Source organism: Calliphora vicina, chromosome 3, assembly GCF_958450345.1.
Source record: "Calliphora vicina chromosome 3, idCalVici1.1, whole genome shotgun sequence".
Taxonomy (NCBI): domain Eukaryota; kingdom Metazoa; phylum Arthropoda; class Insecta; order Diptera; family Calliphoridae; genus Calliphora; species Calliphora vicina.
In genome coordinates this window covers 92,415,534-92,703,891 of record NC_088782.1, presented here as the reverse complement: position 1 = coordinate 92,703,891, position 288,358 = coordinate 92,415,534, and the positions used below count along the sequence as shown (strand labels likewise).

Here is a 288,358-nt window from a genome sequence, read left to right as displayed (position 1 = left end):
TTGTCGCTTAGTGGGATGTGAGTGGGATATCTATCAAAATAAATATTTTCTAACTCAAGACATTGAACTTTTTTGGAAATTAGAAATTTTTTCAAAATGGGCCCTGTTGAAAAAATTTGTTTGGCCAAAAAGAAAGCTTAGTTGTTTTCCTATAAGTCCTATTGGGTCGCTTAGTGGGATCCGAGTGGAATAAATATCAAAATAAATGTTTTGTAACTCAAGATATACAATTTTGTTTTTTTTTTTGGCAAAATCAAAAACTTTTTTGATTTTTTTTAAATGGGTCCTTTTTAATTTTTTTTGCTACAAAGAATGCTTAGGTCTGTTCCTTTATTTTGATAGACATTCCACTCGCCTTCCACTATGCGACCAAATAGGTGTTAAAGGAAAAGACATAAGCTTTATTTTGAGCAAAAAAAAATTAAAAAAGGTCCGTATTGAAAAAAAGTTCGAATTTCCAAAAAAAGGTCAATAATTTTATGTCTTGAGTTACAAAATATTTATTTTGATAGAAAAATTATATCAAAGGAATGGAAAGGAAACCTATATTGAAGAAAGAGCTATCTAAGCTAATTGGGACACATTTTGCTAAGAACAATAGGTAATAAGTTACATGGATAAGAAAAAACACCTCCTTGGCCATAATGTCAAATTTTGACTCCCTTAACACAGAGAGTTCTCGACCGATCTTGATAAAAAATTGTGTCTGAATTACTATCCAATAAAACTAACCTTGGTGCAAATTTCATCCCCATCGGAAGACATCGATTTCAAAAGTTGGTTCACTTGACATGATATGCCCCATATATGTAAATTCATTAAGAATATTTTCTCTAATAATAGATCTTAAATTTTAATTTTCAGACCTTTTAGTAAATGTTTCTTTGTAGACGCGACAAGTCTCCTTACAGGCCTTCAAGTCCTTAATATATACCTTCTATCAACGCTCTAACAGAAGCAAGTATGCAAGGCATTAGATTCCAAGGACAGTGTAAAATTGAAATAATATTGCAATGCGGCTGGGTAACACTATGTCTGCAAAATAAGGCCTTTACGAAGGCCATTTTACTGCATCTTTTTCCCGCTGGTTTGTATTATGCGAATGTATGAACGTACATATATAAATTTGTATGTAGATATTTAACCCACATACACATAAATATTTATTTATTCATTCATACATTCATGAATTGCAACAATTGACAGTGAATTTATGTAGAATTGTTAATAAGGTCTATTTCCGGGAGATGGTTGTTTATATTTGAAATAAGAAATCAAATTGTATACAAAGTGTATTTGCAATGAACGTAAATGACAAAAGTTGGATGGAATATTTGCAAACACTCGCCATTAGACAAATCGGAAGTTGATTGGCATAACCTAAACCAAAATGGATTTTGATTGAACCGGAAACGTTAAGTTTTTTTTATTCTTTCGTTGCATTTAATGTCAAATCTTTTATATAGTTAGAATGTGTATAAATATGTAACTTTAATATAATATGTGTATATATGAAAATTACAGTTAGGATAATGTAAATTAATATTAGTGGTAATTTAAAAAATTATTTATTTATAAAATTTCCAACAAATATCGATTATTGTTGAGTAACCTAAATGGCATTCGGAAATTAATACGTTTTAGGTTATTAGGCGACGCTATAGATAATTAGCAGAATAACAACTATTTTCTATTCTTACACTGAACTATAACTCACATGATGACGACCTTCAGCATGAAAAAAATTTAACAAATATCAATTTGAAATGTACACCTTCAACTAGATAATCACAAATAATTTATTAACTACAACTTGATTCTATTAGGATTGTGCATTTAGATTATGCAAAAGCAAGCACTTTAAAACCTCCTAAAAAACACACACTTTTATTTTCAGGTGAATATTCTGATCAATCAAGATCAAGTAAAGTCTGATTCCCTTTATCCAAAGAAGTTCCATTTCTTCTAATCAAGTGGAAGAGGGAATTTGACCTGTGTCCAGTGTTGTGTACCAATGAAAAGTTCTCAGCCTTAACAAAATAATTACAGTTACATGCAAAGAATACTGTAATTAATTCCATATGGTAATATTATAATACTAATGGGAGAACTTTATGAGCAACTTGGGTCAGAAAATTCGGGGAAAAGGGAATAAAGGGACGGTATAATATCGGCAGAATGACGAAATTAAACCTCATGATTGGTGACACGTATTTCCACAGAGAATTTGTTATAGGGTGACCTGGTATCACCAGACCAAATTACTGAGAACTAGTTCGATCACATCTCTATAAATAAATCATTGCGAGGAAACCTTCTAGATTTACGAACAAAGCTCGGAGCGGATCACCATATTCGATTCAAAACTGAAGCGATTTGTAAACAATATAGTCCAATATCCAAAAACCTAAAAATCCCCAAATTCTTCGAAACATTTTTGAAGAGTTAAAACGATTTTCGGAATATGAAATATTGGCTACAGAATTTGTATGGTTACTGGTATATTTAAAGGTAAACATTGTATTCTGGAGGAATCTTTATAGAAAAATGAATTTATGGACCTACAAATAAACTCTTATGCCCCGTTTAATCGGATTATCGTCGAAACCGAGGATTATCTTATTATTTGGCCTTACACATCAGCACAAATTCATTTTAACATCCCATCTCTGGTGGTAAATGATATAAATATTTGAAGATTTATAAAATTTTAAATAAATTATTTATTTATACAATCCTTTATATACATATTACTTATAGTTTTTGTAAATATTAGTCTATAATTTTTTAATTTGTGAATAATTACTACAGATGCAGAATATTTGAATTTAAGAAATAATTAGGTCAACATTCATTACGGATAATATTTATCAAAAATGTATTATATTAATATGTAAAGATATACAATACATACATAATTGTATTTAAAAAAACCTACGTTGCAAACTAGTACGAGTAATATGAAAATAAAAACAATTAAGAAACAAAATACATTAACCCTCTAATGCTCAAGCATGCCTCAAGGCACTCATCGCAAAATGCCAATAAATGCAAATATAACTGATATTAAGCTTTTTAAAATAATTTAAGTGCGTTTTTTAGCAACTGTTACATGAGTTTTGGATATGCAAAAATCAGCATTTTTGCGATGAGTGCCTTGAGTATGCTTGTGCATTAGAGGGTTAAGTAACACATACAGCATACTTAAGTATATGGGCAAAACACTTTCTTTTAAATCTATGAAACATTAATTTGTACAAATTATCATTGGAAGTTACGGGATTCCGTTCGTTTACTTTTAAAAATTTCTAACGAGAGAGCAAGAGTGTATTACAAGTGACAATTCGTAGATAGAGAACATCATATTTTTTACAGGACATTTTCTGTCCAGTAAAAAATATCAAAAAAAACTAAAAAGTTGAAAGTTAATACAATTTAGAAGTTTTGCAAATTGTTTTATAATAAAATACAACTTATTTTTACAAATTGTTGTTCGCGTACTTGTTTTGATTATTTTTCAGATTGATAGTAATATATTTTTATACTCTAAAATAAAGTTACTGGATATTTTCTCTTAAAATATCTAATATAATATATCTTGTCAATGACGCTACTAGCAAATAAACTGAAAAACTTAAGTTTCCTAAAGAGAGTTTTTGTTACACAGATTCGTAGTAGCAACCAAACTTGTTGCCAATCAAATGATTCGGTGGCACAAATTAAATTTTTCGGTTCTATCAACAGAAATTCAGTTGATAAAGAAGAATTTCGGTTAAACCAAACAATTGTTACTCCTTCAAAAATTGTTTAGCCACAACTGTTTAATTCGGACACTAAGGTAGAATCATTCGATTGGCTACAAATTCGGTTGATATAACGAATCTGTTTTCTCTGTCAATTTTTAATTTAGATTTGTATAAATGAATTACTTTATTACCAGGGAAACTGGGAATATGCTCTAAAAATGTTAAATGCGCATAAAATATGATGTAAAAACCGAAAAAAATATTTTTCAAATTTAAAAAATATGCTCCAAAGAACAAAATTTATATAATTTTTAAAGCAAAAAAATAATTTTTATTAAAATATCAATACATATTATTTAATAACAAAATTTTCATATTGAAAAATCGATTTTTTTAAGTTTTTGCTCTGATGTAGATTCCAAATACATATTCACAAATTATTATTGCTCTTTTGTTAAAGTACTTAAAGAGATTACCAGTACATAATCCAAAGCAATACCAAGTTATTGTTCAAATTTACATCCAATATTTTTAAAGATCTGTCAAATTGATAGTCTTTTCGAAGATATATAGATATCAAATACAACAATAAAATTTGTTACATTATAGTATATTTTATGATAATGATTTAAAATATTTTCTTTTTCTGAAAAAAAAATTGTTGATGAACCAATTCTTTTTTTTAATAAATATAAAATTAGAAACAGCAAAAAAAAACTATACGAAACAGCCAAATATGCCACAAAAAGTCAAAATATGCCATAAATTTGTTATAAAAACTAATAAATGCAAAAATATGTTATTAAAGCAAAATATGCTCTAACAATCAAACATTCTTAAAATATTCGGAAATTGATAAATACCTTCATAGGACGTATAGGAAAAAACATGCATTTGCATGAGTGAGAACTTATAAGGTGTTTAATATTTAAAACAACATTTTGGTAATTTCAATGGTTTTTTCTTGTGTGTTTTGACCAGTGCACTGTGGTTCCGCCCATAGGCCAAAAATAAATAAAACGATCACAAAATATTTAGACAAAATGCAAAAAAATTGTCTCTTAAATATCCAATCTTTTTAATGGCAAACCGGTTTTTAATGTAAATCTAACGGGACTTTTTAAAAATAAAATTTAAAGCATGAGGAAATATTCATTTGCAAAGCGCAGCTGAAAGCTGGAAGAATAATTCAAAGCAAAAGTGCACTTCAAAGCGGTCTTGCAATTGCTGTAGTCTACAAAATTAAATTATTTTCAATGGATTTTGAAGTTAAAGGTATTTATTTTATCTTTAGAAAATAATAAAAACTAACTTGTGTTGTAATTCTTGTGAAATTAATGTTTTAATTAACCTATATGTTTGTTACTTATTTGTAAAACTTTTTTATGTTTACTTAATGTTTTAGTTGTGTTCCCCCAAGATTCCCCCATAGGTTTCTTTTTTATTGTATTAATCTGATTCTTAAGATACTAAAAGTGCTGAAGTTAGTTGCGGAAATTTGCGGATGGGCGTGTAATCTGTAATATACCTCCTGTTCCGAAAACTATTCTTTTTTTTTAATCGAAACAAGACACTCCCACCTTTCATTTTATTAAAAAAAAGAGCTTGGGGGAAAGTGGGGCTACATTGAAAATCAAAAATACAATAATAATTAGAGTCTTATAGATTTGGGCATATCTTCTTAACGATTTATGGTTTCGCCATAATTTTTTTTATTGATGTTGAAATGTTATATTTTTCAAATATGTTAAAGGTAAATGGTATTATTAGGAAAATTATACCACTGAATTGCATGAAAATTTTTTTAGTTAAATTTTCTAAAAATAAAATTTCATCTATAAACATTTCTCTACATAATTGCATCATTTGATTGTTGAAATTAAGTGTTTGAAAAATTGACTTTTTGACACCAAAATCCCTCTGTGCACCGTCTTATTTTTGCATCGGTACATAAAAATCTGATCCATGGAGCTGAGATAAGCAAGCATGTAGTAGTGTCAATAGGTGAATTATCGGAGGAAGCAGCTGAAGCGAAAAATAAGCATATAAAACAGTTTAGATTGCAACATACCCGAAAAATTTCGTGCAATGCTACAAATACAGAACTTTTAAGTTCATATCCATTTATTTCTGGAGGACAAACTTACCAACAAAGAAAATAAGTAGTTTAAGTCAAGGAGTTTTAAATTTGATTAATATTTGATAATATATATATTAATGTCTTATTTTACCTTACTACCTCATATTGCATTATATAACTTTGTATAACTTTTTAATTAAGTTATTTTTTCAGTGTATAATTCAAATGAATTAAAATGGAATAAAAATTTACTTAAATTGTTTAAAACAAACGAATTTTCATACTGAAATATTTTATTTCAAAAATTCATAAAACAAATTTAAAAGCCAATTAACCCTTGAAAGATCAAAGGGCTACTGTGGTTACAGTTGTTAATATTTTTTATTAAAAATTTGCAAACTTTAAGTTCCACGGTCATGTTATGAGGTGACAAATTTTGAAGACCCTATCTTTTTTAGTTTTGGAGATATTGATTATTGACCGCTTGTTCATATAATGAAAACCACTGTGCAGTGGTGTCCCTTAACAAAGTTAGACGCAAAGTCAACTATTAAAAATTCATATAATTATGCTTCGATTAATACTTGTATAATTGATGTGCCCCCATGTGTCTGGATTTTTGCTAATAACAGATCCAAATCTCTCCTGATTTTGTTCAAATATATATTTTTGAATTACAAAAAAAATCTTTTAGTATTAAGAAAAAAGAATTATTTCAAAATCGATGCTTAAGTCAAAAGTTATGTGCATTTAAATTAAAAAAAAATTTAAAAAGTATATTTTACATAAGTAGTTGGGGATTGTGCACTAAATGTTGATTGAAATAAGCATTGCACAATAAAATTGTTAAAAATTTTTCACCAGTTTTAGTGATAATGGTTATTTCTTCACTAGCAATAAAAAAATAGTGATAGTGATAATATTTTCACTCACTGAACGCAGATTTAGTGCAAAAATCTGCACTGCAATCAATTGGTGAAAAATTTTGAACTTGCATTCAACAAAAACTCACTATCACTAATGTTTAATGAGGCTTCTAATTTTCAACTCAGCACTAAACACAATCAAAATGATTGCAATAATTTTGCTCTATCATAAAGAATTAGTGCAAACTGCAAAATGGTGCACTACCCCCCATCTATGTTTAGTTATACAGAAAATAAAAACAAAATAAATAATGTATTTATATTTTTCTCAAAGGTAACATTTTGGAAAGTACTATAAAATAATAATATGTAATTTCAAAATTTATATACATAACTGCGAGTTCCAGAGATACCTAATTTTTGTGTAAGCTGCTACTTTATGTCCAATTTTCTCTAATCGCATAGCAGCTTTCAAGTAATTGAAACCTCTTTTGTATCCAAAGGGATTTTTTAGCCCGAGCCTACCGAGGCCTCGGTACCGTCAGCAGAGTCAAAAATCTAAAAACTACCATTTTCGGGATTTTTTAAACGTTTTTTTTGGGAATTGTGAATGTATGTACAGTGGTGGCCACCAATTTAAGACAAATACTTGATTTAAAATAATTAAAATAAAATAAAAGGACCTCTAAGGGTTTGAAATTTATTATTAATGTTTCTAGTTTCTGAAAAATGTTTGGAAAAATCGGTAAAACATATATGGACAAAGATATGTGGAAATACGTTGACCCACCTCAGCGAACATCCGCTGTTAATAACATGATATGACCGAAACTAATGGAACTAAAAATACGAAATTTGGTCCGAATATTTTATAATAATAAAAATAATGATATAAATGTGAGAAAATATGTTTATTTAAAAAAAAAAAAAATTGGTCAAGTTGTAGAAGAATCTTATGAGTTCGTGGTGAATATGTATGAATTGATACAGTCGAATAAAACACACTTGTGTGTTAAAACAGTCCTCATGCATACATATTTGTGGAAATATTTGAAAAAATAATTGACAATTACATGGAATTTAGCAAACAATTTTTGTCTTAAATTCCTGGCCACCACTGTATATCGCGATTAAAATGTTTAGCTTGCAGGTAATATTTGATTTTAATTCTTTGAACTTACATTAATGGAATATTTTGTTTTAATAGAATTAGAAAATTTGTTTCACGCTGATGATGCTAATTTTTAACCTATTATTAAATTTTTTTTTAAATATTCACCTGAGGAATTTATGCCAACGAATTTTAACTGCTGAAGTACTTCATATTGTTCATACACAGCGGTATTGATGTGTTAACTCTTTGCGGTTGAGTGGTCACTTTACTAACCACCTTTTCTATAGTCTTTAAAACATAGTTTATTGCCATCTATTGCCATTTTGCTAAAGAATTATATTTTTTGAAGTCATCTTTATTATTTTTTGCAAAACTTTGCCTTCAGGGTGCTCTGGTTAGATAAATATTGTTACATTTTATCCTTTTCAAAACGCTGGTTTATTTCCTTTAAATAAACCGGATACTTTTGATTGCAAATAAAAGCCGTTTAGTAGTTTGAAAATTGTAACAACTCTTTATTTATTTAAAATGTACAACAACCACAGAATTAAATAGTCACTCAATGTTTTTTTTATACACGTTTATAAATTCTCAGAAATACAGATACATTATAATGTACACTTTAAGGCACTCAGTTGATGTTTATTCGAATAACGTCTCTGATAAACTCACTCGCGACTGCAACCTCTGCCACTATTTATAACACTGCCATCTGCAATCCAGATTAACCGTCAAAATTCGAATATTATAGATCTTATTAATACATACGCCATCTGTGGTGTACTTTATACAATGTTCTTTAACTGAATATTCGAATTCGAATACAGCGTTGCCAACTTACGATCAAATTAACTGAAAGCTTTTATTTAATAATGCCCACAGATATGTTACAGTCTGATATTACAGCACTGTTATTTGAAAGCATTATGCTACTTTTAAATCAGCTCTTAAAATCATTATATTTGAATTCAAGTACAATTTCGTAACAATATATTTATTTGAAAATATTGTAAAAATCAGTTTTTTTAAGAGACTTTCACGCATTCAATAAAAAAATGCACAGAGTGTTTATTGTTCAACGAATTTAGTATTACTTTGCTATTTCGATTGTTTGGTCAGAAAATTTAGTCAAAAATATTCGATTTCAAAAAAATTTATACGAAACGAAAATTGTTTATCATAGTTAGTAAACTAACCACTTCACTCCACAAAAAAGTTTGGAATGGGATGGTTTTTTATGTTTTGATTTATTTTTTCTTACTTTTTACAATAAACTAACCTTGATTAAAGTAAAAATACAATTGTTTTGATTTTAAACTTATACAAAAACAAGTAATAGAGCTATATTCGGCTGTGCCGAATCTTTTATATCCTTCACCAAATTATACTTCAAAATAAAAAGTTATTTTAAATTTTTGGAAAATTTTTTTTTTCGAATTGTTTTTTTAAATTTTTTTTAAATTTAAAAAACTCTCGGCGATTTTGACCCATTGTAGGTCAAACTTACTATGGTCTGATATACGCCATTGCAAAGGTCTTTGAAATATCTATCATTAAATATCCATATTGTCTATATTAATGACTTAGTTATCCAGATATAGGTAAAAAAAATAGATCAAAAATCCTGTTTTTTTTCTTATATCTCAGCCATTGGTGGACCGATTTTCTCAATTTTAAATAGCACCGAGCCGTAAGAATTCCGGAGATATTGATGTATGAATCGTGTATGTAAGTTATTTGGGGGCTTCGGAAAGTTGTTTCAACAGACAGACGGACATGATTTAATCGACTCCGATATCTATAAGGATCCAGAATATATATACTTTATAGGGTCGGAAATGGAGGAGAAAGCCCCTAAAAGCGGCCACAGGCCGCCAATAAGAAATACCTTTTTCTGCGATACCGAATAGTTGCTCGCCATGCTACTGAGTGCAAAAAACTTGTCTTTGTAAATAAAGTTTTTCTGCGTGGCGGCCTACGCCGCTCTTAGGGACTTTCTCCTCCATAGAACACGGCAGGCGGCTTCGCTAAATAAAGCCTTTCTTGTAAATAAATTATTAAAAAGTATTTTTTTGAAGTGAAAGTTCCTACATTTTTTATTGAACTTTCTTTTTTTTGTCAAATTTATTCCTAAATTCATATTTATATTTTACATTACCCATTTTAACACTTTAACACTTTTACTTTTTTAAACTTTAAATTTATCAGATAACAGATAACTAAAAATCCCAGCTATCGTCTTATTACTACTTTAAATTGACAACGGTAAATTCGATAGAAGTTAAATTAAAACATGTCCATGTCCATGGACATAATGTCATCTTTTGGAGTGACATAATGTCCATGGACATTATGTCAATGGACACTGTGACATGCCACCGGTGAAGGGTATAGAAAGCTTGGCGGAAAGAGTTAAGACAAAAAATCATGAACAAAATTTACTTAAATGTAATTAAAATTGTGTTTTTGCCCATATGTATTTATCAGCAAAAAATATATTGAATATAAAACCATTGGATATTTTAAAATAAGTAAATACATACATACATATACAATTATGTATTCAAACTAAATTTGTTTCCGTTTCCGTACAAAAGATAAGTTAGCAATAAAAACAAGTAAGATGGTATAATCATGCATGGCCTACCTATTAATTTACCTAAGGAATTATTTTTGAGTACTACATTGTTATGGAAATGTCGAAGGTATTAGCAGATATTTTTAGTGCAAATCTTCCTAAGTTTTGATTCTAGCGGTTTTAGTAATGTGAAATCACACAGAAATGGGCTAAAAAGCATTATCATTTGGAAAATACTTGAGTAAAATTAATTTGTTTATATCAGTATTTACCATAACTTAAACGTTTATTTGAGATCCTTTGATCAATGTAGAAAATAAGACAAGTCCCACACTCCTTTACAATATAATTTACAGAATAACTTGTATACATTTATTGAACAGAAATCTGTAACACATTGGCCAGACCCTGTTTGTGTCTGCATGGGCATTTGCGTCATTGAAAATGCTGTGTATCAAGCATTTATTGGTTCGATGTCTGTCGTTTCATATAAAGTTTTGTTTTTAGATGACAAAAAGGTCAGTAGAGGATAAAGTTGATAGTGATTTTATGACAAAATTAAATTTTTTTGACAAACTTTACAACTACAACTTGTAGCGGCAAGGACACAAATATGTATGCATGTGTTTTTGTGTTGCTTTGTTTTGTCTAAAAGTTCAAAACATTCAATTCCTTTTAATATTTAAGACACAAACAACACCGAACAGAGCAGCACATGTGAGTTTACTGCACGTATCCGTGTACACTAAAAGAAAACTAGAGGTAGTTCGTGTTTATATTTTTTGTTAAAATTCCATGGTTTTTTTTCTGAATATTTTCCAAAAAATACCACTAAATATACAGAAGAAAATCCCAACTTGGCAAAGTATTCTAACGTACAATATAATGACTGCCACTGTATTTAAGGTTGAAATACAAATTTTCAACCGTACTTCCTGGAAATTAATTTTTCGGAAAGCTTTTTTTGCAGTGTCAAAGAACTTCTGGTGTATTAAGTGAATTTGGCGAAGAATGAACTAAACATATTATAGGCATACGCGCATTCATACGTATACATGATAAATTCGACATATCGATAGCTAAAATAAAATCATAACAAAAAAATATTTCCTATGAAACAATATCCATAAAATTCTAAATTTCAAATCAGTGAAATGTTGCAGACATTTAAATCAGACTTATTTGTGATAGATTTACAAATTATATTTCAACTTAATTTACCGAGTACAGTAACGAAGTCTTTGGCGCAAATCGAAGCCGCAATTCCCCGACCCTCGATGTTGTAGACTACGGGCGTGAACACCAAGGCAGCATAAATGAAGTCTCGCCATAGTAATAGCAATTTCCGTATTTATACAGAACCAGATTTAATGGTTTAGGATGAAAGTAGGTTCTTACTCGCATCATTTATAGTCATAAACAGTTTACCCACAAGAAAGCAGAATTAAAATAATAAGAAGATAATTTTAAAGTAAATTCCCTGTTCTTCAGAGATCTTACTTTATAACTGTTTCAGTCGATCTACCCTGGTTTAAGTAAATATTGCCACCGCACAGTGGTATGAGAAAAAAAAGAGGGAAATAAATCTGTAACTTCTAAACCCTTAGTCCGATTTGAATGAAATTGCACATGCGCAAAGGCGAAGTATTGCCGAGTTTAAGTTTTGAATCTGGACCTCACGCGCCCGTCAGGTGCTGGACCAGGGGTCCCCAAGGTAGGAATTAGGTAGGACACCTCGGGTATGGTCAATTTTTAAAATTATCCTATTTCTCCTCATCGAGCACCACATAAAACTTCGTCGTAGCTATCAATTATCTCTTATAGCTTAGGAGATATTCGCATTTGAAAATTAAATTTTCAAAATTTTTACCCACCCTACTCCAGTTTTTTGATGACCACGGTTCCAAATATTTCCCGATTTTCTCCACTTTTTTTATAGGATTAAAACCAGATGTATATATCAAATAAAGAAAGAATTGGTTAAAAATCATGACTGAGTCCAAAGTTACATGCATTTGGATTTTTTAAAAAAAATAAAAAAGGCGATTTTTCGCTATTTTTTTGGGAAAAAAAGTACTTTTTTTTCTTTTTAAGTTATCTAAAAAATTTCTTAAAAGATGTATAATGAATTTATACTTTTTGAAAAGCCAACTTTACACTCATCAATTCCAAGTAATTATCGTGGATTATCTTTAATAAATACATTTTGCAAAATCTTCAATACTGTCCTCTTAAATAGGATAACAGATTGGATGGAAAATAACAAAATACTAAATGGATAATATTTTTAATCTGGTTAGCATTATTGAACTAAATCTAAACAACAACAAAAACACTTACTCTTTCTTCGTTGACTTCTCCTGTGCATTCGACACCGTTCCAAGAAATAATCTATTTTACAAGCTCACATGTTTAGGCTTCTCTTCGAAACTAGTTAGAATTTTGCAGAAAGCATATGAGAACACGGAATGCTGCATTTGGGACGGTTTAAGTCTTTCCAAGCCCTTCTCGGTGAATATAGGTGTAAAACAGGGTTGTATATTAAGCCCAGTTCTATTTTCCTTGTATCTTAATGATATTGTAGATGTTCTCCCTGGGGGAGTAGATGTTGCTGGTACAAAAGTGAAAATACTGCTGTATGCTGATGACATAGTAATTTTTGCAGATTCCCCAGACGTTTTACAAAGTATGATTGATGCATTATACAATTACGGTTTATAAATCAAAAATAATGATATTTCGTCGAGCAACAAGAATTTCTAAACATTTAAAATGGCATTTTGGCAACAACGATATTGAAATTGTTAACAGTTATAAATATCTTGGCGTGGACATTACTTTTAACCTGTCATTTAAGAAACATCTAGTAAACAGACTCTCTGTTTCTAAATTAGCCATTAACACAACCTGGATAAAATATATAAATCACCCAAAAATTTCAAAATCAAACAAGCTAAAAATATTTCAGTCAGCCTCACGTTCAATTATGTTTTATGCTGCTCAAGTGTGGGGTTATGTAAAATATGACGAAGTTGAAAAGTAGTTTCGCTTCTTTATTAAAAAAATGTTAAATTTACCTTCAACAACTCCTAACTACATGGTATACTTAGAAACAGGACTACCATCTTTATACATTTCAACCTTAAAATTACACTTCTGCTACATAAATAGAGTCTTTAATATGCATCAACACAGACTACCTCGGATTTTAGCTGAGGCTATTTTTGCGCAAAAAATCAGCTGGGCTAACGAATGGTATAACCTTAGACTGTACCTACAATATACTCCACATAACCTTAATAAACCACTGTGCTCTGACTGGAAAATAATATTGCAAAAGCTTGAAAGAAAAGAACGCGATGAAAATGTATATAAAGCAACAAACTCGCTACATCATGACTTGTACTGTCATCTCAATTTTAGTGCCATGCCACTGCTCGCAAACGATTTCTCAGCCTATAGGACTAGTCTGATAATAAAAGCTAGAGGTGGATTACTTAACCTTAACGCCAGATCTAAATCAAGCTGAAGACACATATCACTTTGTTGGTGTTTGCCCAATATTCAAAGAACTGAGACTGAAACCTTTTGGAAAAGTCCATCTTAGTTTGGAAGAGGTGCTGTTTATTCTCAATGGGTATAACTTTCATTCATTATACATATTTTTAGAATCATCCTTAAAATATCGCTGATTAATTTTAAATGAATTTGAATAACAATTTTTAATTATAACAAAAATCTTAAATCAAGCAATCTTTTTGTAAATTTTAATTGTAATTGCCAATCTGGCTCACAACATTATGTTAGGCCATTTATAGATAATACTATTGTAAATTGTAATAATTTGTACAAACAACAATTTTCTTTTATATCTATTAATAAATAATAAAATAATAAAAGAAAAAATGTACTTTTTTCCCAAAAATCGCCTCTTTTAATTTTTTTAAAATCAAATTCATGTAACTTTGGACTCAGTCAGAGTATTAAACAATTCTTTCTTTATTTGATATATCGGGAAATATTTGGAACCGCGGGCATCAAAAACCTGGAGTAGGGTGAGTAAAAATGTTGAAAATTTAATTTTCAAATCCGAATATCTCCTAAGCTATAAGAGATAATTGACAGCTACGAAATCGGAACACAAACGAAGAAATAGGATCATTTTAAAAATTGACCATACCCGAGGTGTCCTACTTTGGGGACCCCTGGTCGATTTAAGATTCAAAATTTAAACTCGACAACACTTCCCCTTTGCGGATGTGCAATTTCATTCAAATCGGACTAAGGGTTTGAAGTTACAGATTTATTTTCCTCTTTTTTGTCTCATACCACTGTGCACCATATACGTTAATAACAGATTATCCATTGGACTATCTTGTAAAGCCAAATTGAATTTATTGTCTATTGAGTGTGGGAGGAGGTAGAAGTCGGTCTTTATTTTGTTCAAAAAGATCAAAATAATCTGTTTTCTGTCACTTACCCCTATTGAATACTATTAGACACGTTTTGTTTGAGCTGAGTGCAGAATAACATAGCTATTCCATCGGAAACCTTCAAAATCCTCTGAATCTTATTCCGATTGCAGTGAAAGAAATCACCCACAAGTCCAGTGACTGATTGGGTGTCTTCTCTAGCAGATGAATATACAGTTTTATCATTACTGGTAATCTGTTCCGACTTCTCCCAAGCTTTGAATTAAATTTTTTCTTGTCATCTTTGTATACTCGAAGGAAGTTAGCCCTAAATCATAGAACATTTTCCAGTGTCTTCCGAAGTGGCTGCAGCGAGTCACTTTTCAATAAGACAGATGTCCTTCTGTGACCTTTACATTATACTCGCGTAAATATAGACTGCGTCGGATACCATAGCTCTTTCGCTATTGATGATATACAATGGTAGATTGTGGTAAATTTCTTTTGATTGAAGAACAAGGAAAACTAAATTGTATCCCCAAAACTATTGATCCAAATACAGTGAGCCTCAAAAGTGAGTATACACCAAAAAGATATTTGATTTTTATTAAGATAATGAAAATCCTAAAATTTATTCATCAATTAAAATTTTAATGTTTCGGTTTGTTGAGTTGAATAATAGATTCGGTTGTGAAAAAAAAGATTTAAGTCGGACTAAAATCAAATTCGCTGTGTGTATGTTACCTCAGCATCAGCAGGCATATGAAAAAGGGATATGAACTGTGATCATCATGGCAGTTATGTATGATTATCAATAGACGACTTTGATACTGTACAATCCCGTTGTAGTATACTATTGCTAGTAGAATGAGGGGCTCTAAATAAACTACCTTTATCTCGTTTATGTATTGTATGTGAGATATTTATACCCTACACCACCATACTGTGTTTGTGCTGATTTCTGTAACGCCCCTAAAGTATACCGATCAACATAGAATCACTTTCTAAGTCGATTAAGCGATGACATGGCAGGCTGGCTGCACTAGGGGATTTAACTCAACAGAGTAAAATAAATGTTACACAAAAGGTATTTCATATTTATTCCTGTATTGTGAAGTTTATCACAGTGAGAAATCTATACAAAAACTGAAATTTTTGTTTATAATTTTGTTATTGTCATAAAGTTCAGAATACGGGGGTTAATATCAATACATATGTTTGATAAAAAAAGTTCGTAGTAAAATGATTTTGTTGTATAGATATATAACATTTAGGGTACATTGCCATTACTATGAGACCAATAGTGTAAAAATTGGTTAAGCGGTTCAAAAGTTATTTACAATTGAAACTGCATAATTTTACACAATTCTTGCTAAAAGTTGAACCTCGATAGAATCTAGACCAGCAAATTTAAACATTTTAAGGACTTTAAAACTGGCTGAAATCGGTCCATTATTTCACCTAGCCCCCATACAAATGTTCTCCCGAAATAAGAATTTGTCCGTTATGATCGGTCCATTATTGGTCATAGATCCCAAATAAGGCCCACTTCCTAAAATCACTTTAACGAGCATAAATCTCTTAAAATTGTGGAGTGCAAACATAATTTAACAAAAGAGTGTTTCGTATAGAAATAAATCATATGGCCTAATCTCATGGCGATCGGTCCATAACACTGTGCAACAACCAAAATCGGAATGGGATGAAACAAAAAGGACATGAAAGCTTAAGTTTTCCATAACCCTCAAGGCTTTTTTTAGTTCAGCGCTAAAGAAATCATTAAAAATTTATTTATTTTTATTATCCAGGAAAGTTGTGATATCTTACTATTTTTGGGTCGGGGCGCTGCACAGTGGTATAGAAAAAAAGATGGAAATAAATCTATAACTTCTAAACGGTTTGTCCGATCAGGGGTCCCCAAAGTAGGACACCTCAGGTATATAGAATCTCCTCGTCGAGCACTACAAAAAAACTTGTCTTAGCTATCAATTAACACTTATAGCTTAGAAAATATTCACATTTGAAAATTAAATATTCAACATTTTTACCCACCCTACTTCAGTTTTTTGATAATCCCGATTTTCGCTATTTTTCTTTTATTTAAAAATCATTACTGAGTTCAATGTTATATGCATTTGTATTTGAAAAATAAAAAAGGTAATTTTTCTCTAGTTTTTTGGGAAAAAAAGTACTTTTTATCTTTTTAATTTATCTAAAAAATTTCTGAGAAGAAGTATAAAAAATGTATACTTCTTGCTAACTTTACATCAAATATCCTAAATAAAAAGAAATTTGAAAATTGTCCAAAATACGCCTATTTTTTATAAAAATTCGATTTTAGGGCAAAAATTCCCAAATCACATAGTCGGTATTAAAATATAATAATAAAATAATAAAAATTGTTTTATCAAATTTTTAATGATTTTTTCTTGTTAGCCAGCGTTCCAAAATCACTAACTTCAAATGCGTGTAAAAAAAAAGTAGCACTGAACTAAAAAAACTGAGGGCTTTGTTATGGAAAACGTAAGATTTGATTTGCTTTTTGTTTCATCCCATTCCGTTTCGGAAAGTTCGTAGCTCACGAAAATAAATTATTGAAATTTTAAAAGAAAAATGTTTTGGCTAATTTATCAATCCCGAAAAATCCCGCGATTGGCATCCCTAGGACTGACCTTAGGTTCTCAATGAACCACAATGAATAATAAACCAATAGGTATTAGTGTGTTGATATTGACTCTGACAAACATTCTTACCTAATCGAATAAATTAACCAATTCTACTTTTCATTACTTTAAGTTTTCCTTTTGCATTTCAACAAACCATACATTTTATAAGTTTCAAAAGTAACGCATACATCGACACAATTCTATCTCTGCTGTTGTTGATACTGATTCTGCTGCTGAGAAGTTCACAAATTGCATTGAACAAAGTGTATAAAGTTTTTGTTACCATAAATGTGTGGCTGTGTATGTGTTTATCGGTGTGTTGGTTTAAGTATGTGTGTAGTTTCTTTGTGTATTGGTAGGAAAAACTTTACTAACCATTATCCTGGAGTATTGAGAGAATGAGAGAATAGTTGTTGCTTAAATGTTAAAAACTAACTGTTCATGAATGAGTAGTTTATCATCATCGTCTTCTTTAGGAAAAGATTCTGTAACGTCATTATCATCATCTTCATCGTCGACTTTGGTTGGTGGTCGTTGTTATTAGTAACCATAAGATACAAATTTAGTTTTTCTCTTTTTATGAAAACATAATTTTTAATTCTTTTCATACAAATATAAAATTAATTACATTACATTTCAAACCAAAAAGTAAAGTAAATACACTTTGAAAAACTCGTTCGTGTACAGTAACAGTCTACTGAAAGGCAATTTAAAAAAGCTATTAATCACTAATTTCTTTTAAATTAGTTTAAAATGACCCTAAGACCAAAATTTTCAAATTGATACTGGACAACCTGGGTATAAATCGGGAATGGAAAATAGCTTTTTATGTTTTGTATCAACTAAGTACATACACAGAAAAAAGTTTCAACATAAATAGTATGATGTGATTTCATTGATAACATTTATAAATAATTTCTTAAATATTAAGATTTTTCATATTTTATGTTTTCAAATTAAATCTAGTAGAAGGCTTGAAAAATATAATTTCATTTATATTTTTTTGTTTTTGAAAAATGTTTAAAATTTTCCTTGGAAAATATTTTATTTATTTTTATGATTTTCAGCCACAAAATGAGCAAATATGCGCGAAATTGATTAATTTTTTTTAAGGCGATGATATGCTTAATGTTTATGGATATTTTATTATGTTCAATGATATTTTTTAAGTTTCAGATATTGTTGATTCATCTTAAAATATTGGCCAATATATGGCTACTAAACAAATATTTTTACATTAATTCATTAGATAATCCATTTATAATGCAATTTATTATAAAATATTATTAAATTTATGAAAAAAAAGCAAAAATTTCCGTCATGAACAATTTTATAATATTTATGAACATGTTCTTAAACTGAATGAAAAAAGTTTGGGAAAAAAAAGTCAAGTTCGATTAATAATATTTATTACAAAATTCATTCCAATTATGAATTTCTTATAAATAAAATATACTTTTAGACCTTCACGGTACCTGTTTCAATATTTATTAAATAACAATACAACTTAACAAAAAAACGTATATAAAAATTAAAGTGTACAATTGTTTGTAATTTTCTTTGAATGTTTTTGTAGTCGCACAACATTTTATCTATAGGAACATAATTTTGAGATAGTTTAACAGTTGTTATATCACGAATATCTATAATATTCTTATTTATGAAGTTAACCTTGGTAAAAAATATATGTATTCGTCCACCCTCCAATGGTATTTCCAAATTTACTTCGTCGTACCTATCAATTATTTAGCTTAGGAGATATTCTCTTTTGAAAATTAAATTTTTAACATTTTTATCCACCAGGTCCAAATATTTCCTGATTTTGTCCTTTTTCCCATTATTGGACTACCAACCCCAAAATGTATGTGTGAGATCAAAAAAGAACTGTTTTCTAATAATAACTTGAAAAAATACTTTTTTTATTTTTATGTTATCTAAAAAGATTCTAAGAAGATGTATAAGGAATTTATACTTTTTGAAAAGACCACTTTACATAAAATATTTTAAATGAAAAAAAATTAATATTGTTGATACCAAGGGTATCAGGTCCATCCAAAAAACGCCTATTTTTGTGTAAAATTCAACTTTAGGGCAAAAATTCTCAAATCGCATAGTCGGTATCAAAATATAGTAACCCATTTTAGATGGCCCAATATATTCTTTGGTTCCGATAATTATGGATATTATAGCCAAAAAACTAAAAAATCCCAAAGTTGGGATTTTTTAAATCTTTTTTGAAAATTGCGTGATTCCTGATAACAAATTTCAATATTTGCTTTTATTTTTGCATTTTAAATAGAAAATTTTTTCAAAATTAAAAACCTTTTTATCAATATGGAATTTTTTTTTTTTGCTCAAAAGAAAGCTTAAGTCTATTCCTTTAAGAATATTTTGGATGCGAGTGGGATATATGTATATTCTTAAAGAATTTGTTCTATATTTGACTCTGAGGCCGTGCCCTACAGCTGGATGCCATAACACCATTTCGGTTTTATGATCATGTTATAAAGTAGAAGTTTACAATCTAAACTTAGCGTAGAGTTTCTACCAATAAGCCAATTAATTTAAATTGATTTCAATTTCATTTGAGTCAACTTTCTATATGACTTCCATAAAATGCGATTGTTGAATTATCGTTTGGTTATTGATTACCCACGTAATGTAAATGTTATATGTATACATTTTTGCTCGTTGACTTTTATTTTCCATTGTTTTAACCATTTTCTTAATTTAAATATGTGATCTTGTAAGTAACGAGTCGCCTCTTGAGGGGTTTCATGAATGCCTAGAATAGCAGTACCATCAGCAAATGTTGATGTATGAGTGCTTTTATTAGTTGACATATCTGACGAATATATCAAATTTAAAAATGGTCCCAGGATACTTGGGGGACTCCAGCTTCAATGGTTTACGGAGGACTTATAAAGTCACCTTCTTTAACCTTAAATGTTCAACCGGTTAAATAACTTTCCAATAGTTTATGTTTGTTTGCGGGTAAATTTTGACTCAATTTGTATATTAAACCATCATGCCATAAATTATCAAACGCTTGAGAAATGTCGATGAAGAGAGCAAAAAAATATTTCTTTACCTCAAAAGTTTTTCTTACAACATTTACATGTCTATATGTTTGTTCGATAGTGCTGTGTTTTCTTCTAAATCCAAATTGATAATTCGAAATACAATTGTTTTCAATTAACATCGGATAAAACTTGTTCATGAGTATCATCTCAAATAGCTTTGATATATTAGACATGTCTGTATGATTCAACTTTTGTGTGATTTTTTCCCGGCTTAGGTATCATGATATATATTGATTCCTGTTGTTCCTATAAGGAGCATAGGGCCGTATTCATTCGTTACGGTTTCATTAATCATTTTAGCTTCAGCTGATTAGCGGATTGGGCAAAAGCATCCTAGACTGGTGCTAGGGCTGCTAGCTAAGCCTAGCAGACAGGCACGGAGAACATCCGAACACATTTATATAGCGAGCCGCTTACCAAATCGGCGACACCCGGCAGTAGCTATTGGTTTTGAATGGCGCCAATGACTCGCCATGGCATTTCGAGTATCATTGAATTTAGTTGGAGATCGGTGCAACCCGATATCCCTCTGAGACTCTACTCTCGAAACCGCTGATTGTCCGCGACTGCATAAAGCAGCTACCCCGCATAGCTGCGGGACGTACCACTATCCGTAACCTGTGACGCGTCCGGTAGCTTTCAGCTATGCTTCCCACAGGCAGATAATAAAATCGGGCACCAACATAGAGGTAGTGTCCGAATAATTATCCACAATAGGGCGGAGGTATCATGATAACCAGTGAAAAATTCCTTTCTGGAGGATAATATTCAAGGCGTAATATAGCATTAAATATAAAAATAATTATTTTTATTGCTATCCGGGATAGCTCCATAAGAATCTTTCTTGGAGTTTAAATCAAAAATAGCCCAGTATGCAAAATGATTCGAAGTTATGTCGAAAATGAATCATTTTTTCGTAAAATTTTATCGATATCGACTTCGATATAATGTCGAGAATGTGCGGGTTTTCCTAAGTAGAGTGCAGAGCGATAAAGAGTCGAAAATTATTTATTATTCTGATTCTAATTTTTATCGATATACTATACCTTTTTCGGTATTAAAAATGTTCTAAATTGATTCGATTTCGATTAAATATATGAACAATTTCGAATACTTTATACCATCGAGCAATTTTTTCTTGAAATAATGCATATTCAATACCTTTATTATTATCCAATAATGTTGCGTTAGATGTGTTTTCATTTTCAAATGAAATAAGCTCTGCACATATTTCTGATGTTTGCTGATTATGAGATTCGAATTGTCAAAAAACAACATCAATAATTGGCTGCGCTTTTCATTTAAGACGTCTTTGATCCATTTTTCGTGTTAAACTATATTTTTATGAATATGTTATTGATAGGATAAGAAATAAAATTTTATTTTCTCACAAATTGACAAAAGAATAATATGTATGTATATGCATTTGTCCATTTTGTGCAAAAATAAAATTTGGCATTAAAAAAAAAACTCGAACATTATTCGCCATTTCTATAAAATATTAAAATACGATATTCTAAAAAATGTAGATTGGATAGAGCATCATAATAAATTCATATTTTCGATTTTAATTCGAAATAAGTTCGATAAAAAGAACTGACTCGAAATGTTGCATACTGGGAGCCTTTTCGATCTCTCGAATCGCAAAACATAGTGGTACGGCTGCTCCAAAAAACAGGTGACAACATAATAGTTTCATTTGGTGTGTTCAGGGTAAATACTTCCTTCAAATGATTAACAAACATATTCCCCTTTTTCAGTATTATTGCCCAACCACCACTTGATTACATATGACTTTATGTTTCACCATTTTTCGAATTTCCAGTATGAGTATTTTTTTGCAATCTTTTAGCTTCCATTCGATGTCTTCCGATCGGGATGATATTAGCACCAAGATTAGTTCTATTGGATAGTAATTCAGACACAATTTTTCAACAAGATCGCTATTTCTTCAATCTTTCGAAAAAACAATTGTTTTTAAAAAAGAATTGAATTTTTTTCCGAAATCAAAAACTTTTTTGACTTTTTTTGCTCAAAAGAAAGCTTAGATATTTTCCTTGAAGACCTTTTTGGTCGCTTAGGGGGATGCGAGTGGAATATCTATCAACATAAATATTTCGCAAAATCTAAACTTTTTTTCAAAATGAGCCCTTTAAAACTTTTTTTATACAATAAAAAACTTAAATTAGAAAAAGGTCCATTTTGAAAAAAAAATAGATTTTACCAAAAAAAAAAATACAAAAATTGTATGTCTTGAGTTACACAACATTTATTTTAATAGATATCCAACTCGCATCCCACTAAGAGAAAATATCTTAGCTTCTTTGGAAAAAAAATAAAATCTGAAATTTGTTTAACATAATTTTTAAAGATATAATTTGAAAGTAAATTTTTAATTAGGCTTAAGTTCAATTTTATTATAATTTATTTGTAATAATTCAAATAATATCACTGAATACATTTACAAATAATGTAAATATGAATTAGGCTTCCCCTATTCTAATTCCTAATAATAGTAAGTTAAATGGATGATATTTACAAATAGACCTTGACAATGAAGATTGTTGATGATGCCCTTGGCAGGGTAGAAAATGCATTCCAATTTGCCAATTGTCTAAAATTTTAGTATTCAGTGATATTCTTTGAATTATTACAAATAAATTATAATAAAAATGAACTTAAGCCTAATTAAAAATTTACTTTCAAATTATATATATAAAAAATATTCAAATAATTACCAAAAATCTATAAATAATTTTTAAAGTTTTGAAAATGCAGTTTTGAAACTGTCGTTAAAAAAATCAACTACGAATAGGTTAACGGTATCATAGATAGACAAAAAATCAAAATATGTATGTTACTTTTGTTACTACATTTCTAGTTCTATTGACCTGAGGCACGTTAATGGCGAATTTTTAATAAATTTAACATTTTTTAACCAATTTTTGTCATTTATATCTCATTGCAAAGGCAAAGAAAATTACTTACACATGTCGATTCTTTTGCACAAAAACTGAAAAATTTAACGAATTTTAGCGATAATATAGTTTGTGGGTCATTTTGACCCAAACGAGATATAGGGTTAATCTCCAAAAGATTTTTTTTATTGTAATTTTCATTAAAATAAATAAATCTACTTATTTATGTATCATAATGTAAAGAAGTTTCACAAATTTATTTCATATAAATAGTAAAATTTTGCATATATCTGACTTTTGACCTCGATGCGCGTCCCGAAATCGTTGTCCGATTTGGCTCAAATTTTCAGCATTTAGCTTGTAGACCAAGTGTCACAGTATTTCACCCGGCAAACTTTGAAATCTAAAAAAAGGGCTGTCACCCTAATATATAGTGATTATTCAAATAATCTCAGAAATGTTAAAAGTGCGAAATTATCTACAGTTAATATATTTTTATGACTAAGAAAAATATATTATTGTCACATATTGATGGTGGGTAAACAAGATTAGGTAGAGACGAATAAAATATATATTATTGGATTTTGACCTCTTAATTGAATATCTTAAAAAGATTCCGTATAAATAAGTTTGGTGTAAATCGAAAAAAAAAATTAAATTGTATTGAATTAGTTCCATAGCTCAAGTACATTTTAAATTTCTAGTACATATATTTGAGAAACACATGACGAGTATGTATTTATTTTGTTAAAAAAATTAAAAATTTCATAATAAGCAAAGTAAAGAACAGAGGTTCAAATTCCATTTTAAAATAATAGTCTCTTTTGGACAAATTTCTATCACAAATGCTAACATGTTGTTTGAAGTTTATTTTTTATTATTAAAATTAAGTTGTGCATAATTTATGACTTTTCTCCATCAGTCGAATTTTAAAGGGGTTAATTTAATGTTGGCTTTAGCTTGCTTACACTTCTTCGTTTACATATGTAAGTTGAAAGTATGTTTGTAGATGAAAAGTGTAATAAAAGTGTAAAGCGTTTTTAGCTTTATTTCAGCTTTTTTGTAACTAAAACAATTTATTCGTCCACCTGTTTTAATAAATCTTTAGTATACATTATTCATGGTCATTAAAATTGTATGTTTTTTAATAGCGGACGCGTAAATGTCTGCAAGATGTTTGTCATAAACTCTAGCAAAAGAAAAAAAAAGATGAATTGTAGGCATTTTAATTGAAAATTTAGCTTAACAAAATTTCCAAGAGTATACTTTACTATAATGCTCATAAAAACTATCTCTCACAAGAAGCTTACTTCAGATGTTTTGATTCAGAACTTAATTTTAAATGTTGAAAATTTAACATCGGATTATGTATGTAAATATGAAATTAAATCAATATTGAATTTTAAAGATTTTTTCCAATAATTTACATTAAGTAGATAGAAGGTTGGCACGGTTGACAAAGAATACCTTTAAAATATTTTTAAATGTCAATATTATGGCTTGAGTTGAGAGCTAGTTGATTATTAAAGGAGCAATTTTAATTCATTCAAACACATATTTACATCTACATCTACATATAGATTTACAAGTGATAATAATTCAATTATCATGCATACACATACATACATATCCATACATATGCATACACACATACCCAGTGGTAAAATATAAAGGCCTTCGCTGCACAGGCCTTTCTGAAAGTCTATTTACACATTCGTTTAGATTTCGATACTCATTCTAACCAGCCTTCGTATAAGGCCTTCCAAAAGATTATATACACATTCCAACTTTCATTATTATAGAAGGGTGTTTTTGCTTCCCTTCTAAAATCTAAATAAAATCTCTTTTATCATTATTTGTATTCTTAGCTACAAAAGCAAGATAAATTTCGATAAAAAGCGGAAAAATAATAATACAAAACAACAACGAAACCAACAACAATTCATTCAGTTGTGTTTTAAGCTTCGAAATTGCCGGTTGCGAAAATAAAAAGTGAATAAAATAAAAAAACATGTCAAGTGAACAAACTTTTGAAACCGATGTCATCCGATCGCACCAATGTTAGTCCTATTGAATAGAAAGACACAATTTTTCAACAAGATCGGCCAAGAACTCCCTAAGTTAGTGGGGGTCAAAATTTGGTTTTTTCTCATCCATGAAACTTATTACCTATTGTTCTTATCAAAATTTGTTTGATTTTTTTTACAAAATCATATTATGTCCGTTTTGATATGGATTAAAAATTTTTTTCGATTTTTTTTTTAAATTATAATTTTTTTTTTGTTTTTTCAATTTATTTATTATATTTAGCGAAAAAAAACTTTTGGTGAAAAAAAAAATTCGGGTTAAAAAATAAATATTTTCCGATTTTGACCAATAGTAGGTCCAACATACTATGGTCTTATATACGTCGTTGCAAAGGTCTTTGAAATATCTATCATTAGATTTCCATATTTTGTATATTAATGACTTACTAATCCAGATATAGATCAAAAATAGGTAAAAAGTCGAGGTTGTCCTGGTTTTTTCCTTATATCTCAGCCATTTGTGGACCGATTCTCGATTTTAAATAGCAAACGAGCCGGAAGAATGCCGAAGATATTGATGTATGAATCGAGTATGTAAGTTATTTATCAAAATATTCACTGAATTAGAAATTATCGCAATCGATTACACTAGTTTACAAGGTTTTTGCTCATGAATTGAAACATATGGGGATTTGTGTATTAAGGTCTTCTAACTTTGGAAAAAATATAAAAAAAAATCCTGGACGTCAAACTTTTGAGATATTTATTAAAAACGAAACATATAAAAATGTACATTAAATTACTACAAAAAAATTAAATGTGAAGTGTTTAGTCCTCTTTTTATAATTATTTTCATTTGTCTCCCTCACGAGACTTCAACAGTAGTCTCCTAGCATATTCTGATCCCAAAAACCTTGATAATTCCTCTCGAAAAACTTCAAATCTTAATGGAAACGCTCTCCATGTTCGTCACTCATGTGTCCGAGGTTTTCCGGGAAAAAATCCACATGAGAATCTAAATAGTGAATCTTGAGGGATATATTTACACCCATCTGTTCAAAATTATGTAATAAATTTGCAACAATATCTCTGTAATTTTGACTTTTCTTATTCCCCAAAAATTCTTGAACAACAATTTTAAAAGAATTCCATGCTGCATTATCAACACCGGTTAACAGACACTCAAATTTGGTATCAAAAAAAATTTTTCTTATTTGCGGACCCACAAATATCCCATCATTTAGTTTAAACGCTATAGGAAAACCTCGATTTGACTGAATAATTTTTCTGCAAATAAAACAAAAATGGTCAGGGTTTATTTTACACTTTCTAGAAGACATTTTGATATAGTTTTTACTTTAGAAATTTGTATTTAACAGCGATTTATTAACGTTTATCTACAGGAAAGACGTACTTTTAAACCGTATTTATTTTTTTCCCGTTCATTTTTTTTGGAATTTGTCAAAAGAATACAACTCTGAAAGTATCTGGCAGCTTCACCAGAGTGTTGAGTACCCAAAAACGATGTAAATACTTAATTACTACAATTCGGTACACTACAGTATGCATGGTGAAAAATAAAAACAGTAGGGCAGGTGAAAAATAAAAACCCATATATCTCAAAATTTTGACGTATAGGTGGGAAACAAAAAATGGTCAATTAACTAGCGTCCCTAGCTCTTCTCAAAAATATAAGTTTCATTCCATGAGCAAACAAAAATGTTTGATTTGTAAACTAGTGTTATTTGAATATTTCTATGACTTTCATATAAAAAATTTACAGACAAGATGTTAAGTTCGAGGTTTTACAAACATCGGTACAAGATATATGTACGTGCGGTCAAAAATTACGTTCTTTTAAAAGATCATATACAGTGTATTATATTCATTAATTTTTGTTTGTCTATTCTTTTAACACAGCCTTTACACTCTGAAGTACTACTTTCTGTTATACAAAAGAAATATAAATTGTGAAAAAAAATTTACTCAAATTTCCAAAAAATTGTGTTATTGTCCATATAGAAGTATGTTCATAGAAGCAATTATAATCATATATAGGCGGTTGTCAGATCTAAAAATGTTGTCAGATGTGGCAATGTACTGACACTGACAAATTGTCAGTTCAGACGATTGTCAGAAAATCTTACAATATCATTGTCAGACAATAAATTTATCTGTCAAGAAAAATGTTCAGTTCACACGGTTGTCAAATTGTTGTATGCAAAAATTGACAGAAACCTTGTTATACATTGCCAGAACTGTCAAATAATTAGAAATTGTTCATCAGTGCCTTGTCTTGACTTTTTCTTCTGAATTTTTGCAAATTTCAATTGAAAGAGGTTCTAAGATTTGCCCATTTTCCTTTGCAAACGTCCAAACTTACCTGGATGGCATCTGCGCCCTCTTGTCATAAAATATCTTTGGGAAGTTTATACTCAGCGCAACCATATAAATCCTATAAACTTCGCCGATGCTTAACTTCCTTGAAAAGTTTGATAATAATTTCGTGAGACCACACGGATTCCAGCATTTAGCTTTATGATTTTTGTTTGGGCCTTGATTTTTTTAGAGCCTGTTGCCAACTGGTTCCATGTCACTTTTGTTTTTTTATATTATGAATACAAACTTTTGTTTGACAATCTTGCCATGTCAGGTGCATAAACTTCGCACATCTGACATGAAAAGTTTCTGACAATTATCTTACAATAATCTGACAATGGCAACGTGTGACAATGACAAATCGTGTTCACACGATTGTCAGATGTCTGACAATGCATTTTTTTTTCACACGGTTGTTAAGCTATGTATACACGATTGTCAGATCTTACAACGTTGTCAGAAAAATGTTCAGTAAATGGTTAACAACCATATGTTTAACATACATAAGTTCACATGGTTGTTAACCATTTTCTGAAATTTTTTCTGACAATATTGTAAGATCAGATATTAAATAGTAATGAGTATGCAATGCTTTGTGTCAGCTAAAAAACGCCCTTTATGAAGGCCACTTTACTTCTGGGTACATGCATACGAGTATGAATATGTGTGTGTGTGTGTGAATGTATATTATTTAATTTAATTAAAAAGTTTCCTTAATGCTGACCAACATGTATGAGAGTCTGATTGTATTATTGGTCATTCATTTTAAGTCTTTGGACGTTGAAAAAATGTTGCAAAACGGAAACTGTTTACATTTTTGCAACAGATATTTTTTTATTCTCGCTACTAGCATCAACAGAATCTGTTCATAATTTTTTACCGCAAACACATTCGTTGCAACCTCATACTATTATTATGTACTATATCATGTAGTTGTTGAAATGTCCTTTACCCGTCTTCACGTTTGTATTCATTCATAACTAACGTGACCAAATTTGGGTTTTATAAATCGACTTTTGAAGAAGTTTTTTTTGTTGAAATAAGTCGAAATCGAGTTTTTGGTCGGAAAGTTAAACATTTCGCAAATTCTGAGAACTTTGTCTGATAAAAAATAATCAATTTAACATATTCGTGAATTTGAATACCTTATACATCTTCCATATATACAAAAATTAATGTATGTATGTCTGTTTATTTATTTATTATTCTGTTACTTATAGGAGCCCAAACTACTAGACCGATCCTCTTTAAATTTTTACTATATTCCTCTATATCTGGAATGAACAATAGCATACTTTTTATTTTAAAATTTCAAGTGGGCGTGGCACTTTCCATAAAAAATAAATAGTTATTATTGAATATCTATTTGGGGGACTATAATTGTGAAAGCCGCAAAACTTTGCGGAATTGAACGTTTCTTGTAACTAAAGAAACCTTCCATTCTGGTGGATAATATTCAAGGCGTAATATAGCATTAAAAATAAATAGGATTATTCTTAATGCAATTTGGGGTAGCTCGAGGAGCATCTTGTTACTGATTTTATCAATACCAGGTGATTTTTTGGAGTTTAAATCAACAATAGCCTTATTAATCTCTGAAATCTCAAAACGAAGTGGTTCAGCAGCAGTAATATGGGGTAATGTAGGTGGTAACTCTATTATGTCGTTTGACTCGTTTGGGGAAAATACATTCTTTAGATGACTAACAAACAGGTTTCCTTTTTCAGTATCGTTTCTCGCCCAGCCTCCACTAGAATTACGTAGAGGAGGTCTGCTCATAACAGGTCTTTTTTAATTTTTTTGTGTCAGTTTTGCGCTTGTGAAGAAGCACACTGAGGCTTTTGCGACATTTTCTAAGCCCCGTTTTAAGTAGAGTTGCCACTCTCGACGACCTCTTCTTTTTTCAGCTAATAACTGTTCAATGTTTGCAGAATAGAGTCTATTGTTTTATTTTCGTGCTAGATATTGCAGAGTGACCAGTCGGGGATACTATTTCTAGGGGGTTCCATAGAGTAACGAAGGTGGGTGAGTGATCCGAGGATAATTCTAATGAAGATTTAACCTGCATTAGTTCCATTGGTAAATATTTTGTAACTGCAAAATCAATGACATCGGGTATTTTGCTTGGGTCAGTAGGCCAGTATGTTGGTTCTCCACTCGACAGCACATTCAAATTCAATTTAGAAATTGTATTAAACAAAGCGCGACCTTTCGGGGTTACAAGTCTTGATCCCCAGTGAGTATGCTTAGCATTATAATCGCCAGCTGCCAGGAATCGGGGTCCTAGTGATTCGTAAAAATTTTCATATTTGTTTTCAGTAATCGAAAACCTTGGAGGTGAATATATCGACGAAATTAATAGGTTTCTGTAGCAATCATCCAAACAGATTGTCGTAGCTTGAAGATAATCTTCACAAATATCATACATTGAATGGTGTTTTATACGGGTTTTAATTAAAATTCCAGAGCGTCCACATAAAAAACATATCCATTTATCTTAAATAAACTTCTAGACGTCAAATGGGTTTCCGAAACTAACATTATATCAACTTCATGACTTTTAAGAAAATACTCGAGTTCGTTTTTATGTTGGCGAATGCCGTTAGCGTTCCAAAAACATATTCTTAGGCAGTTCATGGTCTGTTAAGCACAGCCTGCAATAACATTGATTGCATCTTAAGCATTTCTTGCATCATGTTACTCATTGAGTTTGTAAAGTTATTTACCGATTGCACAAGAGTTTCTATTGTAGATTCTGGTAAAATTGAAAATTGGCGTTTGCTCTCTTACCTCTGGGTTCATATTTTGGTTTTGTGGTTGACGGACTTGTGTCTGAGTTTGGTTGTTTCTTAGTACATTTTCATATGTTTCTTTGTTGTCGTATGTCTATTGCAACGGGGGGTAGTTCAAATTGATGTTATTTAATGGCTGAGCGGGGAAAATTTTCAAAATGACATTTGATTGTAACCGATTGCAAGTTCCTTTTTGCTTAGCATTTGCAATGATAATTGATAATGCTCAACAGTTTAAGTGTTTTAAAAGAAATCTATAAATTCCTACATGAATGTTATTTCTGTTGAATTTTATGTTTATACCAACATTTTTAAGAGTTTTTTGCTCGTTAAAGTGATTTTCGAAACCGGGCCTTATATGGGAGCTAAGACTAATTATAGTCCGATCAGCATGAAATTAGATGACATGATTTCAGAGTATTTTTAAATAACATAAAATATTTGTCTTTAACAGCATGACACGCACACAATTGTCAATATTTTTATAATTTTTTTTGGCTACAATAGTTTCAACATGTTTATTAATGAATGATATTACAAATTGGCCGATAAAATTAAATTATTAAATTACAAATTTCTTTATAATGGAGGTCATACACCCACTGTTCCGAGCTCGCCCATTTTCATCAAAACTTCGTAAAGTGGTAAGAAATACATCCGTACTAAGCTTAATGGCTTTCGCAGTTATTGTTCTCCAAATATTCGAAAATATCTAATCCAATTCGCCTCATTTTCAGCCAACTACGACAATGGTAGCGAAATAAAACATTTAAAGTTTTACGGTTTTCTCTAATACACTTTGCCAGACATTTGATAATGTATATTTATTATGTATGTGAGGTTCCATGTCTACTAATAATAACCCGCCCTTTTTCAGCCAATTTATATACGTAAAATTCTAAAAACAAATTCATACAAACTTTGAAGAAGTGAATCCATAGAAATTTTGCTGCTTTCATAATTATAGTTCACCAGATATTCCATAATAACTATATACTTTGTGTAGGAGATGCCGCGACCACTTGAAATTTCAAAATAATAATCATATTGTTCCTTGCAGATATAGAGGAACATACGGTAAGAACTACAACATGGTCGGTCCAGTGGTTAAACTACTAAAAGGTACAAACAAACAAATAAACAGACATACATACATTAATTTATATATATATATATATATAACTATATATTGGGGAATTCCCGGGTACCCAGGAATGTACCAAATTTCGGGAATCAAGAAAGATTGGGAAATTGGAAACCTGTTGTTTTATAAAAGAAAAGCACATTCCGAGCTAATTCGTTCTGCTCGACATCAACGTTGGACAGGCACAAAGCACGTTCTCAAAAGCCCCATCGTGCAACTGGTAATATCTGCACTGTTTTGATCCAACATCACCTAAAGTAAATTGCTGGTATGTAAGGACAAACTCCGATTCAGCCCAAGAAAAAATTAATTCCATAGCATATCCCTGCGGGATTCCAATAAATGGTTCAGGTCCTATGAACTCGCGGGCACCTCTATTAGCCAAACAATAGGCACGTTCATTTCCATCGTGGCCCTCATGTTATTCAAATTATTCGATTTTTCTCTTGTTCGAATAAAACGAATAAAAGATTTTAACTTGTTCGAATAATTCGATCACACGTTTAAAATTAATCGAATTATTCGAGTAATTTAAATTTTTTTTTAAAAAAAGTAAAGAATGAAGTTTTGATGTAGGTTTTTTAATATTTTATTGTTAAAGAAAAACATTCGAAAACAAAGTCCATCATTAAATTTTCAACAGAAATATTCTGATCAGATTAACTTCCGAACAATCTACAAAACAATTGACTAGCAAACTCTTTAGTTTCCGTTTTGGAGCTATGCTTTAAAAAATTTGAGCTAGTTGGACATGATCCTGAATTTAAGTACAATATAAACGTATTAAGAACATTTGTATGTCGTTCATTAATTCGGATTTTAAAATGAGTAACTAATTCTTTAGTAAATGAATTATTCACTTTTCCTCAATTTCCTTTAACAAATTGTTTTATACCCTTAACATCTATCAACGTTGCCGAATCTTTGCTTAATCAAGTGATCTAGGGAATTACACAAATCTGTCCAAAGTTTGATATCATTGTCAGTGAACGTGGCTAATTTGAAATCAGATAGCGCATTTATAAATTCACAATGTATAAGACGAAATCCATTTTTTTCTTGCAACAAAACTTAAGTTTGCAATATTTTGTGTTTATCATTAGATTTATTTAATATTTTGCAACACTTACGTACGCGGTTAATAACATCATTTATTTTAAGATTATGGCATTCATGTATTTCAACGTAGTCATTATAAATGTCATCCTCAATATCACTTTCGACGATTGTTTCAAAATCATATTCGCCATCATATTCGTCATGTTTTAATTTCAGTTTCGAAATCAATACTAAAATCATTCAGCCTTTTTTTACTGAATAACAAATATTTTATTCCGCACCCTTTAATTTCATTGGTTCAAGTCCTAAATTAAACATTTTGAAAGACTTGTTTTTAGAATTGTATCTTCTTGCAGTAATATTTATATACATATTTATAGAAGGAACTATCGGACCATTCATTTACAGTGATCATCATGATTACTTCTTTGTCGAATTTAAGAAAAAATACAATTTTTGTAAGTCATTATTAATTATTTAAATTTGGAATTATGAACAATTTTAAGTAATTTAATAAATGTATCCGTTTTATTCGATTATTCTACATAAAATTGTTCGAATTATTCGTTATTCGAAAATGATAATTTTTAAATTGTTCGAAATATTACTCGAATGAATACCCTACCATATATGTACTCAGCACAATGTCAGATCATGTCAAAGATGCAACGCAGGCCATGGCGACACAGACCTCAACTAATAAAATATAAGGCCTAAATACTAAAATCTTCTCCTCAAACTCACACCAGAGCATATCAGAATGGAATATTCCTTTAAAAATTCGGCCCATAATTGGTATCAGTATCAGTTTCTACAGTTTGGAAACATCGACATTTTCATCCCATCAATTTTGATTTGACAAATGATCCCTTTCAGGTGAAAGGACTCTAAAATTTGGACTCCTTAGGAAAACAATATCAAAAGTGAAACTGCAAATTATGATTGAACCTGGTGGAGTACAAAGCAAAATCATCTGGTTATGTTACTCTCATACCGCCTGGTATGTACACTAAACTGAAGTTCAGATTTCCATAAGAAATATGTGTAAAAAAAAGAACTAAAATTGTTTTGGAAATTTTTCGCAAAAATGAGAAGTGTAAGGAATTTTTTGATAATTATGACGAGAAGTCTGTAAAACAAAAACTAACATTCTAACAATTGTTTAGTCACGAAATTTTTGAGAAACACAAAATGCAGCGAGTTTCTCTATATGTAAAAATATTATACCTTAAATAAATGTATATTTTGTATTATTAATATATATATTAGGGTGACAGTCGATTTAGATTTCAAAGAGTGCCGGGTGAAATATTGAGACACTAGGTCTAAAAGTTAAGTGCTGAAAATTTGAGCCAAATCGAACAATGATTTCGGGACGCGCATTGAGGTCAAAGGTCAGATATATGCAAAATTTGACTATTTATATGAAATAAATTTGTGAAACTTCTTAACTTTCTGCATTATGTTACAGAAATAGGTAGATTTATTTATATTAATGAAAATTACAGTAAAAAATCTTTTGAAGATTAACCCTATATCTCCTTTGGGTCAAAATGACCCACAAACTGTATTATCGCTAAAATTCGGAAAAAATGCAAATTTTCTCCATTTTTGAAAAAATGTTGCTACTAAAAATTTACTTTACCCTAAATACCTTGAATAAATGTATACTTACTTTGTATTACTTTGGAATTCAAATTGTCTACTTTTTGAATTATATTTATATGAATAAATGACCAGGACCATTTCGGTTAGGGCCATTGAATTGCTATGAAAATTGTCTGTATCAATTATATATGTATAAACAAAGTATTTGATACTATTTATTTATTTATTTGACAAGGTAAAGTTAAATTTTTTTTATCCTGATTACCTATTTTTGAACTATTACTCGCTACCCAAAACCACTGCAATTAGATTTATATTTTTAACTTATGTTGGTTCATTGTTATACCCTACACCACCATAGTGGGGAGGGTATTATGCGTTTGTGCAGATGTTTGTAACGCCCAAAAATATTAGTCTAACACCCACCTTAAAGTATACCGATCGACTTAGAATCACTTTCTGAGTCGATTAAACGATGTCCGTCCGTCCGTCCGTCCGTCCGTCTGGTTGGCTGGCTGGCTGGCTGGCTGGCTGTCCATGTAAACCTTGTGCGCAGAGTACAGGTCGCAATTTTGAAGATATTTCGATCTAATTTGGTACATATTACTTTTTCGGCTCAAGGACCAAGCCTATTGAAACTGGCTGAAATCGGTCCATTATTTCACCTAGCCCCCATACAAATGTCCCCTCGAAATTGGACTTTATCGGTCATAAATGTTTTATTTATCTATGTATATACACAAATTTCGCTCCAAATAAGTCTTATATATACAAAATTCATGTCACCAAATTTTGTTACGATCGGTCCATAATTAGTCATAGCTCCCATATAGACCCGCTTCCGAAAATCACTTTAACGTGCATAAATCGCTTAAAAATGTTGGTATACACACAAAATTTAACATAGTTAACTTTAATATAGACATAAATCACACGACCTAATTTAATGGTGATCGGTCCATAATTGGTCATAGCTCCCATATAAGGCCCACTTCCGAAAATCACTCAAAAATATAAATTATTGATATTTTAAAAGAAAAAAATTTTTACTCATTTACTTGGTGTAGGGTATTATATGGTCGGGCTTGACCGACCATACTTTCTTACTTGTTTTTTTTTATTATTATTTTTTGTAAGATTTAGATTGTATTTGCTGTGATATTTTGTATGCATTGATTAAATAAAACTTATTTAAAGTTGTTCATCTGCATCTGAGAAGTTTTAACCCCAACAAGTCAATTTCAATCAACTGAAACTGTTAAATAATAGACACACTTTTTTCTCTTTGCCACTTCTTTATCGATTGACAATATTTATGGAGTAAATTTAATATTTATATTGTAAAATATGCTTCAATTTATTCATGGGTTAATGTGTTTGAGTGCTTTTATTCAATTTGAAGAGCTTTTAGTCTTACTAAAAAATTATGAACATTTTTATTTAATTTTTCTTTTGAATCAGCTAAAACTAAAATTGTTTTATAGTTTACATGAAATGTTGATGTGTATTCCCGGCATCCATAGATGATGAGTTTCATTTATAATAGGGTCGTTTTTTCGAATTTTGTGGAATGCGATTCGGTTAGTGTGGCACTTGGTGGTTAACATTTTAGCCCGTGCCGCATCGGAATAGTAATCTTTGTTTGTCCTCAAGAGATTAATGTCAATATTCAGTCGTAATTCGTTCAAATTGAATCTCCTCTGCTGATTCCTTCAATGTTCTCATGTCACAACCTCTACATAATCCTGGTATTCTAGAACGTATTTCATATTATCAATAGGAATTAATGTAATGGCAGCTATGGATTAAGTAATAATATTCTAAATTAGTTTTATGAAAACGGAGCAACAGTATAAAATGGCAATATATTGAACAAATTATTACCAAATTCGGTCAATATCGAACATAATATTCAGTACTGAAACTGATATATTTTAATCTTGAAGAGAAGATTGTTTATTAGGTAGTAGATTTTCTGGAGTTTTACTATTCCTCGGGTTTGTATTGTGATTTTCTACACGTGTTAGACTTTCAATTTGGCATTATCAATTTCTTTTCATTTTGAAAAATAGTTTAATTACACTCTGCTACAAAATGAGAGTTTTTGTCAGAACTTGAAAAACCACCTAATGGAGTTTGTAGGCCTAGGTGAGGACATTCTAAAACCGTTTTCAAAGATTTTGAAACATCCTCAAAATTTTGAGATATTTTGAAAAAACTGTTTTAGAGTAGGTCGTAGTTCTTTATTACCTCTAACTCACACATTTTAAACAATTAAAGTTAGGTAAAGAATTAAGCTTTCATAAAATGTATGTATAAAATCTATATTCCTAGAAATTGTGTAAGTTTTTATAAATTGTTTCGCTTTCTTTTTTATTTTTTTCGTAATTTTTCAAATTCAACAATAATGAAAACTTATTTTTCATTGCAAAGCTTTTTAAAGACAATTTTATATGGACAAAAATGAGACATTACTTATTAAAATCGGTTTATACTTGCAAAACTTATTAAACTTTTTCGAAAAAATTTCCACAAAATTTACCCCGTAAATTAAAAATTGTACAAAAATTTGTTTTGTATAATTTTTTGTTTTTTTATTCATATGGGCTGGGGGAGAAAATACTAAAAAGGTGTTAATGAAAAGTTGAATAACTTTTACAATTTTCATCCGATTTGAATAATTTTGTTAAGAACTAAATTTCCTTTATATATTGGTATATACTTTTATAAGCTTCCATATCAAAATAAGCAATGAAAAGCGACTAAAATCAGAAAAGTTGATAAATTTTGTTTTTATTTTAGACATTCTTAACAAAAACAATACTTATTAGGGTGGGTCAATTTGTTCGGGCCCAAAAAACGTGGTAAAGCGTATAGCAAATTCGTAATCTAGGAAAATTCTATGAACTTTTTCAGAACAAACCATGGTTCTAAAATCAAAATCGAACTTCCGGTTTTTTACGAGAAGATTTGGAGCTCAAGACCTCTTTTGCTAGGAGACCTCGGGTATGTTCAATTTTAAAAATAATAATATTTCTTCGTTTGTGTTCCGATTTCCAAAAAATTACATATATATAGAATCTTCTCGTCGAGTACTACATATAACATCTCGTAGCTATAGCGTAAGAGATATTGGCATTTGAATAATACATTTTTAACATTTTTACCCACCCTAATACTTATGACTTACAAATGTATCAAAGAATGCACGTCAATTTGAAGCGTATTCAGTTTTCTTTCCAATCCCGTTTAAAAATTTAAAGTCGGACAGAGACTGACTGAATTACAAATCGATAAGTTGACGAACATCACGAACATCACGGGTTTTTTCAGAATAACTTCTGATTTTGAGGGTGTTTCTGAAATTTTTTGACACAATTTCTAATGTACTCGGCAAGCCCTATAACCCACGCTAGGTTATCGATATTCGGCAAAATTTAGCCCAAACATAATAAATATACCGAATTCTGACTGAAACCGAATATTTTGTTTAATTAAAATATTTTACCAGGTTTTTATTCATGATATGAATCATATATGGGTTTGTTATTTTAGGCCGTCTAACTTCGGGAAAAATATTGAAAACCTTTGAGATAAATATCTATATAATAGTGCATTTACACTTGTAATTTTCAAACTAGTTTATGATCATAAACTACTTTCATAAACCATACCGTTTACATCAGCATTTTGGTCAGTTAAGTGGTTTATTTTTGACAAGTCATAAAACAGCTGACTTCAATTTAAAAAAATTTAATAAAAATTATGTACGTTGTTTCGAAAAAACGTTGCTGCACGTACCTATATATGTACATATAAACATACCTTTTATTTTCGTTGTCCATATTATATAAAAAACACTTTTAAATAAATTTTTTAAACTTTTTCTTACAGTTTGGCTTTTTTTTTAAAGAAAACAGTTTTTTTTATTTTTGAGCAAATGTCAAATGTTACCAGCGTTGCCAGAAAAATGTTGAAAAACAGAGTTGCATTAGCAAAAACTCGTTGTTTGTAACTAGTTTATCTCAGAAGCTAGTTACAAACCTGTTTTTATTTTGTATGGATAAACAAGTTTCTTAAACTAGTTTATCACCATAAACACTATCACCATATGCACTATAAGAATGAAAATAAAAATTAGAACGAAAAATTAAAATTAAGTATTATTTCTGTTTCTATAAACGACACACCATATGCATATGTTGGTCTCAAAAGTTGACCACGTTTAGATTGCATGGGCTGTGTATAGCTCATAAATTGTACAAATAGAAAAAAAAGAAAATCCTGTTTATTTCACTAAGTTATCTTTTATATGTACTTCAAAAGATATTTAAGGTTCAGTTTTGAAATTTTCGATTCTTACCATGACTATACATATTTTGTTTTTGGCCAAAATCATTCGTAATAGTTGTCAAATATTTTTTTCTAAAAACATAATTTTCTATCTAGTAAACAGCAAACTATGACGTATAAACTTTTTATCTAAATACTCAAACCGCCTAGTCGTAAAAAATTATAAATTTTGAAATGAGCAAGAAAATTACATTTCAACATTTTTTGCATTTTTCTTAAACATTTTGAAACAAATTGTAATATTAATGCTTCAAAAATACATTTTTAAATTGATAAAAACTATTTAAAACAAGTAAGAGAGCTATATTCGGTTGTGCCGAATCTTATATACCCTTCACCAAATTATTCTTCAAAATACAAATTTTAAATATTTTTAGGTAAACAAAAATTTTTTTTTTCAGTTGTTTTTTTTATTTTTTGGAAAAAATTTTATTTCGAATTGTTATTTAAAATTTTTTTTTAAAAATTTAAAAAAAATGTTTTAGGTTTTTAAATTTTTTTTGTTGAAAAAAAAATTCGGGTTAAAAAATATTTTTTCCGATTTGCACCCATTATAGGTCCAACTTACTATGGTCTTATATATGTCTTTGCAAAGGTCTTGGAAATATGTATCATTAGATACCCATATTGTCTATATTAATGACTTAGTAATTCAGATATACAGTGAGCCTCAAAAGTGAGTATACACTTAAGTGAGAGCCCTTAATAAACGGAAGTTGGATTTTGGCCATTCTCACCCCCAGTTTGGTGAACATTAGTAAAAAAATCATCCTGAAAAAATTTGTGAAGTTTTGAGATGCATTTACAAGGGGAAAAAATGCATTTTTTTCAGTTTTTGTAAAAATTTTGCCATTAAAAAATTACTTTTGCAATTTAATTTAAAAGAATAGAAATGTGCTCGTAATTGTCGTTCTAACGAGACATAAAAAACAGAAATTGGTCAAAAAATGTTAAAGTTATTAAAAATTCGCCAGGCCATTAACGTGTCTCAGGCAACTAGAACAAGAAATGTAGGAACAAAATTAACATATTTTGATAAATATTAAAATAAAAGCTCATTTTTACTTAAAATATATCCATATTTACTTGTATATGAGTTTTTGTCTTCGTAGGATACCGTATATTCGCAGGTATGACCAAAAAATTAAATTTTTTAACGGCAGTTTCAAAATTCCATTTTCAGATTTTTAAACATTTTGTTAAACAAATTTCAGAATTTTTTGATCATCTCATTGGGATTTATTGAGAAGATAATAGGGAATAAAAATATGAAAAAATTATGAAAATATCTCTTATAGTTTTTCCGTACCTGCGATTTAAATTAAGCAATTTTCGAGAAAAACTAATTATTTGGCCATTTTTTGCGAATGAGCTCTATTTCCTTACAGTTATGAATTTTAAGTAAAATCTATTCAGAATATTATAGCACAGATAAAATATACTCTGCAAGTTTTACTAAAACCAGAAACCCGATTAATTGAATACCCTAATATTTGGGAAACAAAAAATATTTAATAAACACTACTCCTATCTCAAAAATAGATGTTTCATTCAATGCACAAAAAATATATATTTTTTGTTAACTTGTGTTATTTTTTAATTTCTTGGTTTTTAAATGCTTTTCGAATGTTTAACAAAAGTATAGCATATTTTTAGGATTATTTATATCTACTTAATTTCAATTTATTATACATAAACAAAATCCTTAACGTATGCTATCTTTTTACACTAACTTAAACATAAATACATGGGTGTAAATTTATAAAAAATGAGCATTGTTCCGAAAAGATGTAAAATAAAAAATAAATAAATAAAAAAAAATATTTATGATTTGTTTATGATTTTAACAAAATAGCTAATAATTTTGAATCAACGACATTACTAGCAACATAATTGAAAAACTTGAGAATCGTTTTTCCTTTTTTTTATTTTTTACCTCAGTCCGGTATGCTGTTATAATGTACTAAATTTTGAAGCCAACATTTTAGTGAATAAAATTTTGTGTTAGATTTTTGATCAGTGTATGCAGGTCCCTTAATAAATTTATACTCAAGGCCAAGTGTTAAAAACTGATATAAAATTATGCTTCGGTTAACACATACATAAAACTGATACGCCATCATTAATTTGAACTAGAATTGTTTAAAAGATACAGTTTTTTTGGAAACACATCGTCAGGACTATATAAAATAGACTGGTTTATTGCAATCATATAGTATGGATAGAGGGGCCATGGACATTTTGAAATGCAAAACTTTTAAGTACCACTTGAAAATTTCGCAAAATTTTCAACTTTTTTCCACTAATTTTCATTATCATAATAGACCATGAAATACTGTAGCAGAGTTGTGGAAAATTACTGAGGTAATAGAGTTTAAAAGCTATTTAAATAAATGTTCGTCAGAGGAAAACAAGATACATACGTTTATCCCATCATATTTTGCTGTGCACAGTGGTGCAGAATCAAAATTTCTAAACGGATTGTCCGATCGGGCTAAAATTTGACGTGGGAAATCGGTTTCCCATCCAATTTCAAAGATTTTTATATTTTTGGAAAGCACTCAGCTAGATCTATGCTTGCGTGTACTATTTATCTCTTATAATTTCCGAGCTATAGGCATTTCAAATTTGAAATTTTAAAATTTGGACATACATTGGTCCTCATTCCAAAAATATTTGAAATCTGATGGGAAACCAAAAAATGGCACGAGCCCCCATAGCGCCGGCCCACGATCATTTGTAGGGCCCATTTTAAAAACTGAAACTCGAATACTCCTTGGCTACGCAGACGACAAATTTTATCCCGATCCGACCAGCCGTTTAGAAATGCCATATTTATTTCCAACAAATTTTGATTCTGCCCCACTGCGCTGTGGCACATCCAAGATCATTGTTCTTAACAAACTTTATCCTAAAATCGATATTACTATCGTCGATTGTTTGTTTTATTAGAAACATAAATTTTTGCATACATTTTCTAAAATCTAAAATTTTCTAAACATATATAATTTAAGCCGATTTTGTAACGAATACATATTTTTGTGGTGCATTCGCTTAAATTTAACTCAAATTAAAAACATTTTTATTTATTTTTATACCCTTCACCATGAGTGGCAAGGGTATATGTATATAAGTTTGTCATTCCGTTTGTAATTTCTACATTTTTCATTTGCGACATCACAAAGTATATATATTCTGAATTGTTATAGATAGCGGAGTCGATATAGCCGTGTCCGTCTGTGTGTTGAAATCAACTTTCTGAAGCCCCCAAATAACTTACATACACGAATGATACATCAATATCTCCGAAATTCTTCCGGCTCGGTTGCTATTTAAAAATCGGTCCACAAATGGCTGAGATATAAGGAAAAAACCAGGACAACCACGATTTTTGACCTATTTTTGACCCATATCTGGATTACTAAATCATCATGGATATCTAGATATTTCAAAGACCTGTGCAACGACGTATATAAGACCATAGTAAGTTGGACCTACAATGGGTCATAATCGGAAATAATATTTTTTAACCCGATTTTTTTTTTCATCAAAATTTTTTTCACTAAATATTAAAAAAATAATAATTAAAAACTAAAAAAAAAAAAATTTTAAAATTAAAAAAAAAAAATTAAAAATCAATTTCGAAAAAACTGGAAAAAATTTTTAATTTTGTTTACCTAAAAATATTTAAAATTGTTAGTTTAAAGTATAATTTGGTGAAGGGTATATAAGATTCGGCACAGCCGAATATAGCTCTCTTACTTGTTTAAATTGATTTTGATTTTGACATTTTGCTCTTCGTTGAATTGGAAACGTGAGCACAACCAATTTTTGTCTACATTTTTAAAAATCACAAATTTTGTAAAAGCCCTTTTTTGATACCTCAGACTTTTTTGTGTAAAATTAGCAATGTTTTGAAATATTTTACCAGCCCTGAACTAAATGAGAACTTTATAAGAAAATTTCCAAAAAATCCCATTTTCGGGATTTTTGTTTCGTTGTTTGGGAATTGTGGGATTTATCCGTCTGTCAATTGTTTTTCCATATTATTATTTCATATAACAAATTTAATAAATACATATATAATAAATGCATTATGTTAATAAAAGTATTTATAGATGACAATATTGAGTATTAACACTTTTCAAATTTAAAATATTTTTGAATAATATTCGGTATTTCAAAAAACATTTATTGTTTACACGATAGTATTACAAATATTTTATTTCTTTGTTGATTGATATTTTTCTGCAATCTTTATTTGTATTTTATATTTTTTTGACATTTTTGTTTGCTTTATTTGTATATATTTATAAATACATACCCGATACATATGAAAATAAAAAGTTTTTGAATTGTTTTAAACAAAATTTGAATATCGACCGTAAATCAAAAAAATCATTTGTATTTTTTGAAAATCTAATACAAATTTTGTTTAGACGATGAAATTGTATTATGATACTTGAGTTTTTGACAAATATTAATACTCAGTATTGCCGTCTATAAATACTTTTATGAATCATAGTTAGACAATTTTATTGTTTGACTAACAAACTAAATTTAAGAAAAATCGGTCGAAAATTCTGTTTTATAATTTTCAAATGCCTATAACTCGTTAACCGTAACAGGCCTACCTAAATCAGAGCGTAAGGCGAAACTTTTTTTCCGTTTAGCTTTAACGCTAAAATGTCATACCTAAATAAAAGCGACAACAAAAAAAAATAAATATAACAACCAGGATTATTTAAACAATAAAGTATGTTACAATATTGGTGTTTCCGATTTTTGTTTTGTGATTTGTAAACAAAAATTTTATAAAAATAAACTAAATATTAAAGTTTAAAAAATTTGTTTCTTGCTTATTTGTTTTTCCTTTTGTATATATGTATGTGTTTACATTTACTGTGTTTTGCAACTAACTTCACTATTAAACGCGCTGTCAAAATTGCAAAGCCAATTTTCAATTGCCGCCGCGTTATTTCGGTATACTGCATACAAATTGTATGGGCATGACAACTAGAAAACGCTTGCCGCTTTTATTTCAGTATGCTTGTTACAAGAGATAAATAGCATACGCATTAGGGTGGCCCTTAATTAACGAATGTTGAATTTTTGACAGTTTGGTGAACATAGGTAAAAAATCATCCTGAAAAATTTTAGGTAAATCGGTTGGGTTTAAAACGTACAAAATTTTTACAAAAACTGAAAAATATGCATTTTTCCCCTTGTAAATGCACCTCAAAATTAAATTGCTAAGTCGTTACGGGTTGCCCTTCATAGAACAAGCTAAGAATTTTTTTCGTGGTATTTTAGGTCATTACCAAAGTTTTCAGCGGGTATGCGTAAAAAAGAACGATATCGAAAAATAAGGGACACCCTAATGTACATACTTTATTATTATTTCTTCTTATATAATGTACTCATGCAAGTAGTTTATGCTTTTTAATGTCTAACAAAAATTAATTGCTAAATAAAAAATTTACTTTCAATTGTAAAGTCATAATTATGTACGTTTCTTTCTTATAATTTTCGGGATTTTAGATTTCTTTATCAAATCCCGAATCCCGGGATTTTTAAAAATCAGTCCCGAGTAGCATCTCTATTTCTAATACATGTACCGTTACCGATATAATCGCAAATACCGTTAAAAGAAATTCATAATTGGAATGAATTTTGCAATAAATATTATTAATCGAAAATTACATTTTTTCCCAAACTTTTTTCATTCAGAATAAGAACTTCTACATGAAGGAAATTTTTTCTATTTTTATGTAAATATAACAATATTTTACAATAAATTAAAATACATATGAAGAAAATCATACTACTTAAGAAATCTATATTCTATATAATATTAGGGTGGAGCGAATTTTCTTTTTTTTCGCAATCACTTAGTAATACCTGTTAAAAGTTGCTTTTTAACTCCTAATATACTCAAAAAATTTCATTTGGTTGATGTTATATATAGAGGTGCCCCAAATTATAATAATAAAAAAATAAATGGCTCTAGAAACCGGGGTAGTGGAAATCCCCAATGCCCTCCTTATGTCTAGTAGTCTTGAATGTCCTCTATCAGTAAATAACCAAGTGATTAGGCCCACTTTCCTAAGCTACAAGTACGATATTGTGGATTGCGTATAAAAATGCCTACTTCGGCATATGTGGGTTGTAAATTTAATTTTTTAAGTAAAAATTTAGTTTATTTTTTTTTAAATTATTGGATGTAATTATATTGACCTAACAATACATACATAAAAATATTTATATTCAACATAAATTAAAGTTTATAAAGCAATAGCTGACCCGGTGCGCTTCGCAACCCCAATTAGAAGAAGGAAATAGTACATTACTATTTACCTTTGTGCTTCTAATTGTAAATGTCTAATTTCATATTTCTGGGTCCATTATTATAGAAAATGCAAAAGAAAGTTACCACGAAAGTCACCTTTTGTGAATTCAAATTCATTGAGAATCATATGTGCCTAATTTTAAATTTTTAAATTTATTATTATAAAATATTCAAAAAGTACCATTGCAATAAAGAAATAGTACCATATATTATAACTTTTGAATTCGCGTTCACTAAACCATAACCAGTCAATTTTAAATTTGTATAGCATTTCCAATATTATCAATTAATTTTGTTTCTATGTATAACACTTAATATTTAATAAATTATCACAAAACCGAAAAAAAACCCAAACCGATCGGTTTTAATATAAAAATATGAAACCGCCTAATTTCATATTTCTATGTCCATTATTACAGAAAATACAAAAAGTACCATTTGAATAGGTATATAAAAACTACCAAAAAAGACCCCACTTGTGGTTTCCCACTCAATTGGGTCCATATAAGCTTTACTTCATGTTTCTAGGTTCATTGGTGAAGAAATTACAAAAAGTACTATTTGAATAAAGAAAAAGCACCAAAAAGTCTACCCCTAGAATTCTTATTCACTTAGGACCATATATGCATAATTTCATGTTTCTAAGTTCATTGTTATAGAAAATTCAAAAATGTACCATTAGAAAAAGTACCAGAAAATCTCCCCCTAGAATTATCACTCACTTAGGACCATATACATACATATGTATAATTTCATGTTTCTAAGTCCATTGTTACAGAAAATTCAAAAAGTACCATTAGAATATAGAAAAAGTACCATAAAGTACCCACTTGTAGTTTCCCACTCACTCGGGTCCATATAACCTTTATTTCATGTTTCTAGGTTCATTGGTGAAGAAATTACAAAAAGTACCAAAAAGACTCCCCCTAGAATTCTCACTCACTTATGACCATATATGCTTAATTTCATGTTTCTAAGTCCATTTTTATAGAAATTTCAAAATAGTACCATTAGAAGAACAAAAAAGTACCTATAGTTCAGTTCTGACATCTTGGTACCTAAATATTATCCCCTATTCCTAACACTAACTTCACTCAGATGCATATCAGCTATCTAAAATTGTTCATGATACAGACATGTCTCAAACGATTGAAATCTGTGTTAATGTGCCCAAGAAAAAATAAGTTTTAAAAAAAGTACCAAACTGTTTACCCAGATTTTGCCCAATATACACCTATTCACTCGAGTTCCAAATAACACCCTATTAGTTAATTTTTGTATGAATCCAGGAGCCAATGTTAAAACAATTATCAAAATTGGCTTAATAATTTCAAATAAAATTAATTTTCCCGATTTTATCCCCTTTTTGGTACCTTTTTTATCCCCATTGCTGTGGTAAAATTTTATTCAAATAAAAATCTGCATCGTGGTGGGAGTTCATAATAAAATATTCGTATGTCTATGTCAAATTATAGAAAAACATATTTTATGAAAAAGTACCAAAAATAAACACATTTTTTATCCCTTCGACATCGTTTTTATTGGTTTAATATTTTTTTTTAATTTTCTTTCGATTTAAATGAAATTTATACTCACTGAACAAAATTTAGAGTTCTATAGACTTTAATAGAAACATTTTAAACTTTTTATAAGTTTTTTTAAATTTTTTAAAATTTCGTTCGTCGCATATATTTATAGAAGTGTGGTGTCACCCGGGTGGGTATTGGTAAACCATGTACATAAAAAAACTTTGGTAAAGCGAAGGTTAACATATTTTTTTTGTTTTTAATTTTCCATTTTAATTCAAATACAAATGTCAAAGTAAAATTACTTATTTAATTCACATGTAATTGTCGGATGAGAACATGATAATAGACGAAACTGGATACACTACTGAAACCAGTTTTTATCAGAACTTATCGAAATTATTTAAAATCTAAAAACTCCAATGGACTCCAAATGGACTACAATGGTATAATGGAGGATTTTATATGCTTAGAAAAAACTAAAAAATAACTGACAAATTGGATATTCTTTATCACGTCTTACTTTCGATTTCTCCAACATCTACAATCAACGAGAGAGTTTTTTCAAAGTCGAGTTTTATTAAAACTAAAGAAAATTATTTACTTTTTGGTTGAATTGTTATGTTTTGTTTATTTTTTAAGTTTTAGTTCTTTTTATTAATAAAATACTTCAATAAGTACACAAAATTGGTGATTCAGTTTCAGTTTATCATTTAAATAGAAATTATTCGGTTAATCGAATAATTTAAAATTAACCGATTATTAATCGATTAAATCTAAGCACCGATTAATTATTTGCTCGATTAACTGATTAAACCAGAAACCCGATTAATTGAATACCCTAATATATATAGATTAGGTTGTTTAATGACAATATGAAAAATAGGTAATTTTTCTGATCTTCAATTGTGTTGGGGCACCTCAAAACATCAAAGGAGGTAAGCAATCTTTTGTACGTTTAACTTACTAATTAAAAGGCATGGCATGACACTGTACATATGTATATGCGAGGTCAGGTCGGGAGAGTCCGTGCTTTAGTTTTTGTCTGACAATGTATATTAAAATCTAGATCGAGATGCAATATATTTAAGACTAAATTGGTATAAAGCAGATGTTTTCTAACAGCCAGCAACGCGGACTGGGTTCAGCTAGTTATTTATAAATGTTATGAATAGAAATTAATGGCGCATATTCAGAAATCATAACTAAAGTCGGAACTAGTAAAACAGAAACTAAAAAATAGTTCATAGATAGTTGTAGATCTTATTCCCAATTCATAACTAGCTTAGTTACTGCTTTGACATATAGTGAAAACAAAATATCGATAATATTTTGATCGATATATACCTACTGTAATTAATTAAAAGGCTTATAAATGAAATCAAATCATAATATTTATGTTGAGACTTTTTTTGTGTATGTCAACTTATTTTTGATTTTTGTGAAAATTTTAAAAACAATTTAATTCAGGATAAAATTACCGTACATTAAAATATGGCTACCGAAGGAACAGTAAATACCGTTACCACTAAACTAACGTTACCTTAAGTAATAATATTTGCACAATTTCCCCATTCCAGAAAAAAACAACAATTACAAATTTAAAAAAATCTGGTAACTCATTATTAAAATGAGTGAGAAAAAATCACTCATTCTTGGTGGCGTATTTTTTTTTTTGAGAAAAAAATTAGTACACTGCGAGAGTGAGAACAAAAGAGAGAATCAAGGCGAATTTATACAAGGTGGAGTCAGTCAATCAGCTGATTACTCTTTTTTCGCTTGTTTGGTTCTAACATCTGTCAAAGCTTGTTTTTATACTTCAATATCTATATATTCAAAGCTAATTAACAAAATATTTATATTTTGCATAAATAAGTAAAGCCCTCACTATTAAATTATATACACTATATTTAGTTTTAATACATATTTGTTTAATTTTTAATTTCTGTTTTTTGACATTTGTTAAGACCATTTGTTGTTTTTGTAGAACTACCACCACCTTGTATAAATTCGCCTTGGAGAGAATATTGTATTTTTCCGCTTTTTAAATTAAAAGTTAGAACGCAAAAGCAAAATTGCATTAAATCTCAAGCCGCCTTAAAATGCCGCAAGATGAAACGGGACAACAAGAGTAACAAACAGAATGCAATTGGAAGAATTAACAGCACAAAACAAAATCAAAGAAATAATTATATCGAACGTCGGCTAGACAACAATGAAAACGAACATTGTAAATTCACTCAAGAAAAGTTAATGGTGGTGTACGTTTCGTTAGAAATTTGTAGCGCAAGTTGTTAAAAAAGAAAATAATTTTAAATTAATTATTTAAAAAAACACACACTAAAAAAAGAAGCAAACACAACAAATATAGAAAAAGGAATACAAAGTAAATTATTTATTTATGAAGGTTTACATAAAATTGTTATACAAAATCTACAAAAAATAATCGAAAAAACCCAAGTGTTGTATATTTGCCAAAATCTCTAATATTGTATTGATAGATAAATAAAGTGTTTTTACACCCAACCAGAAAAAAGCAAAAATACAATTTCAATTAGGAAGAGAAAAAGTATAAAGTGTATTTTATATTTAATATTCTTTTTCTGTTTGTTAAATTTATTATATCGGTGGCTTTAAACAAAGTGAGTGTGTACAAAAAATAAAAACCAATCAGCCAGACAAACGTTTAAAACTTGCAGCATTAGAAGAAATAAAATTGATACAAATAAAAAAAAAGGAAAATTTTCATGAATTAAAAATAAAAATTGATCTGCCAACAGAAACGCAAATAATAAAAAAAGTAAGAATAAGAATTTCAACAAAAAATTTTATTAAACAAGTGCAAAACAGTGATATTTTTTTAAACAGAAAAGTTTTGAAATCCCCGAACACATTTAAAAGAAAATTAAAAGATTTATGCAAATTTTTAATATTTTTGAAAAGAAAAGCAATTAACAACAACAATAAATTAAAAAACCAAGTGATACCTATCGACTTTTATTATTATTTTATTGATGTCGTCGTCGTCTCTTCTCTAAAATTTAAACAAAAAAAAATAAAAAAACAGCCCAAGTAAATAAAACTGAAATAAAAACTAAATACAAAAAAGTATTCAAATAGCAACATCAAATAAAAAAAGGTAATTTTTGTTTTGTCAATTTTGTCGTCTTTTCATTTAGTTTATTTCATTATTCATTCAATTCGATTCAGTACAAAAAAAACACTACAATACAGTAAAAATACAATTGCACAGAGTCAGTAGGAAAGGAAAAGACCAACAAAAAAAGTGTGTTCAATTCATTAATTGAATTTAAATAGTTTTATTATTTGCAAATTGATTTTACACCACATGCTGATATATGGTTATTGAACGTTTGATCGAAGGGGGGGGGGGCTACGTGGAAGGCCCTTTTTCTGTCTTGTATTCTTTTCATAATAAGAAATAGTTTTTGATTAAAACATGAGTTGGTGGGGGAATGCGCTGCCGATTAACGTCAAATACATTTTTCCAGTTTTATGCAGCAACAACAACCGGCAAAATACAAAATAATTTTGCACAACTTTTCGAGTGTATCTTTTTGCTCTGTTTCTGTTCGCGGCCGTTTTTTTCGCAATTTAGTTTTTCTTGAATTTTACTACTTTAATCAATGTTTCGAGTGTTGAGTCTTTAATTTTAAACCCCACCGAAACGCAAAAATACACTCACACAAATGCACATAAAATATGATTTCTTTGCTTGAGTCGTCTTGTAAATTTTTCTGCAGTTGTCGTCTCGTTGGAATTGATTTTCTTACATGTTTTTTTTTGTTTTCTTGTTTTTTTTTTGTGTATTTTGCGTTTATTCTTGAATTTCTATTGTGTATATGTTTTCTTCTCGCCTCGTTGTTGTTTTGCTGTCACGTTTTTACTCTCTTTCGTTCTTTTTATTCATCTTTTTCCATTCTCGTCTTTATATTGAGTTCCGCAAGTCAGTACACTCCAGCAGTGTTGACAAAGCAATGCCAAAAATGGTGATTCTAGTGCTTTTTATGAAATTTATGTATAATCGTTAGCTTAGTGAACAAACGTGCTAAGTGCACTTTTTATGAAAATTTAGATTTTAATATAAAACGCTAGAATAAGTAACAATAAACTGTTTGCTGCGGTATACAAACGTACTTTGTCCATTTTTTTTGCCATATTGCTAAATTATTATCTCTGTTAAATTGACTTATGTTGAACTACTTTATTTAATATATAATTTCGAAATTGAGGAGCCGCAGAACAAAAAGTACTTTTTTGAAAATTTAAAATTTTTGGGAAATCGATTTTTTCTAGTAGATTTCAACCCAAATATTATAAAAATACCAAAAATTTAATTTGTAAAAAAATCGAAAAAGTACCTTTTGTTCTGCGGCTTCTCAATTGTTCTAAGTCCACTGAAAGTACAAAATACATAAGTAGTAGAAAATATGCCAAGACCCAACAAATTAATTATAAGTTGCTGTGCCTTCTTTTAAACTGTGATTATAATTTTAGTCATACCAAATAAGTAATAAAACTGCATTAACAAATTTCAAATATATTTAAAGCAAAGAATTTTAGAACGTCTCCTGTAAAAATTGGGAAAAGGATCTTATCACGTGTAAACACTAAGCTAACGATAGAAATAAAAAAATAAGTTAAATTAACATACAAGATCGATTCCATAAAGCTTTACGATGTAACTCCGTAATTCAGTTGATTTCTGAATTTCCTTGTATCGATCGATAGCTTTTAGCTATTTTTTGGTTTTAATTGAAGAATTTAATTTTTTTTTTTTGAACGTTATCCTTTTCTATAAACCTTCAACCTTCATATTTGCCAAAATCTAAGTTGCTTACTTTCCTTATAAATTTGTTTTAAATAGCTGATAGTTTCTTCTGAGTACATTACAAAATATGTCTAGATTTTCTGAAACACTCAACTTCATAAGTTATTCTTAAAAACCGCTTTCAGTGATGTTCGTCAACTTATCAACATTTAACTCAATCAGTTTTTGTCCGACTTTAAATTAGGAAAGAAAACTTATTATGATTTAAAATGACCTGCATGTTTTGATACATTTGTAAGTTGTAAGTATTGTTTTTATTAATAATATATAAAAGAAAAACAAAATTTACCAAGTTTTTTGATTATAGTCGCTTTTCATTGCTTATTTTGATATGAAAGCTTATAAAAATTTATACCAATATATAAAACATATAGTTCTTAAAACATGGTTTTAATTATTCAAATCGGATGAAAATTGTAAAAGTTATTTAAGTTCTCATAAACACCTTTTTTAGTATTTGCTCCCCCAGCGCATATGAATAAAAAAACAAAAAACTATACAAAAAAATATTTGTACAATTCTTAATTTACAAAGTAGATTTTTCGAACTTTTTTCGAAAAAGTTTAATAACTTTTGCAAATATAAACTGATTTTAACAAGAATTGTCTCGTACTTTTCTTTATAAAATTATCTTTAAAACACTGTGCACTGATTTTAACAAGAATTGTCTCGTATTTTTCTTTATAAAATTATCTGTAAAAGACTGCAAGAAATATATGTTTCAATATGTAAAATAACTATTGTTGAATTTAAAAAATTACGAAAAAAATAAAAATAAATGGGAAACTTTATATAAAAACTTGACTAATTTCTTGGAATATACATTTTATGAAAGATTAATTCATTGCCTCTCCATAATTGTTTATAATTTTTTAAAAACGTGTGAGAGGTACTAAACTACTACTACCTACCCTAAAAAAGTTTTTTTTTAAAATAACGGTGTTTCAAAAACTTTGGAAACGGTTTTAGTATGTCCTCACCTAGGCCTACAACTCCAATTAGGTCGCTTTTTATGTTCTGACAAAAAGTGTTATTTTGTAGCATATGTCATATTTAACATCCTGATAATACCATTATACGTATTTTCTTAAAAAAATTATATTTCTGCGTAAACTAAAGTATTCCTTTTGTATTGAGGAAAAGTAAGGTGTCGATATTCCCGACCAAAATGAAAGTTTAGTTTGGTGAGCTCTGGATCAAAGGATAAAAATTTTATTTTTATGAGTTTTATGACTATCAATAGAAAGGAGCTTTCAATGCTTTATCAGACATTTTTATGTAAGTTCTAATATTTACAGAATTTTAAGTTTTTAAAAATTTTGATATAGAATTATTAATTGTAATTAATTTGAATCAATACGTTACTAAAGTTTTTAATTCTTCGAGATTCAATTTAGTTCAAATTTTATTTTAATTTTTCGAAATCAATTTTTCAATCAAAATATGGTTAATACATTTTATGTATACAGTTTGTGTCGAACATATAGCTACATTAGACTATGGAAAAATAGGTTTCTAAAAATTCAAATAAAATTCGAACTAGTTTGAATTACGAAAAATGGATTAACTCGTTTCGGTGTTATATGTGGTTTATAATTAAAAAAAAACAAAAATTAAAAAAACCAAAAATTTTTTAAAAAAAATAAAAAGTTCATACAATTCCAATATTTCATATGTCTCCTTTGGGAGAAAGATAAAAGAAATCATAAAAGCCTTAAAAAAAGTAAATTTTTATCCTTCGATCCAGCTAACCAAATACTGACGCCATGAAAAACAATTTGTAAAACTATAAAATCTAAACTAGACAACCTTATTAACACAATTTTTCAATAAATATTTGACGTATAATTTTTTTTCTCGCGAAATATGCGTTTTTCTTGATTTTAGAGTTTTCTCAAAAAACAAATGGTTTACAACACTGTACTCCAGCAAGCGTTATTTTTCGTTCATTCTCCATTTTTTTGTATTATTTACTTTTGCATGCCTCTACTCGTACTCGTGTTTGTGTGTTTCTTTTTTTATCTGATTCTTGTATTTTGATTTTCTGTTTGTTTTCAATACATACATAACGATGTGTTTGTTGGTGTTGTTGGCTGTCGTAGTCGATTATTGTTGTTATAATTTTTTGTTGTATTGCTATTGGATTGGTTGAGTGAAAGAGAGCAGAGGACAGTGGCATTTTTTCTGAGTTGCCTGGTTTTCATACATGTTTTCCAGTAATTGAATGAAATTTATCGACTAATAAGATGCAAAAAATGAATACAAAAATAAACCAACAACAACAAGAAATCGCTCAACTAGAATTGTCGCATGAATCTTAGAAATGCTTTTTATTTAAAACAAATAAATAAATATCAAAGGTACAATGTGAAAATATTCAGAGCAGAAGCTTTATAGAATTGAAACTTTTAAATGTTTGAGCGGCAATTGATTTAAAGGCGGGTTTCTTTTTCAAATAGCTACAATGAATTTTATATTGCCATAAAATAAATTTTCCCAAAATATGCTTAAATTATTTTACATTTCAGTGCATAAGCTAAATTTCATTTACAAATTCGAGTTGAAACTTGCCAAAATGTTCGGTTGAAATTAATAAATTTCTGAAAATTTACTTTTATTTTTTTGCACATTTTCTTTTCACTATTTTTTTTTTTTGCTATAGGTATTAAAAATACACACGACTATTATGTGTCTCAGACCACGTGTGGCGGAAATGGTAGAAAAATTCAAAAAAAGTTTTTGGAAAATTTTTAATTTTCAAAATAAAATTTTATTTTATACATCTACATACATACCTATTAACCATTTCATTAAATAATTCATAACTAATTAATTTATACAATTAGTAGGTACATATTTAATACAGCTACTTATTGAATTAATTTGTTTCATTCTTTATAGAACTAATTCCTTACTTAATCATTAAAAATTTTCTGTTTTCATTAGAAAATATCGATTTGTATTTTTTAACACAAATCGATATTTTAGCATCGTTTGAAATCATTACAAAAAGGCATTAGATACATTTTCTTATATTATTTTGTAAATTACTAAAAAATATTACTAAGCTTAAAACAAATAAAATAAAAAAACAAATTTCATTAAATTTGGATTAAAATCAAATTAATCCCATTATGAATTAACTATGCACAGTGGGCAGAATCAAAAGTGTGCCCTATATTATTAAAAAAGAAGACCAAAGTATGGTAAAACTTAAATTTTGAAATGCCTATAACTCGGAAATAAGAGCACTCGGCTAGGTGTTTTTTCAAGACCTAGCCGAGTCAAATTGTAAAAATCATTGAAATCGGATGGCAAAAAACAATGGCACGTGTTTAAAAATTTTACATGTCGAAGATACCCCAGTTTGAGTACCCATTGCGCCGCCTCAGGTTCATTTGTAGGATCCATTTTAATAACTTAAACTCGAATACTCCTTTTCTACGAGGACGTCATATTTTATCCCGATTGGACCAGCAGTTTAGAATTGCCAGATTTATTTCCAAAAAATTTTGATTCTGCCCCACTGTCCTATGTATGAATTCAATTTAAACAAGCAAGATAGCTATATTCGAATATGTCGATTCTTATATACCCTAAAAAAAATTATAAATTTAAAAAAAATTATAAATTTTTTTTTAATTTTTTAGTGAAAAATATTTATGACAAATAAAAAGATTTTGGTGAGAAAAAAATCGGGTTAACAATTTTTTTTCCCGATTTCTACCCACTGTAGGTCCTTATATACGTCGTGGCAAATGACTTTGAAATATCTATGATTAGATATCCATATTTTATATATTAATGACTTAATAATCCAGATATACAGTGACGGACAATACAATAGAATCACTACATATGAATTCGATTAAAGCGGTAAAACTAAAAAATTTGATTTCAAAATTTAAAATTTGTTCATTATATATTAATGCTCATAACGTAAACAACAAATAGAAAAAATAAAATAAAAAAATAACACATTCTTATGTTAAAAGCGATGTCAAATCTAAAAGACTAAATAAAATATGCGACATTCAAATAGAATCAATCAGTCTTAAAATGGTTAAAAATAAAAAATCATCATAAGAATTCGTTGTTTTCTTAATATTTTGTTGCATATCAATTATTTCTAATAACAGCATCAAATCTTTTGGGGATTGAATTTAACAAACTTTCGCATGTAGATCGAGAAATTGCATACCATATTTCCTGAATTTTCTGCCAAAGTTCTTCTTGTTTCAATTTTTTAGGTCCGAGTTTGTCTTTTACTATTTTCCATAGGATTTAAGTCTGGTTATTGAGACGGCCATTCCATAACATGAATTTTGTTATATAAAAACCATTTTTTGGCAAGACCTGACGCACAGTGCTTTGTTTTCATATAGGCAATGGACAAAAATAGAAGGAGTTATTGCAGACGAATAAAAATTAGTGGAATATTACCTTTTGGTAAGATTAAGAAAGGACACGGGTACCTCCCATATATCCTGAACATATAATTTTGAATAAAATTCACAGTTATACTCCTAACATTTTAAAATTTGGTTATAGTCATTTTAATAAAGTTATTGTTGTTTGTGAAAATTTTTATCACAATCGCAGCACGGATTCGGGTGGCTGCCATACATCCTTTTCCTTAAAAAACCTATAAACCTGTATAAAATTATTAATTTTCAGAAATTATTGTTCTCTTATAATATTAGATGCAAAGTTATGAAAATTTTATCGGAAGGATATTCATAATTCCAAGACATCAAGATTTTAATATCCTGTATAACATCTAATTTTTTTTTTAAAAAATTCGTAAAAATCGTTTCTTATTTTGGAACCAATTTGGTTATAATCATTTTAATAAAGCTATTGTTGTTTGTGAAAATTTTTATTACAATCGCAGCAAGGATTCGGGTGGCTGCCATACATCCTTTTCCTTAAAAAACCTATGAACCTGAATAAAATTATTAATTTTCAGAAATTATTGTTCTCTTATAATATCAGATTAATTTAGTAATTAACATTTTAATTCTAGCAAGGATTTACATAACTGCCAAATATCCTTTTGTAAAAAAAATACTGAAATATTTTATATATTTTCTAAATTCGGAAGGACGGATGGACGGACATTTTCAAGTATTGATAGCCTTATGGTTCAGCTGTAAAATTAGAAACTGGATGTTGGATTATATTTTAAGTGTTCCTAATATCAGCAGAAGCTCATATTAATATCTCAATCTAAGGCTATGTAGGTTATATTAAATTATTGAGTTACTTACATATACGGTAAAAATGTATTATTTATGGGTGCCATCAAAAACCAATTTTTTTTAAAGTTCTAGTCAAAACGGACAAATAATGATTTCACATTATAATAAATAAGAGATAGGCATTAGATAAAATTAAAGAAAAATTAAAATTGATTAACATGTTTTTTTTTCAAAATTAAATCAAACTTTGGATTTTTTTTTTTGATTTCAGCAAAAAAACATACAACATCAAGAACCAAATAAAGACCTATTAATACACTTTATGCCATTAAACTACTTTTGTTAAATAACGCAATATTTCTTAGTTATTTAAAAGAAAAAACGGTATTATTTTATAAAAAACAAAAAATCTGGAGCTATTTCCCAAAACCATCAAATTGAAAATTTACGAAATTGTAATTTATACATTTAAACGAAAACAAAATTTTAATAGTTTTCATACGAAAGGACAACTAATGATTACATTTTCTTATAGATAATACTTATGGCTATTCTATAGTAAAACATAATCAAAATAGATTAACACGTATTTTACTAATATTCCAACAAAGTTTTAGAATTTCAGGCTTACAATAAAAAAAATTTTAATTATTAAAAATTGCGCAGATTAAACTGTTAAAAATTTTTTGACAAAAACAGTAATTTTCCATAATTCCACATTCATATTCTTTCATTTGCAGCCAATCGCGAGTTTATATCTTTTAAAACGAACTTTTAACAATGATTTTAGTTAACCATAAAAAAAATATATTTTTCTCCATAAAATTTATGTTGAAAATGTACTAACTTTAGCGACCTCTAGTGACGACAAAAAGAGATATTTATAAAAAAGTCTTTTTTACACGAATGAGTTATTTAGTTGTCTATTGAAAAATATAAATTTCATTAACATCAAAGACATAATCTTGTTTTTGATTTTTGTCCATTGAACAAAGCACTGTGTGACGTGTGCTCTGGGTCATTATCTTGCTGGAAGAGCCATTTTAAGGGCATATTCCATTCTGCATGTGGCTTTATAACATTCTCCAAAATATTTACATACAAGTGCTTATCCATATTTTCTTTAATCCAATAAATTGGACCAACGCAATACCAAGAAAAGCATCCCCATATAATACTATTTCCCCAACCATGTTTAAACGTTTTTGATTTTTGCCATTTTTTGGACGTCTAACCCATGTCTTATCATCACTACCAATTAAATTAATGGTCGTTTCGTCCGTCCACTACACATTTGCCACTTTTTTTATATTTTCTGGTCCACACCAATCCTTATGATTGCTCCTGGTTTTAAATGAAATATTGGTAGTGATTCTATTGTAATGTCCGTCACTGTAGATCAAAAATAGGCCAAAAACCGAGATTGTTCTGGTTTTTTTTCCTTATATCTCAGTCTATAGCGGATATATTGATGTATGAATAATGTAAATAAGTTATTTGGTGTATTCGGAAAGTTAATTTCAACATACAGAAGGACAAGCGATCGGACGGATATGGCTATATCGACTCCGCTATCTATAAGGATGTAGAATATATGTATATACTTTGCCATTAATAAAGCTATGACATTTTTTTTATTTTCCAAAAACTAATTTTTCAAATGTTGTTGTTTAATACATTGCTTAGTATGTCGCCTATAGTAAAAATGTAATAATACCTTTCTTGGAATAAATATTGTATTTTTTTGCAATTTGCTTTAATAGAAAACACGTGTTTAAAAGATTTGATTTTTATTATTTCGATCATAAAGTTTAACGAAAAGCAAATATTTTAAATAAAAGCTGTCGTGGTAAGCAATACACTGCGGAGAAACGCGCAACAATTAAAAAACTAATATCGGATGGAAAATCTTATAGAGAAGTTGGTCGATTGGTTGGGTGTTCTAACAAAATGATTCACAACGCAATTAACTATAAAGAAAAGGCTGAAAGAAGTAGAAGAAAACGAGTCCTGGCACTGCTTCACGTCAAACGAATGATCCGCTATAGCAAAAAAGATCATTTCAAAGCTGCAACCGAACTAAAAAAGGACCTTAATATAACTGCGACAGCACATGTCTCAGAGAAGACTCAGAAGGCCCCACTTTTAAACACAAAACATATCGCCAAGCACGTGAAGGTCGCAAAGGAACATCTAAATTGGCCAGTCCAATCGTGGAAGAATATTTTCTGAACAAATGAGAGTAAACTTTTTATGTTTGCTCATACGTCAGACTTATTCAAAACTCGAATGCTACAAAAATCATTAAACATGGAAGGGTTTTTTTGGGGGTGGTGCTATTTTTTCGCAGCTGTATAATATTTTTTCTTGGGAATGGTTTTATGATGCAAACAAATTTTTAATCTGAATTAAGATTTAAGAAAATTAAGTTTAAATTTAATTAATTTATTTAAAGCAAAATGTTGAGAAGTTTTGACCAGAAAAGAAATTCCTAAATTTTAAGAATTAAATAGTTTGAAATTTACCTTTTTACCTGGCTACGTAAATTCTCCACAAAATTCGAAAAAGGTTAAAAAAATACCCTAATGGACCTACCCTTCAGCACAAAAACAAATCTTATTTTTTTACCAAAAAATATTTCAATAGGATTATTTAAAATTGTGTAATATTTTTAACCACAAAATTCGTTCATGCTCATAAGAAATATTTATTTTACGTTAATGTTTCGTTAAGGTTTCTTTACTTTTTTTGTTGTTTTTCTTTCTGCTTTTGTCAGATTTAAAATTATAATTTGCCATGTTGTTCTAATTTTATTGAAAATTCTTTCACTAAGTATGTATAAACAAAATTAGCATTAGACCCCGCTTCTATTTATAAATATGTATGTATGCACATTTACATTAACATGCATATTCAAATCTTATTTGCAAACCAAAATACCAAATGCTAAGTAAAAATGAAATACCAAATACAAAATCAAATGAAATAGTCGTAATAATAATGCAACAACAAAAAAAAACTAAAGCAATTTTAGCAAAACTAATGACAATTTTTAAAAGCAAACAACAACGACAAAAGAAACAGAAGAAAAAAACATTAATATATAAATAAAGAAGTCTAGGAATCTGTCTGTTCTGCTGGCTATCGACAAAGACTTAATTAACATAAATTCTTAGAGATGAACAACAAACAGTCTTTGCTTTCTCTACTATTAAACTATTTTTTTCTTCTCTTCTATGGTGTAAAAAATATATAGACGGATAAATATTTATTCGAAACTAATGCACTTTTGTCTGAGCTCACACACTTGCAGTTTTATTTGATAATGTTGTAGATCCCAGTAGTTCTGTTGAACTGTCCTGAACTAGTGATTTTGCCTGTCATGTGGCATTAGTTACATAAATAGCTTCATAACTAGTTATTTTAACATGTTTGTGTTCTAAGCAGCTACTCAATTGGCCCTACGCAGATTACAAAGATACTGTCTGATAGCTGGTCCAAAGTAATCAGCACTTTGGATTAAATAATGGTTAGAGTCAGTTCCCATACTAGCTACCTAACTGGCTACTTGATTACATATTTTAATTTAAGCGGAAGATGATTGAAATCAAATACATATCCTAGACATTCCAATAATCGATTACTTGTAAACAAACATTCTCTCTCTCCAATAGATTACTTTTGGTTTTTAGATTACTTAGAGACAATTGACGTCACACTGGCTTACCTTTGATATATAAAATAACCAATTTACTTATCTCTGCATTATAAAAAGCACATACGTGTCAAATGACCCATAATATATAAATTGGAATCATCCTTTAGGGGAAATTACAGTATGTAAGAGATACATTGACTACTTTTAAAACTGCTGGGATATTTGTACAAAGATAGATTCTTCCTTGCGCTGCCTTAAATACGAAAAGAAAGGCAAAATTCGTATATTGTATTTATCTTGTAATCTTGTAGAAAGTTTTTTTTTTATTTCTACAGATACATATTTTATTATCGTATAATTTTATTTTTCATATATATTTTTATTTCTTTATTATTATTTTAATAAGTATGAAGAGTGACAATTATTTTTGATTTTGCAGTTGCATAGATAGATAGATACAGTGGCACGACATAAAAGATCGGACTGTCGCTTGGATGTTTAGGAAAATGTAGGGTGTTTTTTATGTTTCTCGAATTTATGGGAGTGCGGATCGCATAATCCGACATGAATTCTCGATTTATGCTTCGGCTCTGAAGTTTGCTAATGCGTTTATAATTTCATTCATTTAAATGTAAAACAAATCTATATGTAGATCTAACGTTCTAAAAATAATTAAAAATTTTATTAAATTTGAGCTAAAATCACAAAATCTCTATGAATTGCTATCATATGTAATTCAGAATTATTTTCACGATATCGATGCCATTACGTATGGCATATTATATCGTGCAAATCGTCCACGGCTGCTTCGTGGTAGTCGCGCATCCGAAATGTCCAACTTACCACGAGGGCCACTGTCGTATGTGGCTTATTCGCATAGGCCTGCGACTAGAGATGCTAATCGGGACTGATTTTTGAAAATCCCGGGGTTCCTATTTTGCGCATTTCGTCTTTTATCCAATGATATTTCAGTATTTTTTTTAATAGTTTTTTTTATTGGATAAAAGACGAAATGCGCAAGATAGATTTTCCGTAGATTTTCCGTTTCTGCTATACGATTTTTTACTTTTTGATCGTCCATACAAATCGATCCAGCCTACTGGTGAAAACAGTACCTGTCTTTTAGCCTTTTAGCAATCGAAATATTTTCATTTTGTTCGATCTCCTCATCTAAGATAAAATCTATTCCATTTGAAGAGGATTTGAATTGAGTTTTATTAGACAACTTACAAAAAAAGGTGAAGAATTGATTTTCTAGAGCCCCACTCAAGGAAAACATAAAAAACCGTTTAAATGATTATTAACTATATTGTAGCAGGAGTTGAGCTTAACAACATTGCTGAACATTACTTTGTGATATTCGGGCATGTAGAATGTCAAAATGCATGAAAAAGGAACACAAAAATTACAATTTACACTATTTATTTATGAAAAACGGGATTTGGAAAATCCCGAAAACCCCGGGATTTAAAATTAAAAAATCCCGGTCTTCGCGATTTTTCGCCGTCCTGTCGAAACCACATGTCGTTGGCGTCCATATCATCCAATTCAGGACAAAATAAGTTGGTTGGATGGCGTGGCCAACGTCGTTCTCAAAGAAATATGGATCGATGACATCGCCAGCCCAAATTCACAACAAGCAGTGACTAATAAAAATAACTTTTCACAATGAATCCATATATTGTTACTTTAAGAAGAAAACTTATTAAAAAATTCCGGAAATATCCCGACTAAATTTTCTAAAAAAAAATCTCAGGAATTCTGCCGAAAATTTTCCATTTTTCCGAAAAGTACCTAGATGAAAAACGATTTCTGATGTAATTAAATGCATTTGGTTTTTAATATAGAGAGGTTCATGTAGAGGTTTTTTTATTTTAAATAAAACACTTCAAATAGAATTGGATGTCGGTATATTTAAAAAGAATTAGTTGAGATACAAAACTGATAAAAAATTTCAGTGTAGGCTAATTTGAGGCTGCTAATTAAGAATATGAAGTCAAATTACAGGTAAATCGTCACACGTGCCTGCCAGATGAAGTCAAATATATTGGGCTAATTTTCTTAAATGACATGTATCTCATAAATAAAATTTAAAAAATTAATGTAATTAATTGCAATTAATACACAAATATCTAAACTAATACTCAATACTTACACACTTTTTTTAGAGCTTAAAATAATGTAATTATCATTTTAAAAAAGTACCGAATATTACTATGTCTAACACATTCTTATAGAACGCTGACGTACTTATGAAATTAGATGTTTAAATCACATATATATACAATCTGGTAAACACTCTTTTGATAACGCTATTAACTGTAAAAATCTATACAATTGCATCAATGCTACATGGCTTTAAAAGGAAAAATCCAAATGTCCAATATATTGGACAAAATGTCTGAAAGGGTTAATATTTATTTTTTAAAGATAATTTCATTCAAATTTTGGTCGTGACTATGCTTTTGGTAATCCATTCGGAGAGTCTAGTTTTCGATAAATATTTGCAGCATTGCTACATCTGCATAATGCGGAAACGTCGTATGAATTTTTCCATGATGAATTATTACAATCATAATCAAAATAAATTTTTAAAGTTATCTCTAGTTTAACTGATTTTATTCTATATCATTTTAATGTTTGTGCCCTTTTCAAGGAATCTAACAATTTTTAAATAACATTAAAAAAAATATGCCAGACATGTAAGGCAGGCATTCTGTGTCCTGCGTTATGTGGAGCACTGTATTTATATGGCGATGCATTCAGGCATGTCCGTGTGTATTTGTAGTTGTATCTATGCGATAAGTATTTTTCTTCATTTGAGCTTAACACAAAAACATACGAGTGCATACCCACTAAACATTTTTTTGCAGAATTCGGTTAGAAGTCGTACCGACAGTCTTCACAAGTTGTTGATTTCGTATCCGATATCGGTACGAGGTTTTACCGAAATGTCTAGGAGTGGTTGACAAGAAATCGTGACTGTTTGTCTGGGGAAATTCGTTAATTTTTTCAGACTTGTCACACAGAAATCTGATCTAAGGACTGAGATTGAAAAATGTTTTTCATTAAAACTTTTTACCCAAGTACAATCAAAGGTCTGCCGTCAAACTGTTTCCAATGTTATTAAACAGTACCGGGAGAACTTGTCCGTTGATAGTAAGCATTTTCAAAAGAGATGCAAACACATCCGGTAGGAAAGCAGCCCGGTTAGGTCAGTACTCAGACTATTTGGTACGAAAAGTTAAAGCCAATGCAGATTTAATAGAAACACAGAAATTGAAGTAAAATTTTATACAAAAAATATTCCTGCTGACGAAATGTACGTATGGAAACTTTTTCGCAATTTCCGGGTCAATGTTTTTATGTTGCTGATGCTCGAGGGAATGTTGAAGAAAAGTTTAGGACCCAAAAGCAGACAAAATTTCCCAAAAAGTACTTGGTATGGCAAGCAATATGCAGTTGCGGCAAAAAGACAAACATTTGTTACAAAGGGCTCTATAAATACCGAAATTTACATCAAGGAATGTTTACAAAAGAGGATGCTTCTACGCATAAGACTTCTTAATGTGTCCACTTATTTTTGGCCTGTTGTGGCATCCTATCACTATGGTAAAGAAAGGTTTGTGCCAAGAGAAAAAAATCCTCCAAACTGCCAGGATCTAAGGCCAGTGGAGAGATATTGGAATATCGTTAAAAGAGAATTGAAGAGCAAAAAAAATACGGAGATGGATAACCTTTTCGAACAAATTGACATAAAACAATAATGGAAGGGTTTCCGAAAAAGGTTCAAAATTTCATCACTAGTGATTAGATCTTTAAAAATATTTTTTTTTTTATAAATTGTAAGTGGTTTAATTTTTATTAACATACATATATGTATGTTAAGAATTTTTCGATCTCAGTCATTATTTCTGTTGTAATTCTCAAGGATCGATTAAACAATAAAACTAACACCGCCCCCCAGAAAATGGTCGGAACATTCTTGTTTGGTTTTTATAAAAATAAACTACGTATTTGCAAGAGAATTTTTGAAGATTAGCCGGGTTTTGATCGGTTGCTAATAAAATAAACAAAACCAAATGTCCCCACAGACAATGTGCTGACTTGTCACATAATTCTCTTGCTATATTCCAGAGAAAATGTGCCGAAAAGTCTGAAACAAACATTACAGAGGTTTCAGAATTAGATCAGAAAATTAATGTTTATTGGGTGGATATAATCATGCACACATACATACATATTAGCAAATAATCTTCTTTGTTTGTGTGTGTGAATGAAGGCAAAAAAAAAAAGAAAAGAAATTCATATTTTTTTTTGCTTAAAAGAAAATTGACACAAACAAAGCAAAGAACGAATGCATTTTGTTTTTGTTGTTGGCTGGTGGAATTGCACTTGAAGTGCTTTCTTCCACCATTTTTATTTTTTATTTTTGTCTGTATTGTGTGATGAACATGATGTACATATGTGTGAATGTGTGTCAGTATTTGTTTATTTGTAATATTTTTATATTTTTTGTAACTTTTTGCATCCGTGACGTCTCCTGCTCTTTAGTTGCTACTTACTGCTATTTTTGCTACTTCTATATTTGTTGTTATTCTCGCTGTTGTTGCTGTATTCTTCTACAACATTTTCTTTGTTGTTGGCAGTTGCGTCGTCTTGTCTTCAGATTGTATTCAGTGCAAAGCTTTGAATTGAATTGTGATTACATTTCATTGCCTCGCTGCGCACGAGTTGCCATTTGGTTTAATATTTAGTACCTACGTACTTACTTCGCTTACACTGCACTGACACATACTATGTATGTATGTATGTGTGTAAGTATGTACATAGTTGCATTTAGATACATTTCTATGGGATTAATATGCATGTAGTATGTCAATATGCAGAGTGTGTGTGTGTGTGTGTTTGTTCACAGATAGGTAAGTGCATATCTACTTATAATATGCACATATTGACTAACTGACTGAATGGCTGGCTGGCTGGATGGCTCACTAGTTAACTGGCGTTCTATTTGTCAGCCTGGTTCTGTTCTATGGTGAAATTTCAATTTATACCACTAAACACTCTCTACCTCCCCACCACCTCCTTTGCTATTCATTCATACAATTGCTTGCATTAATGTCTGTATCTATGTGCGTTTGTTTTGTAGCAGTGTCTCTGCTGCTTGTTGTACCTGTGTATCAGTTGATTGTATGCATCTGTGTGCAGCTGAAGTATGTATGCCTTCATAAATATGTTCATACATGCATCCAAACATACATCTTTATAATTTGCAATAGAAGCACTCTGTGATATCTAATACTCGGTATGTTTTCACGTTTTCTCGCATGACTTTTCATATTCTTCTTCTTCGACGTCGTCTAATACACACTTGATATTTTTTTTATTTTTGTCTTTTGAATTGTTTTTGAGATATTTCTAGTTAGACATAGAGAACCGAAACGTGTATTCGTTCGTTCGTTCTTTCGTACTTGTTAAAGTTCATATGCGTTTCAAAAGGTGTTTGTTAATGGGCGATAATGTTTCTTTTTCAAGTCCCAATGGAAAATCGTAAACATATTTTACATGCAAATGCAGTCTTTATGGATTCTGCATTGCTTTAATATTTCAATTTAAAGGGGATTTAATTTTAAATTTCTTATATTCAATATAGTCTATGTTCAAACGTTTTCATCAATCACATAATCTTTATAAGTTTTATGGTGAATTTGTTAAAACAATTATTATAATAAAGTTTTTACTTAATTGTAATTATTCGTAATTTTTCAAATTCAACAATATGTAGTTATTTTAATTTTTTTCTATGAAAACCTAATTTTTTTGCACAGTGTTTTAAACCCAATTTTATATAGTCAAAAATGAGACATTACTTGTTAAGATCGGTTTATATTTGCAAAAGTTATTAAACTTTTTTGGTAAAAGTTTGAAAAAATTTACCTTGTAAATTAAAAATTGTCCTTTTTTTTTTTTAAAAAGTTTCGCTTTATTTTTTTTTGTTTCGTAATTTTTCAAATTCAACAATCGGTGTTTTAATTTTTTTCCTATGAAAACCTATTTTTTTACACAGTTTTTTTTACTTGTTTATAATTGCAAAAGTTATTAAAATTTTTTGGAAAAAGTTCGAAAAAATTTACCTTTTAAATTAAAAATTGTACAAATATTTATATTTTTTGTACAGTTTTTGTCTTTTTTTATTCATGTGCGCTGGGGGAGAAAATACTAAAAAAGGTGTTTTAAAAATGTGCGATTTGAAAAATATAAACCATGTTTTGTTAAGAACTAAATTTTCTTTATATATTGGTATAAATTTGTATATCAAAATAGGCAATGATAAGCGATTAAAATCAAAAAAAAGATGATAAACTTACAAATGTATCAAACAATGCTCTTCATTTTAAAGATAAATTTTCTTTCCATTTTAAAGTCGAACAAAAACTGACTGTGTTACAGGTCGATAAGTTGACGAACATCACTGAAAACGGTTTTTTTAAGAATAACTTCTGAATTTGAGGATGTTTCTGAAATTTTTAGACACAATTTGTAATGTACTCAGCAACACCTCCATGCTGGCTCGTTTTCCAAGTTTTTTTCATCATAGCACCGTGTAATTTAAATAAATTATAGCTGTTTCAGAGCTCTGAAAAATAACAAAAGTAAAAATCATATTAATTGTTTTAAAAATTAATCTATAATTTATTTAAATTACACGGTGCTATGATGAAACAAAAAACTTGGAAAACGAGCTATTAATAATAGCTATTATGGGTCCTTGGTTTTCATCATTCAGGAGCTTATGTCATGAATTAGGAGTATTTTAATAGACAGTGGTATAGATAAGCTTGTAAATTGAATTCTACAGTTTGAAGGAGTCATCCATAATCCACAGAGTTTCGGATTAGGTAAAAAATAGCATAATATTCTACCAAATTTTGACCGAATACCGAAAAATTTAAAAAGGAAAATCAAACATTATGGATTTTTAAAGTAAAAACTAATTAACAGATCACAAAAACGTATTTGTTATTATAAAATATATAGGCATAGATTTTTGACTCTGTTGACAGTACCGAGGTCCCGCCTATAAATTCCCTTAGCAAAATATTTACGAACATATTGGGACATACAATAAATATTACAAAAAATTGTAATAATTTCAGTCAAATAAAAAAATGTTTGATCTCAGTCCTTCAGTATTTAAAAAATAGCGTAAAAGACTACTATAATTCTATATACAATTTGGTCAATTCACAAGGTCTCTTTCATGTCATAATGTCTTAATATTTCACAATGGTTTGACAATGTTCAAGCAAAAAATGTCCTAAAATAATACTACTCTGTATGCTATGTTTATTGTGTTGTCGTAACCAACCAGCAGAGACCTGCGCCGAACGCCTAAGAGTCAGTTAAGACAAGCCCCCGAGTCATGAAATATGACAATATGATATGACAATATGATAAGCAGGGCAACCAAAAGTATGCAATATCATATTTTTTGCTGTGCGTCGTATAAACATATGAGTTAGTTATTTATCCGTTTCAGACAATTTTAAGAATTTTGCCATCGATTTGTTAGTGCATATTTTGCTCTTTACAGCATATTTTATCATATTTTGCTTTTTATAGCATATTTTGGCATATTTAGCTCATAACTGCATATTTTTGTTGCATATTTTCTTTTTTTTTAATTATTTTGTTTTCTTAATATAATTTTGTTGTTTGCATTGTAATTTTTCATTTCTATATTTTACTATTTTTCGGGGTCCAAGGATACTTGTCCTAAGTTCCTTAAAGAAAAAATTAGAATACCCATAATCGCTTTATCTTCATTGAATTTTCGTGGATTTAAGGGAGCTTAATTTCCGTATATTTGTGGTTTTTAAATCTACATGTAGAATAGAAACATTTAGAGAAATTTATGCAGAATATCCTCTCCCTACTGATCCTATACATATTTTGGCACATGAATTCAGAAAGTCAAATATTATCCTAGTAATTACTAAACAAATTTGAAGTATTAGACAGTTTAAAATTGAATTGATCAATTGATTATGACTGTCTAAGAAACTCTATGGAAATCTAAAACAAAGATTCAATTTGAAATAACATGTGAAATTTTGTTCCCATGAAATATCCATTTCCCTCGAAGGGAAAATTGCTATCGTGATATTCCCCTGAACTTTTCATTCACAATAGTTAATTTTGTTCGTAGAAGCTGTTCATTGTTTACAAAATTCCATCCAAAAATTTCAAAACAATGGGAATTTTTTCATGTGAACAAAGTTGATGAACGAAAAAAGGAAAAGGGAAAATATTTCATGTGGAATATTGATTCGCGATAGGGGTGAGTAATTTATTGCAATAATAAAATGAAATGAATCAGATTATTTTTATGTATAATAACCAAATTTAATTTATGAGCTCAATATTTTTTTTACTTTATATTTATTTGTTTAATAAAACTTTGAAATTCAACAAAAAACAACTATTTTTAAGTGCATATTTTTTTATATTTTAAGAGCATATTTTTCGTTTTTAAGTGCATTTTATGCGCATAAAACACTTTTTATAGAGCATATTTTTGGTTGCCCTGATGATAAGAGACCTTGTGAATTGACCAAATATAATTCTTTTTTGTGAATACTTATAAATTTGTTGTTAGAGACTAAGTTACCTACCTAAGTCAGAAATATTAATTTTCAAATGCGAATATCTCGCAAACTATATATGAGATCAAGTTTAGTTATATCAATGATTGTAGATCTATTCTTGTTGATTTTACATACATAAAAATCTTTAAAATCGGATAGAGAATAAAAATTAGCATTTCTCCAATTTGGGGAATGTTGATTTTTATTTATGGATCAAAAAATAAAATTCCTTATTGGAAGAAAACTTTTAATTTCGAAATCAGTAAGTTTTTAAGTCAAATTGTAAATAGTATTTTCATAAATTTCATTGCAATTTTCTACACAGTTTGGAGACTCTTTTGGGATTAAGTCAGTGGGCGGGAACTAGGAATAGGAATTATACAATAATAACATGTTATGTACTTTCTTTATCCGTTCTAATGGTCACATTATGATTTTTGTTTTTATTTATGTAAATAACCAATCATGTTCCTCCTGGTGACTATTAGGATTAATTAGAGGAGAATTGGTTGGTTTTTTAGTAGACGAACAGTTCGGTCATCAAAACGTCGTATTATTAAAAGCGTACAGTAGTAACTTGGCGAAACCTTTGCCTTAATATTTCACAATCCAGGTTTTTTCCCCATGTTTAAAGAAAACTCGATACTCCGCTGAATCCAAAGTTATTTAAACTTCAAAAGTAGCCACTGTTTTTCAAAGTGAGTTTAATTCATTCAGCTAATTTTTGTCTGAGTTTAGTATTCTAGATCAAAAGTCTTTTCTCAGTATGTATGTATAGAAATTTTCACCACTTAGCATAATGTGAATGAATGAATACAGCTTCTGTAAAAATTTCAAAAATTCCCAAGGTTTGCTTAAAAACTATTTATGAAATTCATCTTTCACTCATTTTATGGCTTTAATATATTTGTGCAAATTTATTATTATTTTTATTATTTTTTTTAGCTTGTACCGTTATGTGGATGCCACAAACTAACGGTTGCATGTATGTTTTCTGTATTGTTGTTGTTGTTGTATTTATGAGTTGTAAGGTTCTCGCCCTCTCGAAATCTATGCTACTGATTTCATTTCTCATATACATACATGCATACAAACATTCATTTCGTTTAAGTTTATTTAACGCTGTTTGAAGACTGGGATTGTAGTTTTGTTGTTAGTGGATGGAAAATGGATTTTCTATTATGCTACTTGAATGTTGGTGCAACAGTAGGAGCAGGAGGTGTGGAGTACATCATGGAAATATATTTATGTGTGTAGTTGAAATGTTTGTATGTACATAGTTGTTGAGTATGTTATTGCCAACTAACCAAGCAGCCAGCCATACAGAGAAACCCAGCTAGATTTGCCTTACATGGTTGCATCTTCTTGTGGCATAAATACTTTGCACTCAAACACACACACTCTCTTCAGTTGTTTTTTTTTATACAAAAGACTGACGACTGATTGTCAGCCATTTAGACAGTCAGTAGGTCTGACATTTAGTATGACTGGCGGCAGCATATTATACGTTATGTCTGCATTAGTGGGAGCTTAGAGAGAGTCGTCTCGGTCGGTGTCGGTGTCGGTTGGCGACTTAGTCGGTGTGAAGTGGATTTACTGCTTTGCTTATTCCCTTTACGATTTTCTTCTCTTCTTCATGTTGAAGTCTTGTACACATTCATTGGTAACTTCTATTGCAACACACCACAGTATCTTTATTGCAGTTTACGTTCATTGTCGTTCGTTCGTCTTTGGCGTTGACGTCGTCTATTACTTTAGTTGGTTTTGGCGTGTCATGCCTACTTTATCCTCTTTGCCAAAGTAAAACTGTCTAAGCTGTAAACCTGCATACATGCACACTTTGTGGCACATAGACATAGATTTTGTAGGCCAACGACTTTGTGTTGCAACAACACACACACACAGTTCACATCGGCATCAACACTATTAACAGCGACAACAACAGCTGCCGCAGCAGCAAGAAAGGCATGAACAACACCGTCAATATAATCTCTTCTCTCTCTCCACCTGCCTGCCACCCCTCCTCCAACTCTTTTTCAGTTTGTGTTTTGTGTTGTTGTAAGTCTGTGGTGGCAAACACCTCGTCTAACTTTACTTGGCTTAGACAACGACAGCTACAACAACGACAACATCAGCAACACAATAATAAGAAACACAGCTGAATGCAACTTCATTGCTTTAGAAATTGCATGCATGCATGTTTGTATGTATGTTGACCCTGTACACCACTTGTTTGTTATTGTGTTGTTGTTTTCTTTTGTATTTCTTTTTCTTTTTGTTATTGGATTTTCTATACAATGTTTTCTGGTTTTTCTTCTTTTTCATGTTTGGTTTGTTTCATGCATGCATGCATCCATCCATCCATCCATACATACATGCATTCATGCAGTTTTCATCAGTTGAACAGCCAACCAAACATCCAGCCATCGAAACAGCGACCGACCGACCCACCATTAGAAAATAAGAAGTTTGTTTTTTGTTTGTTTTTGTACCACTTCTTTGAATTATGTTGTTGTTGTGCATGTATGTGTGGTACGTGGTATAAACGAATGTGTTGCTGCTGTTTGAAATTGAGTTTTCGCTGCTTCAACTGTGTTGCAAGCAGCGGGTTTTTTGTGGCTGCGGCCAATACTCTACTACACCACTTGAAAGAATTCATTCACATTTGCAATACATATGTATGCATGTTTGTGTTAGTGTATGTTTGTATGTATTTGTTTGCATAGAATATTCAGATTTTTTTTTTTTTATTCTCATTCAAGTTGCACAAAAGGCCTGCATTAAAAGTTGTTGTTTCATGCATTTAGCAAGTGAAGCCCCAGCAATTCTCTGAACACATTTTTCTGTACGTGTACATGAGCTAGCATTTTTTTGTTTTCGTTATTTTCTGCATTTAGCTGTTAGTTTAGTGAAATTCTCTGCTGCTCCTCTTTAGAGAGTTGAAAATAATTTATATGTACATATGTATGTACAATATTACATATTTTTAGTTAAACTTTACAGTACCCAGTCAGTACCTTGGTACTTAACCGCCTTCCGCTTTTTGTTTAACAAATGTCTGAGTGGTGGAGTTAGTTGTGCGATTTTTTTTTTATACATACATATTTATTGTTCGCTGTTTAAATCATGTTTCCCTCTGAGCTCAGATTTTAAACATGCGGAAATAGTGTTGCCAGACAAATGAATTGCCAATTTCCGCAATCGGGTATACATACATACATATATTAATAAGACTGTTTTTCAACATGTTTATACATAATAAACTTTGGAATTCTGAAACTTTTAAACTCGTGCATAAGGTTCCTCCCAACTGCTCGGTCTTTTTCCATTTCCGAGAAATATTAAAAAAAAATCTGTTCACCCGTGGAGTTCTTAAACCAAACAACACCAAACACAGAAACCCTCGACAGCCTAAAAGGTCTTCTCGTGCTTAAACAAATACGGCAAACATTTTAAAATCGTACAATCAGTTTTCGAGACATTTCAACTTTTAGTTTTTCAACTGTTTTATCCCAGAAACTTGAAATTTAATTGAAAATGTAATTGAAGTTGAGCTACCAATTGAGTAAATTTTTTTAGTTTCATATTAAATGATGTTTGCAGGATAATGCAATTAATTGCAAAATTCGAATTTTTAAATTTGTTGCCAGTAGTCACAGGTAATCACAGTTATTTTAAATACTACAGAAGCTACACAATTTTGCTAAAAAATATTAATAAAATTAATAAATTTTTGATTTTGAATTGCCTTATTTTAATTTTTAAATATCGACCGATATTAATACGTAATATTCTTTTTAAAAATAAACACTTTTTTACCCATTTAAATTTTGGTAAAAAATTTAAGTTATTTTTTATGTTGTAGTTTTTCAAACAGTTTGTCAACATTCAGTTTTTGAAGTAAAATTGCTAAAAAAAACTTAAAGTAAAAATATCTCGCAAACGAGTTTAAAATTTTTGATAAATTTCAATTCTCTGTGTCAAAATTATATCTTTTTTTCATTTTCATTTATTTACTATGTAAGTGGTTCAAATCTTATATCTAATAACGATTATTTAATTAATCCAGCCAGTGCTGCGAAAAAATTTTTTATTCATGGTTGTTTTGATTAAATTGACATTCTTCCTTCTAGATTAGGTTTGCTGTGTCCCTCCTTCTTAATCGAGTGTGGCCACAGTTATCTAATATGTTGCGGGTCTGGGTGAATTTCAAGTTTTTTTTAAATATTTTTGTACATTTTTCGAGATTTCAGTTTTTACAATGGGCACGTTTAGATCTTTGTGTATATTCGCGTTTTTGATATACCAGGGGGGCAACTGTAATCATTCTTAGAAACTTGTTTTGGCGTCTTTGGATCTTTTCTACATTTGTCGCTGAGGCCGTGCCCCATAACTGCATGCCATAACACCATATCGGTTTTATGATCATGTTATAAAGTAGATGTTTACAATCTAAACTAAGCGTAAAGTTTTTACCAATAAGCCAATTAATTTAAATTGATTTCAATTTCATTTGAGTCAACTTTGCGTCTATATGACTTTTCCATGTAAGGCGACGATCGAGATAGGCGCCAACTGCAATGGGTTGCGGAGTGCTTAAAAAGTCACCTTCTTTAACCGTAAATGTTTTACCAGTTAAATAGATTTCCAATAGCTTATATCAAAATTATATAAAATTATGTTTTGTACGAGGAGCTCTTTTAAAAAATTGTATTTTATATAAGGAGTAGTAGTGGTATTTAAATCGTTATTTCTTCTGTGTCAACTGATTTTCTGTCCGATCGAAGCCCGTTCTTTTTTATTCAATTCCATGTTCATTTTGACAACTAGACTGTTTTTCGGGGGAGAAGTTTTTCTGTATGTTTCTAAAAAAATCGTCGTTTGTTAGCTTAAAACTTTTTACAATAATTTTCAAGTCCTCGAAATTGCATTAAGATTATTATATAATTATATAATCTATGTTTTTCTTTTTGAAAGTTTCGTTATCGTTATTGTTATCCAAATGTTGGTTGAATATCAATAACTGGCCAAAACGATGCACTCAGACTCCGACTGTATACTTTTGAAAATATTAATATATAATAAGAATATTGAAAATATTCAGTAACAAAATAAATTTTCACCACTTAACTCTTTGCAGTTTAGTGGTCACTTTTCTAACCACCTTTTCTAAAGTCTTTTTAACATAGTTTATTGGCATCTATTGGCAAATATTGCTAAACAATACAATTTTTGAAGTTATCTTTATGTTTTTTTGAATATTAATTTGTAAATATTGTAAACCGTAGTTTTTCTAAGAGACTTTCAAGCATTCAATAAAATCGTTCATCGAATTCAGAGTTACTTTGCTATTTCGTTTTGGTAAAAATGATTAGCTTTCAAACTAATTTATACGCTACGAAAATTTTTAGCATAATTATATTTAATGCCAACCGCCATGGTGGTTAATTAACTAACCACCCCATCTGTAGTTTGGTTAATGCGCGTCCGAACGGGTGTTGGACCAATATTATTGGGCGTCACAAGAATTAGCACAAACGCATTATACCCTCACCACTATGATGTTGTAAATTAATAAATTTGAAAATCGTTAAAGAGATGACCTTTATATTTTTATTAAAATAACTTTGCAATTAACTAAATTGTAATTATTTATGTATTTCATAAAAAAAAACGAGTAAAAGTCTTATTTACTAACACATCTTAGATAAAAACTTATAGAATTTTATTCACGCACTTGTTTGGTTGATTTCAATTCTTATAAAAAGAAATGGCATTATGAATTTTGTACAAGTAAAAACCGGAATGTATGTATTTGACCCACCTTTACAGCACAACAGCATACATTTTGATTTTTATAAGTCAGCTTTAATGCCAAGTTTCAGCTGTAAAAATTATGAAATGTAGATATGTATATAAATATTTCTGGTGCAGGTGTCTTGTAGAAGAAAATTAAAATGCAAAATACTTTGATTTTTTAAATAAATACAAATTATCAAATTTCTGTGTATTTCTGCCAGACACTTAAATATGGAGTTAGTTGTAGAAGTGGTTTATCGGTGTCTAAAAATTACAAATATATATAAATTTGCAGATTTATGTACATTAGAGTGCTCCAAAAAAATAAAATTGCGAATTTTGACCGTCCCCCCCTCTAGAATTGTTCTATGTATTGTAGAAACACATTGTGTAAAATATTAGGATGATAGGATAACGTTAACTGGTGGCGCAACGACGCTGAAGTTTTGAGGTGCATTTACAAGGGGAAAATATGCAATTTTTTCAGTTTTTGTAAAAATTTTGCCATTAAATAATGACTTTTTTAACCCTTAAATCGTGAAGGTCAAATGTAAATTTTTTCAATATTTGGAATTTCTCATGGAAAGATAGCGAAATATTATATATTTTTGGGCCGATTTTGATGAAACTTAAGAAAAATATAAAATGAAGTCTAGTATTCACAATAACAGTACAAAAATGGAAATTAACCCTTAAGAGTACTTGGGGTCAAAATGAATGTGTTTTTCGTGATTTTAAAAGTTGAGGGTCATTTGGACCCCAAGTGCTATTAAGGGTTAATTTCCATTTTTGTACTGTTATTATGAATACTAGACTTCATTTTATATTTCTCTTAAGTTTCATCAAAATCGGCCCAAAAATATATAATATTTCGCTATCTTTCCATGAGAAATTCCAAATATTGAAAAAATTGACCTTTGACCTTCACGATTTAAGGGTTAAAATTTTCCGATTTTAGTAAAACTTTCAGACTATATTTAAAATTACCTGGACTATATTATTCTGAATAGCTTTTACTTAAAAATCATTACAGTAAGGAAATTCTGGTCATTCCCCAAAATATGGCCAAAAAATTAGTTTTTCTCGAAAATCGCAAAATTTATATCGCAGGTACGGAAAAACTATAGGAGGTATTGACATACTTTTTCACATTTTTATTCCCTATTATGTTGTCAATAAATCCCCATGTGATGATCAAAAAATTCTGAAATTTGTTTAACAAAATTTTTAAAAATTTTAAATTGGAGTTTTGAAACTGCCGTTAAAAAAATTTAATTTTTTTGGTCATACCTGCGAATAGGTTAACGGTATCCTACGAGGACAAAAACTCATATACAAGTAAATATGGATATATTTTAAGTAAAAATAAGCTTTTATTTTAATATTTCTTAAAATATGTTAATTTTGTTCATAAATTTCTTGTTCTAGTGGCCTGAGACACGTTAATGGCCTGGCGATTTTTTAATAACTTTAAAATTTTTTCACCAATTTTTGTCTTTTATATCTTATTATAACGACAATTACGTACACATTTCGATTCTTTTAAATTAAATTGTAAAAGTCATTATTAAATGACAAAATTTTTACAAAAACTGAAAAAATTGCATATTTTCCCCTTGTAAATGCACCTCAAAACTTCAGCGTCGTTGCGCCACCAGTTAACGTTATCCTATCATCCTAATATTTTACACAACGTGTTTCTACAATACATAGAACAATTCTAGAGGGGGGGACGGCCTGTACCTAGAAAGTTTTTTTCGTCCATACAATCTTGGAGCACTCTAATGTACAGTGAGTGTCACTCAAAATCGTACAACATATTTTTTTTTAAATATTATGAAATTATACAGGCAATAATAGGTGATTATATAAAAAATTAAAAGTCATTTTATTAATTGGAACAAAAAATATGTATTTCAACAAAAAAGTTAACAAAACCTCATTTCGTTAAAAAAATATTGATGAAAATTAAAGAACATCACAAAATTCATATTTCACTTAAATTCCTAAAATTATATTAAATTATAATTAAAACTTTAAAAATTAAAAAAAATGTTAATATTAAATAATCCTAATACTTTGTAGGGTATCATTTGCTATTTTTTAGTGCCTTTACGATTTTAAATGAAGCGTTGATATTCTGGGCACTGACAGTCTTACCCAATTTTTTTTTTTGTGGATAAGGGCAATTAAAATAATACCCAATTTTCTGATAGGTAATAGCGCACACAAAATAATAATAGCATTTTAAAATATTTCCAAAACATCATCTTTCTAAAACTAATGAATAAAATTTGACTACGATGGTGTACGATTTTAAGTGACATTCACTGTATGTATAATAAAACAAAAATGCTAGATTACCGAATAATTAAGTATTCTAGCAAAATTTTTTTTTTTTTACAAAAGTATAAGTTTAACGACAATATACACAGTTTTTTTAAAATCAAGTTTATTACGATCATTATTTTTTGAAACAATCTAGCTATGATGATCTAAAAATAAGTTGATCCCATTTAATTTACAATTAAGTTGAATAATAAACTAACTAAATTGGAGCTTAAAGTTTAGATGACTAATATGTTGTACTCGTATTGTATACGTAACAAGTGCATATTTTAAAATGGTAAATAATTTTTTGGCGACAAATTTTAATATACAAAAAATAAAAATACTAAACATGGATTGATTTTTATTTGAAATACCGTTTCAGGTCAAGTTGCGTGTACGTGATCGTAGCACCTCACGTGTGCGTGATGCCTCAAAACGTCACAGTTGGTCGCCACGTTCAAGTACAAATGAAAGCAATCTTCAAAGTCCACAATCGGCCACAGCATCAACAACAGCCAATTCAACAATATCTGGAGTGCGTAAAACTACAAAAACCGCTAACAAACCACCACCCATTCAAGTACCAAAGGGTGCATCAAATCTTGTAGCAAATCGTACACAATTTACCCCTCGTTCTACAGCCATGCAATTGGCTCTAAAACAAGTGGACTTTATGTGCCCTCAACCTCCATTGGCAGACTTTAAACATCTAAATGCTGATGCTGACGATGTGAGCGAAGCTGGCACTTACACTCTAGATGGTGATAACTACACAGAATGATGAATAACTACAGGCAATGATGAATTGTGCTGGAATTGATGAACAAGATAATAATTTTTTAATACTTAAAAATATGTACATATTTCTAAACAGGTCTAAAAGTTCATTTCCTCTAGTAATTTAGCATCTACTAAAAAAAATCCGTCATGAACGCTGTTTATTGTTGTTTCATATTTTTTAGTTTTTTTTTTTTATTCTCATAAAGAATTTAAGGGTCGTTTCCAGTAGTCACTGTTAAGCATTTTATACAGAACTAAAATGGTTTTGTTACGAATACAAATATTTAGAACATGTTAATACTAATTTTAACGGAATATTTTGTAAACAAATAAATAAGAAATAGGAGGAAAAAAATAAGTAAATAAACATTTAATATTCATAATGCATAAAACCTGATTGAGCTAATTTTGTTATTGTCTGGTATTGTACTGATTTGTTTTTGTTTTTTTCTGCTTTTTAAATTGTGTGTTGTCATCACTCTGAACACATTTATTTAATCGACTTCAAACATTTTGACTCTTCGCCCTCCCTTTTAATCTTACTCTTAAAAACACACCCCTGTCACGTCAAAGAGGATTGACGGATCTGCAAGATGTTTATTTATATTGGAATTTAGGAAGTAATTAAATATTTAACTGCAAATATTATTGTTTGTATTTATCGTTATTACTTTTATTCATCAGATTACTTGAAATATGTGTGAGTTTTATTTATTATTCTTCTTTTTAAGTCAGCAACGTTCTACCACAAGACAGTTCAAACAACAAACGAATCCATCCAAACGAATCTAACTGAGATCTCCATATAAAATGTCACGAACTGGTTTCATTATTTTTTTGTTTAATATTCATAATAATAATTTATATTTTATAAATTTCTTGTTTTGTATACTGTATATATGTATGTAGTTGTTTTTTTTTTGCAATAAGTTTCATAACTTTTTTGTTTATCAATTAATTTCCTTAACGTGACAGCAGTTTTGAGTTCTCAAACTGCATCAGTATTTCTGCCATCATCACAATCGCCACCACTAACAGAGGCTCTATTTTTAACTCGACTACAAATCGGTGATGGCAATGTTAGTACAAATGTACCTTTTTATTTACTAAAATTATAAGTACCTTTTGAAGATTAAAATAAGGAAATATATTTTTATAAATTTCAAACTTTAAATAGAAGAAATTCAAATGTTGGTGAGTGAATATGCCAAAGATTTTTATATTTGTTAAAGAAAAATTGTAAATGCTTATTTTGTATAAGATTTATTGATTATAAGTAACGCTTTTAAAAACAACACTTTTTAAAACCATTCGTATTGGTTATAATATAAGACTTATTTCAGTTACTCTAATTCGGTTGTTGCAACTATTGTTATTAAAAATTATTGTTTATGAACTGTACATGTTTACCATTACCATTGCAACATTTTTACAAGTTTGTTTAACCATATTATGGTCTCTGTAATTATGTATAACATTGCGTAACTATAATATTGTAGCAATCATTTCTATGATGTAATACTTCAACATATTGTGTTGTTCTCGGATTATGGTTAATCTACTCTGATATGATATTATGATCCATCATGAACATGATTGCCATAAACATACAATCATATATATGATTGCAACAATCATATGAATGTTAACTTAAACATATTATGGTTACCGCAATTATATAAATAAATTTAGGGAAATAAAACTCCAATAAAAGACATTAAATTGTATATATAAAAGAATTACTATATTCTTTATATAGTGTTTCATAATTATAAACGCAATTAAGAAAAAAATAACAAAATCGATGTAAAAACGAAAGATGAAATACATCTCTCTCATAAACATTTTCTATTTATTTTTAAACTAATATTCAAAAATTGATCTTAAAATAGATTAACATCATACATAGATAGGTAATATTGAATTGTGTTTAAAAAGTTTTTGTAAGATGATTCGTTTCGAACGCAATATTTTATAAATTTTATATTCCTCGTGCATTCCTCCGGAACAACCACACCCATGCAGTTGTTCCGGAACTAGTAAGTGATCTACAGAACTAGTCGACGACAAATTTATTACTAGTGCCAAAAAATAGGTTCTAGAAGTAATTGCGACGCCATTAGTTAGAATATTGTCATTAAATAATTTGAAATGGTACTTCTGATAACACTCGTTCGAGAATTAATAATAAAAAAATAATCATTTATTATAAAAATTATATTTTACGAATTTATGAGTGGAGTTTTCAAAATTCATATTTTATAACAATAAATTATAAATTCTGTATAAAAATACACAAGTTTTTTGAAGTTATGAAAAAAATTCCAAAATTTTGTTTTAACTTATTTTAAAAAATATATACATATGTAGTTACATTGATGAAACCAGTAAATATTTCGAAAAGTCCAATTATCTTCATCTTCAACAGTCAACTGCCATCCTAACTTTTATTGTAATTAATTTGGCTAAACACATTCGACCATGTCATACAGATGAGTTTCAGGACAAACTTGGAAATCTATTTAACTCTTTGAGGTTTAGTGGTCACTTTACTAACCACCTTTTCTATAGTCTTTAAAATATAGTTTATTGGCATCTATTGAAATTTTGCTAAACAATTACATACATTTTTTTAAGTCCTCGTTTATGTTTTTTTTGTAAAACTTTGCGGTCACGGTGCTCTGTTTTTTTTATGACAAAACAAACACAAACTGCGAAGCGTTTAGCTTGTCTGCAGATACACCCAGAGTCTCTGGCGTGAATCGAACCCGCAACCCTCAGATTAATAGTTCAGCACACTATAGACTGGTCTATCGGGGCACCCTTAAATTAATATATTAATTTGAAAATATTGTATAACACAGTTTTTCTAGGAGATAATAAAAAATGCACATAGTTGTTATTTGGTCAAAATTATTAGATTTCCAAAAATATTTATACGCTAAGAAAATTTTTATGATAATTATTTTTAATGCCAACCATGGTGGTGGTTAATAAACTAACCACCTCATTATTTTTTATAATAAACTAACCTTGATTAAAATAAAAATGCAATTGATTTAATTTTAAACTTATTTGGTCAATTCACAAGGTCCTCTTATCAGTCATATTGTCATAATGTCCTAATATATCACCTCTCGGTAGCTCGACTTAGCCGACTCTTAGGAATTCGGAGTAGGCATCTGCTGGTTGGTTACGATAACACAATAAACATAGCATACAGGGTAGTATTATTTTAGGACATTTTTTGCTTGAAAAACAATAAAAACCATTGTTAAATATTAGGAGATTATGACAATATGACATGATAAGAGACCTTGTGAATTGACCAATTGTATGTAAATTACTTGCTTTAGTACAATGCTATAGGTACTTTTAAATTTAGTGGTACAAAATTATTAGCCTGTAATATCATCTCTGCTGTAGACACTTTAACATTTTCCAAATGAGAATGAATTTACAGGCAACAACAATAAAAATTGAATTGATAAATAACAACAATAGCAACAACATAAAAAAGTACACTTGTTTTGTTTATTGTATTTTATAAAGTTTAAATTTGTTGCTATTGTATTGATATTGTTATTATTGTTGTTATATTTAAATTATTGTTGAATTTCAGTTCCTTTTTTTGTACAATGATAATAATATAACAACAAATATTGAAATTTGTTCCATACAAATCGAAAATATTAAAAAAATATATACATTTTGTTCTGTAATCATTAAAATTGTTATTGTTATTATTGTTTTTGTTTGTTGTTTTTGCTCTCGCAAATAAATGTTTTATATAGAATGAGTTAATTTTGTATTTGCAAATGCATTTAATTTAATTTTTTTCATGTTTGGAATTAAATAATTGTATTTTCATCTTCTGTTTTATATCTGTATATTATTTTTAGAGTTCATTAACATATTTGTTTTATTTTCATGAAGAAAATAAAAATGAATATATGCAAAAAAAAGCGGCAAACGCTTTTTCTCAAACACAAGACAAATTAAATCAGTACTCTGCTGCGGAGCGTTGCGTTGGCGTCTGTTGTTAATTAATCTTAATCTCAATTTAAATATATTGTTAGAATATGTGAATGTTTGTTAGTCTTTAAACATTTATGTACCTACTACCTCTTGTCCATATTTTGTTATTAGCATTTGAGCCGACATAATTATTTATAACTACATAGATATTTTATTCTATTTGAATTCTATTAGCACTACATGAAGTGTTGTGCTTGTTTGAGAATTCAGACATTTCATTTCAATTTGCACTTGTTCTCCATCTAATCGAGATTTAATATGAACATTTTTTTTCATTAGATTGTCTTGGGTTTTTGTAGTTTGCTGTGCTGTTGTGTGAGAAGAAAATAACAATGAAATCCAATACAATACGAAAAGTAAATAAATCATTTTGAAAATGTTTCTTCGCACAAGTGTTTTTATTGTGATTTTTTTTTATATTTTTGGTTGGTTTGTTTTGTTTTATTTTTACTCATAAGAACGTCATGTACGAACGAGTACAATAAAAATATTGACAATTTACATAATTGAATGGAAAGATTTTTGTTTTACTTATATAATTATTAATAGAGTCACAACACGATAGATAAAGTATTCATTTGTATTTACTCACTCGTAGTTGCATTAAGGAAGTTCAATTAAATCTTTTAGGGAAATTCTAAACACTAGGTACCTACCTACAACTTTGTGTTAGGCTTTTTCTTTTTCTGTTGTTGATTTTCGATTTTCTGCCTGAATTCTTAAGGTGATTTAACTGTTTCAAGCACCAATGGGTTAATATCACACCTAATGCGCAAGAGTTTTAAACTCTCTTCAACTCTTAAGAACATATCAATCAACGGTTAATTTATATTATCATTTTTTATATGCTGAAATTTTTACCATTTTTTAAAACTTTTTCTCATTACTTTTTTCACACATCTTTTTTCTGTCATTTAAGCACTTTCTTACGAAAATAGCTCATTTCATGTATTTGATGTTTTAAAAATAGAACTGTCAAAAATTAACATAAAAAAAATGTGTGTGGCGTTCTGTGCCAGCCAGTTGGTTGGGGTCGTACAAATCAGTAAATGATTCATTGTTTCGTGTAATATTTTGCTCATAATAGCTTATATGTATTTTAAACATTATTTTTTTAAAAACATAGGAATACAAGATTCAGTAGTGCGCTAAACATAAGAAATATGTTTAGAGTAATTCGAAATTGTACGTATAACCTTTACAAATTTCGATTAAAACTTATAACCGTTATTGTCCATGGTATACAAAAATAAATTGGGAAAGGCATTAGGGAATTTTGTTGGCGGACATCCGAATCATAGCTCACTTGGGTTGATAGTAGGTCCCATTCTTAGTCAGATATTTAGCAAATCCTCTCCATGGCATATCTATAATGGGCCAAAATTTCCTTGTTTCCTCGTAAGTGAGTTCTCTCTCCTATATCTCTTTGTAAATTATAAGAAGTTTCTGTGAAATAAGTTGTTTTCCCCTAAAAAAAAAAACGAATGTCAATATCACGTGTGCACCACCCATTCAAGGGTAACCGATGAATTGCTCGCTATATCCTCTAGATACGCACTTTTTAAACATTTTCGGATTTTTTGGGGGTTGGATATTTATTTTTCTCTCCCCCTAGACCCTCACTGATACGCCCCTTTGCGTATCAATGTTTCAACATTTTTAACTCATGTTAAAGTTCATTGATCTTTTTTAAGAAAATCAAAATAACTTCATTATTGAAAACATAAAATCTTTTTCATAATTTTTTTTTTTTTTTTGAGAATTAAATTTTAGTTTTAAAGATTTTAATTTTAATGTGCTAAATTCCCAGCTTAAATATTATTGATAAATTCACTGAAAATGGTTGGGGTATAAACTAGTTCTTATTCACGGGTTGCTTAGGCCAGATTATCAGGAAACCTTTTCCCATAAGGCTTTTAGAAAAGCTAAAGATATTGTTACGAAATTGTACTTGAATTCAAATGTAACGATTTTAACGTCTGATTTAAAAGTAGCAGAATGCTTTAAATAGCAGTGCTGTAATAGCAAACTGTAACATATCTGTGGGCATTATTAACATTGAATAAAAGCTTTCAGTTGACTATTGATCGTAAGTTGGCAATGCTGTTTGCTGCGACCGTATATTCGAATTCGAATATTCAGTTAAAGAACATTGTAGAAAGTACACCACAGATGAGGTATTTATTAGAAAGCTCTAGACAGTTAAAGAGCAATCTAGAGAGCAGATGGCAGTGTTATAAATAGTGGCTGAGGTTGCAGTCGTGAGTGAGTTTATCAGAGACGCTATTTGAATAAACATCAACTGAGTGTCAAAAGTGTGTCTGTATTTCTGCGAATTTATAAACGTGTTGTACATTTTTAAATAAATAAAGAGTTGTTACAATTTTCAAACTACTAAACGGCTTTTATTTGCAATCAAAAGTATCCGGTTTATTTAAAGGAAATAAACCAACGTTTTGAAAAAGGTTAAAACGTAACAATATTATACAAATAAAACAATACGAGTGAATGAGAATTACAGGCACTCAAGCTTTACTTGTATAAATTTCAAAGCTTAGCCAAAACACCAACAATAAATAGTGATTTTTTTACTTAGATTTCTTACTACAATTGCTTGGAGTTTTGTCGATTCAAAATTTAGTTTGTAAGTGGGTTTTTTGAAGAATTATAAATAGTTAATATAAATAGTGAATTATCTCGCTAAATTTGCTGTTTCCACAGTATTTTCGAAGTACTTCAAGAACTTCCTGTATTAGCTATAGAATTTATTTTTAATTAAAACCCATCAATTTTACCTTAATATTTAAGAGTAGATTGCGACTGAAACCGATTTCTTCGAACTGAAACAAACGGAATCTGACATTCAGCAGAATTGAACAGAAACATGATTTTTGGTGAACAGTTTTTCAAAATCGGTTTGTTTAGGAACTAGAAGCCTGTACAAGCTGAATTGTTTAACGTGACGAAAATTGTCACATTAGACTTTGCCATGTTATGTTTTGCTCTTCATACCTACTACACGTCAAGTTTACTTGAGCCAGTCTTGATTTTATAGAAGAGGAGAGGAGATTGAACAGATTTTTTTCCTCTCACTGAATGAACAAATGTCAAATATATAAATTCTTCCATATAAATATTATTATACATATTGTTTACCTAAATACGTATGTATAATAAAGGACTTCTAAATTTTGATAGATATAAATTCTTTATTTTTAAATTTTTCACATATTTCCGTGATTTTAATTCTTACAGATATACATATGTTAGGTTTGCCGGAATTCGACCATAGTCGGTCCTTATTAATAGATCATGTTATATATCTTTAATTTTATGTATATAAAGAAATTTATCATCCAGTAGTTTTCGAGATATACGCACAAATATTTTCTACTTTGAGACCCGCCCACTCGAAAATAGGCGTGACCAACAAAAAATGTTTATATTGATTTATGCAACTAAAACCGACTTGTTTCGACAATCAAATTTAATTCTGCGATAATATTGAAAAACAGTGCTATAAATTTTGAAGTAAGACGTACAGATTTTTCAAAAAATTTCGTCTTGTGCAGGCCTTTATTAGGATTTTTTTAAATTGCATAATTTATTTTAAATTTCTTTTAAAATATTTGCCAAACTCAGCCTGAATAATGAATATTGACCGAATTTCGATTTTTGTTCCAATACGAAATCTATCGAATCTATTTATTGGCAGTTTATAAAATTTTTTGTTGTGCATTCAATTTCACATTTTTCTATTTAGTCAATTTAAGTTTAAAATAAAATTAAATTAAGAAAACAAAAATAACATAATAATATTTTTATTAACATTTGTTTTTGGAACGTTTAAAACATCTGGCGCTAATGTAAACAATTCTTCTTTACCAACTGGAATGTTTGTTTTTACCCGTTTTTGTTTGAAAATGTTTTTTTGTTTCTCCGAAAAACAAATGATTCCAGTGAATCAGTATTTGTGATTTGTGTTAACAACAAAAACTTTTATGGATTTAAATTTGTATTTTTATAATATTTTTTTTGTTCGCCAAATTCCCTTGTAATCTCACACTTTTTATTTTTATTTTTGTTTATTTTTTTGCTCCGTTTTGAGAGTAACATGTGCTTTAATTATTAAAATAAATTGTTATTAATATAAAAGGGTAAATTGTGTTCAACTGTTGTTTTTGTTTCCTTGTAGAGTAATGTTTTTAGCTGTAAAATTGTAAATGTGAGAATATTTTAAATTGATTGTTAAAAACTACCCTTTAGCTCATGTAATCGCTAAGCTATCCTTAACGAAATAACAGCAATTATCGTTGCCGACATAATCGTAAATAGCGATACTGAAATGATCGTTTCCATTACCTTTTAACGGTTGCGAATCGGAAGCAAATTTGGTTATTATAGCTACAATTGACTTTGTCAATTCAGCAATTGACATAAATTTAAATGATTTAAGAAAGTTTGGGTTTGTTGCTTTCTGCACGCATATTTTAAAGTTTTAAGGAGTTGATGCTTGTTGCCGCTAAGCGTGTATTTTTATTTTAAAATTCATGAAAATGTTAATGAGACAACAGATTGTTGTTTGCTGGTTTGTTAATTATGTATTAAAAAGAATTAATTCAAAACCATTTATTTCTAAACATTTTTGCAAATTTGTTTGTCCAAAAAAAAATATTACTATTAATATTCCTGTTTCTTCACAGATATTCGTGTGTTAGATAATTATCTTGAATTATACTCTATTTTTTGACGTTTTTCATTTTTTTCAAAAATATTATAGCGTAATTTTTAAAAAATTTTTTTTTTGCATTAGATTACTATATTTCAACTTTATTAATTACCATTCATCCATTTATTTATTTAAGCTTTTAAATGTTTGTGTAAAAATTCCACGTCTTAAACACGGACTCAATAAGTTATATTGGAAGATCAAACAAAACGTCAATGTCATCACGTCCATCGTCATCACAAACAAACCTCAATTGTTGTGGCTACTTAGTTAGAGTTACCAGATAAACATTTTTTAATACAAATATAAATTCCTAAAGTTAAAAATTTTTATTTTAATTTAGGTTATTTCTATTTTTCTTTTATTTTTAAAAAATTAAGTTAGCGATTTAAATTCCCCATTTTTTTTAATCGACACACATCACTGCAGTTGACAACTCTTTGCATGATTTAGTTTTGTTCAAATAACTGCACAAGTCTATTTATTTTCTAAACGTTTTGGGTAATTTTATTGTCTCATTATTTTAAAATTATGCATGTTAAAAAAACTATTTATTTGCTTTGCTTTGTTTTGTTTTCATTTTTTAAACACTTAAACAATAATAAACAACAATTGTCATTGAAATGCAAATTTTGAAATTAAACGATTTGTTTTAATGATTTCTCTAATTTTTTCTCTTTGCAGGTATTTATGGCTGATGTAATAACCGATTGCAATCAATAAATAAATATACAGCTATTAGAAGTTTCGTTTGTAAAACAATTAAAAGTAAGGGGTAAGAAAGAGAAAAATATTCAGTCAGATGGACTACTCGTTATGTTATTTTTTCTTTTAAATTATTTGTTTGAATAATAGCAAATCTTGAAACCTAGATCGTTATAAGTCTGAAACACCTAAAACAGGAATATTTTTCCTACAAAAATGGACTTTACTAGTTGAATAATCATCTGAGAAAATTAGGTTTACAAAGTGTATATTCGCGTTTTTGATATATCAGGGGACATAATTTTACAACCTAAGGACTGAGATCGAATAAACCTTAACACACGTTTTTCATTAAAACTTTTAAAACATGTCAGTTATTATATTTAATGTCAATTATGTTTCATTTGTTGTTAATCTGATTAGAATGAGTGACGAGAAAAAAGTGCGTACTAAAATTATTAAATATTTCCAACAAAATCCAACTTGGTCGTACAAAATGTTGGCCAAACAATCAAAAGTCTGCCGTCAAACTGATTCCAATGTCATTAAACAGTATCGGGAGATCTTGTCCGTTGAAAGAAAACCTGGTTGAGGTAGAAGAAATTGTCCACATGATGTTTCTAAAGCCAATAAATAGAAAGCATTTTCAAAAGAGCTCCCAACACATACGGTAAGAAAGCAGTCCGGAAAAGTTAAAGCCAACGCAGTTTTAAAAACACACAAGACTCAAAAAGTTCCTGACATGAACTATGCTAAGAATTTAGAGGCCAAAGACAAAGCACGGAAATTGGAGTCAAATTGTATACAAAAAATATACGTGCTGCGTAATGAATGACGAAACGTATGTTCTGATGCTCTAGGGAATGTTGTAGAAAAGTTCAGGACCCAAATGCAGACAATTTTCCCAAAAAGTTCTTGGCATGGCAAGCAATATGCAAACATTTGTTATAAAGGGCCTCTATAAATACCGAAATTTACATCAAGGAATGTTTACAAAAGAGGATGCATATTACATTCATAAGACTACTTAATGAGTCCACTGATTTTTGGCATGATTTGGCATCCTGCCACTATGGTAAGCAGGGTCTTGCGTGGTACAAGAAGGTAATTGTACCAGGAGAGGCAAATCCTCCAAACTGCCTGGAGCTAAGGCCAGTGGAGAGATATTGGGATCTTGTTAAAATAGAATTGAAGAGTAGAAGCAAGCTGTCCAAAAGTGTGATAGATTTTAAACTGATATGGACTACCTGTTCGAAAAAAGTATAAACTATAAAAACCTTATGGAAGGGTTTCCGGAAAAGGTTAATAAATTCATCACAGTAATAATAATTTTATATATTCGGCTGTATTCGGCTGTGCCGAATCTTATATACTCTTCACCAAATTATACTTCAAAATAAAAATTTTAAATATTTTTAGGTAAACAAAATGTATTTTTTATTTGCAGTTTTTCATTTTTTTTTCCAATTTTTAAAATTTTTTTTTTTATATTTTATAATTTTTTTTTTGTTTTTTAAATTTTTTAATATTTAGCGATAAAAAAACTTCGGTTAAAAAAAATCGGTCTAAAAAATATTTTTCCGATTTTGAGCCATTGTTGGTCCAACTTTCTATGGTTTCATATACGTCATTGCAAAGGTCTTTGAAATATCTATCATTAGATATCCATATTGTCTATATTAATGACTTAGTAATCCAGATATAGGTCAAAAGTCGAGGTTGTCCTGGTTTTTTCTAGAGTTGGGTTGTTCATGAACGAACAAGTTCAATTGAACAATTCAGTCAAATGAACAATGTGAAGTTGTTCAATCATCTTGTTCTTTATTGTTCTTTTTATTCACTTTATTCTTTTGGTCATCTGACATTACTTTAGATGTTTGAAATTTATATTTTGAAAACGCTTTTAAATGGGATTTATGTTGTTTGAATTTTATATAATTCCTTATTTTCTTTATTATTAAAATCATGTTATAATATGCCAAATTCTTATTCCAAAAGCAGAAGTGACCTGTTCTTTTTGTTCACAGCAAAAACATTAAGAGAGCAATTTTTCATTCACTTAGTTCAGTCAAACACCACGGAATAGAAGTGAACAACTGAACAAAAAGAACGAACTTGATCATTTATTTGTTCTGAACAAAAACGACCAATCAGTAAAAAGAACGATTATGCCCAACTCTAGTTTTTTCCTCTTTTATCTCTACCATGTGTGGACCGATTTTGCTGATTTTAAATACTTCTCGAAAGCATTTCTGACAGAATTATTGAAGATTTGGACCCCGAAGATATCTGGGGTCTTCAGAAAATTGATTTCAACAGACTGACGGATAGACAGACAGGCGGACTTGGCTTAATCGACTCCGCTATCTATAAGGATCCAGAATGTATATACTTTATAGGGTCGGAAATGTAGAAATTACAAACGGAATGACAAACTTATATATACCCTTCTCACGAAGGTGAAGGGTATAAAAATGAAAACTGTATATTTAGTGGTTTAATTTTTATTAGAGTTTCTGCCAATGAGCCAATTAATTTGAATAGATTTCAATTTCATTTGAGTCAACTTTGCATCTATATGACTTTTCCATGTAAGGAATACCAAGCAAACCTTATCAACAGTATTTGTGGATAATGTCCTTTCATTTGGGCCCTTTCATGTTTTCAACATACAGACAGGCAGACGGACGGACTAGCTACATATCCTTAGAATCTTATGGGAGCCCAGAATACATATATATATGTACTTTGACGTGTTACAAACGGAATGACAAAATCAGTATACGCAAAGGAAATCCGTCAAATCAGTATCTTTTGTGAAGGTGGGTATAAAAAGACCTTTCGGTCTAACTAAGTTTAAAATTTTATTAAAATTTTAATACGTTCGAATTTTACAATAATTCGAATTTTAAATTTTTTCTTCTTCAAAAATCACTGCATAATGAAATTTTAAGTTTTTATCGGAAACATTTTGCTTAAATTCTTAAATTTACAATAATGCCAAAAACTTCTGTAGAAATTTTTTCTATTGTAGGTTTTCTTTTCGTATATGAGTAGAGAAAGAGAGGAGAAAATACAACCAGGGACTTCAAATTTCCAGCTTGGACTTATTTAAATTAACCAACAGTTAGTTAACTAAAATAGTATTAATTTATCTTAACGCTTTTAAATACGAATTTATCATTTATCGTTTGTGGAATCATTGATAAAATACAAATAATAAAGAAAAGAAAAAGTAGTAGCAGTCGAACAACAAAAACTAATGACAATTATTAAATATTTAAACTACAAATTATAAATAATAAACACAATCATTCAAACGTTTCTTTTTTTTTTTTTCTTTTTGGCGCGTTTTTCATCTACAGTTTCGGATTTCTGAGATTGACTACTTTGTAGTTTAACAACAACTTTTGTAATTTGCACAACATTTGGAAGGTTAGAAAACTTTCAGATGTTTTGTGAATCTTAGCATGTGTGTGACTGAATGACTGACTGACAGACAGAGATACATATGTAGTTACAGATGGATGTGACGGGACGGTATTGTTTGGTTTGAAGTTTTTAAAAGAAATAAAAATAACAAAATGGTTTCAGGTTATTTGATTTAAATTCATCTATCAATTTTGTATCTACGCTTATCTGTTTGTTCGTTCATCTGTTTGTTTGTATATCTTAAGAGTAGAATAGTGTAGATAGATAATAATGATGACAATGATGTTAATAATGATGATAGTGACCATTTACGTACATATATGTAGGTACTCGTCGTATCTTGTTTGATGTCCGTCTCTCTGTCTGTCTTTTTGGTTTAAATTTGCAATACATACTTGGTAACTGAAATATTTTGCTTCTGGCAATATTATTAACTCAATTACTGTGTTGTTTTCGTTGTAGTTTTCTGGTGTTTTCACTTGACTTCTTTCTACTTGTCAATATTTTGAGGGCTAAATGTTAAATGAATTATGTCAATCTTTTTTGAAAAAAAAATCCAAAATTCAAGAAAAACTGATTTGTTTATTGTATTATGAGAAAATATATAGATTTAATATTAAAAAATAAACTAAAAATTGTATAAAACATTAATTTGTTTGTCTTCCATAAAATTCTATTTAATAATAAACTAAATCATATTATAACAAGCATAGCGATTTAGTATAATTATTTTAAACTGCAGATGCAAAATACATATTCAAGAATAGAACAAGTTTAAATAATTAGTTTGGTCTTCTTTTTTATGCATTTTATTCTTTTTTTTTTTTCTTATACTCGTAAATAAACATGTTATAAAATAAACGTAGAAAGCATTATTTAATAATTCAAAAGTTCTAAATTCTAACATGATGCCATTCTTTCAGAAAAATTTAATTTAAACTGGTAGAAATGCTAATTTAGAACAACTTTCGTTCGTTAGATTATCTTATAAGGTTGATGTATCAGATCAGGTCTTAATAAATAACAAAATTTATATTTGTTTTAAGTAGTAGTTGAAACAAATGTTTTGTCCAAATTATAATTTAAACTCAGATAAGTGAAGCATTAATTGACTTTTCGGTTATTAAACATCAATAAAACAAATTCCATTTATAATCTTGATTATGGTTAATTAGTCATCTCTTATAGAGACTAGCCTGAGTTCATATTCAGTTGAATTCCTATATATTGTAGCGTTTTTACTAGTTTGGAGAATGTTTTAAAAACAAGACTTTAAATGAAATAATCGATATACATAAATTCTTAATTTCTAAATAAAAAGTTATAAATATGTATTATTATGATATTTAAATACAATTAGAGTACAGTACAATTTATATATTTTTGTATAAAAATTCAAATTTGTATGCATAAATCGATAATGAAATGACCAAATACATATTTTTAATTTTATTTAGATTGGTTGGTTACTGCTTTCTTTAGGTCTATTCTTTATTGCGAGTAAAAAAATTATAAAAATATTCAAATATGACGTATGTGTCCACACTTGAGCCTCTTTTGTAGCACTATATTGGAACAATATTAAACATTTTGGCTCAAAACATTGCACAGTGGTTTAGAAACTTTTTTTTTGGAAATAATTCGGTATCTTGTAAACTATTGGAGATATTGTTACGAAATTTCACATGGTTTGAGCTGAGGTGATTTTGAGTTGATTTACGTTTGCTCAGCTACCTAGAGATAATGGGGTCCAGTGCGTAGCCCCTCAAATTTGGTAATCTCGGGTCTCAAATTTTTTAAAAAAATCGCCAAAAATCCATTTATGATCCGAATGAGCTGAAATTTTGAATATAAATGGTCCTTGAGAAGGTCTACAAAAACGCTAACAAGTATAGGTTATCTCTATTAGTTGAAGAGATATTCAGGTTTTTTGATTTATTTTTAATTTTGCTCGATCTTTTTATGGTTTTTGGTCCAAATTTATTTCAAAAATATCATCTATATTGGCGATAAAATTCTAAATAAAGTAAATAAAACTTGCTAACAGTTATCTGTTCCCTATAAAAAGTTATACTCATCCAAAGTTGGAACTTGTAAAAAGGGCCGTATTTTTTACTTTTTTCCCAAAAAGCCCATATATTTTTTCTTTTGTAGAAAAAAATTTTCTTCGGGACTATATAGAATTTTTATATGATCCAGAAAGAAAACTTAATGAAAAAGCGTGTAAAGAAAAATTTGGCTCAGTTAAGCGGACATATCACCCCTCAGACCTATCCAAACTTGGCCAATTTTTAAAAAAATATTTCGGTTTGAGTAAAAAAATGCCTACTGTGACCCGGTAAATAACGTCACAGTAGGCATTTTTCTAAAAAAACTCAGTTTTAGGAATTTCGGTATTTGAAACTAAAAAATGCCAAAAATTCTAATGCCATTGATTTAAGGGCATTTGAGTCTATATTGGTTCCAAAATATGTTATTAAAATTTTACATTAAGTCAAATTTTATTTTTTTATTCGTGGAAAATCACCATATTATAGTTTTTAGTTTTCAAGGTAAATGAAGTCCCAAAATTCTATAAAATTATTTAATTTTACTAAAATATCAATCGTCAAGTCATAATGTTTTCAACAGTATTAAATACTTATATAAAAAGCCTTTATTTACTTCTCAGAAGTTCCACAAACCTTGCCCTCTTTGACAAATTTGTACATTTTTTAATATAATGCGTGTAAAATCTGTTACACCAAAATTTCTGTTAAGTCAGTAGTATGTGTTGAATACAAAATATTTTAGAAATAAATTTCGACCCTCCCTAGGCCCTTTAGAACTTGCGAATTAACTTTTTAAAGCAAAAATTTTTCCGATCAGTTTTCCGAATTAATTATTATTTCGTAATTATGTAATTTTTCATGATGAAAAATTTAAAATTCGAATATAGTAACTTTCTATAGGGAGTAAGTAGATAACTGTATGAAACATTTTTCATATGAATTTACTCAGCGTTAACAGAGTGTTGAGTGTACTTATGTTAAATTGTATCTCGTTTTTTTATTATTTAATTTACTCTTTTCAAACGTTCATTGACCGATCATTCCCAGTATCTTATTAATGGGAGAGCGAGTGAAACGTTGTCATTTAGCTGTTTTACTTTTCACTCGCATAAAGTTTATTTTTAAATATTAATAGAATTTGTAGCTGTTGTCATTTATTTCTTCATTTTCGCATTGAGTGGCTGATATTTTTTCGCTGGCGTTGTTGTTGTGTTGTTTTTCTTTTCGTTTAAAAAGTACAAAATAGAAACGCATAAAAAATACACATTTTCTGATTCACTTGTACAAGTGCATAATACAGTGGCGATCAAAGTACTAGCACCACGATACCTTATAAGTACAATAAGTTATATGGGACATGAAGAGTGTTGAGGAAAAGTTTTGGATCTAGGTATATGCTTACAGGATTCCTTCTTCCGTCTTTGTGTTGATTGAAATAGGATTTCCAAAGCCCCATAGAATCTAGGGATTTACCTCTAATATATATTCATGAGAATTTTAATAAGCAAATAGCCAAACATAGACAATATGTAGGTATATGCTTAATAAAATAAGATGTCAGATAGTGGTACTATTGTTTTGACCACAACAGTACAGTTCGTATGGGTTGTTAAGTAAATTTATTTCCTCTATCAACAATTATTATTTTCAATTCTGGAATTATACGACGATACAACAAAATGATGCATGTTGTTGGTTTTTATTTCTGTTTGTTTATTAATCGTTTAAAGTCTTGCCTTAAACTGTTAAGAATGAGTGGGTTGATTGTATGTTTGTTTATGTTCTGTTATCAGTCAGTTAGTTAGTCATTCATTGGATTGGAGTCGTTCAATTCATGTTCAAAAAAACTGTTATCAGTGCCAACGGCAGCAGCATAAACAACAAAATTATCAACTTTAAATTATTGTATTAAATATGATTTGTAAATCATATTACATCGTAGCAGGTTTCAGATGAAATAACTTGTTTTAATATTCATTAAGCATTTAGGAGTTTACACAAATTTATCTGTTTATAAATGATTTAAATATACATAACTAATAAAATTACAAATACAAAACAATTGTCATATAAATAAAAATGCTAATATCAATCGAAACTTACCGTTTCAAAATATAAATATATAAAATATATGTGATTAATTAAAAATGTTTATAAAAAAAAGACTAAAATAAATTAAAGCTTTTATAATCTATGGAAAGAATTTTAACCCTAGAGAAAGACGTTTGGAATAAAACAGCTTAGTCTGATGTCTAAAACATAAATGCTGAAAATTTAAATTAGAATAACCTAGCAGTTCTGTTTTGACTACTAAACTATCCGTTTTAGGGCCATTATTACAACTTGCCTTTATAGTTAAAGGTAACTTTAAGCAATATAAAAAGGTGCCTTAAAGTTAACATTAACTATAACGGCAAGTTGTAATAACCCAGCAAAAAATGGTGCTTACTCGGAAGCAGGTTTGTAAGGCAGAGAGCACTTGTATACTGCTACCACTTCGCATGAAAGATTACATGATTTTTATATGGGATTCCTCGCGTAGAGGCTCTGCATAAGGAATCCAAAATAAGCATATTTCACAGCTTTAAAATTAACCTGATTTCATCGAATTAAATATGTGCAAACAATTGTGCACATAGATTTTAGATCTGCTGAGAAGCAATAAAATCTTACAGACCCAGTGATTGCCTAACAAGAAGCGCTGATTTTTTTCTAAGTTCTTTACCACCTATACGAATAGCCTTCCAAAATCATTTTTGTAAGGCAATATATATAATGCTGGGAATGGCCCTTAGACTTTTTAATTACTTGGCTACACGTATCTTTGTAACGCAAATATGAATCAATTGGTTACTTTATACATCCCCCGTAATCAAGAGTTAAGTCAATTGTCACTTCATTGTATCTAAGTGATCAAGCCTGTAGTCACTTTATTATTTTTATACCCTTCACCTTCGTGAGAAGGGTATATATAAGTTTGTCAATCCGTTTGTAATTTCTACATTTTTCATTTCCGACCCTATAAAGTATATATATTCTGGATCCTTATAGATAGCGGAGTCGATTAAGCCATGTCTGTCCGTCTGTCTGTCTGTCTGTCTGTTGAAATCAATTTTCTGAAGACCCCAGATATCTACGGGATCCAAATCTTCAATAATTCTGTCAGACATGCTTTCGAGAATTTTGCTATTTAAAATCAGCAAAATCGGTCCACAAATGGCTGAGATATGAGGAAAAAACCAAGACAACATCGATTTTTGACCTATTTTTGACCTACATATATCTGGATTACTAAGACATTAATATAGACTATATGGATATCTAATGATAGATATTTCAAAGACATTTGCAACGACGTATATAAGACCATAATAAGATGGACCTACAATGGGCCAAAATCGGAAAAAAATTTTGAACCCGAATTTTTTTTTTCACAAAAAAAATTTAAAAAACAAAAAAAAATTTAAATTTACAAAAAAAAAATTTAAAATTTACAAAAAAAAAAAATTTAAATAAAATTTTTTTCCAAAAAATCAAAAAAAAAACTGGAAAAAAATTAAATTTTGTTTACCTAAAAATATTTAAAATTTTGAAGTATAATTTGGTGAAGGGTATATAAGATTCGGCACAGCCGAATATAGCACTCTTACTTGTTATACCATTCACCTTCGTGAGAAGGGTATATATAAGTTTGTCATTCCGTTTGTAATTTCTACATTTTTCATTTCCGACCCTATAAAGTATATATATTCTGGATCCTTATAGATAGCGGAGTCGATTAAGCCATGTCCGTCTGTCTGTCTGTCTGTCTGTCTGTCTGTCTGTCTGTCTGTCTGTCTGTCTGTCTGTCTGTCTGTCTGTCTGTTGAAATCAGTTTTCTGAAGACCCCAGATATCTTCGGGATCCAAATCTTCAATAATTCTGTCAGACATGCTTTCGAGAATTTTGCTATTTAAAATCAGCAAAATCGGTCCACAAATGGCTGAGATATGAGGAAAAAACCAAGACAACCTCGATTTTTGACCTATTTTTTTTACCTATATCTGGATTACTAAGACATTAATATAGACAATATGGATATCTAATGATAGATATTTCAAAGACATTTGCAACGACGTATATAAGACCATAGTAAGTTCTACCTACAATGGGTCAAAATCGGGAAAAAAATTTTGAACCCGAATTTTTTAAAAAAAAAAAAAAATTGAAAAAACAAAAAAAAATTTTTTTAAATTTAAAAAAAAAAAAAATTTTAAAATTTAAAAAAAAAAAATTTTTTAAATTTAAAATAATCGAAAAAATTTTTTTTCCAAAAAATTCAAAAAACAACTGGAAAAAAAATTAAATTTTGTTTACCCAAAAAATATTTAATTAATATTTATTTAAAATTTTGAAGTATAATTTGGTGAAGGGTATATAAGATTCGGCACAGCCGAATATAGCACTCTTACTTGTTTTTATATGTGGAGTTTCACCATACACATTTTATAATCATCTGAGATTCCGATTTTTTCTACATTTTTGTTTGCACTTTCTTTTCTATCTGTTTTCTATGCATTTACAATTAATTATTGGTTTCTTAAACATATTTGCACTTAAATATTTATAATTAATTTTTATTATATCCATTTTATTAACTGTCTAATCGTCCATTATTATTTAATTTTTTACTTTTCAACTTTGATATACAGTTGAAAGGAATTTTATGCGAAATGTCATTCCCATCTACAGCTAGGGAAATCCCCAAATTATTATGCAGTTGAATTCGAAGGTTATAGGAAAATCAGTTTGGTTTCTGCAAAGTGTTAACGTGTGATATATTTTATAGTTTTACATAAAATTCATTGTTTATTGTGTAAGTTTGCAATAAATTGAAATTCCAAAATCGTATGACGTTGCTTGCTTTTGTATTAAGCCATAATTGTCATACTGTCAATGTAATATACTTTACAATCCGTTGTTTGTCCTCTTCAGTTAAACGCCCTTTATTGTTACACTATATTTTGTACGAGTATTTGTGCTTTCGATTTCATAAACGCGCGCGCAGTTTTCTTCTCATTATCGGAAACATTAACACAACAAAACACAACTGAGCTGAACTGAATTGAACCGAAGTATATAAACAAACCAACGAAAGAACCGATGAACAGTGTTGTCAGATTAGGGGATTTATTCTTGAAATTGGGGATATTGGGATTTATATGGAGTTTCGGGGATTTTTGGGGGAATTTCAAAAATACTATTGTATTTTTATGTATAATTTTGTTATTTAAGGAGCGAGATCGAAAAAGTCTTAATATAAATAAATGTTAAGAAAAAAGAAATCAATAAACCTACAGTTATGATTTTTTTTGTTGATTGAAATTATTATTACAATAAATATTGTTTTTATAGTTTTAATCAATAGTGATGAATTAATGAACCTTTTCCGGAAACACCTCCATTAGGGTTTTTATAGAGCTTTATGTCACTTTGTTCGAACAGGTAGTCCATCTCCGTTTAAAATCTACCACACTTTTGGACACCTTTTTTGTGCTCTTCAATTCTCTTTTAACAAGAGCCCAATATCTCTCAACTGGCCTTAGCTCCAGGGAGTTTGGAGAATTTGCCTCTCTTGGTACAAATACCACATTATTGTTCTTGTACCACTCAAGACATTGCTTACTATAGTGACAGAATGCCAAATCAGACCAAAAATACGTGGACACATTAAGAAGTCTTATGAATGGAAGATACATCCTCTTTTGTAAACATTCCTTGATGTAAATTTCGGTATTTATAGAGCTCTTTGTAACAAATGTTTGGCTTCTTTTGCCGCAACTGCATATTGCTTGCCAACCAAGAACTTTTTGGGAAAAATGTTGTGCTTTTGGGTTCTAAACTTTTCTACATCATACCCTCGAGCATCAGCAACATACTTTGTTTTACTTTTTTTAGACTTTAGCTCATAAACAAGTACTTATGTATCAGATTATATTCCAGCCATTACTAAACTATTTATATGTAATGCAGGTGGTATGTAGTAGTCATTGAAAAGTAAGCTGTTCAGTAATTGCAAGTCATTACCAAGTTTTTGCTGGGTATGTTTGATCGAGCTTTAGAAAATATATTTCATTAAAACCGGTTAACCGTCTTACAAAAACTGGTTTGTTAAAAAACTGAAAAGTTAAAAAAACCGAAACCGGTGGAGTTTCCAAAGATGCAAAAACCGGTTGACCGGGTTTCGGTTTTGGATACTCTACTTTGATTGATTGGCCAACTTTTTGTAGGACCAATTTTAGTACGCACTTTTTCCTCATCACTCATTTTAATCAGATTAACAAAAAATGAACATAATTGACATTAAAGTTTACTGATTTTAATTTAATTTTAATGATTAAACATTATAACTGACATACTTTTCATAGGTAACATTAAAATTACACACTATTTTTAAAAATTTTTTACTGGGTATTTTTAGGGATAAGAAAAATTGTGTTTTTTTTATTTTTCGTTTTGGGGAAGCAGTTGTCTACTCAATATTTAGTAACTTTCAAAACCTATCGTATGTACTAGGGTATTCAATTAATCGGGTTTCTGGATTAATCGGTTAATCGAGCAAATAATTAATCGAGGTTTAGATTTATTCGGTTAATAATCGGTTAATTTTAAATTATTCGATTAACCGAATAATTTGTATTTTAATTTTATATTGAAGGGAAAATCAACAATTCAAAAAAACAATCACCCCTATCGGCAATAACATGTGAAATTTTGTTCCCATGAAATATTCATTTCCCTCGAAGGGAAAATTGCTATCGGGAATATCACGATGAACTTTACATTCACAATAGTTGATTTTGTTCGTAACAGCTGTTTATTGTTTACAAAATTCCATCTAAAAATTTCACAACAAGGGGAATTTTTTCACGTGAACAATGTTGATGATCGAAAAAAGGAAAAGGGAAAATATTTCATGTGAAATATTGATTCGCGATAGGGGTGAATAAATAGGAAATCTGAAATAATCTTTTAAAAAAATATAAGTTAAATGCTTTCTTTTTAAACGATTTTTTACTCTCTCACTGATTGTAGAAATCGAAAGTAAGGCATGATAAAGAATATCCAATTGCTCAGTTATATTTTTAGTTTTATCTAAGCATATAAAATCCTCCATCATACCATTGGAGTTCTTTTTTGATTTTTTTAGATTTTGAATACTTTATTAGTTACGTCAAGTTCTGACAAAAGACTCGTTTCAGTAATGTCTTCAGTTTCGTCCTCGGACTCATTAGGACAAAGTTCATCATAGAAATATTCTAGAAAAAAGGTCATTTCCAAATTCCTTAGTTTCAGTTTTCGTACATTACTTCAAAAATACTATTGCTAGAAGGAAATGTTCACGAGTTAAGAAATAAAATGTGTGTGTTTTAAACTATATTTCTATATAAAGTGCAAAAAAAAAGAAATTTCGGTTAATCAGCACAAATTAATCGGTTTATTTGTTATTTGAAAATCGTCAATTTTAAATTATTCGAACAGTTAACCGAACAAAATTAATCGGTTAACCGATTAACGGTTAATCGAATACCCTAGTATGTACAGTTTCTGATTAGGCAAATAATCGCAGTTACATAGGTCAGTATTCGGGCCATATTTAGACGGTTGTAGACTGAATATTGATGTTTACTCCCGCATATTAGGTTCGGTTTTGGCCTGAAGTATTTTCAGTAGATGAACTATTAAAAGCTCTTTCGATTTAAAAAAATAAAAACTACAAAAAAGCTTTTTTTGTTGGGACAGCGACGATTTGTCCGTACTTGACTCCCTAACAAATTGATTCTTTTACACTTCTATTTTATGAGTGTGTGGTTTTGTTTTTGTTGTTGTTATTCTTTTATTTGCTGCGTCCAATTTGTTTGTTGTTTGCAAGTGTGCGAGCGTTTCTGTATTTGCGTTCGTTGGCTTTTTGTATGATTTTTTATGTTTATTTTGTTTTTGCTTCTTTCGAATTCTGTTTTTATTTTTTTCACCTCTTGTTTTTTTAAACGTTCTCACATTCTTTTCATGTTTGTGTTGTGCTTGTGAGTTTTATTTTATTATATTTTGTACTGGAGCTTTTTGTTTTTTTCTTGCTGTTGCTGCTGGCTGGTGATAGGTAGTGTGGTTGTTGTAGTAGTTTGTTGGTTTTTTTGTGCATTTTTGTTTGGTTTCTTCCATGTGTAGACTTGAACGTGTATTAACCTCAACTGGAAATATTGCAACCTATTAAAGAATACAACAACAATAACATATCTGGCAACAACATCAACTAACACTACTACAGCAACAACAATGAACAAGAAAAACAAACAAACAAACAAGCCAGCAACTATTGCTGCTATTCCCGACCTAGCCAGCGACAATATTTGTTGAACACCGACCGCATCGTTCGTACACAGCACACTTGAAGTTGTTTTTATTGGATTTATATGGTTTTTTTTGTGAGTTGTTGACTTTGTTTTTGTTGTTGCACTGGTCTACTAATAGTGATGGAACGAACAAATCGCTTTGTTGTTATCAGTGATTTTGTTTTATTTTTTTTTTTAAAGAAATTTGTCTGTTTGAAATTGTAAAATAGTGAGTGTGAATCCGCTTTTGTTGATATGAAAATCTAGGTAGATTTTGTTGAAGGTGTTACAAAGTGATAATAACACTTTGACAGACGAAAATGTAACTATGCCTTAAGGGAAAGCAGAATTAATTAAAAAAGTAAAATCTGGGACCTACATAAAAAATAAATAAAAAATTTTGGTACGTAGCTATACACAAAACGAATACATATTAAATTAGGACCAAATGGTATAGAGTAACGGGTTTCAGTCGTTTCCTGATTTTTTGCATAGTATCGGTCTTTAACGATACCCCAGTAGAAATAGTCTAAAGGGTCAAATCACAGCACAAAGCCATTTGATGTCGTCAAGAAGGCTGATAACACGTTTACCGAACTAGTGTGCATAAAATTTTTTTTGATGAACTGCGGTATTATCCAAGTTTTCAAGTTCGCAATATTTCCCAAAGTTGATCCGCGGAGATATGACACTGACTGACAGTCAATACATACTTCGAATAGAAAAAATCTATCAGTGTCAAAATAACATATCGCTCATTTACTAAAAGAGTGACATAACTCTAAAAAAGTAGTTTCTAGAAAAACAGCTTTGAATGTTTTATGACATTTTACTATTTCTTAAATAACTTTTCAACAAATCATGCGATTTCAGAAATAAAACCTGATTTAAAGAGTAGATGTTAATATGTTTCTAATCTGTATTTAACCCAAATTTTTACTTGTCAAATATACGAGAAAATATGAATTTTAATTTTGATGTTTACAACAAAAAAATATTCTCACACAAAAAATAATTGACTTTTTTGAAAACTGATAAAACTATATGAAAGAACAGCGCATATTTTGTAGGTATTACTCAGTTCAATAAACACGAATTTCAAATGAGAGGCGATATGATATTAAAATATTCTAGTAATTGGACCTCCCTGTATTTCAACAAGAAATGATTGAAATGAAATTTAACTCGTGTGCTAAATGTGATTTTGAATTACACTAATACGCCGGTTTGCGTCGCGTTTCTCCAGGCCCAATTAGCGACGCAAACCGGGGTATTATTGTACATTAGTGTGTCCCAAAAAAAGTTTTTTCTTATTTTCATGGGTGCTCAAGCATATTTTGAAAGCTTATAGGGTAGAGTATTTTTGAGATTTTTTTCAGATTTTTCGGAAGTGGTTTAGAGGTCGCTCAAGTCGAGTTTTTGCCAAAAATCGGGTTTGTCGGCCTTTTTTTGAGTTTTATTTATAACATTGTCAAGACCCACGATTTTCATTACTCTACCCTATAAACTTTCAAATTATGCTTGAGCCCCAACAAACATTTTTTTTGGGACACCCTAGTGTACATATCTAGTTGAAATCGAAAACTTTGGTTGATACCTACATATATTAAAAAAATCCCCTCTCGTTGGCTCTGATGCTTGATTAAATTGTGGTTTTTATATAGAAATATGAAATTTAATGGCTGTATTTCTTAACTATTTTTTATACACTCATTAATAAGTAAAATTTTTTAAAATAAATTTATTCGAATATTCGATTAATCGACGATATTTTTATTACAAACTGAACAATGTTATTTATTCGAATAAAACCATTTTCGTTATGTGTCTACTAGGGAATTTAATTAATCGGGTTTCTGCTTTAATCGGTTAATCGAGCAAATAATTAATCGGGGTTATAGATTTAATTGGTTAATAATCGGTTAATTTTAAATTATTCGATTAACCGAATAATTTATATTTTAATTTTAAATTGAAAATAAAACCACGAATTCTGTATACTTGTTTAAGTATTTTATTAATTAAAAAACAAAAACAACAATCAGTGTTTTTATGTACTTCAACTATTGCTAGAAGAGCATCTTCCTGAATTAAGATATAGAATTAGTGTGTTTAAAACTATATTTTGTCTATTATTAAGTCTATACTTTAAGCTTTCAATTAAATCGTTAGCAATAGAATTGTCAACGTTCATCAATTTGTAAAAGGATTCAAACCAAAATCAGCTAGATGGTTAACACATTGTTAACGCATATATACTATGAAGCAAATTGTCTATCATATTGGCCAAAGCCGAATCTCTTTATTATCTTGCAACTTAACGTAAGCCTGTAATAAAAAATATGTTCAAGTGCAAAAAAACAAGAAATTTCGGTTAATCGGTTAATCGACATAAATTAATCGGTTTAATTGCTATTTGAAAATCGGCAATTTTAAATTATTCGAACAGTTATATACCCTCCTAGTGTCTACTGTATTAAATTGTAATCAACCATATAGTTTTCTAACGCGATTTTAAACTCTATTTAAACTCCCTTTCTGTCTGCAATATTTGGAAAATTATGAATATTAAACTTTTTTCGTTTGTCAACATTCCGTTAATGCCAAATAAAATAGGCTGCTGCTGTAACACTTACAACGATGACATACACTTATGATCAATTTAATAGACAAGCTTATTTAGTTTAAGAAATTTTTACATTTTAAGTCTTCTCTACAAAAACAATAATTTTTATACCAGTGCACTATAGGGAAGTTCACATATTTTTACATTGGAAATTAATCGCAGCATTTTATTCGTATTTTCTTTTAAAATTGATTCGTAACTCCTTTCATGACATACATCAATTTGAGCCATGTAACTTTAAATATGAATATTTGACTACTAACAAAAATTCAAAAGCAAAATATAAAAAATTCCTTTCAATCGTAAGCTATGTGACATCGTCCAAGTTTTCCTAACCTATTTGCTTCTTTCTCTACACTGCTAGCCAACACATTCGAAAATTATGTCATGGTCGATTAGGTCAGAGCCAGATTTTTGGCAATAAGATCAACCGGTGCATCATAACAAATATGTATATCGTTGTATGATCATGAATGCAGAACTCTGCAGGATCTTTGAATGTAACCACTAAACCAGTGTAGCAATGTTTATCACAATAAACTTAAACATCATTTTTAAGTTAAAGTAAAGAAATTTGTAAATTATTAAGTAGTAATTTACGCGATGTATCTATTATATTGATCATGAGTGTTTGAATGTTTATAAATATGTGTGTAGTTAGACATATTATAGAGAGTGCCTAAATTATGATTTTAGTCACAACCTGCGACAATAGACAAACTTATGTACATATGTATGTATATAAGGGTGGCCCCAAATAAAGGTTGTGGATGTTTCCAATTAAAATAAAAGTTCCTTTCATTCCATTTCTGAAAATATTTGTTTGAGGTTGATCAGAGGACGAAAGGGTAATTTTTAAGGTTTGTATGATTTAGTTCATATTTCACGCAAAGTAAAAATACATATGGGCAATTCCACGAGAATGACTACCACGACTGAAAACCCAAAAACCCTTGAAACTTTTTTTCAAGATGATTTGAATAGGAGAAAACACTAAAATATTACTATGTGTAAGTATTTGGAGCTTATTACAACATTTTATTGGCAAAAATAATAGATTAAACTGACTTTATTTAATTTAATTGTCATGTTTTAGACTAAAATTGCCGTTAAAACTAAGCTCCCAATTAGCATATAGTTTGAAATGAATTTGGCTCTGATTGTCTATTGTCTATTTGCTATTATAAATTGTTTATTGAAACCGAATGTATATTTTCTATTAATTTTTTTAGTTTTTGTATTATTATAATAGAAAAATCTGTCACGTACGGTATGTCACGTACGATATTTAATTTTATTTATTATAAAATCATCCAAAGATTGTTTTTTAGTTAAATATCACGATTCGAAAATTTTCGCATTTCTAAATGTACCTCAAAATTACTTCCGTTTTATGCCACGTACGATATACCCTTATTTCGCACGATATTTTGGACAACAATGTTTCGAAAGACCTTTTTATTATTTTAAAATATAGATAGTAGGGTATTCAATTAACCGGGTTTCTGGTTTAATCGGTTAATCGAGCAAATAATTAATCGGGGTTAAGATTTAATCGGTTAATAATCGGTTAATATTAAATTATTCGATTAACCGAATAATTTATATTTAAATGTTAAACTGGAACTAAATCACGAATTTTGAGTACTTATTGAAGTATTTTATTAACAAAAAAAAGAACAAACACATACAAAATAAGCAAAACATAACAATTCAACCAAAAAGTAAATAATTTTCTTTAGTTTTAATAAAACTCGACTTGGAAAAAACTCTCACGCTGATTGTAGATGTTGGAGAAATCGAAAGAAAGACAAGATAAAGAATATCCAATTTTTCAGTTATTTTTTTAGTTTTTTCTAAGCATATAAAATCCTCCATTACACCATTGGAGTCCTTTTTGAACTTTTTAGATTTTAAATACTTTTAATAATTTCTATAAGTTGTGATAAAAACTCGTTTCAGTAGTGTCTCCATTTTCGTCTATTATCATGTTCTCATCCGATAATTACATGTAAATTAAATATATCGCACTCATTCAACAATACTGTATTAACTCAAAATTTTTAAAAATTCACTTTTTGCAAGAAATCAACTAACAACATCAATATCTATCTACTGTAAAAATTTCAACGTATTCCGATTACTCTTTCATCTTGAAAACCACATTTGAGAACATTTTGGTGATAATTAGTGACTACCTTGTATCAACAAAAAGGTATTATTTTGAGTTAATATAAAAATTTAAATAGAAATACATCGTATATTTTCATAAAAAAATTTATTATTTTGAATTGAGCCTTTATTCAAGTTAAAAATAATCAAATTGTTTTATTTAAATTTGGTTGTATTTTGAGTTGCTACTGTTTTGTTGATAAAATAATACAAAAAAAATATCGAGAAGTTCCAGAAAAATAGATTTATTTTGCAATAATTGCAAAAATTTTGCAATAAAAAGAAAAATAAAATGGAATTTGCTTACTATGATGTATTCGGATTTTCAAATTCTCTTTAAAATGTAATCACAAACAGTTTTTGCCCTCTACTGAAAATTTCAACATTTTGAGTTAATACAGTATTGTTGAACGAGTGCGATATCAGTTATTATACTCACTAAACATATTTCTTGAATGTTCGAAAAAATATGTAATTTTACTTTGACAAAAAAATTATGTTAAAGTTCAAAAAAAATAAATTTCGGTTAATCGGTTAAGCGACACAAATTAATCGGTTTATTCGTTATTTGAAACTCGGCAATTTTGAATTATTCGAACAGTTAACCGACCAAAATTAATCGGTTAACCGATTAACGGTTAACCGATTGAATACCCTAATAGATACTCTTATTTTTGCAAAATCTATTCCACTCTATAGGCGTACAAATGTCACGTACTATGATATGGAATTGCTCATATGTATTTCTGGTATGTCAGAAATTTTCGTGTAAGTCCAAAAATATTCAAACTTTGAAATTCATTCGACTAATGATCGTTAGATTAATCGAATAATTTCCTACGAATAATTATTCGGACAATTAAAAAATGGCCATTTTCGAATAACGAATAATTCGAACAATTTTATATAGAATAATCGAATAAAACGAATAAATGTTCATATATATTTAAATTTTTCATAATTTCAAATTTAAATAAGTAATAATGACTCACAAAATTTATAAATATTACTGCAAGAAGTAACAATTCTAAAAACAAATCTTTCAAAATTTTTAACTTAGGACTTGAACCAATGAAAATAAAAGGTACGGAATAAAATATTTGTTAATTAAAATATTAACATGCTGAATCACATTCAGATGGAGAATGTGATTTTGAAACGGTCGTCGAAAGTGATATTGAGGATGACATTTATAATGATTACATTGAAATAGATGAAGGCCAAGATCATAAAAAATTAACGACATAAAAAAGTTCTTAATACGTTTATATTCTATTTGAATTCAGGATCATGTCCAACTAGCTAAACTTTTTTAAAGCATAGCTCCAAAACGGAAACTAAAAAGTTTGCTAGTCAATTGTTTTGTAGATTATTCGGGAGTTAATCTGATCTGAATATTTTTGTTGAAAATTTAATGATGGACTTTGTTTTCGAATGTTTTTTAACATTATCAATACATGAATTGTTAACTTTATCGTTATTTTTTTGTTTTTCTTTAACAATAAAATATTAAAAAACCGAAATCAAATAATTTGATTAATTTTAAACGTGTGATCGAATTATTCGAACAAGTTAAAATCTCTTATTCGAATTATTCGTTTTATTCGAACAAGAGAAAAATCGAATAATTCGAATACGCTAATAATTATTGAAAATACATAATTGGTATAAATTGACACATTATAAAACTCATATAATTTGACAAAATGAGCTTTCCCGTTTTTTGAAACCTGGCGCCAGACAAACATTTTAAGAAATGGTTTCCGCCTTATATTTTCACCATACAAACGAGGCCACCCTAATGTACATGAATACAAATATACAACTTGTATATAAATAAGAAAAATATTATAAACTAGGGGAAAGGAGAGACATTGAAAGGAGTATTTGTTGCTGTCATTATTTTAATTATTGCTCTTATTGCTGTAATTGTTGTTGGTAATATATACTATGTATTCCATGTTAATAATTTAGCCAATTCAGCAGCATTCATACATAGAATTAATTGTAAATTTAAATTGTTGAAATGCGACAAATTTTTGGGAAATCACATATTTCATTTTAAAACTGAACTATTCGATTTGTGTTGATTTAATCTCATTTGAATAATTCACCAGCTGACATTTTAATCTGAACTGATAGCAAATATATAAATCGCGTTGACTTTCTCATTAAATTGTTGATTTTGTCAGCAGGTCAAATTCAGCGATATTTCAAGTACTATTTGCTCAAATTTTGAGAGAAATAATTGGGTATCAGCCCTTCAGCCCCTCATCAATCTAAGATAAAGTGTTTTGATTATAGTCGTCGATGTAATTTGCAAATTTTATATAATTTAATTATTCCAAAATGAATTAATAAATAAATTAAAAAAAAGGATTCTTGTTCGAACGACAGCATATTGCTTTAACTTGCCCACTTAAAGTAGGCGTGGCATGAAATTTAATCAAGAAATTTATGTATACATTGTAAGTTTTTATTATTTCAACTTACTTTGCAATTTTTCTTTATGTATTGCATAGTATTCCGTAGTTTTTGAGTATTTTTTTTCTAAAATTAAGTACAACTACTAAGTACCACCAGCCATACATAAAAATACCATCACATACAGAAAAATACTCGTGCAGACAGACACACATAGATACAGTGACACAGTTGCTACTAGTATCTATGTATCTTTCATATGAAAGTTTGACTGGCTAACTGACTGACTGAGACTAACTAGTTGTTTGTTTGGTTGGTTTGTATAATTGACTGACTGTGTGGCGTTGAGTTGGAAACATTTTTTTTTTAAATTTTTTTTGCTTCAACATCCCCGAAGGCAATTGTAGAAAATTTATTTGCGGTAATAATCTTCTGTGCAGTGATGTTGTTGGCTGTTGTATGCATTGCTTGCCACCATTTTTACACTTAACAAATTTTTAATTAAGTTATGTGACTATGTTATTCATTCTTTTCTCACTTTTTTTATATTTTCAGGTAAATATTGTCAAAATTTTGTCTCTTAACGCAGAAAATTGCATTAATTTATGTTTGGTATGTATATTTGACAATGTTTTTCCAATTCTAGTTTCTTTTTTTATTAAACAATTTTAAATTGTTGCTTTTTATGATAGATTCACACATTAGAGAAATTTAAACTATATAATTACATATTAAAATCAATAATTTTCTGCATGTAGTTTAGTAATTTATTAGGTTTAATGCGTGGCAATGCGTTTGTTTGCTTGAAAATATGCGACAGTGAATCTATCTATGACTTTTAACCATCCATCTATGTGTAAAATATGCAGGTACAATCTACTACACTTTACTTGTCCACCTTTTTGGCGACACTCTTTCATCTATCACTTATTTTCAACCCAACTAACATTTATATTTTTTTTTAGCTTTTCATAATTTTAATTGGTATTACATCGCACAGTGGGGCAGGATCAAAGTTTATATTAGTTCGATTTTTAGCTACAACGTTTGGTTTATTTCGGTAATTTCATCTTCAATTAAATTAAAAAAAAATTAATTTTTAAAATGAAATGCCCCATATATTTATGTTTTATCAATTTATTGATTTTTAAATAATTATTTTTTGCGACTACATACACTGACTCAAACAATTGCCCGTACATTAAACAGTTGAAAATATAACTGATTGTAGTTTTAAAAATACATATCCTGCGATAATGATTTGAGTATGTATTTAAAAAAATCGTAAGCTTACTTTTGTCAGTAAATATAACATCTTTCCAGAAGTCTTCCGCTTTATGTACATAGTTTTTGGCTTACTCCAAACATAACATCAAATTCTTTTTTGAAATAAACGATTTCTTACGTGGCCTTATATTGGTTGAAGAAAAGTCCAAATGTTTGTACATTGACAACCATCTTTTCTCTTCCTGCTATATTTTTAGCTAGTTGAACAGCACTAATTTTCGGATCAACATTCACCATTCGTTGAATTTTTCGTCCCAACCGTGAATCAGTATTTTTTTTTCGGCCTCTTCCTGGAGAAATTTCTAATGTTACAGTTTTTTTTTGAACTTTTCAACATCATATTGAACTGAAGAAATAATTTCGGAGATTTGTCCACAACTTTTACCTTCATTGTGTATTTTAATGATCAATTACACAGGTCAACAACAAAAAAAGGCTTCACTAATCACTAGATTTGATGCATCATGGTTACCTTACCTAAGTACAAAAATGTAAAATTTTTCAATTCAATGGATAGATTTTTTTAATTTTTATACCCTTCACCATGAGTGGCAAGGGTATATATAAGTTTGTCATTCCGTTTGTAATTTCCACATTTTTCATTTGCGACCCCATAAAGTATATATATTCTGAATCGTTATAGATAGCGGAATCGATATAGCCATGTCCGTCTGTGTGTTGAAATCAACTTTCCGAAGCCCCCAAATAACTCACATACACGATTCATACATCAACATCTCCGAAATTCTTCCGGCTCGGTCGCTATTTAAAATCGAGTAAATCGGTCCACAAATGGCTGAGATATAAGGAAAAAACTAGGACAACCTCGATTTTTGACCTATTTTTGACCTATATCTGGATTACTAAGTTATTAATATAGACAATATGGATATCTAATGATAGATATTTCAAAGACCTTTGCAACGACGTATATAAGACCATAGTAAGTTGAACCTACAATGGGTCAAAATCGGAAAAAAAATTTTAACCCGAATTTTTTTTTCATCAAAAATTTTTTTTGTCATACATTTTTTTTCCAGAAAAAATAATTAAAGAAATTTAAAAAAAAAATTTTTGAAAAAACTTTTTTTTAAAAAAAATTAAAAAGCAATTTGGAAAAAAAAATTTTAAAACATTAAAAAAAAATTTTGATTTTGTTTAAATAAAAATATTTAAAAAAAAAAAAATTTTTTAAGTATAATTTGGTGAAGGGTATATAAGATTCGGCACAGCCGAATATAGCTCTCTTACTTGTTTTTTCTAAAACTGATTTTTTTTTAGATGTTTCTCCACATAATTTATGATAACTCAAAAAGGGTTAATCCGATATTATTGAAGTAAACTTAGAAAATTTCATGTACATGTAAAATGTACACTCAAAGTACACGCTTGTACGCACATACAATTTTTTTTAAAATAAGCGAATTCACTTAATTGTGAATAAATTCGAAAATAATCCATCGATTTTTATGGCCGATATCTCATTTTGTTCCTATTACATGTGCCTTTGCGATAAACCAATAAATCTAAACAATTTCTGCCATTTACGATTTTTCATAATTTTTTTAAACCAAAAAAATTGGATATTTTTACATTAAAAATATATTTTTTGCTTCAATTTGTTATTATAACTCCTAAACTACTGAGCCGATTAAAACGCAATATATATGTGAAAATTTGTACATAGCATGGGGAAAATGTTTTCCAAATTCAATCAATCGAAAGAAGAACATTGACTACTCAATTTTATGTATATCAAACAAAAAAGAAAATATTTGTGAAAATGAGCGAATTCACTTAATTGTGAATAAATTCGAAAAGAATCAATCGATTTTTATCTTCGATATCTCATTTTGTTTCTATTTTTCACGCGTTTTTTAAAACAAAAAAATTTGCTATTTTCACGTAAAAAATATATGTTTTGCTTCAATTTGTTATTATAACACCGAAACTACTGAGACGATTAAAATGTAATATGTATATAAACAGATTAAAGCTTATGTAAATTTGAACTTTTCTAAGTTTACTTCAATAATATCGAACTAACCCTTTTTGAGTTATCATAAATTATGTAGAGAAACATCTAAAAAAAATCACAATTTTAGAAAAAAAAAATTAAAAAAAAAATTCTCCATAGAATTTAAAATTTGTACTACTGGAACCATAATACATCAAAATTGTGTAGTGGTTTAAAAAGCGTCTAAAAATTTTTCGATTTTCTTGCCCTGTGTTATTTGATTGAAATAGGAATTTTGGTACCGATTTTATAATTTGCACTCATTTTAAAAGTTATTTTAAACTAATGAATTAAATCATTACTGACAACATTGTAAATAAAATAAATATGGGCAGTCAACCAGGATCTAAAAATAAAATGTTGATAATCATCTTGTTTTATTGAAGATATTTCGATATAATTTGGTACTAAACTAAAATCGGTCAATTATTCCAACTAACCCCCATATAAATGTCCTCCCGAAGATAGATATATCTACACAAATATTGTTCCAAATAAGATTTATATCTACAGAATTCATGTCACCAAATTTTATTAGGATCGGTCCATAATTAGTCATAGCTCCCATATAAGACCTGATGCAGTTTTAAAAAATCTTTTTTTCTATATTCTTTGGACATCAAAAGCGTACGAACGTACGTTCGTGACCCCAGGAAATGCCCATATATATTTTCTATTTATTTTTTTAATTTCTGTATACATATATTTACAGAATATATATTATTTTATTATAAGAGAAAAATCTGTCACGTACGGCATGTCACGTACGATATTAAATTTTATTTATTGATTGTGAAGGAAAAATATTTGGTTTAGTATAAGAAATTAAAAGAAAATATAACGCCTCTCACGATTTGCAAATTTTCGCATATTTCTACATGTACCTCAAATTACTTCCGTCACGTACGATATACCATTATTTCGCTCGATATTTTGGATAACAATGTTTCGAAAGTTCGTATTATTTTTGTAAAATAAGTACCATCTGAATGGAACATAAAGACCAAATTATTTTTCAGATTCTCTTATTTTTGCAAAATCTATTCCATTCTATAGGCGTACAAGTACGATGACATGGAATTGCCCATATACATACATATGTATGTTTTTATTTATTAAGGAAAAATGTTTATTGGGTTATCAAGCGATTCTATTTTTTGTTGTTGTGTTATTGTCGAGAAAAGCAATTTAGGATTTTTTTTTTTAAATTTTTTAACTTTTCTTTTGCTAGACGAACGAGTGTTTTTGCTATTTGCTTTGCTGGTGCGTTCATTAAACTCAATAGCTGGAGGCATATTTTAAAATTATAATAGACAGGAGTTGCGGGAATAAGCCAACCTCGTTTTGTTTTTATTTTTATTTTTTTTTATAATAAATTCATACGTACAATATACACACATTTTTTTGTGCAATTTAAAATAATACATATTCACACGTATAAATATATGAGTGTGCATATGAACCATATAAATAAATGAGTAAAATTATTATCGTACAGAGAATAATGTAAATTTTCGTATGGAAAATAATATGTAGTACTTATAGAAAGACTTACAAATATTGTATGTAAAAACGTATGTTTGTTTGGATATTGTCTTACACTTCTGTGCTGTTCTGTTCCTCAGTTCCTTTATTTGATTTGATTCTATTAAAGTTTATCAGAAAATTATGCACACAGATACACACACACACAGACGCATAAATGTAAAGAAATATCTATGTAAGAGGCAGTAGTGGGGGGGGGGTGTTGGCTACAGGGTTGGAGGAATGATTGTGTTACAAGAGTTTCACAATTTTGTTTTCTTGTCAGTTTTGTGGTCTTTTAAGATGACATTTATCATTTACATACATATGTATGTTTATAAGTAGAAACAAACATATGTACGTAAATCCTCCTCATCCTCCTTCTTTTTTTTGCCATCTTTTACTTCAAGTTTGTCTACTAAGTTCATTTGTAGAAATGGCAAAAAATAAATAAAGACAGACTGATGGAAAGGCAGGCAGGCAGTCAGAATGAAGGAAAATCAAGTTCATAATTATTTATCTTATTATGGCAAATTGAAGTAAATGTGGATTGTGTGTGTTTGTGTTTTAACTGGAATTTTTGTTTGGAATTGGTTATAGAAGAAATACTGTCACATTAACTACACAAATAAACTTAATAAATGGAATTTATATTGAAGCATTAAAGTTAAGATTACAATTGAAAATGACTACTTACTTATTGTTTGTATTTGTAATATAATTTTCTTTTATGTTGTTAATTAAAATTATAAGAGATTTATATCGTTAACGTGAATGAGTGCATTCCACGTACAGCGACGCACAGTGGGTTGAATGGTACCCAAAGTGGCGATTAATTCATAGAAGCCGTAGTTTTAAAATATTATATTTTTTTATTGATGAGTTATTATAAGCACATAAAAACACAGCATTTTAGAAAAAAAATGTTTTTTTAACCCATTTTTTCACAATTTATGCTTTTTTTTCTGTATATATAAGCTGAAAGTTAATATTTTAAGAGCATTTAATGGAATTTACCCGATCTCGCCCTGAACTTTTTTAAACTCAATCTATATATCGAAAAAACCCCAATAATGGAGAACTTTAAAAAAAATCTTAAAAAATATTTTCAAAACATTTATCTAAACAAAAATTATTTATTTATGTTCTCAAATACCTGAAATTGATGGTTCCATTTTAATATTTCTACTATTAACAGATTTAACAAAAAATATATGCTCTCGAAATCACAATTTTCCATTTTAACCACAGCACGCAACATTTGTAAAACTTATTTGACTTTGACCGCTCACTGCCAATAAATTAAGTTACACACAACTGTAATTTTAGCAGTTTGTGATGTATTATTTAATGCACTTTAACCCAATACCAAACATGACTGAAACAGATAAAGTTCAGCTTTTGAATTAATCCTCACTTTTGCTACATTTCAACCCTCTGTGCGACGTTTACAATTAAAGCACAATTTTTATACCCTTCACCATGAGTGGTGAAGGGTATAAAATTTGCGACCCATAAACTATATAAATTCTGGATCGTTATATATAGTGTCGATATAGCCAGTTACGTCTGTGTGTAAATTGAATTTAACTTTCCGAAGCCTCGCAATAATTTACAAACATTGATTAAGGAGTGAGATCGAAAAAATCTTAACACACATAAATGTTAATAAAAAAGAAACCACTAAACCAACAGTTTTGATTTTTTTTATTTGATTGAAATTATTATTGCAATATACAAAATTATTATTTTTATAGCTCTAATAAATAGTGATGAATTTATGAACCTTTTCCGGAAACCCTCCCATTAAGGTTTTTATACCAACTCCGTTTAAAATCTACCACACTTTTGGAAACCTTTTTTGTGCTCTTTAATTCTCTTTGAAAAAGAGCCCAATATCTCTCCACTGGCCTTAGCTCCAGGGAGTTTGGAGGATTTGCCTCTCTTGGTACAAATACCACAGTATTGTTCTTGTACCACTCTAGACCTTGCTTACCATAGTGACAGGTTGCCGAATCAGGCCAAAAAATACGTGGACACATTAAGAAGTCTTATGAATGGAAGCATCCTCTTTTGTAAACATTTCTTGATGTAAATTTCGGTATTTATAAAGCCATTTGTAACAAATGTTTGGCTTCTTCAAGAACTTTTTGGAACATTTTCTGTTTTTGGTTCCTAAACTTTTCTACAACATTCCGTCGAGCATCAGCAACATAAAAATATTGACCCGGAAGCTGCAAAAAATGTTCCATACGTACGTTTTCTCATCCATTCGTTCAATTTCTTTGGTCTCTAAATTTTTAGCCAGGAACTTTTTGAGTCTTGTATGTTTTAAACCTGCATTGACTTTTTTAACAAATAGTCCGAGTACTGAGCTAACCGGACTGCTCTTTTGAAAATGCTTTATATTTATTGGCTTTAGAAACATCATGTGGACCATTCCTTCTACCTAAACCAGGTTTTCTATCAACGGAAAATACTGTTTAATAACATAGGAATCAGTTTGACGGCAGACCTTTGTTTATTTGGCCAACTTTTTGTAGGACCAAGTTGGGTTTTGTTGAAAATATTTAATAATTTTAGTACGCACTTTTTTCTCGTCACTCATTTTAATCAGATTAACAACAAATGAACATAATTGACATTAAACATAATAACTGACATAATTTTCAAAAGTAACTTGATCAAAAAAATAATCAAATAATACTTGGGTTAAAAGTTTTAATGAAAAACGTATGTTAAGGTTTTTTCGATCTCAGTCCTTATAATTTTTAGTGTAAACATCTAACTTTGCTCTCTTGTACAATTTTGACCAGAGATATAAAAAGATCGTAAACAATTCAAGCCAGCAATCTGAAATTTAATATTAGATAATAGACAGAAATGTTTTTTAAAGACATAGACTGCCCAATTATGAAAAAAATTTCCCCGGGAGTTTTTTCCCATTGAATTTGAATATGAAATATGGGAAAAGGGATAAAACTCTCGGGGAATTTTTATTCATAATTGGGCTGATAATTTCAACAAATTTGTACAAATTTACATTTTTAATCCTCATTTAGTGATAATTAGAATCGAAATAAATGTTTTATTTATTTTTTTAATTTGTTTTTTTTTTAAAACGTTATCCAATTTTGCTAAAATCGAGAGCATCGATTTTTTTTTTTCTTTTTAAATAAACATCAAATTTATAAACATATTTCATATATTGCCTGCAATTATGTTATAAATCTCTACCGTTTGCAATGAAATTTAAAATCCAATGAATTAAAAACTTTTTAATTTCACCATGAATTTACAATATAATTTCTTATCTTCTTTAATAATGACAGTAAAAATTAAATTGAGACCAATACTGAAAAATAAAAATTTTCTTTATAAAATTTTCCATTTAAAGACATCTAATACCTAGATACTCGTATTTTAACAAGCAGACAAATATTAAAAATACTCGCTCGCTCACTCACTCATTCTATGAAAAATAAATAATAAAAAAAAGAAAGAAATGTTGCTACTTGAAAATTTCCTTTTTAAGTACAAATACAAGTTACGGGTATCATCATTATGTTTTTTTTCATTATTCCGTTTTCATGTTTTGTGGTTCTCGAGATGATGATGGTGATAATGATGGCGATGACAATGACGATGCGATGAGTTACGATGTGTTGTTACATTGCGTAAAGTCCTTGGTCAAACGATATTGGACAATTGCAATTATTAGAGTTTAAACGAAAATGCTTTTAGTAGTGAAAATCCTCAAGAATCTGGATTACTCGCAACACGAGTAATCAAAGGCCTCATTTCCTTTCATATTTTGTATTTATTTTAAAAATAATATACCAGAACAAAAGCATTTTTATATCATTTTCAAAATACAAAACCAACTGTCACCTGATTTCTTTAATTTCTGTTCATGTCCACTGCCATTTGGCCAAACACTGTAAGTAAACTATTTGCTTTTAATACCGTCTAATGCTGCCTTCTGCTATCATTTCTGCTGCGATTAGTCGAGCTTGGTTTTCTTTTGAGACAGACAGACATAAAAAACTACATAGAAATAAAACTTCTTTCAGCAATTGTGTGGTTGCATTTGTAGTTTTTCATTTATACGGCTTTTTAATGTTTTTTTTTTAATATTTTCTTTTCTTGTTTTTCTTTTCTAATTCTTATTTTTATAACGGTCTGGTCTAGCTGGTCTCCTGCCATGGCTGTCAGTGTTTACACTTGAAGTTAGAATTTTATAATATTAAACCAGAAGAAAATAACTATAAGCAGAAATAGCAAAAAAATATATATATAATGAGAAAAACGAATAGGAAAAAAGTAGCAACCAACAAAACAGTAAGTAAGAACAGGATTTAGTTGTACTGTTTGGTATTTATGACGGGGAATGAAAATAATATTGTATAATGTGAGAACAATGTGGCCAAAGGTAGGAAAGAAAGCATGAGGGCAGACTTAAAATATATATATTAAAAAAAAGTCTCATCACTCTTTAGTTGCCTTATTTTTTTTAAATATAAATTTAAGGTTTGCAAATTATAAATTAGGGAATTAAATTTGGAAATATTCTTCATTATTAGAGAGGCTCGATGCACGACCCTTTGTATCTTTTGTGTTGCCTTTTGAAAGATCAAAATCATACACTGGGGCCATTAAAGGCCTTCCAAGTCTCTTCGCACTGCTCTACACTAATAGTGAAACCGCATTGTTTTGATTCAACATTGCCCGAAGCAAGTTGATGACATTTAAGACCACAATGTCCTGAAATCTAATCTATGAATGCAGCTACTGTGATTTAACCCTGGGCATAGTAATAAACCGTTTTGGCCAGCATTACCCCATTGGCACAAATGATGAGCAGATACGACACGGCCACCAAGCGCTCAGTGGCAGTGTTAAAACTTTTTCTTCGATGGGGTTAAATGAAGCACAGTTGATACAACTCTTTGGTAAACGTCAGTTTTGACGAATCTGTATTATATCTGTGTAATTGGCAAGCGATTTTCGATTCAACCCGACCTGTTTTACAATCTCTCCAACAATTTGTTCGAGAACATGATCCTCATGTTTAAATACTCAGCATAACGTCAAACCTTTATGCACCTCATAAGACGATAAGGTTCCTAAGTGCAACCTGATGTCAATGAGTACTAGAGTGGCCCTTAATTTGCACCCTCAATAATCCAATGGTCTAAAATTGTTCTCTGTCATCTAAAAACCAAATACTGAAAATTTGAGCAACAACCGAGTATCTATTGAACCCTGTTTTTAATAACTCATACGCTATTTTGAAGGGTACACGTCTGTCATTTATTCTCGTTGAGTTATTGAACATTATAGTTCAAAATTTGAAATTTTTTGCTTCAAAATTGTCGAAGTGGGAAGTTTTGCATTACTTCTTTAATTTGAAAAAAAGTGCGACTGAAGCACACAGATTTCTCACCAAACCTTATGGTGAATGTGTTCCATCGGTTTCAACGTGCGATAGATGGTTTGTGGGGTTCAGAAGTGGTGATTTTGACATGGAAGAAAAGTTCGCCCAGACCAGCCAAAAAAGCTGGAAGTCCAAGAACTGGAGGCATTACTCCATGAAGATTGTTGTTAAACTCAACAAGAGCTTGCAAAATCATTGGGAGCTACTCAAACAGCAATTTCTAAACGTTTGCGAGCAGGATTCGTTCTGGGCCTCAAAAGATTATAGTTAACAATGTCTCAAAATAAGAAATAAAAATTTGAAAAAATCTCGCATTTTTATGTCATGCACCCAATATTTTGAATTGGAATTTTTTCATCATTGAACCAAAACTCAAAACTTGAAAAAAATGAGCAAATTGTTGCATTTGCAGTACTAATGGAGCATATAGATTCCGCTTGTAGAAATTTCATGGGTTCCTAATTAACGGAAGCAATAATCAATTGATTTTAAAAGGACTTTTCAGATTGTCCTCATTTTTTGGTTATATACATATGGGCATTTCCATGTCGTCGAACGTTAGATATTTAAATGGAACTACATTCCCAGCAAAAACTTTACTTACCTAGTAAGCCAGCAAGTATAATTGGAGCAAAGCGATAACTACTTATTATTTGACTGAAACACTACTTACCGTTGTTCGAGATTTTTAAAAAATTCAGGGGTCAAGCTTACAAATGTACTTACAAATCAGTTGAGAAATAAGTAGTAAATTCACAACATGAATATGTAGCTAAAAAAAAACACAAAAAATATTGCCTTGTGTGGGAATCGAACAGTCACATTATTTGCTTGTATTTGATATTCAAGCTGCTAACTCACTGCTCCATGTACGAGTTATTTTATTGGAAGTTAACAATAGTTTTAACATCAAGATATAAATGAGTATGATATGAACAAAAAAATTAATGGCTTTGACAGGTGGCGAACCACTAACCTCCCGTTTTCTAGTCAAACACACTAGATAGCTGTGCTAAATGCAAAAGTTCATTACCAGCCTGTATAAAAATAAGTACTTATTCTAGTAAATAAAATAATGTGCTGGGTAAAATTGTTGTCTAAAATATCAAAATAGTTATTCTATTATTAAATTATGAAAATTAAAATCCATCTAAAACCGTTAGTTTTCAACGTAAAAATAAAAGTTCGATTGAAACTGTTAAAAAGAGAGTTTAAATTAGCCGTCATAAATAAAACTCATTTAAAGAGTTTTATTTTAAAACTCGCTTGAGGAGTTATATTTTCCCTGTCAAAAAATAAAACTCATTGGAGGAGTTTTATTTTTCCCATCAGAAAATAAAACTCATTTTATGTAAATTGACACCTAAAGCATGCCGCTGGTCAGATCATTGCAATTTGTAAAGCTAGTTGCATTGCAATAAATATCATTAAAATAAATAAAGTGGGATTTTAATTTATTATTTTATGATTCCTATTATTTAATTGCTGTTTTTTTCATAAACAAATAAATTACTACTCAAATTATAATTATATCGATTGACTCTATAAAGAAAGTTACTGAATAAAAAAGAAGAAAATAAACGAAATATGTTTTATTTTATGACGGAAAAAATAAAACTCCCCAAGTGAGTATGTTATGACGGATAATTAAAACTCTTTTAACAGTTTCATCCGAACTTTTATTTTTAAGCTGAAAAATAACTGTTTTTCTAATATCACCATAGATCCGTTGGCGCTAACATGGAGAGAGTTTGAGTTTAAATTTTCTGGATAACCGTTATTTACGGTCCATGAAATAACGTACGTCACATAAAACGGAAGTGATTTTGAGGTACATGTAAAAATATGAGAACATTATTTAAACTAAACCAAATATTTCTAAATCCGTCATATTTTTCAATGATTTTATAATAAATAAAATTTAATATCGTTCGTGACATCCGTACGCGACAGATTTTTCTCTTACAGTAATAAAATGTATAGTCTGTAAATATACATATGTATACAAAAACTAAAAAAAAAAACAAATTAAAAATATATTTTTGGTATCAGAAAACAAGGTGATAATAGCAAAAAACAATCAGATTCAAATTCATTTAATACTACATGCTAATTGGAAGCTTAGTTTTCGCCACAACCTTAGACTACTACATATTAGTTAAATTAAAAAATTAAAGATAGTCAGTTTAAACCGTTATTTTTCTTATTAAAATTATAATAAGCTCTAAATACCTTCACATAGTAAAATGTTTGTGATTTTATCTTATTCAACTTATTTTGAAAAATGTTTCCAAGATTTTTATTTTTTTCGTGAGACCCTTTAAAGTATATATATTCTGGATCCTTATAGATAGCGGAGTCGATTTAGCCATGTCCGTCTGTCTGTTGAAATCAATTTTCTGAAGACCCCATCTTCAATAATTCTGTCAGACATGCTTTCGAGAAGTTTGCTACTTAAAATCAGCAAAATCCTTCCATAAATAACGGAGATATGAGCAAAAATCCGAGACAACCTCGATTTTTGACCTATATCTGGATTACTAAGTCTAATATTGACAATATGGATATCTAATGATAGATATTTCAAAGACCTTTGCAACGACATATATAAGACCATAGTAAGTTGGACCTATAATGGGTCAAAATCGGAAAAAATATTTTTTAACCCGATTTTTTTTCACCAAAAAAAATATTAAAAAAAAAAATTCAAAAAAAAAAAATAAAAGAAACAACTTTGGAAACAAACAAATTTTGTTTACCTAAACATATTTAAAATTTGTATTTTGAAGTATAATTTTGGTGAATGGTATATAAGATTCGGCACAGCCGAACATAGCTCTCTTACTTGTTTCAGTCGCGGTTGGTATATTCATGGAATTGCCCATATCTATATTTATGTGTGTAGGTATTTATTTTTACTACTTCTATTTTGTTGTGTGTTTTTACACAATTTCCTTTTTGGTAAAAGTTTTTCTGTTTCTTCTTGTATGCAATTCAATTTTACTCGCAGAGAAAAGTAGAGAAAATGTTTGCTTTTTCACATACATACAATGTTGTAGTTGTTGTTGTTTTTATTGTGATATTTTCATCTCTCATTTCTTTAAAATGTGTGATTGTTTGTTTGTACCAGTGTTGTGAGTGAGGTATGTGTTCACAACTCAACATGATGATGACTGACTGACTGAATTGAATGGCCAGAATTTTTAAGTTTTTCCTTCTGTTTGGAAAACACAGAATAACAACAACTAAGTTGGGGAAAAAAAAGAAAATGTTATAAAGTTTTTCTTTTGCTTTTTTCTTCATTTGGAATTTTTCCATCATGGTTGATGTATTTTCTGTACCATTTTCATACTAAATATTTACTTAATGGGATTTTTTCGTGTTTTTTTTTCCTTGAAATCTATAGTTTTTCACTGAGTTTCACTTTGGTTTAAATGTTGGTAGTTGTGTGACTTGCATGTATGTGTAGTTTATGTATGTGTGTGTTGATGTATTTGTGTATGTGGTTTGTCTGATGCTGATGTTTTCTTTCTTCATTATTTTCATTTTATTTATTTCTTTTTTTTACTTTTGCATAGAATTGCATTGATGATGGTTTAATTATTTGTATAAATAAAGTTTAAAAAAAGTATCCCCTTGAAAAATTGCCTAAAAGATTTTTTTATTACAAGCTTTTTTTGTTGCTGCTGTGCAAATTTAAGTACCTTGATATTTTGCTGAAATAAATTACTTTTTAATAAAACGAATGAACTTAACGAAATGAACTTACAAATTTAAAGAGTTTAAACGAGAGTATAAAGTTTTGGAAACTCATTAGAATTTAATTCTATAGAAGCGAATATAAAGTTTGATAAAAGCGATTTTAAGTTTTATTAAAAATATAACAACACAACAGATGAGCAGGATTTTTAGTTGATGTGATGAAAAATATAGAAATGTGGAAATCGATTTTCAATTATTCAGCCACAGATGGTATCTGTATGTTAGTGTATTTTTTACATTAGTTCGAATCGGATAATTTTAACTCTCTTCCAGTTTTTAATACAAACTTGTTATTGGGTCGGGTTATCGACATTTTTTTTAGCATTTATTAAGTGGATGTGTATGACATAAGAAGTCCGTAAACTCTTAATCTACACTGATGCACAGTGGGGCAGAATCAAATTTTTTTGCAAATAAATCTGGCATTTCTAAAAGGCTGGTCCGATCGGGATAAAATTTGGAGTATTCGAGTTTAAGTTATTAAAATGGGACCTACAAATTTTCCAGTGGCGACGCTATGGAGGCTTAAATTAGGGTACCTTCGACATGTAAAATTTTTTTAACACGTGTCATTTTTTTGTTTCCCATCCGATTTCAAAGATTTATTTTTTTGGAAAGCGCTTGACTAGATCTTGACAAAACATGCTTGCGTGTGCTATTTATCTCTTATAATTTCCGAGTTATAGGCATTTCAAAATTGGAATTTTAAAATTTGGCCATACCTTGGTCCACTTTAATTTACTAATAATATACAAAAGATTTCAGAGCAATATCAATTATGGATCCTCTTTTTCTATGTTAAACAACTTTCTTTAAAAACATATAACCATTTTATGTTTTTCTGTAAGCTAGTTTTACGGAGAACATTTTGGTATAAAAAACATGTCCTATTTTTCTATTTTGTTTCCCCTACGTCCTTCGGAAATTGACCTATTTTTTATCAAAACTTTAACTTTGGGTTACATGTTCTAAAATCCCAAAGCTGGGATTAGAAAACGGAAAGCAGCTTTGGAAAATCTGATTTATCCCCAAAGTATTTTCCCAGCCCCGAAGGAAATGTGGACCCTATGGGAAAAATTGTAAAAATACCATTTTTAGAATTTTTGCACCAATTTTTAGGAATTGCAAGTTTTTTTACACTATATTATTTAGAATGACAAATTTAAAAAACATTGAAAATTTCATCGAGTTTTGTTATTGAGTTCCTAAAACTAAAATTTGTATCAAAATTTTAATAGAATTGCAAATATTATCCAATATAAAATATTAGTAAATATAACCAATATAATCCACATTTATTCCAAACTATTTTTTTTTTGTTTAGATAAGTTAATTTTTGGTCTTACAAAAAAAAGTTTCAAGTCAATATCTCAATTAGATTCAAAAATGTGCCACTTTAGAACTCTGTTCTTCAAAAATATTATTTTGTTTTTGATTTTCTATGGAAAAAAAATTTCCCCCAAGCTGTTGTATTAATAAAATGAAAGATGGGAGTGTCTTGTTTCGATTAATAAAAAATTATTTCTCGGAAGTTTTCGAAACAGGATGAAAACTTAAAATTTTACGTCGAATGATATACGAAATATCCAAAAAATTCTTATCTATATATGGGGTTCATGGGCGGTGGGCGTGACCGATTTTTATTGAATTTCAGCATGCCACTGCCTATAATTTTTGCACTAAAATGTATGAAGCCATCGCTCTGTGCATCGTTTCGGCTGTGAGGATAATACAGTAATAAAATCTAGTGTCGTCCATTTAAGTGAATAGTATTGCATCAATTCAAATCTATTACAAAAAAAAACCTTTAATCTTCGCTTTACCAATACCCACCCGGGTGACCACATCGATTTTATTGGTTTAATATATTTTTTAATTTTGTTTCGATTTAAATGAAATTTGTACTCACTGAACAAATTCTAGAGTTCTATAAAATTTAATAGAACCATTTTAAACTTTTTATAAGGTTTTTTCAATTTTTTAAAATTTCGTTCGTCGCATATATTTATAAAAGTGTAGTGTCACCCGGGTGGGTATTGGTAAACCATGTACATAAAAAAAATTTGGTAAAGCGAAGGTTAAACGGTTATTTTCAATTCATCACAAAACTGACTGAAAAAAAATTTAGTTGAATTTGAATTAACCAACATTTTAATGAATTCTATTATAAATAATTTATTCTATTATTAATGAATGAATTCTATTTAAATAAAATACTTTAAATGAATCCAAAGAATTAGATTATGGGAATGGATTTATGGAATGAATGTCTGATGGATGGGCTATCAGAGAATTTTATAGAATATCTGAATGATATGGCCTCGGTATGTTCTCGGACTTCTGACGGTGCACGTATGGGTTAGCCACGTAACAACTCCTGCAGGAATTGTTCAAACGATGAAGATTAAAAATCGGTCCAACATTTTTTATGTGCCTATCGCGCTCAACAATGCAAGTTAAAAACGATCGGTGTCGAAAAATGTGAAACCGTAAGATGTGAAAATTTTAGATAGACGTTGATCCAGTAAATACTTTTAAAATATATATTTTTTTTAAGGAACATTTTTATTTTGTTTGACCAATAGTAATATTAAGACAAGCCACTATTAAAAATTAGCTTAGAAGTGATTAAATTATCAATTGCTCCAAATTATCCTGATTTATAAGCCTGTGTGTATTGACTTCTTCTAAACGTAAAGAAATTGCCACAATTTAAAAATACATTTTCTAAGTGCCTTATAACTTCGAAGGAAAACAGTGTAATCTATAAAAAAAATATGTCTACTAAGTTGAGAAATAAAAACCAGTTATCCCCAACATTATGCTTTTCTATTGATTTGAAAACACAGACGAAATTGTTTGCTTTTGTAGAGTGTGGAAGACTTTCCAAAAATTTTAATGTGTCCATCAACCATAATTTTACACTTAACTTCAGAAAAGTTAAGTGTTCATTATTCACAAAAGTCAAAAAAGGAATATAATTAGAGAAAATTTTGCTGTCCTAGACTCTAAAATACTTACAAACATACATACAAACTCATTATATTTATTCTATTACATGTAGATACATCATAGTCTTTGTGTATCTGTGCATAAATAACAAAGTATCGATAATTGATTTTGAATTTTCAATTACTCTTACACAGTTTTGACTGCAATGTCGTCATTAAGTAAAAAGCTTTTAATTTATAATGATATTAAGAAAAACTTTAAACGAACAACAAAAAATAAATCACAGCAACAACATCAATATCTATGCATGTGTAGTATATTATTTACTCAAACAATCCCGGAGGAAGAACTGACTCTACAATAAATTAAATGAATGGAATATAATTTTTTATAGACAACTTTTACTAAATATGCTGACGAATAAAAAAAAGAACATTTTGTCGATTGTTTAAACAAAATACAAGCACTCACTCATGTTTGAACGATCTTTTTATATTTCCCTGTTCCACCCTACATTCGGATGTGTGCAGAGGAGAAACAGCAAGTTTGGGGGGTGTGTGTTTTTGTGTTTATAAAATATTTTGATTAAATGATTGATTGCCTTTAATTGTATTACATGTTTATTTAAATAACTTAAATAATGTTGGAGTGTATAGTATGAATGGGCCTTAACCCAGCAGTTTTACAAGTAGTCAATGTATCCCTTATAGAAATTAATTGCCTCTAATGACTGATCACTTGGCTGACTAAAATTTATACATTTTGGGTCTCTTGACACTTATGTATGTGCTCTTTGTAGTGCATAGAGAAGTCAGTGGTTACTTTATACATCCCAGGTAAACTAAGATGAAGCCAATTGTCACTTTAGTGTATCTATGTAATCAAGTATGTAGACACTTTAAACGTTTATTTTGTACTGCAGTTTAGGAAGTAGTTTTTTTACCCAAAAGTAATTTATTGGGGAGTAGTTGGAGGAAGATTTGTTTACAATCAATCGGTTATTGAACTGTCTACGTTTTTTTAACTGACTATTTGAGGTCAATTAGCTTTCGCTTAGGACACATACATGTGAAATAATTAGGAAGGTAACTGACTATGTAACCGGTACAAAAATCCCATGCGTTGACTACTTTGAACCAGCTATCGTACAGTCTCTTTGTAATCAATGGAGGGTCAATTGTCTGACCCTCTGCTTAGAACATACACATGTTAAAATAACTAGTCACTTAGTTGTTTATGTAATTAGTGGTCACCCTAAATGATTGTTCCGGATAGTCACCCAGAACTGCTGGGTAAATACTCCTCGCATATACACTCAACACTACTCATGTTACTTTGGTGTCGTTGCTGCTCAACAACACATTATTATGAAATAAACATTTTAGTAAACCAGACCAGACCAGACATTTAGGCGACCTGCCAAATAAGAAAAGGAGAAACAAAAATTCCTGTTATAATTCCATACAACACCAATAATGAAAGCAAACAAATACAAACATGTACAAACAACTTGATTTCAAAGAATTATTTCGTTTTAAAGTCATCTTTTGTTGGTTTTTCTATTAATTTGATGCCTTCGTCATTCTTTCATTTGCAATACATTAAAATATTGGCCATAACAGGTAGGGTTTCCTCAGTTTTCTACTTCAATGACATTTTCAGAGACTCATCCTTATTTTCTTTTTATTGATCGGTAGTCAAGAGATGGCATAATTTGTGAGTCTCCTAAATGTACAAAATGTAAACGATATCTAAAAATAGATATTTCAAAAGCCTTTCCAACGATTTTGAAATTCGGACCGACTTTTTTATTTTGAGTTGGATATAAATACATTGTTTACCCAAAAAGTATTTCTGTATCAATGTTCAGGAACTTTGAGTTTCTGCCTTAGTTCCTGCACATAATTGGCTATAGCTCCTATATAAGGCACATTCCGAAAATCACTCACGAAAATAAATTAATGAAATTTTAACTCTCTAACCCGCAAGAGTGGGTTTCCTCGAAGGTCGAAATGCATTCTGAATTTTAGTTTTTGTTCTGTCAGCTGTTTTTTGAGTGATGTCATAATTTTAGCACGTGAAATTTTGTGTAATTTTTTTTTTAAAGCAAAGTTTTACTATATGGCGCCTAAAAGCACGATCTATTCGAAATATTTTTTATTAGTTTTTCAATAAAATCGTATCATAATTATAGTTTTTACAACAAAACCGGCAACAATGACCTGAGGCACTCTTCACCTTTTTGCACCTGGTTCCTAAACTTAATTTGTAAAAAATTATTCGAAAACTTTTTTTAGCTTTTTAAAGTTTGCGGGTTAGAGGGTTAAAAGAAAAAGGTTTTTGCTGATTTACTTAATGTAGGGTATTATAAGCTCGGGATGGACCGACTATAATTTCTTAGTTATTTTAATAGTGTGTTTATATAGGCTTTTTTAAGCCCAATAGAACTTACGAAAGGGTTAACTGTCAAAGGAACTGTCATACTGCTTTTTAAATCTACAAACAACTAAAATATGCTATATACAAGGTGGCGCAAAAGTAAACTTCCGATGTTTTTTGGCTGTAACTAAAAAAAAATTAAAAATTTTGATTCTTCTTGTGGATTATTTTTATTTGGTCTTTTAATTTTTTTTTACATCAAGTCGAGAATATGATGTCATGTAAATGGCCGTCGCCACAGTTGATTGTCATTTGAGCCCTTTTTTGTGGCATTTTCCATCACTTTGGCCAAAACTTTCGGCGATAGGTTGACTTGTTGACATAAACCCGCGACTTCAAAAAGCCCCACAAAAAGAAGTCTGGAGCGGTCAAATCAGGCGATCTTGCTGGCCAGTGCAAATCGCCAAAACGGGAGATTAGGCGCCCGGGAAATGCATCCTTCAGCATATCGGTTGTGGCAGGTGCAGTGTGTGCCGTTGCACCGTCCTGTTGGAACCACATGTTTTCCAATCCCAATTCATCAAGTTGCGGCAAAAAGAACTCGTTGATCATTGCTCTGTAGCGCTCACCATTCACAGTAACCGTTTGGCCCGCGACGTCTTCGAAGAAAAAAGGTCCGATGACTCCTCCAGCGAAAACAGCACACCATACAGAGAATTTGAGCGGGTGTAAAGGCTCTTCGTGGGTTACACGCGGATTTTCAGTGCCCTAAAAGCATAAATTTGCTAAGATGGAAATGGGCCCCATCACTCATGATTATTTTTGATGAAAAATCATCTTCCTCTTGGTGGTGATTAAGGATGGAAATATTCCGCGTTCTGGAGCAGTGTAGCGTAACATTGTTTATTAATGTGTATTTCGCATGTGTTTACTACACAAATGTCAAAAATTTATAACATTTTCTGATAGGAGGATTACTTTTGCGCCACCTTGTACAAGTAAGGGAGCTATATTCGGCTATTCCGAATCTTATATACCCTTCATCAAATTATACTTCAAAATGCAAATTTTAAATATTTTTAGGTAAACTAAATTTATTTTTTTTCCCAAAGGTATTTTTAATTTTTTTGAAAAATTTTTTTTCGAATTGATATTTAATTTTTTTTGTTCAAATTTAAAAATTTTTTTTTAAATTTTTAAATTTAAAAAATTTTTTTTGGAGAAAAAAAAATTCGGGTTAAAAAATATTCGAAATATCCGATTTTGACCCATTGTAGGTCCAACTTACTATGGTCTTATATACGTCGTTGCAAAGGTCTTTGAAATATCTATCATTAGATATCCATTTTGTCTATATTAATGACTTAGTAATCCAGATATAGGTCAAAAATCGAGGTTGTCCTGGTTTTTTCCTCATATCTCAGCCATTTGGCATGGCTTAATCGACTCCGCTTTCTATGAGGTTCAAGAATATATATATACTTTATAGGGTCGGAAATGAAAAATATAGAAATTCACCTTCTCACGAAGGTGAAAAATGCCAAAACGAAATTGAAAAACTTTTTTTGGTGCTAAATGAGTTTACAAAGTGTTAGATCTGATTGGGACAAACAAGGGTTTGGTAAATTTTTAAAATTTCCAAAATTTTCTCAAAGATCTTATTCTTTAAAGTTCTGATGAGATTGTGTTTGTTGTTATTCTTTACTTTTCATAATCGGCTGAGTTGTTGTTTTATTTTTTTGTTCTTTAATGTTTCTTGTTTGCATGCAACTTTGTTCGTTCAGTTTACAATACAGAACAAACTCAGTCTGTCAGCCGGTATGTTAGTCTGTTGGTCGTGGGGGTGGGTGAGTTACAAAAATATGATATGCCTCACTTCCTGTCTTCTTTGAAATTATCTTAAATATTTCTCGTGTAAGTGCAAACTCTTATACAGGGTATAGGCTAAAAGGAAGCAACCATTAAAGGGTGGCTGGATGAATTTATAAGAAAGATTTACGCACAGAGGCGGCAGATATTTAAGGACAAATATATTAATTTCGGTTATCATCTGCCTAAGAATTTCAATAGAGCCGAGACGGAAATATTTGCTGTTGAAAATGATAAATAGTAAAAATTGGTTCATATGACATTAATAAATAAAATTGATTGAAGCACAAAATTCATTGATGATCGTAATGTTATAGAAAAATTCTGATATTTTGGTGGTAGTTATGCAAAATTCGACACAGCTGAATAATTAATATTATTTCGTTAAGTATGTAGTTGTTAAACTTACATACAATATTTTCCAAAAATCTTATTAAAACATAGTAAAAAGTTTTGCCCCTAAAATAGCCGCCACTGTACAAACGAATTTACTCTGGTTTCTCTTTAGCATCTTTTTACATTCATTTATTCATTCATTCACTTACTCATTTATTTATTTAATTCACTGACTTTATCTCTTTGGGTGTTACCAAACTCTGTGGAAGGAAGGCAGGCTGGCTGGCAGGCAGGCAGACACTTAGGCTGGATGGCAGAATAACTGAATGAATGGATAAAGAATTCATATTTAAAAGCTTAAAGTATTTATTTTCGATTATGTTGCATACAAGTTAAATACACAAATGTTTATGATGTTTACTTACATCTAAATTGATTGATATGTATCAAAGTAACTTTTATAAATTATACGTAAAATATTTTACAATCTATAATTTTTCTGTTTACAGTGTGAAACACGAATATTCTTGCAAAAGTAACACCTGGTGGAAAATTGTATTCCATTAAGGGTGGGTATAAAGTTCCGTTTCTTGTGTTGTTTTAGATAAAACAAGTATTGGGCTGTGCCGAATCTTATATACCCTTCACCCAATTATAATTAAAAATGCAAATTTTAAATATTTTAGGTAAACAAAATTAATTTTTTTGGATTTTTTTTTTAATATTTTGCAAAAAAAAAACGTTTGTTGAAAAAAAAAATCGGGTTAAAAAATATTTTTTCCGATTTTGCCCCATTGTAGGTCCAACTTACTATGGTCTTATATACGTTGTTGCAAAGGTCTTTAAAATATCTATCATTAGATATCCATATCTAATGATAGATATTCTTCTCACGAAGGTGAAGGGGGCCAGTGCGTAGCCCCTCAAATTTGATCACCTCGGGTCTCAAATTTTTTTTAAAAAATTGTCAAAAATCTATTTATGATCCGAATGAGCTGAAATTTTAAATATAAATAGTCCTAGAGAAATACGCTTACAAGTGTAGGTTATCTCTATTAGTTGAAGAGATATTCAAGTTTATTGATTTATTTTTTTTAATTTTGCTCGATATTTTTATTGTTTTTTAGATATAGCGGGCCTACGGAGGTTCGAAATTTATTTTTAAAATATTAGCTATATTGGCTATAAAATTCTAAATAAAATAAAAACAACTTGCTAACAGTTATCTCATCCCTATAAAAAGTTATACGCATGCAAAGTTGGAACATGTAAAAATGGCCGTATTTTATACGTTTTTCCCCAAAAAATTTCTTCGGGACTATATAGAATTTTTATATGATCCGGAAAGATAACTTAATGCAAAAGCGTGCAAAGAAAAAGTCCTATCCAAATTTTGTTATGATACATTTTGTTACCGAAAATTACATCAAGGAAAGTTTACAATCATGAGACTTCTTAATGCGTCCACTTATTTTTGGCCTGATTTGGCATCCTTTCACTATGGTAAGCAAGGTCTTGCGTGGTACAAAATCAATAATGTGGTTTTTGTACCAAGAGAGGCAAATCCTCCAAACTGCATAAGTCAGTGGAGAGATTTTGGGCTCTTGTTAAAAGAGAATTGGAAAGCACAAAAAGGTGTCCAAAAGTGTGGTAGATTTTGGACTATCTGTTCGAACAAAATGACAGAAAGCCTTATAAAAACCTTAATGGGAGAGTTTCCGGAAAAGGTTCTTAAATTCAACACTATTGATTAGAACTACAAAAAGAATATTTTTTGTAAGTTGCAATAATAATTTCAATCAAATAAAAAAATCAAAACTGTAGGTTAAGTGGTGTCTTTTTTTATTAACATTTATGTGTGTTAAGATCGCTTAAAGACATATAAATCATGAATAAACATGTCACAGATTTCGTTTTCTGAGATATGTAGGAAGGTGTATAAATTTTTTAGATCAAAAAGTCAAATTATTATCTATAATTTATAATCGCCTTTATTTAGACTTTTGCCATTTTTCCGGAAGTTCAAAAGCGTATTGTAAACATTTTCAATTTCTATGTAAAAATAGAAACCAAATTTTGTTAAATACAAACAATTCAAATATAATTTTATTTTACTAATCTACCTTAAATTAAAAGTAGGTTCAAATTTGGTAATCCTTATAAAATATATTAAAATTAATTTTTAGAGGGCCACTTTATTGTACATTAGGGTGGCCATTATTTTGCAGTTTTTTGTATTTTCGATGCATCCAAATTTAAAAATTGTTCTCCATTTTCTAAAAATCAAATTTTGAAAATTTAAGCAAAATCGGAAAACATTTTTTATTGAAATATATGTATAAAATTGTTCGAAATAATAAGTGTTACATTGTAGATATTTCTAATAGTCATTGTGAAAATAATAGAAAATTTTACTGTAACGTTTAGTACTTGTGTGTGTAAAATGTTGTAATTGTATGTAACTGACAATGTAAATGTATCGAGTACTTATTATTAAATACCTTGTCATAATTGAAGCATGATTTTTTCGAATACAATATATTTATATCCATTTTACTAATCTACCTTGGGATATTGTTGGATCTTAATATTTATTAAACCATATCAAATAAGTAAGACTGTGAACATATTATAAATACAAACATACATACATACATACATATTATATATGGTAGCTAATACTTACTTTGTATTTCAAATTAAATCTTATATTAAAATCTAAAAGTTGCAATTTTTTGTCGTCACTTGTGTAATATTAAATTAAAATATCATTTGTTGTTTTATATCTTTCCAGACAAATTAAAACGGGTTAAGGTAAGTTTCGCTAAAATATATAATATACTTTGGACAATGACAGCCTTATGGGAAAACGAATAGAAAGATAAATTCTTATTTTCTTTTTAATAATTTAAAACAAACATGATTTTTGCAAATTTCAATTTCATTTTCTGTTGTTGATTTCACCATTGAAAAGATTTTTGATTCGATTCTATCTCAGTTTATCGATAGCGATACTTTATTGATAAAGGTTTTTTTTTTTTTTAACGATAGTAGAGGTAACTACGGTTAGAAAAGCTAGCTTTAAAAATTAATATCCAATTTATATATGTAGTAAGGTTTTTAATTGGGAAAATTTTCTGGAAATTTTTGTCGAAGTTTCGAGAATTTCTTTATGAGTTTTGCTTTTAAAGTTACAGCATTATTTTTGCACATATAATGATGAAATGAATGAATTTATTGTATCCAAAGCTTTTTATCAGTTGACACAGATGAATTACATTTTAGGTAACAACATTTTTTCAGACACAACAGACAAATTCTGCAATTTATACAGAATCATTTGATTAGCAATAAATTAGGTTTTCACTACCAAAATTATTTGACCTGTGTGACAAAACAGAAAAATTAACATTTCTAGTAGGTCGACTCAATACAAATTGAAATTTTAAGTTCTTAATGGAATTATTAAGATGCTTAACATTAAAACTTCTAAGGATATTCATATTTATAGCAAATTATGAAAGTAATACTGATCTAGATTTGAAAAAAGTTCCCTTTCAACCTTTCGAACCTTTAATTATACAGCCCAATTATGAATAAAAAATTCCCCGTGAGTTTTTTCCATTAAATTTGAATAGGAAAATGGGAAAAGGGAAAAAACTCCCGTGGAATTTTTATTCATAATTGGCCTGATAGTTTATACATTATCGTATTTTGGCCGATTATTTGAAAAATTTTACAGGTTTTTGGCTTAATTTAGTCCGGGAAATTAGGAACCCTAGTATGTAAGAATAGTCAATTTGACTTCCTGATTGTAATTAATGTTCTAAGCAACAAAACATTAATTAAAACTTTTTAATTCTGAAACCACATACTAAAATTACTAATTTATTATGAATATTAAACAGATAATAAACTAGATATTTAAAAGTCTTTAGAAAAAGCCATAAACATTTAACGATCTTAAATGTTTTGCAAAGAATTACATTTTGTTATAAAATTACAAGAATTGTTAGCCTCTCATTTGTTAGTCTCTCATTTGCTGGAACTGAACTACGGATATTAATTTCGTAACTCATTTCTTTTATTTAATAAAGTTTAGAATTTAATACTGAACATGGACCTGTCTAAACTCTAAAATAAAATATAATTTATATTCATAACCGAGAATATTCCTCAACTATTCCCCATCAACTCTGAAAAACTCTTCATATCAAAATAGTTTAAGCTACGTGATATTTCTGGTTAAAATGTTGGGCTAGAATATTAAATAACGAGCTGTTGGTTGGTTATATACAACATGACTTGACATAGGAAATATACCTGACTCTAGGATACCACCTTAGAGTTACTTAGGATACAGGTTTTCTGGCAGAATTGAATAACTACTTTGCATGCTTCACACAATAATCAATTCGAGTCCAAAGTGGGAACTTGTATGGAGAAAGAGCGGTTTTATTAGCTATAATGTGACTACTCCCTGATATTGGTTAAAGAAAAGTTTCTTTACACTATCAGTGAAATCATGCTATAACTTTTCATCTGAGCTAAAAGTAAGGGACTGGCAGTCAGTCAACTAGGTGAAAACAAGGTTAGTCTCAAAAATGTCCACAATTTGGTCATTAGCAGGGTACCGAGATAAAAAACTAATTTGCGAGACAGTTTTCTGGACTGGAGATAAGCTAGTTCAATCTGTCTGTACTTGATTGATACCAGCCGATCCTTTGAATGCAGAACGGACTGGACATGGAGAGGTGTAGTCTGAAAAACTTTGTATGTGTGGCAACGGGTCAATGTTCAATCAGGGCTAGGATTAGTAATAGGGGGGTCAGACGGCATGTATTGCTTGTGTATTGGGACAAGTATTCGATACATATGGAATTCCATGTGTATGTCAAAATGCACGTTATACATACGATTCATAATTTCCACGTTCAAACGTACATATGTAATTGCATGTGACATAACCTCTATTAGTTTATATGTTTATTCTTTTTAACAATATATTTATTTAAAATATTTTTAAATAACAATAAATATATTCAATGCAATGAAACTTATTTTGTTATGATTTTTCTTTACTCTTTTTTGTTTTGTTTTTTTTATTTTGCACTCACACAGTGTTGTATTTCAAAATACAACACTGTTATACACACGAAAATAGAACATGCTCTAATTTCAAAAATGTCACGAGTAATACACATGTATTTTACATACACAAAGTTTCATATGGATCACACGGTATGTATATGTTTACATGTGGAAAAATGTCCCAATACATGGCACAAAACACAAGCAATACATGCCGTCTGACCCCCCTTAAATGAGACTCCGGATTTTTATAGAATGTGCGATAAGATTGATAAAATAGAACATATAATCTATCATTGCCCAAGGATACAATTATATAGTATTAGTTGGCTCCGCAGGAAATTCGTCGATATATTACACCATTTCCAATTGTATTTCAGAAAATTCCAATTAAATTTCAGAAATTTCCAATTATATTTCAGAAGTTTCTAGTTGTATTTCAGAAATTTCAATTGGTATTACAGAATTTTCTGAAATACAATTGGAAAATTCAGAAATACAATTGGAAAATTCAGAAATAAATTTGGAAATTTCTGAAATACAATAAGAAATTTCTAAAACGTAAATGGAAAATTCTTAATTATTATTGGAATATTCTAAAATTCAATTAAAAAATTCTGAAATATAATTGGAAATTTCTGAAATTCAATTGGAATATTCTGAAATTCAATTGGAAATGGTGTAGAAGACATTACTGGTTGCAGACTATAGACATTTCTCTTATGTGTCATTAGTGTAATCAGGAAGCTTAATTACAGGATAGTGAGAATTTGTGGAGCTTGTATTTCCTAACATTTCCTTATCATTTTGTCCGTTATCTTATTATAGAGCAGGCTAATCTGAAATTGGAAATGATTGCATAAATTAGGTTAAATCATAGAAATGTAATGAAAGAGACACAAATATTCAATCAACACTCCTCTTGATGCTGTTTCAGAGTATTTAACATTTAAAAGTAAAAAGTTAAAATTACTTTTAATCCTGTTACAATATAAATATATACAAATGCATTCATTCATTCATACATACATTTTTTGTAATTACATGTAGAAGCTAACAGATGATAAAAAAAAAATAAAATAAGTAAATACATAAATGGCTTATGTATGCCATCCAAACCATGTACAAAAATAATATTTAAAAACATATTTCAATTAACAAAATGTCCTCTGTAATTGTTAACTTTTGCAGCAGTATGTGTGTGATTTTTTTTACAATTTCTTAACGTAATAAGATTACAATAAAAAGCTTTTAAAACAGGTGAATTCATATCGATGCTACAGTATTAACAAAAAACTGAAAATAAGCAGGCAGACGAATGGACGAATGGACAGACCCTAATACCATCTATGACCCACTTTATGTAGACAGACAAAGGAGATTAAATACTGCACAAAAAAAAAGACGAACAAATTTTTGTAATTTGAAAAAATTACATAAAAATCCCATCCAACTAGAAAACAAAGAAGAGAAATTAATATTTTAAGTAGACCTAAATGCAATTTGTAGAAAATGTTGCTGCTGCTGCTTGTTGTAACAAAAATTGAATCGAACAAAGAAAATACTTAGAAATAAAAACAATGACTGACTGACTGTTTGACACATTTGTCTAGTAACTTCTACTCTTTTTTTATTTTTAAAAAAATTTTCTTTCTCCACTCTTAACGAAAGTTGCAAGAAATGAAAACGTACAAAAAGTTAAATACGTGTTGCAGCTAAATTAGAAATGGCTACAGTTGCATTTCAAAAAAAAAAAAAAACGTAGCATGTTAAGAAAAAAGAGGGGTTTGTGTAAAATATTGAATTTCTCATCCCTCCCCTGCCCCCTAACTATAAAGAACGACGCATCTGATGTGAACTCAAGCATGTGTGAAAAAAGTAATCTGTAAATGCATTAGAAGAAATCGGATGGAATTAAATGTCATACCTACTTTCAAGTCAATGATAAACAATATAATATATGTTTGTTGTATGTCTGTATGTCTGTACTACATTCTAACAAATACATATGTATTTACATCCAACAAATACATTACATTATAGTTTATATTGTAAATGAATGCTTGGTTGGATGGATGGATGAATGTTTGGTTGGTTTGTAAGTCGTGGAAGAAAGAAGAAACATAATAATACCAACTAATACTGGCAAAACATGATGCGACAAGAAATGGACGATTATGTGCAATTTGATTCCAACAACGACAACGACAACAACATCATAAAGAGCTGCAAAAAAACTAAAACATGAATTATAACTGACCGACCGTTACAGTCTAATTCAAATGTACACAAATACAATCTACGCAACCAAACACACATACAAATAAATAAATACATGAAATATATTTCAAAGATACACTTCCCAACAGTTCTAGGTGACTATACCGAACTAATGATTTATTAGCAATCAAGCCTAAACAAACTACTAGGAGCCTGTCTGACAGTCCAACGCATACCGATTGCATAGACCCAGTTACCTTACTTGATACACAATTGATTACTAGACTAGCTACAGAACTAGTTATTTTAACATTTACGTGTCCTAGGCGAAATCTTATTGATCCCAAATCAGTCTAAAAGACATCTCCTAGTACTCAACCCAACCAAATACCAGCTACATAGAGGCACTCTAATATTATGTTCAACAATAGGACCAGAAGATTGGTATACCAACCCCAACAGAGCAGTCAATAAAATTCTTTATTCTAATGACATTTTATTTGAATGACAACTCAAATATTTTAGTAAAATAGGTGTTAACTTCAAATTACAAAAGGACACTAAGTGTTAATTGACTCTCCAATAGACATTCTAAAGTGCAGTGCAACAAACGATTTAAAGTGACTACACTCTAGATTACTCTGACACTCTAAAGCGACTATTGGCGTCACGCTACAATACCTGGTATTTATAAAGTAACCAAGTGACTACTCTCTGCATTACAGAGAACACATACGTATCAAATGACCCAAAATATATAAATTGGAGTCAGCCAAGTAATCAGACAGTAGTGAAAATAACTGTCTATAAGGGATACATTGACTATTTGCAAAACTGCTGGGTTGTGCGTGAAGAATATTGATGTTAAATAAAAAAATAAACTTTACTGAAGGTGTTTAGAAAAATTATTTGCAATTTAGCTTTATCAAAGCCTTTCTGAATCATTTAATCCATCTTAACTTCATAATCAAACTATAGGTCACAATTTTAAAGATAACACAATGAAATTAGAAAATGGCTGAAATCGATCCCGGATTTCTTTTATCCCTGATACAAATGTTCTTCCGGAAATATGCTTGATCGCTCATAAATCTGCTAGACATGCTGCTATCGTGACTAAATTAAGCAAAAGTCAGAAGTTTTATTTAAAAAATAATTATCTATCAAATTCTGTGAAGATTGATACTAGCTCCTCGAAAAACTCTTTAACTCTTTCAGGCACTATTTTTTGTGTATAAGTTTAAAATCAAAACAATTTCATTTTTACTTTAGTTTATTATAAAAGGTAAGAAAAAAATAAATCAAAATATAATAAAACCGCCCCATTCCAATGTTTTTTGTGGAGTGAAGTGGTTAGTTTACTCACTACCGCCACGGTTGGCATTAAAAATAACTATGATAAAAATTTTTATTTCGTATAAATTTTTTTGAAATCGAATATTTTTTACAAAATTTTCTGACCAAACAAACGAAATAGCAAAAGTAACACTGAATTCGATGAACAATAAACACTCTGTGCTTTTTTTATTGAATGCGTGGAAGTCTCTTAAGAAAACTGCGGTTTACAATATTATCAAATTAATATATTTATCTAACCAGACGGCAAAGTTTTGCAAAAAAATCATAAACGATGACTACAAAAAATATAATTGTTTAGCAAAATGGCAAAAGATGACAATAAACTATGTTTTAAAGACTATAGAAACTGTGGTTAGTAAACTGTCCACCCAACCGCAAAGAGTTAAAATGCTTTTAATTGTCATATATCTCAATAACGATTTCCACGTAGTCTCTATCAAATTGCATACAATAAAGTTTTGTGTAAAGTAAACTTAGTCCAAATGGATTTCTGTACGTCACTGTTAAATCTTATGTTTTTCAACAAATGTTAGTTGCATAATAAAATTTGGCATCAATAAGTAATCCCCATATAGAAAATTTTTCCGAGATTTACTTCAATACTCATGAATCTCTTATTCATATCGATATCGCAATGAAATTCGGCTTTAATAAAAACACAAATTCAGTGTGAATACTATATTAAATATTTCTATTATAAATGTTGATATGATTTCTAAAAATTACGCCGTCATAAGTATCTAGTTTCATCGTTATAAAATTCCGCGTAAATAAGTTTAATGTAAACCGAAACTATTCTATTAAACATTGAATAAGTCCATAGCTTCCGGAAATAATTTGAATGCTAGACCTCCCCATGCAAATAATAGCATCGCAATAAACTTCTACTTATAATAAGTTTCGTATTAAAAGAAGATAACACTTACAAAAAATTAATGTCAATTTGAAAATGACATTAATTTTTAATTAAAATGTATCAATGTATAATTTAATAAAATGTTTAATAAACGAATTGTTTTTTTTTTTAATAATGTTTGGAATTTCGTTTGCCTTTGATGAAATGTGAAAAGAAGATTTAAAGTAAAATTGCACGACTAACAGAGTCTACCAAGTTTATTTTTTCTAGTAAAATAAAAAACTAAATAACCGAAGATTTCTTTAATTTGTCTATCATTGCAGTTAAATCAAGAATAATTTTTATACCGGTTCTCTTTAAAGTCCACTCATAGTTCAACCTGTATTCTTTGATTTTAACACACATGCTCGTTGTTGTTTGTTTAACTATGACGTTGAGTGTGTGAACATTATAAGACTTTTCTAACTATAAAATTGTTTATTACCTCTACCCCTGCGCTCCTCAACACTCCAAATTCGTGTCAGAAACATTCATTCAGTCAGTCCATCAAGTCTCCTTCAGTCATTCAACCAATACAAGTATTGATCTTTGTTTTATTTCTTTTTATACTTAAATGGATTTGTATAAGAAAAAAAAAAACGGATACGCATACACATAACTTATACATTTCTAAGGAGTGGGATCGAAAAAATCTTAACATACAGAAATGTTAATAAAAAAGAAACCACGAAACCTACAGTTTTGATTTTTCGTTAAGGTTTTTATAGTGCTTTCTTTCATCTCCGTTTAAAATCGATCACACTTTTGGACATCTTTTTTGTGCTCTTTAATTCTCTTTTAAAAGGTATTGGGCTCTTTTTAAAAGAGAATCTCTCCATTGGTCTTAGCTCCAGGCAGTTTGGAGGATTTGCCTCTCTTTGGACATATACCACATTATTGTTCTTGTACCACTTAAGACCTTGCTTACCATAGTGATAAGATGTCAAATCAGGTCAAAAATATGAATGGAAGCATCTTTTGTAATCATTCCTTGATGTAAATTTCGGTATTTATAGGGCCCTTTGTATCAAATGTTTGGCTTCTTTTGCCGCAACTGCATATTGCTTGCCATACCAAGAACTCTTTGGGGAAATTTTCTTCTTTGGGGTCCTAAACTTTTCTAAAACATTCCCTCGAGCATCAGCCACATAAAAATATTGACCCGGAAGTTTACGGCCGACCTTTGATTGTTTGACCAACTTTTTGTAGGACCAAGTTGGATTTTGTTGAAAATATTTAATAATTTTAGTATGCACTTTTTTCTCGTCACTCATTTTAATCAGATTAACAACAAATGAACATAATTGACATTAAAAATATTAACTAACGTACTTTTCTAACTTCATCAAAAGAAAAGTTTTAAGAAAAAATGCGTGTTAAGATTTTTTCGATCTCACTCCTTATGTGTGTATGTCAATACAATAGGATACTACACATCAGAAGTTTTCGATGGATTATTTTATATTTAAAATTAAAAAATATTCTTATTACGGAGAGTGCCTCAACTGTGATGCTACAAAATCTCAACGAAATCAAACAAAGGAGTGCAACATAGCGCAATTAATTCTGTGTTAAACTGATTTCGTACTTTGAAAATAATTTCGACTTCTTTGGAAGTTATCTTAACCCTCTAACCCGCAAAAAGATGTCGAATATTTTTTTAGGGTAATTATGAGCCAATAAACTCAGAGCAGGAACAAGGTGATGAAGGTGAAGAGTGCCTCAGGGCATTGTTGCCGGTTTAGGTGTAAAAAAACAATAATTATGATACGATTTTATTGAAAAACTAATGAAAAATAACTTATAAAAAATATTTCGAATAGATCGGGCGACTAAAAGTTAGTAAAACTTTGATTTAGGAAAAAAATTACACAAAATTTCACGTGCCAAAAATATGACATCACTCACAAAACTGCTGACAGAACAAAAACTAAACGTCAGAATGCATTTCGACCTTCGAGGGAAATGTTAACAAATCTGTAACTAAAGTCACATTTAAATATAAAAAATATAATTACTTTTTGAGGTACATAATTGGTGTTTTGTAAAGCATGCCTTGAGGCACTCTTGCGGGTTAGAGGGTTAATATATTGTTGATATAAGGGGACCACCCTAATGTAGAATACCTACTTACATGGAACACACGTACTATAATCTCTATGAACATATTTCTCATTGTAGCTGCATGTTGTTAGTATGGCTATGTATGTATTTATGTATGTATGTACTTTTTAAGATTTTGGTTTCTGTTTCCAAGTTTTTTCTTTCAAATTTGTTCTATTCATCTTAAAAGTTCAAAGTCTTGTAACATGTTTTTTTGGGTTTGTTTTTTGTGCTTCCAACCATTTTACAAGTTTTTTATTGATTTTTTTTTTATTTTTTGCAACAATTGTTGTATTTATGTTAAAATATCTGTGTGTTTGTTTGTTTGCTTTAACAAAAAAATGTAATTTATTTTTGTTGCACTGGAATTACTGGTAAAATATTTGAGAATAGAAGAAAAAATCTGCAATTTTTGCACAATTTTTATTGTTTATTGCAACTTTGTTGGTTGTTGATAGAGCTTTTATGCTCGTTACTTTTATTCACAACAACTGTGATGTATTTGGAGTTCAGCTTGTTCAAATATTGTAGAAACAATAGTATTTTATTTTATGATTTTCAGATTATGTGCGTTATTGCCATTTTCGCTTTACTTGGCTTGTAAAATAATTTTGAAATGTCTGCAAAAAAAAGGTGCAATACTGTTTAAAGTAGCATGAAATATACGTTTTTAAAATTAAATTGATACATTGTTTGAAAATGAACAGCAAAAAAAAGTCATCTGTACAATAGTGATTGATGCTGTCTTTGCAATACCTGATATCATTGTAAAAAGTATTTTATATTTTTTTTTGGCAGTTTAAATAATTAGTTGATAGTGGTTTTTATTGTGTTTGCCTTCCCATAGAAAGTTGTTTTTCAATGATGTAGAAATCTTTAATTATATTAGCAATTTTACTTAAGACATTGCCAACAAAGCCTGTTTAAACATTTATAGAATTACATTGAAAAAATCAATTTGTATTAGAAATTCAGCATGAAACTCTTTGCTATATTATATCAGGATATAAAACGTTACATACAATTTGTTTTATATTTGATTTAAGATTAAATTTTGGTGCAATATTTCTGTCTGTCTGTATTTTATTTTTTTTTGCCAGTACACTGTCAGTATTTGATTTGGATAAAATGTATTTGCTACTTTATTTGTCTAATAGTAGTGTTCATTTGTAAAATAAATGTTCTCGTACTTACATATAGATTCATGTATAATGGTTTCTATGCCAAAATATGTAGACACATTAGAATCATACGAGATGTTTGTAAATGTTTGCATTTTTAGTATGTTTGTAGTGTGTAAATATCAGGAACAATAGACACTATACGAGTTCATATAAATAGTATATGGATGCATTAACATATATTTAAATATGTATGAAGATTAGGGTACCAGTGAACACTCAACTTTGTTTTATCAACATATTTGGGCAGACCTTTGTTGCCAGATCATTCTAAAAATCATATTCTGAGAATTTGGACAAAATCAGTTAACTTTAATCCGTGCCCCAACGAGGTCAAAGTTGAAATATTTGAATAATAATTTGAAACGCGTAAAAGGATTCAATTTTTAGCGGCAGTACTTTTTATTTTTAGTTAAAAAATTATTTTATTTTAATATCTTGTTGTTCTAGCTTTGTTTTTCACAACTTAATTGTATCTGCAGCTCATGGAATCAACCAATTTCTATGCAAATGTCCTTGTCAATGTCAAATCACTCTTCCTGGATTTGTTCCCATAATTCGTCCTTATTTTTCGGACTGAAAGCCTCTAGCTTCCTCTTGAGCACTCCCCAAAGGTGTTACATTGGGTTTAGGTCCGGTGACTGCGAAGGCCATTCCATAAGAGGTACTTTGTTGACAGCAAACCAGTCTTTTGCCAATTTTGAGGAGTGCTTCTGACCATTGTCCTGCTGAAACTCCCATCTGAAGAGCATCTCTTCCTCAGAAAATGGAAGCATTATGTTTTGCAATATATTTACGTAGTCCAGGGTGTATATTTTGTTCTTAATCCAATATATTGGACCGACACTAGAAGAGGAGAAACACCCCCATATCATGATGGATCCACAAACGCAAACCCAAACGAAGCACGATTTTCCATACATTTGTATTGATTTTCATTTAATTGGTTCCTAGATTCATAATTTTTGCTGAAAAAATAGATTTTTCAATACAAACTTTTTCGTATTAACGACGCAAATCGAAGTACTAACGACGCAACTTCGAAGACATTTGACGCAAACTGAAACAAAAACAAGTAAGAGTGCTATATTCGGCTATGCCGAATCTTATATACCCTTCACCTTTGTTGTGGATGCATTATTATTTTTTATAATTAGTATATATGTATGTACATTGCCCACTTTCAGCGTACAGCATCCTAAATTTATCAAGAACACAAAAAACAACAACAACGCCAAACGAAACAAAACACCAAAAGAAAAAACAAAATACGCAAGCCAATGAAACCAACACACGTCCAAACATACGTTTAATTGTATAAAAAACAACAACGCCAAAAGAAACAAAACACACATACGATTTGTTGCTTTTTTGTCAAAAAAACCAACACACAACCAAACAAACGTTTAGTTGTATAAAAAACAACAACAACGCCAAAAGAAACAAAACACAAAAAAAAACAAAATACGCAAAGCATGCACAACCAAGCATACGTTTTGTTGCTTTTTTGTAAAAAAAACCAACACACAACCAAACAAACGTTTAGTTGTATAAAAAACAACAACAATGCCAAAAGAAACAAAACACAAAAAAAAAACAAAATACACAAAACTTGCACATCCAAACATACGTTTTGTTGTTTTTTTGTCAAAGCATGTAATACATTGTGTTTTTTGATGAAATTTTCAGAGGTTGTCTCGGATTTTTGCTCATATCTCCGTTATTTATGGACGGATTTTGCTGATTTTAAATAGCAAAATTCTCGAAAGTATGTCTGACAGAATTGTTGAAGATTTGGATCCCGTAGATATCTGGGGCCTTCAGAAAATTGATTTCAACAGACAGACAGACGGACAGACAGACAGACAGACAGACAGACAGACAGACGGACATGGCTTAATCGACTCCGCTATCTATAAGGATCCAGAATATATATACTTTATAGGGTCGGAAATGAAACATGTAGAAATTACAAACGGAATGACAAACTTATATATACCCTTCTCACGAAGCTGAAGGGTATAATAATGCAAATCGAAGCAACTTCGAAACCACACAACTTCGAAATCTCAGAAATTTTAAAAGACTTCGAAAGCAACTTCGAAACCGACGCAGAACGAAGCGACGCAAACCGGGGTATTAGTGTATATTTTTGTCAATTAATATTCAAAAATCTGCATTTTTCCGAAAATCGAACTTTGACCTTACTGCTTAGAGTTTACCGATTTTGCTTAAATGTTCAGCATGTTAGATTTATACTAAGTGGTACAATAATATGTCCAAATATCTTTGAAGTTGGACAAACAAATGTTTCTCACATCCAATTGTCACCCTAACCTAAATAATGTGTGACTATAACTTATTTTTAATTTGTATACCCTTCATAATGAGTGTTTGTTTGTCATTCCCTTTGTAATTTCTACAATATTTATTCGGGACTCTATAAAGTGTATATGTTCTGGATCCTTATTGATACCAGAGTCGCTTCAGTGACGTCTCTTGGTCTGTCCGTGTATTGGTTGAATTAGGTTTTCCTCAAATCCTGGGTATGCTGCTGACTAGAATGTCCAAAAAACTGAAATTTAAAAAACCGGTTTCCGGTTTAACTGAAAAGTGTGTTTTTGAAAAAACCGGTTTCTATTATTGTCTTTTAAAAAACCGATTAGGCGGTTTCGGATTTTGTCTTCAAGAAAACCGGTTAACCGGTTTATATTAAATTTTTATTTAATGGAAATTTAGCATTTTTGAATTCTTTATGCAATTATTTTATATCTTTTACGAAATGTAATCAAATGCTACAATTTTCTATAAAATAAATCAATATTTTAAAAACTGGTATCAAAGTTTTTCATAAATATGTTTGAATGAGCTTTAGAAAAAATATTTCATTAAAACCGGTTAACCGTCTTACAAAAACCGTTTTGTCAAAAAACCGAAAAGTTAAAAGAAAACCGAAACCGGTGGAGTTTACAAAGATGGTATCAATATATCAGATATATTCATGAGAATTTTTGTATTAAATGGGTGAGGTATAAAAAAACCAGGACTAGCTCAATTCAGGAAGTATTTTTGTATCTCGAATACTAAGTCCTCTCCACTTACAATTAATATGTATTGCGGTAACGATATTTTAGCGGTAACACTAATTGCAGTTATTTCGGTAACGGTAATCGAGCTGAAAATGCAAACTATTATTATTTTCTTTAAATTTCAATTTGCAACTTTTGAACCTAGAACGCGATTTAATATTTGATGTTAGTTATCCTGCAATTAGTGGTTTCATGATTTTTTTAGTTGGATTTAAAATTAAATAAAATGAATAATAAAATCATCCCCTTCCATTGTGTGTGATGATTTCATGTGAAAACTTATTTAGATTTTTATTTATTTATTTGTTTAATCCTTTCTAAAGGTATTAAATAAATAGAGAAAACAATGGAGACCTTTTCAGTTTAACAAAACTGAAAACAATATCAGAAAACAATTTCATTTCATTTCGTTGGAAAACATATTGTTTGCAATTCTTTTTCTTACATTTTCTGTAAATTATTTAACCTTAACCAGGAAATAAGAATCAAAATTAAATAATACGTGCACAAAAATATAAACAAATCACATGAAAACAGGTATTAAATAAATATTTATCACTTCAAATACAAAGATTCCCGTATTCAAATATTGACCAGTTTTTTATTACAACACAATTTCATGTTACTTTAAAGCTGTTCAACTGGAAAGATGTGTTTAATTTCATTTCAAATACGTACTAAATAATATTTGAAGTTTTAGCAAAATAATATTTATGATTGCTCGATTTGACAGCTGAAAATTAAATATTTTAGTAGTAATACTTTAATTTTGCAATTATAAAACAAAAATAAATACATTCATATGAAAATTTAAAGTTCTATTATAACTTATACTTGTTAATATTAATTAAATATAATATTGTGGCATTTATTTGTAATAATTCAAAGAATTCATTGAACGAATAATTTATACACTTATCATTTTCTGTACCACCACGGGCGTCTTCAGCAATCATAAGTAATCCAACACTAATTTAACTCAACGATTGTTCTCCTTATCCAAAGTATGCATCAATTTGTTTGAGGATCAAGTAAAAAATATACGAAACCCTTTGGAAACCTTTTTTGTGCTTTTCAATTCTCTTTTAACAAGAGCAAAATTTCTCTTCACTAGCCTTAGCTCCGGGCAGTTGAGAGTATTTGTCTCTCTCGGTACAAATACCACATTATTGTTCTTGTGCCACTCAAGGCCTTGCTTACCATAGTGACAGGATGCCAAATCAGGCGAAAAATAAGTGGACGCATTAAGAAGTCTTATGAGTGGAAGCATCCTTTTTTGTAAACATACCTTGATGTAAATTTCGCACAGTGGTCCAAATGCTCAATCTAGCCGGAAAAAAGTCTTTTGAAAAGCCGTATCGACTTAAAACTTTGTACTTTTATATATTTCATCAGTATAAACAATCTGAAAAAATTTGTTTGGGCATGAATGTGTGTTTTTGTATGTACATTTTTTTTGTGGGTTTGTTTGAAGCCTATAAACGGCGAAACTGCTGGACCGATTTTCCTGAAATTTTCACACCGTCTTTCTGTATGTGTGGAAGGAATTAAAGGATACCATTCATTAAAAAAATTTAAGTGGGCGAAATGCAACGCCAACATTAATAAATAAAATAAAAATACAGCTCCTTTCTTGTAATTGACCTGTTAAACTCTAAATGAAATAAAAATCGCTGAGGCAAAAAGTGGCAGCTAATTTTTTACACATTAAAAAGCTACATATATATAGATGACGACAACATAAAAACTAAAGCTTAACTCTGTTAAATTACCATTTGAAATTCTAATAGAATTTGGACATTGAACAAAAATATCACATTTAAAACACACATGTACATAATTGCATTTTTTTTTCTAAAAAAAACATATTTTATGAAAAATTTAAACAGTGATTTTTACTCTTACCTTTGTTATATTAATTACACCAACAAATTTTTTTTTAAATTTAGAGCCTTAGCCTCTAAATTGGGCCTTGTATGTTTTTAAACATGCATTGGCTTTAATTTTTCGTACCAAATAGTCCGAGTTCAGAGCTAACCAGACTGCTTTCCTATCGGAATTGTTGGGAGCTCTTTTGAAAATGCTTTCTATTTATTTGCTTTAGAATCATCATGCGGACCACATTCCTTCTACCTGAACCAGGTTTTCTATCAACGGACAAGTTTTCCCGATACTGTTTAATACAGTATCAGTTTGACAGCAGACGAAGTTGAGTTTTGTTGAAAATCTATATATGTAAATATATAAATGTCTTTGTAAGTTTGTTTGTTGGTTTGTTTATTTGTTTGAGCATCACGCCTAAACGGCTTAACCGATTTTATTGAAATTTGGAACGTAGATAGATCCTTACTGGAAGCGTCAATAGGCTATATATTTTTTTTTACTACGACAGGGGTAGCGAAGCGCACCGGGTCAAGCTAGTAGTTAATAATTTTAGTACCCACTTTTTTCTCGTCACTCATTTTAATCAGATTGAACATAATTGACATACTTTTCAAAGGTTACTTTATCAAATAATACTTGGGTTAAAAGTTTTAATGAAAAACGTATATTAAGGTTTTTCGATCTCAGTTCCTATGTTGCTCTTAGATTATGTTTACCACAACCATGTTTTTTCTCTGGGCGCATAAAAAGGGGGCAGGTTTAATAAACAAGTGCCAAGTAGATATTTAAATTTTCAATTAATTATTTATGAAAACATTAATATTTTAAACACATATTTGTACATGTACGATTGTAAATGTTAGATATTGCAATGCTGTGATTGATGTGCGAATTTATATCATTTTACACTTATGTACCTATATATTTACATATTTACAATATGTTTTATGGACATCACTTGAATACACATTTATACATTAATGGAATATTGTATTCGTACATATGTATCTCATATGTAATTCACATATCCCAGCAATAAATTGAGCTTGGAAGCAGTTGCATTTATTTAGCTTTTTACAACTTTTCACAATGTTTAGCTTACAAAAATGGTGGAAAATGCTAAGAAATGCTTTCATTTAGCCCCAAATTATCAAACGTTTGTCATTTGAGAAGTTTAATTTCAAATCATTCTCAATTTGACATCAAACGCTCGTGTTTGCTGGGTATTGTTGTACAATGTACATGTCTGCACATTATTAATATTAATAATAATAATAGTCGTAATTTTAATAAATAGTTATTTGTTTTTTCGTTGTTCATATTTTTAATTATTTTGGTACAAGTTGTTGTATTTATGCTGATGAGGTTGTTTATGGTTTGATGAAATCCTTGCTTTAAGGAGTCCCATAAATAATAAAAACTAATTAAACTTCACATCTACATCGTTGCTCATTCGAACAATGGTACTTCCAAATGTATAGATTATCGTAAGCAACACAATCATATGTTTATTATCATTACACACGAATTATTAAATGGATTGATATCCAGAAAACAACTTTGTTAATAACACTGTGCATGAAATTTACACTTATTTTCTGTCAAGAGGGGCACCGTTTTTCTTTAGGTTAGCTCGTATTTTCGAGATATACCGATATTTCGAAAATGGAGGAGGTTGCATAACATATAATCGCGTAACTCAAAAACGGTTTAGTTTATTGAATAAATTGAAAAAAACAAATTTTTACCATCATGATATGCTATACTGAGCGTTTGAGATAGAGATTGAGGATTTTTGAAACGGTAACTTATCTGGTCTCAGATCCCAAAAATGGCTATCACTCGGAAAAGGCGATTTTAAACTAATTTTTGGAACTGTCGAAAATTCTGGTCTTACTTTAGATAATGTTGAAACAAAACAGTTCAGATTTATCGAGCTGTACTAAGAGACGTCTGATCAAGAGTTATGTGACTGTACAATGTTGATGTCGTGCACAGGGTCGAACAGGGTAATTGGATTCATACGTAGCCTGAACCAGTTTGATGAAGTTTAGGCCTGCAAAAAATATATATGAGTCTTTGCAGTAATGTTATGTAACTATTATTTAACCTTATTCAAATGTTAAATAGTGTTTAATATATACACGTAACTTATAGTATATCATCAACAAATATCATATGGAAATTTACATTTACATCTCTTGTAATACAATTTAATAAACTCACTCTCACTCAGTACAGATGAATACACACAATCAAACACATACACATTCAAAGATAAGTACATTTAAAAATTCAATTAAAAATATTATAATCTTCACTTTTATTACTATCATGTAGACACACATACACTAAAACTCACCTACACTCACAAAGATCCTATCATATCCTTTTCACACACAAACACACGCACAAGTTCGCCAACATTTTTTTTAAATATATTTTTATTTAAACAAACATATAAATTGTACACTGGAGGCCAGGGTTTCGAAGAACTACTAAAAGCAGTCGCATTTTACTGAATAGTTGACTTTTTACAGTCTCATGCTTAAAAAAAAGTAACTAGTTTCAGTTTTTGATCACATGGTTACTGAAAACAGTTGACTGTGCACACACATTACAACAGCAAGCAGCAATCGATTTTGTTTTTTCCAGCAGCCAAACGAATCAGCAGCCGCCATGTTTCAGTTTTCAACTCTATCGAACTGATTACACGACTTCATCAGCAAAAACATTTCTGTGTGTGCTGCTTACGCATTGTCAGTTTCGAGTTTTGTTTTTCGTACTACGCAGCGTAACAAAAACTGCTAGCTCGACTGAATAGTACGACTGGCTAGTTTGGCTGGTTGTATAAAATGTGTGTACAACAACACACACTTTATGAAGCTAGGTTGAATCGTATGATTTTTTGGTTTTTGTGTTTACATATCACAGAGGAAATTTAAATGTTATTATTGTTAATAGAAATAAATAGGAAATTCTTATATTTATTATATCTTAATTAAAAATACTAAAATAAATTTAATAAAATTATTAATTAATAAATTTAGAATAAAAAACAAGTAAGAAAGTATGGTCGGTCAAGCCCGACCCTACACCAAGTAAATGAGTAAAAATATTTTTCTTTTAAAATATCAATAATTTATATTTTCGAGTGATTTTCGGAAGTGGGCCTTATATGGGAGTTATGACCAATTATGGACATATCACCATAAAATTAGGTCGTGTGATTTATGTCTATATTAAAGTTAACAATGTTGAATTTTGTGTGTATACCAACATTTTTAAGCGATTTATGCACGTTAAAGTGATTTTCGGAAGCGGGTCTATATGGGAGCTATGACTAATTATGGACCGATCGTAACAAAATTTGGTGACATGAATTTTGTATATATAAAACTTATTTGGAGCGAAATTTGTGTAGATACATAGATAAATTAAACATTTATGACCGATAAAGTCCAATTTCGAGGGAACATTTGTATGGGGGCTAGGTGAAATAATGGACCGATTTCAGCCAGTTTCAATAGGCTTGGTCCTTGGGCCGAAAAAGTAATATGTACCAAATTTGATCGAAATATCTTCAAAATTGCGACCTGTACTCTGCGCACAAGGTTTACATGGACAGCCAGCCAGCCAGCCAGCCAACCAGACGGACGGACGGACATCGTATAATCGACTCAGAAAGTGATTCTAAGTCGATCGGTATACTTTAAGGTGGGTGTTAGACTAATATTTTTGGGCGTTGCAAACATCTGCACAAACGCATAATACCCTCCCCACTATGGTGGTGTAGGGTATAATTATTGATATTTATACCCTACACCACCATAGTGGGGAGGGTATTATGCGTTTGTGCAGATGTTTGTAACGCCCAAAAATATTAGTCTAACACCCACCTTAAAGTATACCGATCGACTTAGAATCACTTTCTGAGTCGATTATACGATGTCCGTCCGTCCGTCCGTCCGTCTGGTCGGCTGGCTGGCTGGCTGGCTGGCTGGCTGGCTGTCCATGTAAACCTTGTGCGCAGAGTACAGGTCGCAATTTTTAAGATATTTCGGTGAAATTTGGGACATAGAATTTCTTCGGCTCAAGGACCAAGCCTATTGAAACTGGCTGAAATCGGTCCATTATTTCACCTAGCCCCCATACAAATGTCCTCCCGAAATTGGACTTTATCGGTCATAAATGTTTAATTTATACATGTATCCCCACAAATTCCGCTCCAAATAAGTTTTATATACACAAAATTCATGTCACCAAATTTTTTTACGATCGGTCCATAATTAGTCATAGCTCCCATATAGACCCGCTTCCGAAAATCACTTTAACGTGCATAAATCGCTTAAAAATGTTGGTAAACACACAAAATTCAACATAGTTAACTTTAATATAGACATAAATCACACGACCTAATTTCATGGTGATCGGTCCATAATTGGTCATAGCCCCCATATAAAGCCCACTTCCGAAAATCACTCAAAAATATAAATTAATGAAATTTTAAAAGAAAGATTTTTTTTGCTCTTTTACTTAGTGTAGGGTATTATATGGTCGGGCTTGACCATATATTTCTTACTTTCTTATTGTTTTTTATTATATTTTATATTGACTAACACAGTACAACATTTTTCAGTCCATTGCTTTGGGACTCAATTCTGACAATTGCACGTGAAAGTAGCCCCAAAAATAAGGACTTCTGTATCATTAGTTTTGTCAAGTTGGCTGCTCAAGGTGGATTTTTATCACTTTTTCTATATTTTAGCACGGTTATATCTCGTATACCGTACGGAATATCTCTTTTGTGGCTGAAGCAAAGTTGTATATATTGAATAGTAGAAGAAAAGTACGGAACATACCATGAAAATAGTAACTAATTTTTTTTTCAAAAATATCAATGTAAAAAGGCTATATTAAATAACTTCATTGAAATAAAAATAAATATATTTTAAATGAGAAATAAAATGTGAAGTGTCTTCTTATTCAAAATTGCATTAAAACTTTTCTTGTGTCTAAAATTTTATGGATTTTATTAAGTTTTTTCCTTCTCCAGTAAATTAACAAAAAATCGAGTTACGCCTTTTTTATATTAAGCCATCGATATGTAGTAATTTAATTTATTAATTTAATTTTTAATAATGAAAAATTATGAAATTTATAAATGTAATGAAATCAAATTTAATGTTAATCGAATATATATATTGCATATTAAATTTTTTTCTGAAAAAACAAGAATTTTGCATTTATCTCTATTAACAATAACAATACTTAAATTTTCTGTGTGAAATGTAAACACAAAAACCATACGATACAACTTAGCTTCACAAAGTGTATACAAAAACAAATTCTAACCAACCAGCCAAACTAGCCAGTCGTACTATTCAGTCGAGCTAGCAGTTTTTGTTACGCTGCGTAGTACCAAAAACAAAACTCGAAACTGACAATGCGTAAGCAGCACACACAGAAATGTTTTTGCTGCTGAAGTCGTGTAATCAGTTCGGTAGAGTTGAAAACTGAAACATGGCGGCTGCTGATTCGTTTGGCTGCTGGAAAAAAACAAAATCGATTGCTGCTTGCTGTTGTAATGTGTGTGCACAGTCAACTGTTTTCAGTAAGCAAATTGTTGAAATTGAAGACTTAAACTTTTTTCAGTTCAGTCGTTACATGAGGCTATTTATTTTGGTGCTGAATATTAAACCCTGCTGGAGGCCCTACTATGCTACATACATATGTATTATATTTATGTATTATTAAAACATGTGTATGTACATTTGGGTAGCCCTTATTTTGAACTTGTTCGATTTTCGATGCTGCCAAGATCTTCAAGTATTATTTAATTTTTTGTTGATAATGTTACCTTTGAAAAGTATGTCAGTAGATATGCTTTTTTAATTTTTTGTTAAAAAAATTTTTTGAATTGTTATTTTAAATTTTTTTAATTTTATTAAATTTTTAAAATTTTAAATTTTTTTGTTTTTATAATTTATTTTTCGATTTTGACCCATGTAGGTCCAACTTACTATGGTCTTATATACGTCGCTGCAAAGGTCTTTGAAATATCTATCATTAGATATCCATATTGTATATATTAATGACTTAAGGTAGAGAGGGTCACACATGACAAATATTTGACGAAAAAGACTTAACCACTAAATAAAATACATTTGAATTATTTATTTCAAAAACTTATTTTACTTTGGATGATTCAAAACAAACAATTTAGTTTTATTTTATTTGATGCTGTTTGATCTTACAAAACACTTGTAAGAGTAAACACGTCAAACAAATTTGTGCTAAAAAACTGGTTACTCTTTTTTGAGCAAATATTTGCCATGTGTGACCCTGCCTTTAGTAATCCAGATATAGGTAAAAAATCGAGGTTGTCCTGGTTTTTTCCTCATATCTCAGCCATTTGTGGACCGATTTTGCTGATTTTAAATAGCAAACTTCTCGAAAGCATGCCTGATAGAATTATTGAAGATTTGGATCCCGAAAATATCTGGGGTCTTCAGAAAATTGATTTCAAACGACAGACAAAAATATACCTATTTCGCATCTTCCGGGTCAAAATTTTTATGTTGCTTTATGTTGTATAAAAAATTTAGGACCCAACACAAATAATTTTGCCCAAAAGTTTTTGGTATGGCAGACAATATGCAGTTGCGGCAAAAGATATATTCCGAAATTTACATCAAGGAATGTTTACAAAAGAGGATGCTTCCATTCTTAATCTGTCACTATGGTAAGCAAGGTCTTGAGTGATACAAGAACAATAATGTGGTATTTGTACCAAGAGAAGCAAATTCTCCAAACTGCCTGGAGCTAAGGTCAGTGGAGAGATATTTGACTCCTGTTAAAAAAGAATTGAAGATCACAAAAAGCAGTCCTTAAGTGTGGTCGATTTTAAACGGAGATGGAATACCAGTTCGAACAAAGTGACAGAAAGCACTATAAAAACCTTAATGAAAGGGTTTTCGGAAAAGGTTCATAAATTCATCACTATTGATTAGAATTATAAAAATATTATTTTTTCTAAGTTGTAATAATAATTTCAATCAAACAAAATCAAAACTGTAGGTTTAGTGGTTTCTTTTTTATTAACTTTTATGTATGGTAAAACTTTTTCGATCTCACTCCTTATTTAAATTAGACTATAAATATTGTAAAAGTATATGATTATGACCAAATTAAATTCCGAAACTATTTTTTTGTAATACGTTATAGAACAGATATCGAGTTTTAGAAAAAATAACCTTTGTTTACTACACGGAATTTTTTATATGGATATATGCTTCTGTGCTTTAAAGGGTTAATTTCTGAAATAATCAATTTAAACGCTTCTTAATATTGAAAAAAAAAAATAGTTTTAACATTTATTTTGCTTTTTAATTTCAATGTTTAACATTATTAATGATCTAATTGATGTACAAATTACTGTATTTTGACTCAAGGTTATCATGGGTTAATGAAGTCCAAATAAAAAATATATTCTTTTTTTATTATTAAGTTATGGTCCTATAGAATACAGTAATTGTTCGTAACATTCAACTTCATGTATTTTATATTTTTAATAATTTTTAGTGTCTTGAACTAAGTTACCTCAAAATCAATTTGGTCCCCATGATAACTCATAATTTAAGTTTTTAATCTTCATTTAGCATTTAATAGAATCGAGTACACTTTTATTAATTTTTTTAAATTATGTTTTTTAAAATATCAAAAATGTAAAATTTGGGATTTTAAATAGGCTGGAAGGTTATTGATTTTTTAATGGCTTTTCGATGTTAAGGTTACAAAAATAATTTTGAATTAGATTGTTTTTCAACATAATATTGTTTAAAATTTTTTGACCCAAAACTTCGAATAAACTGAGGAATCTCTAAACGTTATCCAAGTTTGCCCAAATTTTCAGCATTTGGTTTTTTGATGTCAGATAACAATTTTAGACCTTAGGAGCATTGAAAATCGAAAAAGTGCAAAATAAGGGCCAACCTAATGTACATACATATGTTTGTATTTAATTTTATGTGGGTATAGGTGTGAGTATTTATGTTTGTTTCTGTTTTTGTATGTGTTGTATTGGTTTATTCATAAATATTAAAGCCATAAGAATAAACATTGAAAAAGTTTACAATTACTTTAATAACATTGTGTATTATTTTTAATATTGCGACTACTTTTTGTTATTGTTAGTGTTATTTATTATTGTATTTTTAACAACAAATAAACAGTAAAGTAAAACACTTTATATATTATTAATAAACTTGGCTAACAAATAAATACTACTAACATAGACATGAATACAAACATACATTCATACATAAAATGTATAGATTTGTACACAACTAACTTCACGTACATTAAAATAATAATAATACGAAAAAGTGACCACAATAAACAATAAAATATATTGTCCTCTCTAACCGAAACAATTCATAAATATAAATACATATGTACATTTAAATGTATGTACATATGTATGTACATCCATGTACAATAGAATTGAAATACCTACATACAAACACTCATATGTATAAACCCATACATACTACATATTGTCATCGTTATGTCCACCACATTTATTATTAATTAAATATTATTAAATTAACTACTGAACCATATTTTTCAAACAACAATAATAATGTTGCAGCATCCTTAAACTTCCCTTACAAAGTAAAGGGCGGCATTTTACGTTTGTCACATTTACTGGCTACACATTCGAGTCGTTCAAAAAACTATATAATACATAATATGAACATTATTTTTATATTTTCCAATGCCCCTTCGAAACAGATTTCACAAGATTTCTCACTAGCTTACAGTTTTATTATGGAATAGCCAAAAAGTTCAACATTTCATAAAATTGTTCAGCTACCTTTTTCTTACTGCGAAAAACGTAATATATTTGGAATTACATATTATAATTTCCGAGGTGTACAACATTTTTTTTTTTTGCAATCGATCCGAGATATTGAAATGTTCCAGATACATTCTATTATTATATGAAAAATTTTAATAGTTTTTTTGTAAAAAGAATCAATTAGGCGTTCCCATAGATATTGTAATTTTAAGTTGGTTCATTCCTTCGATCTTGATATTTATCTTCCATCACGTTATCCTTGTTTTTCGCTATTCACGAAACTTGTATAAATGACAGATAGTGTACTTTCATGTTCATATTACTTCCAAAATTTTTGAAGTTAATTAAAAAGTCTTTCAGTCTTTCTTCAACCATTGGTAATTTTCATATCATGTGTGTGGTTTTTCGGTTATGTCCTAATCATAGGTACACCAAACTTCAAATGACTACGTTAACCGCCTTCCCACTGCCGTAAATATTCACTAGATAGTTTTCATACAAGATTTGGAGCACACGGCTTATTCAGGACTTTAATGTCCATCTTAAAGTAATTGAAATACGTGTTTCACACTAAGTGTGTTTTAGGTTTTCTAAACTATTCAATACAAATGTAACAAAACACTTCAGTCATTGCGACAACTTGATGACGTACCCAGCAGTTAAACAAGTAGTCAATATATCCCTTAAAGACAGTAATTGTCACAGATGTCTTATCACTTGGCTGACTCCAATTTATATATTTTTGACATTTGACACGTGTGTGTACTTTGTACTGCAGAGAGAAGACAATTGATTACTTTATGCATCCCAAGTAATCTAGCGTGAAGACAATTGACACTTAAGTGTCTCTAAGTAATCTAGAGTGTAGTCACTTTAAACGTTTTGTGAGTAATTCGTACAAACTGGTTTTATACAAATTGTGTTGATATAATTCTCATACAGTTTATTTTTATTTTTGCTTAAGTATCTGGTATCCCATGTAACATAACATGAAGTCAATAGTCACTTTAGTGTCTCTTAGTAACATATGGTGAAGTCACTTCAAACTTTTTCGTGTACTGCACTTTATTTTACCCACCAGAAGCGTTGACTATATTCGATCAGCTATCCGATAGTCACATTGTAATCAAAAGGGTCAATTGACCGCCTGCTTAGGACATGCACGTGTTAAAATAACTAGTCAAGTAGCTGATCAAGTAACCAGTTACAAAGCTAGTAAGGTAACTGACGCTATGTAACAAGTATGTGAATTCAATGCGTTGATATTAGACAGTCCCATTGTAATCAAAAAGAGACAATTGACCCCCTGCTTAGGACATGCCCGTGTTCAAATTACTAGTAACTAGCTCCAACCCTAAATGATGGGTAAAATCACTAGTTCGGGTAATGTTAAAATCTATTTATTTATACAAACGCACATATAAGATTTCGAAACGGGCTTCAACGAATTTTCTTACAATAACCTGTTTTTTAAATTTGTCGAAAACCTCTAAAATCTTGAGTTACGGGTAAAAAAAATGTATTTTCGTACCTTTATGCACTTATAAGCCAGTAACTTTGTTGAATATCAACTAATTTTAAGTTTCTAAAGGTAGAAAAACACAGTTAAAGTAATAAAGTCAAGATTTTGGATGTGTTTGGAAAATTTCAAAAACACTTATCAGAAAAATAGTACGACTTCACAGTACAGTGGTATGTATTGTTATTTATATCGATATATAGTAGAATTTTAAACATTTTGGGAAGAAAGCTTCCACACCTCTTACCCCCTCCATGAAAGAAGACATTATTTTTATATGGTGAGTTCCCACGAATGAAATTTTGTTCTTAAGTGTTTCAAAAAATAACCAACATTTTTTACTGAAAAAGTATAGTAAAATTTCTGGGGTTGATAACCCTTGGGCAAGTAACTCGATTCATTCCGGTGCGTAGTAGCAGTAGTTTTCGAGATATTTCGCCACATCTTTGCCGCAGATAATAGATTACAAGTAAACATAGTAAACAATTTGAATCAATGTTTTCGTAGCCTATTAAACGTTGAAAGCTTTGAAAATTTTGACTCGGGAAGAACTATGGTGTCTTTGCTTAAAAATAAAACTTATAACAATAAAGTGAAATAGATATATAGACATATATAGGTTATCCAATTCATTAGAACGTATGAGCGTGTGCTTGTATCTCATATTTATAAATCACTGATATTTTTACAATAGAGCTGTATATATAAACTTTATTCTTATTCATTCATGTACATTTCTAGTCAACAACTTTATACAAATAATAAACAGCACTCATACGAACATAATAATGAAATACATTGTTACTGTTTGTGTATCTGTTTAATGCACATGTGTGTGTATATTAGGGGGTCTTTAGTATGCACTTTTTCGATTCTAATAAACTCTAAATGAGGATTAAATATGTATATCTTACGGGTAAACCTAAATAAATTTAACAAATTTGTGACCAAAAACTAAATTTCCATGAAATCTGCCAATTTTTAATTCGGTCCACATGCGATCCTATAAATGGGTTAATATTTGCATTTTTAATCCTCATTTCGTGTTTATTTAAATGGAAAAAAAATATTTATTTGAAATTTCTTCAAAAACAATTTTGGAAAATGTGAAATTTGGGATTTGAAATATGAATTATTTTAGTATCATATTATAACATGCTATCGATTTCAGAAAATTTTTATATTTAAACATTTATGGGTAAATGAAATACAAAGATTAATTGAAATTTTTCCAATATTTAATTTTAAAACTTATTTGGAAAAAATATTGCTTCTTCAAATAAAAAGTGGTAGTATTGAAAATCCAAAAAAATAAAAAAGGGTCCGCCCTAATATGTATCTATGTATAAACAAATTCTTACGCTTATGCAACTAAAGTTTGTTAACAAACTGTCACTGTGACATTTCAGACAGAAATGTTAAAATTGCAAACATATGAGAAATAAAACATGTTAGAACATAGAACTTTTCTTAAGTCTATTCGACTATTTGATACTTTACGGTATCTGTACTTAACTGGCTGATATAAATTATATAAGTCGTATAATTAAATATTCTCTAAAGAAAGACCCGATACTTTTTATTTGTGTTTATTGTGATCTAAGCAGTGAAAGCTTTTGTCTATTTCACAAGTTTTTAGAAAATAATGCATTTTTTGCTGAACCATTTTCGCACGTCGACTATAATTTCTTTAAAGAAAATATTACTTTTGAGTTTTTTTATCCACCACATCGAATATTGGTTGTAGACCCCATAATTTAGACCATCCAGCTATATTCGATGGTTTGCCTGTCTGTTGAAGGTAAACATATTTTTGTCATGATATTATTTTATGAAAATTTGTCATTTTATGTAGCAAATAAAGATAATTTGATTTTGAAAACTGGAAAAACATTCAAATGTTGTTTGTAACCAAATTTTGTATTTGCATATCCATGCTTTTCATATTTTTTTTTAAACTTGCATTGTATATTAGGATTTTGCTAAAGAATGTCTTTTATGCATATTAAATAGTATTTAGAGAAAGCTTTTCTGTTTAAAAATAGAACATTTAATTATAGATATAATTGGTTATTTGTGGTATCTATCTGTATGTCCTTGAAATGAAATGGCTGGAATCATCGAATGCACTAAAGTTTGATGTAGCGTAAGAAAAATATCAACTTGCTTGTTTTGTTTAAAATTGTACGAGTATTGTCTTGTTTGGTATTGTATTGTGTTGTTTTGCATTACTTTGCAATGAGTGTGTTCGAAATACATAGATATAAACACTCATGCATACACATAAATACATACAAACTTAGTTTATATGAATGCATTTGTGAGTGTGTAAGTGAATCATATCCTTCCGTACCTTTCGTTATGTTACCTAAAGTACATGAATGAATTTCAAAATGAACAATAAAAATGCCTGCAATATTGTTGATAAAAAAAGAATGTTCAGTCTTACTTACTTACACTGCAAGAAATATTATTTGACGCAGTGAACTACACTGCTAAATACTCTGTCTGAGTGTGTGGTTAAAGAAGAGAATATTTCAAACATGCCATAAACAAGCAAGTAACTATGAACATACATATTTTAACGTATTTGTATTTTATTTTCATACAGTTTTTCCGTTCAGTGTCACTCTTACATTTAGTGGTTTTTATTCATTCCATATGTATTAAAGCCAAACAAAAACCAGAGACAAAAAGAATCGTAAACTTAAATTTTCATTTTAATATCCAATATTTTCATACACATTCACATAAATATAGGTAAATTCCCTACCTTTTCTTGCCATCTGAATGATGTCCCTCGCTTGGTTTATTTTCATAACAAACATCATAAAATATTGGCATTTCAAACATACCAAGAATAAAGAATTGTATGAGGTTTTTTGTATTAAAAAAAAGGAATTTAGTTATATTTCTTTTACATTTGATTACATATAAAATGTTTTTTATTTGTTGGCAATGCCAAACATGAAACACAAAATAATAAATAGAAATATGCTTGAAAAAGAAGAGAATTTTTAAATTACAAAATTATTAGATACGATTATTTATTTTTCTCTCGAAATTCTTAAGTTAACTATTTATTATATGAATAAGATAAGAAATAAGAAAATCTGTCGATCATACTCTTCACCGTCCAGTACAAAACATTCAAAATTTGGGATAAAATGCTTCGCTAATCTTCTACACTATACTATGGCTTTAATTTTGTTTCGCGATGCGAATGAAAAATTTTACGTAATTTGTCAACATATTTTGCGAAAGCGTGTGAGAAGTCGATACAGAGTACTAAATTGTACTCTTATCTCATTTACCTTTCGCATCGCAATAGAGAGTAACCCCCCAGAACTCTATTCATAACATTCTGCACTTGACATTCTCAAAAGTGAGAGTTTTCGTGTAGGCATCCCTCAAGGTTTCCTTATCCCTGCTAAAAATTCCGGGAGGAAGTAAAGATGCTGCAAATGGTGAGGCCCAACATTTTCAGTTAGTGCACAGTCGGGATTTATATCCCACAGACTACAAAGTCTGGATTAAGCTTTATCTCCTACGTCCAGGAGGTGAGCAGTATTGCTGATGAATTAGTTAGAGATAGTTGCTAGACTTCGACAAGACTAGTGCCTTTCACAAGGTCTTTGCTGTTTTATGCTGGTCAGCTTGGGATGGAGCCTCAAGTGTCTTCGCGACAGGTGACACAAGTGATATCGGTCAGTAAGATTGTCCTTCAACCGTGTCTTTCCCAGATTAAACTATCGAGTTGACTCTACCCATTTTTCAGGCTTCTCACTTCTCACTGACACACTGTGGGAGAAATCAACAATTTAGTGGCGCAAAATAAAAAAAAAAAAACTTTCGCATATTTGATTTATTGTCATGTAGTTTCAATCTATAGTTGTTGCTGTACTTAAAAATATTTAACATTTATTAATAACTTCAGTGGTTTGGTATTGACAACTATTTAAATGTAAAAAATATTTTAGAAATTTTTTTTATGAAGAATTGGTTTCAAAGTTGTTATTAACCTGGATAGTATAAGGTTTTATTTAAGTTGTATTTTTACTTTTTTTTATGTAGATGGAATATGAGGCTTGATAAATCAGAAAAATAAAAATATATTTTCCGCTATTTGTGATAACCAATGGCCATATTCTTATAGCATTTTATTTTTTTACTTTTTGAATTTTCGGAAGGTTGCCAGTTACTAATGCTGTGAGATGCAGTCCTAATTTTTTTGCCAATATCAAGGCCATATTACAGACTACAAAAAAAATTTAGCTGCGAAAAAGTGCGAGGTGAATTTATATAATTTTTTTAAGAAATTATTATCGTTGGGACGATGTAAAATCTCGTACTAAATTTGTTCCTTATTTTTTTAAGATTGTATATAAGAAGTGTTATTGGACATTACATTATATAAAAATTAAATTTATGTAATTCTAACTACTTACAAGTTGCTAAAAACAAATGCCCATATACCAAATTTGCCTTAAAATTATGAGTCCTTTTAAATATGGTAGTGCTTTATTTAGATTAAAAATATAACATTTGCGTATTTCGCCTTTTATCCAATAAAAAAAAAATGAAATATCATTGGATAAAAGACGAAATGCGCAAAATAGGATTTGATTTTAGACCTATCGTTTCTTTGTTTTTTTCGTCAAAAATTCGACCCACCTTAATATACATACTTTATTGTTATTTGTTCTTATATAATGTACTCATGCAAGTATTTTAAGCTTTTTGGTGTCTAATAAAAATTAATTGCTAAATAAAAAATTTTCTTTCAATTGTAAAGACATAATTATGTACGTTTATTTCTTATAATTCGGGATTTTCGGGAAATCTTTACCAAATCCCGAACCCCGGGATTTTCAAAAATCAGTCCCGATTAGCATCTCTAGTTTCACCTGCAAGCTATAAAAAAGTGGAACCGTTATCGAAAGATGTTAGGCAACTTTTGTTGGATCCATTACTTCCTAGTGATTCATCAGACTCTGAAGTCGACTAATTTAAATCTCGTAATAAAAATTCACAAAATTGTAACAAGTGTTAGTTAGCTTAATTACTCTTTATTTCATTGTTTAATTATAACTAAATTATTTATAATAATGAAATGAAATCATTTCATAACTAATAATTGTTATTCGTTTTTAAAAATAAACTTATTAATAAAACTAAAAAAAGTTTAAAAGTTTATGCCGGCAATAGGGTAAATGTCCAAAATCTATAGATTTAAATAGTTACTTGCTATAAATAAAATTACTTATAAAATTTTAATTTTTTGAAAGATATATTAAAATAATTTGTTACAATTGAAAATAGTATAGAATTTCTTCCGAGGTAGTGTAGTTTAGCAGCCTCTCCCGCTCATTCTACTGAAGTAGCAGTACCCATTTTGCATTACTTTATTAGCTTACCTCCTTGCCTGCAATATTTCCATATAAATGAAATTAATTTGGCCAAGCGTTTAGAAGATACGAATTTAGTTCCACTAAATTAGGGTTTTCTCCCACTGTGTGACAGGTGGTTTAACATCAATTATGGATATTCAAAAATTGCGTTTTTGACTGTAATATAATATTTTTTTGGATTAAACAAAGCCTTTTGGGTGGTCTGCAGAACTACCCAATGGAAATCGAAGTTGCACCCCACAGGCAGATAGTCTACCATCATCTATAGGGGCACCCAATTATTTAATAAATGTAAAACATTACAATAAGGACTGAGATCGAAAAAACCTTAACACACGTTTTTCCTTAACTTTTAACCGAAGTATTATTTGACTTTTTTGATCAAGTTACCTTTGAAAAGTATGTCAGTTATTATGTATAATGTCAATTATGTTCATTTGTTGTTAATCTAATTAAAATTAGTGACGAGAAAAAAGTGCATACTAAAATTATAAAATATTTTCAACAAAACCCATCAAGGGTCTGCCGTCAAACTTATTCCAATGTTATTAAACAGTATCGCGAGAACTTGTCCGTTGATAGAAAACCTGGTTCCGGTAGAAGAAATGGTCCACATGATGTTTCTAAAGCCGGTAGGAAAGCAGTCCGGTTAGCTCAGTACTCGGACTATTTGGTACGAAATGTTAAAGCCAATGTACACAGAGAAAACAGATTCGTGATGGCAATCGAATTTGTTTCCAATTGAATGGCAGACAGAATTTTACAGTTGTGGCTAGAATATTTTAGAAGGGGTAACAAAAGTTTGGTTGCTTCAACCGAAATTCTTCTTTATCAACTGACTTTCTGTTGATAGAACCGAAAAATTCAATGTTTGCAACCGAATCATTCGATTGGCAACAAATTCGGTTGCTACTACGAATCTGTTTTCTCTGTGTAGGTCGAAAAACATACAAGAGTCAAAAAGTTCCTGACAGGAACTCTGCTAAGAACTTAGAGGCCAAAGACAGAGCACGGAAATTGAAGTCAAATTTTATAAAAAATATACCGCAGCTTCCGTTTCAATATTTTTATGTTGCTGATGCTCTATGGAATGTTGTAGAAAAGTTTAGAACCCAAAAGCTGAAAATTTCCCCAAATTGTTATTGGTATGGCAAGCAATATGCAGTTTCGGCAAAAGAAGCCAAACATTTGCTACAAAGGGCTCTATAAATACCGAAATTTACATCAAGGAACGTTTACAAAGGATGATGCTTCCCTTCAGAAGACTTCTTAATGCGTCCACTTATTGTTGGCCTGATTTGGCATCCTGTCACTATGATAAGCAAGGTCTTGAGTGGTACAAGAACAATAATGTGGCATTTGTACCAAGAGCGGCAAATCCTCCAAACTGCTTGGAGCTAAGGCCAGTGGAGAGATATTGGACTCTTGTTAAAAGAGAATTGAAGAGCACAAAAAAGATGCCCAAAAGTGTGGTAGATTTTAAATGGAGGTTGACTTAATGGAAGGGTTTCCGTAAAAGGTTCATAAATTCATCACTATTGATTAATAATATTGATGTAATATTATATTTATAGTTATAATAGTAATAACCGATGTATATACTGCAGTAATAACTGCAATAATTTATGTAGACAATTTTGTGATGAGAATGGGTTTTTATTAAGATCACTATGGGTTTTTGGGATCTGATATTTTCAATAAACGCATATCTGGCATATCAGACGTTAATTAAATCAGGATCTAGGTCTTTTTCTAGGGTGGAAACAATATTGGTGACAAATTATTTTTGATAACTTTTCTTACCGTCAGGTCTATCATGAATGCAATTTTTCATTAATTTTATGCTTAAATATTAATTTGAATGGTAATTAATACACATGCATCCAAAGTTAAGATGATAAATTAAATTTTTCGTATGTATTCAAATCTGTGAAATGTATTGTAATAAGTAAATTGTTTTCCACCTGCCTCAACGAAAAAGTAATAATTTAAAATATTATTTTATCTATGTGTAGGTACTACGCAAAATATAATTAACGTGCCCACATAAAAGAATGTTTTTGTCGATGCAAAAATAAATTTATTTCATTTGAAATGGTTACTTAAAAATGTCTAAGTGCAAAAATTATGAAAGTTTTCCATAGCAACTATGAATTTATACATACATACAAACAAACATGCACATTCATGCAACATAGACTTATACAAATACATATTTATATTTGAAATTGCAATAAAAACAAAACAAAAATTTAGATGTGTTAGTGTACTAACACAACAAACAACAGTCAGAACTGTATAGTAATGTAGATAGATGAGTGTGATGATGATGACGAACTACGTCGACGACGAGAATGGAAGGAAAAAGCAAATACCCATAATAAAATACAGAGTTCATCATCATCTTTTGTTCTGAAATCCGTATTTAACGATTTCACGCGATATTTTTGCCATAAATATGAAATGAAGAAAAGGTTGCAAACAAAAAAAAACGCAATTCAATAAAATGCAACGGCTTTTCCACAACAAACAAACAAATAAGAAGTAAAATCAACACACAGAAACTCGAACAACATTCAAACAGCCAATAGCATCATCATGCAACATATAAAATTGCATTGTATCTACTGCTAGTATGATGTATGAATGTATCTTGAAGTTTGTGTGTATTTGGATTTTCATTCTATTGTCTATAATATTAAACTTGGTTAGTTTTTCAAAGTTTATCATCAACTGCTTCCCACAATGATCATTATCTAAATCATTATGAGTAAATTTATAATGAATTAGCACAGAAACTCTTTCGCACACAAACAGACCATAGAAAAACTATGTACTAAAATTATGAAGTTGTAGCAAAATGCAAAAACTAAAATTTAAAACAAAACTTAAATATAATAAACTAAGAAAATACACAAATGCTACGTAGAGTTTTCACTGCAAGAAAATTTAGTTCACAGTAAGAAAAGATTTTCTTTTTTTTATTATTATTATTGCTTCTTCTCTTCTGATGCTATTTTCCTTTAAAAAAAAACCAAACATGAACAAAGAAAATAAAACTTGTCTAGATGCATTTTCTTGGATCTATGTACATATCTGCTCGTACTCGGTAGTTGTTCTTCTGCTTGTTTGCTGTACTCATTCTCATTATTTTAGGTGAAATGTTTTTCCCTCTATTTATTTTTATGCTTTCATGGAAATTTTATTGAGAAAAAATTAAATAAAATAAAGAAAAATGTATATAAAAAGAATTAAAAACATCTCACAACAATGTTAACTTTCGAGAATACAAAGTAAACGTCGTCATACATACAAGCAAGAAACCAAAAAAAAAAATAAAAGAAACTTATTTTTAACAATAGTTATTTAGTATTTCTTGCAACAATGTATCCATCCATCCATCTACTTTCTCCACGTTTTTCGACATCCTTCTCGGAAGAGCAGCAATTTGCTTTATGTTTTTTAACAAAATAATATTTATAGATTCATTTCATTACATAGAACATGAAATATTTTGCTTAGGTAGTGTAATTTCATTATTTAAACCCAACTACGTACATAAATCGGAGAATTTCTCTTAAGTGGTTTAAGGACGTTGGTATTCTAGCGACTACAACAAATGCAGGAGTGTTCCACCCAATTGTTCATAGAAATATGATGAAGTATTGTTAAAGTGTAACCTACGGTTTGTAATCGGGAAAATGTATATAAAAGTTTTCTTCTTTAAGTTACACAGATTCGTTCTGATTTTATGCCAATCGAATAATTTGTTTATAACCATTGATTGTTTCGATACTAGAAACAGAAAATCAGTTGGCATAAAATAATTATGATTTAAATAATAGAATGTTAACCTGTTTTTAAAAACAGGTTAACCGAAAAACAGGTAAACATTTTTGGAAAACCGCTTCTTCCTATTTTTACATTTCTATAAGTATGTACATTGATTTTTAACATTAAGGAGCGAGATCGAAAAAATCTTAATACATAAATGTTAATAACAAAGAAACCACTAAACCTACAGTTTTGAGTTTTTTATTTGATTGAAATTATTCTTCCAATTTACAAAAAATATTATTTTTATAGTTATAATCAATAGTGACGAATTTATGAATCTTTTCCGGAAACTCTTCCATTAAGGTTTTTGTAGAGCTTTCTTTCACTTTGTTCAAACCTATCACACTTTTGGACACCTTTGTTGTGCTCTTCAATTCTCATTTAACAAGAATCCAATATCTCTTCACTGGCCTTAGCTCCAGGCAGTTTGGAGAATTTGCCTCTCTTGATACAAAATTGGAATTATTGTTCTTGTACCACTCAAGACCTTGCTTACCATAGTGACAGGATGCCAAATCAGACGAAAAATAAGTGGATACATTACGAAGTCTTATGATTGGAAGCATCCTCTTTTGTAAACATTCCTTGATGTAAATTTCGGTATTTATAGAGCACTTTGTAACATATTTGTCTTCTTTGGCCGCAACAGCATATTGCTTGTCTTATTAATTTTTTGGGAAAATTTTCCTCGAGAATCAGCAACATAAAAATATTGACCCGGAAGCTGCGAAAATTTGTCCAGGACATACGTTTCGTCATCCATTATGCAATGCAGCAGGTATATTTTTTGTATAAAATTTGACTTCAATTTCCGCGTCTTTTGCCTATAAATTCATAGCAGAGTTCCTATCAGGAGCTTTTTGAGCTTTGTATATTTTTAAACATGCATTGGTTTTAACTTTTCGTTCCAAATAGTCCGAGTACTGAGCTAACCGGGATGCTTTCCTACCGGACGTGTTTGGAAATCTTTTGAAAATGCTTTCTGTGAATTGGCTTTAGAGCCATCATGTGAACCATTTCTTCTACCTGAACCAACAACTTTTTAATAACATTGGAATCAGTCAGACAGCAGACCTTTGATTTTTGTCCAACTTTTTATAGAACCAAGTTGGGTTTTGTTGAAAATATTTAATAATTTTAGTACACACTTTTTATACCCTTCACTTTCGTGAGAAGGGTATATATAAGTTTGTCATTCCGTTTGTAATTACCACATAATTTTCCGACCCTATAAAGAATATATGTATTCTGGATCCTTATAGATAGCGGAGTCGATAAAGCCATGTCCGTCTGTTTGTTGAAATCAATTTTCTGAAGACCCCAGATATCTTCGGGATACAAATCTTCAATAATTCTGTCAGACATGCTTTCGAGAAGTTTGCTATTTAAATCAGCAAAATGTTTGACCTATTTTTGACCTATATCTGGATTACTAAGTCATTAATATAGACAATATGGATATCTACTGATAGATATTTTAAAGACCTTTGCAACGACGTATATTAAAAAAAATTAAAAAACCAAAAAAAAATTTTAAAAAAAAACAATTCGAAAAAAAATTTCCAAAAAATTAAAAAAAAATTTATTTTGAAGTATAATTTGGTGAAGGGTATATAAGATTCGGCACAGCCGAATATAGCTCTCTTACTTGTTTCTAGTCAGCTTAAAAATAAATGAACATTAAACATAATAACTTACATACTTTTGAAAGTTCATGAAAAAAATATCAAATAATAATTGGATTTTAAAGTTTTAAGGAAAAACGTGTGTTTTTTCGATCTCAAAAATTTGGAAAATTTTGGATCGTATAGCCAAGAACAAGGAGAACGTTTCCATCAAGATTTAAATGTAATGGAATATAGATAACAAGTTCGCTGGTATGAACATATGATGGCAGATTATTGTTGTAGTGTCCTAAGGACCTCCAAAAAAGAAAAGCTTCTGTCCTCCAAGGTCGTCCATCGTAGAAAATTTAAAAGAGAAGCTTCTAACCTTTTAAATAATTTATTAAAATGTTATAAAATTGTTTATGTTCTTAATTTACCCCTGCAATTTCTCCAAAACTTTAGTTTGGTGACACCAAAATCATTGTAGACTTTTTTAATTAATAATATTTTGGGCCAAAAAGAGGAATATTTAACTTTTTTGTTGCAAATCAATAAATTATAATTTATATCGATTAACAATGACCCGGAATAATGCTTTATTCGCCAAAAGTAGAAACGACTTGATCGGCGCATTTCTATTGAGTTAATACTTAATAACTACTGCAACTTTTTATAAAATGATAATTCTAAACACTTTAATAAATTCAATCAAACATTTTTAAATAAAATGATTTCTTTTGAACATTTACAATAGAATATAGTTTCAATAGATTGTGTGTATTAGTATTAGTTTGTGCAATACATGCACAATATGTATGTATTTATGTGTTTTTGTAACAATATGCTCATCATGTATGAATATATAGTCAATATCTGTCCATATTTATAACATTCATTGAAACCGACAACAATGAAACTGATAATGTTGTTGTTATTATTGATATTTGTTGTACATTTATATTTACAAAATGTGTCTTTCTATGTGTCAAACATTTATTCATTCATTTAACTATAGAATTGTAGCAGTAGTTGTAAGTATTTGCATGTATTTTGAGGGCTTTTGTAGACCCCGTCTGTCCAAAGTTTTCGTTTGTCTTTCGTCTTGTTTTCTCTTTTTTTTATTTTTCATTCCTTTTACTCAATTCTATATGGTGTATCATTTTTTCAAACCTTTCTTCTATGATTTTCATTTTTTGTTATTTTGTTGCACCAATAGTATTATATTTCATCCCACATCAGAGTTTTTTTTCATTGTTATTTTAGTTATAAATTCAAACACATATGCAAAAAAGAGCTGTCTTATTAAGGAAAAAGCAAACGACATTGTAGTACATACTTAAGTCCATACATATGTATATGTTTGTCAGTAGATGCATGTTTTTAATTAAATGTCATTGTATCTATTGGCTGTAAAAGGAAAGCGGTATAAATCTATATACCTACATATGTACGAGTATTAGTTCCCTATACTAGTTTCCCTATTTCTATATAGCAATTGTCAATGTAATTCAGGACTTGTCAAAGAGAAATGAAAGAACTAAGAAAAATCCCGACATTATCTATAGTAATTGTTATTTTGTTGATTTATAGTCATATTTATATTGATGATATTTTACACAGACAAATATTAAGCACTATTATTTGGGTTGTGCTTTAAATCAATTATTTTGCACATAGACACATTATAGAGTTCAAAACTACACTGTGAATCACTTAAGTTATCGTATTTTTGAACTTTAAACGTATATACCCTGCAAGTAATGCTGGTGGTATGAAGTAGTCATTGAAAAGTAAGTTGTTCGGTAATTGCAAATCATTAACAAGTTCATGCTGATTAGCCTTTCAACCGAATATCGTAGGATTACACTTATAAACTCCATTTTCTAGCTATTAATTTTGTATTAAATTGAGAACGAATTGTTTGTTTTATTTTTATACCCTCACCATGAGTGGCAAGGGTATATATAAGTTTGTCATTCCGTTTGTAATTTCTACATTTTTCATTTGCGACCCCACAAAGTATATACAGTGGTGGCCACGAATTTAAGACAAAAATTGTTTGCTAAATTCCACTTGATTGTCAATTATTTTTTCAAATATTTCCACAAATATGTATGCATGAGGACTGTTTTAACACACAAGTGTGTTTTATTCGACTGTGACAATTCATACATATTCATCATGAACACATAAAATTTTTCTACAACTTGACCAAAACATTTTTTTTTTAAATAAACATATTTTCTCACATTTATATCATTATATTTTTATTATTATAAAATATTCGGACTAAATTTCGTATTTTTAGTTCCATTAGTTTCGCTCATATCATGTTATTAACAGCGGATGTTCGCTGAGGTGGGTCAACGTATTTCCACATATCTTTGTCCATATATGTTTTACCGATTTTTCCAAACATTTTTCAGAAACTAGAAACATTAATAATAAATTTCATACCCTCAGAGGTCCTTTTATTTTGGCTCTATCGCAATTAAAATTCAGTTGATGAAAAAAATTCAAGTATTTGTCTTAAATTGGTGGCCACCACTGTATATTCTGAATCGTTATAGATAGCGGAGTCGATATAGCCATGTCCGTCTGTCCGTCTGTGTGTTGAGATCAACTTTCTGAAGCCCCCAAATAACTTACATACACGAATATATCTCCGAAATTCTTCCGGCTCGGTTTTATTTAAAATCGAGAAAATCGGTCCACAAATGGCTGAGATATAAGGAAAAAACCAGGACAACCTCGATTTTTGACCTATATATAAGACCATAGTAAGTTGGACCTACAATGGGTCAAAATCGGAAAAAAAAATAGTTTAACCCGATTTTTTTTTCACCAAAATAAATAAAATTAAAAAAAATTATTAAATTAAAAAAAAAAAAATTAAAAAACAATTTAGAAAAAACAACTGAAAAAAATTAAATTTTGTTTACCTAAAAATTTTTATTTTAAAGTATATTTTGGTGAAGGGTATATAAAATTCGGCACAGCCGAATATAGCTCTCTTACTTGTTTTTAATAAAATTCTTAATCTTTCTTTATTAAGCTTTATAAAAACAATATCTAGTGCCTATATTCAAAACCCTCTATATTTGATTTGCACGAAAATGAATTTTTGATGGTAAAATATTCAGCAAAACAGCCCTCATCTAGGCAATCATTTATCAAAGTAGCGAATGCCGATTTTGAATAGAATTACCATGAACATATTTTACATTTAGTTTGCTTAAAAAAGTGTGTACTTTTTCAAACTCCAAAAAACTTAAAAAAAGCAAAAAAAAAAACAGTTTTTCTATAACTTTTCGTTTAATATTGTTTATTGTTATTTTTTTATCTAATGTTCTTAATTAATAATCTTAAATAAATCACGTTAAAAACTGACAGATTGCATAAATGATGTCAAAATAATTTAATTTTATTAAAATGCAAAATCCTCCATCTTATCATTTTCATGCATAACATTGAACATTTTGAGAAGAAAAACCCTCTATATCATAAAGTCCACAATAATGCTAAAATGTTGCACTAAATGTTGCAACCAATTATATGTGAGATTCAGTAGTTGCTTTAAAAAATAACTCAAGTAATACGCAAAAAAAAAACAGTTTTTTCTCACTCCTGAAAATTTGTGTTTTTTATATGGTTTTGAATATAGGCTCTCGATATGTTTGACTTCAGGTTAACATTGGACATGGGACTTGGACTTGTTTCCAAGTAAAAAAAAACTAAGCTGACGTTGACCCTAATATACTTTTTCAGCTCGCTTCTAAAATACCAGTTACCGCTAAAATGCCTTTAAAAACCTTACCTTCATATCGGAACCCTTTACAAAATAATTAAGAACATATTTGGCCATCTAAAATTGGTTACTATATTCTGATATCGACTATGCAATTTCAGAATTTTTGCAATAAAATTGAATTTTACATAAAAATAGGCTTTTTTGGATGGTCCTGTTTCTCTCGGTATCAACAATTTACAAATTTGTTTTCATTTATAATATTTATGGTAAATTTAGCTTTTCAAAAAAAGTATAAATTCCGAATACATCTTCTTAAATTTTTTTAGATAACTTAAAAAAAAAAGTACTTTTTTCCCAAAATGTAGCGAAAAATCGCCATTTTTTTAATTCAAATGCATATAACTTTGAACTTAAACTTCTCTTTTTTTGTTTGAAATATACATTTATTGTTAGTCCAATAAAAGAAAAATGGAGAAAATCTGGAAATATTTGAACCCGCTGTTAACAAAAAACTAGAGTAGGGTGGGCAAAAATGTTGAAAATTTAATTTTCATATGCGAATATCTCCTAAGTTATAAGAGATAATTGATAATAATTGATTTTTTGTAGTGCTCAATGGAGATTCTTATGTGTAAATTCTTTGAATCGAAACACAGCCAAAGAAATATGATCGTTTTAAAAACTGAACAGACCCAAGATGCCCATGCGGTCAACATTCAAAACTTAAACTTCTTTGAGCATGCCAAATTTCATTCAAATCGGACTAAAGCTGGAGGTCCACACCAAAGAATAACAAGTGGTCCAACTCTTTGACAACAGTACCTAACTATATACATGTGTTAGTAAAAAAGTACCTAACTCTAAACATGTGAGAGTAACAAAATTACACATGTGTTGGTAACTTTTAAATTTTCTACAGGAAACAGAGTTTTATAAATATGTTCTAAATTTGAATTTGTATGAATTTTCAATACCAAAAATTGTAACTCTGTCCTATAGTTTAAATTCTACAATAACAAAAAACAAGTAAGAGAGCTATATTCGGCTGTGCCGAATCTTATATACCCTTCACCAAATTATACTTAAAAATATTTTTTTTTTAAACAAAGTCAAAAATTTTTTTTTTTAATTTTTTTTTAAATTTCTTTAATTAATTTTTTTGGAAAAAGAATTTATGAAAAAAAAATTCGGGTTAAAAAATATTTTTTTCCGATTTTGACCCATTGTATGTCCAACTTACTATGGTCTTATATACGTCGTTGCAAAAGTCTTTGAAGTATCTATCATTAGATATCCATATTGTCTATATTAATGACTTAGTAATCCAGATATAGGTCAAAAATCGAGGTTGTCCTAGTTTTTTCCTTATATCTCAGCCATTTGTGGACCGATTTTCTCGATTTTAATTAGCGACCGAGCCGGAAGAATTTCGGAGATATTGATGTATGAATCGTGTATGTAAGTTATTTGGGGGCTTCGGAAAATTTCAACACACAGACGGACATGGCTATATCGATTCCGCTATCTATAACGATCCAGAATATATATACTTTATGGGGTCGCAAATGAAAAATGTGGAAATTACAAACGGGATGACAAACTTATATATACCCTTGCCACTCATGGTGAAGGGTATAATTACATGTCAGAATTTCCAAAAATATTTTTTTCTTGATTTGTGCAAAATAGAAACTTCTTAACAATTAATGCGTTATTTTATCAAAAATTAAAAGTTAAAATTTCAAGACATTTTATTTGTTTACATTTCTCTGAGCTCACACGGTAACCGTATATGTGATAAAGTAATTTGAAAAAATTGAGAGTTGGACTCGTCAAAGCGTTGCGTGCCTTTCATATTGCATTCTACGCTTCAAGTTACATAAACAAATTAAAACAAAAGGACTTGTCAAAATCAGCTGTTATGTACGAGCGCCGCTTGTGATGCTTACAAAAGTAGAAAGTAGATCTACTTTTCGCGTTCTATGCATCAAGGCATCCTACGCTTTTGTGCGTGAAACTTACACCAAATAAATACATTAATTCTACTTTTTTGACAGCCGCGTAGAATGCGAAAACGCGTAGAACGCGTGGTGTGGACCTCCAGCTTAAGGGTTTCATTTTTTTTATACCACTGAGTGTCGTTTAAGTTTCAAGAAACGCACTTTATTCAACCAATTTTCATTTTTTCACGTTCTAAGTTGATCCTGAGGCACCAACATATTTTTTTCTTATTTTATTGAAATAAATATCGATTAATAAATCAGCCATTTTCATAACGATATTTACAAATCTGTTTATGTTTAAAATGTAAAAATAATATCTTTCAAATAAAATAAATAATTTTAAGATTAGTTTCAACATAAAATATCTTTGACGTTTTGATGATGTAAGAATACCGTTATTTCACTAAACGAAGTGATTGATCTATGGTACTCGATACTCTATGAACTCCAACAAATATTTCTGCATATTTTTTTCGTTCACTTTTGTATCACTATGTTATTTTTAAATCCCATATATTCTACAGCACTGTTGTATGCAAGTATATTCATGCAAATAAATAAAACACAATTTACTTGCGATTATCCCGATATAGAACCGATCTACCCAATTTGTGTTATATATTAAAGAATATCAAGCGCATAAAACATTCGTTTGCTTTAGTTTGCAAAAGAGTTATTTATAAATTAAAAAAAAAACAAACTCTAAACAAATTTAAAAAGGAATTTCAGTTGCCAGAATAATATATTTTGTCGCCTTAATTTTTTTTATTTTATTTATTTAAAAGAAAATTTACATGTTTTAAAAATAAAACTTGTTACACACAAAAATGGGATTATTCTAAATTTATCCTCATCAATAGCTAAACTACTACCACATAGATAGACATACATTTAGCCGTGCACAAATCTGGGCAAATTAAATTAAAGTAAAATAATGTAAAGTAAAGTAAAGTAAAGCAAAGCAAAGTAAAATAAAATCAAACGTAAATACTTAAAATTTAAAATTCGTCTAGATTCCTTGCCTTTTACGCATAAATCTTACAGGAGACACACACAGATCCACATTTTATGGTGAATAAATCGTCAACGGATTTTAATGTTTCTATATATTTATGTATGTATGTTATTGTCTGTGTCTTATTTTTTATGTACAAGTATCTAAGTGTTCTATTTAAAAATAGATAAAAACTCTGGGAAATTACAGTTGTTCGTTGTAACAATTACATTAAATTATGGACAGATACGCAAAATGTGCAAAATAAACGTAAATATCGAGGCAGCACCACACATAAACTCTTACATTGAGTGATATTAATTCCTTTGATTTGCTTGAATAGAAAATATATTTATAAACATGTCTTTAAACTGAATGTATTGTAAATTCCCAAGTAATCCTTATTCTAGACAAAGAAAATAGTATATCCATTAGGGTGGTCCTTATATTGACCTTTTTCAATGGTTGATGCTATCATAGTCTAAAATTAAGCTCCATCATCTGATGAAATTTTACATGAGCAAAGAAGAATTGTTTTTGGGAAAAAAAGTACTTTTTTTCTTTTTAAGTTATTTAAAAAAATGTCTAAGAAGATGTAAAAGGAATTTATATTTTCTGAAAAGCTAACATTACGTAAAATATTTTAATTGAAAAAAAAAATTTCAAAATGTTTGGTCCGAGGGGTCCAGGTCCATCCAAATAACGCCTATTTTTTATTTAAAATTTAAATTTAACGCAAAAATTCTTAAATCGCATAGTCGATATAAAAATACAGTAACCAACTTTAGATGGTCACATATGTTCTTAATTATTTTGTAAAGGGTTCCGATATCCCCGCCCCTGGTATGGATATTAGAGCCAAAAAACTAAAAAAAAATCCCATTTAGGGATTTTTCAACACTTTTTTTGGGAATTGCGGGATTCCTGATTATAAATTTAAAAATTGGTTGTTATTTTTTCATTTTCAATAGAAAAATCTATATAACTGTAAAATTTCATTAAAAAATAATTTCAATTTGAAAAATTTGTATCTTTGCAAACAATCAATAAAAACCTTATTTGTCATATTTTTCAAAAAAGTCACCCTTATCGTGGTTGGCGTAAACGTCTTACGCCTACGACAGTTTCGTGCTTGATTAAAGATAAAATTCAAACTGTTTCTTTAATCTATAACGAAACTGTCGTAGGCGTAAGACGTGAGTATTCCATGAATTTTTTAATTCTCAAAAGTTTTATATATTTTTGAAAAATAGCCAAAATCCCCTATTAATTGATATTGTTTAATTAGAAAACTGAAGAATTTCGACTATGTTAAATCTATAAAACATGCGTAGTCCGAGAAATTTTTGAATATAATAGAATGAAAATTGTAACTTTTAGAAGAAAAGTTATGAAGAAATTCCCGACATTTCCCGAAAATTACCAAAAAAAATATTCCCGGAAATTTTTTCCCGCGTAGGAACCCTAGTAGATAGACTAAACCTCTAGAAGTTACAGATTTATTTCCATCAATTTTTATATCCTTCACCTTCGTGAGAAGGGTATATATAAGGATCCAGAATATATATACTATAAATTATATATATTCTGGATCCTTATAGATAGCGGATTCGATTAAGCCATGCCCGTCTGTCTGTTGAAATCAATTTTCTGAAGACCCCAGATATCTTCGGGAACCAAATGTTCAATAATTCTGTCAGACATGCTTTCGAGAAGTTTGCTATTTAAAATCAGCAAAATCGGTCCACAAATGGCTGAGATATGAGGTAAAAACCAGGCCAACCTCGATTTTTTACCTATTTTTGACCTATATCTGGATTATTAAGTCATTAATATAGACAATATGGATGTCTAATGATAGATATTTCAAAGACCTTTGTAAGTTGGACATACAATGGGTCAAAATCGGAAAAAATATTTTTTAACCCGAATTCTTTTTTTCACCAAAAAAAATTTAAAAAAAAAAATTTTATTTAAATTTAAAAAAATTAAAATAACAATTCGAAATTTTTTTTTCCAAAAAATTAAAAAAAAATAAATTTTGTTTACCTAAAAATATTTAAAATTTGTATTTTGAAGTATAATTTGGTGAAGGGTATATAAGATTCGGCACAGCCGAATATAGCTCTCTTACTTGTTTTTCTATACCACTGTGCGTTGTCCCATTTTTCTCAAATTTTCTGCATTTGGATGACAGAGATCAATTTTAGACATTAATTTTTGTAAAAAAGCTCTAATGTATAAAATTCTGAACAAATTATGTTAAACTTTAATAATCTTTTTGACTCTAAAAATTAACCAATTTGTTGAAATACTTTCCTACCCGAGTCCTTGGCTTAAGTCTTCAATCATTTTTCATTACGTTGAAACACAAGAGTATTGCATTTATAATAACTTTATAAAGAAAATTGAAAAATTAAAAATAAATGTTGTAATATGTATTAGATAAAAATCAATCCTTTTTGTACCAACATTGTTATACTTAAGTTTAGACTTATGCATAGATACAATTTATTTGAAAATTAAATACATTCATTACGCCTTTTGAGAGACAATTAGAAAAATATGTGTAAATACAAAATGTATTCTTAAACACACACACATTATTTAATTCCCAAAAAACTTGGCGCACGTTCAAAGTTTTGTAAATTTTACATAAACAACTTTTCGTTAAATTAAAAAAAGATAAATTCGAAACAAATTTAAATTAGACAAAATACAAAATAACCAAAAAAAAATAAGAATAATTACGAAAAAAAAGAAGAAATCACAAGAGAGGACACAAAAAAGCAAACATAGACAACAAATGTTGACTGCCGGAAGCTTTGTTGTGTTGCTTCTATTAGTTACATGCCGCCATTAGTTGCATTGCACTTCGACTTTAATCGATTGACAAAAATATATCTTAACGAAAAAGACTAAAAATTAACACAAACCATTAGTTAAATTCAGGCAAATGCATCACAATTACATCAAGCAAAATACATGCTAATTTTTTAGGCAAACAAACAACGAAATTAATTTAACAAAACCAACCAACAAAAAGAAAAAAGAATCAAAATTATAATAATTTATCAAATGTTGTATTGTATAGGTATGTAGGTATGTACGAGTATTTAAAATAATAAATATTTTACGTATGATTGTGCACGAGTTTGTGTTTAACGTTTTAGCCTCTAATGACAAAGACAAAAAGTACGTCTACGACGCCATAATTAATTGTAATTAATTATAATTATTTTATTTGTATTTTCATCTCTTTACAGCAATTAATGTCTACATAATTTGTACCCCGTTTGTAAGAGAAAAAAACTAAAACATCTTAAACAGAAGACATCGCCAAGGCTGCTGCTTTATTATTCAGTCATTACAGCTCTACTAATTGTTGTTTAACGCCAAAAAGAAAGAAAAAAAAAACTGAAAAAATACAAAAGAATTTTCTAATCTAAAGCATAAAAATAATTTTATTTTTTGACCAAAAATTGCCAGAGTCTCAAGAACATCTTATTGTTTCGCAAACAAATTACAAAAACTTGTCAAAAGGCTAAAGAATTTACCAAGGAACCACGATATTTGAAAACTATCATCCATCTATCACCATCTATCTAACAGACATACATAGACACATCCAAGCATATTATTGTTTTTGTGTAAATGTATTTTTTCACTTGGTTTTAAATCCAAAAGATAATTATTAACTCTCTCGTATTATTTTTTGTATTTTATAAATAAAAAATAAACAACACAATCAACCAAATTTAAAATAAAGAAAACAGAGCATACATTTCAACAAATTTCAATAAAGAAAATAATAAAAAAAAACCAAGAGGAGCTTAAATGAAACGATAAAAGACACCACCAATTAATTTATATAATTGTTACCAAATTTATTTGTTTCTTATTGGACACAACAAAATACAAAACAAATCCAGAGGAGCAAACAACCAGGAGCATAAAATAACAGCAACAAACAACAATTTTATTGTTATAAATAAATTAAATAAATAAATAATTAAAAAACATACGTAGTATATTTATATAGAAAATATATATATACAAACAAATAAACAACAAAAATTTAAACATTTTAAATAACAAAGTTATTTATTTATAAATTCAAATTTAAATTAAAAAAAAACAACCAACCAACCCAGCCCAGCCCAGCCCCCCAAATAAACACACACATACACAGTTAAAATGGAGGACAATAACACAAGTACGCAAACTAAACATGATGATCCATCGGTTACATTAACAATAAGGCTGATTATGCAAGGAAAGGTAAGACGCACTCCACCCTCCTCCCTATAAATATGTAAATTTTATAGGTATCTAATTTACATCATTAAACTAAAAAACATTATTTTGTTGTTAAAATACAAATGTATTCATCCTTGGAAATGAATTATTACATTTTGGAATTTATCTTAAAATTATAATTATGTATAAAAGCAGTGAAAATATTTTAAAGTTAAGCTATTTAAAATGTCCTTCTTAAATTAAATACGCTCTTAATAATTTAGTTTTTTGTAAGGGATTTTTTATCAAATCTTTCATACTCAGGGATTTTTTAAATGCAATGAATTTAAAAAGATATTGCTGTATAAATTTTAATATGAATCCTTTTAACGATATCAAGCAAACTGTTTTGAATGTTAATTTTTTTTTTTTAAAAGACCACGATTTTAGTCTTTGGACAAACTGAAATTGTTTATAATTTAATGCTTTAATGCTCTAAATTTTAGACCATGTTTGAATTTTTAATTTTTGAATTTAATTTTTTTAAGTGTTCTACACCATACAATGGCGGTCTATTATTGTTCAATGTGTTTTTTATACCCTCCACCACCATAAGTGGTGAATGAGGGTATATATAAGTTTGTCATTCCGTGTGTACCATTGAGAAATATTCATCTGAGACCCAACAAAGTATATATATTATTGATCCTTATGAAATTCTAAGTCGATTGGGCCATGTCCGTCTGTGTAAAACACGCTCACGTCCAAAATACGCAAACAAACTTAGTAGAGTAGAGTTTATTATTGTCCTAAGCAGTTTGGTATTGAAAATCAGCAAAATCGGTACAGTGGAACCAAAGTTATGAATGAAAATGTGGGACAACCTAAAAAAAATTGATAATTTTCACATATTTTTGGACATTTTTTGTAAATATATTGCAGCTAATATCATAAAATTTTGCACTCGTCACTTTTATGATAAAAGAAGTAACTCTGGTGAAAATTATAAGAATCGGTCCATGATTTCTCCTAGCCCCCATACAAATTTCTTCCCGAAATATGGTTCTATGGTCTATAAATGCCTACAGAATAGGAATATCCACATGAAATTCAGCAAAAATAAGTTTCGTGGTAAAAGAAATTATATTACAAAATTTTTCGTGGCCCATATTTGGCCATAGCCCCCATATAAAGTACACTTCCGAAAATCTCTTAAATAAGCATAAATGTCTTATGAATATCGCTATCAAGTTGAAATTCGACATGAATAATCCCCATATATACCAAAATCGCTGTACCTAATTCTATGAAGATCGGCCTATAATTGGTTATAGCTCCCATATTAGGACCACTTCCGAAAAACAAAATAACCAACATAAATATCTAAAAAATATCAATATCAAAACAAAATTTCACACACATCCATAGTTTATATTTAGAAATCATACTACTGGATTTTGTGAATATCGGTCCACATTTGAGCATAGCTCCCATATAAGATCCACTTCGAAAAATCAGTTAAGTACTCATAAATCTCTTATAAATACATTTATCATGTTAAAATTCGACAAAAATTATACTCATATATATAGATATCACTGTACCAAATTTTATGCAGATTGGCCGATAATTGGTCATAGCTCCCCTATAAGGCCCATTTCCGAAAAAAGATATTAACCTTAAAAAGTATTAAAAACATATCGATATCAAAATGAAATTACGCACAGATCCAGTAATTTGAATCCAGTAATCATACTTTTGGATTTTGTGAATATCGGTCCATATTTAACCATAGCTCCCATATAAGGTACACTCCCGAAAATCACTAATATCCTCATAAATTTCTTACAAATATAGTTATCAGATTGAAATTCAAAACAAATTTATTCAATATATACAAAAATCGATGTACCAAATTTTATGATGATAGGCCCATAATTGGTCATAACCTCCATATAAGAACTACTTCAGGAAAACACATTACCCTGCACAAATATCCATAAAAATCTACACTCAACCAAAATTTTACACCGATCAGTAATTTGTATCCAAGAATCGTACTGCAAGATTTTTTTAAATATAGGTGCATAATTCGGCATAGCTCCCACATAAGGTCCACTCTTGTTAATAGCGTTGTTTATATGAAATTCTACAAAAATAGCCCTTAAATACTTAGGACCATAATAGGTCATAGCATCCATATATTAAACCAAAATAGTACACAGATCAGTAATTTGTATTCGAAAATCATAATACTGGATTTTGTGAATATTGGTCCATAATTGGCCACAGCTCTCATATAAATACATAAAAATCACGTAAAAATATTTTATGACAATCGAATCATAATAGGTCATAGCTCCCGCATAAGTCCCACAACCAAATATTTTGAAATTTGTCTAAATATATGTGTATACCCTTTTTTATACTCTGTTTCTTCACTGGAGGTTAAAAGGGAAAAATGTTGATCCAAACGTATTAACTAATTATTAAAGGCCGTATTCATAAACGAATTTTAAATTTAAACAATGTTTTAAATTCAAATTTTGTATGGAAATTCTGCTTTATAACATTGTTTAAATTTAAATTGTTAAATTTCATTTCATGAGGTCCAGACTTAAACTCGACAACACTTCCCCTTTCCGCATGTGAAATTTCATTAAAATCGGACTTTTCCCTCTTTTTTTTCTCATACCACTGTGCGGCACTTTGACACTCAGATATTGTAGATCGTTTAACCCAGTTCCAACAAACTGTTTACGGTTACATATGTAAGAAAATAATAATTTACACGAAGATTTAGAAAAATTAAATTTAGACGACAATTTCTCAATTAAAAGACAATAATTAACTGTGTCAAACGTTCTAATAGGAATTTCAGTTATAAATTGCTGAATTAGATACAATTTTTTGTACATTTGAAATAAAATATCTTCTGCGTAAACCAGTCTTTCTAACAATTGTTATATTATTTCACCTTTTATACCATCATATTTAGGTGGAGGGTATTTAAGATTCGGCACGGCCGAATATAGTACTGTTACTTGTTTTTAAATAAGTTTTAATTTTAAAATGAAGTTTTTTGTCAGCACTGTGGTTCCAAATCAAAATCAAGGTGGACAAAATTATAAAAATTGGTATCTTCAGAATTTGGAAAAACGAATTTTTTCGGAAGCTGACAATCTGCTCTCCTCCAATACAAATGGGTTTTTCAATTGGACATTTCGTTTTCTCAACACAATCGCCAGAAGTTCAAAAATTTGGAATCATATTTTCTTTAATTTTTTTTAATATTTTACTTCTTTACTAAATTAGATATATCTCAATTGTTTTACCATATAAAAATTCATGCTTCAAAACATAGATAAACATTGATATAGGCTTTTATTAGGTGTATATCTTATATTTATGGGCATCTCCATTTTCCTGTTATAGTCCTTTAAACTTTTGTCTCAAATAACTGATATTTTTTCTAAGAATATTATATAGCTTGCCAAAAAAAAGACCGTCGAAGCCCGTACAATGACTATATACATCATTTACAGAAACTTCTGGGGAATGTCTTTGTAAAAAAATTATAGCCGCCAGCACCCGCCGAAATACTTTTTTTTTAATTTTTACGGAATGGAATTTTTAGAAATATTTCTTTATTTATTATTGATTTTTATATGTCTAGACCCTACTGTAGCATGAAAAAAGTTTATATTGATTTTTTAAACATTTTTTTGGAATCGGAGACACCAATTCTATATAAAAAGAGCGCCAAATAATTTTGTCCACCTAGATTTTGATTTGGAACCACAGTGACACGCATAGAAAAAACATGGTTGTGGTAACCAAAACTAAGTGCAACATATTATGATCAGATTTATGCTTGTAGTCCAAAACATATTATGATCATTATTAGTATCATTAAATATCATAATATGTTCTGAAATAATCAAATTATGATACAAATCATTATGATTGATTGGCCCAAAGTAATCATATTTATATTAAAATTCATTTTTAGAAATACAAAATTTAATTTTAATAAGTTTTAGTTTTAATGTACTAAATTCCCAATTAAAATATTATTGATAAATTCACTGAAATTTATTGTTATTCGCTCTAGGAAAATTAAAGATAATAATACAAATAAAACTATAGAGCGAATGGGAATTACAGACACTCAAAATTTACTTGTAAAAATAAAACTGCTTAGATACACACCAACACTCACAACGCATATAGAAACTTAACATTTAATGATTGTACATAATAATAATATGTTTACATATTTATCATTATTTAGTTGCCCGAATACCATATTCATGTTTATAATTGCGATGAAAATATAAACGTGGACAGTAACTAAAATATGGTTGGAATTAAATTACAACAACAATTAAATATTTACGACAACAATATATTGTTACAAAGAACATAGTATAGTTGTCGTAACCTTGTCGAAACATTTTTTTTTTTTTTAGTGTAGACTAGACGATAATGTGCTGGACTGTCAATCTGAGGGCTGCGAGATCAATTTCAACCCGATGCTCTGGGTCCGTTTTGTAGTTGTTTAAAAAAAATTTCATCTTTAGATTAGGTTCCTTAGGCAGTCACTCTTAACGCAGCTATCAAAACTGATCGCATTGTAAACGAATTAATCAGATTATATGATTAATGAATAGATGTAGGAAAAAATGTCTTGAATATATGGTATATGTTGAAAGTTCATATTTATACCATACATTACCATAGTTTGGTGGGAGGGTATATTGGCTTAGTGCTGATGTTTGTAACGTGCAAAAATATTGTCCCCAACACCGACCTTAAAGTATACCAATCTGCTCAGGATCACTTTCTGAGTCGATTAAGCGATGTCCGTCCATATAAACCTTGTAACCAAACTGCAGTTTGCAATTTCAAAGACATTTCGACAATTTGGTACAAGCTTTTCTATTGCCCCAAGGACGAAGCCTATTGAATTTGGTTAGAATCGGTCCATTATTTCTCTTAACCCCCATACGATTGCCCTATCTGAAAATAGTTAAGTTCTCATTCAAATTCAGCAGAAATATTTAGTTGATCGGTCCATAATTAGTCATAGCTCCCATATAAGACCCACTTCCAAAAAACACTTTAACTAGCATAAAAATCAAGACAATTTAATATTTTCTCAGTCATGTTATTTTGTTTAAATCAAAATGATTGACCAATCGAATCTGTTAACCTTAATTCAAAAGAACTCTTAAAGTAATTTAAAAATACATCTTAACAACATTAAAATTTTCTTCAGCTTTCTTTCATTCTTTTCAATTTTACTATTTAATAAAATTCTTCAAGTAGAAAGGACGTTTTTAATGAACGTTAATTCGAAAACTATACAAAATAAAACGAACGTCAATTTTGTAATGGAATGAATGGTGGAGATTTAACATTTATTACAGCATTTATGTCTGAATAATGTCAGTTTACTTCTGGCAAGTATTTTTTTTATGTTAAATTAACCATTTGTGAATTTTCAGTTTAAATTTATTTGTTCACTTAAAAAGAAAACTATGTATATATTTAACATTAAATATTCTATGTTTGTAAAGTTATGAAAACTCATGATTCTGTACAATTTACATCAATTTACATTTTGTTGTTGAATAAAAATAAAATATGTCTGAAACAAAATCTGCTAAAAATAACTTTGAAAAGTTCAAAGAAAATTTGCATGAAAGAGAAAAATACAATTAAATACATATTTAACTATTTATTTAAATACTTTAAACAACTTTTTTAGAATTAAAAATAAAAATAAATTTTACTTTTATTGCATCTTAAAAACGGTCAACAGTGTTGCCAGATTAGCTTTTTTGGGCTTAATTTAAAATTCTTTTTTTGTTTTTTTTTTCAATAACTCAGGGATGTTTCCAATTTTCCAAAAAGAAAATGTACCAATTTTTACACTATTTCGCATTTTACATGTTGTTTCCAGAAAAAATTGTTAAAGTAGACAAATTAAAATTTTCTAATTTCGAGTAAATAACTTTAAATTAATATTTTTAAAGAACATGGAAAAAGTTTTGAAGCTTTTTTTTCAAATAAAAAGAAAAGTTCTATTTTAAAATAAAGTCGACTTTAACAAAAATTAACTTTTCTTTCATAGTTCTGGTGGAAATGTACATAAAAGTTCAAAAATTTTTATGGTACGAAATTTAAATATGAAATTTAATAATGTTCAACTTTGTGTACTTAAATCGACCTTAAGGCTTTTGTAGTTAGGCTGAATATGTCATCGGTCCGTATTTCTTTTAGAAGGAGGTAGTCCATGGTCAACGGCGAGCGCTATAAGTCGATGATTACCAACTTCTTTTGGCCTAAATTGGATGATATTGACACGATGTGTAGATTCAAAATGAAGGCGCTACGTGCCACACAGCTCATGCAACATTTAACATTCTGTACGAGCGATTTGAGGGCATATTCATCTCACTTGGACCCCGTTAGATTTTTTCTTAAGTCGCAGGTCTATGTGAATAAGCCAGCGGCTCTCAAAGCCAACATAACCCATGCCATCGGTTTAGCCTGATTTATGTGTCAGAGTAAGGTAAAATTGAACATTTCAGATGCGCGTTATTCAAAAACGATAATTGTGAAATATAATGAAAATCTAATAAACAAGATTTCAACATTTCTCTAAGAACGAATTGATTGTCCCAATTATCTTTTCCAGCTCTGTGCGTAAAAAAACGAGACAAGACTCATACAAAACTGTTGGAGTCTTGGTGCATTAGTCACACTAATCGAACTAAACAAATTTACATAAGTAGTTGTAAATGCAAATCAAAATACAAAGAAAATAAATAAATACGAAATTGCATACGTATATATGTTCAGTGTGGTACTAAAAGACAACAAAGTGGGTACTCTTTTGAAGAATACGACCACCTACCCATTCCCCTACTTCCCCACTAGCCGCACCTTTACCATCAACTGCACTTTTTAAATTTTATTTTCATTTAGATATTAATGATATTTTTACCCTAAGATTTTTTGAGTTAATGCCAAAAAGTACAAAATTTCTATTTAATTTCTAATCGAAAATCTCGTCAACATATAAATTGACAACGGGGTTTGTTCGATAAATGTAAAGTTATGTTGATGAAGTTTATTTATTGTAAATATTAAATAAATTTAGACATTATTTGATAGAATATCAGACATGTAATACAAACAAAATTAAGGCATGTCGCGAAATTCTACTGACGAACTTTTATAAAAATGGCGGCTTTGGCAGAAGTGTAGTTTTAAAACGTAAGGCGGATTGGAAAATCCTTAATTTTTCTTAAAAAAATAAGAAAATTTTTGAAAAAGAAGTAGTACTTATTTGAGAAAAGCTTAAAGGAGGCGGAAAACCCGAAATGGAAGACAAAAAATAATAATGAATGGTGTATAATCAACTACGAAACGTTCATTTTACATGCTAATGGATATGGTTCGGAAGATATTAGTACACAAGAGACTTTGAAAATGTATTTTGTCTTTCAAAAAGTATTATTTTTTTATAATTTTTCAGATGTTGAATAATAAAATAATAACTTCATTACAATACTAATTTCAGTTTAAAAAAAAGTTTTTTGTCACAAGACGATCATGGCGTCGTTGAGTCAATCTGTTACCCAACTAATATGTGACACAGTGTTTTCGATATTCGCATATCCGTTCATGTCTTTTCTTTCGTTTTCGTTTAATTTCGCCATATTGAAATAAAGGATGTAATCCAGAACTGTCAAATCATTTCAAACAAATTATTTGAAATTGTTCATCAGTGTCTTGGCCTGATTTTTTTCTACTGAATTTTTCCAAATTTCCTTTTGCAATCGTTCAAAATTACCTGAATGACATATGGGCAATTCCAAGAGAATTACAACTACTACTGAAAAAACAAAAACCCTTATAGATAGATAGAAGACAAAACTTAAGTATTACTATATGAAAGTATTTAGAGCTTATTACAACTCTGTTTGTTTTTTTTTTTTTGCTATTATCAAATTATTTATTGAAACCGAATATATATTTTCTATTAATTTTTTTAGTTTTTGTATGCATATATTTTCAGAATATATATTGTTTTACTATAAGAGAAAAATCTGTCACGTACGGTATGTCACGTACGATATTAAATTTTATTGATTATAAAATGATCCAAAGATTGTTTTTATTTAAATATGAAGGAAAAATATTTCGTTTAGTGTAAGAAATTAAAAGAAAACGCCTCTCACGATTCCAACATTTTCGCATATTTCTACATGTACCTCAAAATTATTATGTCACGTAAGATATACCCTTATTTCGCTCGATATTTTGGACAACAATGTTTCGAAAGTTCGTATTATATTTTTAAAATAAAATACTCTCTGAAAGGAACATAAAGACCAAATTATTTTTAAGATACTCTTATTTTTGCAAAATCTATTCCACCTCTTGCCATAAAATATCTTTGGGAAGTTGCCATAAACTTTCGTGTAACCACATGGATTTTACATTTTAGCGGTAAGATGTTTGTTTTTTGGGCTTTGATTTTTACCGCTTTTAGAGCCTGTTGTCGAAGAAAATTCAAGTCAATCGGCTCATATGTGCAATCTATGACACAGGTTTAATTAATTGAAATGTCGGTATCCATTTTTTATGTAATTTGTGTTCCAATTTTATTTCACATTTGTTTGCAAGACAAAAATTGTGAGTTTACACGGTTGTTAGAAATTTAGGATAGTCTAGTCAATTACACCCAAACCGCTAAACCTATCGATTGCTTCAGAATGTTATGGTCTCTTACATCCTTTTACGGAGAAATAAGGAAATATGCCATTTTTCATAGCCATTTCGTATACAAAATTATTGAATCAGTCAGAAAAATGGAATAAATTTCGATCCTTTCAATAATAAATATGTACTAAGAAGATCTGTTAGTTTGCAATTTAAATAAAGTACTCTTATGTTGCTGGATCTTAAAAATAAAGAAAACATGTTAAAATTTATAAAATTTGCTAATAACTTCAGAAACCTAAAAAGCAACCTACGTAAATTTTAGCTATTCAGTTCAGACTGTTTGTGTGTCCGTTCCTATCTATGTATTTATATGTATTTAGTTGCTTAGAATTCAAAAAATAAGTTTTGTGGTGGCATCGTTATTCTGAACGTTTGTTGTAAAAGCATTTTACGTTATTTTGCCAATTTTTACGCTTCATGTAATAATATGGTTGCATTTTTGTTCATATAGTGGATTGCAATTGGTGGTGGTGTACTTCTGCTAGTGCAGATAATGATGCAGTGTAACGTAGTGCAGGGCAACGGCATTATCTCACCTCGCGACAATATTGCAATGCAACAGAGAAGAGCCACAATGACAAAATCTTTTTGCAACAAATATTGCCGTACGTCACAACTTGTCACCCCCCGCTCGTAACAGCATCATCGTTATTTGTAGCTGGTATTCACCATTTTGCTAACGCATTTGCTCGCTCGCTCACCTTTAGCAGAATTCAGTGGGGATTTTAATTTAGAAAAAAGGCATTTGTTTTTGTTGAGTTATTGCCGCAAATCCACCTGTCGATGTACATTAAGATAAATATTGCAACAACAAAACGTGAATACAAAAAAAAAGAACAGCTACAACTATGTACATTCGTACTCATAATACAAGAAACACAACATTATTTTAACAAACAATTTTTGACTTTAATTAAATTTTGATGAGGAGACTAATAAATTTTACCATATTACAAGCAACCAACCAGACCAACATCCACATTAGCCCTGCCCTTCAAAATAATAAATTGGCTTTTGCTGTACCACTTTGTTAATTATTATCATAAGATCGATCATGTTCTTCAGATACGTTTTTTTGTATCTTTAGTGATCGTAAGAAATAATTTTGGTATTTACTCAATATTTCTGAACGGGTTCGCAAGTTTTCTGATTTTTTTTGATTTTTCGGAAGAGGTTTAGAGGTCGCTCAAGTCATAGCTCCCATACAAAGCCCACTTCCGAAAATCATTTTAACGAGCACAAATCTCTAAAAAATGTTGGTACATTTTAAAAGAAAACTGTAGAAAATTGTTGTCCCTACATTATTAAGAATTAATTGAGCTTTCAAACTGCATTGTTAGTTTTTTTAATTTTTATAAAAATTTTAAAAGTTATAAAGCATTATTTACAAAATTTATGGAAAAATTTCGAAAAATTGTAATGTAGAGTACCTTAATGAGCCAATTAATTACAAAAACTAAAAATGTTTGCACAGTTTCTCTGAGCATGGACATTTTTATTTTAAACTGTGTCCTCAAAAGTATTGAAAATCGTGGGTCTTGACAAACCCGATTTTTGGCAAAAACTCGATTTGAGCGACCTCTCAACCACTTCCAAAAAATCTCAAAAATACTCTACCCTATAAGCTTTCAAATTATGCTTGAGCACCCATGAATATAAGAAAAAAAACTTTTTTTGGGACACACTAATGTATATGTTTATCATTCCGTTTTTAATTTCTACAGTATTCATTTGCGAAATATATATATGTTCAATATATGTATCAGATATACCTTGCAGAATTTTGGTTAGAAAAAATCGGCCCAAAAAGGGCCAAGTAATGAGCAAAAAATCACGACTACCTAAATTTCTCATATCTCGGAAAATAATGAAATTTTTTACAAAATTTTTTTTTAATATTAACATCCTTTTTGACGCCATACAAACGGGCCGTCCTAATATACATGCATACGAACATCGCTGACTGTATATGTGTTTTCTTTGTTTCAATGTGTATGTTTGTGGACCCAAAAAATCAGTTGTCATCTTGTTATTACAAATTAGTACAAATATTTAAATTTAATTAATATTAAGATTTCTTAATTTTTTTGTTTTTGTTGTAACATGAAAATATTTCAATATTTAACAAAATATTTCAATTTGTTTATAGTTTTTAATGCGCATAAATAAATAAATAATTCGGTGTAATAATAATTTTCAAAGAATGTATTATCAAAAAACCAAAGCTGGCTACCGATTCAAAACGGTTATAAGTTAACGACGTTAATTTCGATTAATTCGGTAATGATATTGTATTTTAAAGGTTGGTCGTCTTATTTCAATTTGTTATTATAACTCCGAAACTACTGAGCCGTCTTATTTCGTCTTATTTCGGTAACGATATTTTAATGGTAACGGTAATTTCATCCTTAATAAAATTTACAAATATTTAAAATAAGGTAACAAAGGTGAAACAAACTATAATTCAATTATAGAAAATAAAGTTATGTTTTTTAATAACTAAAAGTATTTATAGAATAACGATAACGGTATTTCGGTAAAGACAGCTAACCCTAGTCAAAAAATAATAATCATGTAGGGCAACAAGAGATGATTATTAAAAAAGTTGGAAATATTTATTTATTTTTAATTTCTAGTAGTTTTTATGTCCTGCACCACCGTATTATGTTTTTATTCTAAAATAATAGTCTCAATACTACCTTAAAGTGTAGCAGAATTGATCTGAACGTCCATGTCTATATCCATTTGAAATTGGTTAGATTTAAGCCATGTTTTCTCCTAGACCTAATACACAGGCAACAAAATCGACAAAATTTTGGAGGCTTTTTAAACCACTACACAGTTTTGATGTATTGTGGTTCCAGTAATACAAAAATGGTAAAATTTTTAAATTCTATGGATCGATTTTTTAAAAAAATTTTTTTTTTAAAATTGTGAATTTTTTAAATGTTTCTCCACATAATTTATGATAACTCAAAAACGGTTAGTCCGATATTATTAAAGTAAACTTAAAAAAAGTTCAAATTTACATAACCTTTAATCCGGTTATATATATTGCATTTTAATCGGCTCAGTAGTTTCGGAGTTATAATAACAATTTGAAGCAAAAATATATTTTTTACGTGAAAATAGCAAATTTTTGTGTTTAAAAAAACTCATGAAAAATCGAAAACGGCAGAAATTGTTCAGGTTTATTACTTTATCGCAAAGAAAAAGCACGGGGAAAATGTATCCAACTTTCAATCAATCAAAAGAAGAACAACTACTCAATTTTATGTATATCAAACAAAAAAGTTAAATTTTGTGAAAATGAGCACATAATTGTGAATAAATTCGAAAATAATCCATCGATTTTAATGTCTTTTTGTGCCTATTACATGTGGCTTTGCGATAAAGCAATAAATCTAAACCGTTCTAGATTTTTCATTTTTTTAAAGCAAAAAATTTGGATATTTTTACATAAAAAATATATTTTTTGCTTCAATTTGTTATTCAGCCCAATTATGAATAAAAAATTCTCCGGCAGTTTGTTCCCCGGGAGTTTTTTCCCATTGAATTTGAATAGGAAGAATTGGAAAAGGGAAAAAACTTCCGGGGAATTTTTATTCATAATTGGGCTGATTATAAATCCGAAATTGCTGAGCCGATTAACACGCAATATATATGTGAAAATGTATACATAGCACGTGGAAAATGTTTCCAACAGCCTTTTTTGCTGTTGACCTGATTCGAATGCTCTCTCGAAATTGTAACATTGCGATCACAAATTTTAGTCTCAGTAAGAGTGCACTTTTTAAATTTAGTGTCATTTTGAAACAGAAACTTAGACGGTTATGGACAGTATGTCTCATGCAATCCATGAGAAACAATTGCACCCACAACGAGCAACTGTCTGGTGCGGATTTTGGTCAGGCGTGATTTGGCCTTACTTTTTTGAATATTAGGCCGAAATTGCAGTGACTGTAAACGACATTCGTTGCAAGAACATGATAACGTAGTTCTTGTGATTTCAACTGGATGGCATGGATTTGGACGACATGTAAGATCCGCCAAGGTCATGCGATTTAACGCCGTACGATTTTTTTCTTTGGAGTTTTGTAAAATCTCGTGTTTATGCGAATAAAGCAGACACAATTCCTGTGCTGAAATCCGAGATCCTGTCATGGACAATTTCATGAAAAGACGGATATTGTATTAAATACTTAATCGTATTTTTTGAGAAAGTTGTGATTTACACAACTATCTCAAAAATACGTGTTTTAATTTTAAAACGAAAAAGTGCATTCTTACTGAGACACTCTTTACATAAATATTAATGCGAAAATTTATAAGGATTGGTCCATAACAATATTTTAAAATCACTTTAAAAAGCATAAATCATTTACTGATAAATAAAATTCAGCAAGAATACATTTTCTTCAACCACACTACCAAATTTTGAGAATTCACTCATAAAAATTGAGATACTATTTAGCATAAATAAGTTTTGAACATTAGGAAATCGCAATAGCTAATTTTATTAGGACCCGACCATATTTGAACATAAGTCCCTTATAAGGTTTACTCTAGATCATTTTAAATATGGAACATGGATTAAAATAAATCAAAATTATGCTCTTTCTTTCTCTGTTGTAATATTAAATTGTGACAATCGTGTTGTTAACATGCAAATGAACGATCAAGTTCTGCCCCTGGGGGCTATGAGTGTCGACCACTGCTTTAAAGGGTATGGATCTTGTATATATGCTTACAGTGACATCACAAACAAAAAGCATATTACCTTAGTTTCCATATGAAACCCACTCCTGAAAATCACTTCGAATAGCATGAATTGTGTACAGATCTTGGTATCTACTTCCAATTCAATATATAAACAGAAATAACCAAATTTTGTTAGGTTAATAACTAAAAGCGCCAAATAATACAAATAATTTAGACTCTGCTAACATCTACAACAATCCACTTGGACCTTAGCAACAATTTATACGAAATTGAGACAAATTTTAAAAATTAAACAAATTACACAAATCTACTACTACTACTACCATTCCTCGTGTCATGAAAATTTAATTAAACTAATGTCGACAATAACAACACCTTTGTGTGAATTTTACTGGCAGAACAAGAAGGCATCATTGAATGATACTAAAGTGAAGTCAAAAGTTCAACGAGAAGAAAAACAATTACATCTTCAATTGAAGTGCAATTTTCATTTATTTTGTCTTACAATTTTCGTTAAAAAAACTCAAACTTGTACCCGACAGAAGCTAATTAACAAAACTATGCGAATAATTCAATTTTCATATAATTAACAAGAATGTAAAGATGAGAGAAGATGCAAAGAAAACAGCATTAAATTGGATCACTGCACCACTAGAAGTAAATGTTGTGAAGTGTTGTGAAGGAGAAGAGCATGATGACGAAACATTTAATGTAAATTGTATTGTATCCGATTATACATATTATTCCTGTCTGTGTTAAGCGAAGACGAAACAGTTTTACGGGTTGGAAAATTTACATTTTGTATAATTTGAAGGTCTGGAGATTTTTCGCTAATCCTAAGATATGTATGTATGCTGTTGATTTGAAATTGTGAGAAATATTTCACATATTAAGGGAATTAATTTAATTACGAAAGATAAAGGTTAACTGTATTTCGATGTTTTAAAATATCATGTGCAATTTTATGCACAGGAGTACATACAGTTGCTCGCAGTTAAAATGGCCCACCTTGGAATCTTTTGAAATTTTGACATTTTATTTTTAAAATCTCAACAATATTAATGGAATAATTAATAAATTTCAATATAAATATGTATTACAATTTCAAAATTAGAATCAATCTAGACATTTTTTTGTAATTATTTGAACTTTTTGTTTTATGATCAGGACAACCAAAAATATGCAATATCATATTTTTTGCCTTGAGTCGTATAAACATATGAGTTAGTTATTTATCCGTTTCAGATAATTTTAAGAATTTTGTCATCGATTTGTTAGTGCATATTTTGTTCTTTACTGCATATTTTTCGATTTATAGCATATTTTTGTATATTTAACTAATAACTGCATATTTTCTTTTTTTTCATTATTTTGTTTTCTTAATATAATATTATTGTTTGCATTATAATTTTTCATTTCTATATTTTAGTATTTTGTTAAGGTCCAATGATAATTGACCTAAGCTACTTAAAGCATCTCTAATCGACTTATCTTCATTGAATTTTCGTTTACTTAATGCATCTTAATTTCCATATATTTGAATTAAATTAAAAATAAAAGGACTGAGATCGAAAAATTATTAACATATATGCCAATAAAAATTAAACCACTAAACTTACAGTTTTGATTTTTTATTTGACTGAAATTACTGTTACAATTTACAAAAAAAAAATGTTTAGTTCTGATCACTAGTGATGAAATTTTGAATCTATTTCGGAAACCCTTCCATTATGGTTTTTATAGTGCTTTCTGTTGCTTTTGTTTGAACAGGTTGTCCATCTCCGTTTAAAATCTACCACATTCTCTTTTAACAAGCCTTAGCTACAGTCTTAGCTCTCCACTGGCCTTAGCTACAGACAGTTTGGAGGATTTGCCTCTCTTGGTACAAATACCACATTATTGTTCTTTTACCACTCAAGACCTTTCTTACCATAGTGACAGGATACCAAATCAGTCCAAAAATAAGTGGACACATTAAGCATTTTTATGAATGGAAGGAAGTAATTTTTTGCAAACATTACTTGATGCAAATTTCGGTATTTATTAAACCCTTTGTAACAAATGTTTGGCTTATTTTGCCGCAACTAGATATTGCTTGCCATACTAAGAACTTTTTGGAAAAATTGTCTGCTTTTGGATCCTAAGCTTTTCTACAACATTCTCTCGAGCATCAACAATATAAAAATATTGACCCGGAACATGCGAAAATTTTCCATACGTACGTTTCGTCATTCATTATGCAGCAGGTATTTTTTTTTATAAAATTTGACTTCAATTTCCGTGCTCTGTCTTTGGCCTCTAAATTTTTAGCAGAGTTCCTGTCAGGAACTTTTTGAACATTGTATGTTTTTAAACCTGCATTGGCTTTAACTTTTCGTACCAAATAGTCCGAGTACTGAACTAACCGGACTGCTTTTCTATCGGAAGTTTTGAGAGCTCTTTTGAAAATGCTTTCTATTTATTTGCTTTAGAAATATCATGTGGAACATTCCTTCTACCTAAACCAGATTTTCTATCAACGGACAAGTTCGGACTTGAGTTAAAAGTTTTAATGAAAAACTTGTGTTAAAAATTTTTCGGCACTCTCAAATATGAAAAATATATTAAATAGTAAAAAATACGTAAAAAATTAAAAGAAATTTAAAAATTGTATGCCAACTTCTTAAAATTAAATTTATTAAATTTTTTAACCAAATTTTGGAAACATTAAAAAAACATAAGGTTGCCTGAGGCAATTATGGTTTGCCATTAACAGTTTACCACTAATGAAACAAATATTCAACAAATGTTCAGAATATTAAGATCCATCGAAAACCTCGCGTTCAAAGAAACGTAGGAAATATCACGGTATTTGAGTCCCAATGATAAAATGCAGCAAAAAGGTTTTTGTAATTGCCGCAGTCGTAAATAGAACAAATCATTCCACTATTGTAAGGCTTTTTGATAATTCTATTTAAATAAAACACTTTTTTAGAGCATATTTTTGTTTGCCCTGTTTATGACTTTTTTTTAAAAATAATTATTTAACCATTTAAGAGCCTTATATAAATTACCAATATAGTCCAACATATTTCTACTGATTTCAAAGTTATTACAATGAATCATGTGTAAATTTCAATGTTCCGTTACCGCAAAGCTACCGTTACCCCTAAAATACCCTTTCAGCGCAACTACCATTGCCGCTAAGCTCCCACTCAGGGCCTCATTTTGTAAAACCAAGCGTTCAGAAACGTAAGCAATTTGTATGAAGAATACTGCGAAAAGGGTTTGAAACTTGAATATTTTCCATACAAAATTTGTTTAACGTTTGTCGTTTCGTTTTATAAAATAAGGCCTCAATTTGTTGAAATCCTTTACAAAATTTAAAATATAATAAAAATACCACTTTATACCTTATAAGACATATTTTACCGTTACTTTTCAACCTTTTCGAATATGTATCCAACCTTGGTAAATTTCTATTGCTTTCATATAAAAGAAACAAGTAAGAGAGCTATATTCGGCTGAGCCGAATCTTATATACCCTTCACCAAATTATACTTCAAAATACAAATTTTAAATATTTTTAGGTAAAAAAAAATTTATTTTTTTTTCCAAAGTGGTTTTTTCAATTTTTGAAAAAAAAATTTTGAATTGTTATTTAAAATTTTTTTTTTAGCTGAAAAAAAATTCGGGTTAAAAAATATTTTTTCCGATTTTGACCCATTGTAGGTCCAACTTACAATTATATACGTCGATACAAAGGTCTTTGAAATATCTATCATTAGATATCCATATTGTCTATATTAATGTTTTAGTAATCCAGATATAGGTCAAACATCGAGGTTATTCTGGTTTTTCCTCATATCTCAGCCATTTGTGGACCGATTTTGCTGATTTTAAATAGGAAACTTCTCGAAAGCATGTCTGACAGAATTATTGAAGATTTGGATCCCGAAGATATCTGGGGTCTTCAGAAAATTGATTTCAACGGACAGACAGACGGACATGGCTTAATCGACTCCGCTATCTACACGCAGAGAAAAAATATAGTTGGGCATGGTTACTGTAACCATTTATATAGTGTTACAAGTTTTTTAACTATATTATAGTCACAGTAACCATTTACATGATTGTGGTAACCATAATATGTTTAACTTACGATTCACATGATTGTCTCAACCATATATATGGTTACAGTAAACATATACATATATGTTTGTGACAACAATTTATATGATGAAAGACTTATCATATTATGGTGCTCTCGGCTTAAGGCTTATCATAATCTGAGAACAACATATTATGATAAAATTATTCATCATAAATATGGTTGCCACAAACATATATTTGTTTACTGTAACCATATATATGGTTGAGACAATCATGTGAATCGTAAGTTAACCATATTATGGTTACCACAATCATGTAAATGGTTACTGTGACTATAATATAGTTAAAAAACTTGTAACACTATATAAATGGTTACAGTAACCATGCCCAATTATATTTTTTCTCTGCGTGTATAAGGATCCAGAATATATATACACTATAGGGTCGAAATTGGAAATTACAAACGGAATGACAAACTTATATATGTATACCCTTCTCACGAAGTATAAATAATAATAAACAGGTTCTCCTGAAAAGTTTTTCAAAAATACATAGGCAGTTTTGCAAACAAAATTTTAGGTGGGCCATTTTCACTGTTAGTTACTGTACATGTTGTATCGTATCATAAAACATGTATGTATGTATGTACTTCAGTTGCATGTGTTATATGTATGTAGATGTAGTTTCATACTAAGGATGTAGTTTCAGTTGCACATCCAGCTTTTACATAAACATGCAAAATGTTCTCCCAAAGCTTGTACACTGGATTGACATTTCCACAATTATTGAAATACACACTAAGTGTAGCAATAACAAAACAAGATTGGGAATGTATCTTTTTATTTAAAGTTATTGTCAAATACGAGTTTTGTTGTATTTAAAACACAGAGTATCATGTAATTACGTACATTGGAATGGTGTGAAAATTATTTAATGAAATTTTTTTATTAAAAATATGTGTGAAATAATGAATCAAAAAAAAGTTGAAAATTGCATTTGCATCATGAATACATTATGTTGTCTAAAGAGGACTTAATTATCTTTCAAATGAATCTTAAATCAATCAAATCCGACTTCAGCTTCATAAGCTACGATTAGTTAAAGTTAAAACAAATAAATTTTTTTGATTTTAAATAAAACGTAATTTTTTCGAAAATTAAAAAGAATTGAGATTAAATGCTAAAATTATTATATTTTATATATTTTTTAAAAAGTAAAATAAATGTCAGACATTGAAAGTGCACATTCAGTAAATGTCTATCCCGATTGGCATCCCAGTTCTCAGACGTTTAACATCTGTTAGCTGGGATAAATCTATATACTATATACTAAATGTAGCATCTAAATGTTTCACAATTTTCACACAATATTCAAGGCTTAATATAGTTCTGAGATTTTTGCGAGGAAAAGAAAAATAAAAAATGTAAAGAATGAGAAAAAAATACAGAAACAAATGCAAATAGAAATTCATAATTGTATTAAGGCTGACAAAAATACATATGTATATGTTTGTATATCGTATATTCAGATACATACATACAAACATATTTGCCAATTTTTGTATGCCAGAGGGCATTAAACAAACTGATGACTTTTTGCTTTATGAAATAACAACCTCTTTCGCACCCTTCATTGTCTACCTAGATTGAGTGCTTACGAGTCTCCAATACAATACGCTTGGGGCGAATACATACCCAGCAGTTCTGGGTGACCGTCCCTAATTAGTGATTTTACCTATCATTTATGATGATCACTAGTTATATAAATAGCTACGTGACTAATTATTTAACATTATTTAAAATAATTGACAGCCTCTACATAGAATACAAATATACTGTTTAATAGCTATTCCGAAATAGTCAACGCTCGGATTCACATATCGGTTACATAAAGTTACTAGCTACCTAACTAGTTATTTTAACATGTACGGTTGCAATTGACTTCACGCTAGATTACCTGGGATATATAATGTTTACAATTGACTTCTCTCAGCGCTACAAAGTACACATACTTGACAAATGACCCAAAATATATAAATTGTAGTCAGCCAAGTGATCTGACATTAGTTAAAATTACTGTCTCTAAGGGATACATTGGCTACTTGTTTAACTGCAGGGTACTTTCTCTTTGTTTGTGTGTATGTTTGTGCAATTTCCCAGCAGTTCTAGGAGACTGTCCCGACTAGAGATTATACCTAGCACTTAGGGTGACAACTCCATAACTAGCTACGTGACTAGTTATTTTAACATGTGTATGTCCCAAGATTGGAGTCAATTGAACCTTTTGGATTACAATGAGAATGTCTGATAGCTGGTCCAAAATAGTCAACGCATCGGATTCACATTACATAAAGCCAGTTACCTTACTAGCCACCTAACTGGTTACTTGATCAGTTACATTACTAGTTATTTGAACATGCATGGGTGCTAATTGATCTCAAATAGTCAGTTAAAAAGACATCTCATATGCAGTCCAATAGCTTGTAAGCAAACCTTCCTCCGGCAACTCTCCAATAGATTACTTCTGGTGGGTAAAATAACTACCTTTTATAGGACAGTACAAAATAAACGTTTAAAGTGACTATACTCAAGGTTACTTAGAGACACTAAAGTGTCTCACCCCAGCAAAAACTTTACTTACTTAGTCAGCCAGCAAGTAACATTGGAGCCAAGGCATAACTACTTATTATTTGACTGAAACACTACTTATCTTTGTTCGAGATTTTTAAAAAATTCATGGGTCAAGCTTACAAATGTTCTTACAATCAGTTGAGAAATAAGTAGTAAATTCACAACAAGAATATGTAGCTAAAAAAAACACAAAAAATATTGCCTTGTGTGGGAATCGAACAGTCACATTATTTGCTTGTATTTGATAGTCAAGCTGCTAACTCACTGCTCCATGTACGAGTTATTTTATTGTAAGTTAACAATAGTTTTAACATGAACATATAAATGAATATGATATGAACAAAAAAATTAATGGCTTTGACAGTCAAACACACTACATAGCTGTGCTAAATGCAAAAGTTCATTACCAGCCTGTATAAAAATAAGTACTTATTCTAGTAAATAAAATAATGTGCTGGGTAACCACCACTCCTTACAAAAGAATGCATGAAATAACTAGTTGTCATTACAAAAATTCACAAAATTTTTGCTGGGACTGTACGTTACATGGGATGTCAGTACACTTATGCAAAAATAAAATAAACTGTATGAAAATTATATCAACACAATTTGTATAAAACCAGAATTATTACCAAAAAAAAGTAGTACAAAATAAACGTTTAATGTGACTACACTCTAGATTACTTAGAGACACTTAAGTTACACTTGTTTTCACGGTCTCTCTGCACTACACTACCGTGTCAAATGACCAAAAATATATAAATTTTAGTCAGCCAAGTGGTCAGACATTAGTGACAATTACTGTCTATAAGGGATACATTGTCTACTTGTTTAACTGCTGGGTTGGTATCTGTGTGAATTTGTTTTGTATGCGTATTTGGTCATATACTTCTGTAGCTTTTGAGCTGCACTTGTTGTTAATCAGTTGAAATTCAATTTACATTGTCGTGTAATATTCTTATTTGTTATTATTTTTTGTTTTGTTTGTATGCGCTCATGATATTTATTTTTTTCAGTTAAATTACATTAATTCTTTTTGTCGCTTCTTCATCTTGTTTTTTTTTTTTTTGTTGTTGGTATTTTTTGTTTTGTTGCACTTTTACAAGAACATCGCAAATAATGGACTAACAGACAGATACAGATACGACTGATACAAACGAATGCATCATGACATGCAATTCGTACTAGAGAAAGAAAAATATTAAATGATTTATTCGCAATGCAATTGTTGCAACAACAGATTAACAACACATGTGTCGTTGTTGTCTACTTCTCGAACACAAACAAATGCAAAAGATGATGATGATGATGAAAAAAACAACAACTGAAAATAAAATAATAAAAAAAAAAATACTGTATGCACATCTCAAATAAATGTATCACCATGTGTCATTGTCAGATGCAAGCAAAATGTTTCGTTCTTCGTCGTGAAACTTATTAAAAGGTTACAGTTTTATAACACTCCAAACAGTGATTATTGTTCCCACGAAGTTAAGAATGAACTAGCAGCCGAAAAGATGAAAATTCTGCAAGTGATTGCTGGTAATGGATGAATGCTGAGAATGAGAACTTTAATTATTTACATGCATACAAAAAAAAATATTAATTTTCAGGTTGCAATTTTAATGACTTACTTTTTCTTAGGGGGACACAGTGATTCGTTTCAAAGCTTAAAAGTTCCTGTTTAAAAATGTGTTTTGGAAACACATTTTGATGCCACTATGTAGATTGAGTAATATTTACTAAAAAATTGTTATTCCAAATATAATATGGCTTTTAATACCAAAAATTAGAAATGTTGTCTTCATAGAGAAACTTTAATAATAAATTTCGCTTAGTTTTGGAAATAATATTAGTGAATACTGTTTTTAATGTCACTAGATTGAGTAATTATTACTAAAAAATATTTTTATACAAAATATGGCTTTTAATACCAAAAATTAACTTAGCAGATTTTTTATTTTGAAAAGCATATTCAGCCCAATTATTAATAAAAAATTCCGCGGGAGTTTATTCCATTGAATTTGAATAGGAATAATGAGAAAAGGGAAAAAACTCTCGCGGAATTTTTATTCATAATTGGGCTGATTCTATTTTTTAAAATTGACTTAGAAATGTTGTTTGTATTGATACCCTCTTCACAGAGAAAATTTAAAAAAAAAATAAATTTCGCTTAGTTTTGGAAATAATATTGGTGAATTATACTGTTTTTAATGTTTTTTTTATAAATTAAACGGTGCTACGATGGAAAAAAAAACTTGGAAAACGACCGAGCATGGGTTATAGGTCTTGCTGAGTACATTACAAATTGTGTCTAAACATTATAAAAACACCTTTAAATTCAGAACTTATTCTCAAAAAACCGTTTTCAGTGATGTTCGTCAACTTATCGACCTGTAACTCAGTCAGTTTTTGTCCGACTTTAATTTTTTTAACGGGGTTGGAGAGAAATCTGATTACGTTTTAAAATTACATGCATTTTTTGATACATTGTAAGTTATAAGTATTGTTTTTGTTAAGAATATCTAAAAGAAAACCCAAATTTATCAACTTTTTTGATTTTAGTCGCTTTTCATTGCTTATTTTGATATGAAGGCTTATAAAAATTTATACCAACGTATAAAGGAAATTTAGTTCTTAACAAAACATGGTTTTAATTATTCAAATCGGATGAAAATTGTAAAAGTTACTCAACTTTTCATTAACACGTTTTTTAGTATTTTCTCCCCCAGCGCATATGAATAAAAAAAATTAAAAACTATGCAAAAACAAATATTTGTACAATTTTTAATTTACAATGTAAATTTTTTAGACCTTTTTTCGAAAAAGTTTAATAACTTTTCCAAATATAAAACGATTTTAACCAGTAATTTCTCATTTATTTCTATATAAAATTGTCTTTAAAATACTATGCAAAAAAATAGGTTTTCATAGAAAAAAATTAAAATAAATATTGTTGAAATTACGAAAATAATAAAAAAAGCGAAACTTTTTATAAAAACTTACACAATTATTTATGAAAGCTTAATTCTTTGCCTATCTATAATAGTTTACAATTTTGAAATCGGTATAAAAATGTGTGAGTTAGAGGTACTAAAGTACTACGACCTTCCCTATCCCACGACAGCCGGTTCTACGCACCGGAATGACCCGAATGACTGCTGCTACAACATCAACAACCTAACCTAAAACCGTTTTTTTCTTCAAAATAACACAAAATTTTGAGGGTGTTTCAAAATCTTTGAAAACGGTTTTAGTATGTCCTCACCTAGGACTGCAACCCCCATTAGGTCTCTTTTGAAGTTCTGACAAAAATAGTCATTTTTATTATAGTCGATTGTTTGCTTAATTAGAAATAGCTTAGAAACGACCAACTAACTTTTGGCGTACAAGGTCTCTTATCATGTCATAATGTCCTAATATTTCACAATGGGTTTTATTAATTGGCCTAAATGAGGAGACCTAAACAACTTGCACAAATAGCTAACATGCTAAACTTTGTTCGGGATTTTACCACTGCAATTTTCTAATTATAGAAAATATAAAATTAAACAAATCAAATTGAAGATGCAGTTCTCCCACCACTGCCTTGAATTCATCCGAAAAGAGAACAGTATTCCATTTCTGTTCCGACCATATTAAGTGTTCTTTGGCAAATAGTATACGAAAAGCAATCGGTTTTTTATTAATAAAATGTTTTTTTGCGGTGCGATAAAAAACAAATCCAGCGTTTACCAGTTCGAGTACTAATTTCCAATTTTTGATTATTGATAACCCCCAAAATTTATTGTATTGGAGTATGTTGAGTTTTTACAGTACCTGTCTCTGGTTTTTTTTATTAAAATCGTTTATTATAATCATGTTTAAAAAACAACTTATTGTGCGTAAAAATATTACAATAATAAATTTTCTTACATATCATTTTTGCTTTGGTCTTCATTCTTGAAGAAATTTAAAAGTTTTCATTGTTTTGCTGCTAATGCTAAAGGTAGGGTCGCACATGACAAATATTTGACGAAAAAGACTTTACCACTAAATAAAATAATTTGATTTATTTATTTCAAAAACTTATTTTACTTAGGATGAATCAAAACAAAAAATTTTGTTTTATTTTATTTGATGCTGTTTGATCTTACAAAACATTTGTAAGAGTAAACACGTCAAACAAATTTGTGTTAAAAAAGTGGTTACGCATTTTTGAGCAAATATTTGCCATGTGTGTCCCTACCTTAAGCAGTATAACCACAATCTATAAATGTATTTTTGTTAAATTTGAATGCTTAAAAACGCCGAAATTAGAAACCCTACCAAATATACATATTTTTCAAAATCAGTTTCTATTGTATTGTATCTTACGGCATGTAATATAACAATAAATCATCAGAAGTCGTCAAATGAACATTTAAATGAAAATTTAAATGAACAAGCATATTTATCAAACTAAATTTTGAAAAGCAAAAACAAACCAATTTAAATTATAAATATCTATACAACACTGGTAGTGAAATGAGCAATAATATTTACCATAAACAAATATACATACATAGATCGGAAACTCTCAAAGACCTAACTCAGTTTTCAAAAACCTAAGTGGTGAGAATATATTAGTAAAACAAAACTATGCGAAAACAAAAACATCTCTCGTATGTGTAATTAATTTGAATAATATTTTTTTTAGTTTTGAGTTTTTTTCTAGTTCTCGATCTATGTGTATTTCTCTATAATATTTTACTATTACTATTTATTTTCTAAAGAATATTGCTTATTAATTATAAATAAATAATGTAATTATTTTATTATTGTAAATTTCAGGAAGTTGGCAGTATTATCGGCAAAAAAGGAGAAATTGTGAATAGGTTTCGTGAAGAGGTATGTGTTTTATTTGTATGTTTGTTTAACGCTGTCTTATTAATTAATTTGTTTTTATTTTTTAGTCGGGGGCAAAAATCAATATATCTGATGGTTCTTGTCCGGAGCGTATTGTAACGGTGTCTGGTACAACCAGTGCAATCTATTCGGCATTTACCTTAATCACCAAGAAATTTGAAGAGGTTTGTAGTCTATCGTCTTCTTCGTTATTTAGATGATATTAATTAGTGTATTTTATTTTACTTTACTTTGCTTTACTTTTCCTCTCAAGTGGTGCTCTCAATTTAATAATGATGTTGGTAAAGGTGGTAAAACACAAATACCCATACGCTTGATTGTGCCTGCCAGTCAATGTGGATCGTTAATTGGTAAGTTTTTATTTTTTTTATTTTTTGCTCAGTATACAACTATGTGCTATACTATTTTAAATTATATTGATATGGGAAGACAGTTATTAAATGCAGACACAAATGTCGTTTTTCATTAAAATTTTACTCAAGGTAAAAGTGGTTCAAAAATTAAGGAAATACGTCAGACAACAGGCTGCTCCATTCAAGTGGCTAGTGAAATGTTACCAAATTCAACTGAACGTGCAGTTACCTTAAGTGGCACTGCTGAACAAATAACTCAATGCATCTATCAAATTTGTCTCGTTATGTTGGAGGTATGTAGTAATGTAGCTCTTGCGTTGTGCCAGCAATGTTTTATTTTGGAGTTTATTATTATTATTTACTTTTAATCACTTTTTAACATTAAAATGCCATTTTATTTTATGTATTTGATTACAGTCGCCTCCTAGGGGTGCTACCATCCCCTATAGGCCAAAACCACAAGTGTCAGGACCTGTCATCTTGGCTAATGGACAAGCATTCACCATACAGGGCAATTATGCTGTACCCGCACAAGAGGTAATTTAGCATGAACCGTTTTTAGTTTTTCATAACCTCTTTTCCAGTCAGTCAGTAAAGTCAATTTGTTAACTACTTACTTACTTACGTACATACTTCTTTAAACTACTTACTCTACTGTACTACAACTTTGGCTTATTTTTGTACAAGATGCGCCGTATACATTTATTCTACTCTACATACATCTCTCGATTAATGTTTGTGTTGCGTATATAAACCACATTTTATTTTGTTTTTTTTTCTCTCTTTTCCTATTTATTATTTATGAATGCTTTTTCATATCACTATATATATTTAAAACACTGCCCACTCCTACCTCCACCTCCACCACCACCTCATTATCCTTTACGTATTATTCTATATATAATTTTATTTATGTTTTTGTCGTATTTTAAATTTGTAACTAAACATGTATTACAATATTTTTTATACTACACTCCTCATACTAAGTTTTGCCAACTAACACAAAGTTTTTAAGCGAACAAATTAATATTTCATTAAGAGATAATGCAAATTAAATTAATAAAAGAATTACCTGGATAATAGTTAAAGTCAGGTTACTCAAATTAAAATGTTTTTCATAATCTCTATATAAAAAAAAAATAATAATTAAGCAATGTAGTTCAAAAGTTTTGTGTTATTTGGTCAATTTGGCATACATATGTGTATGTTATATACTTTTATAATCGTAGGGAAACCAAGCGATATGACCCACCACCTCGTCTATCAACCAACCAATCTCCTCCAATATCCACAAAGAAAAGCATTCACTTTAACTTTCTAGTTTGGTTGTAGTTAAAAATACTTCAATATAGTATTTATAGTTTTTAAACTCCTCAAACCACAGTTCTCTTCCTTCTCAACATAACAGTTTTGTTGTTTTTGTTATTGTTGATGTACTGATTACAATTTTACATTTTTTGTTTTAGTTAAATTCTTATATTTTTTTAATATTTTGCACTCTTTCTCTAGGTTAAGTTTTGAAAAAAGAATAAAAAATATTGAACGAAATTTTAAATAAAATGAACTAAAACATTTTTAATATTAACGTGTAACAAAATACGATGGTCTCCTACTCTACTCTCTATGTGTTGTAAACTCTACACTGTAAATGAGTTCCTTTTGATCGGCTGAGAGCATAAACAAAAGGTTTATTGATTAAATGAAAATATGTATTGAAAAAAAAAATAAATAAAAAAAGAACACACAATCTTAAGGCTTTAACTACTCTACTACTACCACTCAACTACTACTCTACTACTACTGCTACTTCCACTGACAGCTTCATATAGTGTGAGCTTAAAATACTCGTAGGAAATAAGTCAATAAAATGGTCAACATTTTTGCGCTAGGATGAGAGGGCTCGTGAGCAGTTGATAAAAGTAGGTCTATCATCATTTTACACTTGCAAATTTTTCTTGTAATTACAAATTACTTAGTTTAACATATAAAACAAATAAAATTAATCTGTATTCACCAAAACCACCAAAACGCCACTACCAAACCAAACCGAACCAACCAACCAACCATTCAGTATTGTTGTTACATATCACAAATATATATGGAAACATACAAATATATTATCCTCTCTATATATTTCTCTCGATTCTATAAGTCCTTTAATGATTTCAAAAAGAAAAAATCCTCCAATAAAAAAAAAACAACAACCAACTCCCCCTATTTAACATTTCTTATAGAATATGGTATTAAAAAAAAAGTTTTGTTTCAATGTCATAATAAATCAGTCAAAAATATTAAAATAAAATCAAACACACTCACACACAATTTAATGTCCCCAAATAAAAATTAATGGTCACTTTTGTGTAATAGCCAATAATAATACTGTACTGTATCTACTACAAGATTAATTATAGTTTTTATTTTGTTTTTAATTGTTTTAATTTAATTTGTGGTTTCTAATTAGATCGTTTACTTAGCATAACAAACAATACCAGACCGCATACTTTCCACACCACCATCCAATAAGGATTACAAACTTAATTCAATGTGAATTTACATTATTATTAATTATAAATCAACTCAACTCAAAATTCCCTGCCCGAGCCCTCACATATCTCTTGCTCTCTCTATCTCTCTCTCTCTTTCTATCTATCTCTTTCTATTTTGTTTCTTTTGTTCCCCCAAAAAGCAAAATAAAGTATAACAATATTAAATTAATATTTACTTAACTCCAAAACTCATATCGTTTTATCATCTCGCAAAGTAAATACCAACAAAACCTTACGTACTCAACAATCATTAAAACCTAATTTACATTTGTAAGAAACGTTTTAAGTACTTATCTGTAAATGTTTGTATAACCTCCACCATTCTTATGAGAAATAATGTCTATCGAATCAATAATTCATATAATATAGATGGATGTACTTTGAAATGGCCATGTCATTATTAAAATGTATTTGATAACTATTGCAGCATATCATATTTAAACTGCAAACACAAAGTCATCATGAGCAAAAATTGCAATTGATAATATAATAGTACGTTAATATTGTACAAATATGTAACCCAAAAAAACCTATTCTGGAATTATTTCATATACACTATATAGACAACCACCAAACCATATTGACGTGTTAATTATTAATTTATTTTCTGTAGAACTCACTTCTCTCCATTGTATTCCGATCACATGGAAGTCTACTAAAATGAATAAAAGCATAAAAATATAATCTTTAAGCCCCAAAAATTTAAACACTTGAATATTTTGTTGGAATTTGACTTGAATGTAAATGTAATTATGTTTTAAATTTGAAAAAATTAAATATATTTCAAACAAAAAACATTTGGTTTGAATTTACAACTCTAATCCAATTGCTTGACACTTGCTTTCAACTCGAATTCCAACTATGTACAGTCAGCGTCAAAAGAAAGTGTACAACTTGTTTTTACATTTAAAACGTTTTATTTACATATTAAAAAACTATTTTTTCTCCAGTTCTAGTATATTTAACAAAACACTTAATTGTTTTCTTGCAATATACATATAAACAAAAAACTAAACTATTTCAACTGCAACAAAAACAGTAACAACAAAACCAAAAATACTCCATTTATAACGCGTCAGAAAAAAGTGTACACATTTAGAATTGCAATAAGATTTTTCTAGTTACATAAAAAAATATATTGTTATTCTTTATTTTTGCCTAGATTATAATTTTTTGTGGATCTTGCTGTTAGTCTCATGAGATTTTAAGATAGTAGCTTTTCTTGTTTGATCGCGAGAACTTTAAAACCAAAATGGGAAACCAAACTGCAATTGAAACAAGAAAGTAAGTCATAAAATTTAAAAATTAAGGTAAATCGTCACGTGAAATCTCCTCTATAATAGGAAGAAGCCATAATACTGTAAAAAAAATTATAGACAAACAAAAAAATTTAGAATTTTAGAAGATCAGCAACGTGCCGGAACACCAAAACGCCTTAACAACCTTGAAATACGATCGATTGTGAGAGCAGTGAAGAAAGTATTCACAGTAAGTGCAGTAAAATTATGCGAAGAATTAACAGATTCGTCTGGAGTGAGAGTTAGTATCAGTACGGTTCGCCGAGCGCTACACCCAAATGCTCTATATGGTGGAGTTCCGAGAGAATAACCCCACATTTCCAAACGAAATAAAGAGCGACTTCGAGAATTCGCAAACAGGTATAAAAACCAAGAAAATTGTTTTGGAATAATGTGCTGTTTACGGACGAAAGCAAGTTTGAGATTTTCGGAAGTAAAAAAAGGAGTAAAATTTGGAGAAGCAAAAATGAAGAGTTCGACCAAAAAATGTACTATCCACCGTAAAGCATGGTGGTGGTTAGGTGATGGTGTGGGGGTGTATGGCGGCAAGTGGCATGGGAAAACTCATATTTATTGATAGTTTGATGAGCAAAACCGATTACCTAAACATTCTTATAGAAAATATGGAACCCATCATTAGAAAATTAAATCTAGACCGAACCTGGATCTTCCAACAGGACAACTATCCGAAGCATACTTCTTAACTTGTTAAAGAATGGTTGTTGTATCATACACCGAAACAACTGGAACAACCCCCACAGTCACCGAACATTAATCCCATTGAACATCTGTGGTAGCATTTGGACAGACAGATCAGAAAATGAAATATTACCAGCAATGACTCTCTACACGAAATCCTGCAGGAAGAGTGGTTCAACATCCCAAATTCGGTGACATCAAAATTGGTAGAAACAATGCCAAGGAGGCTTGAAACTGTTTTAAAACCCAAATGATGTCAAATAAAATACTAAACACGTTTTTTCTTCTAATTTCCCTAAACTGTACACTTTCTTTCGACGCGTTAAAAATGGAGTATTTTTGGTTTTGTTGTTACTGTTTTTGTTGCAGTTGAACTAGTTTAGTTTTTTGTTTATATATTGCAAGAGAATAATTTAATGTTTTGTTAAATATACTAGAACTGGAGAACAAATAGTTTTTTAATATGTAAATAAAATGTTTTAAATGTAAAAACAAGTTGTACACTTTCTTTAGACGCTGACTGTATATACATTGAAGTTTATACAGTGAATCAATAAAGTTTAAGTATATATACATTATGTATATAACTAATTTTTGCGAAATTTTTGGCATACCACCACGTGATGGCCAATGTTGTATAAGTAATGAAAATCATTTTTTTAGGTCATTTGGAATCAAAAACATCACGCACCAACATCATTTTCTAAAATAAACCAAATTTTTTTTTCTCGGAAAAATTATATAAATAATTTCATAATTTATTAAAAAAGTATCTTTTGAATTATGTCCGCAGTTATTATTAAAATAAAATATATTGTATTTCAAAATAATTAAAAACATTTAATGAAATACTTTATGCGTTTGGTGCGTGAACTTTTTTAACAACGAAAAAATAATTGCGTGGTTTTTCATATTTTTAATGCTCTATTCGACTATGCATATTTGCAGCAAATGTCAGTTATGTCCCTAATGTACATGTCATTAAAAAAATAAAAATCCATTCTGGTTTATATAATAAATTTTCAGTAGCTGCCTGTTAGTTAATAACGAAAGGACCTAGGTTGAATAGGGTCTGAATATTAAAAAATATTAATACAAAAGTTAGCAAATAAATATGTTTGTAATTTATCCATTTACTGATTAAAATTATAGCTAAACATTGTCAATCATATGAAAATTTTTGCTAATCGCCCAAATTAAAATTTGCTTTTATTTTAGTAATTAAATAGTTGACACGCTAAAATGGTGGAGGTTATACAAAACATATTTTTAAATTGTATCAATATGTTTTAAAATAAATTAAATATCTTATCAAAGCTTTGGGTTTCTTCAATTTTAATTACTTTTCATTATATATAATTTAACTTGGCCTGTACCGTTGTATCACTACTGTCCGTCCATATTTTAATTTTGTTTTATTGTATCAAAACATTCAATTGACATTGAAATTCCCATAACAAAGTCTTTAGTATAATAATTTGTTTCTTCCATTGTATTAGTTAGACTGATTTTCATTTATTTTACCAGCCCAGCCAGCCCATCTTTTACCACTTTAAACTATTGACATGTATTTTCTGAGACCAAAATGTGTTGCATTTAACATTTTTTTGTTTGAATTGATAAACCAAGAAATTACAAAACTTTGAGTCTTGTAGTTTATGTTTCTTTGAAATTAATAATTGATTTATGTGCTATTTATCATATTTCTTTTTTTTAAATGCTGTTGCTTAACATTTTCAAAAAATATTAATTCGTTTAAAGTTATTTATTATTTATTCCATGAACCATTCTTTAAAATTGAGTTTTTCAAATATGAGCGAACCAATTAATTTATATTTAAATAAAAAATAGTTTTATTGTAAAAAATAATTCATGTGAAAAGAACATAAAATATTGTCATGTTTTATTTGATTGGATTTCAAAGGAATTCAAAGCAAACAGTTCATTTCCGAAGGAAAAAAATAAATAAATTGTTCGTGAGGCAGCAAATGGTTATTCAGAGGTCTTTATTATTCTATTGGTTACTTATAGTCATAAATTTCATGACTTTCAGTAAAATATTGATTTTTTTTATTAATATTTACCATTTGTCATTTATTGGAGCTGATATTCGTATCGTAATTATTTACCCCTTTTTTTAAAAAAAATATCACCTTTCCGAAGAATTGCACATGAATCAATTTTAAATTTTGAAAGCTTAAACAAAATGGCATCCATATTAAAACCATTATAAATAATTGATCATATAACACTTGTTATTTAACGTTTATTCTTATTGTGGTTTAAATTACATACTTTTATTTATGTTGAAATACATAAAACATTAATAGTAATATAATATTTTTTTTTGTATTTTATTTTTTTTTTGGAAATATTTATCTAAATCTAATCTTTTTTTAATTTATTTGATTTTTCTTTTTTTTATAAACAAATTTACCTAAACTGTGTTTAAAAACAAATTAAAAAAAATAAATTCTACATCAACAACAACAACAAAACAAATCAAATTAAATCAAAAATTTAACACATCTTAACTTTACAACTTTAAATTAAAATCTATTCTACTGAACTCTACTCTACTTACTTCATTATTTATTTTTTTTTGTTCAATTTGTTTATCGATAACGACACTTCTATTTATTACACTTGCAATTAAAAAAAAAAATCAATCTATATACAACTATACACCTCTTTAGACCTGTCCAGTATTTCCACTTGCTTTGGCTACCGGTGGTCTACATGCTGGTATATCGGGTTTAACGGATCCTTTATTAAAGGGCGCACATTTATCAGGAGCAGTACCAGCACACCATCACCTACAGCAACTGCCCGATGTGAGTTTTGGTTGAACGAAATTGTTTTGAAAGCATTGCATTTATTTTTGTTTTTATACCCCTGTAATAAAAAGTACCCCGCCTTTAGCCCCTCTCACAAACCCCTTCTTTATTGTTCGGTAATTTCAAATGCTTGATTTATTTTTATGAATACCTCATAAAAAGAGAATACATATTTATTAATTTATGAAATGCAATTTTATTTTTGTGTTTCCTTCCCACATTTATCGAATAATGTACAAAAAAATAAATAAAGAGTCTTCCCATTGTGTGTAAAAAGTAGTTTGGTTTTAGTATTGTGTACCCCCTTTCCTACTACTACTACTACCCCCAGCAAAATAACTCAAGGTCCTGCGTTTAAAATGTTGCAACTTTAATTGTAACACAATAGTACAATGGTAGCCATGTCACAAATTGAAACTGTTTTATTTGTTACTTTTTATTAATACTTTAAATATCTGGTAAAGACTAAGAGAAAAACGTTATAAATATAAATTAAATAATAAACATTGTATACTTTCGGTATAGTGAAGTTATATAATATTAAAGAATATACATACATATTTGCGATATTGTAAACTTCCAGAGTTCAACGAATCGTCGTAACCTTGTCACACTAGATGCTTTGAAAAATGGCAAGAATATTATAATTTCATTAGTATCCTCATTTCAAAACGAATTCCTCTATACATTGATATATCGAAAACTGATACGTTCTATTACAAAAAAATAGAAAACTTAAAATTATTTGATATTCAAATAAATTACCAGCTTATAACTCCTATACGAAAATAGTATCAATTCCAGGTATTTATTTTGTAGCACAGTGTAATTGATTAAAAATATAAATATGTAGTTATATTAAAGATTATATAAAGCAACAAATTTGAAATTACCTCCCTTTTAAATAATTCTATTCCTATCAATGCTTTTTCCGAAACGAACTAAAATTTAGATTTCTAAGTGGAATTGATATTTGTTTGTTAGTATGTATTTGTTTTCTTAAATTTTTATTCAATTTCTTTACCAAAAACTTGAATTCTTTTAATAAACAAAACGTAGTCTTTTGAGAATTATCATAATCAAACGGAACCTGGATAAGTTAAAACAAAAACAATCAATCGGAATAATAATTATGTAAAAGCTAAAAAAAATAAAAAATACTATTATCACATTCGTATAAATACTAATAAACAAGCATTTTGAGAATTTTTTCTCACAACAAAATGACTATTTTAACAACAAAGCTAAACTCCAAGGTTACATAAAAAACCGTTTTTTTTTTAAATAAATACTAATGAATTTAATAAGAACAAACCTTTCAATTCGTAGTTATGAAATAAAAAATCTACCAGTACCTCGTTTCTATAACTTCATTAAAATGGTTATTTCGATACTATTCACATAGAACACATTAAAAGTAAACGATTTAATATTACTTGACCTGTGCTTATGCAAGTTTTCATATTTTGTTATTAAGAAATAAATTAAGATTCTATTGGATTTTAGATACGATATAGTTATTGGCAAAAACGATTTTCTTAGTCTTTCCATGTTAATTGTTTCTATTTTAATTTGGTTACTTTTTTTAAGTACTGAAATATTAAACATGATTTTTTTTTTAAATCTACAAATGATTGTCAATTTTGAATTGCCTGCTAATTTTTGTGTTCAATTATTTTGCATGTTTATTAATAATGATTATAGAAATATAAAAAATACACAATTTTCTAGAAAAAATAAAACACATATATAGAAACATAAAAAAAGAAAACAAATAAAATGAAAAAATGCTGTAGGTAATTGGTGTACAAATGAAAGTCCTTTCAGATGGCCCTCGAAATTCTGTGTTTCCACTTCCATTCTATCCACTTTTGTTCCATCTCTAGCTCTGACGTATTGATTTCCTCTCTACACACTACTTTGCAGATTCCACCTTGTGAAAGACACCCCAGCCCTAAACTATCGCAGTTCGAAAATTCCTATTAATCCAGTTCCCTTAACCTTAATCAACAACTAACTCATTTATACATATGCCAAACTCAACGCTCTACACTTTTTTCATAAAATACACACAAATAATACAATCTCACACAATTAAAATTAGTACGTCTTTAAAACAACATTATTTTGTTTTGTTTATTTTTTTTTTATCAATTTCTTATTAATTATTTTTAATAATTTCTTTAACGATTGGTTCATTATTCAATTGGTTAATAACACAGGGTGGTTATTTCTAATAAATTTAATTTTTTTTCTTAAATTCCTAGCTTGTATTTAAATTTAACCACTTTGTGTTTACATACTTTTGTGTAAAATCGAAATGTACATGCTGTAAATTTAAATTGCATTTTATTTATTATGTGTTTTTATTGTTGTAATTTCTGTGTTCTTTTTTTAAAGTTATAATTTTTGTTTGATTTGTTTTTAGTTTTACTTTATTGAAAATGTGAATGAATAGTTTTGTGATGAGTTTGTTTGTTAATAATTTAATTTATTTATTTATTATTATCTATACAGGTGGCTAAAAATCCTTTGGCTAGTTTGGCAGCATTAGGTTTGGCCGGCATGGCTCCTGCTAATACTGGCGGTCTTAATCCAACAGGTTGGTAACTAAGAATTTATCTATTTTACCGTTCAGATCAAATTTCATTGGTTTAATTACTCGATTATTGTTTTTTTTCTTCAAAAAGCAGCTTTGGCTGCTCTAGCTGGCTCACAGTTGCGTACCGCTAATACAAATCGTGCTCAACAGCAACAGCATGAAATGACTGTTTCAAACGATTTGATCGGTTGCATTATTGGCAAAGGTGGTACTAAAATTGCCGAAATCCGTCAGATTTCTGGTGCAATGATACGCATTTCAAATTGTGAAGAACGTGAAGGTGGCAACACAGATCGCACCATCACCATCAGTGGCAATCCAGATTCTGTAGCCTTGGCACAATACTTAATCAATATGAGGTAAGTTCCAGTTAATGTCTTTCTTTGTTACTTACTAGTTCGTTCATCACGTTAAGTTTATGTGTCCATATTGTTGGTCTTAATAATAATAATAATAATGAAAATGTATAACAACTATTTCTGTGTCTTCTTTTTATTGTGAGTGTGTATTTGTTTACTTTTTTTGTAACTAATTCTAATTGTTATTTAATAATGTAGTTGTAGTTGTGCAATTTTGTCGAATTGATTTGAACTGAAACAAATGGACAAATTTGTTTTGAATTAATGAAACATTTTTTTAAAAAGCGAAACAATTAAAAGTATTTTCATCATAAAAGGAGAGGAGGATCTTTGTTTTCTTTAAATACATAGTTAAATCTTTATATAACTTTTTGTATATGTAAGCGTTCATTTTTTTCTCTCTTATTTTATATACAAAATGCATTTTCTTTTTAATATATAAAAGCAAAAATTATATATTCTTATGATATTCACATTTGAAAATCTCATCGTTTATTCAACAACAACGACAACAGCAAAATAATTTAACCCCTTATTTTGTGTTTATATACTCCTAGTGGGTATATGAATTTCCATTTCCAAGTTATTTTCCCATCTAACCCCCCACATGTCCGCCTTCATTGTTTTTTTATACAACCAATTATAAAGAAATAAAAACGTAACTTTAAATACAAAATGTGTATTTTTAACCAAAAACTTCAACTAAGTAAAGAAAAATAAATTAAAATGTTTATAAACGTTGACTGTTTAATTGATTGAATTGATTGAATAATTGATATATACATATAATATACATACATACATATAAAATAAATACCGTACATACATAATAATTGCAATTGTTTGTATTTATCTTCTATCAAAAAAAATTAATATGAAATGTTAAAACTTCTTCCTCTATATTGGTTAGTTTTAAGTCTTATTGTAAATCTATTTACTTTTAATCGTTATCAGTTACAAAAAAAAAACAAATGACAAAATGTGAGAGGGGATTGTTTGTTTGTTTTTTAAGTCACGAACCCACCAACAACCAATCAGCCAACACCACCAACCACCATCACCAAACTTCTAATGAATGGTAATTGGAGATAAAACGACGTTTTAATCCTTAGTAATTCCTATTTTTATACATACATAACTATATTTAATCCATTTAGAAGAGAAAAATCCTTTTTTGTTAACTTATTTTTGAATGCAAATAGATAAAAAATTTATACGAGCTTTTCTCTCTAATCATATTTAATTGAATTTGTTTTTAAATATTAAATTTGTATGTCATTAAAGTTTAAATTTTTAATTTTTATCAACAAGAACTTTTTTTATCTATTTAATAATGTTAATGTTAAAGCGAATTATTATGTGCAATGCCTTTTTATTGAACTACCACACCATTTATAATTGAAATTGAAAACATTATACATGATATTGAGGAAATTTAGAACATATATGACAATTACATACATAGGTAACTGAGAGCCAAAATCTTCTGCCGTCGTTCTATGTATTTATTCTATGATTGGGAATTTTCCAAATTAAATTATTGATGGTTGAAGTTAAAATTGGAAAATTTCAAATAAAATTGTGAATATCAGTTTGAAATTTAGAAAATTACAATTAAAATTGATAATTATGAAAATTCAAATTTAAATTGAGAATTTCAATGAAAAATTGAGAAAAATCTAAATGTATTTTATAATTTATACTTAAAATTTAACAAGTAAGAGCGTTATATACCCATAATCAGTATGTAGTTTTGTTCTTCTATGGGGACTTGAATCAGTTATGGTCCGAACTATACTGAATTTAATAAAGTGATTAATTTCTTAAAACTTTAAATGACTTATGTCGAATATATTGGAAAAATACTTTTTGACAATAAAATATTTTTCCAATATAGGGGTTATATAAGATTTACCGGTCAATTATGGACCAATCCTCACAAAAGTTGTTAGAACTTATTTAGGTTCAGAACATTTTTAGGTTCCAATTATTAATGTTCAAGTCATATTCTGAGAAGGACCTTTTATGAGCACTAGTTACATAGTATATACTCCTTGGTTCTACGACCAACATTTCACAAAATCAATATATCCCCCATCTTTTTTGATGGTGGATATAAGAATTTTCAATTGAAATTGTGGATCAATGTGAAATTAAGAAAAATCCAAATAAAACTGAGAATTTTAATTTTAAATTGTAAAAATTACAATTGGTATTTATAAAATTTTTAATTGAAATTTAGAAATGATTAATTTAAATAATTTTTATTTTACTCTGCATACATAAATATTACACATTAAAGAGATTTGAAAAAAAACACAATTCTACTGACCAATAATCACAACTTGCAAATCCAGAGAGATTTGGAATCCACTGTTGCAAGCACATAGAATCAGTTAGGATAAATGATTTCCCAACTCTTCCCATATATCAAAAGTTCATTTAAAGAAATTTATTTTAAATGTTTATTTCTCTATTTCATTTGGAGTTTTCTTAATTTCCAATTTTATATTATAATTCTCAATTGTATTTGTATTGTAATTTTCTCAATTTAAAATGTTAATTTAGAATTTTCTCAATTACAATTGGAATTTTTCTAATTTAAAATTATATTCTCAATTTCATTTAAATTTTTTTCAATATCAATTTGGAATTCTCAAATTCATTTGGAATTTTCTCAATTTCATTGAAACTTTGAAATGCACTATGAAAATATGTTGTACCAAAATGTTTGCCAAATGTATGATGATAATGTTCACTTTCAGTTAATACGTTTTGAAAATATGCTTTATTTGTGTTTAACTGTATAAGTTATTTGAAAAACTCGAAACTCGAAATATTAATATTAAACTGTGTCGTAGGGATGCAATACAAATTCGCAAAAAGTTTAATATCGGGACATTATATTATTCAGCAATTTCTAAAAACAATGGCCCATAATCAATTAATATTATATTTAGGATATTTTCAATAATTGCAAAATCTCTACCAATATCTTGTCACTTAAACATTTTTAACTTTTTGCCGAACTTTTTTACTTGGCGAAGAACTCAGATGTTCTTGTTAAATGAGTTAATAACAGCTTCAGCCAGTTTTTTATTTAGAGTCGGAAGTATACTTTAACTTGTCTATGATATACCTGAAGTCCACTCTTAAGTAAAGTCGAGTTTAATTCTTTATTTCTGACTATGATTATGGGGTCAATGTTTTTAATAAACTTTGTAAAAAAACAATAAACTTTTTTTTTATTCCAAAGTGTCTTATGTTTTTAAATCAAAATTTTAAATTTATTAAAAAAAATTGGATTTGTTTAGTTAAAACACTATTTATTTTAAATCTGAAAATATTGTACCTAAAATGATCTGCATTTGATAAATCTTTTTGATTGCTTGCCAGCAGCAAACAACCACCTGAACTTTCAGACTTTAGGCAAATGATCTACATAAGTATCTCGGAAACCATTAAAATTTAATTTTTTATTTAATGTTATATAAAAAAATACGAAAACGGCATTGTACTACAAATATTTTTTTGGAATTCCTTTTTAAAAACCAAGTTTATTAGTTATTGACAAAGTTCATTGTAAACCAGTAAAGTGTTTGTTTTCAGAAATAAAACATATCAGAATTACATAAGATATTTAAGATAATGATTTAATTTTAATTAATAAATATTTGGCAGAGAATTTCATAGTTTTATTTATTTTAAATACACTTAAGTGTTCTGATTAAAACATGTTTAATACATATATATCTGTAATATTTTGTTAGGATATTGTACACAAATCAAATTTTATATATTCCAAAGTCGTATTAATTTGAGCATTGTTCAAATCATGTATGCAGCTACATAAACATTTTCAAATTTTATAACTATTTCGAAAATGATATCGATAAAGAATATTATGATGGCTTTCAGACATTGGGTGGGGAATGACAGACCACTTTTATTTATTTAAATTATATTAAATCAATGAAGAGCCGCATTTGTCAACTACATAATTGCGTCATATAATAAATTTTATTTTATTTGCATTCAAAATAAGTTTTACTTACAACAAACATTATTTTCTATTGCAAAAAGAACGCTTTTGCAATAATTTCAAATAATATCTATACAAAATCCCTAAATATCCACCAAAAATCCCTCCTTAACCTTTTGAGAGAAACGTAAAATTAATAAATACAAGAACATTAATATCAAATTAATTTGATATACAAATGTAATTCAAAATGTATGAAATGAAAACCTCAACTCAATTCCACAAAATCATTGTCAGTGATATATAATAAAAAAAAAAATTAAAATTAACCATCACTACAAATTAAACCTTATCATCACCATAAAAACAAAAAAAAAGAACAATATCCTATTTTCCTTTTCTCTTTCTCTCTCTCTATTTATCCCTTTTTACAGCGTCGAATTGCAGAAGGCAAATCTCCAAGAGGCAAATAGTGCAACAACTGTTAATGGTACCACTGCCGCAACAAACGGAGGGCAAATCAATAGTAGCAACAGCAACACTAATCCAACAAACACAAATAATATAAACACAACAACATCCACATTAAGTAACAATATTTCAAATAGCAATAACACTGACACAACAACATCATCCCCAATAAACACAACAAGTGTTTTAAACTCAAACAACAACACATCATCCACAACATCATCATCAACATCAAACACCACACCAACACCACTAACAAATCCTTTAGCAGCCGCTGCCAGCTCATTAGCTTCAGCCTTGCCACTGGCACAATTACTGGCCAAACCAGGAGCACTCAATGCTCTTACAAGTCTTACCGCCCTGGGTAGTCTGTCCGATTTATTGGGAGGTCTAGCCACACTGGGTGGTCCACCAGTTCAAACCACTGGTGTACATCGCACCAAAACTTTTGCTTCATCACGTTTTCGAAATCATAATTCGGATGGGAGCGCCGAACCCGAAAAAACTCGAAACAAATTCAATCCCTATTGAAACAACAACCTAGAAGACTACGATGTGTGCTGAGTATTACAATAAAATTAATTGGGGTTTCTTATTTATATTAAAAGAAAAAAAAAACAAAAACAAAAATATGCATAATGCAACCAAAATTTTTAGAAGCTTTAGATTTTTACAAAAAAAAAAAAATATATTTGATTCGTCGTATATGTAGTTTGTAGAACGATCTTTTAGGAATAAGTCTTGCTGACTTAAATTTTACTTCTATTTTTTTAGTGTAGAATTGTATTTACACACTCTACTTATTTTATCAATAATGACAAAAAGAAACTTCCTCATCCCCTTAACACTCTCTTTATCTTACATAGATTTCCCGATTTCTCTCTCTCCTTCCCTCCTCTCTCTCTCTTATATATATATAATTCATACTTTATTTTGTTATTTTTTTGTTTTTCTAAAATATACTCTAAGTCTAAATTAAACCAAATTTTAACATTCGAAATTAAGATTTATTTTTTTTAATAATATGACAAACAAAAATTGTAATTATTTTATTACCACAACTGAAATGATTAGTTAAAGCCAAACATTTTAAATGATTTGTAGTCAAATGACACCATAGAAAAGATAAAATGAATAGTTTCTATTGAAGGTACCCAGACAGAAAAGGACAATCGTCGTTGCGATTTTGACCAACATGACATCTCCCTACTCTTGTTTACAATATAGCCACAATACCGAAAATAGAAATTTTCAATATTCTATTTACAAGTTTACAAATTTAATATTTTTAAAATATAAAATTGTAAAAAATATGTAAAAAATTAAATTTTTGTCAATAAGTTTTGAAAATGTGCGGTTAATATAAGAAATATGGTTAAAAATTTACAGCATGGCAATATAATATGATAAAAAACAATTTTTAAATGATAAATTTCATAAACTCTAGTGTACTGTGTTTGCTTTTCTTGTATTGGTATTTTCAAATTTAGAGTTGTATTTCTATTGTGGTGCTACATAATTCCCGGAAGAGCCTAATTTTTTGTTTATAGACTTGTAGTTTGAGAAAAGTCGTAATTTATGCATGGGTACCAGCAAAAGCTTACAGAAACGTAGATATAATGCTGCACCTTAATCGGATCTGAGGTATTACTATTGCATTCAAGACAGCATTATTTTTGCATATCGAATAAGGAAATTCATTTTAGTTCGATATATTGTGCTCTCGCGATAGAATTATTAGCGAATTATTAATATTTAAAATGTTTGACTTTAACTACTCATTCCTTTAAATAAGCTTTAAATCTCTTAATCAACAGATTAAATTATATTAATGACATACATATAAAATATCTAAATATCACTGCTCTTATAAACTTGCATGAATGCATACTATACATACGACAACATATTGATATCAATTACATACTTTAAACAAAATACCCATACCATATATACATAAATACATAATACATATTTATGATATTAAACATATTTATAGATACATACATCCATACGTAGACATAAATACATTTATTTATATTTAAATCTTTAAAGATTTTGTTATGATAATATTACAAAAGGTTATGTTTCATAAATAAAATGTTGTTATTAACAACCTCTAATATGTATTCATTTTGTTAATTCAAGTGACAAATCTAATTAGCAACACTCATCACACACGAATTTACAATATTCCACGATATATAAAAGCTGAAAACTAATGATTATTCAGTCTATTGGTTTAAATAAAAATAAAGGCACTACTCAAATATTAGGTAACAGTGATATTGATATTAGGGCTCTATTGCTATATATAGGCAGTTGTGTTTTAAATGATAGAAGGTCCTTTCAAAACCGAATTCTCTTTACAAATTTTAGTTGTAACAAATAACAAAAATTATTATTACGAATTTAATACGTCAGAAAATTGTTTCGAACTAAAATATTTATTTTAGAACCACATCAGATTATTTACTGTCAACTATCATCTGATTCTTTAATATTATATAATAGCAGTATCAATAAATTTTAACTGTTTTCACAGTTTACTGCGTTTGACCCTTTGCTTGCAGGCCAGTCGGCATCTAGCGAACTACAAACGAGTACCAATGTGTATTTTGAACGTATTGCCATTTTCCTTGGACTTCGAGCTGTCAAGTTTGCTTCTCGAAATCTTCGCTCTCAGTCATATCGCTAACTTCTAAATTTAATTCTGGTTCCAAACTAGCGTATTCATGATCGAATGAGCTATCGTATCATAAAATGATTTCGATATTGAAATTATAATAAAATATACTAAATTTCGTTCTCTATATAGAATGTCATAATTTCATATAAGAAAATTACGATAAATTTTACTCTGTATCGAATGCTGTAATTCGGTCGCTGTTTTTATTTGCCCGGCAGATTTAAATGGATTACATTTGGCGATTTCAACGACATTTCGCTGAAGTGCAGTTTTCCGGTTACAGTCCCTCTTTATATTCAATAGCCTTTGATATACATTTGAATATCTGGATAAGATTTTCCCTCTTTTCTGAACTTTAAAATTAATTTTTGTTAAGCTATGGTGCAATGTTTGGCCCGACCCACAAAATTTAACATTAAATGATATCTAATAGATATACAATAATAACACTGTGTGTAATTTTTTAAGTCATGGAAGTACGTGATAAAAGACCAAAAACAAAGACCAAAAACAAAAACCCGTGTCTCCCAGTTGTGCTTAAAGTCATGCTTCTTTTTTATGAGCCCCCAAAGATTTGCTTCCTCGGTGTAATTTTTGCAAAAAAGTGATAATTTTCTCAGGCTCATATCTTGGCAACAGTTCTGATTTTTGATTTACTCTCTGAGGCAAAGTTGTTGCCCTCTTTGTCATACATAAATATGTGTCAGTTATTTTTGAAGTTATCATACTTCTTCCAAAAATATTACCCTACAAACATTGACTTGTCAGATTATTAAAATAAAAAAATTCTAATTTAAAAATTGTTAAAAACATTTTACGCCGTTTAAAAAAATTACTAGTGGTACTGCTATTTTCGAGTTCACAACTGTACATACATATTTCGATTTTTAATTTTGTGCATTTTCCAACTTTTGACTATATAAACCAGTTATTTGTATCTCATATCGTATGGCGACAAAAGATTCACAATTAAAACAACATACAGCCTAAAAACAAAAGAAATGTTAAGGTTAATTTTTCGATTTTATTTAAAAATAGAATTTTTTGTATTTTCCGCACCATAAGAAATATTAAAAACAGATCTTTTAAATAATTGCAAATATTTTTTAATGAAGTTAAATAACAAAAATAAATTTCAAAGAAATTAAAAAAAAACAAAAAGCTTATTTTATAATAATAAAACAATTAAGTAATGTGATGATGCAAAATCGATTTCAAAACGACAAAAGTTGTGATGTGTTTGCTTGAATAGTTTTGTCATATTAAGTTCCCTCAAAGAGACGATCAAATAAACCCGTCAATCTGTGCATATGTGTGAGTGTCGTATGCTTGAAGCTTTAAAGGAGACGTACAAATAAATATGTCAATCACCATTTGTATTTGGACGCACTTTTCCATTATTACCAAAAATCTCGGAGAAACTTTTTTTTCATCCGTGCACAGCAAACACAAAGAAAATGTCAATCACGACAGGCGACGATCAAATAATCTGTCGTCAAATAAAATATCCATACTTTTTGATTTTCATCAATCATTGCCGGCTACAAGTAGCCGAAAAAGAACTACTGCACGCACAAAACTATATGATTGATGTGTTTATTTGATCGTCTCCAGGGCACTTTAGTTTCAAATTCGAATTTGTTTCAAAGGGAATTTATCGAACATAAATTTTCACATTAACTACGATAAACAAATGGAGAGTTGCTTATTTTGTTGTTTTTTGCTATAAAATTGATACGGAATGAAACAAAAATTGAATATGAAATCAATCGAAATTCATCACACCTAAAACGTTTTTGAGATTGATTTCAGTTTTGAAAGCGATCGTTTTTCATCACATGCCTGAATATTTTAAATTCCGTTTGAAATGTGTATAAAATTATAATTTTGTCTTTCGGTTTTTATGGTTTAGCTGATGTTTTGAGTAAAATGCCTTGAATATTTAAAGTGATATTATTATTCTTTAAATAACTTTGATCCAAGTAGTTGCTTTTCAATTGACTTTCGGTTTCGGTTTTGTCATTCTAAAAAAAAACGGTTTTATATTAAATTTGTATTCAATATGAAAATACATTATTTACTATAAAATCTATCAGGATATATGGACTTATTGTAAGAATTTTCTTTATGACTTCAGATTACTTCACCTTTAAAGATTTCTGAAGTTATAGTAAATAATGTATTTTTTCGTTTGTACGTCTACCAACAATACTGCATTTGACATCAATTTAAGTATTATCTAATGAATTTTCAGACGTCAATATTGGTCAAAAACATAATCTAATCAAACATTTAATTATGATTATAAAAAACCTATAATTTATTGATATACGATATACATTTAGTATATCTTTTAAACAATGCTAAATATCATATTTATAAATAGAAAAGGATTATAAGGATTGAAAGAGAATCGCGCTTTTAGCAAACAAAAACAAATCTATCACATTTGCTATTCTAACAAAAAAAAAAATATTCATGTCTGAAAATATCTTTATAAAATATTTCTTAATGAATGCCAAAAATGTTAGCAATTTCGAATACAGATACATACATGTATTTCGATTTTATTATTTAAATAGGACCCTGAAAAATTAATCATTACGTGTAGTGAAGAACTTTAAGCTAAGAGACTGAAAATGTGGAACATTTAGTGTATTTGCTATTCAAATTGAGTCAGTTAAAATAAATTTAATTTGATTAAAAATAAAACTATTCTATTAGTGAAATAATTTTCAGAAAAACTTTGTTAAAAAGTTTTTAATTTTATTTTTTTAATTTGTTTAAAACTTTTTGCAGCTTTGTTATTACTTTATGTGTTATAAGAAAAAGCAATCAATGTATGTTTAGATAAAACTTTAAATTATTATAAATATGCCAAAAAATTATGAAGGAAAAAAAGTAGAGAAAAGCAAATTAATGGACAAACATTATCTATGTAGAAGACCATGACTAGTGTTTTATATACCCAACATATAAGAAGTACATACAAACGTACAATATAAAATATTTTAATTAACTACATATAGAAAACTTATACAAAGTATAACAAAACAAAAATTAAAACATAATTCGGAGACGAAATTACAATAAAGGATTTAAATTAAATTCAAATTAAAACATTACCATAAATCAATGTATTTTCATTACATAGCCCCATTTAACATGCATAATACATATATACACACATAAACATACATACATACATAAATACATACTATTCATGCATATTTTCATCATTAATACATTAAATCATAAATATTATAGTGCACTTGTGAAATTTTATTGTATTGATTAGATAAAAACACAAAACAAACTTAAAGCATCATTATTCGAAATACATATACATAACTATAACATAATCTAACATAACAACATATACAACAATGTTCACTTAATTAAAAAAAAAATTAAATTTTGTAGACTAATAATTAAGATTAAAACAAAATTGTTTAATACAAATCAAACTTCTTAAAGAAGTTCAAATTCCAGTTATTTAAAAATTTAATAAGGACCAATTCGCTCATAATTAAAAATTTAATAATTAATTAATAACAATTATAATTAAATTTAAATATAAATATAAACTAATTAAAAATACTTGACAATTTATAGATTTGATATTTAAACGGACTTTTTGTAAGCTGACAACATATTTGTCGAATATACTTGGATTTTTATAAGAAACAACAAAAAACAAAAATGAAAAATAAAACTTTTTGCCAACTAATTGAAAACTTTTGCAAAGTTTTTGTATTGCAAAATTTAAAAGATATTTAAATATGTATTTATTTTAAAATTTAACATTTTCGGCATCTAAATTTATTTAAGACAACAAGGACTACAAGTCTTTCAACCTTTCTTGTTTTACAAAACATTTTTTGTATTTATTTATATTGTAACTATTTTTTATTATTACTATTATTATTTGTTGAAGTTTTTTTTATAATTTTCATTATATTTTCGTAAAGTTAAGTCATTGGTATACAAATTAAACTTAAAATTAATGTATTATTTTCATTTCATTCAAGTCTAACATATTGTCTAGTTTAAAATGTAACACATTTTATATATATTTTGGATTTTGTAATAAACAAAAAGTATTTGACCAGTAACAAGATAAACAATTTAAAATACCACAAAAAATGAATATGAATGTTTTTCTATCATTATTAATAATATTATTAGGTATACATACAATACATTTACAAAAAAAGAAAAGAAAACAAAACAAAAAACAAATTATTATTATTATTAATATTACGCTAGACAGCCTTAGAAATTTGTATTACACAATAATAGAAATGATCATTGTAATCACATTTCATAAACGTTTAACATAAAACATAAATTAAATTAACAGAAACAATAATCAACAAAAAAGAATTATGTATTTTAGAATATATGTAGTTTAAAAATAAATAATAAAAAGAAAAACCAACAACAACAACAAAATATATAATGGTGTTTATTATTTAAAAAAACAACAATTTCTATACATAGATAGATATACATATAAATAAGTATATAGAATATATATATTTATTTAATTTTTTTTATGTATATATCATTATTTAAATTTCTTTCTCTAATAGAGCAATTTAGAAAAAAAAACAATGAACTCTATAATAAACCAAACCCAAATACGTCCTTGTTTATCCTTAACTACATAAACCTTTGTTTTTGCCAGAGTGTCAACATCCAAACCACAATATTTTAATCACCATATGCTTCCTCCAAAGATTCATCAGAATTTGGTAAGAATTTTTATAACATTCATTACTTTTGTTGGAATTAAAATATTAAATAAAAAGCATAAAAGCAATAGTATTTAAATGTAAAATATTCGTCCTTGTTTTCGTAAACCGAATTATTTTTAATACCAGCAGCACATACATATTTGCGTTATGAATATTACACATATTTTGTAACAGATTTGAAAGTTTTTAATTTTTTCAGGCCGAAACGGTATTAATAATATTTGGTCAAAAAATCATTATTCGGCCTAATCCGAAACGAATCGAAATTTTTTAAGTTGCAGCATTAGTGTGCACAAAATTACTACATTAACGAACGCAGCCAATTTTTTTATTTTTTTTTTTTTGAGGGAACAATTTGTTCACAATGCTTAGACATTTTAGAATAAAAATTACGTTTTTGTATTCTATTATGTTTCTTCTTTAAAATTCCATAATCCGATTTTCGGCCTAATAAAAAACCTTAAAAATAAAAGTAAATTTTTTTACTTTTTCTGATAATGATTTTTTATATGCCGTAGTGAAAATTTTTTCCTCATGGAAAAAGCTATCGAAAAATCGATGGCACAATATCGAAAATTTTGTCCTTACAAATCGGCCCACCCTAATGTCTATAATTCCTGCAGAACAGTCGGCATTTAGTTACAGTAGGATCTATAAGTATGATATAACGAAATCGCTAACTGGCTAACAACAGCCTCTCGAATTATGTAACGTAACAGCCTCTCCGATGATATTGAAAAAACTGGCACAGTTCGTAGTTTATGATTTTTCGAACGCTAAACTTTTATCATGCTGCTAAACTTTTTTGAATCACGTCGATACATTTTACCTTAATTATTTTTGTATAATAATCTATCAGCCCAATCTATATATATAAAAATGAAATGGTCCATGTATGTAATGGCATCACGTGAGAACGGCTGGAGCGATTTGTAACTAAAAAAAATTCAGAAATTCCGGGTAAAACTCGGAATTTTTTTTTATTTTGAGTCCATTCAACTGTAATATAAAAGCTTCCTAAAGTATGCAGTACAAATTTAGATATTTTATTTGCGAATAAATTTGCAAATAAAATATGTATGTGGTTTGGAGAAACTTGAAGAACTAACATTAGTAAATAGCTACCGGGCGAAGCCGGGGCGGTCAACTAGTTATGAATAAAAAAGTCAATGGGAATTATTTCCCATTGAATAGGAAAAATGAGAATAGGGAAAAAAACTCCCGGGAAATTTTTATTCATAATTGGGCTCTATGTATATACAAATTATGTAAAAAATGTATAGTAATTCATAAAATGAAAACGGTTGGGCCGATCTCTGTAAAATTGTTTGTCAGAAGAAAATTTTGGAAAATCCCTCAGGAAAATTGGAAAAATCGAAAATCGTGTTTTTGTATGAAATTTTTAAATTATTAATTATTATTCCTTAAGTCCCGGTCCACACTGTGAAACATTTGCTGCAAATGTCAGTTTTTGACATTTCTGTACAGTACGAATACGAACGAATAAATGTGGATGACATACTCAACAAAAACTTCATGTACATGAAACAAAGTTCCCTTTTTCATTCCTCTTTCCCCTTTCATCGACAAACTCAAATGTTGTGCAGCAAATGTTTCACAGTGTGGACCGGGACTAATGGCTTTCCAAATCAAACAATAGAAAGTTCTTAGTGTAAATCATAGAAAATTGCGAAATGCGAAATGTTGTATTATTACTCTAAAGTTTGTCTGAAGGCTTAAAATTAGGGCGGGGCGAAGTTCGCCGGGTCCGCTAGTTAAATATAAAAATGTTTCAGCTGGAAATATTGAATTACTTCATTAGGAAAATGTTAATGATTTCTTGCGAGTTTTAATATTCTGATAGGAAAAGTGATCTGGTGGATAAATACTAGACCAGGATACTTGATTGAGCATCCGACTGTAAATGCCAAAGATATAACGATAAATTTAAAAAGGAACTCTACGTATGTATGTACATTAGGGTGACAGCCGATTATTACACTACGTCTAAAAGATATGTGCTGACAATTGGAGTCAAATCGTACAACGATTTCGGGACGCGCATCGAGGTCAAAGGTCAGATATATGCAAAATTTTACTATTTATATGAAATAAATTTGCGAAACTCCTTAAAATTCTGCATTATTTATTTTACATTATTATTTTTTTGCCTTTTATGTTTTCGAACAGAAGTAAAAGCTCGAAAAAATAAAAATCGGGAAATAACTTTTATTTCTGGCAAAAAAAAAAATTATATTTATTTTAGAAATAAAAATGTTATGCTTGACCTTGTTCTTCGATATGTGTTTATGCTTGATTTTTTTCTTTAAATATTAAAAAATAACTTATTTTCGGTCCCTGAAATGAATATTTCCAACGGATGGGAAAGTAAATACATAGTTCAAGTTATACTCAAAATTTATTTTTTTTTAATTTATTGGTACTCACCATTGCCCTGATTTAGTCCTTCAAAATTGGTAAGAAATATTTTAAAACAGTTATTAATATTATATAGCTTGGCAAAAATAAAGACCGATGAAGTCCGTTTAATGACTATGTTTATCTCTTAGGGCAACATATATAGAATATGTCCCTACAAAAATCTCATCACACCTCAACCTTTTATTTTATTATCAATTATATAGGAAACGATTTTGTAAAAAATTGTCTACTTATTCCAAATTTTTACAGTTGAAAAATATTTTTTTAGTTTTGAAGTTACTCTAACTCGAAAAATACGTAATATAGAGCTTTTTAAACATAATATGTAATACCAAATAACTTTTTCAAAGCCAAACTTACTAAATATACCATAATTTTTTTGGTTTTTGTAATACAGTGTACTCGCGATAATATGAACATATTAAAATCAGGCCAGTTCACTTTTGCAAGATTGTTCATATTTGCGAATGGCATCTAAGTCCCATCAACACCCAGGGAAGTTCAAAAATTATTAGGCACTTGAATTCGAATTTAGTCTCTATCCTGTTGATTTAGATTTCAACTCTGTGTAGATAGATAAAATACGTTAAAAAAAAAATAAGCTGTTCATATTTTGAAAAGCTTTTAAAAATGCACAGCTTAGTTCACTAAGTTCATATTTTAGAGTACCCTATGGAAGTAAAAAGTGTTCATATTTTGAAGTGTACTGTAAAATCAATCACCCCTATCGGCAATAACATGTGAAATTTTGTTCCCATGAAATATTCATTTCCCTCGAAGGGAACATTGCTATCGGGAATATCACGATGAACTTTACATTCACAATAGTTGATTTTGTTCGTAACAGCTGTTTATTGTTTACAAAATTCCATCTAAAAATTTCACAACAAGGGTAATTTTTTCACGTGAACAAAGTTGATGAACGAAAAAAGGAAAAGGGAATATATTACATGTGAAATATTGATTCGCGATAAGGGTGAATATTTTCATAACGATAATATAACAGTGAATATTGTATCCAAACATATTCTATAGATCATTTTTTATATCTGATATAATCAAGGAAATATTTAAGATTAAAATAGAATACTTTTTGTGTACGAGTTTGGCTTTGAACCACTATATGTTTTTACAAAAATAACTTGATACAGTCAATTCTACCAGTGGTGGGCACTCATAGCCACTAGAGCCCGAACAAAATCTGTAATTCACCTGTAAACAATACGAGTGTCAATGAAGTTCAATAACATCAAAATAGAGAAAAAATTACAATAAATATCTGGTCAAATTACAACAGAAACAAAAAATTACAACAGAAAGAAAATAACATAACATGTTATTATACTTATCATTTCTACTTTCCATCTGACAGTTTTCAACGAATTTATTCCGTTTTTATGTAAAATGATATAATCGATATTCATTGCTTTAATTAAAACGGTTTTTGGACAATTTTAGAGTCCTACCGAAACTAATTTGTTAAGACCAAAACCATACTTAATCGGCCTAATCCAAAACCTAATTAATCTAATTAATGTTTCAGAATACTTATTATATTTTTGTTTGATTTTTCGTAATGCCTTTTTTACTTTTTTTTTAAGTTTAAATTTAGTAACATTGGTTCACATTTGTATATTTTAACGGCTCTGAAAGGTTTCTCTCATTAAAGGTGGTTAACCTTGACACCTGAAAGGTCCTCCTCTCTAATTCTTACATACTTACATTGTTTTAGTTAGTTTAGTTTTTCTCGATTTTCGGATATCCCAAGATCTGAAATTGTTCTCTGTCATCTAAAAACGAAATTCTAAAAACTTTAAGAAAAATCGGACTACATTTATTTCGACTTTTTATTTTAATATTCGAGTTTTCGGTCATAAGTTGAGAAAAATCTAATCAACTAAAAAAAAAATGTGAAACCTCTAAACGTTATCCGATTTTGCTACAATTTTCTACATTTGATTGAGCACCCTAATGTACATCCGATTGCCAACTTATCAAAATTATGTATTATGGAGATGATGAATATTTACTTTTTTAATTTATTTTTATTAATACAATAAATAGTAGCGTAGGACCAAAAAATATTTGAACTTATTTGGAATCAAAAATTTTAGATTGATTTAAGATACCATTTCTAAAAACAATTGATCCAGCAACCTTCTTTTGAGAGATGGTTCAAGCAAAAATAAAATATTTTTGTTTTAATTCGGACTATCCTAATTAACATTTTTATCATTACGCGCATTAAACAAAATTTAAACAAACAAATTGAATGCCAGTGACTAGTAAACACTCACTAAATTTTCCCTGCGGGAATTTTCACACAAAAAACTTAGCAGGTCGTGAAACAATTTCATATATACGGATATCATAAAAATAATTGGAAATTTTATAAAAATTAATTTTTCTTAAATTACATACACATGAACTACATATGTATTTTAATAGCAATAGTTATGAGTAGGTGGCGGATTTTCATGCATTTATTATTGGAAAATAAGTTTGTGCAGAAACATAAAATAATTAACTATGCATCGTTCAATGTCCAAAAATTTAAATAGTTAAAGTTTTAAAATTATCATTTGAGAAAACGGTGAATTTATTAATTCTAATATCTTGAGATTAATAGTTGTTTAACGCCGCAATCTTTAAGCTTCCGTCATCAAAATGTTGATCGAATAAAAAGTATAAATCGAAAATAGTTGCAAAACTTCAATAAAGTTTGGTAAAAAATCCTACTGTATATGAGGAAAATCAAAAAATTTACAGAATCGCTGAAACTGAATTCAGATGGCTTGTATTTCTTCTGTGACACGAAATGCACAAATCAATGACACATGTCAGTGGATCATAGAAAAAAGCTGTCATTCCGAAATTATGATAATTTAATGGTTAAACATTTAAAAATAAGCTCTATAACTCTAAAGAGTTTTTTTCATTAATTTTATATATTTATTGGGTGTACTTAAAAATGCGCAATGTTTTCAAATTTGTAGCATTTATTTTGAAACATTTGTACAATATATGTAAATTTATTCAAAGTTTTGGCCATTGTTAGCTATGAACTTTTCTTATTTTTCTGTCAACATATGGATCCGAGCAAAAAGAACTGCTCATTTTTTTAAGGCCAAGAACGAATCAAGCCAAGCTTATCCCAGAGAGTGCATTTTGCATCGATCGAAAAAAATTGTAGTCAGACGGGGCATGGTATGGACTATAAGGCGGGTGAGTCATAACTTCCCAACCATTTCATTCTAAATACTTTTTAACAGGTATTGAGGCCGAGGGTTGTCATGATGGAATATTACGGTTTCATGACTGGCCGCATATTCTTGTAATTTTTCGGCCAACATTTCAACAGCTCACAATATATATTACCCTTTTGCTCTCAGCAAATACAGAGCATTACCTAAGCACCATGGTTATTGGGTTTTGGTGTCGATTCGGCTGGTTGGCCGGGCTTCAAATACGACCTCCTACGATTCGGTTTCAAAATTGATTTTTTTATAGCGTTCAAGCATCATTTCAGTATCGAAATCACCAGTTCTGAACTGCAAAACCACACGATCTCGCAGATGTTGACACCGATGGAACACATTCACCATAAGCTTTGGTGAACAATTCGTTGGTACAAAATTCGAAGCAAAAAAAACTTTGTTGTTTACACTATAATGTTCAATAACTAAGTGAGAATAAATGTCACATATATACCCTTCAAAATGACATATATGTTATCTATTGTACTATTCGGCTGTGATGAATATTATATACCCACCATAAGATTCATTATAGCCGATATTAACAATATTGTTTACTAATATTTTAAGTCTGGAGTTTACATTAGAATGATATCATTAACATGACTTTTTCTAATTATTAAATGACAAATTTTGTAACAAATACTAGTTTTTAAATCATCAATTTAAAAACTAGTATTTGGGTAAAATGTTATTTGTATCCAGGAGGTAGTATTCAGTACTATTAAATTCGAATTATGGACTGAGATCGAAAAATTTTGAACATACAGTTTTGAATTTTTTTTTTATTTGATTGAAATTATTGTTACAATTTACAAAAAAAATATATTTTTAATCACTAATGACACTAACATTATTCGAAACCCCATCCATTGTGGTTTTTATAGTGCTTTATGTCACTTTGTTCGAACAGGTTTTGGACACCTTTTTTGTGCTCTTCAATTCTCTTTTAACAAGAGTCCAATATCTCTCCACTGGCCTCAGCTCCAGGCAGTTTGGAGTAATTACCCCTCTCGGTACAAATAGCACATTATTGTTCATGTACCACTCAAGACCTTTCTTAGCATATTGACAGATGCCAAATCATGCCAAAAATAAGTGGACACATTAAGTAGTCTCATGAATGGAAACATCCTCTTTTGTAAACATTCCTTGATGTAAATTTCGGTATTTATAGAGCCCTTTCTAACAAATGTTTGGCCTTTTTGCCGCAACCGCATATTGCTTGCCATACCAAGAACTTTTTGGGAAATTTTGTCTGCTTTTGGGTCCTAACCTTTTCTTGAACATTCCCTTGAGCATCTGCAACATAAAAACATTGGCTCAGAAGCTGCGAAAAGTTATCCATACGTACATTTCGTCATCTATTATACAGCATGTATATTTTTTGTATAAAATGTTACTTCAATTTCCGTGCTCTGTCTTTGGCCTCTAAATTTTTAGCAGAGTTCCTGTCAGGAACTTTTTGAGCCTTGTATGCTTTTAAACCTGCATTGGCCTTATCTTTTCGTACCAAATAGTCCGAGTACTGACCTAACAGGACTGCTTTCCTACCGGAGGTGTTGGGAGCTTTTTTGAAAATGCTTTCTATTTTTTGACTTTAGAAACATCACCATTCCTTTTACCTGAACCAGGTTTTATATCAACGGACAAGTTCTCCCGGTACTGTATAATAACATTGGAAACAGTTTGATAGCAGACCTTTGATTGTTTGGCCAGCTTTTTGTAGGACCAAGTTGGGTTTTGTTTAAAATATTTAATAATTTTAGTAGGCACTTCTTTTAAACAGATTAACAACAAATTAACATAATTGACATTAATAACTGACATGCTTACAAAGGTAACTTGATCAAAAAAAATCAAATAATACTTGGGTTAAAAGTTTAAATGAAAATCGTGTGTTAAGAATTTTACGATCTCAGTCCTCAGTAATGTGAAATATTTAAGAATAGTTCATAAGCATAAGAACATAAACAAATCTTGTATTTTAAATTTGTTGACAAAATTTAGAACATTATTTTTGGAAACATAAATCGCGTATTTTTTAAGTAACGTAAAGGAAATTCGTCATATAATTCGTGCTAATAAATGAAATTAAAAATTTATTTACATATATAAATAAAAATATGTAAATAAAAAAAAAATTTTTGGAAATATATTTTTTCTAGAAGATTTAAACTCAAATATTATAAAAATACCAAAAAATCCATTTGTAAAAAAATTTGAAAAATTTGTTCCCCTATTGTGACTGCTCAATATAATTAAATATGTAACAAATATTTTAACACTCGCTGATAGTTCCTAGAGAGTTGAATGAACTGGTATCATTTTAATTTCAATTAAAGCTGTATTTTCATAAAATTTTTTAAATTAATTTTATACTTTAAACCAACAAAAAAATTATTAACGAAAATAGTTTTAACAGGCTTATATATTGGAGAATACAACTAATGTATTTAAATTTCTGTAAATAGTTTTATAACTAATTGACCAATTAGTTATAAGTGACAGTTAAGCTGAGGAATATTTCCATTTTGATAGAAAATATAAGTCAACCTCGATATGTAACATTCAAAATGATACGATATTTTTAAATAAAATATTATCAGTAGTCTATTATTGAAACAATAATGTACAGGAATATGCATTTTAAAATAGGCTTGCTTAAACGTTATTGTTTAAATTTATTATCCATTTTTCTTCAGAAAGTGGTTTTTGGTGATATACTCATAAAATGGAAGTCCCTACTGTTTATATAAGACTAAAGGTAGGGTCACACATGGCAAATATTTGCTCAAAAAAGCGTAACCACTTTTTTTAGTACAAATTTGTTTGACGTATTTACTCTTACAAGTGTTTTGTAAGATCAAACAGCATCAAATAAAATAAAACTAAATTTTTTGTTTTGAATCATCCTAAGTAAAATAAGTTTTTGAAATAAATGATAGAATTCAAATGAATTAGTGTGGTTACGTCTATTTCGTCAAGTATTTGTCATGTGTGACCCTACCTTAAGTTTATAAAAATCTGAGAACTAATTACAAAGATATGCAGGACAAATGGCTTTTTTGAGATATCCTTTGTTCAAGGTTGAATATTCTTTGTTCAAAAGAAAATGAGTTTTAGTAAAATATATTAAAACTACGGTATTATTACAATTAATATGAGGTCAACATTGTACAAATTGGATAAGCGCTTAAAAATTTATATCGTTACTTAAAACGCAAAATGCCCTAACTAACAAACAATTTAAAACCTAATTTTTACAAATTTCGATTTACTTTGAATTTACAAAATAATTTGTTTTGAAATTTTTGTTAGTTAGGGCGTTTTATGTAACGATATATAGTTTAAACTGAACAACTTTACATTATTCTTATAAAAAAAACTTTAACATTGAACCTCGATAGAATCTAAACCATAGCAAATTTAATTGCAAGCAACTTAAAATTTCGTATTACCACTGAGATCCAAGGTTGCCAACTATTCAGCTCAGAAAATGGCTAGATTTAGAATTAAAAATTGCTAGAAATGACTAAAAACCAATATAACTGAATACAAATTCATAAATATTGTATTTTTATTTAGTGATATCTACTTTACTAGTACATATATAAAATATTACATTTCTTAGCAGATTAAAAAATTGTAATATCAATAAAAATTGGTTCCTTTTTGATAGGAACTTATAAACCAAATCGAATCCATTAAATAAATGCAAAATTTTAAAATTGAAATAGAAATCAATTGATTATGAACCTTTTTCAAATCTCATTTCATTTAGTTATATATTAAAAAAAAAATAACAGTTTTTTTTTATTTCCTTTTCAGAATATCCATGGAAACAGCTGGACTGCCAATACCCGGTTATCATTACATTGCCCCAAATACGATTGTTAAGACACCCATACATTAAAAACTCCACACACACATACATACAACCGAGAACACACACACATACACAAATTTAATTTGCGAAATGAAAACAAAGTTTTAATTGAATGCAGTCAAAAACACATACACACACGTTAAGAAAAATTAATAAAATAAAGTATAAAAAATAACAGAAATAAATTAAATGGAACAGTAAAAGCAATATTAAAATAATTTTTAAATTTTAACGGCATAAGACAGACAAGTTAAAGTTTAATATAAAAAGCTAATAAAACAAACAAAAATTAACAAAATAATAATATAAAAAGAGAATGGAAAAAAAATCAAGAGAACAGACACAAAACATTTAAATGCATCATTTATAGGGGTAACTACTACATAAATACATACATACATACAAACACACATACATAAATACATACATACAAAGTTATGTTTCTTTCATTTTTAATTTATTTTTAATGCTTTTTCTTAAATACATACATTACATACATATTATTAATATTTTAATTTAATTTATAATAAAACTTTAGTTACAAAACAAAAAACGTTTTTCATGGCACTGAGAACATTTTTGCCATTATGAATGCAAAAATCAACTCGGCCAAAACCGTAAGAGAAAACAGCAATTAATTTGTAAGTGTAGTCAAAGCAAAAACAAAACAAAAACAAAAAATATATCAGCTTAAATTTAACAAATGCAATAAATGTTTTAGAATTTTAACAAAATAAAAAAAGTAAAAACAACATAAATAATAATAATAATTATTATTAAAAAAATTAATAAATAAAAACAAAAAATAATATCACCCACACCTTAAATAAAATAAAAGAAAAATACAATAAAGAAACAAACAAATTAAATTAAAAACAAATAAAATATAAAATACATCTGAATGGAATGTGTGCATTAAAAACGTTTTGTTTAAAACTCAAATTTAAACAAAAAAATAAAACCATAAAACATTATTAACTTAAATGAAATATACACACATACATACTTCAAACATACATATAAAAAAAACTAATTTATTTTTTATGTATTTGAAAAGTTTTAAACAAAAAACAAAACGCCTTAATATAAATTAATTATTTATCCAAATACAGTTAAGGGCAGCAAAAAATTATAAGAGTTGAAGAGAATTTTTTGAATCTTTGATTTTAAAATTTCCATAAAATTATTTTTCCAAAAAACTGGATAGTTTTATTATAAAGAATTTCAAAAAAACTTGTGCAAAATTCATCATAATCTTTGTTAACATTTAAATTTTGCAATCATTAAATGTCATTGTTTTATTTATGTTTAACTGCAAATTGTATCCCTCAACTGTATTTGTATAAAAACATATGATAAACAAATAAATAAATATATAAATAAAATAATATAATTTATTTTTATTTTATATAATTAAAATATAATTTTGATTTATATTTATATAATATATTAACATTTATTTTTTAATTGTCAAGAGTGTTTTCTAGTATAAGTCTGTGTTAACAAAATTTTTTTTATTTTCTTTTATTTAATTTTAATTGTTGGCATTTTTATAGGCAAATATTAGAAACAAAATCTTTAAATGAATTATGTTTTCTTATAGTTAAATTGTTTATATGTAATCAAAACAAAAAACAAACTAAATTGTTAAACCAAAGTCTGATTTAAAACAAAATTTTTATATAATTAAACAAAAAAATAATAAATTGTTATGGAAACACTCTGTTTTTACTTTAATTTAATCTAATCTATTTTTAATGTCATCTTACACTTGTTTCATACACTTTTCAAATTGATCAACTTAAACAAACGAATTTTTGTTTATTTTTAATTTAATATTTAATTATTTCTTTTTTTTATTATTTTAATTCAGCAAATATATTCATAGACAAATAAACAATATTCATACAATATACACCCACAAACATACACAAAACACACATGCATCATTACATACATATTAAATATTTAAAGAAAAATTTATTAACAGAAATAAATAAAATAAAACAAAACACACAAAAAAATAACAAAAAATATATTTAAAATTAAAAAAAAATATAATTATATATATAAAATAAAAAGAAAAGCCCAAAGAGCTTATGCGAAGATAAAAGACTTTCTTATTACTATACATATTAGAGTGACAGCCGATTTTTTTTTTTTAGATTTCAAAGAGTGCCGGGTGGAATATTGTGACACTAGGCCTAAATGTTAAGTGCTGAAAATTTGAGCCAAATCGGGCAACGATTTCTGGACGCGCATCGAGGTCAAAGTTCAGATATATGCAAAATTGTACTTTTAATATGGAATAAATAGGTGAAACTCGTTAGCTTTCTGCATTGTTTTCTAGAAATATGTAGATTTATTTATATTAATGAATATTACATTAAAAAAAAAGTTTTGGAAATTAACCCTGTATCTCCTTTGGTTCAAAATGACCCAAAAACTGTATTATCGCCAAAATTAGAGAAAAATGAAAATTTTTCAGTTTTTGAAAAAAATTTGCTACTAAATAAATACTTTTGCAATTAAATGCAAAAGAATCGAAATATGTACATAATTATCGTTGTAATGAGATATAAATGACAAAATTTGATTAAAAAATGTTAAAGTTATTACAAATTCGCCAGACCATTACCGTGTTTCAGACCACTTGAACAAAAAATTTAGATATTTCGAGAAAAATTAAAATAAAAGCTCATTTTTACTTAAAATATGTCCATATTTACTTGTATATGAGTTTTTGTCTTCGTAGGATACCGTTAACCTATTCGCAGGTATGGCCAAAAAAAATAATTTTTTTTAACGGCTGTTTCAAAACTCTATTTTCAAATTTTTAAAAATTTTGTTAAACAAATTTCAGATTTTTTCGATCATCACATTGGGGTTTATTGACATTAAAATAGGGAATAAAAATATGAAAAAATTATGTCAATACCTCTTACAGTTTTTCCGTACCTGCGATTTAAATTTTGCGTTTTTCAAGAAAAACAAATTTTTTGTCCATATTTAGGCGAATGAGTCCAATTTCCTTACTGTTATAAATTTTAAGTAAAACCTATTCATAATATTATAGTCCTTGTAATTTTAAATATGTTCTGAAAGTTTTACTAAAATCGGAAAACGATAACCTTTGAATCGTGAAGGTCAAAGGCCAAATTTTTCAATATTTGGAATTTCTAATGAAAAGATAGCGAAATGTTATATATTTTTGGGCCGATTTTCATGAAACTTGAGGAAAATATATATTGGGGTCTAGCATTTACAACAACAGTGCAAAAATTAATTTTAACCTTTAAGAGGACTTGGGGTCAAAATGGTTGTGTTTTTCTTGATTTTAAAAGTTGAGAATAATTTGGACCCCAAGTGCTGCTAAGGGTTAATTTCCATTTTTGTGCTGTTATTTTAAATTCTGGACTTTATGTTATATTTTCCTCAAGTTTCATGAAAATCGGCCCAAAAATATGTAACATTTCGCTATCTTTTCATTAGAAATTCCAAATATTAAAAAATTTGACTTTTGACCTTCACGATTCAAAGGTTATCATTTTCCGATTTTAGTGAAACTTTCAGAACATATTTCAAATTACAAGGACTATAATATTGTGAATAGGTTTTACTTAAAATTTATAACAGTAAGGAAATTGGACTCATTCGCCTAAATATGGACAAAAAATTTGTTTTTCTTGAAAAACGCAAAATTTAAATCGCAGGTACGGAAAAACTGTAAGAGGTATTGACATAATTTTTTCATATTTTTATTCCCTATTTTAATGTCAATAAACCCCAATGTGATGATCGAAAAAATCTGAAATTTGTTTAACAAAATTTTTAAAAATTTGAAAATAGAGTTTTGAAACAGCCGTTAAAAAAAATTATTTTTTTTGGCCATACCTGCGAATAGGTTAACGGTATCCTACGAAGACAAAAACTCATATACAAGTAAATATGGACATATTTTAAGTAAAAATGAGCTTTTATTTTAATTTTTCTCGAAATATCTAAATTTTGTTTCTAAATTTTTTGTTCAAGTGGTCTGAAACACGGTAATGGTTTGGCGAATTTGTAATAACTTTAACATTTTTTAATCAAATTTTGTCATTTATATCTCATTACAACGATAATTACGTACATATTTCGATTCTTTTGCATTCAATTGCAAAAGTATTTATTTAGTAGCAATTTTTTTTCAAAAACTGAAAAATTTGCATTTTTCTCTAATTTTGGCGATAATACTGTTTTTGGGTCATTTTGAACCAAAGGAGATACAGGGTTAATTTCCAAAACTTTTTTTTAATGTAATATTCATTAATATAAATAAATCTACATATTTCTAGAAAACAATGCAGAAAGTTAACGAGTTTCACCTATTTATTCCATATTAACAGTAAAATTTTGCATATATCTGAACTTTGACCTCGATGCGCGTCCAGAAATCGTTGCCCGATTTGGCTCAAATTTTCAGCACTTAACATTTAGGCCTAGTGTCACAATATTCCACCCGGCACTCTTCAAAATTTTAACAAAAATTTTTTTCCATACAACTGATTGTCACTCTAATACATATACATAAATAACAAAAACAAATACATAATAATAATGAAAAAATACATCAAAATTAACAAGAAAAATAAATAAAAATCTACATACATGCATACAATACATAATTAAATAAATAAATATCTACAATCTAATGTTATTAATAATTATTATTTAAAACAAACAAACAAATAAATACATACTACAAATCAAATAAAATTACATAAACACATCAAACTCATCCACTTATACGCAAGCAAACAAACATTTATCATGGGATATTTAAAAAAAAATATTGAAAACATTTAAAAATTATAGACATATACACAGTAGAATTGAATGTATGATTTATATTTATTTATTGATTGATTGATTTAATATTATCCACAAACACTTTTGTGATTGTAACTTTCTGAAAATCTGTAAGTTAACCAAACATTTTAGTTATTCTAAAATTATAACAAAAATAATGGAATATTTCAGTAATATTGGAAGCTCTTACTAATTTTTGGGATACACAAAAACTCTAGAAGCACTCCCAATTGTACTGAAATATTATATGATTTTTGTTCGAGATTCCTAGCCTAGAGGCTCTGATTAGTGCTTCTAGTAGGTAGTTATTCGACATACTTTACCTAAGGTAGGGTCACACATGGCAAATATTTACTCAAAAAGCGTAACCACTTTTTTAAGCACAAAATTGTTTGACGTTGTTTAATCTTACAAGTATTTTGTAAGATCAAACAGCATCAAATAAATTAAAACAAAATATTTGTTTCCAAACAACCTAAGTAAAAAATTTCGAAATAAATAAAATAATTCAAATGTATTTTATAAGTGGTTACGTAATTCTCGTCAAATATTTGCCATGTGTGACCCTACCTTTATTTACTCCTTGAAAGTTTCACTCTTTCTCGATGCGTAGATAGTTTTCATGCATACCTTTTTACTTTTCGTTTAAAAAAAATTATGTTGCGCCTTAAGTTATGTGAAGTTTTTGTAGCAAAACGTTTTTACGTTAAAGCTGAATATGCGAATATTATATTATCACTCTCGTAAAAGTTGTGTGACAGACCAGATAATTTCTGGAACCACCTTTTTAAATGTCGATCAGGAAGCAGAATGTTCACCTGGCATGGACAGTATAAAGCCAATGGTATGGTATAAAGCCAATTTTTCATCAAAAACTCAAATAAAAAAATCTAGCAATTAATCGTTCAATGACTTTAAAAACTATATTCATACACAGATTTAACATTTCAGCTAAAACTGTGTTGATGTCTGTATTTTCAATTTATTTTTAAATATCCCCAATCAAAGCATCACATATTAAATTTAGTTTTAACAATGTTAAAAAAATATTTTGTTTTTTTATTTAGGATTTTTTTCTGATTAGTTTTATTTGTTTAGTTTTTATATTTATTATTATTATTAAAAAATATTTTATATTATAATTAATTATTCAAACTTTTATTTATATTTATATATTAAAACAAATTTAAAGAAATGTTTAAAATAAAAAAGGCGTTTAATTATTCAACAAGAAAACAAATCAAATTTTCGTTTATTTTCATTTCTTTTCAATCTATAATTTTCTTCAAATTTCTATGCATATAAAGTTATGTTTTTTTTCAACAACAGACAGCAAACATGTTAAAGAAATATTTATAACAATTATTTACAATCCAACAAATCTGAGTATAATGAAATAAAACAAAACATATACATATGTATAAATAAATAAATATATTTAAACGATTTTAAAACAACCACATATCCTTAAACATATTGATTGAAAAAAAACCAACAAATGAATGGATTTTATTAAACCAACAAAATAAATAAACACATATCTACAACAAATAAAAAATCTAATACAAATTATATATTTACCAAAAATTAATGGAAACTAAACTAAAAGGACAGAAAAAGAATTTACTTGTATGTTAAACCAATAAACAATTTTGCAAAAAAACTAAAAAAAAATGATAAATTGTTCTACATTCAATTTAAAACAACAATCAACACGTTTTTTGTTTTATTTTTCAGCTGCACTTTTTTGCTCTAGATTTCGAAATTTCACAATGTGAAATTCACACACATGAACACACGTAATGAATTTAGTTTTGTTTATTCTTTTTTCACAATTTATTCAAAATATTTATAATGTTACCAACAACACAACAAGAACAAACAATATTCATATGTAATATACATATTGGCGAAAAACCAAACAAATAATTACATAAAACAAATTACGAAAAGGAATTGATTCATATTAAATTAATAATATTTAAAAATTAATTAATAAAACACAAAACCAATTTTGCTAAATGTTTAAATACAAATTTAAAAAGTATGTAAATGAAATATGTTAAATTAAAAAATAAAAACCAAAAATAATAGTCATAAGTGCTTTATTAGATTTTTCGTCTGAAACATAACAAATGAACAAACAGTTTTTTTTAAATGTGAAATTTTCTTAAATATGTACTCTATTTTGTGTTATTATGTACTTTGATACTAAGCAGACCAGGGTAAGCATTGCCGCATTCGTGATCCAGAAACATTAATTGTAATTTTTCTTTTTGTGATTACGGCATTCGATATCGAAAAAGTACATACTTTAAAAATTCACAACGAATTCATATATTTTGGTGTTTAATAAATCGAATCCACATACTTTCGAGTAAACAAACCTGTTTCAATATACAAAATTGTGCGATTTACAAAAAATAAAATTTTTGAAAATCTCTCGTTTTTGATTGGCGCACTGTTTACGAAAAGTAATACTCAATTCAACAAAGAGCATTTCATTGCATTGTCGAAATACAATAGAATTGGGGGATTCAAACGGTCTCCTATTAGGTCGTATTGTCATAAAATATTTTTTTAGTTTAAACAAATTTTTGTTGGGTTTAAAACAAAAAAGTTATAAACTAATAAGACTTTTTGAGCTATGCTTATTAGTTTGTCATAAAATAACACTTTTTTTGTTTGCAAAACAACAAGAATTTGTTTAAACTAAAAAAATATTTTACGACAATACGACCTAATAGCAGACCGTTTGAATCCCCCAAATATTAAAATTTTTATATCTATAAATTTAACTTTAAATCAAAATATGTTTTGAATGTGTTGTCCATATATGTAATCTAGATATGTACATATTTACCTCAACACACAAAACAAAAGTAATAAATTCATAAAATTTTTCGGGTTTAACGCTATTCGTTTTAAAACTCGATTTCTATCACATCCTGATTACCAGGGAAACCGGAAATATGCTCTAAAAAAAGCGTTTTAGGCGCTTTAAATATGCAGTAAAAACTTTAAAATATGCTCTTAAAATTTAAAAAATATGCTCTTAAAAAAACAAACTTTTACATAATTTTTAACCAAAAAAAATTTACTTAAATTTTCAAATAAAAATCGTTGTCTATTGGATCTGAAAACATTTTTAAATATAGAAAATATTCTTTCGACATCAACTGATGTTACAGGAGCAAATTTAAAAGACAATATTTCTTTAACACTTAGAACGGTTAAGTTTGAATTAGAACTAAAATTTGATATTTAGATGGAGCTATTATTAAAATAGTGCTTATTTTATATTAAAACAAGTAAGAGCGCTATATTCGGCTGTGCCGAAACTTATATACCCTTCACCTAATTATACTTCAAAATAAAAAAATTTAAATATTTTTAGGTGAACAAAAATTTTTTTTCAGTTTTTTCATTTTTTGGATAAAAAATTTTTTCAAATTGTTATTTTAAATTTTAAAAAAAATTTATGTTTTTTAAATTTTTTTTTGGTGAAAAGCCATCTTTTTTCAATTTTGAATTTTAAACAAAGGAAGTAAAAACCTGTAACAAAACAGCGAAAAATAAGTAAGACAAAATTTGTTTTTGATAAAGTGAAAATATGCTATTAAACAGTAAAATATGCTCTAAAAACGCAAAATATGACATAAATATGCTGTTAAAACAAATATATGCAAAAATATGTATTTAAGGGTAAAATATGCAAAAATATGCACTAACAAATCAATGCCAAAATTCTTAAATAGTTCTGAAACGTGTAAATATCTTATCCATGTGCTCATTAGACTCACCAGAAAAAACATGCATTTGCATATTTTGGTTTCCCTGCTGATTACGTTACATTTTGGAAACGAATATCGTACACAATATATTGATCATTCTGAGATGAAGGTGCAATATAATTAATTTTATGAAGGCGATGTTTCAATCAATATCCTAGTACAAGTCGTTGGTGAGCTTTGTCAAAGGACAAAAACACAGGGTTTAAAATTTAGACAAACGTTTTTTACAACTGACTACGCAATAAATATGAATCTTTTTCTAATGTATGCGCAGAAATACTTAAAATATACAAACGAATGCCATATATGAGCAAGTTTTTCTAAAAATATTTTTCCTTCAAAATATTTTATGTTGCAGCTGGAAGACAAAATGAAAATTTTTTTGAAATATTTTCTGACGGAATATATTCATATTTTCATTTAAAATTACGAAATATTTAGCAATTTTTTTTAACAATATAGTAGTAATTTTAAACCCTGAAAGGCACAACCAAATGCATAAACACAATTTGCCAGTTAAGTATCAATGTAATCCCTGCGGAATTGAATTAGAGCAACATCCTCAAATAATTGGAATCTATTGCAAATGTCATAATCCCTCAGGACCTTAAGTTAATTTTAATTAACGGATCAAAACTATTACTAGAATACATACATTTAAATTACATTGTTACGATAAAGAAATTTGAATAGTTTTTCAATAAAAAACCGAATAAAGCCAAAAAAGATTGGTTTTTAATTTTTGGAACTTTAAAATTTTAAATAGTCGTCATTTCGACTTTAGCCATTTATGAAAAATCAACTATTCATCATATACATTCGAAAACAAATTGAAAGTACATAGTTCAAAGTGAATGTCATTTTCACGACTTCTGAATGAAGCACTTAAAAATATTTTTTTAAATATGACCTGGGAATTTAGTTTAATAAATACTTAATATTAAAATGTTTCTAGATTTAATTTAGAAATAAATATATACTATGTTTTGATATTAAACTATATTTTTTCGAAAATCTTTTAAAATATATGTATTCCACAATGCATATAACAATGAAAATACTTAATCGATTCATCGAACTTGCATTGAAATGAAGAGCCGTTTAGTTGTCTGCTAATACTATTTATGTATAAACGTATAATTTCTACAAAAATAAAAACATTTTCAATATTTGGTGCTGACATCGTAATATTCATACACTTCATTGCGTAAGCATCCAGTTTTTGCATTTTATGAAAACTGTTGTCCGTGCCTTGTGATTAATCGTATCTGATGGAAAATACTTTCCAAAAATAACTGAAAATTTATTTTCCTTAGTATGCATATGTTTACCAAAAATCTGCTAAATTCGTTCATATAAGTAGTTGATACATTATGTTGTAATTGGAGTTAGAGTAATTAGCCCTTTCCTATCTGACGGTAGTTTGGGCAAATTTTGTTGCCCGGTATCACAACTTTTATTTCAACAACAAGGTGATTGCAAAATCTGTCATAAAAGAATTAGTCTAAATTAGACTTTAATAATATATAAAATTGGGGGTTTCGAACGGTCTGCTATTAAGTCATAGTTTAAACAAATTGTTGTGCTTCAAACAAAAAAGTGTTATATTATAACAAAACAATAAATATAGTTCAAAAAGTCTTATTAGTTTAGAACATTTTTGTTTCAAACTCAACAAAAATTTGTTTAAACTATCAACTGACCTAATGCAGACCGTTTGAATCCCCCAAATATGTGTGTCTATAATATAAAATTAAAATTTTAATTTGCGTTAAATTAAAATTACTATGCAAAGTAAATTTTCCTACTTTATTCTGATCAGGAATCCTAGGTTAGGTTATTGTCTGGCTAAATTTGCAGAGCTATGGTATAAAATAACCCTTTTACATTAGATCTACATTGACGATTTAACCTAAATTAAAGTCTGCCTACCAAAACGGCAACACAAACAGTTTCTTTTCGAAAAACTAGCTCCTTAAAGTATGCTTTATTTAATATTAGTCTTAATAGAACGATATGTGCAGTCAAAATTTGCCAATACAAATGGCAGTGATGCTAATATAAACAATACTTTATTTTTTCAAAATAATCTTTTATTATTCCATATTGCAGGATCACGTTTAAGAATTCCAAATTTGTGTGACGTATAGTGCAGATCATGATCTGTAAAACAATACAAACAATTTATAATCTTAAAAAATCATATCTGGACTACCAGAAAGCCAATCATTAGTAAAAATAAAATTGAGCAATTTGTATTATAACCATGATTAATTTTTAAACAATATATGGTTTAGTGGGTTCACAACTTTATCTTAATGGTCGGTTTAGTACACAATTGCTGGGGTTTTTACTACTTTTTTTGGACTCTAAGAACCACTTCTGATGCTGGTCGAAATGACTTAGCATTGACTATGCAATTTTGTTTGCAGAAAAACTCTTCCACTGTGAACATTTTCTCATTTGTAGTCAGAATTCTCCTATGGGCGTTACTTGCACTGCTTCATCAGTATGCTTGGGTTCAGCTTCAGTATCACCACAAATTGATGTCATGTATGTTTCTTGTAAACCCATAGTCCAGAGCCATATTTAATGTAATACCTATAATATATTCCTTTCCCGCGACATACATAATTTGCTGCTTTCGGAGTAAACTCTTCGAACTCGGTTCTCCACAGCTTTAATAGCTCTGAGAGTTTGCATTTACGTGGTCGGCCAGACAATTAGGTGTAACCCCTAGCAGCAACATTTGAAAACTGTCGCCTTCTCCAGCTACATTTTATAGGCCAAAAATACAACGCAGCATTCAATTAATCTGTAAATAAAGAATAAATACATATGAATGTATTACTTATCAAAAACGGAAAAGTAAGTTCAGTGCAATTATTACAGTTGAGGTAATAATAATTGTACCAGAACTTATAAAAGTATTAGGAAGTTATTTCCCAATACGCATTTCAATTTGAAAGCAAATGTAATTCAAGCCTTGAATTATTGTCAAGCATTTGAATTACAATTGTATTACACTTTATTTCAATAACATTATCCAGTAAAAAGGAAACATAAATTGAAGCCATGTGTTTTTGTTTGAAAAATATTTAATTTTTTCAAATATTTTTCAAGTTTAAAACAAAATTACATTTCCATTCAAGTCAAATTTCAACAAAATATTCAAGTGCTTGAATTTTTGGGACTTTGGTGCTTATTGGATTTCAATAAATATAAATAATAATTTGAAATAAGAAAAAATATAAATTAAAATATGATTAAGACATATAACGATTTAGTAAATTAAGGGTATAGAAGCAAATGATTCAAGGTCCACTTTTTTTAGTTTCTGTAATATATGAGAAAATCCCGTATATCTAAAGATTCTAATATTTATTATGTTATATGTTTTGTAACTGAGTATTATAGATATGAAGCAAGTTTGAACCAAATTCATATAGATATTTTCGGCAAATACGATAAGAAATTTGGACATTGCTGTGTTTGCTTCAACAAATAGACATTGCTACGTTTGACATAGTTTGGTTAGCTTTAAAATTAATAATACAAGGTGGCGCTAAAGTAAACATCCGATGTTTTTTGGCTGTAATTAAAAAAAAATTAAAGACTTTGATTCTTCTTGTGGATTATTTTTATTTGGTCTTTTAATTTTTTTTACATCAAGTCGAGAATATGATGTCATGTAAATGGCCGCCGCCACAGTTGATTGTCATTTGAGCCCTTTTTATGGCATTTTCCATCACTTTGGCCAAAACTTCCGGCGATAGGTCCTCACATTCTTGACGGATATTGTCTTTAAGAGCTGCAAGAGTCTGAGGCTTGTTGACATAAACCCGCGACTTCAAAAAGCCCCACAAAAAGATGTCTGGAGCGGTCAAATCAGGCGATCTTTAGGCGCCCGGGAAATGCATCAGCATATCGGTAGTGGCACGTGCAGTGTGTGCCGTTGCACCGTCCTGCTGGAACCATATGTTTTCCAATCCCAACTCATCAAGTTGCCGCAAAAAGAACTCGTTGATCATTGCTCTGTAGCGCTCACCATTCACAGTAACCGTTTGGCCCTCGACGTCTTCGAAGAAAAAAGGTCCGATGACTCCTCCAGCGAAAACAGCACACCATATAGTGACTTTGAGCGGGTGTAATTTCTCTTCGTGGGTTACACTCGGATTTGCAGTGCCCCATAAGCTTATTTCCGTACCCGCTAAGATGGAAATGGGCCTCATCACTCATGATTATTTTTGATGAAAAATCACCGACCGATTATTGGTCAAATAAATAGTCAGCAATATTCCGCGTTCTGGAGTAGTGTAGCGTAACATTGTTTGTTAATGTGTATTTCGCATGTGTTTACTACACAAATGTCAAAACAGAACTGACATTAGGGGCCAATCGCAAAATGTATAGCATTTTCTGATAGAAGGATTACTTTTGCGCCACCTTGTACAAACAACATTTTATTTTAACTAAAAGACATTTAATTCGAATATGAACAAAATATAAAAAACAAATTATTAATCATATTATTTTTTATCAAATAATTAAAAATATTTCACTTGGGCTTTCCTGATGGTTCCCGAAAAAAATGTACTTTTTTGATAAAATGCCGTAAAAATAAAAAGGAAGTTAGAAAATTAAAGTTTACAGGTCAGGGTGGGAATGAATAATTCTACTTATAATTTAAATGTAAACTAATGATACTCAACAAGTGTGTGCTAAAATGTGTACTCTTTGAACTTAAATTTACAAAATTTAATATTTTTTTAATAAAAATAAATTTGAAAAATGTCCATTTGTCACTTTCAAATTTTAAAATGGATATCAACAAATATTTATTTTTACGATATAAAAGTTTTCACGCTCTATAAAATTATTAGCACATATTTTAAGTTAATTTAATGTCGAAATTTCACGTTTTAAGATACAAATAATACTAAAATTAGCTGTATTCCGGTACTAGTTAGATTTGCAGGTGTTTATCGGATGAATTGATTGTCGTCGCTGTGCTCGATTTTTTACTAATGCACTAAGTAAAACCAGTGAATCTAATTAGTAATGTAATGCAACTATTATTTCTGTGACATATTAATACAAAAAAAAGATGTTTAAAAAGTTGATAAAAAAAAAAAATCTTTAAATTAAATAAAAAAGCAAAACTTATGAAAAGAAAAATGTAACAAAAAAAAAAAAAAAAGAATACAGGTATTAAAAAATAATAAATTACAAACAAAATATTTAAAAAAAAAAATCATAAAGTGTAACAACAATAAGATTAACAAATTCTATACACTGGCAAGCATTATACTCGTGCATGTAATACAAATAATACAAAACAAAAATGTATTGATAAATATTAAAGAAAATATTAGTACATGTACTAGTATTAAATAAATAAATACATATTTACATAAATAAATATATTTATTAAAATTTGTTTATTTAATAATTTATCTATTATATTACATGAACAACACACACATACTTACATAAATATTAAATGCTGTGTTTGTGGTATGAGTATTTCTTTTAGTTAATAAATCTAGTAATGTGAAGGATCAAATATTAAAAAAAAAAACACAAAAATTATATTAAACAACTTTAATAAATAAATACAAAAAATATTTATTAGTTATAGTTAAATCTATCTGATAAAAAAAGAAGACAAAATAAATCAAAGGCGAAAGTATTTAGTGATGGTTTTTTAAAGCAAATATTTCGCTTTTGATAGAAAATTCAAAACAATCATTTTGAAAAACAAAACAAAAATTTAGAAGTAAATTAAGAAAATATTTAATTATAAATGACATGTTATGTATTTAAAATATTTAGCTAAATTTTCATTTTTTCTAGTTTAAGAAACAAATATTTATTGCATAAAATGTGAAAAGATACAAATATAAGTATAAGAAACCCATAAACTAATGAATTTCAACAAAAAATAATAAAGAAAAAAACACAATTGACATACAAAAAAAATGAAAAAATAATTTTTAAAATAAAATTATTTTCTAAAGGCCAAATTTTTTTCTTGTGTTTTTTTTTAATAAAAAAAAGGAATACTACTGCTAAATAGAAACTGAAAACCATTTACTGGGCCATTACATACAAAAAAAAAGAAGAAAAACAAAACAAAAATAAACTTAAAAAAACAATTGTAGCAAAAAAGGGATAATGTAATTTTTTAAATAAAATTTATTATAATTATTAATATTTATTACTATTGTATTTATGTAAAATCAAATTTAAAACAAAACATGTGCATTGTATTTAAAATATACTTAAAAAAAGGAGGAAAAACCAACAAACAAAACAAATCTAAAATATTCTTTAGAATTAAGTTTCCATAACACATATTTACTTAGAAGTGAAAACAAGATAAATAAACAACATCAACAACAGAACAAGATGAAGACTAAACAAATTCTTTAACAAAAAAAAAAAAAACAAATTAAACAAAAAAGAAAATAATAAACTTGTACATTGCAAATGGAAAAATACGTGTAAAAAAGCAATTGTAAATGGTGCCTTAATTACGGAGTTACTTTCCAAACAAATTCCAACATCTTAACAAAACAATTTGTTGAATTTTCCAAATGAACAAACAAAAATAAAAAAACATTTTCCTTTAGACTTCATTTCAATTCCAGCCTTAAAAATCCATCAACACAATCTGGCTCTAAGTCTTAATCTAACTCTTTGTCTCTTGAGCTGTTTCCAAATTCACATCCATTTTCTAACTTTTACAATATCCAAGTTTTCATTCGGAAAACCTTGTTCGTGTCACAATTTCTTTCTTTCGGCCGAAAATCACACAACATTTTTCCAATTTCCAATTATCCCTTTTTAACACTACAAATGTTGGACATTTTTGTAGCGATTTTAATTTAATTTGCAAAGAAAGTATTCCGCAATAGCCACAATTTATCCCAAGAAAATAAAAAACAAACAAACAAAAAATTAGCAACCTAAAAGTAAATAAATTAAAGCATGAAACCTAAAACGGTTCAATTCAATTAAATTCTTATTTTTTTTTTTTTGATATCAGTCAAATAACATTAAAATGTGAAGAAATAGATTTAATAAAAGTAGTTGCACCTAAAACATAAAAGTAGAAACAAATACACATATGACATACAACAAAGTAAAATTTTTAAATATTTAGTATATGGTTTATTAGTTTTTAACATAATTTATTTGATTTTAATAATACGTTGAATGAATCATCACGTGGTATGCTGAATGTTATAAAATATTTAAATTCGTAACAAAAGAAAAAACATTTAAAATGCAACTAAATAAATTCTTTAATCGCTATTGCTCTGTGTCGCAGTGAAAATATAGATGAAAATTCACTCGGAATTCATCACATCGCATCTGTATTTTTTTTTTACTTTAGGACTCCTAAAACTATACTATGGCATAAAACGGAAAGGAGTGTCGGTCAAATTAGATTTTATGGCAAATAGCTCGATATAACTTTATAATAGGGTTCCTAATTTCCCAGACTTTTTTCTTTCCCGGGAGGAAATTAAAAAATCGTTTCGTTCCCGGGAATTGTTTAACACTTAATTAAACCAAAAACCTGAATCAATAAATTCTTTGTTTAATTAAAAAACTTAAGAATTTCGACGTTAAATCTATAAAACATGAGTAGTTAGAGAAATTATCAAATCTGATTGTAGATAAACAAATTTGAACCACAATTCGTTATTATTTACTCTAAATATGAATAATACTTATTGAATATCCCTAAAAGTTGTAATGATAGGCATCTTAATAATTCCTTTATTATATATGTATATTATATAATTCGGTTATTTCAACAGTAATATTTCATTGCCAACTGACTATCTGTTGCTAGAACCGAAAAAATCTATGGATATTATAAAATAATTCAATTAGCAACAAATTTGGCCATCGAAACGTATCTGAATATTGTATCTTTTAGAAGAAAACTTATGAAGAAATTCCCGAAAATTCCCAACAAAAATTTCCCGAAAACTAATAAAAAAATATTCCCGGGAAATTTTTCCCGTGTAGGAACCCTACTTTATAAGCACAATACTAAGTTTTGGGCTCAGATAAATTTTTGTTATTTTGCTACTTCAATGAAGATATTTTTTTCAAAGAAAATTTTGATATCAATAAAGTTAAACAAAAATTTTGATAAATGTGATATGTCCATTGCATATCACAGCATAACAGCAAGAAAAAACTAAATAACTGTTAATGTGCTTTTAGCAAACGTTGTATTTTTCTTACATTTCTTAAAAAGTGGACTTATCATTTTTGTATTCATTTAAATATTTTGCTTAGTAGAATTTTAAAAATCAGAAAATTTTTTCTTAACTTGACAATTTTCATCCAAATTTGTATGGTGTCCTGTTTTATTTAAATAAAACATGAAATTGAAAAATTATACATAGCTATTTTTGTTGGCGCTGTGATGAAATAAAGTTTGATGTGTAAAAAATATTTACAAATCTAATTTTTTATAATAAATTGTTGTGATATTATATATATTGTTCCCTGAACTGCAAAATAACGTTATTTCAACAATTTTTAAAGTCATTGTTACGAACTAAATTTGGTATTTTATATACGAACAAAATTGGTATTGTTATATAAACATTAAATTGAATTTATGAATTCTATTTACTTATATATGTATAATTTGTCTAGAGTTGCTCATGTATGGATTATTCATTTGACAACCCTTTTTATTTGATAAGTAGACAGCTTATCTAGTTTTGACTTTTGATACCCAATAAATTTTTAAGATAATCGAAGTGAATTTGAAATAACTTCAATTCCAGAACATACGACATAGTGTAGAATTAAATAAAGTTTTTTTTGGTAAAAATTGTGCTTTCTTATGTTACATAACCCCCTGTCTATACTTGAAAAACATTTATCATAACAGTTAATGACGTCTGTTGTCAAGACAAAGTTGTCTGAGTAAAAGCACTAACAATTTTGTCATAACGAAGCAATAATACTAATAAATGGAGACTATACCTGATAATTTTTTATCTCGACAACGATTTTGACGTTTATAATGATACAAATTTATCAGGTGGTAAGTAAAATATTTTTTGGATAATAAAACACCACAGAATCTGAGTTTTAGGCCCTAATTTTATAAAACGCAACGCCTCCATTTTCTTTGCGTTGCATTAAATTACAGTTTGCAAATCACTGCGTTCAAGCAAGTGACTGCTCGCGTTGTAACATCTGATTCTTACATTATTGTGATTGCATTTGTTTGAAATTGTACATTTTATACAACGCAACGCTTACTTTTTTTGTCACTTTGATTGTCAAATTTAACGCTTCAATTTTCTTGGCGTTAGTTTAAAAAGTGGTCAAATATTCTTAAAAAAAATAAATATTTAAACATTTTTAAATATAATTGTTTCTGAAATAAACATACTTATGTAATTACTTTAGGTTTGGACTAGCATCAAATGTCCAGTACCGCAATTCTGTAAGTTTTTATATATTCCTACCGATGTCGTTAAGTAACGAAAAATATCGGTTGCTCTAACGAATTTAATATTCAGTATTTGAAGTTAACGATTTCTCTCGGTAATACATATTAACGACGAATATAGTTAAAAATATAAATTTCAATATTTTTAAAATTAAAAAAATCATTTTTATTTATTAAAATGTTCACTGTATTTTCGTGTTGGTAGATAAAATTGTAGTCGTGTGAATAAATAATCGCATTTATATTTAAAAATCAAACACCAGCTCCCCCAAATACATATATTCGCGAAACCTACTGAAAACAGAAGAACAAGAGTTTTTTTTCTAAAAATCAAAGTAACCCAGTGTAATCCATATGTCTATACCACCACAAGTGATCATTGATTCAGAATTTAGATATTTGTTGTTATAAGGACCGTCGAAAAATTCGGATGAATTTCCTTCTAAGAAAACGGTCTTAAAAACGATTTTTTAGCTTTTATATAAGTTTATACTTTATCACATCGCTAAATAAATTGCTCATTAGGAAATTTGAATATAGGGATAAACATTATACACTCCAGAAACGTGTTAAATAAGGATATTATGCCCCATATAAAAGTTGCGCTTAAAATTCGAATACTATTTTTTAAAAGCAAATGAGAATTAAGCCAAGTTAATTTGTATATTTAAAACTCAAATCAGTCTGTATCTAACGAACACAAAAGGTTGACCAATCGTACTTTCAAAGAACGGCTTATTTCAAATATTTATGTTACAAAACTAACTTCTTAACAATTATCGTTATGGCTTAACTAGAACATTTTATTTCTTGTTAACCTGACAAATGTCGTTATTTACCGACTATTTTTAACGAAAATAATCCGTATAATTCAATTCGGAGTATCTCTTAACGATAAGTATTGTTAACTTATGAATTTTGATAACTTAACGACAAAATTTTGTCGTTAAAAAGTTACAGAATTCCGGTACTGAGCTTCTACAGCAGAAAACTTCACTTTTATGTTTTTAATATTTATTTTGTTATATTTTTGTGTCTTCTTTGAACAAATATTTTATGAATTCAAAAATAAATAAACGCCATACAGCTGTTTGGCTTACAGCATTGCCAACACGATATAAGTACATCATTTTGTATGTTTTTATTTTAAATTTTAGTATCAACTTATATTTCGGCGTTGACTAAACGCAATGCCGTAGTGATTTATAACATTTTATATTTTTTGTTACGCGTTCACAACAGCGTTGGTGAAGCGTTTAACGCAAGTGATTTACACAATAAGGGCCTTAATTGTAAGAATTGAATTTAAGTTGCTGCCGCAACAGTCATGGTTAGAATTTCTGATATAAACTTAATTTGCCCTATATAATCTTTCGGCAGAATGGCAGACACATTTCCGTTATAATATTATGTACAAATATGACTAAATGTTTATTTTTTAACTTCCGAACATATCCTTATTTAGAGCATTTTATTGGATTAATCAATGATAAGATTGCCCTTGCTTAAACAATAGATACATGTTTATTTTGTTGCATTTAAAGAAAAACGTGAAACGCCCCATCCTTTATAAACGACGTGATTCCAATGAGTTTGTTTAACATAAATTAAACCAAATTATTTTATTAGTTTTTATTTGTTATGCGATTACCAACAGTACAATCCTGATAAAAAATTATAATTTAATTTGAAAAAATACTATATATGAATTTCTTCAGCAAACATATTTTTAAGCGGTTAAGACCCCTTTCACACTAGGCAATTTATTTGCGCAAGTCTGTTGCCCACCAACAAAACAGCATGTAAAATTTTCTTCTCCTTAACCCGACATTACCTCTGTCATCTACAAACACAAGAGACTTGCGCAACTAAATTGCCTAGTGTGAAAGGGGTCTAAGCAAACATTTCTAAGTAAAATGCATAGAAATAAAGGCCCAACTACAATATGCATAAGCTAGCTTAAGGTAATGTCAAAACCGAACGAAAAGTCTGTCAAATGCTTAAGGAAATTCAAAGAAACTTTTAGGTGGCTATAATGTACTTACGTGCATTCAAAACTATTTAGCCCCATTTGAACATTTATGTGCAACTTGCAATTAAAAAAATACGTATTTCTTATTATTTTATCAAAATATATAAATTTTCTTCATCCTTTTCATTTATTTCTTTATTTTCTTTGTATAAAATAAATAAACAGCTGATTCCGTACGGAATGTGCGACCAGCTTCGCACTTTGCTTAAGCAAATAAAATTCGACGAAACTTGACGAAACTCTCTTAAGTACATTATAGTTTGTCACATACGTTTTATATGTATTCGCACATTTGCTTAAGCTGACTTAAGCTAGTGTATGCATATTATAGTTGGGCCTTAATATTTTTTCAAAAATTTTGCGTTTTACGCATGAATAAACATATTTTTAAATCAATGCATAAATAGTACGGTTCTTTTATAAAATACTATGTAAAATCTTCTTCAAAGTTGGAATTTGCTGAAGAAATGCACACAAATTTTGTCAAAATACTTAAATAATATAAATACCATTGAAAAGGCCACAGTTTCTTGTTTTTAAATCCGTTTTAAAATTAAAATCGGTTGAGAATCAGCTTAGTAAATGACTTATAAGTGCTTAAAGGTATGAAACCCGGTTTTTTACCCGTAACTCAAGATGTTTTGCAAATTTCAAAAACATATTCTTATTGTACTCGATAAAGTCTATCAGAAAAATAGTACTTTTCCCCGTATGGTACTGTTAATTTTGAGCTTTCGAATGATTGTATTATTTACGCATGCTTACTTGAATTGTACTATTTTCTAATTTTAAATGAACTAATTTTCCACATTATTTGAAACCCCTAAAGTACGCTTTACAATTTCACATATTATATAAGAAGTAAATAGAAGCATAACTTCAAAATATTTGTGACCCCCTAAAGTATGTTATATAGTTTCACTGAGTGTGTAGAGGTGAATATAAATATAATTTCTACAAAAAAAATAACAAACATTTAGTTCTTTTTCCGGTTAGTTTTATTTTATTTAAAATGGATTGTACTGTATTTTTTTAAAGCAAAAACAAAATTTAATTATTTTATAATAAACACATTTCAAGACTTAACATAAAAAACACAAATTAGAGCAGTATAACTACATACATATACACAAATAAGGTATTTTAGATATTCTTATTTTTAAAATCCATAAAATTAAAAACATTTAAAGAAAATATACATAAAATAAATAGGAAAAATAATATACAAGATTAGTATAAAAGAACATGGTTAATATATGACGTTTTTTTAGAACTGGATGATGTGTTGTTCATAAAATATAATAAAACTATAGCAATTTACATGCGAACAAATTGGGTAACTTGAGTCTAATTTTTTAGTTTTGGTATTTTATTAATTATTAATTTTAAATAACAAATTTGTACTTTAATGAATTAGTACATGTGTAAAAATTATTGACAGATATTGACATTTTGCTGCAATTGGAGCAAAATCTTCCATTAGTTATGAAGAAATTCAATTGAATCTAATTTTGAGATATTGTATGAAAAAACTCATACCTATTACTGTTTTTCTAGCACAAATTATATATGGATGCTTTCGTTTGTAACTTGTATGAATTTTGGTTTATATTTCGAAAACTTATATGGATATACAATATTTTTTTATTTTTAATTATCCACATTCGCATGTAAATTGTCTAAGTTTTTTTTTTAGAAAGTCAAAAAATCGAACGGAAACCACGAATTTCAGAGTTAATAGAACTGTTTTATTATTAAACTTTGTTGGCTACAAATATAAATTAAAGAAAAGAAAAAACTTCACAAAACAAAATAAATTATATGAAATTTTTTAATGACACGGTTTCTAATCTAATTAAAATAAAGCAAACAATTAATAAACAATATACATATACTATATGAAATTAATATTTAAAAATGATTAAATAATAAAAATATTTATTTACAAGAAAAAAAAAATATAAAATACATTTAAAAAACGTGGTTAAGAAGACAATATTGTTTAAAATTGGTATTAAAACTAATTAAGTATTTAAAACAAATGCATATTTAAAAATAAAAATAAAAAAAATAATAATTAATAAAAATAAAAAGCATCTTTTAGATGTATTTAGCAACAAAATAAATGTGAGGAACAACAAACTCTTACAAATGAAAAACAATCCACATTTAAAATGATACAAAATAAAAAATAAATTATTTAATAAATTAAAAAAATTTTAAATAAAAATGTATTAAATTGCAAGGATTTCAAGACACTTATAAAAAAACATTTAAATTATTAAAATAGAACACATTTACTACATAAAAAATATTTATTAATTTAAAAAAAAAAATGAAAAAGAAAAAACTGAACAATCGGGATCAACTTGTATTATATATTATAAATATATATATATATATTAAAATAATTAATTTAAAAAATCACTTATGTAAGTATAAAAACCAAAAAACAAAATAATAATGATAAAACCAAAAATTTATTAATAAATCAATTCCAAGAAATTGTCAAATTTTATTGTATTTATATATGAGAATCACAATTATGTATTTTACTGTGCCAAAACAAAATAAAAATATACAGAAATAAAAGTTTTTTGTTTCGCATTCACAAACACTTCAAAATTCATCCATATTGATGGCAAATTTACACTTTTTATGATTAATAATTTAATTCAAATGTTTTACATTTCACAATTTAATGTTTTACAAATAAATTCTAAATGTAAAGTAGATTATCGTAGTTATTTTTCAAATTATGTATTTTATTTCTGCACTCCACTCACCAAAAGGATCATTTGATTTTAAAAATAATGTAATGTATTAGAAAAGTTCACATAGGAAAACTACAACAAAAAATTATTTATTTTATCAACAGGGTTTGATAAATGATGATATACTTATTTATTTATTTCAATAAAATTATTACAATTCTCTATAAAATGCTATTCCAAATTTTGAAATGTGTTTTTTTAATACACTAAGACCCCGATCTTCAAATCGTATCACTTTTTTTGTTATTAGTTTTACAACTTTATTAAAGAAATTCAAACTCAAAGAATACTTTATATTTTTATTGATTTTGTAACGTTTTTTTGCTTCTCCTATAAAAAATTAAAGTGTTGTTAAGTCCATTTGCATTTAAGGTGACGATATAGACATATTCAAACAACAAACATTTTAATAAATTTTTAAATTTTTGTTTTCTACCTTGAATACAAATTTTTCAAAATTATTTTTTTTATTATTGATTAAAAAAGTTTTAAAAATTTATCCGATATCTTAAACAGGCAAATTGTATGAGCTTTGAAATTTAAATTAATTTTTTTCCGATCAATCACACTGTATTGTGATTGAAAATAAGAAAAAAAAGTTTATCGGGTTATATCGAAACAACAACTTTACACAATTTAACTTCTCGAAGTATTTCAAATGTTATTTTTGGAATTACAATTGTAGGACTTTGAAATAGAAAGATTAGCCAACAAAAGTGATTATTTTTGTCAAAGTCGACCACCTCTGATTTGCAAAACTTGTACAAATATGGATAGATTTCAATGAAAATTTAATTTATAAAAAAAATTGTATATACCAATAAAAATATGAAGAAGAATTATAAGAAGATTTGTATTTATTACCATTTTTTTCCGATGACCCTACTGAGGGCTGTTTATGCAACTGCCTTGGGTTTTATTAGTTGCAAAAAGCTAGAAACCTCTATGCATGGGATAGATACATCTACTTATGTTTTGCTTAATATTTAAAATGAACGAAAGCGAAAACTTTGAATTAAAATTAATCTTGGAGTAAGAAAAATCTGTTTAAAAAGTAAAAATCGTATTATAATTTTAATCACCTTATAAAAATTCACAATCACTTAATTTTAGAAACATGGACATATGAAATATGGACATGAGTAAATTATAATTAAAAATTGTTTGATACATATCAGCTAAGAAATCATTTCTGAAGTTTATCAAACCCTTGTTAAATTCACCTTAGAAAATTAGCACATAAACCAATTTTAATGGGATCAACACATTGGAAATTCGAATTTGTTCTATTTGCTTTTCGTTACAAATGTATTAGAGATTAAATTAATTAATTCAAATCTAAACAATTGCTACATAATAATATTAAACAATAAAAAGAATTTATAACAATTTCTACAAAAACAATTTCTAAATAAAAAACTTACATTTTTATTTTATAGTTAATTTATATTTAAGGGTAGAATTTAAAATAAAAAGTGTATCTGCAATGAGCTTAAAATAAAATAAACATTATAAACACTTACACATATTTATAAATTATATATTTATTACAACAATTATTTATTAACAAAAAAAAAGTAAAGTAATAAAAAAATTATAATAAAAACAAATAAAAAAAAATGAGAAGTAAATGATTGTGTTATTTTTTTAAGAGACTGGTTTATCATGTATTTTACAATAATATTTATTATTTAGATTTTCACATACATACACAGACAGCTTACAGGACATACACACACACATACATAATACATAATTTTCAAATAGAAGACATACCCAGCAGTAGTTAAGTAAGTAGTCAATGTATCTCTTATAGCCTAATTCCTTATGGCTAATTCCAATTGATACATTTTAGGTCATTTGACACGTATGTGATCTTTGTAGTACAGAGAGAATTCAATACTTAATGCATCCCAGGTAGTCTAGCGTGAAGTTAAATGTCTCGAAGTAATCTAGAGTGTAGTCACTTTAAACATTTGTTTTGTACAGCAGTTTTTTGAGAGTAATGCGTACAAACTGGTTTCATACAAATTGTGTTGATATAATTCTCATACAGTTTATTTTCATTTTGATTAAGTATACTGAGATCTCTTGTAACCTAGCGTGAAGTGAATTGCCACATTAGTGTCTCTAGTAACCTAGAATGTAGTCACTTTAAAAGTTTTTCTTGAACACCACTTTAAAAATTAGATATTTTATCCACCATATGTAAGTAATCTATTGGAAAGTAGGCGGAGAAAGTTTTGTTTACAAGCAATCGGTTATTAGACTGACTATTTGAGGTCAATTAGAACCCGTACATATTAAAATAACTAGTTATGTAGCTGATCATGTAATCAGTTATATAGCTAGTAAGATAACTGACTCTATGTAACCGGTATGTGAATCCGGTAGAAGGACATGTACCTGTTCAAATAACTAGTCACTTAGCTGGTTACCATCATAAATAATAGGTAAAATCACTATTTCCGTACAGTCTTTTACAACTGCTGGGTAGATTTATTTAATAAAAAATTAAATAAATACATACATACATTTAAATAAATAATGTATTACTCTTACACAAATGATCACATGATACTTAAGAATGTAATTAATTCATTTATTTATTTATTGGTGTTAAAATACATTAACATTAATTAATTAATTAAATTATTAATTTATTGTGCCAAAAACAATGGTTTAATTAAAACAACAACAAACAAAAACAAAAAAGAACAAATATACAATATAAGAATTTATTACTAATAAATAAAAAAATAAATAAATAGATAACTAAAAGCAATATTTGTATTTTAACAATTTTTGGAGAAATTTTACAAGATACGAGTACATGCATACTTACATAATTATACATTTTATTTTGTTAAAACATTAATTTTAAGTAGACAACAATTAATATAAAAAATAATTTTGTTAATAATTTTACAATTCAAAAAAAAAAAATTAAGAAAATTTACTAAATTCTGTTAAACAATTTGAGACTGAGTTTATTTTTTTTTTCAAAAATTTTATTTGCTTATTATATATGTAGTTAATTTTTGTTTCTTCATATAATATTTTCCAGCAAGGTATTACAAATAAATAATGTTTATTATTAATAAATGAATTATATTATAATTAATTAATTAATACATATATCCCAAAATAAAAACAAAATAGTTTGAAAATCTTAGATAAGATTCACCACCACACTCAGAAAAAAACCCAACAAACACACATACACACTTTAGTAGCAAAAAAATAAAAAATAAAATAATTAACTGAAAAACAAACAAACAAAAAATAATAAAATAAAAATGTAGTAAAATCATTAAGAAAAAAAGCAAATAATTATTATATGTAGTATGACAATATAATAATAACAGTATAATTTTATATATTTTTTATTTATTTATTATTTATAAACAATTTCAATTATTTAAATTCCCTTACGTTTTTCTGCATTTGTTTTCCCGAATCATATTCATTCATTAATATTGATCGAAATGAAGAAAAAAAGAAGTCAAAACAGCAAAAATATTATTCAATTCAAACAAAATGATATGTGTGTATAGTATATATCATGGTGATGGTACATACATATAAACAAACATACATAGATACATACATATTTATTATAAAATAATATCAAATTAACAAACAAATACAAATTACAACATATACAATTAACAATTCTTTCATATACATACATCCACATACATACAAACAAACAAACAATTTACATAAAATACATAAATGGTACTCAATTATGCAAAATGAAAATAAATTTAAAAACAAAAACAACAACAACAACAAAAAACAACAAACCAAAAATAAAAAAACATGAAAATAAAACAAAAATTATATAATTATTAATTATAGGAATTTTATGTAACGTTCAATTTGTTGGATTCAAAAATAAAAAAGAAAATTTGTGGTTTTATTATAACATAAAAAATAACAACTGTGTTTTATTCATTTATAAAATTTTATTCTTCGGTTGTTTTAACAAGTCTGTGAGAATAATGAAAAACATCGAAAGAGTATTTTCAATTATTTCTTACATATGGGCAATTCCATATCATCGTACGTGACATTTGTACGCCTATAGAGTGGAATAGATTTTGCCAAAAAAAGAGTATCTGAAAAATAATTTGGTCTTTATGTTCCATTTAGAGGGTACTATATTTGAAAATAATAAAAAGTTCTTTCGAAACATTGTTGTCCAAAATATTGAGCGAAATATGGGTATATCGTACGTGACATAAAACGGAACTCATTTTAAGGTACATTAATTTCTTACACTAAATGAAATATTTTTCCTTTACAATCCGTTATATTTTAAATAAAAACAATTTTTGGATGATTTTATAATAAAATAAAATTTAATATCGTACGTGACAGATTTTTCTTATAATAAAACAATATATCGCTCATTTGCTGCAACAACATCATAACTCAACATCCGGGAACTGAGTAATACAAAATATGCGCCGTTTTTTAATCTTTCATATAGTTTTATCAGTTTTAAAAAAGTCAATTATTTTTTGTATGGGAGTGTTTTTTTTTGTTATAAATGTCAAAATTAAAATTCATGTTTCGTCGTATATTTGACAAGTAAAACTTTGGGTTAAATACCATTTAGAAAGATATTAACATCTACTGTTTAAATCATTTATTTATTTCTGAAATCGCATGACTTGTTGATAATTTATTTAAGAAATAGTGAAATATCATAAAACATTCAAAGGCGTTTTTTCGAAACGACTTTTTTTTTGTATTATGACGTTGTTGCAGCAAATGAGCGATATATTCTGTAAACATATGTATACAAAAACTAAAAAAATGAATGGAAAATATACATTCGGTTTCAATAAACAATTTTATTATAGCACATAAACAATCAGAGTCAAACTTATTTCATACTATATGCTAATTCGGAACTTAGTTTTAACCGCAATTTAATTAAATATAGTCAGTTTAAACTATTATTAAGCGAAAAAAATTTTGTAATAAGCTCTAAATACTTACTCTTAGTAATATTTTAGTGTTTTCTCCTATTCAAATCATCTTGAAAAATAGTTTCAAGGGGTTTTGGGTTTTCGGTCGTGGTAGTCATTCTCCTGGAATTGCCCATATTTGATACTAGATTTTTTTTTTTTTTTTAAATACAAACTTCGGAGCTTTTTGCTAGTCTGCAGAGTCTCTGGTGGGAATCGAACCCGCAACCCTCAGATTAATAGTTAGCAACTATCGACTGTTCTATCGGGTCACCTCGATATATTTTATAAGAGCAAATATAATAATGATCTTATATTCTACATTATCTAAACTAAAGCATGTTTATTGAAATAAATATTGGTTTAATGGAATGAAAAATGTCGATATTTTAGTGGTTACGCGTTTTAGCCTTTAGGTGGCCCCGTTTGTATTAAGGAACAAATAAGATTGTTATATTCGGCTGTGCCGAATCTTATATACCCACCACCAATATAATAGGAGCACCTATTGTTTTGCATTTTGTATAAAAACATTTATCTGGTTCACCCGATTTGGTTAGTTATATATTTTCTATCACTTAAAAATATCGTTGGTAAATCTATATAGAAGCTATGTATAACTATTGGGGAGGTCCTTAATAAAGAAAAGTTTAATTTTTCCCAGTCTCACCACCCAGTTTGGTGAATTTTGGTAAAATCATCCTGAATTTTTGAAATGCATTTACAAAGGGGAATAAAATGCAATTTTTCAGTTTTTGTAAAAATTTTGCCATCTGAAAAATAATTTGGTCTTTATGTTCCATTCAGAGGTTGGGTACTTTATTTTAAAAATATATAATACGAACTTTCGAAACATTGTTGTCCAAATTATCGAGCGAAGTAAGAGTAACCTAGTTTTCCAAACCACAACAGATGTAGAAATATGCAAAAATTGCGAATCGTGAGAGGCGTAATGTTTTCTTTTAATTTCTTACACTAACCAAATAGTATTCCTTTACAATCCGTCATATTTAAATAGAACCAATTGGTCAATTCCTATCATGTCATATTGTTAAAATGTCCTAATATTTCACGACTCGGCGCACGTTGGGTTGAATCATGGTCAAAGTGGCGCTTAATTGATTTTTTAGAATTAATATTTATTTATTAAATTTGGTACCGGGTAAAAGTAAACTAAATTCTACATCACTAATATCTAAAATCGTTATTCTAGGTTGCATACTTTTTCTGCAGTATTCTGTCAAAGTGGAAAAATTTTTCGTATTTTTAGATAAAGTAATAAAAATGGAAATTAAACACAAGTAAAATAATTTTTTTTTTGTTTAAAACATTTAAATGCTAACTTTTTATAATGGAACCATCAACTTCAGATATTTGGGTATATGAATAAGAATCTTTTATTTAGATTGTTTTTGGAAAAGTATTTTTATTTTATTTCTTCTAAATGTTCCAAATTTAGAGTATTTTTAATTTTTGATGGATAATAACTAAATATGTTTGTAGTTGTTTGTTTTTAAACTATATAATAAAAAAACTACAACATTTAGGCTTTTATTTTAACAAAAAAAATGTTGCGCATTTTTGCGCGCCTTTCTTTAAATTAAGATTTTATTAAAAGACTCGAGCTGCACTGTGGCGGAAATGAAAAATTGTAAATAAATGAAAAAAAATGGAAATAAATCTGTAAATTCTAAACGTATTGTCCGATTTTAATAAAATTACCCATGGCTATAGAGGAGGTGTAGCTAAGTTTAAGTAGCTAAGTTTAAGTTGGAGTTATATCACTATTACGCGCCGAAGCCTCAATTCCTCAAAGTGAGGTAACTCGGGATGAGAAAAACACCTGTTTGGTCAAAGTGTCAAATTTGGAATCCCTCTAACTCAGAGAGTTCATGACCGATCTTGTTGAAAAATTGTGTCTAAATTACTATCCGATAGGACTATCGGTGCAAATTTCGTACGGATCGGAAGACATCAGTTTTAAATTTTTTTTCAATGGACTTGAACATTTTTTCTTTTGTGAACATTTTTTTTATAAAATTTTTTATTTAAAAGTTTTTCTATTTTTTTTACTTAATAAGGCATAATCTTTAAAAAAAAATATATAGAAAAAATCTAACATTATTGCCTGAGTTAAGCGTCACTTTGGATGCGATTCAACCCAATGTGCGGCGGATCGGGTTAACCGACTCTACACTAACTAAATATTATTGGTTAATTCCTATAGCTACGTACACACGGTTGTCAGATTGTCAGGAACATGCTCAGAAAATGGCTAACACAACCATGAGAACTTATGTTGAAACATATGGTTGTTAACCATTTATTGAACATTTTCTGACAATATTGTAAGCATATGACAACAGTGTATACGTAGCTTATCATGTCATAATGTCCTAATATTTCACAATGGTTTGAAAATATTGTTATTGCCTTTCGAGCTAAAAATGTCCTAAAATAATATTATGTTATGTTTATTGTGTTATCGTAACCAACTAGCAGAGACCTGCGCCGAATGCCTAAGAGTCGGTTAAGCCTGAAAGCGTGAAATATTAGTACATTATGACATGATAAGAGACCTTGTGAATCGAACAAATCATTGGAAGATTTTATAATAAATAAAATTTAATATCGATCGTGACAGATTTGCCTCTTATAGTATGCAATGTGATTTTTAACAGCACTGATTTTGCTCAAAAAGGTATCCAATTGTCCACATCTACTGTTTTTATATTCTTATTGATATAGGCAATTATTGTATGAAATTTTGTCCAATAATTTTTTACATAAGGATAATTATAAAATTTTTAGTAAAAACAGTGGTAAAATTGTACGAGAAAAAAATGCAACTCTAAGAAAATTGACTTGATTTTTAAAATTTTGAAAAAAATAATTATAAAAAATTGCTAAAAACTATAACAATGTTGCATTACCATTATTTACTATTAATACAAACAAATTTAAGGACATTAAAATTCAAAAGGATAAACATTTTATCCAAAAAACGCCATACTCCTATTCCGTAATAAAAATTTAGATATAATTAAGAATTGTGTTATAATTAGAGTGCCGAAATAATTTTGATGGCTAGTTTTGAATTGGATTTTATTGAAATAAAACTAAAATGTTAGACATTGAAGTAATCAAGGCCGTGTTACCTGATCCATGGTAGGTGACAGCATATATTTGATGCTACCCAAACGAACACATGTGGACATTTATGACTATTGCAACCTCCAAAAGATGCAAATATAATAAGGAGAAACCAATCCAATAAACAATATATTATTTACAAAAACAAATTTAACGCCTATGCTTTTCAAAGCAGGTCCTTTATGCTTAAAATAGTGCAGTCGTATGATATGGAAGGTCAATTAATGTAATTTTAATTTATTCGATTCTGATAGACAGATCTCAGTTTTAGGCAAACCACCACAATTATTTGATTTCCTTTTCATAGGGAATATCCGCAAGATTTTAAATTGGTAAGGAAATAAATAAAAATTCTTAAAATTTTCTTTGTTTTCGAAAAATTCACCATATTGAACGGAAAATGCATCATTCGTTAATACTGTTATCCTTTGTAGATTTCATATCCTTGAATTTATTAGTATTAACAGTAAATTACTTTATTGTAGCAGTATTATAGTTTTTAGCTATTTTTTATGATTATTTTTTTTCAAAATTTTAAAAATCAAGTCAATTTTCTTAGAGTTGCATTTTTTTTTGTTCGCACAATTTTACCACTGTTTTTACTAAAAAAATTTTAATTATCCTTACGTAAAAAAATATTGGTAAAAATATCATACAATAATTGCCTATGATCAGTAAGAATATAAAAACAGCAGATGTGGACAATTGGATACCTTTTGAGCAAAATCAGTGCTGTTGAAAATCACATTGCATAGCGTTGCATTTTTTATGCTCGCTACTGTATATGTATTAGGGTATTTTTTGGACGGTTAACTGTTCGAATAATTTAAAATTGCCGATTTTTAAATAACAAATAAACCGATTAATTTGTGTCGATTAACCGATTAACCGAAATTCCTTTCTTTGCACTTTAACATATTTTTTTGTATTTATTTTTCCATTTCAATTCAAATACAAATTAAAACAAGTAAGAAAGTATGGTCGGTCAAGCCCGACCATATAATACCCTACACTAAGTAAAAGAGTTAAAACATTTTTCTTTTAAAATTTCAATAATTTGTATTTTTGAGTGATCCCCACTATGGTGGTGCAGAGTATAATTATCTATTTTTTCGAACATCCAAGAAAAATGTTTAGTGAGAATAACAACTGACATATTTAATTTACATACATATATTTAAAACATTGTTTGCATTTACATGTACAGAACTTAACGAAACTAAACGAAAATATCAAAAGTATTCAATATCTAAAACAAATTAAATCTAAAGAAAAAACTCGTTTAAAAGGAAAAAATTTAAGATCTCACTAAAATCCTAAAAAAAAAACTCAAATGTGTATACAAAAAGGATCTCAAATACCATATTTGCTATTATTTTTTGATTGAATTGTTATGTTTTGTGTGTTTTTTTATGTTTTTGTACACAAAATTCGTGGTTTTATTTTCAATTTAAAATTAAAATAGACATTATTCGGTTAATCGAATAATTTTAAATTAACCGATTATAAATTTTTGAAATTTTCAGGAGATGGATTTTTCTTAATAAGAGACATTTTTGGAGAAACTTGAAGAATTAAGTATGAAAAAATTTTAGGAAAACTCAAAAAACTAAATTTTACTGTCTCCTTTTCACTCATTTTTCTTAATAAGAACCAACTTTTTAAGCAATAAATTGATACAAATTTTGTAATTTTTTCTTTTACTGAATTGTTTGTGTTTTAATTCTATATGAATGATGTCATGATGTTTGATGTTCGCGTGAAGTAGTATTTCACGCGTGATACATTGAGAACAAGTTGTCCGGTTTCTCTACTTCTTTGACTTAGCTTTTCGTTCGAGATATAAGAACAGGCCATAAATTCAAAATTTACACAAGTTGCTAATAAAAAACGTTTAAATTTACAAAGAATGTTTATTAAATTAATTAATCATAATTGTCTCTAAAATTATTGTATTGAATGAAATTGTTTTATTGGATTCACCCAATTTCATATTGATTTACGGTGATTTAAGACATATTTATATTTATGGAATCAACTTCAAATGCTACCGTCGCAAATCTTAAGCGACTTTAAAATTAATAATGTATGATTTAGTTGAAAACGTACGGAACATAGGATAATATCATTACAATATCGATAGCAAAATCATATAATATAATACATATCCTTAAAAACTACATCGAATTTCGGTTATTAAACAATTTTTAATTACGATTGGGGTGGTTAAGTGAACCGGATCAGCTAGTATTGAATATTTTTCATCAATAACGTTGCAATTTTCGCTCAACCTATCTTTAATTTTACAATAAAAATTGCGTATCGCATGTTACTATGTCTAAACTATGAATTACTTATGTCACAAATAAGTATGTATAATATACATACATACATTGTATGTACTTCAATATTCACACCACTTTCTATTTATTTATTTGTTTAATGAATTGGATTTTTCTATTAAATAATTTCTTTTTAAATTATTTTCACGATAAGATTTAAGGCAAATAAGGGAACACCACGTTTCCCACGTTATCATCTATGAAACTCGTACATAGTATTGTGTACTTTATACATTTCACACTATTTCTTGCTGATTAGAAATTTTATATAATTTAAAAATTATTATTGTTTACTTTTGTTGTTATTTTATTAATTCGAAATTTTATTTAGGTGACAAGTCAATAATCCATAGATGATAATTGGTTCATCAATTGCTACTTATTTTGCAACAAATTTTTCTTATTAATTAACACTTTAAAATAGTCATTGAGATTAATCTCATACTTGTAGACTACAATTTACAATACTGAAACACTAAGTTTTATAGATAAAGTTAGTTCTGCAGATATTTAAAAAATACCCCAGTTTAAAATTAATACATACATATGTATGTATACCTATATACAATATATTTATAAGAACTTGATTAAGTATCATTATCTGTTTCCCCTCCATATGTTGGAGGGGTATTGTGCATATGTTTTTATATAAATATCAGGCATGGGCGGTAATGATTACATTGTGTAATATATTACTGGTACATTACCATTACCTTGTAATTGTAATTGGATTTTTGCAATTACAATTACTTGTAATGTGTAATTGACCAATAGCACATTACAATTACATGTAATTGTAATTGAATTTTTCAATTACAATTACAAGTAATTGTAATTGCAAAATTTTACATTACAATTACATGTAATTGTAATTGAAAAATGTCAATTACAATTACAAAATTAAGAAAAAGTAATAGTAATATGACTAAAACTATGTAATGATTACTTTCAAAGTATTTATTATTAAAAAAATATAAAATTACAGAAGTTACCAATTACTTATTTTTATAGTGTGCAGTAGAATGCCGAAGACCAGTATATTATATAGTAACACATACATATCTACTGATGCATACTCGATTAATTAAATTAGTTTTCAGTTTCCCAAAAAAGATTGAAAATCTTTATATAAGTATAGTTTGTAAACAATAATTTTTAAATTTTTTCGAAGTACATATGTATATGGATTTTTAGCAACTTCGAATTCTCTGAAATTCAAAGTATACATTCTACTCATTTCAAGACGTATTAATTCGAAACTCCAATTTCATATCATTTTATATCCCTCTAAATTAGAACATTTACTTCTCAGAACTAACATATTGACCATTTTTGAAATATGATGTACGAATATTGAACAAAATTAACAAACTATTTTTAAAACGAATTAAATTTGTAAGTTATGATTTACATTTAAAAACAAGTAAGAGTACTATATTCGGCCGTGCCGAGTCTGAAATACCCTCCACCGAAATATGATGAGAATTATAGAAGTTACATTGTTATAAAGATCCTATTATGTATGAGGATTGAGAAAAGGTCATTGAAATACTATTAAATAAATATATGAAATAATATAACAATTGTTAAAAATACTATTTTGCGCAGAAGTTATTTCATTTTGAATGTAAAATAATTATATATAATTCAAGTGAAGAATCCGATTATAAAAAAGGGTATACAAATATATTTAGACATGGTTCAAAATTTTGCATACGGAAATTTTAATATACATATATTCGCGTTTAATGAATTTTCCGGATATGAGCCTTATATACGTGCAATATATAATTATGAACCCATAGTCTCAAAATCAAATAGTATGATTTTTGTCTACTTGAAACTGATTTCTGTTAAATTTTTGATCGGTGCTATGACCTACTTGGTTCAGTAAAGATTTATTTTGGAGATTTGTGAAGGTTAATGAGTTTTCCGGAAATGTTTCTCATGCGAAGGCTATGACGATAATTTATCTTCATAAAATTGAGTACAGTGATTTTTATATATATTGAAATTTTTTGTTTCGAATTTCAACTTGATAACTATATTTGTAAGAAATTTATTACGATCTTATTCGGGAGTTGACCTTATATGGGAGGTATAGCCAAATATGGCCTATATTCACAAAATCCTGTAGTATTTGCAAATATAAATTACGGATAGGTATGGAATTTTTGTTCAATATTAATATTTTTTAGATATTTATGCAGCTTAATGTGTTCGTAAATGGTCCTTATATGGTCCTTAAGAATTGAGTAATAAATCCTTGAAAATTTTACATTTTTTAATTCTTTATGCAATTATTTTATATCTTTGACGAAATAATATTTTTAAAAATAGTATCAAAGTTTTTAAAAATATGTTTAAATGAGCTTTAAAAAAACATATTTCATTAAAACCGTTAAAGAAACCTGAAACCGGTCGAGTTTACAAAGATGAAAAAAACGGTAAACCGGTTTAATATTTATAAATGTAATTGAATTTAAAGTAACTAAATTACTTTTTAATAAATTACATATGCTTTTTCTATCAATTACAATTACTGGTAATTGTAATTGCCATTTTTCAATTACAATTACTGTTAATTGTAATTGAATTTTTCAAATTACAATTACATGTAATTGTAATTGAAAAATCGCAATTACAATTACCAGTAATTGTAATCATAATTCTTCAATTACAATTACATGTAATTGTAATTTGAAATTATCAATTGCAATTACACCTAAAGTAATTTAATGGAAAATGTAATTGGCATCGCCCAAGCCTGATAAATATATTGGATCCACGCAATATCTATTAATTTATAGGTTGTAATTTTATAGATAATTAGCTTAACTCGGTGGGCTTCGCTACCTCAATCGTAATGAAATAAACACAGAAAAAAATTACGACAAATCAATTGTCATATTAAATACGTGTAGATTAGAGTAGTGTAATTATCCAGCGATTTTTAAAAATCATGGTATTACTTTGCATAAGATCAATATAATTTTGTATTTTTTAAACCGAACCTAGTGAGTGCGATAGTGGTCTAAGTCAATAATTATAAATTTTGAAGTACATACTTAAACATTTCGAGCACATAAGTAGTTAGTGCTGAGATGTTTTTGAGGTGATTTTTATTTACGTAGTTAGAATGGATGCTAGTGGGCGGCCCACAAAGTTGCTAACGTCAGTCTCAAATGTCAAGAAATTTTATACATATGTAAATACTTATTTTCTGTATATGTATCTAAAAAGGCAAAGCACAGGTTATAAGAAATATCTTTGTTGATGGCCCTATATTTAATTTGTACACCAAAAGTTAACAAATATATCATATAAAATAACAGCAAATAACGGCCGCTTTTCTGAAAAAAAAAAATGTTTGGAACATAATTTCCCGTTTTAGGAATTTCGGTATTTAAGTGCAAAAAGATCAAAAACCATGTATTGTACTTTCGCCTTAAATGGTATGTAAATCTGTTTTATTAATATTAATCGAACATTTGCCCTAATTTTAAAAATCTGAGTGGAACGCTTCGATTTAATTTCAACCAGTTTAGATAAAAGTTTTTCTTGAAATACAATTTTTAAAAACTTTCAATTTCCGTACTTCTCAATAAGAATTGCAGGTTTAATCAGAATTTCCAGAAGATCGTTCGTTTTCTTATGTGTTTGTTGTTGTTTTTTTTTTTAATTCTTTTGATTAACACGTGTAAATCTGACAAGCAACACATTTTAATTAAATAAACGTATCATTTATATTTTATATCGTTACCTGAAATGCAAAAGGGAGTAACAAGGCACACGTCTTCACAAAACTATTTGTTTTATATTTATACCCTACACCACCATAGTGGGGAGGGTATTATGCGTTTGTGCAGATGTTTGTAACGCCCAAAAATATTAGTCTAACACCCACCTTAAAGTATACCGATCGACTTAGAATCACTTTCTGAGTCGATTAAACGATGTCCGTCCGTCTGGTTGGCTGTCCATGTAAACCTTGTGCGCAGAGTACAGTTCGCAATTTTGAAGATATTTCGATCAAATTTGGTACATATTATTTTTCGGCCCAAGGACCAAGCCTATTGAAACTGGCTGAAATCGGTCCATTATTTCACCTAGCCCCCATACAAATGTCCTTCCGAAATTGGACTTTATCGGTCATAAATTTTTAATTTATAAATGTATCTCCACAAATTGCGCTCCAAATAAGTTTTATATATACAAAATTCATGTCACCAAATTCTGTTACGATCCGTCCATAATTAGTCATAGCTCCCATATAGACCCGCTTCCGAAAATGGTGGTATACTCACAAAATTCAACATAGTAAACTTTCATATAGACATAAATCACACAACCTAATTTCATGGTGATCGGTCCATAATTGGTCATAGCCCCCATATAAGGCCCACTTCTGAAAATCACTCAAAAATATAAATTATTGAAATTTTAAAAGAAAAATGTTTTTGCTCTTTTACTTAGTGTAGGGTATTTTATGGTCGGGCTTGACCGACCATACTTTCTTACTTCTTTTAAAAATAATGACTTTATTAAAGAAAGAAAATCATATTTGTAACCACAACACTTTTCATTTTATTAAGTTTTTTGTCTCTCCTGTAAAATTTTAAAAATTGATGATAGGTTCTTTTGCATTTTAGGTGACGATATGTATGTACATTGTAGAAGTATTATTTATGCAGTTATAATTGAACTAGTTGAAAAGCCAGTCCATGCCAGGCAAATCATCAAAGTCGAAAAATCCAAACAGGTTTTAATAAATAAATGATTGTAATGATTTTTAAGGAAGATCAATTTTATTTCTTTAATTAATTAATTTATTCAATTTACAAACAAATAAGCCTAATTGAAAGAATCATACATAACAAAAAGCAATAACTAAGATTGACTTAAATTTCCTTGAGTTACTTCGATTTAAACCAAATATGAATATTTTTCATAAGTTAACAAAAAATAATCAAACAATTTCTTTATAGAATATTGTGGAACTGTCCTTTCGAAGCATACCATGCTTCCCATCTTCATGAATCGCTTTTACACGATCATCATATAGGGATCTTGCTCTAGAAAATGCAACATACATTTGGCCATGGCTAAATCCCGATTTAGGCAGATAGATCCCCACATTTTCTAACGTCTTGTAAACTTTGTGCTTTGTTTATTGTTAGTAATTGTGTTCTGCGCAAAACGAATGGGAGGTCTGGATTAATAGGAGCCAGGTCAATCCTCTGGATAAATGCGTGAGTTCCTTCGGCAGTGCCTGTCAGGATATTTTCACATATGAGGTTATTCGAAAGTTTGGTCATCTGCAATCTTGTGCCATTACAGAGTCCTCTCCTTGTATTAAAATTCCACAGAAGCATTACAATAGCACCAATCTTGAGGTTTAATTTATGAGGCTGTAGTTTTCTCTTTCGGCTATGCTATAACATTATACTGTGTCAATATTCAATTATGTGGAACGCTCGCCCACTAAAAGGTTTAACACGTTCTCATTGATTTTAAAACCGTCGATGACAAAGAATGGCAGATATTGAATACTTTTCTACTGTAGAATAATTCAATTTTTCACCAAAAATGCTCTCTACAATTGAGTCTTGATTCATCATTTCATTTGGAATTTCAATAATATCTTCTCCAAACTCTGATGTTATCTCGCCCATTTTTAAAAGACAATCTCTGTACGTCGTGTCCACTGCTCGGGTTTTGGTTTTTAGTGGTAAAATTTTAAAGTTTGACCAGAGAACTGAGTACTTCAATGAAGTTTGTACAACAGCAGCCCTGTGAGCATGTGGCACCACAGGCAAACATTGGCGAAAATCACCTCCAAACAGCAAGACCTTGCCTCCAATGTTTTTGAAATCAGTTGAAATAGTCAATATTAACATGTGGTACTACTAATATTTTTTATGTGTCATTACTGGTAACTTAAAAGTTATATAACTGAAGAGTAGAAAATTGTAGTGAATATCAAGAAACGTAAAAAGTGGCTCCATTATTCCCTTCATCGGCCTACATAAAAATCTAGAAAACATAAAAATTCCCTACAAAAAATAAGTAATTATATAGGGAGGTGCCACCCATAGACCGAATCTGGCTTCATTACGATCTTCCGCAGGGAAAGTACTTTAAGTATGCCAAATTAGCTTCCTATGTCATCAGATGGCTTCAGAAAGTTGTGAAAAAGTAAAATTCCCTTACAAAAAATTGTGAGTTATATGGAGAAATATAAAAAACGGAAAGTGCAACACCGCTCCGCTCACCGGCGGAAAATCAAAAATCTGGCTCCGTTACGATCATCCGCAGAGACTTTGGTTTAAGTATGCCAAATTTAGTCAGATGGCTTCAGAAAGTTGCGGAAAGAGAATAGGACACACATACAAACATCCGGACATACTAAGAAATTATATTTTTTTTATAGCATTATAGGTATCTTTTATTCAGATGTTTAAATCAAGCCTTGGCTGCGAAAAGAAGCCTATCATTTGTGACATCAGGCATGAAAAACACTGACATATATATTACGGTGTGTCTACAAAAACGGCTTTTATATTTGTTAAAACAGCACAGAGTGCCTTCATATTTCTGGCCCGATTTGCCATCATGCCACTATTGAAAAATGTCAATTTTGTACCACTGGGGGCAAATCCACCCAACTGTCCAGAACTTCGGGCTGTGGAAGAATTAAAGAATACAGGAAAGGTATCCCAGGACATGTCCATTTTTGCTTGAGACCCTGCAAACTAGGAGAGTTACACAGAATATGTTCCACTGTTCCTAGTTGCTCAATATCCTCGCACATCCTACAGAATTCCTGTGACCCCATATCCCATTTACCAATAAAGGCTCCAATTGAGCAGTGACCCGTTATCACTCCTACTAAAGACTTGAGCCTTTTCCTATCCAACCCAGTTAGTTTTCTGGTTCGTCCTACTACACCAGGTTTGATTCGTAGAGTCCCGGAATCTTTCGAAAATCAAACTTAGTAGTGATATATAGGAGGTATAACCTAACAGTCCCTATTAATATATTCCAGATCCGAACCCTGTCACTACGGACCTCTCTATGTAGTGTGCCCTATAAAATACCATAGTTAAGAAAAATAAAATTTTTTGAAAAAAACGGACCAACCGGACCTCTCATATATGTCAAAAATATAATTTTTAATATTGGATACGTAATTGATTTAAAAATCATACGCATCAATTTAGCAATTAAGATTGTGATATCGATTTTTCGCGCCCCAGTGGCTCATAATCGTTTTTCATCGGCCAAAACTCTGTAACTTTTGAATCGATAGAGATAATTTAGAATTTTTTGTTTGATGCAGAAATATTTTCTTTTTCTCCAGTTTTAATTTCATTAAAATCAGCACTTGTTGCGAAATTTAAGGTTAAAGTTGAACTTTTAATTTTTTTATACCATTTAGTACTTATGAAAATGCGGATTTTTGATTTTTTGATAGAGATTTAATTAAAAAAAGTTACATGCAGTATAATTTTATCCATTCTAGATTTTATCCACTAGAATCGGTTGTTTTTGGACAAAAAAATACGATTTATTAATATTTATTTTGTTTTTTATTTAAACAACATTAAGGAAAAAAAATTATTTTTATAATTACTAAAAGTTTTTTAATGTTTATTTCATTTCTTACTTAAATAACAATAAAAGATTGTCAAAATGTTAACCTTCGTAGTTAAAGTCGAATTAATGATATATAGAGTTCTGCGTATTGAATATACGAAGAATATGTACTTAAAAAACAATGGTGAAATATAAAAACAAAACACCTACAGATAAATAATTAATATCATTGAACTTTCTGCTCTTGTTCTGTATGTATACTGTTATCATATTTTCCTAGCGGGAAATATTGCTAGGGCTTCACTTTGTAGGCCTATAAGATCCGAACTCATTCCACACTCTCTCAGAATATGCTTTGTTTCTCCTTCTAAAAACCTTCATACACATTCAAAATTGCATTGCAAAATCAGGTTTAACAAACATTTATTTAAACGGAAGACCTTCTAATATGACAGAAGCGAGTATGGAAGGCCTTGGCTCCCAATGATGCGCTGTGTCAAATTGAAACGATTTTGCAATGCTGCTGGGTGCAGCGTTGTCAACTATTTTTAACCAAAATGCGCCGTCCATACTGCCAAAACGCGCTAAAAATTACATTTAAATATAAAATCACTAAAAATAATATTAAATTCAACTATCTGGAGTTTTAATTCTGCAAAAAATAGTAGATTTTACTTTAAATATTTTTTTAAGTAAAATATTTCAGTTACATTTTTGATATTTTAAATTAAATAAAATTGAATAAAATACTTGCTAAGATTTTTTGGATGTAGGGAAACATTCAAAAAATATTTCTCTACTTTTTTCTATAGCTAAATTTTATTGAAATTTAGTACAAATACAATTTTTAATTTAATTGTTTATGGAAAATTTTGAAATTTAAAAAAAAAGCACTAAGAGGAAAAAATGCGACTTCTGCGTTGTTAAAAAGCGCTAAATCTAGCGCGAAATGCTCTAAATTGGCAACGCTGGCTGGATGTCCATGTGTCTGCAAAAAAGGCCTTTAGGAAAGCCTCTTGGTAGCAAATTTAAACGCTTGTAACTCAAAAAATACTGAACAAATTGAAGAAAACGACAATCAGTTGATAAATATAAATACAATTTTTCAAATGATGAAACGTAAAGAACAAAACACATTAATTAGGTAAAATTTATATAAATAAGATAATGATTTATATCCATGTATACCAAATTCAATTCATTTGGTTAAATAATCGATAAGTTTTTAATGAATCATTAGTTATAAGGAGTGAGATCGAAAAATTCTTAACATACATATATGTTTATAAAAAAGAAACCACTAAACTTACAGTTTTAATTTTTTTTTTATTTGATTGAAATTATTATTACAATTTACAAAAAAAAATATTTTTATAGTTTTAATCACTAGTGATGAAATTTTGAACCTTTTTCGGAAACCCTTCCATTAACGTTTTTATAGTGCTTTCTGTCACTTTGCTCGAACATGTAGTCCATCTCCGTTTAAAATCTACCACACTTTTGGGCACCTTTTTTGTACTCTTCAATTCTCTTTTAACAAGAGCCCAATATCTCTCCACTGGCCTTAGCTCCGGGCAGTTTGGAGGATTTGCCTCTCTTGGTACAAATACCACATTATTGTTCTTGTACCACTCAAGGGCTTGTTTGCCATAGTGACAGGATGCCAAGTCAGGCCAAAAATAAGTGGACACATTATGAAGTCTTATGAATGGAAGCAGCCTTTTTTGTAAACATTCCTTGATGTAAATTTCGGTATTTATAGAGCCCGTTGTAACAAATGAGTGGCTTCTTTTGCCGCAACTGCATATTGCTTGCCATACCAAGAACTTTCTGGGAAATTTTGTCTGCTTTTGGGTCCTAAACTTTTCTTCAACATTCCCTCGAGCATCAGCAACATAAAATTTTTGACCTGGAAGTTGCGAAAAATCTGCCAGAACATACGTTTCGTCATCCATTATGCAGCAAGAATATTTTTTTATAAAACTTGACTTCAATTTCCGTGCTCTGTTTTTGGCCTCTAAATTTTTAGTAGCGTTCCTGTCAGGAACTTTTTGAGCCTTGTATGTTTTTAAACCTGCATTAGCTTTAACTTTTCGTACCAAATAGTCCGAGCACTGAGCTAACCGGGCTGCTTTCCTACCGGATGTGTTGGGAGCTCTTTTGAAAATGCGTTCTATTTTTTTGGCTTTAGAAACATCATGTGGACCATTCCTTCTACCTGAACCAGGTTTTCTATCAACTGACAAGTTCTCCCGGTACTGTTTAATAACATTGGAAACAGTTTGACGGCAGACCTTTGTATGCTTGGCCAACTTTTTGTAAGACCAAGTTGGGTTTTGTTGAAAATATTTAATAATTTCAGTACGCACTTTTTTCTGGTCACTCATTTTAATCAGATTAACAAAAAAATTAATATAATTGACATTACACATAATAACTGACATGTTTTTCAAAGGTAACTTGATCAAAAAAAAATTCAAATAATACTTGGGTTAAAAAATGTAATGAAAAACGTGTGTTAAGAATTTTTCGATCTCACTCCTTATTTAGGAAAACTTCTTCAATTACACTGAATTTTAATACATTAAAGCCCGAATATGTTTCGATAGTCAAACTAGCTGACCCAATCCTATTAGATACCCCAATCGTAATTAAAAATTGTTTAATAACGGAAATTTGATGTAGTTTTTAATGATGTGTATAGCATTATATGCTTTTGCGATCGATATTGTAATGATATAATCCTTGTTCGGTACGCTATGTTTTCACACCACAACGAACCTTAAGATATCTCATTCAGTAAGATAGGGGTCTAAATGATATATTATTAATTATGAAGTCACTTAAGATTTGTGGTGTAAACTTCATTCAATCTTTCGAAAAAACAAATTTTTTGAAAAAATAAAAAATCTTTGTAAATTTTTTCCAAAAACAAAAACGTTTTTGATTTTTTTTTTCTAAATGGGGCTTTCATTAGAGCAATAAATAAAGGGTCAATTTTGAGAAGCTTTCTTTTGAGAAAAAATGCTCATTATGAAAAAAAAGTCAAAAGAGTTTTTGATTTTGCAAAATAAAATCACAATTTTTTCGAAATTTTGAAGTTGACATCACAAAACTTAAGCAACTTTCAGTACTTCCTATGATACTCTTCGTTTCTTATGACATCCGCACATCGTTTTGGCATAGATTGCTTTAAAATGCCGAAAAGGTTCTCTATGGGATTTAAGTCTGGATATTTAGCTGGCCAATGCAAGACTTTAATCCAGCGATGTTCACGCCATACAACAATTGTTTGAAAAATTTACACACATTTGTTATTCTCTTTTAAAGACTTTTGTTCATTCATCTCAGCGATCATGCGAAGAAAACACATGTGGCGGACTATCGTCATTTTTTTCAGAAAATTATTAGGCATTGTTGTTGGTTGTTTCTGTTCGAAGCATAGCAAACACACGCGTTTCAATTACAATTGAGCTCAATAAAACAAAGTCAAAACTAAATACAAAATTTAAGAGAATTTCGGACTTACAATGTATATTTTATCATTTCCTTAAAATTTAAATTACATTCATTTAATAAATTGGTTTTATTTGACATAAATTCTAAATCAAAACTTTCTTCATTTTGTTATTATTTTAAGTGTTTGACATTATGTTTGCTGGGTAGCTCTCTCACCAATACATCTTCATTTTTATTTTTGAACATCACTGCTTTAATCCCATTAGCTGATAAGCAATCTTTAACCAAATTTGCCGAGTGTTTGGGGTCATTATCATGCTGAAAAACCGATCGAATTGGCATTTCACATTCAGCATATTGAAGCATGTGGTTGGCTAAAATGTCCCAGTTAACAAAACGATCCATTTTTGTTTGTATTTCAACGATAGGACCAAAACCACTCGCTTAAAAGTAAGTCCGCATCATTACATTTCCTTCCGCATGCTTTATTGTGGCTTTACAATAACGTGGATGTAATCGCTTTCCCTTCGATATACGAACGTGGCTTACTCCATCTGAATTTAACAAGTTAAATTTAGACTCGTCGCTAAATAAATCTCTTTTCAATTTTGCCGCAGTCCAGTTGGAGTAAGCTTTTAAAAATCAAACCTAAAATTTCATAAAAGTAATGAAAATGAACGAATACGTTGCAATAATTTAGGCAAATCACTTTTTTAAAGGTTTCTTTGTCAGTATGGGTTTCTTAGACGGCATATTGTATTCTCACAGTGCTGGTACTAATATTGACAACATCTTTGGAAGATTTTTTTAATTAAACGGAAGATTTTCCGATCTGATCGATGTGATATTTTCTTAGGATGACCGCCGCACAGTGGTATGAGAAAAAAAAGATGGAAATAAATCTGTAACTTCTAAACCGATTCAATGAAAAATGTGATTTTCCGTTTTTTGCCTATAATATCCATACCATGGGCGGGGTTATCGGAACCCTTTACAAAATAATTAAGAACATATTGGGCCATCTAAAATAGGTTACTATATTGATATCGACTATGCGATTTAAGAATTTTTGCCCTAAAGTTGAATTTTACATAAAAAATAGGCGTTTTTTGAATGGAAAAATTTTTTTTTTTTCATTTAAAATATTTTATGTAAAGTTAGCTTTTCCATCATTATACACCCTCTTAGAAATTTATTAGATAACTTAAAAAGAATAAAAGTACTACTTTTTCCCAAAAAATAGAAAGGCGATTTAAAATTTTTTTAAATTCAAATGCATGTAACTTTGGATTCAGTCCTGATTTTTAAACAATTCTTTCTTTATTTGATATATACATCTGTTGTTAATCCTACAAAAGAAAAATGGAGAAATCGGGAAATATTTGGAACCGCGGTCATCCAAAAACTGGAGTAGGGTAAAAATTTTGAAAATTTAATTTTCAAATGCGAATATCTCCTAAGCTGTAACAGATAATTGATATAGTGCCCGATGAGAGGATTTTATATGTGGAATTTTTTTTGAAATCGGAACACAAACGAAGAAATAGGATAATTTTTAAAATTGAACATACCCGAGGTGTCCTACTTTGGGGACCTCTGGTCCCGCTCCTAGTAGGCTCATGAGGTCCAAATTGAAAACTTAAACTCGAATACACTTCTTTGGGCATGTGAAATTTCATTGAAATCGGACTAAGGGTTTAGAAGTTACAGATTTATTTCCATCTTTTGTTTTCTCACCACTGTGCGCATGCTGTTAAAGTCAAATATTTTATGTAATTTTATAAAAAATGTGATTTTTGTAAATTTGATCAGAAGTAAATTATCATTACTCGCAAACTATTATCGATAATTGGATGATTTTTTTTGTTATGTTGGCAGGATAATAGTCTTTAAATTTAAATTTCAGCGGAATAAAAGTGCTTAGGGTCTTAAAAAAATTTTACTACCAGGAGAAAGGCCAAAGTGTCTTCTTTAAGCCTATATAAGTATACTTGTTGACCTGTTTTGACCTGTTTGTTGAACACTTTTTTCATTTGAATAAAATTACTCCCAAATTTTTTTTCTATTTTTATTTTACCTGTTCATATGACTGGCGCAAAGTACAAGTCACAATTTTGAAGATATTGCGAAGATATTTGGTACATACATTTTTTCGGCCCGAGGACTAAGCCTATTGAAAATGACTGAAACCGGTCCATTATTTCACCTAGCACCCATACAAATGTTCTCCCGAAATTATACTTTTTCGGTCGTAAATGGTTAATTTATATATGTATCTACATAAATATTTCTCCAAATAAGATTTATGTAAACTGAATACACTCAGGTCTCGTTTTATGCGGATTCAAATTTATGCGGTTTTTAAAGTAACGATTTTTTTGGAATTTTAGATGTTTTTTTTTAAATTCTAGTGATGAAAATGATATTTTACAATATGATGATATGATTATATGATCTAGTGATGAATGTGACGTTGAACCAATTCCTAAACTATGCCGACAATTATTCAGTCATTCAGATTGATCATACATATACACAGAATTTCCTTAAAAAATGTTTTAGCTTATTTTTTATCAGTTTCTGTTTTTTCTGTTATTAATGAATTAATATTATATTTTTGTTTATTTTTCTTAAAGGGTTTTTGTTTTTACTGTTTAAGTAAATGAAATAAATATATTTTTGTTGATTTTTTATATGCGATTTTGCTTTGGATTTTTAATTAAAATTTAGTGTTTATAAACCGGTTAACCGGTTAACCGAAAAACCGGTTTTTCTTCGAAATCTCGGTTTTTTGCGAACCGGTTAATTTAAAATGTTGATTTTCGGTTAACCGGTTTATCAGGTTTTTATCACTCGGTTAACCGGTTTTTAAAATTTAGGTTTAAAATTAAGAAATCTCATGGTTTTGTGCATTTTTTATATTCATTGTACAAACATTATTGGTCTGATTTGAAACCTAAACTGCTGATTTACAATATAAACCTATTTAGATTGATATTTTTAAGAATTACAATGATTCTAAATAGTAGAAGGACTTAAAAACTTTTTCAGAATAAATTGCACATAATCAAACTAAAAAATAAAATTCTGCAGAATTCTAGAAGTTAAGCAAAATCGTAATAATGATTCATTATAAACTTATTGATGATTTTACCAAACGTCAAGTTGAATTTGATGTGCATACCTTCTTTCAATCAATTTGACTTCATTAGTGTGTTTTGTTCTTAAAATTTTATTTCATTATTCATTTCGTTAGCTTAGTGTACAAAGTCCTTTTCAGAAATAACAACGTTCCAAAATCCATAATTTGAAATATTTTGGAATCTGATAATGGAGTTTTATTAATTATTTGGTATGATTTATATTGACAAATAATCACAGCTAAGAAGAAGTGCGTTTGCATCTTATAGGTCCTTTTTAGGACTTGCTACATTTTCTGTTCCATATCAGAAAAATTTAGTGAATAAACCAATAATTAAAACAAGTATATTATATATTTAGTAACATATTTATACTCAATTCCATTTGACTGAGGTAATAATTTTGAAATTTTTACAAAATAAAATGGACTTAGCACTTTTGTATATTCATAGGTATTTAATATTAACCATTCCTGACTTCTAAAAACTACAAATTTTAAAGCTGTATATACTTTATTGGACATTTTATGTTTTCTACATATATATGACGGTTAACCGGTTTAACCGGTTTTTTTCGATGTCGGTTAACCGAAAAACCGGGTTTCTAAAAAAGCCCAATTTTCGGTTAACCGACAGACCGGTTTTTTAAAAATTCGGTTTTTTATAAACACTATTAAAATTTGAATTTATGCGGTTTTTCAGAATTTTGGAACGAATCATTAGTTTTTATATTAAGCTAGAGTATCGTTTGGAACGCATCTATCGCATAAAACGAGACCTGAGTGTATATGTCACCTAATTTTATGATGATCGGTCCATAATTAGTCATAGCTCCCATATAAGGCCCGCTTCCAAAAATCAGTTTAACGAGCATAAATCTCTTAAAAATGTTGGTATAAAGATAAAATTCAACAAAAATAACATTCATATATACATAAATCACACGACCTAATTTCATGGCGATAGGTCCATAATTAGTCATAGCTCCCATATAATGCCCTCTTCCGGTAATCATTCACGAAAATAAATTATAGTATAGTCGAGCTTGGCCGAACATACTTCCTTACTTGTCTGATGATAACTTTTTTAATAAGTATAGCTGATTCAAAAAACCGAAATTTTGCATTTTTATGAACCGATTTTAATGAAATTAAAACTGGAAAAAAATTCAAGAATTCAAGTCCATCAAAAAAATCAATTTTCTTTAAAATATACATATGTATGAATTTTTCAGTAGACAAATATGTTTAAGTTATGAAATATTTTCTACAAAATTTCTACAATTTTCATCAACATTTTTTTAAGGAATTTATAAAAATATTTTTTATTGTCAAAAGTGATATATATTTTTGAAAAGTAAACAAAGATGGTAAAATTTCTAAAATTAAGTTTTAGCTTAACAAATAAAATTTTTTCTTGATTCTTGACACGCATTGAAAAAGCTTGACAATAAAGACAAATCAAGACCGCCTGGCAACCCAAATTATACCCTTCATCGGTATTTATAAAAATCTAAAAATTTATAAAAAATTCCCCACAAAAAATAACTAAAATCTGGCTTCATTAAGATCTTCCGCAGAGAAAGTACTTTATGTATGCCAAATTTCATCAGATGGCTTCAGAAAGTTACATAAAGAGAATAAGACATATATATAAACATCCGGACATACTAAGAAATTATATATATAGATTATTTAAAATAAAATGCTGTTTAAATAAACATTTTCCATTGTAGGGGATTTTTTAGGGGAAATACACTAACGTAATTTCATGTATACTTACAATTATTTAATTATTACTATTTTTATTTTTTTGTTGTCATTTTTTATTGTGTTTTTAAAATAAGTCCCATAAATTTTAACTTGTTTGAGTGAATATTTTAGAGAATGTTGTAATGCAGCAGCAATTCAATAAATAATGAATCATGTTTAATAATGAATTAAATCTAAATGAATTTTATACATATTTTAAGGAAATTTACTATTTACTACTTGATGCTAATTTCGGTATCTCTCCAATACAATAGCTCAATTCACAATCTTGTGCAAATGGTCTTGCATCATTGCATATGCATATGCATTGCATTTTTACTTTACACTAACAAAATATATAAGCGTACCCCAATTCACAATCTTGTGCAAATGATCTTGCATCATTGCATTTTTACTTTACACTAACAAAATATACAGAAATAGGCCATTGCAAGATTTTGCAATACAAATGCATTTGTATTGCAAAATCTTGCAATGGCCTATTTCTGTATATTTTGTTAGTGTAAAGTAAAAATGCAATGATGCAAGATCATTTGCACAAGATTGTGAATTGGGGTACTGAAATACACCTTTGCATAAATTTGCAATGCAAATACACATGATTGTGAATACCGCTAATGTATTTTTAATAATATTTAAATTAGAATAAGTCAAAATGTACATCAAACAAAATTAATTTTCAGATTGCTGTGAGACTGGTTGTGCTGTGTGATTTGAAAAATGTTTTTACATCTTCTGTAAAATTTTTAAAATTTTAGTTTCGTGGTTTTATATTTACACTGGAGTTCGGTGTTGCCATTTTAGATCTTTCGGTGCTAGATTTAGCAAATTTTGTAAATATATATTGATTAGTAATTTTGCTATAATGAAAGAGCTTCTAAATAAATTGTGCGTCATTAATTGATATTTATAAAATCTTAGTTTACATCATTTCCCATAATTCAAACGAAATATGATTCGTAATTTAATGATCTCAACGAAATAAAATAAATTTTCTTTAAAAAACTATATAACTACATTAAATTTTCAGCTATAGAACAATGTAATAAAAGAGATACATTTGATAACATCATATCAAAGAGATACATTTGATAACATCATATCAAAGAGATACATTTGATAACATCATATCAAAGAGCGGCCACGGGTTTTAGTACTTTTTTTAAATTACAACTGATTTTGATACAATTTCGTTTTACTTTTTCTGAAGAAGCAAAATACGAAATTAATTCCACTTTCGATCGGAATGGAATTCTGTGACATGCATGTTTATTAAAACATATTTTTTTCTTGATAAGTGTCATTTGTTAAAAAAGTAGATACATATTTTGTAAAGGGAAAATTACAACTTTTTTCCTAATAAACTAGAAATTCAAAATGTGACTAAATGGTAGTTCAACCGGTAATTTTCGAGTTTTCTATTTCGTGAAAAAAAACTTGGAAAACGACATAGCGTCGGTTATAGGTCTTGCTGAGTACATTATAAATTGTGTCAAAAAATTTCAGAAACACCCTCA

At 28.8% G+C, this 288,358-nt stretch overlaps 1 protein-coding gene across 8 annotated transcripts; it reads left to right on the top strand.

Moving 5' to 3' along the window:
- Nucleotides 1–48,745: 48,745 nt before the first annotated feature.
- mub (poly(rC)-binding protein mub) lies at nt 48,746–238,217 on the top strand. Of its 8 annotated transcripts, none has more exons than XM_065504821.1 (12): nt 48,746–49,839; nt 132,876–132,895; nt 179,155–180,169; nt 205,186–205,242; nt 205,308–205,424; nt 205,514–205,610; nt 205,743–205,906; nt 206,031–206,150; nt 212,853–212,990; nt 215,511–215,595; nt 215,684–215,954; nt 220,371–222,532. In XM_065504821.1, exons 3-12 carry the CDS (start codon nt 180,086–180,088, stop codon nt 220,936–220,938), a joined length of 1,701 nt encoding a protein of 566 aa, XP_065360893.1. In that variant the 5' UTR covers nt 48,746–49,839; nt 132,876–132,895; nt 179,155–180,085; the 3' UTR covers nt 220,939–222,532. The 8 variants fall into 8 exon arrangements, with proteins under 8 accessions (XP_065360893.1, XP_065360895.1, XP_065360896.1 ...); XM_065504823.1 differs by having other exon boundaries at nt 48,747–49,839; nt 215,687–215,954; XM_065504826.1 differs by lacking the exon at nt 220,371–222,532 and adding an exon at nt 237,387–238,217 and having other exon boundaries at nt 48,788–49,839.
- Nucleotides 238,218–288,358: the final 50,141 nt, after the last annotated feature.

Excerpts from the sequence above, each read along its gene's own strand:
- mub (XM_065504821.1), top strand. The coding sequence starts at position 180,086 with ATGGAGGACAATAACACAAGTACGCAAACTAAACATGATGATCCATCG. Across the intron at positions 205,425-205,513 it reads TCACCAAGAAATTTGAAGAG|TGGTGCTCTCAATTTAATAA; the intron begins GTTTGTAGTCTA and ends TTTCCTCTCAAG. Across the intron at positions 212,991-215,510 it reads ACCTACAGCAACTGCCCGAT|GTGGCTAAAAATCCTTTGGC; the intron begins GTGAGTTTTGGT and ends TTATCTATACAG.